At 45.7% G+C, this 288,358-nt stretch overlaps 1 protein-coding gene across 1 annotated transcript; it reads left to right on the top strand.

The window, feature by feature from the left end:
• The first annotated feature begins 77,741 nt into the window (after nt 1-77,741).
• On the top strand, nt 77,742-280,588 carry LOC144770265 (uncharacterized). The gene is made up of 4 exons (XM_078654642.1): nt 77,742-77,872; nt 130,096-130,443; nt 203,556-203,689; nt 278,823-280,588. Exons 1-4 carry the CDS (start codon nt 77,779-77,781, stop codon nt 279,072-279,074), a joined length of 828 nt encoding a protein of 275 aa, XP_078510768.1. The 5' UTR covers nt 77,742-77,778; the 3' UTR covers nt 279,075-280,588.
• The last annotated feature ends 7,770 nt before the right edge of the window (nt 280,589-288,358 follow it).

Below are 288,358 nucleotides of genomic sequence, written 5' to 3'. Positions count from 1 at the left end.
CTTTAGGGTCGAAACATCGACGTCTTTACTGGTCAAAGTCCATTAGGTCTTCTAATCTGAATACTAATTAAGCTCTTTTGATTTTACCAGAGACACTAGATTGCTAGCAGAGTTGGTCGGACCCCATCATTACTTTCTGTATATCTTTTTGTATTATCGTTTCACTAATGTGTAAAGAACACTGATTCACTTATGTCACTTGGTCACTTTAGTCACTTCATTCTATGTCACTTATGTTTTTCAAATCTTTGACAGCCGAATAAGAATATATGATCTACAGAGAAAAAGTAAAAACTTACCTCTCTGTCAAAATCTTTTGTCTTTTGTGTTCCAATTTCAATTTGTAAAGAAATGTATTTCATGTATTTAAATGTTTTCCTCATGATTAAGTTCTCCTGCGTGTAAAAGCAATTGTAATACCCGACAGAATCATTTGTAGCTTTTTTTTCATGCTCGAAAGAAAGTAGAGAAATGGCAACAGTGTGCCTTTCTTTTAGTTTGGGTGACTCACCCAACTGTACTTTTTTCTTTTTGCAACAGTTTGTTCCTCCGTACTAAGAAACATTATAACTTTATCTCCAACCTCGTGACTTTAAAAAATGCATTCACTTTAAAAGCCTTGGGCCTCATTTATGAGGCTGTGCGTCACTTTTACGCCGCTGGTGCATCACTTTTTGTGACGCACCAGTGGCGTAAAAAATGCGCCTTGTTGCGCCATATTTACTAAGTGATGCATCTAGGTAGATGCGTCACTTTGTAAACCCCTGCGCCACATTATACCTGCGCCAGGTATAATGTATGCAAGGGGGGCGTATTGACGCAAGAACGGGTCGTAGAAGTGACGCAGTGAAATCTATGAGATTTCAGTGCGCCACTTCTAGGACACAAATGCGTCAATTTCTTACGCCTGCCTCACAGCAGGCGTAAGACTGACGCAGGCCTTTCACATGGGGCTTGCCCCATGTGAAAGCATACATTGCTGGAGTTGCGTCCTTTTTGTGACACACTCCATCAATGCGTCACTTTTGCGCCATACAGATACGTCAGAAATACTGACGTATCTGTAACTCCTTGCGCAATGATGCGTCCTTGCGTAAATATGACGCATCATTGGTGTCGCAAGGAGGGCGCAGTGAAAAGTGACGCATCGCTGTTTTCACGCAGCAATGCGTCACTTTTCATAAATGAGGCCCCTTGCTCCTACTTGGTACTGCAAAGCTTACTGTCACATACCATATTGTGTTTCTACTACCACCTTTACAAACATATGCCTTCGCTCCTAGAAATTAATAACACCCATATAAATACTGCCCTATCCTTTAATGATTACAAAGTAACCTAACAGTTAAGAGACCAACCTTTCCCTCGTCTAAAGCCCAAACATACCGTGATTATCGTGTTGCCGCACCTCACATTTACATTTCAATGCACAAAGTATTCAACTGCTCAGCTGTTTATGAATTCTATTACAAAGTTTCACAAAACAATCCCAGCTAACTGCTGAGTTTCAAAGTTTTCATTCCACAGCTACTGTTAAATTCCAAGTCGGATTATCTCTCATTCGCATATGGATCAAAATGATTTCCAAGTTCAATTATTTTTCATTATACACTCCAGCACTTTGCATAAAGTAAATTCTGCAAAACCAAAGGGGATGATGGATTCTCAGGTAAAAGGAACACCACAAAATAAGTACATTTTCGAAACTGTGTACTTAAAAAAAATAATTAAAGGCTTTCATTCAACATTAGTAATCACAGGGGACTGCACCCCACGTGTTATGCGGTTTAATACACCATAACAAAACCATTCTGCTAGACCTCCAGACAATGCTACTAGCTGGCTATTACATTTCTAATTTCCCTAACCATGTTGCATTGTGCAGCACATTTTATGGCCAAAAGAGGTTCCAAGGGACACCCAGTGACAGCCTGCGGTACTGCACCCTTTCCCTGCTCAGTGCACAGTAGAACAGCAAACATTGCTGTACCCACAATAATGTGCTTCATAGATAAATATTTATAAGTTCCCAAAGGCGAGACAGATTGCATTGCAAAAGCTTGTATTTACTTACGATTTGTTTCTGCTCACTTTTCCCCAAACCATCCTTTGCAACTTCTTCTTTTCTAGGTCATGTAATACAATGGAACTCGACTATTGCAAATGGGATTTTGCCTCTGAACATACGGTTGTTTCATATAAATTATTAGATTTTCATAGAAATTGTATTGCATCAGGTTGGTGTGTCTCCAAAATGGCGATTCATCAAGCTGTAGTCATCACTTTGGAAATTTGAAGAACTTTGGAAGGTGATAGTACTTTCACTACATGGAGAGAGAGGAATGCTGTGAACATAGACAATGTGCAGTAGTCTTGGACATATAAATAGGCTGTATGATGCCAGGTGGAGAGACTCTGTGAGACACATTTGGCACACTGGTCTCCAGTGCCTTTACTCTGTGACCATTCACTAGTTGTCAAATATATTCTATTACTTGAAAATTTAAACAACAGAGCACAGCACAAACAGTTCCGACTGAATATGTTGTCAGTAACAATTTAATTTCAAGATTTGCAGTAATAGAACAAACAGTATAACAAAGTCTATATCATAGGTGGATCAGTTCTTGATGTGTTGACACATAGATGAGGCCCTGGCTGGCAATTTAAAAGCAGCCCTGAGTGGAGAGTGTCCCTCCCCTGATAACTACTCGACTGAAAGTAACCTGCTGCTTTATCCGCCCATCAAAGCTCAACAGAACCACTTCAGGAAACAAATACCGGTTAACTATTTCTCTTTCACTCTCAAAATGTCAACCAGCTAATGAACCTTCCTATAAATATTACCAATTTCAAAGAAATGCAGGTGAGCTAATCCGGAATTCGGAGCCAAATGCAAGGCAGTTCACTTCGGGGAAACTGTCACAGAATTAATAATGGTGTTGGTTTGCCTGCTTTTACAACTAATCTCTAAAGTAAAACTTTCTATTGTTCTTCGAGAATTGAAATTAGAAAATAAACTTTAGTTGTTGATGTCCCTTAACAACAATATCACACCAGTAGGCGTTCTAGGCCTTCATTCTTTTGTACTTGCAGTGAGACTGAACTGCATCATGGGAAATGAACAAACAAATAAACAAACAATGCCTGCCAGCAGCGGTAACTGCTCTATCTACTTATTTGATAAATAATGTTCCCTTCAGCTCTGAAGCCGCAGGAGTTAATGGAAGCAAGTTTCTAGTTGATTTCCTAGTCTTTATCTTGTGGGACACCCCCGCGCCGCACGGCCACCAGCTGCTGCGTGTGCCCCCAGCCGCCTCTGCCTCGCTGCTGCCTCGTTGCCGGCTCCCGCCGCTGCGAGTGGTTTTTTGTATTATTTTGACAGTGATTTGTGCTTGTCTGTGTTAACTTGTTTTTCCTTGTTTTTCCCCGCTTTTGCGTGCATTTGTGCCTGTTTTTCTTCATTGTTCTCTCCTCCGTGTTGCCCTCCTTCCTTGTTGTCCGCCTACCGCCTTCCTCGACGCCCCCCGCCCTCCCTTCCCGCCACCGCCGCTTAGCCACGCCCCTTTTTGCCTTCTGTAACCCTCCCCGCTCCCGCCTCCCAGCTGCTCCGCCCACCCGCGCACTTCGCCTTAAATGGCGACCGTGCGAACGCGCAGCGGTCACGCGCAGCGGGCGCGCCGATTGTGCGCCGAAGGCGCGCCAAAGGTAAGCCCGTCTGCGCCCGTCCGCGACCGGATTGCGACCAGCGCCAGGACCCCTGGACCTCGAAGATCCAGACCGACCCGCAGGACGTACTCCGCCGCTACCCTCATCGCACTCAACACCGGCCGACTTCCAGACTGCCACCAGGCCACTCCACGACGTACCCACGGACCTTTCAGCTGCCACGCCTGCAAGTTCACCTGCAGCCGGACCTGCCTCGCACCAGCACCCGCAAAGTCGAACACCAGCAGCACCCACCTCAAGTGCATCCTGCTCAACACCCGCTCCGTCCACAGACACGCCATCGAACTCTGGAGCCTCCTAGACGCCACAGCCCCTGACGTTGCCTTCCTCACGGAGACCTGGATGAACGCCTCTTCAGCTCCCGACATCGCCATCGCCATCCCGGAGGGCTACAAGATCGTCCGGAGGGACCGCAATGCCAACCAGATGGGAGGAGGCATCGCCATCATCCACAAGAGCACCATCCGTCTCACGACCAGCACCGACAACACTCCGACCAGCGCCGAACACCTGCATTTCCAGATCCACACCAACCCGAACACCACCCTCAGAGGCACCCTGATCTACCGACCCCCTGGACCACGCACGCAATTCAGCGAGGACATCGCCGACTTCGTCAGCCCGCATGCCCTCCCATCCGCCGACTACATCCTCCTGGGAGACCTCAACTTCCATCTGGAGAACAACAACGACCGCAACACCAGCACCCTGCTCGACAACCTCGCCAACCTGGGACTCAAGCAACTGGTGTCCACCCCCACCCACCTCGCCGGACACACGCTCGACGCCGTCTTCTCATCCAGCAAAGACGTCACCTTCAGCCACACCACAGAGCTTCAATGGACGGACCACAGCTGCGTCCACTTCACCTTCAAGAGAACAACGACCCACCAACACCAGCAACAGGCCGCCCGCAGAAGCTGGAACAAGATCACGGCAGACCAGCTCACCGCCTCTCTGGGCCAGCACCCTCCTGCCAGCTCAGCGAACCCCAGCCAGGCCGCCGACAACCTCACGAAGTGGATCAGCAACTGCGCCGACGAACTCGCCCCACTGAGGACCCCGCCTAGCAGACCCGGCAGCAAGAAGGCCCCATGGTTCACCGACGAACTCAAGAGCTCCAAGAAGAACTGCCGAGCCCTCGAGAAAGTTTGGAGAAGGGAACCGACACCAGACAACAGGACCTCCTTCAAACTCGCCACCCGGAAACACCACCAGCTGATCCGCGCCGCCAAGAAAACAGCATTCAAGGACCGGTTGGACAACAACGCACACAACTGCAAGGAACTCTTCAACATCGTAAAAGAGCTTTCCAACCCCAGCGCTGGTAACAACGACATCACCCCATCGCAAGACCTCTGCAACTCCCTCGCTTCATACTTCCACAACAAGATCGCGGACATACACAACAGCTTCAACAACCAACCCACGCACACCAGGACCGAACAACCACCCCCCACCACCACCCTCCACGCCTGGACCCCGATCAGCACCGAAGACACCATCCGCACGATGAACTCCATCCACTCCGGATCACCGACAGACCCCTGCCCTCACCACGTCTTCAACAAGGCCGACGCTGTCATCGCACCCCACCTGCGAGACATCATCAACACATCCTTCGACACCACCATCTTCCCGGAGAGCTGGAAACACGCCGAACTCAGCGCTCTACTCAAGAAACCAACAGCGGACCCCACCGACCTCAAGAATTACCGACCCATCTCGCTCCTCCCGTTTCCAGCCAAGGTCATCGAGAAGACCGTCAACAAGCAGATGGCCGCCTTCCTCGAGACGAACGGATCCCTCGACCCCTCACAGTCCGGCTTCCGGGCCAATCACAGCACCGAGACCGCCCTCATCGCCGCCACCGATGACATCCGAGCCCTGATGGACAAGGGAGAAACAGCGGCCCTCATCCTCCTAGACCTCTCCGCGGCTTTCGACACGGTCTGCCACCGCACCCTAGTACAGCGGCTCAACAACGCCGGAATCCAGGGGAAGGCACTGGAATGGATCATCTCCTTCCTCGACGGAAGAACACAGAGAGTTCGCCTACCACCGTACAAGTCAGAGGCCTCCGAAGTCATCTGCGGCGTCCCCCAAGGTTCATCTCTGAGCCCCACCCTCTTCAACGTCTACATGAGCCCCCTCGCGGCCATCGTACGCAAACACAACCTCAGCATAATCTCCTACGCCGACGATACCCAGCTGATCCTCTCCCTGACCAACGACCCCGCCGCCGCCAGAACCAACCTGCACGAAGGGATGAAAGAGGTAGCCGAGTGGATGACGACCAGCCGCCTGAAACTGAACTCGGACAAGACGGAGGTCCTCATCCTGGGCTCCTCGCCCTCCGCCTGGGACAACTCCTGGTGGCCCCCCGCCCTGGGCACCGCACCCAAACCGACAGACCATGCGCGCAACCTGGGCTTCATCCTGGACACCTCCCTCTCCATGACCAGGCAAGTCAACAGCGTCTCCTCGGCGTGCTTCAACATCCTACGCATGCTACGGAAGATCTTCTGGTGGATCCCCACCGAGACCAGGAAGACCGTCACCCAGGCCCTCGTCACCAGCCGCCTGGACTACGGCAACGCCCTCTACGCCGGTACCACCGCCAAGCTCCAGAAGAGACTCCAGCGGATCCAGAACGCCTCAGCCAGACTCATCCTCGACATCCCACGAACCAGCCACATCTCCGGACACCTGAGAGACCTTCACTGGCTCCCCGTCAACAAAAGAATCACCTTCCGCCTCCTCACCCACGCACACAAAGCCCTACACGACCAAGGCCCGAGCTACCTCAACAGCCGAGTCAACTTCTACGCTCCCAATCGCCACCTCCGATCAGCCAACCACGCCCTCGCCGCCGTCCCCCGCATCCGAAGAGCGACTACAGGAGGAAGGTCCTTCTCCTACCTGGCCGCCAAGACCTGGAACTCCCTCCCGACCGACCTGCGCCTGACCCAAGACCACCTCTCCTTCAGGAAGAAGCTGAAGACCTGGCTGTTCGAGCAGTAGCGGCACCCCCCCCCCCCCCCAGCGCCTTGAGACCCTACGGGTAGGTAGCGCGCTTTACAAGTGGCAATGATTGATTGATTGATACCTGCTGGACCTTGTTACCCCCGATAAGCAAGTGCCCAAATGGAGTAGCTTGGTTACCAACTGATGTGCAATATTGTTAGTGGTATATGGGCACCAGGGATAAATCACAATATCCAAAGAGTTGACGATATCAGCTCTCATTACGAGTGGCAACTGAAGTCTGCTAGCGCAGTAACAGAGGTTATTAGCCTAATGGGAATTTGACATGTTTACCGTCACCTTGAGTTTTCAGCTTAAGTCTAAGCCAAAGTCTGAGCCAAAATCAGGAATTCCTGGAGGAATCAGCCATAGAGCTCTGGTAATTCTGAATTTCTTACTGCCATTCAGGGTCCTACTTGTAATGGACCAGCTTAACCCCCATTATGGATATCTCCAGGGGTGAGGAAATACCTTTCCACTGCTCGGCCCACTTGTAATGATGCCTTCGGTAGCAACTGACAGCATCAGAAGAACCAACAAGAAACGTCCCAAACAACTTGACTGAATGCTAGTTAGTGCAACAGAGTGGTGGAATTTGTCAGTAGGTTGAATGTAGGCACTGTGAATAGATTAATGTACTCAAGAGACCCACAAACAGTGAGACATGAGAAGCACAACAGCAGTCAGTAATCGCTGTCATTGTCAGTCACAAGCCTGCAGTCTGTCATTACATTTGTAGCATTTTTAGAATCTCTGCTCTCAAATAAATTGGCATTTAGGTACAGGTCAGTGGCTGGTGACATTTGAAAGTGATGAGTTGTACAAAATGGAGTTGATTTTTATATAGCGAGCGAAGTGAACAAGCCTAATGGACACACATGGGTCCTGGGGGGGTTCTCCGACCCCAGGAAAAAAGGAAAACAGATTGGCAAATGGCACATTTTAAAGCAAACTATTTAGTCTGAAAGCAAGGTTTATAAAGCAGTGGGAACATATAGGGGCCAATTACGAGGTTGGTGGTCCAACCTCCGATCACTGCGGTCTCTCGAAGACGGCAGTGGCGATGGTTTCCCACAACCGGATTACAAGATGTACAGTCCTGAAACGCTGACTGCGTCAAAATTGCGGTTCCCGCCTGGGCTACGGTGGTCTGCAATGTTGGCAATGTGTACCCTGATGCCATCAGGGCTGCGGTTTCCCACCAAGCCTATTACGACAACACAGTTGCACTGGCGGTCTCCTAGCGGCGGTTACCCGACAGTGGTCAAACACCGCAGTCCACTTGCAGCAAAGCACCACAACATTGACCATTGGATGAATTGAAAACTTTCACAGCTGATGCCCTTTTGCCAAGTTAAAATGCCTGCAAATCACACTATAAAATACACCCCATCCCGGGCCAGGATCCTTTGCTTCTCACTTGCAGCACACAAGACAGAAAACACGTTTACACCATTGTGAGCTAAGGCAGTCTTTTTTCATCCTCTATCATCTCATTTAGCCTACTCCACACCCTTTAAATGTTCTTTTTCTCTATTTCACCATTATGCTTTATTTTGTTGCCTTTCATTTTGTCACTCACTTTTTTATAGCAATGCTTTGTCCCAAAAACTCACTTTTCACTAAGACTGATCTGACAGGCATGGTGGATGAAATCATTAGAGTTGGGCCACACATTTTTGGATCGGAAGTCCAACATACTCCTCTCAGTAGGAAAACAGAATTGTGGGACAGGATAGTCTACAAAGTGAATGATGTTGGTACCGCCCAGAAGGAAATTAGGAGAAGATGCCATGACTTGACATTGAAGGTGCGTACCCTGGTCTCCAAGCACCACCTGGAGGCCCAGAGGACTTGTGGTGGCCCTCGCAGCAGCCCTGAGAGAAGAAGGTCTTGTCCATCCTGCATACTTTGGGCATGACAGGAACACCTGGGGGAGTGGATTTTGGTAAGTTACACTTCAATTACTGTAACAATACCTTAATGTCCTGTTGCCTCTGCTATTGTCTTGTCTCTGTATTTTCAAGACATGCAATCCACAAAGTAGCTGTGATGTTAGTTTGTCAGTGTTAATGTGGAGTGTTGCATATAAGATCACATGTATCAATCTCCATTACATACCTCATGTTGGAATGCTGTTTGTAAGTGCATAAATAGAAACATATCATCCGAGGACCCATCATATGTGTAAAAAAGTAAATATATGGTCGATCCCTAATGAATGTTGACAGGTATGTAACACTAACCAGTTGTCAAGTGTTGGTGATTCAACACAGAAATCACTACAACTACCATGAGGCCCTGCAACTGCAACTCTAACCAAGATGTCATACTCGTTTTGCCCCTTTTATCTTATCAAATCCATCTCACAACTGATGTTCACTTATCATACAGGTTACCATTTGTAAAGTGATGGGAAGTTAAGATAGAAAATGTACTACTACTAGGCCCTGTGACTGTAACTCTAACCAAGATGCTATTCTCCTTTTGCTCCTTCTCACTTGTCTGCCATGTCCAGTGGCGGCTGGTGGATTTTGCAAGTGGTGAGGCGAAAAATGTAGTACCCTAATGTAATAAGCAAGCGAGCAAAGTGAGCGAGCCCGAACTTCAAAAGGAGGGTGCGGGGGGATTCCCCCCGCAAGCAAATTTTGAAAAAAATGGATTCAAATGTTGGGTTTTACACCACATATTTACTGCAAATTTTTGAAAAAATAGGGATCCAAATATAGCATTTTGAAGCTACAGAAGATGGTAAACAGGGAAATGGTTGTTTTAAGAGCACTGTTTTTAAGTGTTTCCTAGACCGAATAAAATTACCTACGTGGGGCAAGTCATCTGGGAGAGAGTTCCATAGGACAGGAACTTTTACCGAGAAGCTACTGGCTCCCTTACTTGTCTTTACCAATAAGATTAGGGATATATTTCTCGACTCTCCTGTCCACAAAGCAAGGAGCCATGCCATTCAGGACCTTAATGCGGATACAGCAGGTCTTAAAATGGATCCTGTGTCTGGCTGGTGGCCAATGCAGGGACATCAATAAGGCAGTGACACATGTGATCAGTGAGTTTAGATATCAGACATACACTTATAGACAACAGAGTCACAAAGTCCTGATGTACATGCAAAAGCTCAGCTTTACAGCTATTTAAGCTTCACACTTGGTATAGTTTTCTGCGAGAAATTTCGAAGTTGCAAGTAGAAATGTTTGGCAATTCTCAAATCTATAAAAAAATCACTAGACCCCATGTAGCACAACAACCCAGAACGTAGCACCCAGCAAAGCATATGAACATATCACAGTTCAATACAATATCACAACTCAAGGCATACCACTGCATCACATCATAGCTCACTGCAACCCATCACAACATCAGAGCTCAAGGCAACTTGTTACATCATAAGACAAATCACACCACCACAGAGCAGCTTGTCACAGTATCAGGATGTACTGTTTCAGGCTCCATTCTGTTTTTATAAGAATCACAATCATAGTAAGTACTGTACAACAAAACTCACTAGTAAATCAGCATGTCATGGTAATGCAAAGCAAAACTCAGAATGAATAGTAACATCAAAATATTATTATTCATTATTATTTAGTGCATGAAAGTATATATTTGGAACGCTTCCACACTACTAAAAACGTAGCGTAACAGCTCATCAAACTTGAAAGCCATTCTCACAAAGGTTGACTGGTAACCCTTCAGCTGATTATTGCCCTATTTGTGTGTAATCTGGTACTAATGTGGTCAAACCTCTGCCCAGTATTAACATGTGCAAAATATGACAACAGTATGAAGTAATACTATCAGACAATGTGCCACATTAAGTCGCATAGTTTGCCTTTTCTTGGCACATAGTTAGTCAACCCAGCCGCATTATTTAGCCCTCCCCTGTCGCATAATTCCAGGGCACTTGAATATAGCCGATTAAGGTGGGAATACCATGCTCTCTGTCCCAAAAAAAATTGCTCATTGTGTGCAGTTGTTACCTCCTAGTCCTTTCTTATGCACACTGTTGAAGGAAATTGTACACATGTTAATACAATTCATGTTCAATTTTCCTTCATAGTTTTATCCTGGATCAGTTCGCAGAGAAAGCAGATGGCAGGCTGTTCAAACAGAAATCACCAGCTGAGACAGCAGCATTTGACATCAAACCCCCTAGCTCCATGGGCAATAACTCAACAAGGGATCAATCAGAAAAGTAGCATCAGAAATCTTTCTCATAATCTCATTGACATAACCTCGATGTATGGTTTGATATTGCATTGGATTCTTGTTCTGCAGAGACAGCCTTGCAGGTGGCAGGTTTTCTTCTGATTTATTTCATGTCTTGATGGATGGCCACATGCCTTTGTGGGCTAAGAGGTTATTGCGTTCATGAGGCTGTCACGTTTGATTGATCCATTCGAATGTGGGCCAAACCAGGGGTTAAAAGTGGGTGGCGGCCGCCTTAGAACCATTTTGGGCACCGACACCTATGTGTGTTCCAAATTAATAACTGCTCTTTGCTCTTCTAGGTCTCAGTAAGAAAACAAAAGTGAGATTACGGAAATCTCACATACAAAGGAGATCAGTGCCAGCGTGTGCAGTGACTGTCGGAAGCAAACAGCATGCGTCATTACTTTATTCACCTTCACACCACATGTCAGGGAAACAAACTTTCAGAGTCTCGTTGTGGTCATGTAATTAACAACACGGGGGTTCACTCGAGCTGATAATGCAATGCGATGCAGTGGTTGCTTAACCTACAGATTTAATTTTCCCTATTTCTCTTAATACTGCATTACAACATTCAGCATTTAAAATAGACTTAAGGTCAAACTTCACATCTCTGGTTGCAAACTGCAGGCCCAATATCTGGATTATCTGAGTGGAAAACTTTGCCTTTCATCTGTCAAAAGTGGATAAAACATTATAACAGGGCGGAGGACCGCAGTAGATATTCGGCCAGTGACCTCCTCACAGAACTAATACGTTCTGTCCACGAGGCTAACCTCTCCCCGCCCTATGAGGTTTCACAATACCATAATACGAGTATTTTGATTTTTCACGCAAACCCAACTGGGTTTTAGCGTTTACCACAGACATCTACTTTTTTGTCACTCATTGTGGTCCCAGAGAGTAGGACTGGGCGCGCCTTTTAGGGGACGCACACCATCCGCTCTCAGGGCAACGGTCCTGAAGAAAACCTGGTGAACCTGCACCTTCATGGTTGAAACATGTAGACCTGACAACACATAGAGATACATGGGCTCATAATTACCCACACTCTATCTCGCACTTTTGTTTTTAATATTGTCCAGTTGCTTATAAATAAAACTTTAATTTCTTAAGTTAAACCAGGACAATTTTTAACACACATACTTTTTTTCCTTTTCACGCATCCTCACTCACAACCAGCTCCACTGTAATCAGGTGTTGTAGCACACCCTGATGACGCTAGGTCATTAGGGTGGACCCCGATGACGAAGCATGTCACCACTAGGTGGTGAGTGAGGGGTTTTTAACAAAAGGAGAGTTTTTTCCCCCCCTTTTGTTTCAGCCTGCACCCCATTAGGAACTGTGAATTCCACTGGGTGGTACTCCTTCTTTTGTTCTCTACTAAAACATTATAGACCCATCTGAATTAAGTAGCAATCACTGAAGTTCTAAGAGACAATTTTTTAAAGAATAACATTGAGAGTCACAATGAAGGATGGTAGGAGCACTGTATGCTCTGTAAGCTAACACATTACACATATAAAACCTAAAATAAGACAACAGGCCATATTGAAAACAGTAAAAGCATAATAACCATATTACTGATCCTAGACAGATGAACGCTGAAAGCCACTCATCCTCATCACCACTCCCAGAATTGGGTTGCATAATGTTGTAAATCTGATCCCTACTGTACCTTTAAAAAATCTGATTGCTGTGTCTTCACCTATGCCTCATTTCTATTAAAGTAACTATTTTCTGTGTAAAGCACTCTATCACTGAGCGATGGGTTTCAATGGTGCTATATAAAAACCATGTCAATGATTGCTAAACATCTGAGTTGGAAAAATAAATAAGTAAACCTGCATATTTTTTAAATCATGCATGCGATTCAATGAGCTTTACCTCAAAGAACTTGTGTTTTATTGTGCTGTGACTTATTCTTGGTTTTCTATTTCTAAGAAACACTAAAGAAAAAAGTGCTTTGTTTAGCTGTAGCACAACATTGCAAACCAGCGCCTATGGGGCCTACAAACGCGAAACCACAGTTAGTTGCACAGATCTAAGGGGACTTTAACCCAGGCTGGAAATGTGTACAGTACAGGGCAAGTACACATGGAATGCGAGGATAAAAAGGCATCAGACCCATTATTTAGGCTTTGGCCTATTGTAGCTCGTACTAAGTCTCCACCCCTAACCCTGTGTGCTTCTTTGTGTGCTTATGCAATAAAAAATGTCACAACATCGCAAGGATTCTCTGGCCAGTAAAGGAAAGCAACTATTACTTGTTGCTTTACAGGTTTTTGTTTAGTTTTTTTGCAGTTTTATATGGCGTGATATCAACCTGAAAGTATTGTCGCTTTACATGAACATCAGCTATTACAGAACAACACATTCATTTTTGTAGCCACAGGGAGATTAAGTAATGTGCCCAGACTCGCACGATCTTGATATTGCGCCTAAAATAAACGTGTGAAAAGCAGGTCTACTGTATGGGATTACAACTCCAAATGTGTGAAAATTACCCCCGTTCAAGTTGAATCAGATATGACCTGCAGATGAAACTCCTCCTTTCTGAAAATCAAACAGGCATGGGCCATTAGAACAGGTCCTGAGCCCTCGCCAACCCTACAACAACTCGGGCAATGTGTGAACCTCAACCTGATCCCACACACCAGAGTTAATAAAAATCGATTCCTTGAGCATTGTTGTGAAGGGCAACCTTCTGCCAATAAAACTGAAGCTTGAAGCCAGTAAAACTGAATCTTGGTAAACCACAGGCGGCACTGCAGTAGCCCTGCTTCCCACTCTTCCTGGGGCATGTGGTTCGATAGCAAGGCTCAGAAATGTGGTATGTTAATTAGCAGCAGGCCCTGAAGTAAGTGAAAGAGAGCAAGAAAGGTGTGTTGATGAAAGGAAACACATCGAGGCACACAGGAGAAGAAGATTAAAAGAAGGTTTATGCTGATGTCCTGTACCAAGAGAGGTGTAGGAGGAGGGACCCAATTACATATGCCTATAGTTAAGGCAGGTTTGTGCAGGCATAAGTTAACCCCCGTAGTCTGCCTACCTATGGTTTCTGCAGCCCAACTGTAAAGGGTGACTGTGGCTCGGAGGAAGGCATGTGGAGGCTCCAATACCCGAGCTGAATGGAGTTTTTGAACATGAACCCCTTCCCCCCCCCCCCGCTCTGACAGGAATATGCATCCAGACATCACGTGCGTCCTGGGCATTGTAACGTAACTGGTTCTAATCTATTGTACAGCACTCTGACACATTCGGGTAATGTCAGGCTTTATAAAAATGCACTAAATAAATAACAATTGCGGGACACGAGGCTTTGACGTTTTACTCCATGCCAAAGGCACGCAACTGATTTGAGCCGTACAAGCTGCTAATAATGACCAACCTACTGCAAAGTCTTGCTTTTCATTCGTAACCTGCCCTCGACCAGCAGCATTCTATCAACCCTCATTATTTGCGTGTTCTAGTTTTGTAAACTGGGAGAGGTTCGTCCATGCTCACAACAGACAAACCTCTCCAGCCCGAGTGAGGTGGTTGCTCCCGGGCCTGGAAGCCCCTAGCGCCATGGCAGTCAACCTGCCATGGGCTGCTGCATTCCTTTTCAGTGCGCCCCTCATTTACTTCAATCTCTTCGCCTCAAACGTTTAAACCCACTCACCACGAAGAAGCTCTCGCTGCATCTAATGGCAGAAAGGAGCTCCAGTTTCGGGAATACTTCCCCTCACCGTCCCACAAGTACATGGCAAGGAGAGACACAGCAGATCTCACTGGTGCCATTCTTTTTCCTCAGCAGCGGCAGTAGCCACAGTGATTCCACCAACGAACCACCTCCTGTGAGCCTAGGTGGTTGGTGTACATTACAACGGACGCAAAATCTGCACGGCGCCACTTTGAGGTACAGGCACCATCTAAGCACAACTTTCACAGTGCACAGCCAGCAGCAATATCTTGAAATGTGCTCTGGCCCGCGCTCCCACAGGCAGTAGGAGGGAACTGACAGACACCGTAATTTGATTGGTCACAGTCAGGGCAGGGTGGGGTTAACACTACAGTGAGGCTTGCTCAGCTATGATTGATGTGTAGCCCTGGCTCTGCGGAGCTGAAGCCGACAGCGCCCAGGGCTAGCTTTATTGACGGGGAAGGTCCTTCAGCAAAGACTTCAATGGCTTTGACGAGCAGGTGACGTCACAACCGTCGGGCTGTGAGCTCCTCAGCCGGCAAATCTGTGTCGCTGGCGCATGCTCAGAGTGCATGATTTGTGCCTGCCATAAACTTGACTTGCGAACGCTGCCTGAAGTCATCAGACAGCCCGAGTCAGTTTACTGCCACTTTGGCACAAAGTTGTTTTCACTCGTAAATGTAGTAACAATTGTGCAATAAAATAAAAGCACAAATTAGGGGGCAGAAAAAGGACGAGGGCGTAGCCCCTCCACCCATATAAAGGAACCGCCACAACTGATGTTAAAACATCATGCAGGTTACTATTTAAGTGTTGGTAAGTTGAGATAGAAAAGCTACCACTACTACCAGGAGGCCTTATGACTGTAACTCTAACGAAGATGCCGTACTCCTTTTGCCCCTTCTCACTTGTCTGCATGTTACAACTGATGTTCACTTATCATGCAGGTTACCGTTTTTTAAGCGATGGCAAATATACATAAAAATCACTACAACTACCATGAGGCCATGTGGCTGTAACTCTAACCACGATGCCATCCTCCTTTTGCCCCTTCTCTCTTATCTGCCATGTCAAAACTGCTGTTAACTAATCACGGACTGTGCAATGTACATACAATGCATTATTCAGATACATGTCTGACTACTTTGCTTGACGGTGTCCTGGTCTCCTCAACAGAAACTATTAATGGCATGAGGGACTCCATACAACTGTGTACCTCTGATATATGTAATCCATGAAGACAACTTAGATGATTAGCAGTGCCAGGTAACCATGGACTCTGCACTCCTCACATGATGAATAATGCAAGGCGTGTGCTTGCCTTTATTATACACAACTATGCCTTGGAATGGTCAAATGCAAGGTACGACTACACTGTGTTTGTTGAAATGTTTTGGAGATGTCATGTTTATCCCTAAAGCCAAAATGCAACACATCAGCAAATCTAATGAGATGATCAACTCTACTACATTTATTGAATGTCTCCAAATATCTAGCAACCAACTTCATCACCATGCAATTAGATTACAATACTCACCTCTACTTATTTTGTTTCATCCTATGTCTCTATGTACTGTGACACAAACAATGTGGATCTAGATACCACACTTTCATCGATAACAATATTCTCTTTTTCTCAACAGGTCAATCGGGCACAGCACATGGCCAGAGCTTAGCCACCGAACAGACTCCCGCTCCACCCAAGGATGAAGCCCTTAGTGATGACAGCACTCCTGGAGAGGTGGACATGGATGACTGTACTGGCCCATCTGGTCAGCCTGGGTAGACAGCAAAAGTGAGGCTCACTGTGTCCACAACTGCCAACCCCAGCTGCCATAGGACAGACAACCCCTGCATCCCTAACCTGTGTACCTAGCACTGTCAGTACCATCTTGTACCCCTCAGTCCTGGATTCTGAGGTGGCTATCACTACCTCAGTCACTGAGGAACCTGGAACCAGTGGAAGGGTGCAGTCTTTGCCAAGGACACAGGCCTGTGTCGATAGGGGTTAATTGAAGGGTAACTGTGGGCTCGCAGGGTGAGCCCACTGGTGCCACTGATAACCAGACTGCCATCACCCTAGTCCTGGGAGTCTACCTGGACTCCAAACGGGTGATGGGCCAGGTGCTTATCAAAATTCCCAAAATGAAGCAACAACTGCCGAGGAATGCATATCAGAAGGTGGCCGGCATCAACACCAACCTGGCCTCTGATTTGGGGGGTTATAGGACATAAACACCATCCTCTGCAGGGCTTTTCCACCTGTATCTCTTCCTTCATGGGGTCAAAGTACATCCAGGCCATTAACATACAACGCAGTCACAGGAAGGGAGGCCCTGTCAGAGGAAGACATGTCTGCAGACAACCCTGTCTTAGCAGAGGCGGATCCCTCTACCTGCAAAAACAAGGGACGTCAACCGAAAAATCCACAAGGTGGGGATGTCTAGACACCCAACACTGCCAGTAAGAAACCTCAACCCTAATGTCCTCCTGTGTGCAACACATTCACTTGGTGGACTATTCCTGGACATGTTTCCATATCTGATGTGAGTAGTATGTTCTACTCTGGACTCCAAACCATTTTGGACTCTACAACAATGGTTTCATCCACTACTGACTACTTCACTTTTGGTTTTCCCTCTTTACATTTTTGTACTTTTTTTGAGATTATCCTTGTTCACTTCAATAAATAACCAAGTCAGCAATGTAGCAATGTATTATCTCATGTTGTAACTCCCATGTGAACTTTACAATACCAAAACTAGGGACTTCTGGAAGCATGGATATGTTGTATGTAAACAATGCTCAACTCTGGATCACTACCATGTCACAACAACACATACATACAAGTGTCTGGTCTGATAACATCTTTATTCCATTGTTGAAATCATAGGCTGACATGTTGTCGGAAACTTAGCAAATTAGACATGACTCAATTCATCTGTGTAAGTGATCACATATTCAGTTGCAGACCTACACAAGTGATGCATATGACAATGCCCTCTATAATAGGCAACATTAAAATAGATGTACATAATCAGTTGGAGTCATATTGCCAACATAAAAGTGATTACTTATGTTTGGTAGAATGTCACAAATGTCATTGATGTACAACAAGCACTTTGGCTGACAATGAGGAGACACAGCAACAGCTACAGACAATTAATACACATTGACGATTTAGTCAATGTAAAGGCAGATTTGCATGAGTTGGGCCCAACACAACATTTTGTTGGAACAAATAATGATACACATATTGTATTAGAACTAACACAGCACAAGGAACAAGTCAAATGGAATCCGTAACTTCCATCCTATCATGGTGCAAGGTGTCTTGGTACAGGCTTTATACACCCAAACCCTGTGACAGACATTCTAGGATCATTCCATGTCCACTTTGTACATCTGAACAGCATACCTTCTAATGTCACAACTCTGAAATATCCAAATGAAGATGCCATTGTGAAGGAATATAAAACAGACCAGCACAGAGAGATTACCTAAGAAACTGTACATGTGGCACAAATCACATAGTCAACTTCTAGAGAACATAGTCCAACAAAAAATTGAAAGCGAAACAGAGCTACACTAATAAAACACCCTTCACCAGAAATTACCAGAGCCATATATTCCTAGTATGTAGCATTAACATCGTCCTCACATCATAACAATAAGAGTTGTATTAAGAGTCATTTTGTAACATCTTATACTATATTTACACTTCGGAGAAGAGGTTTTGGATGACATCTTTTCTCAAGTCCATTCCTTCCTCTTTACCACTATCATTATCATGTGGCATTTCAGGTTCCTCACCCGATGACTCTTCATGGCCTGGGTCATCTGTGATGTAAGGGATGTTCTGTTGCAGGTCAATGTTATGGAGCAGGCCAAGTTGATCTTACACACCTTCCAGGGTGAGTAAAGTAGGTCATCTCCAGTGTTGTCCTGACATCTGAATCTGGCTTTCAGAAGCCCATAAGCCTGCTCCATTGGTCACCATGTTCTTCCGTTGGCCTCATTGAAGTGGACTTCCCCATGCGTATTAGTATTCATCAGCGGTGCCAAGAGCCATTGGCATTTGGGAAATGTTGAGGCACCTAGATGGAAGGCAGACAGAAGTGCAACAACGAGTTACACACTTTTAGATCATACTACCTGACAATACCCACACAAAGTTAGGACAGATAACACTTACTTATTGCCAGGCCCTCTCTGATAGTAGTTGTGACATCAGCTGGGGTATGGTGCTTTTCCGCAGTATGACGGAATCATGCGCAGATCCGGGGAACCGGGCACAGACGTTTGAGATATAAAAATTTGGTAAGCAGACAACTTGTACGTTTATAGAATGAAAGTGTTTCCAGTTGTGGTGCAATTGATCCCTGGCTTACAGTGGTACTAAGGTAATTTGGCGGCCATAAATGGATCCAATCACTTGTGGGATGCAACCAAATCTATAGAAATCCCAATTCACAGTCGCTAAATCATCCCATCTGGGGAATTGGATGTAGCTGTCCATGTGTCTCAACATTGCTCTCATCTCCTATTGGAGTACTGAACATTGGTTGTGACATACCACCAGAAATGGCAATAATGAGTTGAAAGTCAGCCTCCAACTAATGACATAAATCCAGTATTGTTATGACGATTCAAATGAAATTTCTGGATCACTTGTCTTTCTTCCATGATCTAAAGGTTTGAAATTGGGCGCTACACTGGAGGCTAGAGCCTCCTCCTTCTCCCAGGGTACCTATGTGAGGAGTAAATATAACATTGTGTATTTCTCACAGTGTCCAGAGTAACATATATACACAGTAAGGCAAAAGTCATGTGACAAAACATAACAACTTCATGAAGCATTCCACATACTTCACATCATCATTGTCTACTGTTAAACATCCACCAATGATCCTCAATGTGGCCACCTCATGTACGTAACAGAACTGTGCACATCATCAATTCATAAAAGTTACATTTGCACTATATGATGGTCTTCATGACATTTTCTGTGTAATACCGCTAACCGTGGTGTCCAGTGCCTCATGCACATTTTGCCTATATGCACAGCAATGCATTACACAGATGATGTTTTGTACTGGACATGACATGTGAAGGGGATTTTCCAAATGTAACATGTTATGCCTCCTTTGTCGTGTTGGTGACACACTTAACAGTCACAACTACTGTCTTTCCTAATGCTAAAATGGCAGATGCCTGACATTGCATATAGGTCATTTGGGACGCAGATTCCTGAACTTTCCCAGCTAACTTTCCACCACAGAAATTCGAGGAAAATGTGTTTTTTATTTTTTTTTACAAATTTTGAGGATTAAAGGGATTCTAGGGAACAGAACCTGGTCAGAACAAGACAAGTCATCCCATCCTGGATTCTCCTTGTTGTCTAGTTTTAAAACATTCATAGGTGTGCTAGGTTTCCTTAGGTGCCGGCAGAGCTAGGGTTCAAAATCTACAGCTAGGCACTTTGCAAAAAAAGGGTCAGTTTTCACTGTGGAAATGTGGTGTGTCCACATTGGGTTTTGGGCCGTTTCTTGTAGCGGGCACCAGGCCTACCCCACAAGTGAGGTACAGTTTTTCTCGGAAGACTTTGGGGAATGCGGGGTGGGTGGTATTTTGTGTATCTACGCAAATTCCAGAACTTTCCGCAACAGAAATTTAAGGAAAATGTGGTTGTTTTTGACAAAGTTTGAGGTTTGCAAGGGATTCTGGATAACAGAACCTGGTGAGAGCCAGACAAGTCACCCTATCGTGGATTTTCCAGGGTGTCTACTTTTTAAAAATGTATAGGTTGGCTGCATTTCCGTAGGTGCCGACAGAGCTAGGGTACAAAATCTACATCTAGGCACTTTGAAAAAAAAGGGGTCAGTTTTCATTGTGCAAATGTGGTGTGTCCAAGTTGCGTTTTGGGCCGTTTCCTGTCTCCGGCAGAAGGCCTACCCACACAAGTAAGGTACCATATTTATCGGAAGACTTTGGGGAATGCGGGGTGGGTGGAATTGTGTGTATCCATGCAGATTCCAGAACTTCCATTCACAGAAATGTGAGGAAAATGTGTTTTTATAAACTAAGTTTGAGGTTTGCAAGGGATTCTGGGTAATAGAACCTAGTGAGAGGCACACAAGTCACCCCATCCTGCATTCCCCTTAGGGGCTAGTATTAAAAAATATATACAGGTTAGCTAAGTTTCCCTATGTGGGCACATTGCTAAGAACAAGTCTGTGCATAGTGGGCTTTCTGCCACCCGGGGGAAGGGAGGAACTGTGGGCGCGGGATTTGCCCTAAAATGCCCCCAAGGGGGGCAGAACAACTGTGGCTATTTTCTGGGTGGATGGGCCATTGGTATGCCCATTCTGGGCAGCCCTACCCCACACATAAAAAGCCAGCGTAATAGCTGGTGCCTAGTGGGCTTTCTGCCCCACCCCCGGGGTCAGATCAGGGACCACTGCCCCCATCCACCCCTGGGGGGCAGAACGACTGTAGAAAGTCTGACATTTTTCTGGGGGGGTGGGGGCATTGCCATGACCTTTTTGGGCAGCCCCCACCCCAACATCAATAAAAAAAGTCCCTACGTTCTAGTGGGCTTTCTTCATCCCTGGGGGGAGGGGGGGCAGAAATACTGTTATGCCCAAATAGTTATGGGGGAAGCGAATGCCCTTGCCAAAGGGGCAGTTCCCCCTCCCTGGTGTCTGGTAGGTGGATCCCTGTTTGGGGATCACTCTCCTGGGGCGATCTCAAAGCAGGGATACCCCTTTCCAATGATACCCCTTCCATCTTTCTACGTGCTCGGGGGCTGAGATAGCCCCCTGAGCACGTGGCAAGTGAAACTGAAATGAGCCTCTTGGCTCATTTCAGTTTCGGTTTCACTGAAAGGACGTCAGCTTGACGTGCGAACTGGTCGTAATTTCAGGGAAACCATGCAGGCAGCCTCGGGAGCTGGGGAAGCTCTTCCCCAGCTTCCGAGGCTGTTGGGGGGTAAAGGGAATCCCAGGGGTGCCCGCACCAGAGGAATTCCCTGTGCCATGTGTAAAGAAGGCCGGGGGCCGTCCAACGCACATGAGCACTGGTGCCATCCGACTCACTCAAAGGATTATTGTAATTTTGGGGTTCAGCACCCTCTAAGGATATATGTAATGTGAAATAAGGGTGTCAACAAAAGTATTTGCATCTACCTGAATGTATAAATGTGCAATGTAATGCTTAGTATCTAGTAGTGTGTGTGTAATAAATGTACAACTCTACTTCTTCATAAAAGAAAAATCATTGACTAGACAATAATTTAGTGAGTGTTGTTGTTGCATGCCTGCATGCCTTGTATTCCTCTGCTTTCCTACTCTGAGAGAGACAAATGGTACATTGGAGTACTTGATTCCCAGTAATAAGATCATTATGGATGTAAAATCACTAACCCTGGGCGTAGTTCACGAAGTAGCGCTACGCGAAGCTACGCGAAGTGCACTTCGCACTACACAAACTTCACGTAGCACTACGCGAGCTGCGTAGTAGCATGTTCGCACTTTGCAAGATGCGTTTTCAATGATTGCACAGTGCGGACAAGCATCCGGCACTGTGCAAGCATTGAAAACGGCATCTTGCACAGTGCGAGCTGTAGTTTTCTGCTGCTCGAGTAGATTATTACTCGAACGGCAGCTTTCTCAACGCGAACAGGTAGTTTCTCATTTAGAGCGGTCACGAGCATGCGCAACCACTCAGAATGAGAAACCTGACCTCCTCGCGTTGAGAATCTCGCCGGGATGTCATTTTGCTTGCTCGCGGTCGCGAACATGACGTTCAGGATCGCGAAAAAGCAAAAAATGACCGCTGCACTACGCAACGCTGCACTACGCATGTTCGCAGCTCGCGTAGTGCGAAGTTGCGAAAACTTTGCAAACTCCGCGGACGTAGCGTAGTGCTTCGCCCAGGGTTAAAAATCACCCAATTCCTTACGGCCACTTTTAACCTTGGTCCTCTTTGCAGAGGCACTCCCAAACATTTTGCCTTTACCCTCTACATTCTAGCTGAATTTACTTTTGCTATTTACAGTGCTAAAGTGCTTGTGCTCTCGCATTAAAACATGGTAGAACAGGTGCATATCAAATTGCCATGTTTCATTTACTTGTAAGTTGCTAGTAAAATGGCACTGCCTATGCCCAGGGCCTGTAAATGAAATACAACTAGTGACCCCCAAGGCACTGATGGTGCCACTCACTGATGCTGCCCTTTAAACATGTCTCAGGCCTGCCCTTACAGCCTGAGTGTGCAGTTTTAAACTGCCATTTTGATCTGGCAAAATAAACCTTTTGCCAAGCGCCAAGTTTTCCTTTTTAATACATATAAGTCACGCCTAGGATAGGCCCTGGACAGCCCAGAGAGTACGGTGAAGTGTGTTAAAAAAGTTTGACATGCACATTAAAGATTTACGCCTCCTAGTAGAGAAAGACTCTTACATTTATTTTTCACTATTGCAAGGCCTACCTCACCCATAGACTAACTTTGTAGTTACCTTATTGCAGTTAATAGGCTATAATCTCAGAATGGGAAAGAGTAATCAGTTCATGTTTGGTGTCTTTGAAATTCTAATGAAAAATCATAATTCATGGTGAAATGGGATTTTAAATTATATTGTTGAAAATGCAGTATTGCAAAGTTGACATTTTACTGCCTCAGCCATTTAGTGCCTGTAGAATGTCTTTGGGTCGCATGACTGGGTGAGGTTAACAGTTGGGCTTTGTGTATTCCCCGCAAACAGACACACACACTAGAGAGCTTAGGTGTGCTTAGATATGCCATCACTGACAGGATGTGACGATCTGTAAACAGCCCAGCTTACACTTGAATGGGCTCTGTCTTTGCTTCACACAAAGAGCTGCATGTCTCCTGTAGTTAGTCTGCAGCCAAGACAGGAAAGGTAGAATGCCTGGGGCCTTAAAGGGAAACCTCTACAAGCTTCTCCCACCTTCCAGAGGGAGGGCACCAGATATAAATATTCCACTTCAGACACAAACTCTTCAGTATACTTCTGGGCTTGTGGATACTCTGCCAGAAAGAAGGACTGTTGTGCTGCTGAAAAGACTGCCGATCTGCGAGATTGCTACTTAGCTTGACTTCTTCCTTGCTGCTGTACTGCTGCCTTGTTGTGCTGACCTGATGACCTCTTGCCTGAGTGAGAAGGACTGGACCTGCATCTGTCGATCCCAGGACCCCAGAGTGACTCCAAAGTCTAGTTGTCTGGCCTCTTGAACGCAGCCTCAGGGTCAAAAGGCACCTGAACTCTGCTATCTGTGAGTCTTACCCTGTCAAGTGGTGCCGCCTCAGTCCTGTACCCTTGGAAGTGGGCCTGAATGTGCTCTTTCATCCCATATGTAGACCTAGCATAATCGATTCATCTCCTCTGCTGTGAGGGTTCTCACGACGCAAATGACTCTTCATAGAACAGCAGCAGCATTTGAACTGGTGCCAGTGAGAAGCTTTCCTGATGAAGACCCTTGCATCCCCAGTCGAGGGTAGCCGGAACCATTATGCCGGTCCTCTCTACGCAGCCTCACAGCTCCTCGGAAATGATGCAGTGCTGGACTGTGCAATGCTTCTTCAGCCCTGGATTTTGCATCGGAAGCCCTCATTGATGAGATCCTTGACAATGATGCAGGACCTTACAAACACAGTTCTGCAGCACCTCAGTAGCTGCACAACACACCCTCGATGCGTAACCTAACAATTCTCCGCAAGACGTAAGGTACTTTGTTCAATGGGCCTAACTGGGTCCCTATAGCTGGCCTGAACACCATCGTGGTTGGATTGACCTCGTAATTTTTTCCTGGTCCGGCACAGAGCTCTGCAGTAGGCAATTTGTGCTTTTTGGCATTATTTTCACAGAAAATTTTTAACTTGCATATTTCCAGTTCTACTGACTGGATTTTTGTTGTTTTGGCCTTATTTAATTTATTAACAATGGCTATATTTTCCTTAACTGGTTGCTGAACAAATACTTTCCACATTGCTTCTGAGTTAAGCCTGACTGCTCTGTTCCAAGCCACCCAAGGGTTGAGCACAGGTTAATTTACAGTTATCTGGGCCTCACCCTGAGAAGAATTGAGGTTGATACTTGAGAAAGGTTTCACCCCTTCCCAACCAGTACCCAATTTTTCAGTCACCCTGCCCTGGGAAATGAAGGTTACTATGGATGTTCATTCTTGAAGCTAGTCAGCCAGGAGGAGGAACCCCAGAGGCCTCCTCATTCTGACACCCTACAATGGATAGGGATCCAGATGACCAAGGCTGACCACCGACCAGAATGCACAGGTACATGGGAGTAACAAACCAGAGTGCCCATGCACTGAGTGGACAGTGGTCAGAACTCCTACTCCATGAGCCCACCTCTCAAGCCAACAACTTGCTTCCTGAAACCTCTGTTGGTTCCTGCTTACCCAAACTGGTTGTCTTGCTGACCTACAAGAAGGGGTGCCCCTAACTATGGTACAGGATAGTGGAGAGGCCCACATACCCCACACCACATGGAGACAGCTCAGCTCGGGTCCAGTGCCCGTCTCACTTACCAGCAACAGCAGAGGGACACTGACATGTAGGTCATTGATGGAAACAAGAGCTTGTCTCAGCTTGTCTGTCACACCATATCTGAGGCTTTTGTTGGTTGCCAAAGATTGGGGAGCCAGATGACCCAGGCTGCAGAGTTTCCCCTCAAAAGGGGTAGGCCTCTATCACACAAGGGTGACCAGTGACCACCCTTTCCCAAAACAAAGGTCGGTACACAGCTGGCAACAGAAGAGTCAGGCACCCAAGGGTGGTATGTGCAAACAACAGTGGGACACAACAGGCAGTCCAATGCAGCACATACCTAGGTACCCAGGAGGTTTCACACCTCCGAGCAGTCCAGACACCTGCCTTCCCTGGGGAGGCCGGGCTTACTGATAGCATAGCTCCTCTCTAAGCCCAGGGTACGGATCCAGCAAGAGGCTATCAAGGAGAGCCCTTGAGGATGTGAAGGGAGCAGAGCTTCTTTTGACAGCCCCAGGGCACGTGATCTTGAATGAACCCTAAGACAGGTATAGCCCCTGGAGGAACCCAGGGCCACAAGGTGCATTTGAACTGTTGATGATCAATGTGTCCTGCAAGAAACGCTAATTATTTTGGCTAGCTGCAGTCTACATTCACATATGAACTGATCCACCGCCAAGAGTCACATCCAACTTTTTTGACATCCACCCATCTGCAGACGCATAGGCAGGAGAAGGACGCACTGCCTGTCTACTGCTGGTGCAGCAAGAAGGAACAGTGCTCCATCAAGCTTCCCTTTTTGAGATTCAGACTCAATAATTAGAAAGAGTGATCAGTTACTTGGCCTGGTTGCTCAACCGCATAGCATAAGGGGGGAATGGGTGAGTGGCTCCCACAGCAGGGGAGGCAACCAGCTTCACCATTAACCCCACTCAGGCATTCTGGCAGGTCCACACAAGTCTTCAAACCCTAGCCCAGTCATATGGGCACAAGGCAACAAGGGAGGGTCAGCCCATCTACACATCAGCCAACCACTACTCCACCTGGAAGCAAAGGCTTGACTCCTGAGCATCAAGAGTCCCCTACTTAGGTGGCGACCCTGATCCATGCCACCAGGCTGGGCCCTCCAATGCCCCATGGGAAGGCGCCAGTGGAGAAATTGCCTTTTATTGTTAGCCCTTGCTGTCAAAACAATTCACACTACCAACACTGGAAAAGTGCAGGGAAGCCAAGGTAGCCACGCCAGCTCCCCTCCCGCCCTCTTATTTATTTATTTTTTATTTTATTGAACTTGTATTGCGCACAGCTACCCGCAATGGGTTTCCCGGCGCCAACTTAAAGTGACAACTGTGAAAGACCACTAGTGTTTGTGGCCAAGGCATTTCTGAGAAGCACAAAGTCTCCACCAAGAAGAGCCAGAGGTTCACTATGGCCCCAACTTCTTCCCTTTCCTGGCTATCTTATTGCTCAGGGACGACTACTCTCCGGTCGCTTGAATCCCAGATGGACCAATATCCGGGACGGGAAGGCCCACGCATCAGGGGATTTCCCTTGGGCCCAGCCTAAGGAATCCCTGCAATTTTGTTCCCCTGGTTTGTGTTAAGTGAACGTGGGTTCTCACTGGGGAGAGCTTTCTGTCACATTAGCCCCCTCGCTCACCCACTAGGCATGGGTCCCAGGCTCTCACAAGTATTAATTGGATCCTCCTTAGTGGTGAAAGGAATCCCCCACATCGGATTCCCAACTAAGCGGTCAGAACACAAGGGGAGGCACTAGTTCTGTCCTTGGGTTCCGTCTTGGTGGCGGCTGAGTAACAGATGAAGTAATCAAAGGAACACTTACTGGTTTGATGAACCATTGTCAGTTTCGCTGTGTCGGCAGTGTGTACTTACAGATGCATTGTTAATCTATGAGACAAGCATATTCTACTGGCAGGATCATCCTGGTAATGTGAGATTAATCAAGAGAGATAGCCTGAAAGAACTGTGTGCACTGCAGGTGATAGTTAATCTAACTTCACAACGTTTATTGCGAACACATTTCAAGCTTTCATAGAAAATGTAACACAAACAAAAGTATTCGAATAGAGTCTGTTAGTAATGGGTTCTCTGGTTGGCTACGGCTTGCGCTAAAGCCAGGCAGAGGCCATCACTCTAGTCAGGGCAAGGGAGTTACACGCCAAAGATAAACCCTGCTCACCCACTTGGTAGCTTGGCACGAGCAGTCAGGATTATCCCGGAGGCCATGTGTAAAGCGTTTGCCTACGCACACAGCAACAACATACCAGCCACACCACAAAAGGAACTTCATACAAGGTTATATCAAAATAGCCTTTGTATTCTCATAACACATTAGAATAGTACTCACATAACATACATTGTGCCACTTGGCACTAGGTAATATCTACAAAGGATTATATACACCTGACAGGGCTAACTGGACCACTGTCAAAACCATCACAATGTGAACTTAAAAGTAGGTCATCACATAAACGTACAACCAGTAATCACAGGTAACCACTGTACTCAGCATCATCCTGTAACATAAACCATATTATGCACAGTATCACGTTTAGACGTGAATTAAAAACTGCGCCAACCTCACCAGCATAAACATATTATGCAATCATCTCATTAGTCTAAACCCATTAGACCCTAGCCTCCTAAGGATAACTCACATTAGGGGTAAAACTCACAGTAGGAAATAACTTCACCAGCATAATCACATTACGCACATAATCTCATCCCTACATGCATTTAGAGGCATGAATCACAGTAGAGAATCACATTTCCTAACATCACATAAACCACTGACCCACCTGGCCTACTGACCTTTGCGAGGGCTCAAATGCCCTATGTCCAAAGTGTCAGGGCATGCTGCCAATGAAGCATGAGCCAAAGGGTGCCATCGCGCCGGGGCTAAGGAGTGCATTTCACTCCTACCTCTCAAAACCTCCCCCCAAAGTACTATGGCCTAAACGAAGCAGTTGGCACTAAGTGCTGCACAGCTGTGAGATATAAGGCCTGGCACCGCTGTGCCTTCCTCTCCTGTCCCCCCTCAGGGAATTCTGAATCAATTATGCCCAACTCACTGTAGCTGCCTGCGCTGGTGCGGCGCAGCTGTGGCACTTTTCAGAAAGGGGGCCCGGCACCTCTGTGCCCTCTGGACCCCCACGTGGCTCTAAACACATGCCTCCATCATTGGGGCAGACCACTCTCTTGCAGGACCTCTCAGGCACCGACAGTGTGCCTCGAAATGCCCCCAAACAATAAATGCCTCATTGGAGCGGCCTGCTGCGAGACGGGGCAGCTCAGAATCTGACCCTCCTCCCTGTGCCTCTACTCACCGGGCTCTCCATGCGGCTGGACTCTCACTCTGCTCCTTCGCACTGGAGTCGCTTCTCCTCTCCGCGGGGCTTCCGTCTACTCTTGGGAGCCCCGCTCTGCCATCGGTGGCATTGGCCGCCTCTCCACTTCACCAGGGCCTCCTCCTGGGACCCGGGACTTCTCTGGACATATTTGGGCTCCCTCAGCTCACGTGAGCCCCATGAGGGATGAACGGTCTTCCGCGTTGCCTTCTCCCGGCCGGGAGAAAGGCGGAAATGACGTCCGCAAGGCCCCGCCCACAGTCAGGAAGACACACCTGACTTCCATTCATGGCTCTGGCTGCGGCAGTGAGTTCTCCTCGGTAATACAGGGTAGGCTCCCGTTTTAGGCACAGACAGTGGCAGGGTGGGCACCCACCATTTAAAACAATCATGAAGCGGAGTGGGCTCCTGCTAAATCGGCCAAATGCGGGGTGGGCTCCCGCCTCTCTCCCCTCCATTAGGGGGAATCCCAACATTGGGATTCCCTCTGGGAAGAAGCAGCTCAGCACTGCGGAGCCCTTGTGCTCCTTTTTACTAAAATCAAGCGCTCGCAAGGCGCTAGAAGCAGACAAAGCTCCGGCAGCAAAAAGAATAAGTCCTTAGAGATGAAGGGGCAATGCAGGGCCCAGGGAGGCAAACCCTCATGGCAGCACCCCCTTGATCCCCAGCAGCAGCAAGCCCCACCAGTATTCAGGAACCAGAACTGAACAACATCATGGGGTCACAGCCCCCATGTTTCTACCCATAATTCCATTGTCTGTATTGCAGGGCATGGGGGAACCAGATGCAACTGATTCAGGGGGTATTTGGAGCACTTTGTTTTCCAAGCTCCTCTTCCCCTTTGTCAGACGGGGGCTAGGTGATCAGACACACCACAGGGGATCTAGCCAGCATTGTACAAAGCAAGCACCATCCTTTTCAGAGTCAGGGGACTCTTAGCCCAGATGTCCTATTCTGCCCAGCGCTGACTCACCCTGCCCCTCCTGGAGCCACACACACCTCCCAGCCCCTGTCACACACAAGCTAGACATGCAATTCACATCAGGCAGGCAGACACATAGCACACAGAAATGGCAACTTCTAAAAGTGGCATTTCTCCACCAGTCATCATAAATCTGCACACGCCATTGTGCAGCATTTATTCTCACGAATGTATACATGCTAAACTCGACCCGGCTGCTCCTCTCATATCAGGAATTACCAAGGACACACTTATCCCCAATGTATTCCTATGGGAGGGCAGGCCAACTTCACCAAGTGTGCACAGAGATCGCACACACTTTACACTGGATCACAGGGCTAAAGTGCTCAGAGGCCTGAAACCACCAACACCAGGTCACAGAGAAGGCAAAAAGTTTAGGGGTGAACCTGCCAAAAAGGGCCAAGTCCAACAGAGTGTCTCAATCATTATTCATTCTAATCTTTGAACATTGAGGTTATCAACAAATCATTCAATCAATATTGTATCATGATTTCTGAAACACAAATAACAAATTGCAAATCAAAGGCATCATTACAATGGTGAACAACCTTTACAACGCAACTTTTACAACGCACTACCATTACAATGAAACTTTTACAACACAACATCCATTACAACGCATGCCATTACAACGCAACCATTACAATGCATGTCACTGCAACGCATACCACTACAACGCATGTCATTACAACGCAGTCATTACAACGCATACCATTACAACGCATAGTACCCTTAAACTATCCAACACTTACCCTACTGTTGCACCCCCTTGAGTTAGAATAGCAATTTTTACCCCTACACTACCCAACATTTACCCTACTATTGCACCCCCTGGAGTTAGAATAGTATTTTTTACCCCTACACCATTCAACACTTACCCTACTGTTGCACCCCCCTGGAGTTAGAATAGTAATTTTTACCCCTACACTATCCAATACTTACCATACATGCAAAGTAATGTTATGCGTTGTAATGGTATGCATTGTAAAGGTAGTATGCGTTGTAATGGAATGCATTGTAAAGATAGTTTTTAAAAATTCGTTGTAATGGCATGTGTTGTAATGGAATGCGTTGTAATGGATTTTGCTTTGTAAAAAATGTGTTCTAAAGGTATGCGTTGTAAAAGTATGCGTTGTAACGTCATACATCCATTACAATCATCATAATTAACGTTGCGCTTGGTCACACCATTCCCAGTGCATTTCGGGACCTTATGTCCCTTCTTCAGGGGCCATGGCAACCTTCATACATGTAATTTCAAGTTCACGAACGGCTGCAAGATCCTGAATGCCGATCCAATGAATAAAGGCAAACAAACTGAATCAGGGTGGAGTGTACTGAAACTCAAGCCAAACTGTTACTTTCAACCGTTTTGGTGTGCAGTTCTCAAGTAATTTCTACCTATCTAAGCATCATCCTTGTAGCCAAACCTTTTGGAAGATGAGTTGCGTGTCAATCCCACATGATTTTTAAACCACTTGGGAGACTGCATGGGTGGGGAAAACCTTGTGCCTGCAGCGGTTGAGTGGACAGGGCAATCCCATGGACACCGGCGGTCCTGCCTACTCTGCGATGATAGACTTGAGAGGCAGGACCATACCCCCCAGAACAATCATTCCGAGCTGCGTCATAAATGCATTGGGTGGAGAAAGTGCAATGGTGTGACACACTGGCCCTGAGCTACCAGGCCGCATCAAGGTTGAGCACCATTCAACCCCCCATAGAATCTGGCCAGACCACTAGGGGTTAACCTGCCAGGCAGCTTGGCCTTCAATTTGTCGGGTGCGGAGGACTTTTCCGAGAGACACACACACTCAAGTCAGATGGTCCTATGCAGGGTGAAAGCAGACCACCGATAAATAGATAAGTATGCCTAATCATCATAGTATGACTAGACCAATAACGAGCAGGTTGCTCGGTCCAGAAAGATTTTCTTCAGAACTCACACCTGTTCTCTGGGAAGACAGGCTCATTAGGAAGGGGTGGAAAGCAGCTAAGGGCCCGGCCCCTGCGGTCCCACGGTGAACAAGCCAGGGCTCTTGCAGCACCCATGAGAATGACCAGATGACTAATAGGTTCCAGGCACCTTGGCCTTACCAGGAAGGCTACTAGCAATTCTTGTAATCTGTGCATGCCAAGTGACAGAGTGGGATATTTGAGCAAATATATCTGACCTTCTGGAGCCCTGACAGAGTTTAAAGCTTTAACTGAGCCCTCATCTGGACATCTTGTCACACAATTCACTCCGACTGGGCATGTCACCAGATGGCTGGGCATGTAGGGCTGCAATCTAGTTACTGTATGCCTTCTGGAAAGTATTTCTGCTTAGATTAGAGGAGCATTGAGAGACACCACAGACCGAAACTCAGAACCCGATCCCAGCTTGATGCACAGGCAGGTAGGCCAGATGGACGCACTAAGAGCTTTTCACCTCAGCAAAGTATGGAAGCATTCCCTTGCCTGTGGATGTCTGCCCTGGCCACTTTGAGGAAGGCGGCCAGGTGTTTTGATTCCAGAGGCCCTCTCTCGAGGCCATCTAGAGCTTTGACTTGTGGCCCAATCATATCTTTTTAACTCAGTGAAGCAAGAGAGCCCTCCCTCAGTCTGTGGTAGCCTGTCATGGACCCTCTGAGACACTGCTACTCAGCACATGGAGTCCAGTGTCCAGGTCCTCTCTAATCAGATATGCTAGATATCAGACCCAGGGTCAACTCAAGAATGTAACCCTGGTGAAGCAGAAAGCTCTCTACTGAGGCCCAGTCATGAAGGCAAGGAGGCCCTCAAGGAGCATCCCGCTGGGCCTCACTCAGACCTTTTCACACCATCAAAGTGGGGAGCCTTCCCTGGCTCTGCAGAAACCCTTCCTGTGCAAACTGAAGCATGGTGGCATAGAGTATGGACCCCAGTTCCCGTGGTCCCTCTCCCGGTGCTCACCAGAGATCTGACCTGGGGTCCAGTCAGGACGTTTTACCTATGCGAAACAGGTGAGTCCTGCCCTAGCCTTCAGAAGCTCATCCTGGCCACTTTGAGACATGGCTGCTCAGTCCATGGACCCTAGTTCCCAGGGCCCTCTCATGGGGCCCACCAGAGCTCTGAGCCAGGACCTTGTCAGGTCTTTTATCACTGGTGAAGCAGGGGCACCATCCCTGGGCCTGTAGAAACCTATCCTGAGCACTCTTAGGCACAGAAGCCAGGCGCATGGACACCAGTTTCTGGGGGCCCTCATGCTGGGCCAGCCAGAGCTCTGACCTGAGGATGGGTCAGAGCGTCTTCACTCAATGAAGAAAGAGAGCCATCCACAGGCCGGCATGTTGCACCATGGCAGGCCAGGGAACAGAACCCAGGACCAAGGGCCAGTTGGAGCTCTAACCTGGGACACAATCAGAACTTCTTATCCAGTAAATGCAAGGAAGCTCTCCCTGTGCTTGGGAGACCCAATCCCAGGCGCTTTGCTACATAACAGGCTAATGAATGGAGCCCAGAGCTGGGGTCTTACACCCTTGGGCTAGCTGGAGGTCTGACCCTGGGCCCGAGCTGAGCTTCTTAACCAGGCAAAGCAGGGCAGCCTTTCCCATGCCAAGGGACCCTGTTATGCACTTATTGTAATGCATCAAGTTGGAGAATGGAGCCTAGAGGTGGGGGATTTCTCGTCTGTATCAACTGGAGCTCTGACCCATGGCCTGTCAGAGCATCTTAACCTGGAAAGACAGGGCAATCTTCCTTAAGCCTGAGGGTCCTCATTCCTGGCACTATTTGACAGGGCAGGCCAGTGAATAGAGCCTAGAGCCATGGGCTTTCACCACTGGGTGAGCTAGAGCTCTGATTTGGGGCCTGATCAGAGCTTCTTACCCAGGCAAAGCAGGGGAGCCCTCCCTGGGCCCTAAGGACCCCTACCAGGTGCATTGGGACATGGTGGGCCTCAGGCAGGGACTTGCACTGCCGGGCAAGCTGTAACCATGACCTGGGGCTGGTCAGAGCTACTTATACCAAGAAAGTGGGAGAGCCCTCCCTGTGTCTGCAGACGCCCGTCCTGGGCACTCTGAGACATGGCAACATAGCTCATGGGCCGCAGTACCCAGAGGCCCTCTCCTAGGGCCCACCTGATCTGGGGTCAGTTCAGAGAGTCTTAACCCTGAAAAATGAGGGAGCCCTCATTGGGCCTTCGGGACTCCGTACCTGGCATGTTGCAAATGATGGGCCAGAGAGTAGAAACCAAAAATGGGAGCTTACACCCGCTATGTGAGCCAGATTCTGACCTCTGGCCCGTTCAGAGCTTCTTAACCTGGGCAAGAAAGGGTGCCCACCCTGGGCCATAGGACCACATCCTGGGCACTTTGCAAAATGGCAAGTTGTTAATGAAGTCCAAGGCCATGGTCTTGCACCCTAGTCCAACCCAGACCTAAGGACCAGTCACAGCTTCTCAACCCAGAGAAGCAGGGGGGGTCCTCTCTCTGCCTACAGGTCCCCCATTCCAGCCAAGATACAACATGGCAGGGCAGAGAAGGGAGCCCAGGGACAGGGGCTTGCATCCTTGTGACAACCGAACTTCTGACCTGAGGCCCAATCAGAGCTTCTTAACCCAGTAAAGCGAGGGATGTAAATGTAAATGTAATTGAGCTTATATAGCGCACAGCTACCCGCAGTGGGTTTCCCGGCGCTTGCTTAGGGAACCCTTCAGGGTATTCCCCTGTGAGATAGCAGGGTATCCACAAGGTGAAAGTCAGGCATCCCGCCGCGAGGGGCCGTTGTGGAGATTAAGCAAGCTATTGCCCAGAGTCGCAGAGTGTGAACCCGTGAGTCGAGGAGGCACCGGGGCGAGAATTATCGAGTCCGTGGAATTTTTAGCCCAAGACCCCGCCGAGGAATTGAACCCTGGTCCAGGACCGATCTCAGCTTCCGGGTCTGCTGCCTCTAACCCCTGAGCCACACTTCTCCACAATGGGTCTGTAAGACCCCGTCCCAGGCAATTTCTGACACAGTGGGCCTAAGGATGGGGCACAGGGCCGGAGGCTCTGACCCGGGGCCCATCAAAGCTTTGACTCAGGGCACGGCCAGATCTTTTCAGTCTAGCGAATCAGGAGAGCCCTCCTTGGGCACTCGCGCCGGGCCAATTCATGGACCCAAGGCAGACTCCACCGGAGTTCTGACCTGCTGGGCCATACCAGAGCTTTCCACCCCCCGGAGAGCAAAGACTAGTCACCTGGGGGCATATTATCAAGAACCAGCGTTAACATTATCGCTGCTTTAGCGTCAGAAAACTGCCGCTAAAGCGGCGCTAATGGGCTTGATAATATGCCCTTGTGAATTCCCATAGAAGCCCATGTTCTGGTGTGAACATGGGTGTCTATGGGAATTCTCTACGGCGTATTATCAAGCCCATTATCGCCGCTTTAGCAGCAGTTTTCTGCCACCAAAGCAGCGATAATGTTAACCCTGTGCTTGATAATATGCCCCCCGGTTCCTTCTATGGGGGTTGCACCATCTGGGGAGAGCAACCAGATGGACAGCAGGTCACCCAAACACTTGCCCTACTAATCGGGAGCAAGGCATGGTAAATGTCTTACAGGCGTACTTTTCCACATCCTAATTGAAACTTAGAAAATACACATATCATTTAAAATAATTACATTTTGGGAACGCAGGGGCATATTATCAAGAACCAGCGTTAACATTATCGCCGCATTAGCGGCATAAAACTGCCGCTAAAGGGGCGATAATGGGCTTGATAATACGCCCTTATGAATTCCTATAGAAGCCCATGTTATGGTGTGAACACAGGCTTCTATGGGAATTCTCTACGGAGTATTATCAAGCCCATTATCGCCGCTTTAGCAGCAGTATTCTGCCGCTAAAGCGGCGATAATTTTAACGCTGTGCTTGATAATGTGCCCCCAGGTTTCTGGCAATTCGTATGTATTTTTTAGGTGGGGGAGTGGGTCGAGAAAGAATTTGCACTTTTTAATAAAATAAACATTTTTTTGGGCTTGTTTCCTTGACAATATTTTGACGATATATTAACACTGGTATCCCCAAATAAATATCATGAACTGGTGAAAGGCGCTGTTCAGAAAGGGGTCGTCATAGTTTTGTATGCAAGATATGCCTATGTGCTGTAGCATTGCCAGTGTGTCATGGGCCCTAGCGAAAGGAAAGAACTGGGCCCTCTGGCTGCTGTTTGAATTGTGAAGTACAGCAGGAATTAGGATTTGTGAGCCCCTAGGTCTTTGGGCGCCCAACGACATTGCACCATTTCCCCAGATAGCAGCTACGCCCATGCCTATGCGAAACAATACGCTTTTCATATCACACTATCTGAGGTTATCAGGCAAGCCGTGGGACTTCCGGGAAATTCACAGTCTGGTCCAGCACTAAATAAAACACGAGTGTTCTTGAAATGGGACTCTGCTGCTCTCTACTGGTTAGAATGTGTAAAGACAGCACATTTCATTTTTCTCTCTGTTCATTGTCCTTGTCTCAAGCACAATAGAAAATTCAACTTCCAGGTCCCTCCCTTAAACGCTGACAGGATCAGGGGGTATATTCACGAAGGTAATTTCGGTTATAAACGTAAATTAAGCCCGAAAAAAAACTTTTTTGCGCTTGCAAGAAATTCGCCATACGTCTAAAGAAAATGGGAGGAATGCACCTCAGCTACAAGATACAGCACATTCCTGTCCTTTCCCCCTGTAATGGCACACAGAGGGCTGCCGTGCACCACCGCATGGTGCAAGGGTGTCTGGGCTGTTTGGGGGGGATTGTTTTGGTGCAGGAAGAGAGACCTTCCTGCACCAAAACTATCAGAAAAGGTGTTTTCCTCTTTCTGTGTGTGCTGTAGACTGCTGCACACATAGAAAAAAGAAAAACGCGGAGAAATAAAGGTATTTCTCCTCGTTACACCTCCCATACACCTTCCCTGTGGTGGCATAGGATTCTGAAGCGTTCCTACGTTTACAAAACCTTGTAAATCTGAGAATGCGTCATGTTCCACGGATGTTGTGTGGGAACACCCACAGCAACACCCATGGAACACCCCTTTCTCACAGACTAATGTGTGAAAGGAGGCCATATTTACAAGGCCATGAAAAGCCACGCAGGATGGTTTATTCACCCTCATAAATATGGAAAGGCAAACTGCACTGCGGTTCGTCCAAAAATGTGACACACCACCAGCGGCGCAATGGGCTTGTAAATAATCCTGTAGTATTAAATCCTATTCACAGGGTAGAAACTGAGGGGCATATTTACAAGGAACCTGCACTACTGCTTCATCACTTTTTTTAATACAGCAGAGGTGCAGAGTGCAGACCCTTATTTACGAGGCCACACAAAGCCACTTTATGTGGCTTTTCATGGCCTCCTATATATGAAGTAAGGCACAGCAGCACAAGTAGATGTGTTTCCTTACTCTGCATCAAAGTAGGCATTCCATGGGTGTTTCGATGGGTGTTCCCACGCCACAAAAGCCTACACCTCCCCAGGGAAAGCATAACAAGAAGAAATATCCATATTTCTCGTAATTGTTTCCTCTTTCTATGTATGCCGCATTCCAAGGCACACATTTGTGCAGGAAGGTATGCCTTACTTCACAAAAAAATAATTCCTACAATGCAGGCACCCTTGCATCATGGTGCAATGGTGCCTACATTGGTGCTAGGCAGCCAATTGTGTGTCAGCACAAAGAAAAGGGCAGGGATCCATCGTATTGTAAATATGATGCATCCCTGCACTTTCCTTTTGGCGCGGTGCAGCAAGTTTGTAGTAAATATGCCCCTGAGTGTTCTAGATTATGGTGTGCCTTGGACATTTGGGAAAACCCACAAGCGAATGACATTTGTTGACATTCCCAAACTCCCTTCTATGTGACCCCTTTCCATGATAGGTATGGTTGATGATTTACTACAGACTTGAGTAAGTCTCCTTCCAGAATAGGAAAGAGAAGGAAACCTCTCGATATTTGCTATAATGTAGGGGAGGAGGCTTCTGCACTGGAAAATGTTATGTTCTGCTATGCTGTGTTATGTTATGCTGTATACCAAACTCTCAAAATGGGAAGATCTTTCTATGTAAATGGGCAACAACCACCACATCGAATGTCAGAACTTCGATTCATAGTTGGGCAAAAAAATGAAGCCTTGTGTCAAGTTTAGTGCAGATGGAACACGTTGTGCTCCTAAGTCCTTCTTGCTATCAAGACCTATGATTTATCCAGGTTAAGTTTCTGGCAGCGCCTATCTATGCACTCCCTGAGTAAATGCAGACAACTACTCAGTAATGATTCATTGCTAGCAGTGGGGGCTCACAGATGCAGTACGGCGGGCATTGGGGCGGGGCAGAGGAGGGGCAGGGTGGGGGGTAGTGGACTCGGACATACGACAGACAGGAGTAAAGTAAGTAAATAAATAAATAAAACTATCACTTGCTGCATCGCCAAGTTGGCTTACATACACATTAAAGAGGTTGGGAGATAGAGGAGGACATGTGGAAAACCACAACTTGTGATGGAAGCAGTGGGGTAAAAAAAGGACAGCTCATTGGGTGTGATTATCCTTGAACGACATAAACCAATTTGGATCTGCCCTCTTCGGGCCAATAGCTTTAAGATTGAACATAGAAATGCCATGATCCGCAGTGCCAAATGTAGCTGACAGATCTGAGAAATATTACTGTAATATCAGTGCATTGGCACTGTCGACTTCAGCAGCCATGCACAGATTCTCCAGTGCAGCCACCAAGATTGAACCCAGCCTGGGCTTTATCCATAATCATGTTGCTTTAAAGGCAGGTGCAAATGGGTGTTGCTACATATTATTCAAGACCTTAAGCTATTCCAGGCATTAACATAATATAGTGGTAGATAGCTAAGACTATCGGACCCAGTCACATATTTTTCAGAAGTGGTATATAATCATGACGATTTTGACATCATCTAGTAATATGCCTGAACCAAGATAGGAATTCAGGATTGTAGGAAAAAGTAGTGAAATAATATCACAAAAGTGAAATTAAACTCAAACTGGAACATGAACTCTTGGTAGTGTGAGTGGGGTGAATATGCACTATGAAACTAGATCAGTTAGAGTAGACTGAGAAGCTGACTAATATAAGGATTCACTCACTGAAGATTTACGAGAGGGTTTAATTGATGTGGATGAAAGGGCAAGAGTACCAGTAAAAAGAGCAAAATTGCCCCAAATTAGGGAGGCCTTGTCAGCAGGCCCATAGGGGCATATTATCAAGCAGGGCGTTAATATTATCACCGTTTTAGCTGCAGAAAACTGCCGCTAAAGCGTCGATAATGGGCTTGATAATATGCCTTTGCGAATTCCCATAGAAGTCCATGTTCACACCAGAACATGGGTTTCTATTGGAATTCACAGGGCCATATTATCAAGCCCATTATCTCCGCTTTAGCGGCAGTTTTCTGCCGCTAAAACTGCGATAATTTTTAAAGCCCTGCTTGATAATATGCCCCACAGTTTTCAGAAAGTTTGAGAAGGATAAGCATTAAAAGGAAGATTGTCTTTTGTAGTAATCTTGTTTAGGACTATAAAGACATTGGGGCATATTATCAAGAAACAGAGTGAAAATTATCGCCGGTTTAGAGGCAGGAAACTGCCGCTAAAGCGGTGATAATGGGCTTGATAATATGCCGTAGAGAATTACCATAGAAGCCCATGTTCACACCAGAAAATGGGCTTCTATGGGAATTCACAACTAAAGCGGCGATAATTTTAACTCCGTTTCTTGATATTATGCCCCATTATTTTTATATTATCAGCTAATGCTATTCTGGTAAATAGTACTTGCCACAGATACCGTCCAGGGAGGTCTGGGAGGCCATTGCTTGGGCCACTGACGGACACCGGGTTACCTGCTGACTTTTTGCCTCCTGTTGCCTGCCGCCTCCCGGCCACCGCGGCGAGGCGGCGGTTTCGGGGACTACATCCCCCAGCATCACTTGCGCCAAGGAGGGCGCGTATCCTGTCCCGCCCCCGGAGGTGCGCATAAGGCCAGCGCGAGCCCCCGCGTCGCGGGATCGCGCGTGGGTCAGCGCCCGGGGCTAAGCCCGGGCAAAGGGCAGGCCCTCTGTGGCCCTCAGAGGACCTGAGGAGGACGGGGCGGGCCACCCCACTTGGCCCCATCAAAAGAGGAGGTACAGATACACTTCACCCTTTTCATTATCGTGTTCGAACTGCCCATTGTCGTTATCGGGCCTTTGTAGTCCAATCATCATGTCTATTTGGGAAGAGCTTAATACCGTGTGTGGCACAAACTATGCCCCTGATATATCAACTCCCCCTACTGTGGGGAGAGACACTGACCTCATAAACTGTACTACCCAGGATGTACCCTTATCCCCTGAAATATTCATGTCCCGGGAGTCACCCAGCAATAGGAACAACGAGGAGATTCCATTAAATGTCGATCAAACGTGCTGTAGCTCCTCATCTATCCCCGCCAATCCAATTGTATCAACGCCATATAATGCGGGGTCTACATTAAATGCCTCTGATCTCCCCCTCCAATCGACCCTACTGGCCCAAATTGAGCAATTGTTGAATGCAGCTCTATTACCCCTGGTCACTAAAATTAACGACCTGGGAGACAGGTTGACCAGTGTTGAAAAAATAGTAAAAAGGATTCACCCATCTTCTGTAAATACTGCTGTTTTCTCACGTTCCACGCTCTCTACCAACCCTGACAAGCCTAAATCCATTGAACACAGGAAAGTACGAACAATTGATTCTTCTCTGAGAACACCCATTCCAAGGGTCCGTAATATCACTTCTAAGCCCACTCGTGCCCCTTTCAAAGCTCCTAGGTTTCCTCAAGAAAGAAGGCATCTAATTAATTTACCCCCTGAAGCTGCCCCCTACGTGACTGTTCTCTCAGGGGTCCCTGAACTTAGTCAGGGCAAACTCGAAACAAGCGAGGATCTGCTGAATAAAGTCATCTTTTGGCTTAACAACAACAGACCGCTGCCACCTGTCCTAGATGGCGGAATCCTGAGCGTCAGGAGGGTGGGGTGGCTAGGCATGTCGCCCAAAGACATTTCGGGAGACCTGATATTAATCAGATTTAAACACAGGAACATTGTCCCCTATTTAAGATTTTCTCAGCCAAAACCTGGAGACGGCCCTATTTCTACCTGGGACTTATTTGATTTTTACCCTGGCCCCAGAGTATTGAACAATAACACTTGGTGAAAGAGGACTCTGTCTACCATGAGTTATTACTCCGCACCAGATTGTTTTTATTTTGTTTTAAACCATTGTTGAGGCTTATACACATGTATGCAAAAAGGAAAAGCATAATATGTTCTTAATAATTGTAATTATGTATCTTGTCGTACATGATATGGTATTTCTGTGTATTTTACGTATGAATTCATTCTTGTTGTAGCTTTTATGATTTTTTAAATCTCAAAAATCGAAATAAAGCTTTTCAATTCAATTCATTACTTGTTTTGTATGGAACTAAAGGAAGATTAATAGATAATGCCATCTGTTTTATATTAGGGTGGGTGATAAACTCCGCTCTGTCTCAGAATTCGCAGGGTTTTGCCCACTCTACGTTGTACTTGTAGCGCAAAGGTCTGACAATCTCCACCAACTCCCGCATGGTGTAGTTATTTCTCAAATGCGGCTTCCCAACATTTGCATTCCTTAGCATGATTTTCAGAACGTCACCCAGAGAGATTTTCTCAATACGCGCGGTTGCAACACATCGCAACCGTTCGCATTGAGAAATCTGGCAACTGAGTAGAAAATCTACTTGAGTGACAGAAAGAAGTTGTGCCATCTGGCATGTTGCATTGTGCTGTGCGTGCTGATTTTACAGCGTGGAACGAGCTCCTGGCGCTAAAATCAGTGCGAGCAGCAGAACGTGACAAATGCCGAGTTTTTATGTTACTCTGTGGAATTCCAAGGAGTTCCACCCACCCCTATTTGTTAGGCTAGTTTCTCTGCAGAGTCCGAAGAAAATAGGCCCTGACAACAAAATGAAAGAGGCCCCCATTTGTGAATTAGATAGTTTAAAAATTGTCCCACATTTGCAAACGGTCGCAGTGTTGAACTTCTAAAGACATGCTGTATTGATGTTTGTAAGGTCTGGAATTCTAAATGCATTTGTGCTTGCAACAGTTAATGTTTGTTTTAATATCAGGGTAAATCATTAGTAAATACCGACCTAATAGACCATAAATTAGTCTCCCAAGCATCCAAAAAATAAGCACCGACACTGACCTGGCAGACCAGACCATCAGGCAGTGCCTGATTGCCCTAAAGCCTAGTCTGACCCTGTTTCTCTGCTTCAATTAGGTGGCAACTTCAAGGGCACTCCACCGCACTCCACCCTCCTTATTCAATTTTTTTAAGAGCTTTGAAGTCATCATTGTGTTATGGTACACCTTTGGTATGCAACACTTTATCTTGTAGTTTCCTATTTTGTTCTACATTTAAATTAGTGCCAGCACCAGTGTTTACAGATCCAGGGGCATATTTACTAGGAGCTTGCACCACCGAAGCATAATTTTTTTGACGCAGCAGTGACGCTTTCTTTCCTCCATATTTAGAGGGTGGAGCATCTAGGCAGCTGTGTCACTGTTCGTCAGCCTGCGTTAGTTTTTCCCTTTGTTGGAATCGAATGCGTTGTGTCGTGTTAGATTTAGTGTTCCCATCTAAAACCCCCCGTTAAAATGACACAGTGATATTTATGACATTTTGCAAAAGTGACACATCTTCAGGAAGGGGGCCGCTGAGCTTGAGATGCGTCAAATTTCCTTCACCTCTAAAACTCAGACATCGGAATGATGCATTGACTGTGACATAGGTATCTGACCAGCGGAAGAGACTTGAAACAGTGTAATCTGCAATCATGTCACATTCCCTCAACAGATAAGCTCACACATAATGTAGGTAACACAGCAAATATCCATCACCATCACAGACTTGTATACGCTGACATTGTACTTTCACAGAATATGTCACGCATACCTAGCCATAGTGGTACACATAGGTACACAATACCCAATCAATCAATCATGCCATTTGTATAGCGCACTACTCACCCGGGAGGGTCTCAAGGCGCTTGGGGGGAGGGGTATGCTACTGCTCGAACAGCCAGGTCTTGAGTTGTTTCCTGAAGGCGAGATGGTCCTGGGTCAGCCGAAAGTGGATGGGGAGGGAGTTCCAAGTCTTGGCAGCCATTTAAGAGAAGGATCTTCCTCCGGCGGTGGCTCTTCGGATGCGTGGTACGGCTGCGAGGGCAAGGCTGGTGGACCGTAGCTGGCGGGTGGGCGTGTAGAAGGTCAGGCGTTCGTTGAGGTACTTGGGGCCCAGGTAGTGGAGAGACTTGTGTGCGTGGGTGAGGAGCCGGAACGTGATCCTCTTGTCGACGGGGAGCCAGTGCAGGTTCCTCAGGTGGCTGGAGATGTGGCTGCGTCGGGGGACATCCAGGATGAGTCGGGCGGAGGCGTTCTGGATGCGCTGGAGTCTTTTCTGTAGCTTGGCTGTGGTTCCGGCGTAGAGGGCGTTTCCGTAGTCCAGTCGGCTGGTGACGAGTGCCTGGGTGACAGTCTTCCTGGTCTCGGTCGGGATCCAGCGGAAGATCTTGCGAAGCATACGCAGGGTGTTGAAGCACGATGAGGAGACAGCGTTAACTTGTCTGGTCATCGAGAGGGAGGGGTCCAGGATGAAGCCCAGGTTGCGTGCGTGGTCGGTTGGCTTGGGTGCGGTGGCCAGGGCTGGGGGCCACCAGGAGTCGTCCCAGGCGGAGGGCGAAGATCCCAGGATGAGGACTTCCGTCTTGTCCGATTTCAGTTTCAGGCGGCTGTCCTTCATCCACTCGGCGACGTCTTTCATCCCTTTGTGTAGGCAGGTTCTGGCGGTGTCAGGGTCTCTGGTGAGAGAGAGGATCAGCTGGGTGTCGTCGGCGTAAGAGATGATGTTGAGGTTGTGCTGGCGTGCGATGGCTGCGAGAGGTTTCATGTAGATGTTGAAGAGGGTGGGGCTGAGTGAAGATCCTTGCGGGACGCCGCAGATGACTTTGGTGGCCTCGGAGCGAAACGGGGGGAGGCGGACTCTTTGTTTTCTTCCGACGAGGAACGAGATGATCCACTCCAGTGCCTTCTCTTGGATACTGATGTTGCTGAGGCGCTGGACTAGGGTGCGGTGGCAGACCGTGTCGAACGCAGCGGAGAGGTCAAGGAGGATGAGGGCCACTGTTTCCCCCTTGTCGAGCAGGGTCCGGATGTCGTCGGTGGCTGCGATGAGGGCGGTCTCGGTGCTGTGGTTGGCTCTGAAGCCGGACTGCGAGGGGTCGAGGGATCCGTTCGTCTCGAGGAAGGCGGTCAGCTGTCTGTTGACGATCTTCTCGATGACTTTAGCAGGAAAAGGGAGGAGCGAGATGGGGCGGAAGTTTTTGAGATCGGTGGGGTCCGCTGTAGGTTTCTTCAGGAGGGCGCTGATCTCGGCGTGCTTCCAGCTCTCCGGGAAGGTGGCGGTGTTGAAGGAGGCGTTGATGATGTTCCGGAGTTGGGGTGCGATGGTGGAGTCGGCCTTGTTGAAGACGTGGTGTGGGCAGGGGTTGGTCGGTGATCCGGAGTGGATGGTGTTCATCGTGCAGGCTGTGTCTTCGGTGGTCACCGTGGTCCAGGTGCGAAGGGTGGCGGTGGGGGGCGTTGGTTCGACGGTTGGGTGCGTGGGTGGGGCGCTGAAGCTGTTGTGGATGTCGGCGATCTTGCGGTGGAAGAACGAGGCGAGGGAGTCGCAGAGGTCTTGTGACGGAGTGATGTCGTTGGTGCCGGTGCTGGGGTTGGAGAACTCCTTGACGATAGTGAAGAGCTCTTTGCTGTCGTGGGCGTTGTTGTCCAGTCGTTCCTTCAGGGATTTCTTCTTGGTGGTGCGGATGAGCTGGTGGTGCTTGCGGATAGCGTGTTTGAGGGCGGTCATGTTGTAGGTGGTCCGGTCGAGGAGCCAGGCTTTCTCGAGGGTGCGGCAGGTCTTCTTGGAGTCCTTGAGGTCGTCGGTGAACCAGGATGCCTTCTTGCTTCTGGGTCTGCTGGGAGGGTTCTTTAGTGGCGCAAGGTCGTCGGCGCAGGTGGTCAGCCACTGTGTGAAGTTGCGGGCTGCTTCGTTGGGGTCCGTTGTGTTGGCCGGTGGGCTCTGGCTGAGGGAGGTGGTGAGCTGGTCTGCGGTGATCTTGCTCCAATTCCTGTGAGGTACCTGTTGCGGGTGGTGGTGAGTAGTGGATCTTTTGAAGCTGAAGTGGACGCAGCTGTGGTCGGTCCAGTGGCGTGGCTGAAGGTGATGTACTTGTTGGAAGAGAAGACGGGATCAAGCGTGTGGCCGGCGTAGTGGGTGGGGGTGTTGACCAGTTGCTTAAGTCCGAGGTTGGCGAGGTTTTCCAGCAGGGCGGTGGTGTTGCGGTCCTTGTTGTTCTCCAGGTGGAAGTTGAGGTCCCCGAGGAGGATGTAGTCAGTGGAGGGGAGGGCGTGCGGGCTGATGAAGTCTGTGATGTCTTCGCTGAATTGTGTGCGTGGTCCCGGGGGTCTGTAGACGAGGGTGCCTCTGAGGGTCGTCTTCGGGTCGGTGTGAATCTGGAAGTGGAGATGTTCGGCTGCGGCGAAGGAGTCGTTGGCGTCGGTCGTGATGCGGATGGTGTTCCTGTGGACGAAGGCGATGCCACCTCCGGTCTGGTTGATGCGGTCCCTCCTGATGATCTTGTACCCGTCCGGGATGGCGATGGCGATGTCGGGTGCAGAGGAGGCGTTCATCCAGGTTTCCGCGAGGACGGCGACGTCCGGTGATGTAGCGTCGAGGAGGTTCCAGAGTTCCACGGCGTGTCTGTGGACGGAGCGGGTGTTGATCAGGATGCACTTCAGGTGGTTGCTGCTGGTGTTTGTCTTGGCAGGTGCGGGGCAGGTTCGGAGGCAGGTGAACTTGCAGGTGCAGCAGGTGATGGGTCCGTGGGTGCGTCTCGGGGTGGCTCGGCAGCAGGCGTGGGTCCGGCCGGCATTGAGTGCGTTGAGAGTGGCGGCATCGTAGGTCAGTCGGGTCATCTTGCCTCGGCGGGGAGGGCCAGGGGTCCTGGCGCTGGGCGTGGGCCAGGCGCAGACGGGCGCAGACGGGCTTACCTTTGGCGCACCTTCGGCGCTCCCGCTGCGCATGTCCGCTGCGCGGTCGCTCTGGGGGCGTCATAAGTAAGGAGCCGGGAGGGAGGAGCAGCTGGGTGGCGGGAGCGGGGCGGCGAATGGAATCACAGGGGGGCGGGGCCACAGGGAGGCAGCGGCGGGAATTCCAAGAAGCAGCGGGCAGCGGGAAATTCCCAGGAGCAGCGGGAAATTCCCAGGAGCAGCGGGCAGCGAGCGAAGGAATCTGCAGGCAGGAGGCGGCAAAGGCAGGCAGGGGCGGCAGCAGTGAGTGGGGCGACCAAGCCCTTGCATGCATGAGATCCAGAACCAATGTAATAAAGTGCAAGATGAGCTTTTCACCTTTTTACATTCTATTACATTGGTCACCAAATATGAGGCTACTAGTGTCAGTCAAAACTGACACATGCCTCTGATTTCTGACACATTGCTGTAGTTGCGTCAGTCTTATGACCATCTACAACAATGTGTCACTTTTGGGCTGGATACCTTGTGGCATCCTTGGGATCTTGTGCCATGGAGCCTTGTATTATAAATACGGTGCACTCATGGTGTCATAAAGTTTTTTGACGCAGGATCAATACATTTTGACACATCGCTGCCTTGGCGCAGCTATGTGTCATTTCTTGTAAATAAGGCCCCCAGGGCCTTATTTATGAAAAGTGACGCATCGCTGCGTGAAAACAGCGATGCATCACTTTTCACTGCGCACTCCTTGCGACACCAATGATGCGTCATATTTAATGTATGACGCATCATGTCGCAAGGAATTACAGATACTTCTGTATTTCTGACGTATCTGTAAGCGCAAAAGTGACGTATTGCTGGAGTGTGTCACAAAAGTGACACAACTCCAGCAATGCGCCCTGTGAAAGGGTCTGCGTCAGTCTTACGCCTGCTGTGAGGCAGGCGCAAGATTTTGATGCAACGGTGTCCTAAAAGTGACGCAGTGAAATCTCATACATTTCACTGCGTCACTTCTACGAACCTTCCTTGCGTCAAAACGCCCCCCCTTGCATACATTATACCTGGTGCAGGTCTAATGTGGCGCAGGGGTTTACAAAGTGACGCATCGACCTAGATGCGTCACTTTGTAAATATGGTGCAACAAGGCACATTATTTACGCTGCTGGTGTGTCACAAAAAGTGACGCACCGGCGGCGTAAAAGTGACGCACGGCCTCATAAATGAGGCCCCCAGTTTGTAAGCACAAGGAAATAGAGATTGATTTTCAGTGTTGTCTATAGAAATCATACTTAACTGTGACAAACAGTGGCCACACAACTGTAGCAGACAGCACAAAGAGGCCCACATATTCAAACTAATGCACAGACACACACACATGCCAATAATTATCATGAGTGCCATTTCATGAAAATTATCACCCCCAAATCACTGAACATGTCCTTCCTTTGTAAGGAAGAGATTGAGAGCTGGGGCATTGGTACATTTCTCCACAAGATAATTTCAGGAAGGGGGGCATTTGAAAGCACTGACAAGTATCACCAAGACTGGTGGATATCGTAAAATTCACAGCAACAGCATGCCAGGAGGGAAACTAAAATGTTCAGGAACAAGACAAGATGTCATCAAATATCTGGAATGCCATCAATAGCTAAATGTGTCAAGTTTCACCTATCCTACTCTTCCAAAAGGAACTGAATACGTATCTTCAAAGTAACATCTCATCCTTGAGCAACTCCTTCTGTCATTGAAGTCCTTCGAAAAAGTCAGCTGTCAGTAACAAGCAATGGAGGTGTGGGAGCAGAATTCCATACCCCAACATCCAGGACACCCCAAAATTCAAATTACCCAAAGTTTAGCTCTGGTGGTTCTGCTCCAGGGTGTTCTTGCACTAAAAGGTACCCTCCCCAACATCTGTTTAGCAGAGTAGCAATTAAGTAATTGTGACCACTCAATAACTGAGTTCTAGAACAGGGGAAAAGTAAAAGGATGTTATTACAAAATCTCATAATCAAGATGAACAGAATAAGTGAAAAGTGCCATAAGGGCTCAAATACCAAGAACATAGTAAGAGATCAGAAATACTCTACTGCCCAAATGAACAGCAATATCAATAAGAAGAATGGACACAGGCTCTAATGGAACAGGAAAGTATTCTCTGAAATAAAATGCACAGAGTCTCTGGTAGACCAAAGAAAGTCATCGGGCTTACCCCAAAACATAGGGGTTCTTATACACACTTTTTACATAAATAATGAGAAGGAAAGACAGCCATGGCATGACATGTTCAAAGATTGCATATATTTGACAAATCACAGTCAGAAGTGCCATCATAATGTTCATAACACTCACCCACTTTTACCTAAATGTCAAGCAGATTCTGAACTGTTGCTATTTAAAAATGTGCACATTTTATAGAAACATTACAGGTGGATATTGCTTTGCCTCACCAATGGAACCACAGAGGAAGGACGTTAAAAGCATGTTACATTGGGAACAGAAGGAGGTTTGTTCACAATATATGCACACTAGGAAAAATCCATTACTTCATTTTGTTCACTCTGCAGAACCTGTGGGGAGAGATCTTATGCTGAAATCGGGGGGGGGGGGACGGGGGGGTAGCGAGCAAGAGCTAGATGTACAACATCAGAAAATCATCCAGGTGGGCTAATATAGCATTTTTAGAAAATGCGACACAGTTAAACTACATTAATGAACACACTTTTAAAAGACATAATAAACACATTTCAGCTGGAATCTTATTAATTGAGCATTTGCATATCATATTCAACATAAAAATAATTAATACTCAATATTAATTGTCACCCAAAATGATGAATCTAAATCAACTTTTACTAATCCCCCTTTCATTATTTTATAATCAATAAAAACACATTAATAAAAATGTTATTAACCAGAAAATCATTTAATAGATATCATTGTCATCACTTTAATCTCCTTTCTGGAATCCTCCTTTCTCATCTTAGTCTGGTTTTAGGCTTGATCCTTAATACTTTCCACGCACATTTCCATGGATATTTTCCTTTTCGTCATCCTATTTATATCTTTACCCTTGTCTTTACAATCATATAAAAGAAACATAACAATTGCACAGACCCTTATAATTATTACAGGTGTTAATATTAATTTCAAAGTACTACCACCCAAATTACCCAATTATTTACTGACCTTCCTAAAACCTTACTAAAACTCTTTACTAACTCACTAAACCAACAAGCCAGGTTGTTAAATAAACTGAATAGCATGTTAGAGATTAGTAATATGAACAATATATGAGCTGATAACCCTTCTGTCATCCAGGACAGAGCTCTTTTCCTTAATTAATTTACAACCCCCTTCCTGTGCCGGAAGAACATCTAATGCTAACCAGTTCAAACTAACCATAGCTCTAATAGCAATTGTCTATCCATTCACTTGTTTCAATGGTCCAGCTGTATCTACTGCCAGTTTGTCTAGTAAAGTAAAATAATTTTCACGTAATTAATTTCCACTTCTATAGAAAGAATCGAATGACCTAGTATTATTAAGATAACTTTTCAAGAGCTCCCTTTCATTCTCCTCAGGTCCACTGCATCATTCATTTCATTCCGATGATAAATTCTAGGAAACACGAAAGTGCGATAGCAGGAACCAATCCAATTTCTCTGCAAATTGAATTAAGCATTCTTCCTACAAAGATAATAAATTCCTCTTTACATTGGTTCACCACCCTTCAAATAATCTCCAATCAACTCATAACTTCTTTCGCACTCTCTCTCTCCCACATTTTCAGCCTTAACATTTTTCAAAGACCTTCATACCATACACCACTCACCTTTCGGTTCCTGCTCCATACATAACCTAAAATGCTTTTTCAGAAATCTAAATATTTCCTCTTCTTGTTCCTCCTCTACAGCCTTTCCTTCTTCCAAACTTCTCTCAATCTTGACTCATCTCTCATTGTATTCTCTAATGAACTCATTTGCTTCTTATCCAAACCACACACATACTCTTGATTTGTGGTTTTGAGGAACGTGCTTTGTTTGTACAATTGTTCTCCAATATTTATCACATTTCAAATGTGAAATGAATTTTATCAGAAGATTTTCTAAAGACGCATTAAAATCAATCAGGTAAGGAAAACGGAAAATCATTATTACTAAATATAGCAAAATACACATTGTAGGATAAAAAGTAAGATAATGGAAGTTGAGAACACGGTATGCCACCACCAAAAGAAATAGTAAGTAAAGTAAAAACATAACAGCTATTAACTTGCATATTTCTTTGCATACTCTATGTCATTCTGCTATATATGTTATCATGAACACATTATTACAACTGTCTGTGTGTTCTAAAATACTATGATCGAAATCATTTCTAACAGTAGTTAACTCAATATTATTAGAAATATACCCCACCATATATAGTAAGCACACCAACAGCCCAACTAAAACTAATAGCATTGTTAATAATGTCATTGGGTCATATTATCAAGGACAGGCGATACATTATCGCCTCTTTTATCGGCAGGAAACTGCCGATAAAGCGGCGATAATGGCCTTGATAATATGCTCTATGAATTCCAATCGAAGCCCATGTTAGATGTGAACAGTTTCCTGCCGATAAAAGCAACGATAATATATCGCCTGTCCTTGATAATATGCCCCTTTATCCCTACAATTTCCAAGCATTTGCTATACTCCATTTTCTAACGGAGAAAAACAAATCTATTGTAGAACTCAAAACTCAAAAACAAAACAATAATATGTTTTTTCTTTTTTTCCTATTTCATTAGAGTGATAACTAAAATAAACAACTAGACCTCTCTTTCTTGGGATTTTCCCCAAATTCATTTTAGTCATTAAGGGGCATATGTAGGTAATTTCCAGTTTGCGATTCTCAAATAGCGATTTATAAGTAATCGCTATGTGAGAATTGCAAAATGGAATGTAGGAAATACATTGCAATTTTTTAGCGAATCTCTAAAATTCCTTAATTGCGATTAGCAAATTGCGAATCGCAATTAAGGAATGAGTGTCCAATTCATTCCTATGGGTCAAGAGGCCCATAGAAATGAATGGGGATACATTTTCAAATTGTGATTTTCTATGAGAAAATCACAATTTGAGAATCGCAATTCCAAGGGTGCCAGAGTGTCCATAGGACACCTGTTGCACCCCTGGAATGTGCCTGTAAGTACATGTGGCGCACATACATGCCCTAAGGGCATGTCTATGCGCCACATGGCTCTTTGAATAAAAAAAAAAGCATTTTTACAGGAATCGCAAAATACCATCTCCTTGGGGTAGGTGGTATTTTGCGATTCCTTAAGCCAAAGTCACAATTTGCTAGGCACCCCTCCATAGCATTTAAGGAATAGCAAAATTGTGATTCCTTAAATGCTTGAGCAAAATAAGGAATCGCAATTTTTGCAATTCCTTATTTTGCTATGTGGCCCATACATACCAAAACGCCGTTTGCGAATTCCGGCGTTTGCGAATCGCAAACGGCTTCCTACATATGCCCCGATGTCTCTTAAAATATATCACCTTGTTCAGTAATTGTCTTTATTTTCAACTTTACCTAACAGTCTCTTTATTCTTTCAAGGTGGTTCTTCTTTTTTTTCTTCAAACTCAGAGTCAGTTCTAAATTCATATTGGCAATGATTCTCTTACTGAGTTGTAACACTCTGATTCCGATTCTTCTTTTTCTTCTTCAGATTCTGGAGCTAAGTATACACATTCAGGAGAAGCATACTTTCTATGTGTTACTCTCCTTCTCTTTGATCTATTTGCCACTAGTGATTTACTTTCACTAGTTTTAGCATCTAGCTGTCTCTCAGGACTTTTTTCTGTTTCACAGTGCTTTATTTTTCAAGTTCTTTTCCTTGGGGTACCATCTTTATCCACTCTCTGTTCAGCAACAGATTTCATTGGGAAACAGCGTTTACAACGCTGTTGTTACCACGCAGGTAAGTAACAACACGGTCATTACAAAAACCGCGTTGTTACCACGCGTGGCTTTATATCGCAAGTCGTTTCTATGACTTGCGCTAGGTGGCGTGCAATACCAGGGAATGTGTTGGATTTGAAATCCAACACATTTTCTGCTGTTGCCCTAACTGGAGTATGAATAGTAATTTATACTATTCCTAAGTCCATCTAGCGCAAGTCATAGTAACGGCTTGCGATGTAAAGCCACACGCGGTAACAAGGCAGTCTTTGTAACGGCCGCATTGTAATCTACTGCGTGGTAAACTGAATTTGACTTCATGCCTTTCTTTGCACTTGACTCTGTGGACTTAAATCTCGTTCCTCAGCTGATTCTTTCACTGCTTCTGCTGCTCTCAGTCTTTTCTTTGTGTGAGCAGTATGGATCCACTGGGGCAATTCAGTGCACTTGACTGCAGTGTTTCTCATCAACATTTCTTGGGAGGGTCCACCGCCACCTCTCCTCGAGGCAACTTTTTCTAAGATGCTTTCTTTTCTCTATCCAATCTCCTGGATTCAAGTTGTGGTAGGGAATGTCCTTTATTTCTTCTGTTGCTTCATTCACCAGATAAGAGATAGATATCACCATATCAGCGGGATCTTTGCAGTCATCAAACACAATGTCATCACCTGAATGTACATATGCAAGTCTCATTGCTCCTCGCATAAGGATTTCATGGGGCGATAAATCAGTCGTTTCGTCATGACTACTTCCAGTGGCGGACGGTGACATTGGAAAGTGGTAAGGCGTAAACCAATTGTCGTACTTCACTGAGGTGAGCGAGCATAGCAAGCAAGCCTGAACCACCTACGTGGGTGCGAGGGGGTTTTACCCCTGAGAAAACGTTGAAAAAAGAGTGGGCAAATGGTGCCCCAAAATAACCGGTTGACTGTTCACATGCGCTGTACGGAGCAGGTGGAATTTAAGATTTAGAGAGTAGAGGCTCTGACTCATTCCTCGCTCGCACTCAAAACAGTGACTTCCTGTTACAAAAAGCAATTTGCAAGAGCAGAGCATGAAAAGTTATTAAACGTTTACCTAAATCTCTCCTTATAGCCTCTTTTCTAGTCTGCATCTCTCCCAGCCTGTATTTCTCCTTGTACACATGACATCTCTCCCTGATGCCTCTCTTCCAGTCTGCGTCTTTCGCTGAACACATCTCTCCATGTCTGCATCTCCCCCAGTCTGCACCTCTCCCTGTACATCTCTCTCCCTATATGCATCTCTCCCAATCTGCACCTCTCCCTGTATACATCTCTCCATGTACAAATCCAGAATTCATTCTAATGTTTGAAAGATTGTAAGAAAATGAACATTGCATACACTTTTCACAGAGCAGGTCCAGCGACTGAGTGAGTCCATGTGTAGACTATGTAAAAGGGTGAGACATGACCTGGCACGCGCCCTCATTGCAGTCTACGAAAGCTGAGCCTCCCGCTCATAACTGGGTAATACAAAACTTCCTTTCAAGCATGCCCCATTCAACACACAAGCTTTGAAAGAGGAATTTATGAAGGCAAACATTTCATTTTTATAATAAAGTCTATTAAAGCAGCATAGCGTTACACCTGTTTCCAAACAATACCCGGAATAGAAGAAATAACGCGTTCAGGTGTTGTTACCTCTGTGTTCCTTGTATGGTCAAATTCATGCAGGTGGTGCTGACATTCGCGAATCTCCTACGTGTTTTCTGCCTTGCAAGTGGATAAACAGTGGCACCGCAGCAGGCATACGAGAAAAGCAGCATCTTGTCTTGTTCAAGTTTCTCCTTAAAGCAGACATGAGTTCCCCTAGCACTGAGTCATACAAAAACTATCAGATAGACCGGATAGGCTACTGACTCTCCATTTCACCTGGGATTGCTGGCAAAACCTAATAATTTGGAACAGTACTTTGATGAAGGATTGTACTTGCCTGCCATAGTTCTTCACCAAACTCCCTTTGCAATATGTGGTACAAAGAGGGCCAGATCACATGGAATGATCGCTGGGGTTTTACTGCAACAGGACACTTTCACTCAATATTTTGAGGATAGCGCTATGTTTTGGGTTATGGCATTGCCATATATTTGACTGAATCCTGTTTCTTAATGGGTAGCAAATGTTGACTTACACAGGTAGTTATTAACTTATGAAGAACTATTTAATGCTAGCAGGGTCTCTTCTCTCAATAGTGATGAAGTCGAATGTGGATTAAAAATGTGTATTATGTGATAGTAAAATCATGTTTTGTTTGAGGGCTTGCTGGGGCAGTATCAACTAACCAGGTACGGGCAAAATGTAACTTTGAAACTACGTCTATTGGGATATTTGATGAGCGAGGATCTAGCCAAAATATGTTGGCGTACTTACGATGAACGGGCAGAGACACACATAAATAAATGCTAAGCAGAAGGAGGTAATATGATAAATACCAGTCGCGGCTCGCAATGGTCGCATGGGGTCGCTCGGGTGTGGGCTGGAGGGGGGTTTAACAAGAAAGTAAAAAAAAAACTTAAACTTACCTGATCGGGTGGGTCCGCACCGCCTCTGCTGTCTGCTCCTGGGCCGGGGTCCGGTGCGTTGTCATCTTCTCAACGTCTTGCGTGAGTGGCTGGCAACCCCTGGCTCTCAGCCATTCCAGATGCTGCTCCAGCAGCGCCAGGATTGGCTGAGGGCAGGGATACTCCCTTCCCATTGGGAGGCAGGGGGCAGCGCATGAAGCAACCCTCGTCTCTTATGGGGAAGGCTAGTGTGCATGTTCGGGCTGATCGTAAAAATGATCAGCCCAAAAACGAACATGCACACTATTGCGCTGTCCACTGTCATTCAATCTGGAGAGTGCTGCCGCAGCCCCACCCCCTTCATCGTCAATGTTCTACTTCTGACGCTAATTCCAATCAGGAGTCCTGATTGCTGCAATTAGCGGCAGAAGTAGAACGATGGGGCCGTGGCATTAGTGGGGCAATGCCCCCAATGGACACATCTCCACTGAGTCTACTTCTCATCCTCATCAAACAAGAGGAAAGGCATCAGGTCATTTCAAACCAGATGAAGCACAAACGTCTGCCAGTTTAATCTTGAAGAGTTCTATTTGCTCTCTTTACAACTCCTGAAGAATGTAGTTGTTAACTACAATTAACAACAACTACATATCTGGTTGATGTGTCCCATGATCTGTCTCAATAAATGTCAGAAGACTGAAATGTGGAATTAACTCTCTCAACAACAATTTAGCAACTGTAAGACCAATTCTGCCATGTAGTGATATTTGACAGAAAAGATGCTTCCAAGGTCTCAGAAATGGAGCATACTGCATAGGCAGATCTCAATGATCCATATTGGTTTCTTAAACAAGAACCATCAACAAATGTCAGATCAGCCATTTTCAAACGTTTCTCTTTTTTTAATACATATTTCTTGTTATTAGTATTTGTTAATGACTCTCAAACAACTAAAAAGCAACATCGTTAGTACAATAGAGGAATTGTGGGGGGAGGGGGAAAGGGAACAGCATAGGGAGCAATGTAGGAGGCATCATCGCGAAGGACATACCAGAACATAGTCATGGAAAATATCACACACACAACATATCACAGCCTTTACCAAACTGCAACCCCAGGCACAAAAAGGACATTATAGAGTAGTTATAACTTTATGAACTATAGTCTTGAAAATGGAGAGTGCTGAGTGTGACTTTTCCCAATGAGCCACATAGGTGATGGGGTTGGATCTGTACCTATATGGACAGTGGTGATGTCTGAAACAGGTCGGGGGTGTCCGAGTTTCTGTGCCGGAGAGGAGTTGAATGGTTCCATATATTCTTAGGTCTGGAATGAGGAGGAATAAGTTCCTAGTATATGGATAGTTGTTGTAATATTGTGTAAACATTTTAAATGAATTAACCTCAAAATATAGTTTGGGGAAAGGAGTTTCAATTGCCCACAGCAATAATCCCATTGTGTGTCTGTAATAGGTGAGGAATTGCCCCTATGGATAAAGGTCGGAGAACACCCTGAAATAGCAATTATGTGCATGCAACACAGCCCCTTTTTCAATAGTGGCATTATGTGCGGGTTGCAGGCCAAAGGGATAGAGGGGGAATAAAGGTGTAGCAGTTTAGCTCTTTTCATCAAGCATACCCATGCCCAGCAAACACATTCAACAGTGTTAACCTCTTTTCTGGGATGTCTGTAGGGTCGATACAGTGCTACGGAAAGTGCATCTGGGGCAGTATGGTCTAATTTCACAGCTACATGTGGTTGCAACGGGGTTGAGTACAGCCAGAAATGGAGCAATTGGGCTAGAGTACAGTAAGCATATACTGCTAAATCCGGTACACCCGTAACTCCTTGGGTGAGTGGGAGGGTGAGAAGATCCCAGGAGACCCTAGGCTGTTTGCCTGCCCATATTAATGTAACCATGTTTGACTTCAATTGACTTCAATTGACCAAAGAATTTAACTGTAGGTAGGAGTGGCATGTTGTTTGTATTATGCCACCCTAAGAGACCCACACAAAACTGATATCCAAAATGCCATTGCAGGCCACACAAAAAAGTGCAAACCATTGTGAAAACATGACATGTCACACTCCCTGTGTGCCATGCCAATATACACTGAATATACTATATGTAAGTGTTAGACCTGGGATCATTGGCGTGAGTCTCCCTTCCATTTTGTCAGATTGCCTCCTCTGTTTTTGATATGTTTTTGCTGGTTATATGCTTTGGGCACTGTGCCACTGCTATTCAGTGCCACAGTGCAAGTGCTCCCTGTGTTAAATTGATGTGCCAATTAGTGATTCCATGATTGGGTATTTGATTTACTTATCAGACCCTAGTACAGTGCACCATGTGTGCCCAGGGCTTGTAAATCAAATGCTACTGGTGAGCTTGCAGCACTGGTTGTGCCACCCACAGAAGCAGCTTGTAAAGTGTGTCTCAGGCTTGCCAGTGCAAGGCCTGTGTGCAGTCTGTGACGGCCATGTCGACTTGGCCAGTACACTCACTTGCCAGTCCTTAAACCTTCCGTTTGCTTCATATCAGACACCCCTATGGTAGACCCAAGGGCAGGGTGCATTGTAAGTATAAGGTAGGACATGCCATGGTGTGTGTAGCATGTCCTAATAGTGAATTACAGTCATTTTCATTTTTCACTATTGCAAGGCTACCTGTTCTCCATAGGCCAGAATGGGCAGTTAGATTATTACATTTTATAATCCTAACTGACTCAGTGTACATGGTAGAGATTCGAATTTAGTATGCATTAACTTGGAATGATAAAAATACATCTTAGTAAAGTTGGTTTTAACATTCTGTCTTTGAAAATACCACTTTTAGAAAGTAGGTATTTTCTTGCCTAACTATCCATAGCCTGTCTCTGCTAGGTTGTGTATTCCTTGTCTGGAGTTTGAGTGACAGGGCTGGGGGATTCCAAGAGACAGAATGAGTCAGCCCAGTGGTGAATAGGGAGATCTGCATCTAGATGGGAGGGAGGAGTTGCACCTGGGACCTGAATAGGGCTGGGCCTTCCCTCTACAATGCTGGCTCCACCCTCTGGAGTGCGGCTGATGTCTCTGCCCTGCACTGTGAAAGAAGAGAAGCAATCATGTCAACAAAGAGCTTCAGGGCTGTGCTTTCCCTCCACAATGCTGGCTCCGACATCCTGCGGGGCATCTGATGTTTCTGCCCTGCACTGTGAAAGGAAATAAGGAGTCCTGTAAACAAAGTGCTCAAAAACTGGTTTGGACTAGGCAGAGATCAAAGAGAAAAGCAGTATAAATATTGGGACTCAGACCCAAGGACTTTAGATCACTTCTGGGAACAAGACAAACCTTTTGCCAAGAAAAAGAACCAAGGAAGTGGCAGGAGTTTGGACTGCCCCTCTGCCAGTGTGCTGTTTGCTGGGTTGGCCTGCAGTGGTTTCTTTATTGCCAACGAAAAGGAGAAGGAACTTTTTAAGGACTTTCATCATTTACAGAATATTCTCCAAGGGCTTGGATTTGTGTTTGCCTCCTGCTGAAGTCTCAGGAAAAATAGACTTCACCTCCAGCTCCCCTCTGAATTTCCTTGCTGGGAATTCTAACTGCAGAAGCTTGCGTGTCGCAGGGAGCTGGAAGTGCAATGCAATGAGAAGAAGCGTGATGCCGCCGCAGCTGAGATCGTCGCATCGCCGGAGAAGCGTACTGGCGACGCATCTCCCAGAAAGTGTGTCTTCATCGAAGCTGTCTGCGGTCCGATCACCGGAGAAGCATGACTCCATCGCCGGAGAAGCTTGTCGCAGGGCCTGTCGGGCTCCAAAATACAGAGTTGTCTCAAGCTTGACAGGGCGTCTATGTATCATTGTGGCATCGTCGCATCAAGGGCACCATCTTCTCGCATCGCACCAGGATTGTCTCATCGCATCGAGGCGCCATCTTGGGCATTGCAACCGGCCTCAGGCCGAGAACCTAAGTATCACCCCCGCAACGGTAAGGATCACGACGCATCCCCTACTCTGCACAAGCATTGAGGCGCGACACATCATTTCCCCCACAGCACGGAACCACGCATCTCCCTTTCCGAGCCTTTTGTTTATTTTGCGTTATGCATCCAGGTACTTTGTTGAGAACTTTGTCGCATTTGTCATCAACTTGGACTAAGCAACTTTTACCATCTTTGAGTCAATCTTAAGTACAGTATTGTGGATTTTTGTCATTTGTGGTCTTGTGTTAAGTCTGTATATTTTCACAAATTCTTAACACATTGCCTCTGAGATAAGTCTGTCTGCTCGTGCCAAGCTACCAAGGGGGTGAGCAGGGGTTATCTAGGAGTGTAATCCCCTTGTCCTGACTTAGAAGCAAGAATCCCTATTTGGTCAAAGGTGACTACCATTGCCAACTAGAGACCCCCAGATCTAACAGTATGTCACCCCTACTGCAAGTTTTGGAGCCCTAAGTCAGGGTGCATTATATTATATTTGAGGACATATTTGCATGAGCAGATATGCTCCTGTGATGTCTAGTTCAATTGCTAGATATTGCAAGTGATCAGACAGCCATCATATGTATATGAACTGGGCACTGGTCATCACACTTTACCCAGCTACATGATGGCTGCATTAAAACTAATGGTGTTTGGTATCAAACACCTCATCTTAATCTTTCTGTACTGATGCCAGTACTAGATTTATTGTTATGACCTGCACCCAAATGCCTTAGAGGTACACTCTGAAACCTACTAGTCCTCTAGTGTCCTGGCTGACTGGCATTTACTAGCCTTCAACCACAGATACGTTTCTCACCCCATGCTGGTGTGAGCTCATGCTCTCAGATGTCATGAAAACTGCCTTATTTGGAGGAAGGTGATCACACCTTCTCTAGCAGGATAGCTAGTAAATTAGCATGTCAAGGTCAGAGGCATTAAAGTCTCTGTTGCCTTGGATACACAGCCCTGGCTTTCCCCGAGACCTGAGAATGTCACCCTCTGACCAGGGGCCCATTTGGTACAAGAGCAGGTGGGAAAATTAGGCGTGTTCCAATACCAGGCTAGTCACACCCCTAATGTGGGCTACCTGAAAGGCTTTCACCATCTTGGATTTGGAGAAACTAGGAACTCTGGATCATTGTTTGGCCCATTCTCCACAGGAAGTAGTCATGTAGGGGGTGTAGTCACCCCTAAGGTAAGTAGTCCATTGGCTGGTACCCTACACTCCCCTTAATGCCCCTAAATTCAGTATTTAGGGGTTCCTTCAACACCAGACCAACACATTCATCTACCTGGGAACTGAAGATGGTCAAAGAAGAGCCGACATCGCAAGAACAGAGGACCTGCTCCAAAACTGGTGCCAAGCCCTGCCTGGATGCTGGCACCTCAACAAAATAATTGCAAAGACCTGACTCATTCAAAACCTTGGGGTAAAGGAGTAATTCCCCTGCAGATGCCCACACTGACCTCACTTGTATAGTGCATCACACCTGGAAGATGTTACCATGGTTTTAGGAGGCCAGCTCCGTCTCCCTGCCAAGTTTGGAGATGCCAGGCCCTCCAGGAACCACCCAGTTTCAATACCCTGGGTACCATAGTATTTGCAGCATCCAAGGCTTGTTGAGTATACAGTGTGGGAACCACTGATGCCAACCAATGACCTGCTGACAAGGGATTTCAGGACTGACAAGAGCGGCCCATCAGTCTTGTTTTCCTCTCCTCTCCAGGTCAACCCAAGAAGTGGGAACCTCTAACTCAAGAGACCCATATGCCAGAACACCTCTTTACCCGAACCCCACAGCCCCAGTTCAAGTAAACCCATGGCCTTCCCTTGCTCCAGAGAACCTCAGAAGCCAAGCCCACCTTTAGGTTCTGACAGATTTCCTCCCCAAGTCCCCACTTGCAGCCATTCTTTTGCAGGTACTTTTCCTATTGACTTGAACAGCTAGCTCTCGTGGCTACCGAATCGACAGCACCTCTGCACCCAGACACACCAGGGTAGGTACATCCAAACTGCTAGTGGTTTCTTGGACCTTGGATTCTATTCACTTTAAGTCCCATGAGGCACCCTAAAGTACCACTCGCGAGAGTACATGTATGCAGTGTATGTTTCTGCCATAGGAGAGCATTACCACATTCGAGGCTCATATATCGAAAACCGTTATTCGAGTATCTTATTGTTAATTACAAAAAGCTATATCTTGGAAAGTACTTACTTGAGTCCTATGAATTTGGTGTCTAAAATTTTATACAAAACTGTGTTATTTTTCTATATTGTCTCTGATTTCTTATTGAGGGTTTGGATCATTTATTGATACTGTGTGTACAACAAATGCTTAGCACTCCAATATGATAAGCCTAAGCTGTTCGAGCACACTACCACAAATAGAGAACTTGGGATTATTAAAGTAAGCCTTGTAAACTAAATAAGGGTCATCTTGACTACTTGCATGGTGTACCCCTACATGTGTACACTACATAAATAGCCAGCGTTCTACATATTGCCAGTCTACTAGTTAGCAGTGGTCAAGTGCACAGATTCCTCAGGCCAGTATAAACAAATTCAATAAAAAGGTGGAGGGTAAAGACAAAATGTTTGGGAGTGACCCCGTAGAGAGGGCTAGGTCCAACATAACATAACCCACTACACAGATGCATTCCAGTAGGTGGACAGTACCAACATGCCCAACAAAGTGATGTGGCCCACTCCCCCCCTTGGATCAGTCTTCTATCTCCAACCCAAGGAAAACTGCCAATAAGGACAGTAAGCAATAGAGGTCACTGATAGCGGTCAGTGTCAGAAGCCAGGCCGGAAGTCCTGCACTGCCAGGTGGAAGCTCTAAGTGGGCACAATGAGTAAGCTTCTCTTCCATCCTTTGGGCTGGCAAGGAGTTCCCTAAGGATTCTTGAGGGGGTCTCTGACCTCTGAGGTTTCTCAGAATGAGTGTCAGAAGCTACAGGTGAGGGGCACCCTACTTCGACTCTGCCTTCCTCCTGTGCAGGGGAGGTAACCTGAAACTTGTCATCCAGCCAAGGAACTCTACCTTGAAGCTGAACAGGGGATGGGGTGAGTCCTCCCTTACCCTACCCATATATCTGGGCTCCTGCTTCCTCTGTTTGGGAATTGTATCTTCAGAAAACTGGCTGCCAGGGTGCCCTGGGCAGCCACCCCTCTCAGTTCTCCTGACACTGATGGCAACTCTGTGGGCTGTGGGCTTTTGGGAGACTAACTATCACCTTCCTCTGGGCCACCTCCCCACACCATTCCAGATACCAGAGCCATAGGGTGGAAAAGGTCCTGCCAATGTGTGCCAATCACCCTACACACCTGGCCGGTGTACGGCTCTGGAGAAACTGGGCTTTCTACTAACATGGTCTGGCTAGCCTCAAAACAGTGACAGTGGTCCCATTCACTTTCACCTGTTGAAAGTGATGACTCACACCCACATGGATCACAAGTTCACACTCTGAGGCTATCTTCCAGCTAAGGAAGATCATGGCATGATATACAACCTGATCCTGGGGACTCCTTAGCCCTTAGGCCATATTATATCCCCCATATATGTTCCACTAGTTGGTTACTTTGGACAGAGTCCCCCTGCTTCTGTCCTAACGGTGAGCATGCAGCAGGTTTGGAAATGGAACACCCTGGGCCACCACCCACGTGAACCACCCCCTGTTGCTCAGATGGGTATGGGAACCCTTTCCTTCCCCCTTACTCTAGGACTTCTCCGGGTCATATTTAACCTTACCCTCACACTGCCAGGGGAGACCTGAAACCACTAATAGGTCCCTTCGTAGACACTCTGGTGTTAGCCCAGTCCCTCCTCCTCAGCAAGCTTCCAATGGCAGTTAGCTTACTGTCTATTATGTGCAGGCAGTGCTCTGGAAAGCAAATACTGACCATGTACTCCCTCAGAATTAGATGGTACAACCCACTGTAGTCATCAACAGTCCTGCCCCTCACCCAGCCATGCAGTGCCTTCCTAGAATAGTCCACAAAATCTACCCAGGTCTGGTGGGGAGCTTCTGACTGCCCCTTCACCTTTGGTTATACTTTTCAGGGGTCATTCCAAATTTAGCAGTCAAGATTGCTTTTATAGGAGAGGACCTGATTTGGTTTCCAACCTCTTAAGTAAAAGTGTGTCCTGACCCATTTTAGGAATGTGCTTCCCAACCCCCACTACCCAGTGCTCTTATGGGGTTCTTGTTAACCCTCAGGGCTAATTCGTAGGCAGAAGACCATTTGCTGATTACATCTCCCACCACATAACCATACCCTTGTAGATATGGGCCTCTTTGCTTTGTCTTCTTCAAACACTGCAGTAATGCTGCTACCATCACTGCTGGACTCGATATCCAGCTCTTTAAGACTCAGTGCGGGAGCTAACAGATTTTCTTTTTTCCCATGGCCAGTTCCTTTTCCTCCATGGCCCTCTTAGCCTCAGCCTTCACCAGCAGAGGTTTCCTGGGTGTGGGCGAAGGGGCTACCGTCATCAACTTAAAAGTGATATGGATGGTAATTGCAAAAAGCAATTACCATCCTTTTTAAATGATCCTTAAAGCATTCACTTCCTTGGTCTGCCTTGTCCATTCTCCAAAATGGACGTCAGGCAGCCAGGCAGTTTTAATTTAGACACATGTACATGTGTCTATTCGGAGCAGTGGAAGTTAAGCAGCATGGTCTGCCATGCTGCCAGCCCAATCCTACAAAATTGGGGTCCTCTGGGACTGCCAACAAATGACACTTAAAAGCGTCACATTCTGAAGCAGCCCTGGGCGTGTACTCCTGGGGCTGCTTGTCTATCATCAGCTGTCTTTTACCACACCTTCCTTCGAAATTCGTCACAGGGTAACAACTTGCAAAGGGAAGTGTTTCAGCATGGCTTTGTGAGGGTCACGTACTCTAAACAGAATACACTGTTCATGTTTCTGCACCTTGTGTATTCTGTTTACAGCTTTCCAGCAGATAGGCAATTTCAGGAGCTAGGCCCAATTGAAAGGAAGCGCCGTGGACTGCAGGAGTTTAGTGCAGGAGTTTAGTGCCTTACTGCAAGACTACTGGGATGAGTAGTCTTATCTCTCCTTAGATGTAGTGTTGGTTTCACTTTCCCTCCCTTTATCTCTTCCCTTCTTCCTTTTCCCCACTGTCCTTGGACTGTTGCTCTCTCTCTTTACTGCTATTTCCTCTCCAGAGGCCTTTTCCTTCTCTTAGCAGCAGCAGTGACAATGTTGGTTGGCTAATTCCAATAATTCACATTAAATGCTTCAGATGAGGTGTAATTCTGTGAATCTCCTGTGCTGTGAAACTGAAGCCTGGAAGACAGCTAAACAAGCCTTACTGCTAGGGTTCATGTTTGCCTGAAAGAAATGCAAATCTGCGCAATGAGTTAATTTACAAATGTAAAGAATGGCTCTAATCGATCTAATCACTGGAAGGTTTGTGATAGCAAAGATTTATTCTTTTTAATTGGCAGTGGAAAGTGTCAACAACTGAGCTGTGAAGTTGTGAATGTTGAAGGGACATTATATTTTGGAAGCATCATTTTCTCTTAAAACCTTTTTGAGCTTTTTGTAGCAGTCCATTTTATACTGTATACAAGGCAAGTTCAAAAAATGACTTAAATATTTACACTGCTAGCTGTCACAAGCTGTGACCTTGTAGCAGTAAAAATACACAAGTCACTATTCTACACTGCACTATTCTACCTGTGGTTCGCTAGTTACTCACAGTTCTCTGCAGTGTATTAACTGATAGACTTTCACAATGTACTATAGTGCATTTGCCACTGAATACCAACTTTCTTATTCTTCATTTAATGTATGCGTTATTTTATATGTAGTTATCTGATTGTGACATTTACAGAACTATGCTGCCCTATTGATGTGAATTACCACCATCTAGGACCGTACTTCAGTCACTCCTCTGTGAGTCCTACCTACGGTGGACCACCCACTGAAGACCTTTCTTTCATTAATTCTGGCTACCCCTTGTATCACCTTGTCCTGAGGAAAACATGCCATGCCTATTAGTCAATCACGCAAACCACTGGGTCAAAAGGTCAACATGCTCCTGATAATTCTGACCCTACTCTCTCCGCCCTTTGTGAAATGTAAATGTAAATCCCAAGTGATGTGGAGCTTTATGTACCAAGGGATGGATGTCCTTTGAATGACCAGTTTCAGCAAACTCATACAGGACTATCTATATTTTGTTCACATTTAGCACTTTTTTTGCACCTTTTTTCACCATATCACTTGTGCCGTTGCAGCAAATTGTGTGTTCATAAACTTTGACAGCCTCCTAAATGTTATCTTGACCCCACAAAGTACAAAGGAATTAATTGACTTATCCTCAAATACAGACTTTGATTGATTTATTTTTGGTGTGGTTTTTGTTGTTGGATTCATGGTGTTTGTATTTTCTTCTCCCCCCTTTTCATTGGTTATTACTGAAAGGTTTGAGTATTGTTACTTATTGTTGTTAGTTTTTTGGTTATTATTCAGTATTATTTAGTAAACCAAATAATAATTCAGACAACAGCATGTGGGAGCACACCGCTGACCTCTCAGGCAAGGTTCGCCCCTGGTATTCTGGGAAATGCACTCTCTTGTGGCTCACTCCAATATTTTCGAGTATTTCGCCAAGGTTGGCGCAGATAGTGCTGATCTCTAGAAACCAAATAATAATTCTGTACCCAACAGAACCAAGGTCTTAAACATTCTTGTACATCCAGTTTCTGAGGGGTACTGTGCCACCCCATTATACTAGATGAGAATTAAGCATGCTGCCCAAGTTGGCAGCTATGGCTATAACATCACATCCTGGGTAGAGGGAGGGTCGCAGGCTTGAAGCCAGTATAAGAACTCAAACTTTTCTTCAGTTATTGCAGACAATGTCACCAAACAGAGCAACTTTTAAAACTTTCCTGTAGGAAAAACCCTCCAAACCTTCCCCCCATAAACATCAGCTTCACTCCCTCTACATACAATTCATTCGCTAGTTTTAGGGCCCCACCACTTTCAAATTCCACCACCTGCCACTGGCCTTCACCCTTGGCTGCCTCCATGGTCAGTTTCCTTTCCTCCATCCTGAGCTTGGCTAGTCTGAACTCTTCTCCCGCCTTTCCATCAGCTCCTCTGGGGACAAACTACAGGAGTATACACTACTATCTGCTCTGACACGGAGCTCCAAATTAGGGGTCATGTTATCCCTACAGCAGGCTGTTGCCTTTCAAGACTGAGATTCAAACTCTCTCCTTGCCTGTCCATCTCCAAATGTCCTTCAGTTGCTGTAGCAAGTGACTGGCGGGCTTCCACCCAGGCCTTCAGGGCTTTTGCAGTTCCACCTTCCTGCTGGTACTCCTGGCTGGAAGTCCCCTCTCAGTACAGACCCCATGAGCTGGGCCACAGTATTGAACTCCATGTTTGCCAGCTCAAGCGTCATTGTTGTAGAGGTAGTTTCAGACACAACAGACAGAGAGAAAATCTTGAAATTCTTGAAAAATCAAAAAGGCCAATGAGGGAGAATTTAAACTGGAACTGGCCTTAGATCTGGGATAGTAGTGTACACAAAATAACTGTCTGGCACTGCACAAACACAATTCCAATCCTCACCGCTGTGCACCATTGTAAGCAATTGGGTTAATGGTTGACTGTGATGTGTGCTCTGCTCAAGCAACAACAACAATCCTTACCAGGGTAAGACACAAGCAAACTCCAAATTAGTCTGTGCTCAACCCCATGGTAGTTTGTCACAGTGCAGGTGGCTTAACTAAGATGCAATGTGTAAAGTATTTGTACAACACCTAGGGCTAGATGTAGGAAGCCCTTTACCGGTCGGTAACGGCCGATTTCGGCCGTTACCGACCGGTAAACGGGTATTTGGTATGTAGGGGGCCATTTTTACAGATTCAGTAAATTTACCGAATCGGTAAATTTACCGATTCTGTAAAATGCCGAATCGGTATTTTTACCGATTCGGAAAAGGCCCGATGTAGGTGGGACTCTTCAGAGTCCCTAAGGCCTTACAGATTCGGTATTTTACCACCCAATCCAATTGGGTGGTAAAATACCGAATCCAGGTGTGCATGCACATGTGACGGTCAGAGACGAGCAAGAAATCAACAGAGGGACACACTTCTTGATGTAACTCCCAGGATCAGAAACACAGAAGTTCCACTCACCTGTGTAACTATATATAATTCACTGTCTAATGCGGTCGGCAGGAGCATTTCCAAACACTGGAAAATATTAACCAGCAACAGACACAAGTGCGATAAACCACTTTTTTCGTATAAAAGAGCCACCAGTCTAAAAGATTCCTTGGTCCATACTCGCCCCAGGGACTTGACATTGACGAAACCGGGTGCCACAGTGCTTAATGCCTGGGGCTTACCAGCTGTCACTGGTCATTTCCCCTGCGGGAATTGCAACATATGCCACCTCACCACTCACACGAAAACATTAAATCTATCGAATGGTCAACTCTGGGAACAACGTGGCCATACGAATTGCAACACAGCCAATGTGATTTATCTAATATCTTGCCCATGTGGCCTACAGTACATTGGCATGACGTCCAGACGCATTAAACTAAGAATAGGTGAGCATCGCAGCAATATCCGTTGCCGAAAATCAACAACTAAGATGACTGCCCATTTTTTGGAGAAACAGCATACTCCTAACGATATGCGCTGGACTATTCTAGAACAGGTGATGTTGGGATCTGAAGCGAAGTTGTTTGAAAAAGAACAACGATGGATTTACCGTCTGTCCACAAATAAGTCTGGACTCAATGACGAGATCCCGTGGGGATCAGTGTTGCGACAAAACGGACTCATTTATCATCAATTTTCCCTGTCTCTTCCTCGTCATGGTAACCACTGTTATGCGGCGGGAGGTCTCTCCATAACAAGTATTTATACTTTGTTGGCACATATAACAAGACCTATTGACTATTGTTCTTGCTTGTGATCAACATGGGTTCAAATGATGCTAATCCTGTTATTCTGACAAGTTCATCTCGACAACAATGATTTACACTATTTTGGCACAGGCAGTAAGACTTACTCATTTGTTGGCTGATAAGTTCATTGTTTTTTAATTTTTCCCTCCCATGATATTCAATTCTAAACCTCTGAACTATCTCCGAGAAGCCACGGGGTCTCGAACCCTGAATCCTCGTATTTTTGACTTGGCCCCTTTAAATCTTTTCATAGCGCCCAAGGCAGGTCCACGTCATCGACGTCCGGTCACGTTGGTCACGTGACCGGCTTGACACAGAATATGTAAACAGCCCGGCTCCGTTTCCTACCCACTTTCGGGCAGACGGCAGTCCTTGAATATAGGTGCTGGGCGGGGAGTCGCGAGCGTAGAAGTAAGTATGGATCCAGCGTTTCGACCTGTCGGCTCGTTTCTGTTGGTGAGTCAACAGTTTCACGGAGGAGTTTCTAACGTTACACCTTCCTCCTGACTCATTTAGAGAGGACCCCGCGTGAACATTTCCCATACCGCTCTGACCCAGGAAGTCATTGTTCTTCCTCAAATCTGTAAGTGCGCCCCTCCTCATGCTCGGCACAGTTAATCCTGCTGTATTTATACAGTTTGCCACGGGTGTTTTCCCTTACTGAGGTCTTTAGTAATTTTTCGTAAGTCTCTTAATTTTGTAAAACGATTTCCTTGCCCTACCCAGCTTTAATACAGGTTGGGTACCAGCAATGAGTTTCCAAACCACTTAATTAGTATAAGCTTGGATACGCTGGTATAATAACGTTAGTTGCATCCTTGGGAACTCATGTCACAATAGTCCTTGCTTTGTAACTAATCTAAACAGGGCACTATTTACTAATCCCTCAAAAGGTACAATAACCTGACTACTACACGAGGGGGTTAAGGACACAGAGGCATTTCCATGCCTTGTTTGCTGTCTCACTACATGTGACTCATATGGATTACATGTTTATTGTTGTGTGTGTTTTAAGTGTCAGTTTGTTCTCTTTCTTTCGTCTACAGGTATCTTTGGCTACTGTACTCCACAGTGTGCCGGCACGGGTAATATCCGTGAGTAACTATTTTTTCACTCTTAAAATTTTACATTTTTCACATTAAGTGCCTCACGGGAGGGTGTACCTTAGCGCGTACATACCACCAGAGTGCCATTTAGGTGTGGTCCTGACGAATGCTGTGCGATCCCGCTTTTTGACAGCAGAAACATGTTGACCAGATATTGTAATTAAGGACACAGGTCTCCTAATAAAGAACCTTTGGTTGTCCGGCTTTCACGCTTTTAACCCTAATACGGGTTGGCCCGCATTAAATATTTTGTTTGGGTTCCAACCTTGTATTTTTTAATCTTGCACTCACATATTTTGCACATTCTTTTGAGTTTAATCACTATTACACTCACCATCAACCCGCTCCGCTGTAACTCAGGCGTTGTAGCACGGTGGGGCGGCATTCGGCCACCCCAGCGGGGACCCAATGATGAAGCATGTCACCAACTAGTGGTGAGTGAGGGTCCTTCTAAACAAGAGGTTACTTGCCTTTCCCTGTGGGATGCAGTCATTCTTGCCAACAGGGTTGTTGCGTCCTGATTGTTAGGATTGGACATGCCAAATCCTAGTTTTGCCTGAATCAGGTAGGGGTCCTGGAACAACCTGTCACTTTGTTTTTGTTTTTGTTTTTGCTTTTTCACGTAGGTTACGTTTCACATAATCACTCCTCAGTTGATTCTCATGCACACCTAGCCATGTGACAGACAGACATGCCCTTAGGGCATGTCTGTGTGCCACATGGCACACATGCCCGTCTTTGGGGTGCTAGAGGGTGTCAAAGTGACACCCCCTGCACCCTTGCAAAAATCGGTATTTACCGATTCTGTAAATACCGATTCGGTATTGCCCATTGATTCCTATGGGCTTCAGGGCCCATAGAAATCAATGGGCATTACCGAATCGGTATTTACAGAATCGGTAAATACCGAATCTTAACGATTCGGTATTTACCGATTCTGTAATACCTACATCCCCCCCCCTCTATTTTACCACTTCTTAAATACAGAATCGGTAAAATTCGGTATTTAAGAAGTGGTAAATAAGATTTACCTACATCTAGCCCTTAAAGCAGTAAACCAGTGAAAACACCACCCAAAAAGATCCCACACCACATTAGTAAACTAGGGCTGAATTTAAATAAATAACACTAGATTTAAAAAAAACTCTAATCAGTAGAACTGGATTCATGAGTTTTTAAAGAATAAAGTGAAAAATAACACCTAATAGCATTAAGGGTCAACCGCAACTATCTGGTTGCAGTGGACTGGGTCAAAGTCGAAACTTCAGGCCGACCATGATGAAGTGCAGGTTGAATACATCCCACTGAAGGTTTACCCTCTCAAATTTGTGCCAAGAGTCCACTTCATGTTGTAGATGGCCTTGAGGAGCAGCGAGAGCCCCACTCGATTCTGTCTGCGAAGCGCAAGGAACTGGCAATTCGCGGGGGCTTCGCTGGAGCTTAGCATGAGTGGTCAATGCTGCAGTGTGAAGAGTCGAGCAGACAGAGCTTCATGCTGTTTTGCAGTGCAAGCAATGTAGTATTGGTGTACATCGGCCCGTTTGTGGTCACAAAGAGCCCAACAGCTTGATTTCAGTACCAGTAAGCCATTCCAAGAGAGGCACCACTCGGGGGTCAGGAAATCACTGCAGCTGGGTCCAGGAGCTGTTTGGAGAGCCTATTATGTCCTTTAGGCCCAGATCAGGAGGCCAGCAGATTACCACTAGGAGTCACTTTGGGTTCCTGGGTTCAAAATGAAGTTTCAAGTCCAGGTATTCTTCCCTAGGCATGAGTGCAGCAGGTCAGCACAGCAGGCCAGCAGTTTCTTCAGAGTAGCCGCCCAGCAGAGGGACAATTCTTGTAGCAGCACACCAGACCTTTACAAACTTAGGGGTCTAAATGGGGATTCAACCGTAATCCCCCTTAGTGGCTGAAACATGTTGGTCTCCTCGCAGCTATTTGTTTGGACTGCGATGACGATATTATACTGTTCTTGTTTTTATTAAGGAAGGGGCCAACAATTATTAAAGCTTTCTGGGTTGAGTTCCCTATCCTTTTTTAAGATCACCACTTATATTTTTTGTTTACACTGCACTTCCCATCACATCAACACCATGTGGTAGTACCGAGTGATTGTGGGTCGCTACCCCGTATCTGGTTATCGGGGTAGGCTGGTCTCAATGATCTAGAGACACAATACCCGATAAGGACTACCAAATGATAATATTGATCATTACAAGACTGTTGATGGGAATCCTACACCAGGGGTGACTCACGTTACTGGTTCTTCACATCTTGTGATCTGGTTTGTTAGTATTATTATTGTGTTCGTACCCTTGTACTATTGATAAGGTGATGACGAGCAGAGGATTACGGTTGAATCCCCATTTAGACCCCTAAGTTTGTAGTTGTTTGTTGATTCCTATGGGGGATAATACTTAGGCTTGGTCTATAAACATCCCTCTAGCCCTGCAATAGATTGTGTTTTTCAGAGTATCCACAGCACCAGAAGTGAAGGGAAGAATTGGTATCTGAGGTCCAGTATTTAAACCTATCTGTGCCTTTGAAGTGGAAGTTATCTTTCAGAAGTTTCTGTTTCAAGTCTCCAGGCAACGTGTCTTCCTTGTCCTGGCTCTAGACTAAGTACATGCGGTATGCACTCCTTTGTGTGGAGGCAGGACACTGTCTATTCAGGTGTAAGTGGGGCTCTGCTCAGCTCCCCTCTCCCATCCAGCAGTGATGGCACATCCAGGCATACCTAAGTTCCCTACTGTGTGTGACTATCTAAGAGGAATACACAAAGCCCAACTGTCAACTCCATCCAGACATGTGACCATAGACGGGCTACCGGCATAAAAAGGCAACTGTAGGAAAATGCAAACTTTCTAAAATTCAGTTTCAAAATTGTAGTTTAAAATCCGACTTAATCATAAGTTAAGATTTTAAATTAGGATCTCATACATACCAAATATTAACTGGTTACTTATTCCCATTTGGAAATTCCACTTATAAAATGTGATAAGGCAGGTCCAATGTTAACCTAAGGGAGAAGTAAGCCTTACTCGTAGTGAAAAACACATTTAGGAGTTTTCCAATACCAGGGCATGTAAAATGCAAAAGTACATGTCATACCTTTTACGTACACTGCCCCCTGCCCCCTAGACTGTCTAGGGCCTACTGTAGGGATTGGTGACATGTGTATAAAAAGTGAAAGATTAGGTCTGGCAAAAGGTTTAATTTGCCAGGTCAAACTGGCAGTTTAAAACAGCACATACAGTCTGTAGCAGCAGGACTGCGACCTGTTTTAAGGCTGCCTACTTAAGCAGGTGTCACAATCAATGCTGCAGGCCAACTTGTAGCATTTAATGTACAGGTCCTGGGCACATGTAGTGCTAGTTTACTAGGGACTTACAAGTAAACTAAAAATGACAGTTAAGTATAGGTCAATTCCACCATGTTTTACGCAGAGCACAAACACTTTAGCACTGGTTAGCAGTGGTAAAGTGCACAGAATCCTAAGGCCAGCAAAAACAAATTCAGCAAAAAGGTGGAGGGTAAAGACAAACAGTTTGGTGGTGATCCTTAGAGAGGGCTCGGTCCCACATGACCCCACTCTTTCCTAAAGTGAGTGTAGACTAATCACTAACTTTATGGGGGTCCCTGCTTATGTGGTAAAACACAGACAAAGGCCCTCTTGTCTGGAGGCACCTGTCAGATCTATGCCTCTCTGAACTCAGTTGGATCTCTTTGTCGACACTCACTTGAGCCACTGGACTGACTCATGGAAAACCCTTCTCCTCAACTCTGGACCCTATTTGCACAGCGCCTAACTTTAACTTGCTCACATTTTTTATCCCAGTAGGTAAACAGTACCACCATGGCCAGCAAGGTGCTAGGGACCACTCCACTCGTTGGATCAAACTTCTGCCCCCAACCCAAGGAGAACTCTGTCCATTCAGACAGTAACCAACAGATGCTACTGGTGGCTGTCAGTGTCAGGAGCTAGGCCTTGAGCCATCCACTGCCAGGTGGAATCTATAAGTTGGGACATTGGATACACTTTTCTTCCAGCCTTTGGCTAGCAAGTAGCTCCCTATTGGCTCCTGAGGGGTCACTGACCTCTGAGGTTTCTCAGAGTGGGCGGCAACACACATGGGTCCTCCCTCACAATGCCACTTCATCTGAGCTCTATACCCTCCGCTTGGGAGTGGTACCCTAGAAAACCGAACTGTTAAGGCAGCCACTCCTCTCAGTTCTCCTGACACTGGTGGCAACTCATTCCACAGATTGCAGTCAATGGGCATCCCGGGACCAGCTATGACCCTCCTACATCATTTTAGCAGGCTTAATTTGTAAAAACATAAGTGCAGGGCCCCTCGTGAAGAGTACACTGCAGCTTGCACAACACAATTACTAATCATTACACTCCTACAAGTGTGACAATTCAATCTGTTCCAGGTATCCAAAGTTATAAGAATGGTGCTTGGGAAGCACTCAATAGTCCTTTTGTGTCTATTGAATAAATAAACAACTGTTGTTGTGCTCATCTTTATATTAGACAGACAGTGCCACACTGTGGCAGACTGTAACAAGCCCCAGTGTTGACATTTGAGTACTGATGCAGAGCGCTGGAAACCACTGGCTCAAATTAAGCACTGTATTCCAGAGATACCGGAGCCATGGGTCAGAAAAAGTCCTGCCCATGGGTGTGAGCTGCCCTACTCACCTTTTCGGTATACTGCTCTGGAGAAACTAGCCTTTCCACTATCACGGTCTGGCTAACCCCGGTATCCCTCAGAGAAGTGACAAAGGTCCCATTCACTTTTACCATGAGGAAGTATCGACTCCCACCCTCAGGGATCACAAGCTCACCCACTGAGTCTATTTCCCTACTGATGAAGATCATGAATTGGTCTATGACACACCCTTGGGCACTACTTACTCCTAAGGCCATATTGGCAACCCCCATAGAAGTCCCATCGTAAGAGTCCTAACTGTGGGCACTCAAAGCAGTGGGGCTGGAAATGGAGATGCCTGGGTCACCGCCCACCAGAACCACCCCGTTTCTCAGATGGACTGTGGGGACCCTTTCCTCCCCCCTTACTCTGGAACTTGTCTGGGTCCTCATTAGCCTCTCCCTCACTCTGCTGAGGGGAACCTGCACCACCATTCTTGAGGTTACTACCAGGTACATTCTTGAACACTCTGGTGCTCTCCCAGAGGTCCAGCTCCTAAGAAAGCTTATTGGGGTCAGTTAGCTTAATGTTTACTCAGAATTAGATTGTATAATGCATTGTATGCATTACCTTTCCTGCCCCACACCCAACCTTTCAGTGACTTGTGAGCGTAGTTCACAAAATCTACCCAGGAATGGGTGGGGAGCTTCTGACTGCCATTGACCCTCTGTTGTACTTTTCACGGGTCAGCAAACTTAGCAATCAGGATTTCTTGGGGGACTATCTGGTTTGGTTTACAACCTCTAAAGTAAGAAGTGTTTTCTGCCCCACTATAGGCATTTGTTTCCTCAAAGCACCCCCATGCTTTTCTGAGATCTTGTGAACCCTGAGGGCTACCTTCTCAATGTCATTTCCCACCACATAACTGGGCACAATATCCTTGGGGATGCAGAGCTTGCTGTTCCTTCAAACACTGCAGGTATGCTGCCACCATCACTGCTGGACTTTGCCTGTCTGGCCTTGATTCCAGCTCCTTAAGACTCAGTGCATGACCCAACAGATTTTCTTTTCTTCCATGACCAGTTTCCTTTCCTCCATGGCACTCTAAGCATCAGCCTGCACCTTGGCTGCCTCCATGGACAGTTTATTTTTGTCCATCCTGAGCTTGGCCATCGCCAGCCTGAAATCGTCTCCCTCCTTTCCACCAGCTCCTCTGGGGACAAACTGCAGGAAGATACACTGCTCCCTGCTCTGTCCAAATCAGGAGTCAAGCCATTCCCTTCAGCAGGCTGCTGCCTCTCAGGGATGAGATCCAAATCCTCTCCTTGCCTGCCCATCTCATCATCTCCTTCAGATGCCTGATCAAGTGACTGGTAGATTTCCGCCAAGGCCCTCTGGGCCTTTTGTAGTTCCATTTTCCTGGTGGTTGCTCTTGGCTGGAAATCCACTCTCCTTACAGCACTCCTTGAGCTGGGTCACAGTATAGGACTCCATGTTTGCCAGCACAAACTGCATACTTGTAGCGGTGGATTCATGCACAACAGACAGAACACTTTGAAAAATCGAAAGGACCAGTCAGGGACAATTTAAACTTGAATTTGGTCTTAGATATGGGATGGTAGTGTACATGAAATGACTGTATGGCACTGCACAAAAACATGTCCAATCCTTGTCGCTGTCGTTTGCATTAGACTGGATCAAGCCCAAAACTTTAGGACAACCGCGATGGAGTTTAGGTCAGATACAATCCCTGATTAGGCCAGCTGAAGATTTACCTGTTCAAGTTTGTGCCAAGAGTCCCGTCCAAGTTGCAGAGGGTCACAGGGAGCAAGGAAAGTGCTGCAGGTCGCTGTTGGCGCAATGTGAGGACCTGGTCAGCATCGTGGGTGGGCATTGCTGGAGCTTCACAGTGCGACTTCGTGTGAGCGTGCCCGTTCACAATTGCAAAGTGCCCAAACGCTTGATTTCCAGGACCTGAGAGGACCACTTGGGGTCAGGCAGTCACTGCAGATGTGTCCAGGAGTTGTTTGGTGTGCCTTTTATGTCCCTGGTGCTCAGTTTAGGAGGGCAGTAGACTATCCCTAAGAGTCGCTTTGGGGTCCTGGGTTCAAGATGAATTTGCAGGTCCACTTCTTCTTCCCTCAGGAAGAGGTAAGCAGGCAGCAGGTCTGCACATCAGGGCAACAGTTCCTTTAGAGCAGCATACAGCTTAGTGGCAATCCTTGTAGCAACACGGCAGTCCTTCTTACTGGCAAAGTATCCCAGGTCCTGAATATTAGTTAGGAGTTTGTGTCTGAGGTCTAGTATTTATACTCAGTTGTGCCTTTGAAGGTGAGAAGGAGCTTCTAGAGGTGTTCCTTTGAAGTAGCTCCAGCATCCTGTCTTCCTTTTCCCGCATCAAGACTAAGTAGTTAGTCTTGATCTGGGAAAGGGAAGACAGGATGCCTGAGCTACTTCAAAGGTTGCAGATCTTTTTGTGGAGGCAGGACACAGCCTATTTAGGTGTCAGTGGGGCTGTGCCTATCTCCTCCTTCCCATCCTGCAACTCATGGCCCATCCAGATACACCTAAGCTCCCTTTTTGGATGTTTCTGTCTAGCAGGAATATGCAAAGCCCATCTGTCAGCTACACCCAGACAGGTGACCAGAGTCAGGCTACAGGCACTAAATGTTTAAGGAAGAAAAATGACAACTATCTAAATGTTGCACTTTCAGAATTGTATTTCGAATCTGACTTCACCAATAATTAGGATTTAAAATTAAGATTCCAGAGACACCAAACATGAACTGATCACCTATTCTCATTAGGAAATTACACTTACAAAATATAATAAGGTAACTTCAATGCTATTCTAAAGGAGAGGTAGGCCTTGCAGTGATGAAAAACGGGTTTAAAAGTGTTTTACTACCACAACATGTAAAAATACATGTCCTACATTTTAAATACACTGCACCCTGCCCCCTGGCTGTCTAGGGCCTACCATAGGCGTGACTTATATGTATAAAAATTAAAAAGGCAGTTTTGGGTCTGTTAAAAGGTTTACCTTGCCAGGTTGAAATGGCAGTTTAAAACTGCACACACAGGCTCACTGGCAGGCTTGAGACATGTTTAAAGGGCTACTTATGTGGGTGGCACAATCAGTGTTGCCTGCCCACTATTAGCATTTAATTTACAGGCCCTGGGCACATGTACTGCTACTGTACTAGGGACTTATAAGTAAATTACATTTGGGTGTAAGCCAATTCCATCCTGTTTTAAGGAAAGGACACAAGCACTTTAGCACTGGTTAGCAGAGGTAAAGTGCACAGAGTCCTATGGTCAGCAAAAACAAATTCATCAAAAAGGTGTAGTGTAAAGGTGAACTATTTGGTGGTGACCCTGCAGAGAGGGCCATGTCCAACACGACCCCCCTCCAGCGTAAAGCCAGTGTAGACTAACCAGTACTTTGATGGGCTTCCCTGCTTAAGTGGTAGAACATGGACAACGGCCCTGTTATCCAGAGGCACTTGTCAGTTCCAGAGGTTTGCCCACTCCACGACCTGCGTAAAGCACGCAGTTCCTAAAAACTGCATGAAGTGGCACAGCTGAGTTTTTTGTCAGCGAGGAAAATCATATGCTAAACGACCTCCTGGCTAGATTTCTCAACACAGGCCGCTCGCGTTGAGAAAACTACTGCTCGCATTGAAGAAGCTGCAGCCCGAGTAGAACATCTACTTGAGTGGAAGAAAGAAGTGGCGCCCTCTTGCGCTGTGCATGGTGCCATTTGTGCTGATTTTACAGTATGGGACAAACTCCTAGCTCTAAAAACCAGTGCGAGCAACACAGCTTACCACACTCTGCCGTTTGAGGAGTATGGAGAGTTTTTTGTGGCACTTCGCAGAGTTTTGCATACCAGAACTCCGCAAACTCCACCTACCCCATCTGTGCATCACCTAATACTAACTTGCTCACAGATGCATCCTAGTAGGCAGACAGCACCACCATTCCCGATAAAGAAATGTGGCCCACCCCATCCCTTCTGTCCACAACCCAAGGAAAACTGCCCAAAAGGACAATACCCATCAGAGACCACTGACAGCTGCCAGTGTCAGCAAGGTGCCCCCTAAAGCCGTTGACGGACAGCACCAGTGGTTTGCTACTGTAAGCCCTGCCCCCCTGTCAGTAATGTCACCTCAACGTAATGCTCACTCGAGGCCAGTAAACTCAGTCTAAAACAACACTATAAAAAGAATTATCTCCTGACCCCTCTCGGTTCCCAGTGCTGCCAGTAGAAACACAAACAACAGAACAGGATATGGCTTGGGTGGACCTCCTCTTCTTGGGCCCGCTTTTTAGAGAGTGGCCAGAGAGTTACCTCGGAGTAGGGTGCTGGTGTGGTTTATCTTTTACGAGTCCACTTGGAGTCTTCGGAAAGTGAACATATCTGGATTAAGTTCAGGAAAGGGCCGAGTTGTGGTTGAGGAGGCAATTTGAGAATAACACGCAGGTCAGAGGCTCACAGTCTTTGTGGTCACTCTTAGGCATATTACATGATTAGTATTCAGTTAGATAAATACAAAAATCTGTTGCCATCGACTAAGGTGAAACCACTGGTTGAAATGCACCATATAAGCAGAGTAAATGATAAATATACAGCGCGAAACAGTCTAGAAGCTGTAAAAGACACCTTTTACTATTGCTCAGTTGTGTAGCACTTAATGTGCTGACGCCAGAGAGGTGAAAAGCTGGGCGGCGGCGGGTGCTGCCACAGTTCAGAGTCTTGACCTGCAGGTCTGGTCACCAACAGATGTTCAATTCACTAAAGCATGTAACCAGCATTAACAAAGCGATTTTATAATCTTGAACCTATATAAGCACAGCGGTGAAGAGGAAGTCTGGAGGAGGGAAGGGGTGGGATGGTGGGGGCTGGTTTCACTCGTCGGTCTCAGCAGTGCACGTGAGGAAGGGCGCAGAGCGATGTTCACATCTGGCCTAGACATGTTGCTGTTTCAAGACTGCTCGCGGTTGCTGTGTTTCTGGTTTCTGCTCCTGTGCAGCTGCTCTCAGACGGGTATGTACTGTACAATTCGCCTAATCTTTTCGTTTTGAGACCAAAGAAGGGGTGCAACAGGTGCAGTGGCACCTAGACCGGGCATCTGAGGTGTACACTTCACCTCATCTATTTTACTATCCAACAAGGGCGGAAAAACAATTTTCTCCATTTCCTAGCAGTAAGCCATGTGGCATGTATGTATACATCTAAAGTGGGTCTGATGATTCAGTTAACTGATACATTTACTCAAGGGATCTGTGTTTAAACGCTAGCACAAGCTCATATCCTGGTGGGTCCATCCCGTCTTTTATCCTCCTGAACCTGATAAAAAATCTACCACAGAACTGAGCAGCAATTAACAGCCATTATCTGTGAATAGCGCCAAGAGATGTTCTTGTGGGCGGATATGAGTTTTACAGAGAAGACTAATAGGATCTGTATGCAGAGGGTTATGATAGTGCTGAAGCTACTAACTTTATGGTATTAAAAAACAGTGTAAAAGACATTCAGTCCTGCATACCTATTAATGCACTCACCCCTCGCTGTGTAGGGGGCCCCATTCCCCCAGTTATGGGTGGCTGTATTTAACTACTCATTCAAGGGGGGTGGGGGTACATTTTCCTTGCTGGTATTAGGTCTCATGGCACCCTTACTGTGCCAATGGGGCCTTCCTAGCAGATTATCATGACGTGTGCTCTTTGTACAAAATCTGATGGTAAGTGATTGCATTAAATTTAAGGCACGAAGAAGGCAACCATCGTTAAATAAACACGAGAAATGTATCTTTCTTTTCTAACACAGGCTGATCTCCTCTGTGCTTATTGTTGAGCGTTCAGTCACAGTCAAAGCACTGGCGTTGTTACCAATGCTACCATCACAATGTTTTTTTTTTATATATGAAGACATCGGCTTATCATATATAGTAAGAGCTTTAAACAAGTCACTCTAGCACGCAGTTTTTGGGCATCTGATGTTCTAAATAGTCGAAGAGCTGGACCTGCGCCAAACAGTAATAAAAGGTTGTCGAATCTAGAAATACATTTTCAAGGCATGTGTTGCTTTTGGCTGCAAATGCGCATACAAAATATTGTGTAACTCTTTTAAATACTCGAGAGTTTGGTCCAGAACAATTGAATATTAACGAAAAAGGCAATTTAAGGGGTCTATGTTATGCAAACCACAATAACTGACTCATAAGTCACGGATTATCAAATATACATGCGTAAATCGATATCTATGAACAGGGCAAGAAGAAATAGCGAATCTGCATGCATCCTTAACACGTATAATAGTTCAATTAATTCATGTTAGCCCTTTGGCTTGAATTACATCAGCTCATAGTGTTACAACCAGCGTTCAAACATGCACTAAAGTGTCAATGTCCTGCTTAGTGCATCAACTTGACAGAAGTAAATTAGGCGCATAAACAAAAATTACTGTTGGAAATTGGGTTACTGGCTGACGGAGGTGAAACGCTATTCAAGCAGCAACCACAATCTCTGTCAGGCTGAAATACAAGCAAACCTCAGATTAACCTGTGCTTATCTCTCTGGTAGACTGGCATGTAAGCAGCCAGGCTTAACTTAGAGGCAATGTGTAAAGTATTCACTTCAATCAGTATTAAAGTGACAACAGAACACAAGAAAAAGCCCACACCCATTTAGGAACATGGAGTAAAATCTAATAAATTGAGACCAAAACAAAAAAAAATCCAATGAGCACATTTGCATTTTCAAAGTTTTCAGAAAACACAGTACTTAGAAGCACAACGTGTCAACTGTGGATATCTGGTCACACTGGACTGGGACAAAGTCACCAGTTGAGGCTGACCATGTTGGAGCGCGGGCCGGGTACAGGGACCCAGTTAAGCCAGTTGTACAAAATTCCTTTAAACCTTATTTTGCCAAGCATTATTAGATGCTGCATCAAGGATGAGTTGTGCAGAGGTGGTTCTGGGGAGCTCCTTGACTGTGATGCAAATTCTTCCATCGACGAGAATGCAGTCAACGAGGGGCATGTGATCCGAAATCCTGATTTGAAGATGCACTGCGCACCGGTACGGAATCCTGCGCCATAACTGAGGAGGCCATCAATGAAGGGCTTGCGATGCGAAGACATCCGTTAAGGAATCATCAGCCAGGGGCAGTTCCAAATAGACTGTGGGCTGCAAAGCAAGATCCAGCATCGAAGATGCGCCAAGTTGCAGCTCTTCTATGCTGCATTGGTTCTACTCGCATGATTACAGCTGGGCTGGCAGAGCATCTTCAGGCCCACTTTCAAGGGTCCAGGACTGAGATGTGACCACTTGGGGGGTACGAAACACAGCAGACAGAACCCAGGTGTTGGAGCCTTTTCTGTCTCTGAGGCTCTGATCAGGAGACCAGCCAAATAGACTTTGAAGTTACTCCAGGGGTCCTCGGTTCAAGATGCAGGTCCAGTCCTTCACTCAGGCACTAAGGCAGCAAGCAGCAGGGTAGCAGGGCAATAGCTTAGCAGACCCTCTTGCAGAACAGTACAGCAGTCCTTCTGACTAGTCCACAGGTCAAAAGGTGTATTGAATAGTTGGGTCTGATTCTCCAATATTTATGACTGGTTCCCACTTTGAAGCATAGAATACCCTTTGATGTCCTTGAAGTTCCCTGCCTACCCTTTGCTGGCTCGCAGCTGGCTGCATGTACATTTAAATGGTAACAAGTCCTTTGTGTGAAGGCAGGGCACAGCCTATGCAGTTGCAAGTGGGGCTGTTCCTAGCTAGGCGATTGATCGTGCCAGGTAATGGCCCATCCAGGGACACCTAATCAATCTACTGTGTGGCTGTATGGCATAAATAAACCAAGTTCAGCTACACCCAGCCATGTGACCCAGGAACAGGCTACAGGCACCAAATAGAGCAGGAAAATGCCAGCTTTCTGAAAGTGCCATTTTCTAAATTGTAACCTACAATCTTACTTTACTATTAAATTACATCTTCTCAGTCACTAAACACGGCATTCTTATCCGAGTCCAATTGAAAGTTAGCCCTAAATAAATGGAATTCGTTTAGCCAATGTTATTGTATGGGAGAGGTAGATCTCCTAGTAGTGAAAAACAAATTAAAGAGTTTTTCACTACAAGGATATGTAAAAGTTAAAAGTGCATCACAAACTTTTTAAATACAGTGAAGCCTGACCTATGGGCTATTCAGGGTCTAGCCTACGGGTGACTTAGATGTATTAAAAAGGAAGGTTTGAGTCTGGCAAAAGGTTTATTTTGCCTAGTCGAAATGGCAGTTTAAAGTTGCACTCACATGCTGAAATGGCAGGCTTGTTTAAAAGGCTACTTAAGTGGGTGACATAAAAAGTGCTGCATGCCTACTACTAGCATTAATTTACTGGGCTTGGGTACATATAGTACCACTTTACTTGGGACTTACAAGTAAATTTCATGCAGCAAATGGCTGCAAGCCAATGTTACCATGCTTTCGATTGGGAGCATAAGCACTTTAGCACTGGCAAGCATTGGTAAAGTGTGCAGAGTCATAAAAGTCAACAAAAATGGGTTCAGAAAACAGGAGGGTGAAGGCAAAAAGTTTGGAGATGACCCTAAAGAAAGGCCCAAGTCCAACAACTTCTATAAGAAAAAACATATTTTAATGTATATTTCAAAAGTCAGTCTTTCAGTTTCCAATGTCCAAACTACCTTACAGACAGTAAGGAAAATGATAATGTTGCTCATTTGTAAAGTTCTCAGTAGTTGCGAGTTTGGGTTTTTTCCAGGACTACAAGGACTACAAGGAGGCAATCTATTGGTGTTCAAATATTAGTCCTTGTCCATGTTCATTTGGCCAAAAATATAGCAGCATTTGTCAACACCTCCAAATTAAGTACATAGTAAAACAGAGCACAACACAATAACATAATACAGAGCAAAATAACAACACATCATTACCTTAAAGTGACATGACACAACAAAACAGTCAACACAGAACGCAAGCCAGGAACCAAAGTTTGACATGACAATAACACAATCAATTCATACAGCACACAAACCCAACCACATAAAAAACAAGCCAATAACACAACAAAATGCAACACCACAAATATGTGACCCAAGAGAGAGAAAACACAAAAGTGAGAAAGAAAGAGGAAGAGAACAACTTAAAATCAATGACAAACGGAAGCAGTAGGGATGAAAAAGAACCAGCAAGAGTGGGATAAAGAGGTAGTGAGAGTTCAGTGATGGATTAAAGAAGCATGTGTTGGACTCAAGAATGCCCAGCCTTTATATTCAGCACCCCAAATACTAGTTGCACAGCCATGCAATTCTGAGAAACACATAGGGCTCCAGCACTTATTCTTTTACAAATTAAGCATGGTGAAGCGGTGCCTTGCTTACCACCAAGGGCATGTATTAGCGCTAGCCAAAAGTGATATGAGACTGTTTTTTTGCATTGCATTTATGGCCAAAAACATGCATCAAAGAACGCTAAACAGTCACACATTTGGTCTGTGCTGCAGTCCTCAACCCTATGTTCTTGGAACCACTTTTAAAAGCATCCTGCTCTAAAAAGGATTTCTGATTCCACATCAGCCACAGGGCAGCGATGAAGAAAGTACACGTCTGTTCTAGTTGTACTTGCTTTGAGACACACTTTTCCACGACGGACACGTGGTTGATTGTAGAGTGGCTGCTGGAAAAAACAAATCTGTGACGGAAACTCTTAATATAAGATTGCAAAGTAGACGTCATGTGTGGGAGATCAGAGGCATTTTGCCTTTCAACTCGGTTACTCAGCGCTATAACCAACTGCCTCTACTCAGGCCGGCTTTAGGGTCGTGTGACCGGTGCAGTCGCACTGGGCCCTGACCTCAAAGGGGCCGCTGTGTTTATCAATAATTTACCATTTAAAAGCAACTGCTGCAGAGTTCCTCGTGTGTGCAGCTTTCAGGCAGCAATTACAATATCAATATAACTCTTGTGATTAATGTTCCTGCTAGAGAAAGAAATGGAGTTTTGCCTAGTGGCAGTTTAGAATCGCCATAAAGCAGCGCAGAGGGTTAATATGCATGCTGCAAAGCACAGACCTGTATTTTATGTGAGTAACTAAGTGAATTCGTAAAGCCAACCTGAAATGTATTTGAGAGAGGGCCTATGGCGAGGTGATGGTACATTTGCTGGGTAGTAGTGAACAGGGCTTTAATTGGGATGACAAAACTGGGGGGGGGGGGTGGGTCTCTCAAAGGGCGTGGCCAATGTAATTAATGGCGTGGCTTAACAGGTAACCTAAAAATCTGTGCTTAGCACAGTTTGCCGCCCGACTGATATTTTGCTGTTTTTGTCATTGCATCCAGATGTGATACAAAAAGTAAAATCATACCTGCAACAAGGAAGGACTATTGGCTTTGTTAATGGAAGATACATAAACAGCAAGTATGGCTTGTATGTAATATTGAAAAATCTTCCACTTAAAGCCCTGGTGACACCACAACGATGTTGCTGCTCCTTCGTTTAAAAAAGAGAAGGGAAATGCAGAGAGAATATGACTGTCTTTAAAATATTTCCCTTCCCCTACAACGCTCGCCGTCATGTCGTAACTTCACTAGTGAGAAGTGAGAAGTGTGAGCAGTGCACATCAATGTGCCTCTTGTCACTGCAGTCCAGAAAAAAACGGACTGCCTGTGCCAGGACACACAACAGAGCCCGATAAAGACCCATTTCGAGCCCCCATTGAAACAATTGCCTTTGCTCAGACCCGGCCCACTTAAAGCCATGATAGTGAGGGAATGCGAGAAGGAGATCATGGGGGGCCATAACAAAATATATGTGCAATATGAGACTTTACTTACAGTAGACAACTTGTGGGTATGATTAACAATGAAAGTTTAACTTTTCAATCCGTATTCCTTATTTTTGAGTAGAGACTTTGGTGTATTATTAGGAATTCACACAAATCATAATGTGTAGACATCTAAATATAAGATAACTTTAAGGCTCAATACTTAGAACTTACACGAATCTGGATAACTTTAAGACTCGATACTTAAAGCTAACTCTAATCCGGCAGTTTTTATGCCAGTGAAGGATCTATCAATTCATGATGAGTGTTGGGATAAAAAAGGCAGCATATTTTTTTCAGGTGGAGAAATCCCGTTTCTTACATTCCCTGAATTCGAGTGTTGTTTGGTGTTATTTGAAAACTCCGTTTGCACATTTATTGCCACCTTTCTCGCCTTTAAACTTAATTGTGAAAATTGGACGTGAACAACTGGTTTTCAAATTACCACACATTTATTTTTAGTGGGGGACACATCTCAGTAACCAACATGTCATACCCCTTTGGTACTCTTTTGTTCTCACTCCTACTTCACACATAACACTATGAAACTTTTGCCTAAAATCGCCACATTTGTCAATTTTCTATAGTAATAATTTTCACCTGTTCATGAAAGTCAATAGATTCCAGTTCTGAGAATAAAGACCTGATAATGGATGCTGGGTGAACAACAAGTGTTTTGACATGCGATCCTAAATATTTAATAGTCCTGTGTCCTGTAATGGCGGTGCAACGTATCACTTTTTGTTGCTGCCGACCAATTAGACTTCAAGGTCTCAAAGCATGTATGGAGGCCTCTCACTCCCACGATACTAGGGTAGCTGACACAAAAAACACCTCAGCAAATCGGATCACTGTATTATACAAAGTTACAGGTCCACTGGACCTAACCATTCACACAACATATCGTTTCTTGTTGCGATCAGTCAATCAGAATGTGAGCTCCTGATAGACTTGCGGAAGCCTCTCACTTCCACAATAGCAGGAAGACTGGCGCAAAAGCCAATTGGATTGCTCTATTATTTGAAGTTGCATGTCCGTGTAACCTGACCATCCAGATATCTATACATTTTGAATCTTAATTTCTCAAAAACTACTGAACGGGTTTACACCAAATCACAAAAAGCACACTTTCTGGGTAAAGATCTAACTTTCTTCTAATTTGGTGTAATTCCGTTCAGCCATTTTGTTTGTAATAGTTTCTAAAATTCTTTATGGAAATTGCATGGAGAATTCGCGTTTTGGAACTCTCCTTTTTTTGGCTTCCGCTTGACAGATCACCCCAAAACGTTTCAGAAAGGAGCTGAGGGGAAAGAACTTTCATGTTGGGAAAGTTTTGTGACATTTTGTCAAACAGGTGGCAAAAATTATTAGTACCCAAAAAATATCTTTCCTGTGGTAATTAGGTCCTAACTATCCTAAGTATAACTACACAGTGGTGACTTTCATATATATATTACCTAGTGGCAGTCGCGACTAGGTAGTTAAAGCTAGGTCAACTGTCCTATAAGAAACTTTTTTTTGTGTTGCTATTCTCTTTAGCATTGTTTGATGAATCTACAAGAAACTTTCTAAACAGGTGCTAATTTCTTTTTTTTTTTAAACAGTTTTTATTTGAGTTTCAAGTTTAATACACACTTATCCTCCCACCCACCCCGCCCCCGAAGAACAGGTTTCCGTCAGTTTTCTTTTTGTTACAATATAAGTAATAATAAGCAAGATAATTTTTAAGGCAAAGAAACATCATGCACTTGGCGATATATCACATTTATAACATTTATAGTATTTTCAGCGGATGTATGACATTACAACGCATGCTTTTACATCGCATGCTTTTACAACGCGGTTTTTACAACGCATACCATTACAACCCATAGTGCTTTGGGGCGCTGGATAGTGAATAGTTTAATTTACTATTCCAACTCCAGTCCCCGTGGATAGTAGGGAAGGTGTTGGACAGTAAATTAAACCTATTCCCTATCCTAGAGCGCGCCCCAGCGCAATGCGTTGTAATGGTTTGCGTTGTAAAAGTTGCGTCGTAAAGGCACTGCGTGGTAAAAGTTGCATTGTAAAGGATGTTCCCCGTTTACAGCAGATGGTCCATGTGTGGTGTTTTGGCTCTTAAGCGTCCTTAATCCAAGGTAACAGTGGGGCCCAGATTTTCATACCCCTTTTCCGCTTATCCCTCCCTATGTTACTGTATATTGCAGTCTCCAGGCTGCAAGTCGCAAGCAGGCGGGCTCTCCATTCTGAGAATGAAGGAGGTAACAGATCTATCCATGCTGGAGCGACGCACAGTCTGAAGACCGCCATGGCTACAAAAATCAAGCCTTGTATTTCATGAGGTCGGGCGATACTAGTTATGCCCAACAAAACCTCATCATTAGTGATGTCGATCCTGCTGTGTGCGATGCTCGAGATAAAGTCGGAGATTTCTGCTAAAACGTAAGTTCGATTTGGGCATGATGCAAACATGTGAGTTAAATCTGCAGCATGATATGCGCATCGTGGACAGGATGTTCCTTTCCCAGTTCCCCATTTAGATATATTTCCCGGGAGTATAATAAAGGCAGAAGAATGTTTTTAAAAATTGTGCCTGAAGTTTCATTGATATTAAGCAGGTGAGTGACATTTCGTAAGCTTCGAGAGTGATTTGGGGATGGACCCCCACCCTTGTCTGCCATGCCACCCCATGTTTATTCATATCATCGGGTAATAATAAATTCAACCCTGCATATATTTCACCGATTCTCGGTGATTTAACTGATATTAATTTATCTATGATTTGAGACTGTTGAAATTTGATACGGCCGCCCACCTTCTTTGATATAAAGTCCCGCACCTGGAGGAATTAAAAAAAATCCCGGTTTGTCAGATCGTAATTATTTTTCAGTTTGTCAAAAGATTTCAATCTGTTAATAGAAAAGAGGCACCCGAGCTGGGTAACACCTAATACAACCCAACGCTGCATATATGCATCTTGGAATATTACAGGAAGATCCGTATTCTGTGACACAGGGGTATATATAAAAGGAATACCGACCTAGGCCTACTAGTTTGTTTACATTGCCTCATATGTTATAGACACTAGAAATAGTTTTAAACTTCACTTTTTTAGAATAATCATCATTGATGTGGCGCCACAGACAGCCGGCACTTCCATCACCCAAGACAAGTTCTTGCGGTGTAGGGATATTCCAGGCAAGGGAGTTGGCCGCAAGTAGGTTAGCACTGTATTTCAACACTGTGGCCCAATAATATAGTTTAAAATTAGGTAGTGCCCAGCCACCTCGTTCTCGGGGTAGAGTAATCATTTTGAGTGCTCTGCGTGGTCTGTTGTATCCCCAGAGAAAGCGTGAAAACATGGTGTCTGTGTTTTTAAAAATTTGTGGGGAAAATTCTAAACATATGGCTCGAAAGAAATATAAAAACGTAGGAAAAAATAACATCTTGACCACGTTGGTTCTGCCCCCGATTGTTAGGTGCAAATTGTGTAACCGAAGTAATTCTTTCTTGGTGCGATATATAAGGGGCTCAATGTTATCATCGGCGATGTTTTCAATTTTAGCACTAATACTGACCCCTAGATATATTGCCTTGTCAAATATCCTCGGGTCATTCATCGTGATTTTATTATTCAAAACTATCTGAGTTTTACTCAAATTCAGCTTATATCCTGAAACATACCCAAAGTCGTGCGCTTCTTTTTCAATTATTCTGATAGCATTGTTTGGGTCACTAGTAACGATAGCTATGTCGTCTGCATACGCCATACATTCAGTTTCTAAGTCCCGTACTTTGATTGGCAGGATTAAGGCATTGTTTTCTAAGTTATGTATGAATGCATCAATGTATATGGCAAATAGGATGGGCGAGCAGGGACAGCCCTGTCTTGTGCCCCTAGTAACAGCAAAGCTTGCAGAAAGGACCCCATTAATCAGAACACGAGCACTCAGGTTTACATAAAGCCGTTTAATGGCAGTTATGTATTTTTCTCCAATCCCTCACTTTGTCATGGCTGCCCATAAGTATTTCCAGGAGACCCTATCGAACGCTTTTTCCGCGTCAAGCAGTATAAGCGCCATATGGTCTCCTGTCACTGCCGTATAGTCAAAAAGAGAAATGGCTCTTTGTATATGATCAGTAGTAGATCCACCAGGGATGAACCCGTGTTGCCCTTCCGAGACTATTTTATGAATAATAGGTGCCAGCCGTGATGCCAATATTTTAGAGTATATTTTCGAGTCCCCGTTGATCAAAGTAATGGGGCGATAAGAGCCCATTTCTTTGACATCCTTGTTCTTTTTAGGAAAAACAATTATTTTGGCCGAAGACCAAGATTTTGGTGGGTTCACCCACTGAAAAATATATTGAAAGAGTGATGTTATTGTAGTACTAAGTTGTGGAGCGAATTTGGTGTAAAATTCAGTGGGAATCCCACCCATACCTGCCACTTTTCCCTTGGCCAGATCCTTTATTGCTAGTAATATTTCCTCCCAGGAGATTGACCCATCTAAAAGTTCTTGGTCGACAGTCCCCAAGCAATTGGGGGTGATTAAATCCAAATATGTTATAGGGTCGCCGCATCCGTTTTCGTCCTCGTAGTATAGTTTCCTATAAAACTTCTGGAAGGCCATTCTTATTTCAGCAGGGTCAGATCTTAGCCCTAAATCGGGGTCCCTGATTTCTTTTATTAATGCAAATGAGGTCTCTTCTCGGTTTTTGACGGCTAGTTGGTGTCCCACTTTTTCGCTCAACTCATAAGTTTTTTCCCTATTGATATTTGCTCTAGCAACTGCCCTCCCGACTAATATTTCAGAGCTGTAATTTTTTGCGATAGCCACATTGCACATCTCACTAGTTGTCGGCCGTCCTTCCTGTACTGCTTTAATCAATTCCTCTTCTGCTCTTCGCAGATCTAATTCAAGTAAGGCCAATTTTTGTTTTTCTATTTTGTTGTATTTGCAGGAGAATTTCATCGTCTCCCCCCTGACACAAGCCTTCAGAGCATCCCATACCATGTCAATTGAAGTAGAGCCTACGTTATCTTCTAAAAAAACAGGGATCCAGGTTCGCATTGCTGGCAATATGCTTCATTATATAATAATGCCCTTTCAAAAGTCCATGTTTTTGTATTAGGTATCTCTGCGACATTCGTAAGGCTAAGCTCTAACGGATTGTGGTCCGAGAGAATTCTAGGTAGTATCTCAATTTGGTACTTTGATCTCAGTGAATTTGACAAGAGCACGTAGTCTAATCTAACGTGTCTTGAATGCGGATGTGAATAATAGGTATAGCGAGGGTCCCCAGGATGTTTTGTTGACTAGCCATCTAATAACCCATGAAGCATGCACATGTCTTTTAAGGCATAAAAAACTTTTCGCTTCCTACCCTGGTATTTGAAGCCTTGATCTGTAGACCATTCGCTAGGCAGGTGAATATTTAGATACCCACATATGATTAACGGGAGAGGCAAATTCGGATAAGTCTGATATTATCCATGACACTATGGTATGCTACAGGAATGTAGAGTACAAGGTGATATATGTATATATGCCATAACAAAAGTCTTTAATGATTCTGTTCACAGCTCCCTGATGAAGAGCAATTACTGCTCGAAATGCATTGGAGTAAAGAGTATTGTGGAGACAAATAATGCTGTATAATGAGAAATGTTAAAACATTGGAGTTATAATGAAGTGAATTAACCGCCAATGAAGAACGCATTAAAAGTTTAGTAGTGAAACAGTCAAAAAGAGCGTCAAAAAATATTTAATATCCATGAAGGAGGATATAAAGGAGAGTGCATATGGGGGGATGCAACCAATAATATTGGAAGCACATTTTTCGAATTGATAACCAGACGTACCTAGAGGGTGGAATTGTCTCCCCTGGAGCACCCCAAAAGCATTTTAAAAAATCATTAAGCTTTCTAGTTTTCAATTTAGGTTGTGCGCAAGCCATTAATCATATGCTAACTTACACATCCACACACTGTGGCCGTTTTCCTGGGCCACAGAGCAAGTCACAGTAGAAAAAAGTGCTTTCCGACTGCCTGCACATTGGTCTCATTATGATTAACCGAGGGTTTTTGAACTCCACACTCTGCACTTGCAGTAGACAGGAGGTTACTGGTACCAGGAGAACAGGAGTGTAGGACTTACCTACTCCTGCTGCTGGTTGAACTCATCGTTCACTGCTCCTTCTGTCTCCTAGAATTCCTTTAACAGGAAGAACTACAAAGCTCATACGTGTCGGCATGCATGACCCTATTATAGGGTCAGGCATCCCCTCACGCAAATTACCCCATGAATCAAACAAAAAACTAAGGGCCAGATGTAGGAGGCCAAATACCAGTCGGTAATGGCCGATTTTGGCCGTTACCGACCAGTATTTGGAGTTACAGATGTAGGGGGCCTTAAATTTACCGATTCGGTATATTTACAGATTCTGTAAATTTACCGATTCTGTAAATTACCGAATCTGTACATTTACCGAATCGCAAATTTGTGATGTAGGTGGCACTGAAAACAGTGCCACCAGCCCCTAAGAATTCGTTATTTACCATGACATACTATGTCATGGTAAATAACGAATTCCTGTGTACATGCACATCTGTGCATGTACACCTGTGCCTAAGGGCATGTATGTGTGCCACATGGCACACAAGCCAGAATCAGGGGTGCAACAGGGTGTAAAATTGACACCCTGTCCCCCTTGCAAATTCAGTAATTTTACCGAATCGGTATTTACAAGGCCCATAGAAATCAATCGCAATTACCGAATCGGTAAATACCGATTCAGTAATTACCGAATCATACAAATTCGGTAAAAATTACCAAATTTTTTCCTACATCTGATTTACCGAATACCGAATCGGTAAAATTCGGTATTCTAGAGTCGGTAAATCAGACTTACCTACATCGGGCCCTAAGTCAGTAAAATCACTTATCAATAAATGGTGCTTCAATGATCAACATCTCCTAAAATGTCAAGGGAAATCACGGGAAAGAAGCTGCTGGAAATACAATGTTCCACTGCTCACAAGGCTTGCCTCTTTCACCACAAAGGATTCAAACGTGTGCTTCTGCAGTAAAAAAGCTAATTTCCAAATGTGTATTGATAAAGTGGTTCAATCAGCCAGCTAGTTCACCTTGGGCACTAAGGGTTCACAATGTGCATCTTCAGGTAGAGGTGCTGCTTAGCAAAGCATAGCTTTTCAGGGATTCACAGCTCACATTCTTAATTCTTCTGGACAGCCGTAACTGTTGCGGGCACCTTTCCTTCATTGAAGTACCTAGCATTGCTTCTGGTACATGTCTGTCAGTGTACAAATCACCAATTAAAGCTATTTTTTCTTATTACTGTTTTGAGTAAGCACTCGTTGCAAAATCATCTCTAAGTGATGGTCCTCTATTTCTTGTGCAAAAGAAGGGGCGCAAATCTGTTATTCTTAGGCTAGCTCCTGAATTCCATTCCATTGCTTTCCTTTCTAATAGTAGTTAGAAGTTTGTTCCAGCCCCTAACCCAGTATTCAGACAAAATATCGAAAAACAAATATTGAGGAGCAGAAATATTGAGTTTTAAATATCGTGATGCGCAAATATTGTGTGCAAAAATATTGTTGACAAGAATATCGATTTTAAGGTAAGTAATAGCGATGTTAAAAATATCTATGTTGTTAATATCGATGTTAAAAATATCTATGTTGGTAATATCATTTACAAAAATATTGTTGCTAATAATATCCTTTTAAAAATCTTAATGTATTTTAGTATATATTTTAATTGTATATGTTATAAATTGTTTGCATAATTATTGTTAATATTCTTTAATATAGTTTGACCATGTTTTTTTGTTTTTAAATTTAATTTAATAGTTTATTTGTATTTTTAGTGGCGCACCTGGCTGTGCGGTTTATAGGGGTAGAGGGTGGTTAGTAATTATTAAAAAAGAATTAATAATTAATATTAATTAATTATTTGCTAATTATGGTAATTGTGTAATTACATTTTTTATCACGTTACGTTTTAGGTGTGGGTTGTAGGGCTTGTAGGGGTATAGGTTGGGAAGTAGTTTAATTCTAATTATTTAATAATTAAGGGCCTTTTTTAATGGCGGTGGGCCCGCCAGTGACAGGCCGACAGTGGCGGTCTCACCAACATCCAGGATAGAGGTCTGGCTGTCACATTACGATACGGTTGGTTGGACCGCAGCAGTCAGAAGGACAGACCGCTGCCTCCGACAGTCTCAAGGAGCGCAGGCACCACCTTAGGGATTACAATGTCTACTTCCTATTGCCTTTTCATGGCGGTCCGACAGCTATGGAAAGGCTGTTGGAAACGGACATCCCCGTGGGTCTCTGCTATTTGGCCAGGGGGAGAAATATGGTGCCCTCCAAACATCCATGTACCTTGTGCCAAGCACCACACGGTGTCTGGTGCCTAGCACATGGTGCACGGATATTGCACATGTCTTTTACTATTGCAGCTTGTGTTGAGACCCTTTTCTGGGATGTAGTACAAGCCACAGTAGTAAACTGCATGCTTCCAACTTCCTACACAGCGGTCGCATCATAATATGGTGGGTGGAACCGCTGACTACAGGTCGGAAAGTCTCCATCCCGCATCGTCCGACCACCGTCATAAGGAGGCCCAATGTTTCAATTATTATTAGTTATTTAATTTATCGTTAATTATGTTGATTATTTTTGGTGTGGGTTGTGGTCAAAGTCAAAGATGCTTTATTCGGTTTGTAAAATAACACAACCATATAGCAACAGACATAAAATTTTACACATATTGAAACAGCTATAGAGAAAAGAAATAACAAATACGGGATTGCGCTTAAAATAAAGACATTTAGCAACTATAATAGTACAAAATCATAAGGTCATCTAGAAAAATACATTTGACTGTAGTATTGATAATAGACGACCATTGATAATGTGCAAATAAGCAGTTAAAGTGCTAAGTATCATCTCTGTATTAATACAGATTGATAATTTCTAAAAGGAATTCTGCTGCATACTTCCTAAAGTGCAATATGCATATAACAGCGTCTAATCAGGCTATTCACAAGGAATAACTATGACAAACTATGACAAAAGTGCAAGTGCTGAATCATTCCAATAGTGGATATTGTACCATAGCAGCAGGTATTCAAACATATGTGTGCAAATTAGCATAATAATACATGATAACAACAACATCCTGTTATAAAGTGCATAATACATTTAGCAGCTTACAAGATTCATATAATAATTGATTTTCTAGCGGAGATACATTTTAAAATATAACTAGCCACATAAAAACATACATCTGGGGACTCTAGATTAAACACTAATTTCATTGCTGTTTGTAAATGATGCGTATCATATTTTAAAAAGATGGGTTTCAAATAATATTTCCTAAAAGACGTATAAAAAGTGCAAAATAGCATAAAGTGACATACGCTCTGTTTTGATTTGCCATTGCATGGGCACGGGCACGTTCCAGGTTGTTTAGGCACAGGGAAGGCCACAAGATGATGCACAATTCCTAAACGGAGACGGGTTAGCACAAATCGATGGGAGGGAATACTAACTATTACAAGATAAAATTGGAAACCTACGTTAATGTTATATTGCTGGTAGAGATTGAATGTACTTTGTTTCTTATATTTTTCCACTCTAATCTCTGCTGAATATTTAAAAAAAAGAGGCCTTCAGCTCCCGTTTTGATAAAATAGGATCCATTATAAAATCTTTAAAAATGTCCAGGCCATAAAATGTTTTATACCAATAATGTATATGGTTCAGCCAAGGAATTTTTGATCGATGGTCAAGATTAATACAATCAGTTATTACATCCTGTGTAAACTTTGTCTCCTCCTTTGCCCATATTGAACGCCATAAGGACAGAGGACGGAGCGCAATTAGATCTTTGACATAATACAGGTCTAATTCCTTGTGTAATAACTCCATTGAAGCCGTAGCTGGGGCACTGATTAGTCTTTTTAAAAACACATTTTCCTTCCCCTGAACAGTTTTGGCACTCTGTGCATCATACCCCCAAACTCCAGCCCCATATATGGCTGAAGAAATGCATCTGGCGTTAAAAAGGGTCAACATGTCAGGAATTCTGCGATCCCCTAGTTTCGCAGCAAATCTGAAGATACAGTTAGTATTCCTGGCCATTTTAAAAAGAACACTTTTTTGTTCATTAATCCATTTCCCGTCTCCTGAGAAGGTAATACCTAGATAACAAAAACTATTAACACTTTCTAATTTCCCCCCTTCTAAGAAAAAAGACTTGTGTTTTCTTTGTTTCTTACCACACACCATGGTAACTGTCTTCCCTTTATTAATTTTCAATCCCCTGTTTTCTATAAATACGTGGAATTGATTAATTAGGTGTTGCAGTCCATTATGAGTTCTAGAGAGGAGGACCGCGTCATCCGCGTATAAAAGGATTGGGATAGGGTTACCTTTTATAGTTGGTGCGTCTGCATTGGTCATTCTTAAAGTTGTGTCAACATAGTTAATAAATAAGGAAAATAATAGGGGGGCGAGTACGCATCCTTGACGGATGCCTCTCTTGGCATCAAAAAAAGGGGTGCATTCTCCATCTGTTCCAAACCTTACTTTGCTTGATAGATTATTGTACAAACGGGCGAGCAGATGGATAATTTCAGTAGGGGCGCCCATTGCCAGTAATGTGGGCCAGAGCAATGCGTGTTCCACCAGATCGAACGCGGAACTCAAGTCGGCAAAGCATAGGTAAAGATTACCAGGTTTAGCTTTGGTATACTTGCCGACTATGAGTTCCAGGTTCACGCATTGCTCCATTGTTCCAATTCCCCTACGAAACCCATACTGCACAGGGGACAAGATGTTATTCTCTTCGGTCCAGGCTTCCAGTCGCACTAATAGGACTCGACTAAGGATTTTAACTGTCGAGTCCAGAAGCGAGATTGGCCGATAATTCCTAGCCTCTGATCTGGAACCTTTTTTGTAAAGGGGTATAATGATTGATTGGCCCCATGTCGCTGGTAAATTACCTTCCACCGCTGCATTAAAATAGCGAGTCAGGATTGGGGCCCATAATGATATCTCATATTTGTAAAAGTCCATGGGTACCCCGTCGGGTCCAGGTGCTTTTCCCCCTTTACTGTTTTTAATTGCATCAGTCACTTCATTTAATGTTAAAAACAACTGCATTTTCTTCCATTTCAAACATAAAATAGACCCATCTGGATTAAAATCAGATTTAAAAATCTCAGAAAAGTGTGCAATCCATGCTAGACAACTGACGTGGGAACTGACCTCTGGAATATTTTCATTCTTTAGAAATGGGCCATTTATAGTATCCCAGAACAATTTATGATTTTTAGTTGTGACAGCCATATCAAGTTTGTTCCAGGCATCGTTCTGTAACTCCCTTTTCCTAGTTGACAAGGCCATTTTGTAATTAATACGTTCTTCTCTAACTATTTCTTTATCTCTGGGCTTAACATCAAGTACACTTTTCAACCTTTTCAAAGTCTCAGCACAATGTTTGTCAAACCAGACAGTTTTTTTTCTTTTAATCCTACTATTTCTTCTTAACAAAGTATTTTCAACTGTACATGTAATTTTCATAAAATTAGAGAGAACGGCTGTTGCTATCACATTAGGTGCAATACAATATTCAACCTCTCTAGTGCATTTACAAATAACATCCTTCATTAACTTGTCAGGGTCAATTTTAGCCCATTTGATTCTCGTACCATTTGGTCTCACAGCGGAAATCCCATGGACAGATCTACCGTGCACAACAGTTTTTGGGCCCCAGCCCATTAGCTCCACTGAGATGCTGTTGTGATCACTCACAGGCTGCTCTGTTACCCAAACATTGGAAAAAATCGAACCACTAGACAATAAAATGTGATCGATATTAGAATGGGCATCTCTCCCCCTAAATGTTGGGCACATTTCATTATTTTTATTTTTTGTACATTCAAGTAGTTCCAGATTGAATTTGGCTATTGAGTTGTTCAATACGCTGCCATAATTACTATGCGGGAAGTGATTAACGTAAACGCTATCACCCCCTGCATAATCCTCGTGGTGACCACAAATTCCCTTCCGGGCATGTCTGCAGGCTTGAATGTTAAAATCGCCTGTTCACAGTATTACAAAGTTATTCTTGGTAAGGGTGATTGCAGCTTCGATAGCACATTCCACCTCGGGGACGATCTTATCTCGTTTAGAGCCCACAATATTATTATAAAAATGTACAATAATTAAGTCCCTACCATGACTATGTATTAATCGCAATACTGATGCATGCTGGCAAACTACAGTGTGCCCCCCAGCAATAAATTCCGTTAGTTTAGTTGAAACCAAAGTCAGTAGACCACCCTTAGCTCTACCAGCCTTGGAAGCTACTGCTGCCACACTATGGGAGATATAGCCTTCAACTTCTATTAGTTCTGTATGCCATGTCTCTTGTAAACAAATAATGTCATAGCCACATGAATGAAGTTATCCCAGAACGGGGTACATAATTTGGAAGCGATTCCCGCTATATTCCAGGTGACAATTATAAGGGAGTCAGCACAACTCGTACCTAAACGTTCGGGATTATTAGACAGAAGTGATGTTTCCTGCCTTACAATCAAACTATCATTATCATTAACAATTGTTGTGGTTATATTGTCATTTATAACATTATCTGTAACATTGCCTATACATAGCACATTTTCTGGCAATAATAAATGTGGCTCAGTTATAATTTGCAAACAAATTTCATTACCCGACTCCTTTTCCAATATTAGTATGTCACCCATTTCAATGCTACCAGAGTTTTGGGTCAAGGATGAATCAGCCAGTCAGTCGTTCTCCTCAAGTGAGTTCAACAACTGAAATCTATTAGAAGTTGAGACCAGGAAGTTGTCATATAGATTGGGGAGTAAGGGAGGACAGATGGGTACAACATTAGGATACTTTATAGTAGCCGCTCTTGGATGTTGGAAGTTATGTGTAGTAATTTGTCTTCCTGCCAGGTTCCTATAGAAATAGTCTAAAGGGAACAGCGTGATGTTAAATTCGTGGCTTGATGGCATCGGTGCGTGTAAGATCGAATCTCTAGCCCATTCTGTAGTCCTAAAATGTATAATTATACAATCCCCATCTATCTCCTTTTTATTTGGACCCACCCAACCTACCCTCTGTGTGGTTATAATCTCATCAGCACCTCGTGTTGGGAAACCACAATTTTTCACTAACCAATACAAGGTTTTATTTTTTAGGGTTTCTTGATTTTCAAATTGGTTGGGCAACAGCTTCGGGACATTCGCAAGTATAGCTACAAATGGTCTACAATCAGGTGGCAAATTAATAGTGGCTGGAATAACATTATTAATATGACGCCTCGGTACAGGTAGGCTCTGTTTATTATATGCTGGGTCATTGATGTTTCTTTGACCCCCAACTACATTTTGCCCACTCATTGTCTTAGGGTGGTGAGTGTTGGCCTCTGCCTACCACGTGTAGAAAGCACCGGATTTGCAGCCACAATGGGCATTTTTGAGGTATAATTTACTGAGTTTAATTTGTTTTTGCTCGGATTCCCAGATTCTACATTAGTTATGTGGGGTCCAGCTTGCGTGCCCAGATGTTCTAGGATATCCAGGTTGGCTATGCCCAATTTTTCCAGATTCTCTATTTTTTTACTTAGAGTTTCTAGAGTTACAATCACAGGTGCAATATAAGTTTTTATCACTTCCTCGAAGCATGCTGTGAGTGCCTTAACATTTGTTGGAGATAGAGTTTCCAACTGTGTATCACCCTCTCTTTCGTTGGTTTCTAGGGTTTGTAGAACCCTCTTTTTTCTTCTTCCATATATTTTTGGCTGTTTGTTGATTATTATCCTTTTGCGACCTTGGGTAAACTTCCTTTTGGGGGATACAGAGTCACAGTCAGTTTCACTATTTAATAGACTGGTATCACTAATTTGTACAGTTGGAATGGCAGTGTTAGTATCACGACCATCCAAATCTGTGACGTTTACCGGCATATCACTATGAGTTTGGGGCTGTGGCAATATACTAGCTGATAATTCAGGTGTTGTTGACAGTCTACACTCCCTGGTACAAGAGACAGTAGGTGTTAAAGGTGGCAATATACTAGCTGATAAGTCAGGTGTTATTGACAATCTACACTCCCTGGTACAAGAGACAGTAGGTGTTAAAGGTGGCAATATACTAGCTGATAAGTCAGGTGTTATTGACAGTCTACGTTCCCTAGTACAAGAAACAATAGGTATTAAAGGTTGCGATACTTCTGGTTGGCTTAGACCATACCTTGGCAAACCGACAAATGATTCCAACAAAAATGAATCATGGAACATAGTTGTTTCATTTGTAGCGCTAACATGTGTATTAACAATTGCTGGTATTTGACTTATTGGACACAGACTTGCCGGTAAAGAAAGTCGTCTTTCCGTATTTTCAATAGCGTTAGCAACCACTCCAATAGTTTGTTGCAACATCCTGTCAATTGCAGTTAAAGTCGGTAGGGGAGCTGGCGCCAAAGTTTGTTTCCTTGTAGTTGAGCGTGTATGCATCGGAGTTTTTCTATCCAGCATTCTATTCTTAGTTTTACTTTTAGCTTCCATCAGGTCAACAGCGAAATGTTGTATTTAAACAATCACGAAATGCAATGGTTACCTTTGACACGCTGGGGAATGATATAACAAATAACAAATGACAGGGGGGTAGCCCGGCCCGGTCTCCTGCGGTCTCCAAGGGCCTCAGAGGGCCCGCCCTTTGCCCGGGCTTAGCCCGGCGCGTCCCGCGCGCGTCCTCGCGGGACGAGGGAGTGGGTGGGTCTTTATGCGCCTCCTGGCGTTGTGCAGTGATGGTGGGGGAGGCGTCCTGGGGCAAGGGCTGATGGGGGCTGTAGTTCTTGTCCTGCCCGACCGGCGGAGCCAAGCCCGGCCAGCCGGAAGCAGGTGTTGGTATTTCCAGGGGTAAAGGGTGCAAAGGGAATAATTTATAACAAGTAATTATTATTGTTAATTATTAATAACTATTTAATTATTAATTAGTTATGTAAATTGGGTAATTAAGAAATGTTTTAAGTTATATGAGGTGTGGGTTGTTGTGTTTGTAGGGGTAAGTGGTCGGAAATGTATTAAATATAATTAGATTGTTATTAGTTAGTTGTTATTAATTGTTTAATTAATAATTAATTATGTAAATGACATCCGTGAGATTTTTTTTAAGTACATTAGGTGCGCGTTGTTGGGTTTGTAGGGATAAAGGGTGGGAAGTTAATTAAACATAATTAGTTTATTATCAGTTAATTACTATTTATATCTTAATTGGTAATTAATTATGTACAATTTGCTATTATTGTAATTTTAATATATATTTTAGGTGTGTACGGTTTACTTTGGAGAGGTATAGGGTAGGAAGTAATTTGAGTCATAAATGTAAAAAATAGTTATCTATTGTTTATAAAATGTGTTACTTATTATCGTTGGGTAATCATGTTATGATTTTTAATTGTAAATAAAATTATATTTGTTGGTTGATATAATCGTGAAAATATAGTGTGGTATTTTAATTATATTATTGTTATTTGTTTTAATTTAAAATAGTTATTAAACATTGTAATATGTAATTTGTTTATTTAAAAATGTATTTATTTTCGATATAAATATTTATATTTGTTGTTATTTAATGTAGTTGTTAAAATATCTTATTTGTTTGAAGTGAACTACTCTCTCTCTACTGTTGCACAGACTGATGTGGGTATGGCAAATTGTACCCCTCTACTATCAAACGCTTTCCCTACTGTTGCAGAGAGTGGAAGAGTGGAGTGGAAATTGCAAATGTTACCCCTGCACAATCCAGGACTTTTCCTACTGCTGCACTGACTTGAATGGGAATAGTAAATTGTTACACGTCCTGATTTCAACCTTTTATCTACTGTTGCACCGACTGGAGCGGGAATAGTAAATTTTACCCCTCCGCCATCCAACACTTTCCCTACTGTTGCAGTGACTGGAGGGGGAATCTTAATTTTTACCCTCCAGAGTCCAGCACGTTCCCACGTTCATAGACTGGAGTGGGAATTGTAAATATCTGGACTTGTACTAATGTTTTGTAACTGTGTACCCACCAGCAAATATCCTGTTTCTAAACTATTAAGATTATTCTCATACAAACCTCAAAGTCAAATGCTGAATGGGAGATGTTCAGTCTATAGACTTCCTAGCCTCACAAGCACCAGTGTATCATCTGATATGGCTGAAACCGAGAATTAGGCACTGTTTGAGCAGCCTTCAGTAGTTTCAGATACATTTTAAAAAGGCAAAATGATGGATCCATAGGGGACTCCATAAACCACAAATGATGCAGGAGATGTAATGGGAAAAGGGAAAAGTTAAATGAACCCCAGCTTAAAGAAAGAATGTAAACTATCATGTGCCCCTACAAACCCCCCCCCACCCCTGCATCCTCCTTTAAATTCTGGACATGGAGAATTTGGTCCGCCATATCATAGAGCACAGAGAGTTCCAGAAGAACAGAATATTCATGGTCGATAACTTAAAGGAATTCAAGGAATTTATTCATCACATCTATGGAAGCTGTCTCTCTGACCAATGTTGTGAGTCTCAAAGTGAAACTGTTGAATCACATATCATACCATCATCTTAATGTCAATGAACAGCCCAGCTAGCAAGTGATGGCCGCTGGAGTCTGTTGGATTGGTGATAACTTTTTTAAGTAAAGGTCATATGATCGGCTATTTGAGTGCAATTGAGACCACCACTTCATATAAGGAAACATTTCTGTTCTTTTTTGTTGCTTGTCTAGGCGTTGGGTTTTCTGGGTTTCTGCCCTACTACTTCATCCTTTTCTGTCAAACACTGGGGTGGTGCATCTAGTACATGCTTTCCCTTTAATTCTACTACAGACCTCCTCTTGCTGTGCCTACCCTTACTTTGGAGGGTTTTTATATATCTCTGGAACTTTATCATCCAATTCTGTTAGCCTTCTTAGAGAAATCAGTTGCTAACATGTGGTTGTGGTATTCATAGTGTTAAAAGGTTCTGCAGTTACAGGAATGTGTCACTCTTTTTTCTGGTGAGGTGAGAGAAAGAAACACATTTGTTGTGCCCAGCCCTTGACACTAACAAGGAAATGACAACCTCACAATTGTCTTTTACTTGTGTGGCTGTATCACAGTTGACCTACTTTCATGACAAAATAGTTACACATAGATTCAACATTAATGCCTCCTTACCATCTCCTATTCCTTCCTCAAGTACATAAGCCTCAATGGTCTACAAGTCCATTCAATTCTCCTAATAAACTATAACACAAATGACTTGAAGCCAGCAGCACCACCCCCAAAAAATCTGCAAAGCCATGGCCATTAAACCTGTTAAACTGCTATCACACCACTCATCACCGAATATGTTTATGCCTCTCTTAAATTCCACTGCATCTTATCCAAAATACGCTCCACTATGACAGAAGGTCACACACACTCAATTATACTGCAATTATGATCAGATCTTCCCTGCCTAGTCAAAATATTGGCATTTGGGTCAATAAAGAACTGTGAACTGCTTTCATCCAAGATTAACTTTCCTCCACCATCCTTAATATCTACACGATCTCACTTGTTAACTTCTGTCAAAAAACACTAACTTTGCTGTGTAGCTCCAACAGGAGTGATGCATGGTTTCCCACTTCTCCATATCCACCACAAACCATACACAGTGGTAATATGTTGCTTAATCTCAGAGCCGGAAAAAAGGAAATGAAAAAAGAGAGAAAACAGAAACACTCAATATCAGCACTCTGACTCGCCACTCTAGTTCAAAGTGAATATCTGAAGACAAGGCACATTACCATATTGTCTTATCATGACGTTGAGTAATCTTTTAATCACTATACAAACAATATAACTTCAGAATATCTCTTTGCCAGACTCATTTAAATGTACTCTTTTTCTCTATTCACCATTTCAATGCAAACTTCCATGTCTCTACCACTCGCTTTGGGGCCTGGAGGCTATCAGGCAGAGTTTACAAATGTTAAGTTACTACTGCTAATTTTTCACATTTAGGCCAAGCTCTCCACTACTGGGGTGAATATCTTCCTTTGGGAAAGTATAGGGAAAATAATAAAGTTTGTTAATTTTTTTTTTTAATAAAATATTTTTATGCAAAACAGAAATTCATTTACAATAACTATGATTAACCCAGAAGTAATGTTGCAGAAAATTAACTCATTAAATTAAATGTGTATTGACTAATAAAATACTAAAAATATATTACTTTGTTTACCAATATTATTTTGAAATTTACATTTTAAAAAACAATTGTCACTAGTATTTTAATGTTTAATATTGATTAAAAGTAACAGCTTTGTGTTTTGTATTCATTTAAAGTAATGTTACAATTTCATTAAAAGTTTATAAGTAAGTTATTTAAATAAGTTGCATTAATTAATTTTTAAAGTATTAAAATATATATTTTATTTAATCTAATTTTTTAACACTAAAACAATATTATAAGAATATAATTTAAAAGTTGAAATAATTTTATTTATATAATAACATGTTCTGCGGAGTGTTATCTTAAGTCTCTGTCTCTATTACTTTGTATTGAGTGCCTGGGTCACTGATAAATGATTCATCTGTCTTTCTTTCTTACAATCTTACCGGTAGAGAAATAATAAGCTCTAAAAAAGAAGCATCCGATTTTCTTCTTTCAGATGAAGAGATAGAGCACACATCTTTCTCTGGTGCTGAAGATCGTCAACTTACGTGGCTTCTTAATGGAATAATTTCCTTCATCGCTGTTTTTAATTTGTATTACTGTCAGAAACATATACGAATGCATAACATATTTCTACAACTTTCTTGGAGTTTACAATCTGGAGGACCGTTGCTGGACCAAAGCCTTTCCTTTTTTCAATAGCACAACTGCCTGTTCTAATCCTTTAGGACACTCAACTGTTTCTCAAACATCACTTGGAAACTTCCTGTGTTGAATACAAAAAAGTGACAAATTAAATCCTTGTGACACCTGCCTCATGTTAACGAATAGGAGCTATGAAGTTAAAAGAAATGGATCCGGTAACGGGTCATTCCAGAGCTTTGACTATTTATTGACTGTTCAAAAGATAGTAAAATGTTGCGGATTACATTGTATCCTTCTCCAAACAAAGGGGCTTATTACGATAGCATAACAATCGCCACAGCCGAGCCCGCGGTGGCAACAGTCACGCCATCGTAACGTGAAATACCCCCGCCATATTATGACGGTGGTGGGTATCGCAGCGGACGCAAATCCATCCGCCGCTTTTTCACCGGTCGGCAATCGGTCCGATTGCCAGCCGGGCGGTGCTGGGCCAGTAATATGGTGCCTAACAGGCACCACCAGCCATATAATGATGTGGGATGTACACAGGCCCTGCCATGGCGGCGATACCACTAAGGAAGGGCTGGCGGGATTGGCTTGGGGGCCCGTTGCGGGCCCCCGGGAGTTGGGGACATGCACTTGGGGTGTATGCATTGTACCCCCTTGCAGTTCCCTGCACCAAGTTGCAGGCTCCGTGTGATGCCTGCCACGTGGTCCAGGGAAATGGTGTGCATGCTGTTTTACCATTGCGGACAGTGTTGCAGCCAGCAGCACCGTCTGCAATGGTAAAAGGCCAGGATGCGCCTGCCAGTAAGGCGGGCGCATCCTAAATGGGCAGGTGGGACTGCCGAACGTCTGGCGGTCGATCCCATCACCGTTATGGTGGCTGATGTCCGCCCGCCATCATAATGAGCCCCAAAGACTTTGAAAGTACTAGATGGCTGAAAATAGCAAGATGAATGCATGTCTTGATGAATTACAAAGCTTATAGCAGTCTTAAGTAAGAAAGAGGTACTTTTAACCTCTTCAGCTGAGACATTTGCTCTACAAATAGCACATTTTGCCTTCCAGATTTACTACCCTTTGCAACTCTATTACCAAGACAAATTGATGATTTATTGCACCCTTATTCATTCCATGTCTCGACCACAACTAGCATTACTCATGTTTTACAACTAGTGTCTCTGACTTGCTTAAAACATATTTTTGATTCATCACTTTCTTTTTTTGTTCTTTATTTTCAAATCTTATTAATAGATTATCAACAATTATTCATTGTGGGGTGCACAATTTGAACTGAGCATGAACTTCAGTACACCTTATCCAAAATAATGTCAATGCTGCAAAGCTATTGCACTCAGTATAGTAGGATAACTTCACGCTAAGCAAAGTGCACCCTTGACTGACACCTATGCCGCAATATTTGAACTGTGTTCAAACTGTCATCTTGATTAATAATATGTGACATATTTCAGTCAAGGTGCAACTAGATAAATATGTTAATTCTTGCATTTTACTTCATTTTTCAAGAGGCCTGTTCTTTTGAAAATAAAGAGAAAAGTGTACTTAAGCTTGGTACTGACAAGTATCATAGTGAGAGAGAGGAATCTTCACATTCCTGGGAGTCTTGGGGTCCTATTTATGGGGAAGTCATGCAATGTAATGCAGCAAGCCCTGTGCTGTACTTCATGACAGGTAAAGGGCAGGAATGCACCTTATTTAAGGCAATACAGTGCATTCCTGTCATTTCCCCGGCGCTGGTGCCCTTTTGACTGCCTAGCGCTAGTACAGGAACCCTTGCACCATAGTGCAACAGTACCTGCATTGTGCGCAGAATTGTTTTTGTGCAGGATGGGACACCTTCAGTGGCTGGACCAGCACAACTAAGGTGCAATCTGGATAAAACCGAGATCGTGGTTTTCGGAGATGTGCCCCACAATCTGGAGAGAACCTGCTGGCCGAGCTATGTGCCTTAACCTGGTCCCCTCCAGAACTCTGAGAAAAACGTAGGCATTAAAATTGACAGCACCCTCTCTTTCCAACCACAGACGGAAGCTCTTGCTGGCTCCTGCTTCAGCACGCTCCGCATGCAAACATTTTCTTTACCTCTCCTGTCTGAGTCTGCAGGCTGAAAGGTCATTCGGGCCATGATCACTATAAGACTTGATTATGCGAATGCCCTCTACCTCAGTCTCCCTGATTTCTTCCCAATAGACTCCAGGTGGTGCTGAATTCAGTGGCTAGACTACTACTCAAAACTCCCACCCAGGCTCACTTGTCCTCTCATCTCAGAGCCCTCCACTGGCTCCCTAAAAAAAAGAGGATTTCTTTAAGGCCAAGGTCTTATTGCATGAGGCTTTGCACAATACTGGTGTGATGCCCTGATCACCTCTATTTTCTGCTTGGTACTGGCAATAACTGACTCTGACTTTGCCCTGGGCTCTGCTTTCCAGACCAGTGCTCTGATTATAATGTATATGGTAATCAGGTTTAATTACAACTGGTACTGACAGCTTTGCTATAATTCCCTAGTATATAATAGGACATGTAGGCTTAGAGGCCCAGTAGATTTAATGCACTTAAATATGCACTACTGTGTTACCTGCAGTCATGTCACCCCTAAGGTCTGTCCTGGGTGCCCCAGGGGTAGAGTGCCTTGTAATTATAAGCAGGGACATTATAAAATATGTTTTATAAGCCCTGGTGAGGGACAAAATGCCAATTGTATTTTTCCTCATTTTAGAAAAATAGCTCCATTGGCTAACATGGGAATATTTTATTTAAGTATACATTTTGAAAGGAGCGAGTTAGAAATGTCATTTAAGGACATACAATAAAAGTTATAATAAAGCCAACTAATTGCCACTGTTATATGTATAATCACTATTACAAAAAAAAGTTATAGACATTTATTTTCTGTAATCCAAAATCCAGCCTTCCAGTTGTCCTCTCCTGATTGGCCAGGGCTAAGCCAAGCTGTCTTAGTGAGGTGTGAAGTGGCCTGATTGAAATGCAAATGATTTCCTGTAGGAGGAGAAAGGAAACTGTAGAAGGAGAAGGCAGGATTAGGGTGTGGTGGCCAAGCTGGTCTTCAAAGGTAGAATGACTCTTTGGGACAGCACAGGCTCACCCCTGCATCTTGCACACTGAGCCACAGAGGAGCCTCTATTATTAGATTAGTGAAGGAGCTGGAAGGGGGGTGTTAGAGAGCCTTAGCCACACCAGTGGGTTTGCTTAGCCACATGTAACTCTTCAGGAGAGACTTTCTCCATGTTGGAGTTTGGAAAAGTATGCTTTCAAGGACAAGAATATGCCACACTTTGGAGGAAGTGATCATACACCTGGGTGGTACCCTGCATCCCACTGGTTGGTAGTGCCCCCATGCTAAAAATGGAAGCGTTGCCAAGCAACTCAGATATACTGCCTGAAACATCAAGGAGAAGAAGGACTGTCCTGCTGGAACCCTGATCTGCACCCAAAGGACCGCACTCTGAAAGACTGCACCTACTGCACAATCTGGGACTACAGTCCTAAGTAGGCCTGGGCAGCAAATTCCGTCCTGCTCGCAGAATTTGCGGAATTTGGGTAATTCTGTGTTCCGCGGAGAACGCAGATTTGCCAAAATTTCCGCGATCCGTGACTTTGTGGAATTTTTGCCTTGTTTGCACTTTAAAAATGCGTGTTTGCAAGATATTTCTCCCTGAGCACGCAAACAGCGTTCGCGAACAGGAAAAAAGCATCGCAAATGGGCCGATCAAGCAATTCCGCGTGCTCGCAGAGATTTTTCACTGTTTTGCTGAGCTTTGCGTAGCGCAACTACGCAAATTCCGCCCACCCCTAGTCCTAAGGGCTTTGCCTGACTTCACAATGATTAAGAAGTGGACGCTCTGCAAACTACATGTTGACAGAGCCCACCTACATAATTTCTACAAAGAAGTCCCCATCCTGTAGTGCGTCCAGGTGACATTTAAGGATTTGGCCAACTGCATTGTGGGATTTGTAGTACCAACATCCCAAGGACCATCTCAGAGCTTCTAGACCATTGGAGTGGTGTTTGGGACAGTATGAACCCTCAGAGAAACTTCAGGAAGAAGATCCAGAAGTTTGGAGAAGTTTGGAACAACTTTTGGAAAAGCTCCATTAGGTGACTGGATGTTGAAAGTCAAGCTGACTACATCAAACCGCACCCTGGCCTGGATTTCAGGTTTGTCTCACTGGAAGTTCTAGAGCTCAAGACTTCCAGGAGTTACCCAGGAGATCCCGCTGAACCATGCATACAAAGCTGCTGTGGATTCGGCCTGCTGGAGAGAACCGTTTGACATTGAAGGAAAATCCTCTAATTAAATTTCCAAGTGCATAGGTGACGGAAGGTAGGATCCTTCTGCATGGGTACCCCCACTTTTTGCTTGGTATTAAGCTGTGTATTGACTAGTCTGACTGGGATCCTGCTAATCAGGACCCCAGTCTGTCTGCTTTCTCCCTAAACTGTTGTGTTATGTACTTAGGTACACCCCAGATAGGATACTGGGCACCCTTGTCAGTCCCTATTATATGGTACCCATGTACCCAGGGCATAGGTAGAGGTCTCCCATGGGCTGCACCATGTATAATGCCACCCATGAGAGACCATTCAAAATGGGACTACAGGCCTGCTATTGCAGCCTGTGTAAGTTGGTGAATGCACCACTTACTAAAGATATAGGTTTACTATATCTAAGGGTCACTGCACTTAAAACCTATAAGTCACCCCTATAGTAGGACTTTAAAATCCTGAAGGACACCCCTGCAGCCTATAGAGTCAGCTCTCCTGGGTTTTCAGTGAAGCGCTATAGAGCGGCATCACGTGAAATCACCATGACCATCTCAAAAACGGCTGCAACAAATCCTATCATATTTGGTATCTAACATGTTGAAGTCATACCCCCACAGATTCCAAGCACTGGAAGAGCCCTCTGTTAGGCTCTCGATGTTCCCAGTACCGGCCTTCTAGTCCCAGACAGCACAAAATGGTTGCTGCCTACCAGAGTCACATTTCTGCCCTCCTGCTGCTGAGCCAAGCTTGAGCAGGGGAAGGCAGAACAATAGGCATCCTGTCACAGGGAGGTGTGAACACCACCCAGACAAGATTTAGTGTATTAGGGCTGGGTGGGTGTGCTTGCCAGCGCCTGGAAATCTGCATGAGGACCACATCGGGGGTCCCTGTGCATAGTCCAGTTCAAACCACTGGTTTGGCACACAATTGGACAAAGAACATGGGAGTAACCTCCCCCCTGTCCAGACCCCCCCCTGGGAGGGACCCCTGAATCCCCCCTTAAGTACCCTAGGGTACTTAAGGGCTTACCTGGGTGTAGGTCCCTGATTCATCGTGGGATAAGATTAAGAACTGAAACCACTGCACTTCTACCGTCTGGGCACTCTGGACTTCGCTGCACTTTGTTTTGGCCTGACCTCATCTCCCTTCCAGTCTGCTGCATCGTCTGTGCCTGTGCATCATACAGGAATCTTCCCAGGCCTGTGAAGCATCAAGGACAACCAAAGTAATCTCCTTTGGAAGGAAGGAGTCCCTCCCCCACATTCGTAGGCACCTCTGCACTGCTGACCGGTCTGATGATCCTGAGCTCCTGCAGACTCTGAAGGGTTCAACAACACAGATGGTGGTGTTATACATCTCCAGATGCCAGAGCTGCTATCTCACCAAGTTTGAGTTCAGAATCCCTTGTGGGAGCTGCATTAACCGAACTGTGCACTGAGTACTTTTGCAAGTAAAAATGCTTGTTGGCAATTTTGCGACAAGTGCTTTGGGCCCCCAGAAGTCCCAACCTCCAGCAACTTCTTCCACCAAGACCTTCAGCCACATCGCCCAGTGGGCAGTGTGGCCTGCTCCTTTTGGTGAGCTGCTTGAGGTCCTCTTGCGATCCCTGTGCCTCTGACCTGTGGGTCCAATTGACGGTCATCTTTGTTTTCCTTGGGCTTGCCTGATTGTGTGGGGACTGCCTTGACTCCCCTGCTTGAGGCACGTCTCCTGGACCTTGCTAGTCCCAACTGTGCACCTTCTGGACTTCCTGTGTGAGTTGCATTTTTCAAAGCATGTTGGAGCTCCTGCTGGACACCGACCCCTCAACACTCTTTTTTTTTTTTTTGAATATATTTTTATTGCGGATCAGGAAGAAAAACATCCAACAAACCAACCCGTACACCAACAGTCCCCATCACAAAGTGCAATAATCATACAGTACACAGCCGATCGGCCCACATCCCGGAGGCTGGGCGGCGCAGCAATAAATCAATACACTGGAGGTACCACGGTGCATGCCCTATTCGGGACACAGGTCAAGTACAACACTTCGTTTCCGCTTTTATCCCACAACAACCAACCCTCATTCTCCATCAGAGCCCAGGCCACTCTAATGTCACGTCACTAAAGCCTCTTGAGTACTATCCTGGGCCAGTCCATTCTAGGAGGACGCCGCTAGTTGGCAAACCACTCCTCTATACAACTCCCTCCCAGTGCCCTCCCCCCCCAACTGCTGCTAATGCGGGATCCACCATCTCCTTACTGCTCCCGGGTGACAACTATCAGAAAGCTTCGATAAGCAAGCAGCCACACGGAACCCTTGGGTAGAACTAAGCAGTGTCCTCGCTCTCGGTGAGATAGTCTCTCAATGCCTGCACCACCAGCTCCCAGGACCGCGCCAGTTCCAAGCATTTCTCGTTGCCAGCCCTAGTCGCCTGGCGCATTCGTAACACACTCTCACAACTCGACCACCTCACTAGTTCATTCCTCCACCTCCGTGCAGACGGCCCCTCCTTAGACTTCCAATGCCACGTGATCTCACGCTGTGCCAGTATCAGTCCCAACCCAATGAATTTGCTTGTGACCTTGGTCTTTTTAGTATGCGGGAACCAAAGAAGGAGGCATGTGGCCATGTCAAAATCTACCTCCCGCTCTGTGACTGCATTCAAGAGGTCCCCAATCTCAGACCAGTAGTCCCCCAATTTCGGGCAACCCCACAGCATATGGTCAAAATCCACCTCAGGTTCCAGACATCGCGGGCACATGGCATCGAGCACCTGGAAATGTCGCCGCAACCTCTCCGGGGTCAAATATGCCCTATGGAGCACAAAATAATGCACCTGTTGGAATCTCGCATTCCTCGTCCCCTTCCAGGTCCTGTGGAGCACCTGACCCCATACCGAGTCCGGGATTTGCCTGCCAACACTGGTCTCCCATCGCGATTTCAGTTCAGCCAACGGGGCTAGGCCTTCATTTAACATCCTATTGTGGAGGCAGGTCACCGCCTTAACGGTGCCCGCAGCCATCACTACATATTGGCACACCGTCGTCACCTCCGGCTCCGTTAATCCGCCCCCCCAGTGCCGCTGCAGGGCCGTAATAACCGCCGCGTGCAACAGGAAGGTACCACTCGGCAGGCCGAATTGCTCCTGCAAGGTCTGGAACGGGGCCAGCGCCCCGTCCACATAAAGGTCACCTACCATCTGCAATCCCAGGTCCTCCCACTCTAACAATTGGGACCAATCACCCCCATGCGGTAAGGCAGTAAGCATTCCCAGCGGAATCTCAGGCGCGTACGGTCGGCGCTTCCCAACCCTCTTCAGGTACCTGTTCCAACACAACCTGAGCGTCCATTCCTCCATCGTGAGGTCCCTACTGGCCAGTTTCTGTTGCATCACAATAGATGACAAGACGTACCTCCGAATGCCAACCTCCCGGCCATCCTCAGGCCCCCTGAACTCTCTGGCCACGTTCTGCGTCAGGACCTGGAGCTGCGCTGCCAAATAGTATAGCTCATAATCGGGGACTGCCACTCCTCCCTCACACTTGGGTCTCATCAGGGTGGTCAACGCCACTCGTCTGCGGCCGCGGCCCCATAGAAAGCCGGTCACCAACGTCCTCAACTCTCGAAAGACACCCAGCGGGATCCACACCGGCAGTGTTCTAAAATAATAAAGGAGCCTCGGGAGTGCCACCATTTTCAACAGCGCCACACGGCCCAGTACAGAGAGCGGGAGAGAGGCCCAAAAGTCCATACTGCCTCGTAGCGCCCTAATGCAGCGCCCCACGTTCCCCTCAAGGAGGTCCGCCGTGTCATGGTATATACGCACTCCTAGATAAACAAAACAAGAGGGCTCCCACACTACCGGCCTCGTGAGCTGGGGGCAGAGCGTGGTCTTCCGTAGCGGAAACACACAAGTCTTAGTCCAGTTCACCCTGAGGCCTGAGAGCCTCCCGAACCCGTCCAGCATGTCCACCGCACCCTCAAGAGCCCTCCCAGAGTCTGCCAGATACAAAAGCAAGTCGTCGGCATACAGCGAAATATAATGCGAGTCGAGCCCCAGCGCAATCCCTTCAAAAACGATTCCCTGCCTCGCCTGCGCCGCCAGCGGTTCCATTGCTAATGCAAAGAGCAACGGAGACAGCGAGCAGCCCTGCCTCGTGCCCCTGCAGACCGGATAAACCGAGGACACCAAGGTCCCTAACCGCACTCTCGCCTTAGCCGAAGAATAGAGCACTTTCGTCCAACTCCGGAACCCCTCCCCAACTCCGAACTTCAACAGCACACCATCCAAAAAATCCCATTCCAAACTATCAAACGCCTTCTCAATATCAACCGTCAGCACTACCGGGCCTGGATCTGCCAGGGCAGCACTATCAATAACCCCGATCAGCCGGCGGATATTCATCGAAGTGCTCCTCGAGGGAATGAATCCCGCCTGATCCCTATGCACCAGAGAGGTCATCAGTGGGAGGAGCCGGGTGGCCAGGATGCGGCTCAAGATCTTATAGTCTACAGTCAGCATAGACAACGGACGAAAGGAAGAAACATCCAATGCATCCCTGCCCGGCTTCAGCAGGGGTACAACCAGCGCCTCCGTCATAGAGTCAGGCAACCGCCCTAATTGTTCCGCCTCCGCATACACAACCTGCAGTCTGGGGGCCAACACTTCCATAAATTTGGCGTAGAACTCGATTGGCAACCCATCTACCCCAGGGGTTTTGTTCCGCGCCATATGACTAATCGCTCCTCTGATTTCTGCTAGAGTTACTGGGCCCCCCAGATCCCGCGCGTCCTCCTCATCTAGTACCGGTAGAGGGATCCGAGCCAAATAAGCGCCTATATCCGCGGCAGTCACTTCGAGGTGGCTGGTGTATAGGTTCGCGTAGTAGGACCGAAAGCGCCCCAGGACCACCGATTGCGAATAGACCACCTCCCCATCCTCCTGGCGCACACTCATAACCGGACATCCTCTAGGGTTCGGATCAGCCAACTTCGCAAGGAGCGTGCCCACTTTATCCCGCTCGTCATGCACTTTCACCGCATACAACTTATAATCATAACACCGCAGTCTCTCTGTCTCCGTCGCCACCGCCTCCCTAGCACGCAACAGGCTATCCTGCAGCTCTGGCCGCTCGGGCCGCCGCCGCTCCACCCCTCTCAGCACTGCCTCTGCCTTCGCGAGGTCATTCAGCACTGTACCTCTCACAGTCAGAAACCGACCCATACATACCCCTCTCACCACCACTTTCATCGCGTCCCATTCATTCGCTCTAGTCACTGTCGACCCAGCATTAACCGTGAAGTATTCGTCTATACCCTGTCGGACCGTGTCACAGAACGCCGGATCCTCCAGCGTCTCCGGGCGAAGTCTCCATGAAGGGACCGCCGATCTCGCCAGCTGCCATTGTACAGAAATCAGCAGAGGGTTATGGTCCGAGATGGTTCTAGCCAAATATTCAGAGTGAGTTACCATCGGCGCCAGAGACTCGCAACATAGCACTGAATCCAGTCGAACATGCAGATCATGCAGGGCAGAGTGATAAGAGTAATCTCGAGTTTCAGGGTGCTGCGCCCGCCAGACATCCACCAAGCCCCACCTCTCCTGCCAGTCCCGCCTATGAGTTGCAAGTCTGCGCACTGGTGAGTCAGCTAAGGGTGGGTGCAACCTGTCCAACAGCACATCCGAAATAGAATTAAAATCCCCCGCCAGCAATATCGGGCCCGCCAAATAATACGCCAGTGAGCGCGACAATCCCTCAAAGAAATGGGCTTGATCAGCATTGGGGGCATAGATGTTACACAGCACCACTTCTCTACCACACAGCCTCCCCTCCACCACCACATAACGACCCTCTGGATCAATCTTCTGATTTGTGACCTGGAACGGCGTGCCCGCCCTGACCCATATTAACACCCCTCTGGCGAACGCCGAGTAAGTCGTGCCGAACACCTGACCTCGCCACCTCCTCTGCAACGCCCCACACTCCAGCTGCGTCAGGTGGGTCTCTTGAAGCATCGCTATCTGAACTCCCCGCCTCACCAAGTAGGCATGCACCTTATGGCGCTTAACCATAGTTCGAATTCCCCGGACATTCCATGTGACACATTTCAAATTAGGTAACGTCCCCATAGAGCATCAATCCCAACAGTGGCGCTCGCCAAGAACTGTGACCCGCATTGAAGCAATTGAACAACCCCTTTAAAACACCCCCCACAACTCCCATTCCTCCCCTCCCCAGGACAGGGCCTAGTAACCCAGCTTCAGCCCCGTTCCAAACCTCAAACACCCAACACATCACACTAATCTGTGGTCGACACCACAGAAGACCTTAAGGGTCTGAAGAGGGCTATGGAGCCCCGAGCCAGGACGACAGAGCAACCACCCCGCGCCCACAGTCCCATGCTGCTAATGCAGCCCCATACCTGGCAGTCCAATAGAAGGCAGGAGCGTCCAGGCCCGATAAAAGTTCAGCAACCACGAACTTCATCCATTAAAGATACCATCCGATGTCTGCGGGGTAACCTCTGGCCCCTGCGCTCCCCCCCCCTCCAAATCTTCCTCACCGGTCTTCTCATCTTCACCGTCGTCCTCCGAAGCCGAGCCCCTGGAGGCGTCATCTCGTTGGGAGCCCGTGATGGTCGCCGTGGCCTCCAACGCACTCTTTCGATCTGCAAGTATTTGCGCCTCGCGCTCGGCCCGTTGGCGCCTATTCCTGGAGCGGATGCGCTGCGACTTCCTGACCCTGACCGGCTGTTCTCGTTCCCTGGCGGGCCTATGAGCCCGATCTGTTCCTGCACGATATAGTTCCAGCCATGACCACGCTTCGTCAGGTGTTTGAAAAAAGTGCGTCTTCTCATCAACGATGACCCGCAGCTTAGCCGGGAAAAGCAAGGAGTATTGAACCCCTTCCTCTCTCAGTTCTTTTTTCACCGGCAAAAAAGAGGCCCTACTCCTCTGCACCTCCTGCGTATAGTCCGGAAAGATCGTCACCTTACTGTTGTCCACCTGGAAGGGCCCACGATCTCTCGCCCTTTGGATCAGCAGATCTCGGTCTTTATAGTGCAGCAGTCTGGCCACCATCGGCCGAGGTGGTCGGCCCTCCAGAGGAGGCCTCGCGGGCACCCTATGCGCTCTTTCCAGGGAGAAGAAGGGGGAGAGGCCCTCCGGCGCCACCACTATGCGGAACCAGTCCTCTAAGTAGGTTATCGCGTCGCCTTTCTCAATTTTCTCTGGTAGCCCCACCACCCGCACGTTGTTCCGGCGGTTGCGGCCTTCCGCATCCTCCGTGCGGCGCTCCAGATTCGTTAGTCGACGGATAACGTCATCGATTTTGTGCTCCGCCGTGACCACCGCTGGTTTCAGCTCCTGAAGCAGTAGTTCATTGGATTTCACACGGTCAGATAACTTGGAGTGGTCTGCCCTCAGCAGGCCGAGGCCAGACGCCACCTGCGCAATGTCCTGGCGCAGCTCATCCCTCGTAGCAGTGATCGCGGCCAGGATAGTATCAAGGCGGAGGTTCAGCCTCTGTTCCTGTGTTGAGGCCTCCGTTGGGAAGCCGCCACTCGCATCCTCTGATCCCCGGCTTCCCCTTTCAGGCGATTCGGCGGCGCCATTCCCCTTCGCGGCCATCTCGCGTGCAGGGATTCAGCCTCTCAAGCCGCCTCCTCGGAGAATGGCTAGGCGCCCCAGGAACGCCTAGCGGAGTGTCCCAGCCAGAGCGGGCCACCAATCCCCAGGCAAGTAGGAGTGCGCGGCGCCAGCTGCCCCCACACCCGGTCAGTCGACAGTATCCAAGTCAGAGGAACATCCCAAGCCGCCTCAGCTTCCCGCAGAGCGTCTGCCAAGCACACCAGGGCCAGGGGGAGCAGATTCCACCGAAAGACCGCCAGTCAATGGAGTGGGTCCCAGGGCACACCGAGCACATTGCCCCCGGCAACACTGGTCACTGCTCCACACCATGCGCAACCCAGCACCTCGTCGTTAGGTCGGCGCCTCTGTGCCCTCCACCGGGCAGGACCCCCAGCAAGGTCCAGGTCCACTGCCGTGCCCCTCTTGGTCCGGGACGCGTGGGCGCCCTGGGCGGTCTCTCTCACAGCGCCCCAGCCGCCTGCTGCATGTCTCTATGCGCTGTTTGTCCCCACTGCGGGTCGGCTGGCTGGTGAGCGGCCCTACAGCTCAACAGTGCCTCCACCGGCCCAGCGCCCTCCCAGGCGCCGCTCCCGCCTCGATCGAGGGTCCGGGTGGGGGGAGGGGGGGCCTTCCTACCGGCAACTCCACCGATCGTCTCCACAGTCCGGGGCCCGCTCCGACGGGTCACCGCACCATCCACTGCCGCTCGGGGGTGCCGCAGGCGCCCGCCGCTGCTCCTGTGCCCCTCACCGCTCCGCCTTCGGAGCTAATACGCAGTTTGTGCCGCCATCTTGCCTTTGTCCGCTCGTCGGAGGGCGCTGGGCACTACGGCCACCCGCACACAGCAGCCAGGGCTCCGCTCGAGCTCAAACCTTCCCCAGTAGGGCAGCGGCCCCTCCGGTCCTCAATCCCGGCCACCAGGCGATCCGGGGCAACGGTTGGCAGGATAAAGGACGGGACGCGGCGCGGAGCAACTCGCTCACGCAGCCATCCCGGTCGGCGCCGAAACCACGCCCCACCGACCCCTCAACACTCAACGTCCTCTCGACATTGTCCTGATTCGAGTTGTGGTTCTTATACCACTTTCTTAGTATATGGTTTGGTCCCTCCCCCCCCCCCGGGCCCACAGTGTATTAGTGATATTTACTGTGATTTATTTGCTACGGTATTGTGTTCTTTTTGTATATCTCTGTGTGGGAGATACTGCAACGTACTAGATAGTGTTATATAATAAATACATATTTTTTAAAATACTTTGTGTGGATCTCTTTCATTTAATCTATACTAAAAAAATGCATTTGGTAAAACAAGCTGCTTTACACTCCTTCAAGACTAAGCCTGAAGGCTGCTCTCCACAGCTACCACTTGGATAGCTTTCAAAGGTTGTCTGAGACATCTTACATCTCCATAAGGGTTATCTGGACTGGTGCAAGGTGGCCACTTACATTAGTGGACATCATATACCAAGCCAGCTTCTCACATTGGTGTTTAGCGGTTGGGATTCAAGCCTGCATTGTTTTACCAGATACATTTTTGTATTGATTAACTGAAAAATCACGAGTACTAGGCACATATAAATACAAGCTTAGAACAGTAAGTTCTACTGAACTTAGGGTTGGGTAAGTCAAGTTTCTAGCACACCCTTTCTCTAACATCAGAGAGTTTAGTTTCCACTTGGTTAGGTAGATGCACACCAGACCTCACTTAGTATGTCTACTAAAGGAGATGCCGTGCCTCTCTGCCTTCTAGATATAGTGAACTTTCGTTCCAAGAACTGAAATCACCGAGTGCTTCTAGAACGCTGAAGACAGGGAGAAGTGCCAAAACTCAACGCCTGGTAGAGGTGTTACTGTTGGATGACCTGAGGAAAGCCTCTGGGTCAGTTGTACAGGGCAGAGTGGGAGGGCCAGGGAATGAAGATAGCGTAAGAGGATTGACCTATATTCAAACCCTGACCAGGTGGAGCCTGGTGGCCCCCACCTGGACAACTCAGACCTCCCAGAGGATACTACAGGTGGCCCAGAAGGTGCCCCCTTTGTTCCTCCTGGTAGAGTAAAGAGTAGAGAGAGGAGGTCTAGATCCTCCTCAAGAGAAACCAATGCTGCAGGACAGTCAGTAGGGATCTCCATTTCTAATAAGGGAGGGAATTCTTTAGATAGGAAATACTAACTGCTGGAGCTTAAGAAAGCTAGGCTTAGGCTCAGGCAAGAGCAGTTGGCCCTTGACAAGGAGTCCCTTGAAGTCCAGAAGGCTAGGAAGAATTTGGGACTTGAGTCCCATGTTGGCAGCAACAGTGTCCCTAGAAGTAGGGAACATACCTTTGACAAAAGGAACCTGAGCAAGTTTGACCCACCCTACCATGTTGGAGATGATGTCAACAAATGGATATCTGCTTTAGAGCGGGCCTGTAAGGTACAGATGGTCCCTCGAAAGCAGCGGGCAGCTATCTGGTGGCTCTCCTTTGCTGACAAAGAAAGAGATAAGCTCCTCACTGTTTGAGAAGAGGATGCTGACAATTGCTCAGTTTTGAAGAGTATTCTCATTGATGGGATTGGCTTAACCACTGAACGGTACAGGATTAAGTTCAGAGACATCCAGAAGGCACAGAATCAAGGCTGGGTAGACTTTGTGGATAGTGCTACAAAGGCTCTGGAAGGTTGGTTGCTTGACAGAAAAGTGCATGACTATTTGGGATTGTACAATTTGATTATGAGGGAACGGATCATTAATAATTGTCAAAACCAGCTTTTGCACCAGTACCTCAGACTTCTCCCCAAGAATTGGGAAAGACGGCAGATAAATGGGTCAGAACCAGGGTTAAGCAGAAGAACCAAGGGTGGTGACCAGAAGAAATACACTTCTAAAACCCAAGAGAAAGTTGGGGATAAGTCTAAAGAGAAGTTCTCTGAAGGTCCCCAAAAGTCCTCCTCTGTGGGTGGGTCCCAAACTTCTGCTTCCCCTGGAAAGAAACCTTCTTGCTTTGTTTCTAAAAAGCAAGGCCACAAGAAGTATGATTCTGATTGCCCCAAGGCCAGCAATAAGGAAAATATTCCATCTATTACTACAGCACCCCCTAGTGCTCCTGACAGTAACCCCCAGGTAGTAATAGCACACACAAACATTTAATTGGGCTCAGAGAGCCTGTCCGCAGTCCAAAAATCCCTCAGTACTCCCCTGGTCGCCTCTTAAAGACCGAAGGAGTACGATGGCAGGCTTTCACTGCCTTTTCGTGCCAGTGTGTCCGACACGAAAAAGCAGTCGGAAGCTGACTTTGGGGGCCCCCAGCAGGGCCCCCATGGGTGTGAGGCTGCCGGATGTCGGCCTGGGGGCACCTATGGTGCCCCTCCGTTGATCCCTACACCCGGTGGCAGGCACCTTGGGGTGACGGCCACCGGGTGCAGGGATGAACTGCACCCCTGCTTTCAGCAATGCAGGCATGCATTCCGCTCGGAATGCATGCCTGTATTGTTAAGTATACGAATGAGACTGAACCCTGTTCGATCACATCATACTAGCAGGGCTGTAACCGACGACAGCAGGTCGGTCGGTTACAGCCCCTGGCCGATGTCGGACGGACTCAGGTTTGTCCGACATCGGAATTGGACCCTAAGTAGAAATAAAGTATGAATCCTTATTTCATGCTTCCAGAAGGAAAGACATGCACTTGTTTGTTTTTTGTGTCTCCTAGAGTGTACCATGTGAATAGTTTGATTGAAGTGAGTGAAGGATATCACGGAAGAGAAAAGAGAGAAAGTGCACTGCAACAAGTTCTAGAAGTGTGTGGTGTTTTAGAAGTGTGTGGTGGTTTTTTTTTAAGTTTCAAAAAAGGACTTTATTAAAAGAAGAAGATTGCAATAAAACTGCATACAATATAAGCGTAATACATAAAGAAAAAAGCAATCAAATATAACAATAATATATATGCAATACCAAGAAGGGGAGAGGAAGGAAAAGAGAGAAAAAAAAAAAAGGTGGGGAGAGAAAAAAAAAAGAAAAAGGGAGGGGGACTGAAGAAGGGAAAAAACAATAATCATCCTTTATATACCATATGCAACCTGTAAAAAACCTGTACTGCTCGTATAAAAGATATCAAGCATCAAAAAAGAGGAAATGACAATTATGAAATACATATATGGAAACTATGTAAGAGATTATCTCATGGAGGTTTGGGAACTTCTTCAATGGAGGGGGCATGCAGAGGACGAGATTGAGTAGATGCATCCAGAAAATTAGTAATTGGCAACCATAAAATATCACGTTTAATAGCCAAAGTAACAGGAGAAACATACGCTCTATCCAGCCTGTGATTGTAACAAATCTCATACCACCAAGCTTGAAAAGAGACATTAGATGCAGACTTCCACGATTTAGTGATCTGTTGGAAAGCCACTGCTAAGAGTAGATCAATAATAGATACATTGGCATTCAGGGAAGACCATATGTCAGATAAGCTACCCATAAAAATGTGTGTGAGGGAAAAGGGAAAATGAGTGGAAAAAATAGAATTAATTTGACGCCAAACTTTAGACCAAAATAGGTGAATTAAGGGACAGGTAAAAAGCATATGTTTGAGATCTGCAGGAGAATGGGAACATGACCAACAAGTAGAGGGGATAGAGGAGTCAATAGCATGAAGCTTGTTAGGAGTGATCAGGAGTCTGTTATAAATGAAGAAAAGAGTTTAAGTAGTGTTGGCTGCTCTAGAGGATCTTCGTATTTTATTCCATATATCTTGCCATAATTCGATAGAGAAAGTATCCTCCAAATCCGATTCCCAATCCTGTTCTATCTTGGACTTATCTCTAAGTAAAGGTACCACTTGTAATTTTTTATAAACTTGCGAAGCCGAAGGTGAGGACAAGGGAAAAGGAATAGAGAGAGGAGAAGCCACAGGAGGAGAAGAAGGAACAGACAAAGAAGCAAAAGCGGCAAGGATAGCATCTCGCAGAAGATTATACTTAGTAAGAAAGGATTGAGGAAGAGAGAACAAAGATTGGAGGGACGTGAAGGAAAGGAAAAGATTATCTTGGAAGAGTTGAGAAACCCAAACAAGACCATGAGAGTGCCAATCCTTCCAGAAAAGAGTTCTGTTCTTAATTTTAACAAAGGGATTATACCAAATGGGAGATTGTAAGAATTTTTCCCGGTCATCAAGACCATTAAAGAAAAATGGATGGAAAAGTCTTCTAGCATTGTTAAGAATAGGAAGAGACACCTTAGAGGGAACGCGTGATAAAGTAACAAATTCCTTAAAAGAAAAAGGCTGGAAGAAGAAGGATTCCATGGAAACCCATATTGGCAGTGAGGAGGAGTCCGAGGACGAAACTAAGAGAAACGGAGCTGAATGGGAAAGGAAAAATGAAGTGTGATAAGCAGCAAAATCTGGAAAATTGACTCCACCTAGAGATTTAGGGCGCTGAAGTTTGGCAAAAGACATCCTAGCTTTCTTATGCTGCCATAGAAATTGTGAAAGAATAGAGGAAATACTTTTATAGCAAGACTTAGGAAGAGTGACGGGAAGATTAGAGAGGAAAAATAAAATTATTGGAACTAACATCATTTTAATAGAGTCTAATCTACCCCACCAGGACAGGAAAAGAGGATGCCATCTAGCTGTGGACGCAGTTAGAGTACCAAGTAAGGTTTTAATATTTAAGCCACTGTATCTTTAATAGAAGGAGTAAATTCGAGTCCCAAATATTTAATTTTAGAAGGGTTCCAGTGAAAAGAAGAAACCAAAAAGTCAGCATGAAAACAATACTTATTGAGAGGAAGAATCTCGCATTTGTCAACATTAAGTTTACAGCCTGAAACTGTAGCATAAGCAGAAACTTCAGATAGAAAAGCAGGAATAGAGGTTTGTAGATGGGAGATAAACAAAAGAATATCATCCGCATAAGCAGAGAGTTTCAACTGCTGAGGCCCATAGGGGAAGCCAGTAATAGCATTATTTAATCGTATTTTTGACAAAAATGGTTCCAATGCTAAGATAAAAAGTGAAGGAGAAAGGGGACACCCCTGATGAACACCATGGAAGAGAGGAAAAGAAGAAGACACAAGACCATTAGCAAAAATAAAAGATCTAGGAAAGGAATATAGAAGAGAGATATAGGAAATAAATTTAGAACCAAAACCAAACCAGGATAATGTAGAAAGCATAAAAGACCAATTAACTCTATCGAAAGCTTTCTCCGCATCCAAAGCAATCGCAGCCAAAGAATGATTGAAAGTATGGGATTTGCTAAGAACATTAAAAAATAGACGGGTGTTATCCGAAAGTAGACGTCCCTTGATGAAACCACATTGTTCTCTACCTATGAGAAGTGGAAGAATTTTATCTAAACTTAAAGCTAAAATTTTTGCAAAAATCTTGTAATCTAAATTAATTAATGAAATAGGCCTATAATTTTTACATAAAGTGTGATCTTTGTTGTCCTTGTGGAGGAGACAAATCAAAGCGTCTTGGAATGAGCCTTCAGACTTCTGGGAGGATATAAAAAAGGAAAACAATTGTGTAGTAAGGTGGTCCAGGCAAGTAGAGGTATTTTAAGAAGTATTTATTAAGATGATAAGTAAGTCCAGATTAAGTCAAGAATAAGGACCCACCAGGAGCAGCCAGCAGGTAGCTCAGCCCCATCATAACTGTGGTTTATCTTCAATCATCACCCAGTATTCTATGGTGCATCACAGTGCAGAGACATTCCACTTGAATGTATGAAGTTGGTAAAGGCATGCAAAGGAATATGCAATAGGTAGAATATAACAAATTGATGAAGCTTGGGAACAAGAAAAGAAGAAAATGGGAGTAGAACTCTATAGAGAAACCATCCCGGCCTGGAGCCTTACCTTTTTTTAAGACCTTAATGGCATTCAAAATGTTTTTGGGAAAAATATCTTTATCTAAAGAAGAAAAATCCATATCAGAGGTCTGGGAAGGTGGGAGGGAGGATAAGTATTGATCAATATCCGAGGTTAAGGGAGGGGATTCCGGGGTATAGAGATTTTGATAAAAGGTAGTAAATTCATTTAAGATATCTTCATCTTTATGGAGAGTGATATTAGAAGAAGAGACAATTGAATCAATTTTTGTACGTTCTTTTTTAACTTTAAGATAATTGGCAAGAATATTACCAGCTTTGTCGCGAGCAGAGTAGAATTTGGCGCTAGATTTGAGTAAAACCAAATTGGCTGAATTCGTGGAGAGCTTATTAAAGGAAAGTTTAGCCTTAATGAGTTGATTAAGGGTCGATTGAGATTTGGTCGAATAATAGGACTGTTCCAGTTGTTTAATTTGAGAAGTTAGAGAGGATAACAACTTTTGTGAACAGCGTCGCTTCTTGGCAACATAGGAAATAATGAAGTCTCTAGAAGCAGCCTTGAAAGTGTCCCAAATCAACTGAGGAGAAGAGAGAGGTGTTTCATTTTCAGCAAAAAAGCGTGGTACAAAATCAAGAAAAGCAGAAGTGAAAGAGGCGTCTAAAAGGAGGGCATTATTAAAACGCCATCTTCGTGAACCTTGGACAGGTGGGAGTAATTCAAGGCCTAAGGAAACAGGGGCATGATCAGAAATTAGAATAAAGCCAATGTCAGAATGAGTGATGTGTTGTACCAATGCCTTAGAGACAAAGAGATAATCAATTCTGGACTGGGAAAAGTGGACGGGTGAGAAAAACGTATATTCTTGCAGAGAAGGATTGGAAAGCCTCCAAGAATCGACAAGGGACCTCTGAGAGATAGTAGATGTAAATTGTGTATGTGCAGGAGAGGGGGGAAAATGAGAGTTGGATTTCCTATGTAGAAATGGATCCATAATCATATTACAATCCCCACCAAGCACAAAATAGTCATCTGTATGCTTCATCGAAGATTGAAGAATGTGGGGCCAAAACAATTTATCAGGAACAGTAGGGGCATAAACTTTAAAAATAGTTAACGGAATCTTGTTAACCAATAATGAAACAACCACCCATCTACCTTCGGTATCATTCTCCTGAGAAAGAAGTTGTATGGATAAGCGTTTATGACACAGAATTGCCACTCCATTACGTTTCCCTGAACCCGGGGATGCAAAAACATGACCCACCCAATTACGTCGTAATTTAGCTACCTCAGCATCTTGAACATGAATTTCTTGTAACAAAGCTATAGCAGTCTTCAGGTGAGCTAAATGGGACAGCACACGTTGGCGCTTAATCGGGGACCCCAAACCTTTAACATTCCAAGAGATTATATTAACTGTCATCTAAATTCGCACTAAAAAAGGCTAATAATGAAAGCGTTAAACAGTGATAGCATAAACAACCAGCAAAGTACATGACCCAACCAAAGAAAAAACAGTACTGATAAGGAATCGAGAAGTAATGACAGGAAGTATGAAGGAAAACTGAGAGAGATGTAAGAGAAGGAAAATTATGATTGAAAAGTAAAGGAAGAAAAAGAAGCTGACAAGTGAGAATTGGAACAAAGGAAGAAAAGAAAGTAAGTAAGAGGGAAAGAAAAATGGAGAGCAAAAATTCGAGAAGCAACCGATATAAAAAACATACCACAGGGAGAAAAGAAAAACGGGGATGGTGGAGCCACATGATGGAAATGGACGACGAAATGCAAAGACTCCTGAACGAAACAGCAGGAAGGGAGACAACCTCAGGAAGTAACAATGAAGGCAGAAACACGATAAGGGACCATATTCAAAAGTACCTATAAGGGAGAGAAAAGGGGAGAAAAAATGATATTAGAGAAAAACATGTAGAAGGACCATATGATAATTACAACAACAAAGGAACAGTGATTATACAAATAAAAGTCGAGTTGAAACATATAATTAGCATGGTGGAAAAATAAGTCACCAATAAAACAGAGACAAAAACAGAAGACAAAAATAGATTACAAATAGAAACGGAAAACAGAACATGTCTTAATGAGAAGAAGTCAAGTCTTCATGGCTGCGGGGTATATCCATGGAATCCACTCTGCAACTATTCAGGAACCGATGAAGAAGAGCAGGATCTTCGTACGAAGTGGTCTTATTGTTGTAAGTCACCTTAAAGAGGCAAGGGTGAAATAAACCATATCTCGCATTCAAGTTGCGCAGTGCCGGCCTCATATCCAGAAATTTCTTACGTCTTTCAGCAGTGGATTTAGCATAATCCTGGGCAAAGAAGAGAGTAGAACCATTCCAAACAATCTTCCCACGTTGTTTAGCAGCCTGAAGAACACGAAGTAAGTCAGTATATTCAAGGAAGTATAGAATAACCCCTCTAGGTTTGGATGAGGATGCTGCAGAAGAACGACTTGGACCAAGACGATGTGCACGTTGAATATTCAGAACTGCCGATTCAGGAAGGCCAAGCAACGTTGGTAAAAAAGTCTGAAAAAAGGAGATAGGTGTTGGACCTTCCAAATTTTCGACAAGGCCATAAATGCGTAAGTTATTACGCCTGTTTCGATTTTCCAAATCCTCAACTTGCTGTTTGAGGGATAGTATCTCTTTGGAGATAGAAGGGACTTGATCCGCAAGATCCTGAATAAGACCAACGCGGCTCTCCAACAGTTCAACTTATTGTTCGGTGACAGACCAGTTGGTTTCCAAATTAAGCAAACGACGATTGGTTTCCTCCATGTGAGGTTTAAGCGCGCGTAATTCCTCAAGAATAAGGTCTGAAGAGTGTAAAGAGGAAGACGCCGGGGGAGGAGACGGAGGATGAACCTTGGCACGCTTCCCAGGTAGAGAGGGAGAACCTGATGCCACTGGGGTCGCTTTAGTATTTTGTTTAGTAGTGGTGCGTGTCGTTGAGGTAGCAGACCCCTTGGAACTAGTGGAATCCATGTGAGTCCTCCTTAGAATCCTGTAATGCATTAAACGGATTAAAATCCTCCAACGTAGAATCACTCTGAGGAATGGATCCATTGCGATTGGTGCGCGCTTTTGCCATAATTAGAAGTCTGGAGGAACACAATTCCTGTTCTAAAAAATGGCGGAAAATACCTCACAGAAACCAACTGTACACAGGTAGGAGAGGCGGTACTTGCAGTCGTGAAAATCACTGCAGTACTGCTAAACAGAGCGCAGGAATAATGTAGGCAAGTAGATTAAGAAGGAAACCAGTAATGACCAAAAAATAGAGGAAATTCATGAGGAGATAGCATTGGAAACATCCGTGCAGGCTGGGAAATGCTGACGGGCCAAAAACAAAATGGCGGCCGCGATGTTGTGGCGTAGCGCAGAAACGAAAACCTCAGAAAAAGGATGTTAGCCTTACTGGAGAGAGTCGTCTTTTAGGCATGTTGAGCAGCATGACTTCCGACAGCAGGAAACGTCAAAAAGTCTGGTCCAAAAAGAAATTTGGAGTCCTAGAAGCTGCCCGATTCCTCACGTCCCGGCGGAGCTTCGGCAGAACTCGGCCATCTCCTGAGGCTCCTAAGCCACGCCCCCCAGTGTGTGGTGTTTTTGATTCCTCTCATAGGAATAGCTTTAAATGATGTGACGATTAGAAAATTGTCCACTTTAGTGGAGGGCTTGGCAAGTAGCACACAGGTGTTTTTACTCAGGTTAATAAAGAAATGTTTGCAATAAGATCTATAGTAATCCAAAAACTCTTTGCTATAGATGTGCTTTTGGCAAAAGAAGGAGGTGTCAATCATGTGGTGGGGTCAGTGCTACACTGACATGCTAGATAACAGTAAGGTTATTAAGAAATATATTGATATAATAACTAATGATGTGAGTGAGATTCATCCAATAATTTTATTTATAATTGGTATTGTCCTAATATTGAAGATTTCGGCGGCAATTAGCATTAGGGGTTAAAGTTGAAATTGCAGAGGCATGAAAAAGAAGTTAATGAAATAGATGTTTAAAGAAAAATAGCACTTGATGATATGAAATCAAAATGCCTGAGGACTTGAAACCCTTGCATGAAAAGAAATTGACATAACAAAGTACAGTTAAAGAACAATTGTAAAGAAATGTGATAGTAGGGCGCTGTAGTTTGATAATTAGTGTAGTCTGCTTGACGGCGATGCGGGCGGTCGGCTGATTACGTCGTAAGCCCCTGCGCCCATGTCAGGACGACGCACTTGCGGCTGGCAATGGCCACGGTTGAGGATCGAGGAGCTGAGCCTGAGTTTGAGCCTGAGGGACTGTAATGATTTTGCACCAAGGTGCCAGACGGTGCTAACATTTTCTTTTTCCTTTTTTTTCAAAATGTATCGAGTCCACCAAGTTGGCATTTGCCCACACAATTGAAAGCTGAAGAAAAGCCTGCCCTGACCTGGAGCTGAGAAGCACTCGGCTTGTTGAGCTTATGCAGATTTGGGCTGCCCCGCTCCCCCCTGCTCGGCTTGGCGGCTAGGTCCTGCGGACGGGAAGGAAAAGTTGGAACCGGCACTTTTGACGTCGCTGTGATTAGCGACTGGGAGGAAAATGTCCTTAGATTATTTGACTTGGCTGATGATTATTAGGGTGAATGCTGAAACTCCTGGGGTGAATGCTGAGACTCCTGAGCTTGCTGGTAATGTCCACAGAAAATCTGGAGCACAGGTTGGCTGCCTCAGAGCTCTCCCTGAAAGACACTGAGGGGGTATCTCAGCCCTGCTCTTAGTGACCCCGTGGGGGGGGGCAGCCATACAAATATATGCAGCAGAATCAGAGGAGCTTATTTCAATGTATAATGCCGAGGGCGCCAAATCCAAGGAACTTAAAAAAGACCCCTTGTTCTTTAGGGCGAAATCTGGCTTAACACCTGGCATAGATGTATTGGAGAGCGTTCCGCCAGTTGTTGCGCATTCCCCTGGCTCAATGGAGGACATGTCTCCCAGGGGCGACAAGAGTAATGTTTTACTGCAACCATCATCGCAATCTCCCCTGTCTCTCTCACAGAGGCCCTTGGGTACAGCCGTGTCTCAAATCCCCGGGCAGGGGATTTCGAAGCACTAGCAGCACAAACTAAATCCGGGTCTGAAGTAATTTAGGAGGGCTCCTCTCAGGTTGATACATCTTTTTCTCAGCAATGGGATGCTAAGACCCTGCTCAATCAAATTCTGGAGGCAATTAGGGAACTGAAAACCCCTCAAACTGTGGAGATTGCTGCTATACATGCCAGACTCACAAAAATCGAAGACATTATGGCCCAGATCATGGCGCAACTTAATGAGGCAGAAGCAAGACTATTGCAGCTGGAGGACCAGGTCATTACTATGAAAGACAAGGTCACTGCTTTTCAGAGCCAAACATCTGTAATGGAATGTAAATTGGAGGAATTGGAGAATTTCTCTACACGCTCTAATCTTTGTATCTTCGGTATTCAGGGCCAGCAGACACTTTAATGGGTCGACTCTTTTATTTAAAAAAAAAACTTACTCCGGGAATAGAATGGGGATCTTAGTCTCACGAGGGTCTATCATGTGCCGGCACATCTCCCTCCTAATGCCAAATTCCCTCAGACAATCCTGATCAATTTACTGGGTGAAAGAGCAGATTATAACCAAGGCAGTTAAGCAATGACAGTTCACAGCACTGAAAGTCTCATTATGTCGTATCTTCCCAGATATGTCTGCGTCCGCAGCCAAAAGACGGAAAGAATTTGTCAAAATGCTGTATCTGTTCAAGGAACAGGGGGCTTAGGCAATGATTGCACAGCAAAGTAAACTAAAGGTGTTTGTAAAAGGAAGATTTCATGTATTCTGCAATGTTCCCGAAGCCCAAGAACTGCTGCAGCAAATTTCTAACAAGACCTTATCTTAAAGCTTAGGACTTTCAAGTTGACTTCATGTTTATTTGCTTTCTTTTTTCTCACTTCTTTACTTCTTCCTCTTTTCTAATTTCCCCAGGCATCCCTCTGGTCTTTTTCTTTTCTCCATTTCCTAGGGGTGGGGGAAATGGAATTGGTAGGCCGATAGCTTCTGGCACACAGTCAAGGTGCAAGTCTCTGGAATGGGGTAAGCCTGTCAGGCGTGAGCAGGGATGGTGAACTGCTCACCGCAGCTTTTGGGGGAGGTGGGGACACGGGGTGGAAGGGTGGTGGCAGTGTGTTGGAATGGGAAGTGAGAGGGGAAAAAGAGATCTATTTCTAAAATCCAAAGTCAGATTCTAATTGCACTTTCTGATCTTTATTGGCGAATATGTACCTACTGAGTGTCAGCGCTTCAGTAAATGTCAGATCTTTGAGGGAACTTTGATGTTGGTCAGGTATACTGGAAGACTTATTTAGTTTTCACTTTATACTGGAGACCTTTTTAATATATTGCGCTAATGGATAAAAGGTAAATCCTAAAGGTGGTCTCTTTCAATGATAACGGCCTTAATAACAAAAAGAAAATGTGGGCTATTGAATCCTGGATTAAGAGAGAAAACCCATCTGTAGTTTTAATTCAGGAAACTCATATACCAGCGGGGAAGCTAGCAGACTTCCACATGTATAGGTCTTGGGCAGCATATTGGGGCTTCTCCTATTGTCATGCAACACATCGGGCCCTGCGATATTTCTAGGTAAAAAATTCCAAGCAGAGCTGGTAAATTTCCTAAGTGACAAAAATGGAAGGTGGTGCATGGCGACTTGCAAGCTAGGGGGTAGATATTTTACCCTTGTTAGAATGTATTCCCCAGTTGAAGATAATGCTGAGCCATACGAAGAATTATTTCAATCACTAACACAAATTTCTGGTGAAATAATCATAGGAAGAGAGTTCAATTTTTTGCTAAACCCAAATCTTGATTCTTCAGGTATAGCTATAAGGCAATTAAAACCTAAAAACCTTAAAATTATTTAAAATATTGTTCATTTTGCAGCTAATTGATCCCTGGAGGGAAGCATTTCCTACTAAAACTATATACCTGTTTTTCTGCTAGATTCCACACTTCTTCACGCATAGATGTTTTTCTTATATCCAAGACTCTGAATTTTAGTAATCAAATAACCTTGCCTGATGGATTTTCGAATCATGCAATGATAATTTTAGAGGTTGAGCAGGTTAACATTTGAGTACATCCCAATAGATGGACTTTTAATAGACAGTACTTAATGGAATAAAGCTGGATGTTATTCTGTTAAATAGAGATAAAGGATTTTCAAGTAATAAACCATGGGAGGGCCCACTCTCATATTGTCTGGGATTCCCTTAATGCATATATTCAGGGCTGGTAATTAGTAAGGATGCGGAAAGTTTAAAAAAAGATAAAGAACAAAAGCAAATCCTAGAACAGAATATCCAGTGGTGCTACAATACCTCACTCAGAGGTCCTTTGGCTCCGAATCAACGAAAGCTCGATCAGGCTAATTGGGCGCTAATAGAGGCATATTATTTAAAATGTGAAACCTCGAATGGTAATTATATGCAAAAAGTTTATGAACAAAGTAATTTTACATGGAGGTTTCTTGCATGGCAGACTTCAAGTAACCGGATAAACAATTTGAAATGCCCTGTTACCAGTACTCGAAGTGATGACCCATCTTCCATAGGGATATAATGCTGGAGCTTTATAGGCGTATTTGTGGTCAAAATTAATCATTCAATAATATCTCCCTGGAGAGGTTCCTTTGGGAACAAAACATCCCAGTACTCTCCGAGACCGAAAAAGTTAATATGATGCGGCCCTTTTCCAAAGAATAGCTGGGGGAAGTTGCATGAGAATAAATTGCCTAAACCAAGAACAATTGTAAAGATATGTGACAGTAGGGTGTTGTAGTTTTATAATTAGTGTGATAATTATCAGAGGGGTGAATTGTAAAGGAGTGTTGATTTACTAGAAAATAATAATTAATTTAAGTGCATGTTAGTTAGCATGACCAGGCCGCAGCCTCCTCATTGAAAATCATTCACATTTACTGAAGAAAAGTGTGAATGTGCAAGGGATTTTCTCTATTTCAGAAAATCATCAGCATCATAATCATCAGCCATGGTCTCTTTGCTGTTCCTGTGATTTCATAAGCATGAGTTAAAATCCTTAACTAAACTTTTGCAGCTTTAGCCAATAAGATCATTAGGAAGTTGGAATTTCTGGAGGTGCTTTGCAAACTTATAGATTGATCTGTTGTAATAACTGAAACATTTCTATTCCAACCCTTCTACTTAATACCATGTCATGACAGGGGTGTGACATCTGTTCTACAATCATTATTAAAAAGAAGGTGCTATTTGGAGATGAGCCAGAACTTTTGCTAGCAGATCTTTTCCATTGAGACCTTTGCTTCGATATTTATTGCTCTGTCCTGCAGCTCTTTAACTTTTTCCTTGGAAGACAGACCTTGTGTGAGTCTGCTTGTTAATTTACTGGATTTACTAACGACCTTTCCTTTTGTAATGAAGCTATATTTTTGTATAAACCCACACACTTATTAACTTCAGAATTTTGTCCTGTTTTATTGATAGCTGGAAGAGGTCTATGAGAGACTCAGTCTCATTCCCGCCTAGCAATACATTTGATTTATTAATTAGAGTGTCGACATTATTAGGAGCATTGATGTCACTGAAAATGTGAAAACCACACAAACAAGACAGGTCAAAATTAGAACCTTGTTCTTGAACAGCAAGAAACCATGTATAATTTTCTAATGGCATTAAAATATAATAAACTTTTATTTTTTTATTCTCTTCAGGGGCAACTTCTACTCTGAAAGTCTTCCAATCACCCGCCAGCATTTCAGTCCCTGAGGGCAGTTCAGTCACTGTAACCTGTGTGATCACCATTCCTGGGAATCCGCAAGGGATGAATTTCAAACGGCGGTTCAGGGAGCTCATGTACCTTTCGGAGACAAAAGAACTCCATAGTAGGTTGGGAAATGAATTCGAGGAGCGTGCCACTGTATCTGGAACGGCAACTAATACAACAATAACACTGCACCAGCTGCGGAGAAACGACACGGATTGGTACATGTGCGACAGTGCTGTTATAAATAGAGGTCCCATCAAAGTTTTTGGAGGTGGCACCCTGCTGATTGTGACAGGTACCCAAGTGCTATAGTCTTATGTTATGTTTTCTTTGAGGACCCCCACCCCTCCCAAAAATTTCGAAACAGTGAATAATCGTATTCTGTTCAGTGAGGCAGTTTAACGCGCAGGTCTGCTGCAATGGAATCTGATTATTTAATGAAAGAATTTGATAGCAAAACCTAGCCAGCAAGATGGCTCCGTGAGTTAACACTCATCATTTGCATCTGCTGTGATTTGCTCTTCATGGGGTTGAATGCTGAGTAGACCAGTGTATGTTTCCAAAGGCTTTGAGTGGGATGGGTCTCTCCGGGTCTCCGGTCAAGCAGTAAGTAAAAACTGACCTTGCAATTGGCCCTTACCGGGACCTATACTCACGCTCGAAAGTTTGCAGGCGTGAACAGTAATCGATTTCTTAACATCTATATTTTGAAACGTGACTGTAAAAACGTTAAGGTCATCTGTGTCGGAGATGTGGCTCCGGTTTACATTTTTACATTTTTACTTCCTCTTGTATGCACTTCTTAAGAGTGTTTTCTTTGTCCAACATCTTGTGTTTCTGAAGTTTTGTGTGCAGAATGTTTCTCTACAGTGTGTACTGTGTAGCCCGTGGTCCCTTTGTCTTTGAGTTCAGTTTGTAGGTGGGTCCTCATAACAGGCCACGATTGCGTGATCCGGAATTGAAGATAAATGCAGTGTGAATGTCCTAACAGTGCCTGCCAGTGGATCATAACAATGTGCAGAATACAAGCCCTACCATTGATTGGCCTCTCTGCTTTTCCTTTTAACGTTTGTAATTTCAGTAATAGCAGCCCTGTTTATTGAAGCACTTGGAAAGGGAGAAGTGTGTTATAAAGCACAACATGAAAACAAGTTACTATTGTGATAACTGTGTTTTCAAATGTTACTCATAACAACCTGTGCCAGGCATCCCTTCCTCACTCATTAAGTAAGCTCATGAACTAAATGCAGATAAGTAACTCTGTGGTCACTTTTGACTGGAAATGTTTCTAGTGCAGCAATCAGAATACTAATTGCCTCCTCGTAAGTCTTCCTCGCCACATGATCAACGAAGTGAGCTTCAGCTCCACACCAGAATCCTCCAAAGCAAAAGTTAGCCTCCCATGCCTCCCATCCCTCCCCAACTGGCTGACCCATATCACCCCTGACCTCTATGAGAGGAGGGCCAGCCCAACCCTCAACCGGTTATTTTAGTTCCGCGCAGACTCTCCAGATGTGCTTTTCAGGTAAGTGGTTCCTGCGGTAGCAGGGACATGGACCATGGCTGTTGGTCCTGCTCTAGCGGGCCCGTGGGATCTAGGACCCCTCCCCCTTCCTGCCCCCGGTATCCTGTCTGGCCGGTTAGGGTCTGCCTTAGTGAGCCAAGGGTTACAGGGGGTGGCCGGGGTGGTCTAGAGCTCTGCATTGCGGCTCCTTTTGACCTCCCGCCAGTGTGAACAATGTGTTTGGCTGACTCAATGTTGTTGGGACCCGGGCCTCTAGTCGGTAGCTCTTTTGTTTGGGCCTTTGTTTTTTCTTCATGGTGAAGCTGTGTGCCTTTCCCCGAGTCTCCAGTTTTCTTCACTGGGGGGGCGACTGGAGAGGGAGGTAACTATTGTTTGGCCCGGGTGGCTCAGCTGGATTTTTTTTTTGTTGTGCATGGACAATAGGGCCCGGTGGTCCATACTGCGACCCGGACGTGCCACTGTTTCCTGGTTACAGTCGCGAGGACACAGGCCACAACGGGGCTCGTTTCCCATTGGTGTCCAAGCTCCGCGTTATTCTAAAGCTTCCCTGCTTGATGCCAGGCAGTGCAATTCCTGGCACGCGCTTGTTCCTTCCATACCTCTAGCTTGCCTATCCCCTCACCTACGAGTTTCCCTACGGGGCTAGGTGCGGCTTTCGACCACGTTTCTAGTCCAGCCTCCGTGGGGCAGGCCGGACTTGTCTAGCTTCCCTTGCGCCTGGTTTCTCACAGGTGCAGCCGGTTCCGCTAGTTACGGGGCGGCGTCTTTTTGTTTCACCTATTTATTCCCGGGGTCCGGGTCGGTTATTCATTCAGTCTGTGACTGTGCTCTCTCAGGCGTTCTTTTCCTCTTGCTTGTTTACCCGCGTGTGTGCTCATGGAGCAGGGGGCGGATGCCACGGCGGGGGCTGGCTCGAGTTCCCAGGTCCCGGCTGAGGTTCTGACCTTGCAGTCCATCCTGGACATGATCCAGGCTGCGGTGTAGCTGTCCTTTGATCTGTCAAGGGGGGACAGGGTCCTTCTTCCCCCAAATGGCCTCACATGGATCCCCCTCTGGTGTCTGATGTTGATGGGGAAGAGAAGGACCTCTGGGGTTGGTATGACCAGGGACAGGAGCTGCGTGATGTGCTCAAGCACATCAAGGACAACATGGCTTTTCCTGTTCCGTCGGTGGATTAGCTTTCAGAGGATTTCTTCTTGCAGTACCAACGCAAGGTGCCTGAATCCCTTCCTCTGGATTCCTCCATAAAAAAGGTGATTGAGTATGAGTGAATGGTGGTCGATAAACAGACCTTCCCTAGGTACATTGCCAAGTGCTACGCCATCCAAAACTTCGATAAGGAGTTCCCTCCCTCCGTGAAGGTGGACTCTCTCATTGCGTGGCTAGCCACTCAGGGATCCATCATTTCCGAGGACTCCTCCCCTCCGGACCCGGTTGACAAGCACGTGGAGGCCACGGCCAAACAAGATTATGTGGCGGCCAACTTTGCCTCTGCCTACTTGTCCTACACGGTCCAGTCCGTGTTGAAGGATTTTCAGTCTTTGGCGGAACAGCTGGACCAGGTGGCTGATGTGGTTCCTACCTTGGCATTGATGGAGCAGCAAACTCGCCTCCTGTCTGACATATCGTTCGACACATCGGGGGCCACGGCAGGTGGCACCGCTATTCAGACTCGGCGTCAGGTCTGGCTTCGACACTGGAAGGAAGATGCTGCCCAAAAAGCGATACTAATGAGGATCCCCTTTTCAGGGTCTAAGCTGTTCAGAACATCATTGGAGGACATGGTGATTAAATCGGCGGAGGACCGAAAGCTAATCGCTCCCATCAGGTCTTCCAGGGGCCATTTCTCTGGGCCAGAGAAGACGTTTTCTTCCACGTCTACTGCTAGTGGCAGTGGGTCCTTTCGAGGACGGGGTCGCAGCCGGGGCACCCCTTTCTTCCACAAATCCCAGTCTCAGCCGGCGGCATCTTCCTCCCCCCCTAAGTCCTTACTCACTTCAGGCCACGTCCAGTGGTGTTCCAGTGGGTGGGCGCCTGCGCCTCTTCATCTCAGCTTGGGAGTGCTCTGTCACAGATCTGTGGGCTCTACGGACTGTCTGGGAAGGTTTCTCTATCGTCTTCAGGTCCACTCCTCGGGCCGCTTTCCACGCTACCCTGCTGTCTTCCTCTCCAGTCAAGCGGATGGCCCTGCTGGCCGGCGTCCAAGATCAGCTCAGCAAGGGGCCAATCGACCTGTCCTGCCATCTCAGAGAGGTTGCAGTGTCTATTCCATCCTGTTCTTGGCAAGGAAGTTGTCTGGGGACTTTTGTCCTGTTCTGGGTTAATTCTTTAATTCCTCACGTTAAGTTCAAAATGCTCTCTCTGCAGGTGATTCTGCCACTGCTGGTCCAGGGGGAGGTTATTTCTTCTCTGGATCTGCTGGATGCCTACCTCCATGTGCCCATCAATCCAGCCTCACAGCGTTTCCTCCGGTTCTGCGTATGGGGCAGCCACTACCAGTTCCAGGTTCTTCCTTTTGGTTTGTCATCTGCCCCAAGGGTGTTCACTAAGGTGTGGCCCCTTTGGTGGGTATCCTCCATCGGGAAGGGATCAGGGTTTTTCCATACCTGGATGACTGGCTTATTTCTGCCTCCTCTTTCTCCAAGGGGATGCTTCACGTCAGGAGGGACTGCGAGGTGCTGTCTTCCCATGGCTTCCTGATCAACCTGAAGAAATCTCACCAGTTGCCTTCCCAGGACTTGGTTTTCATTTGGGGTTGGTTGGACATGCTCCAGGGGAATGTGTTATTACCTCTGGAACGTCGGAACACCTTTTGGCGGGATCTGGGTTCTCTCCTGGGTCGGGATTCTGCTCCTGTGAGCAGTGGTTGAGGGTTCAGGGGTTGATGTCGGCCACCATCAATGTTCTACCTTGGGCTCACCTAAACCTGTACTCCTTAGTGAATCATCTCCTGTTCCTCTGGGATCACTGCTCGGGGGACTACGAGGTCTCGGTCCTGGTGTCCCCTCGAATTCGGGCTGACCTGGGCTTGTGGTTGGTGGAAGTTCATCTCTCCGAGGGTCTTCCCTTCCTGGTCTCACCATCCCGGGTGATCATGACCGATGCCAGTCACCATGGCTGGGGCGACCCTGGGGTCTTGGACGGTTTAGGGGCTCCTGAAGGCGCAGTGCTCCTCCAACTTACACGAGTTGAAGGCGGTCCTGCTGGCTTGTCGGGAGTTTGCTCCTTCTCCCCAGGGCCAGCACATGCTGGTTCGAATGGACAACCAGGTTGTGTGAGGGTACATCAGCGATCAGGTGGTTGCCACGGTCGCTCCCTTTCATTGCTGACCCAGGAGCTGATGTCCTGGGCAGAGGCTACGGTCCGGTCCCTCAGGGCGGTGTACCTTCCGGGGAAGGAGAATGTGGTGGCGGACCATCTGAGCTGGGTTTTTCCTCCTCTGTCTGCTCTCTCTCGGACGCCCTCAGTGTTTCAACGCCTAGTGAACCTGTTTGGCCTTCTGTGGATAGACTTGTTCTCGGACAAGGGCAATGCTCTCCTTCCCTGCTTCTGCGTGCGCCATCTGTGTCTAGGAATTTGGAGGGTGGATGCGTTGTCATTCCCTTGGCCGCAGGGTCTCCTGTATGCCATTTCCCCATTTCACTTGTTTCTGTGGGTCTCGTGCAAGATCTGCCTGGAGAAGGCGTTCGTGCTCTTGGTGGTTCCCAGTTGGGTTTGCCTCCCCTGGTTTCCTCTCCTGTGCGAGTTAGCTGTTCAGGAGTGCTGGACGATTCCGGATCTGCCCTTCACATTTCCTTTCCCATTGTGGGGCCTTCCACTCCCAGGGGTGACGTTGCGCCGGCTCCATCTGCAGGATTGACCTTACTGACCCAGGGGTATTCTACGGGTGGGGTTGACTTGCTCCAGCAATCTCATAGGTATTTCCTGCCACTGGTCCTCCTTTGCTCATTGGTGCGGGATGCAGGGGTCCGACCATGTCTCAGTGGACCTCATGAGAGTCCTGGATTTCCTGGCAGAGGGTTTTTCCCTGGATTTGGCTCCATCTACTCTGCGGGCTCAGTGGGCTGCCCTGCAGGCTGTCTGCAGTCCGGGCCTGGATAGGCTCGATCCCTTGGTGGCTCGCTTACTGTGGAGCTGTTTTTTGTGGGGGCCTCGGGCTATTTGCCTGGCTCCTCCTTGGGATCTCCCTTTGGTGTTGTGGGCCCTCCAGGGTGCCCCTTTTGAATCCCTGGACTCTGTGGATTTTAAATTTCTCACCTTCAAGGTGGTGTTCTTGGTGGCTATTGTTTTGGCTGGTAGATTGGGCGAGCTGGGTTTGTTTCTTCTGTCTCCTCCCTTTTTGCAGGTTCTCCCAGACAGTCTGGTCTTTCGTCATGACCCTCATTTTCTTCCCAAGGTCCCTTCGATCATGAACTGCTCCCATGAAGTGATCTTGCCTTCTTTTCCACCTGATTCTGTGGCCTCTCTGGCCTTGCTCGATGTTCGGCGTGTGAGCTTACCTGTACCGCACGGCCGCGTTTTGTCATAGTGAGTTTGTTAGTGACCTTTGGTCCGGTTTGATCTGGTCACAAACCTTCCGTATCCACCTTGAGTCAGTGGCTTAAGCAGGCTAGCCTGCTAGCCTATGAGTCCCAGGGGACTGAGCTTCTGGCAGGGATCCAGGGTCGTTACACCCGGGGCCCCTCGATGTCCTGGGCCTCTTTTAATGGGGTTTCCAAGGAGGATATCTGCAGGCCTGTAACTTGGTCTTCTCCGCACATGTTCATGGAGCGCTACTGGGTGCTCTTGGTAGGTTCTCCCCCTGGGGTTTTTGCGGGGGCTGTTCTGGGGGCTGGGTCGTCCATCCCTCTGGTTTGCCTTGTGTTTTCTTCTGTATGTTTGGTACACTGGATCTCCAATCATCCTTGTTGGTGGTTTCTTGTTCACGATGAAGCCACTTGGGTATGTGCTCACTTCGCTTATCATGTGGCGAGTAAGACTTACGAAGAGGAAATGACCCGGTTACTTACCCGTAATCCTCATTACTCCGAGTATAGTCTTCCTCACCACATGCGTTTCCATTGCCCACCTCCCTGTGTTGCTATCGGCTTCATGTGTTTGCTTGGTAGTTTTCAGGCTGAGGGTTGGGCCGGCACTCCTCTTATAGAGGTCAGGGGTGATATGGGTTGGTCAGGTTGGGAAGGAATGGGAGGCATGGGAGACTAACTTTTGCTTTGGAGGGTTCTGGTGTGGAGCTGAAGCTCACTTCCTTGATCATGTGTCGAGGAAGACTATACTCGGAATAATGAAGATTACCAGTAAGTAACCGGGGCATTCATATTGCAGCAGTGTAGATTCAGGGTCTGTTTGAGATGTTACACCCCCCTAAAATGTATTCTGTGGTAAATAGGTGGGTACAAGTTCTTTCAATCGGGTATGGTGAAGTTTCTGTCAGATTTTACCTGGGGTTTTTAAATGACCACACTGACTGAAACATACACACACTGTCTCCTCTCTCTCCTTTGAAGGCCTTAAAAATCTTCATTACTTTAAAAATTATTGTTTTAAGTATCATTAACAATCCACACTCCTCTCTCTTTCCACTGCCCCTTACACCCCCCGCCCCCCCATGTCCTGCTTCTTATAGAATGTGTTTTAACAAGATGCCCCAGCTTGATTGTTGGGAAATCTGAGGTTTGCACTTCCAATCTTTCTGACTGAGCTGTGCCCCTGTTCTTATGCAGCAGGCAAATGCAATCATTATAACGTAAATATGTTGGCACATCAAAAGAGCACAGTTTAATTTATTTCTTCTTCGTTTGTTATAATTGAGCGGCATCTTGGTTGAAGTGCTTCAGTCGCTCATTTTATTAACCTGTTTTACAAAATCTTAATGTTGACAATAGTAAAATCAATAAAAACATGTAAAGTTGTAGGGGCATATGTACAAGCCCCTATTGCCACGGGAATGTCACTTTTTGTGATCTTCCTGTGCGATAGGGACCTTGCCTTCTGTACAAGGCAGCGTTAAGCCACTTAATGTGGCTTAACTCTGCCTTGTACATAAGGCACCCTTTCACACTATGTTTAGCGTGAAAGGGACGTTCAGTGCAGACACACTCCGCCACTTCTATTGTACATATCCCCCTTGGTGTTTTGTGTTCTAAAACATCTCCTTTTAAGTACTGTACGTCCAGAGGTACAAAACCAGTTTGAAGTCACAAACCCAGGCATTTGTAAAACCACAGGGACTGTAACAGCAAAACGGTGTTGGAAAAAGCTTTGCAAGTTATTCTGAATTGCAATTATGACGGAGCACAACAGGATTGTCCCTTCCAGTGATTCATAATGGCATATATTGATGGTTTGGGAATGCAATTGCTGTTTCAAACAATTACCTGAAAGGAATTGGTAACTGCATAACAAGGAGAATGCTGTTTCACTGGGACAGCTTTCCTTTTGGCAATTGTGTTTGATACCTCAGGGCTAACAGGCATGTTGATTTAGTCTCAAACAAGGTTGAAGCAGCAACTGTCTTGTTTAGTGTCCGCTGCAGCAAAAACTTCATGGAAGTCGATTCACATAAAAGCCAAGTGCATTGGAAGTGACCTAACACAGCCTGTAACCAGAATGACATCATACAACTTGACATGATCGGACCCCATGTCTTCCCATGTCATGGGCATGGGAAGATGGTGATGTTAGATCCTGCTACATTGCATCTGGTGTCTGTAATTCAGTGAGACCCCGGATTGACTTCTTTCTCCAGAGCATAGTCCAGTCTGCAAAATGTGAATGTTTCTTTCCCTCTCTTTTGAACTTGTTTTTATAAAACGTGATGACAAAAGCCATTCAAAAATGGCCACTTGTGCTTTCACATACATGTGAATTGATAGGTGTCCATTTCAATGGTTTCTGCTATACCGTTCCTTATATATATATATATATATATATATATATATATATATATATATATATATATGTGTGTGTGTGTGTGTGTGCATGTGCATTCAGACATTTGTTTACGTTTTGTGATAATGTTTTACAAAAAAACATTTCTAGAGACCACAAACAATGGTCGTGCTAAAAGCAGCAAACAAAACTTGAGGAGGTCCCCCTGTGAAGTACGTGAAGGGGCCCCTTCAGGACACAGTCAGGAGCTCTCCAACCATAGTACTGTGCTGAGGGGGCCCCTGGAGTTTTGTGGTTCCCCTCCCCCCGCTGTGGAGGCTGTAGGAGCCTATGTTATTCCGCTGGCTAAAAGGTCAGTATCCAAAGGCAGATCTTTTGACCTTGCCAATGCTTGTTAATTTTTGGAATGGAGACCAGTAGGAGCTAAGGCTACAAACAAGCAATATTGCTCCTGCTTGGCTACAAGAGTGTGCATCACATGGACTTCAAAAAACATTTTGGAAAAAAAAAACATTCTTAAGTGTGATGAACATTCCAATGAGATTAATATTTCCCAGTTATAGTGTAGGACCAGAAAGTGAATAGGGCTCCGGAGCCTTATTTTGCTTCTTTTTTCAGCACTACCTACCCTTGTGAGCCACAAAACCAGTGGTCACAGGGGCAGCATGAGGGGTAACAAGAGGCAATCAATGGGTCGTAAATGTGAACTCTGGTGACCTCTAAATGATAGTTGCCTCAAGCTCAACTCGGACAAGACTGAAGTTCTCATCCTGGGTATCCAAAGTGTCAGTCTGAGACGACTCCTGGTGGCCTGCCGCTTTGGGTGCCACCCACCCTGAAGGACCACACATGCAACCTTGGCATCATACTGGACTCTTGGCTCACGACGGACCAACAAATCAACGCAATTTCCTCAGCCTGCTTACACACGCTCTGACTGATCTAAAAGATGGATCCCCACAAAGTACAGAAGAGTGGTCACCCACGCACTCATCACCAGCAGACTCAATGCACTCTATGCTGGCATCACACAGAAACTGCCCAATAAACTACATTACGTCCAAAAAGCTGCAGCCAGAATGGTTCTCGACATCTCCTGCCGCAGCCATAGTATGCAACAACTCCACTGGCTCCAAGTCCACAAGAAAGTCACTTTCAAGCTTCTCACACATGCCTACAAAGCCCAGCACAATGAAGGTCCAGCGTACCTGAACCACTGTCTCACATTCCACCTATACCCAACAGACAACTCTGAACCTCCCAGCTCTCCCTCACCTCCAGCCCTAGGATCCACAAGACCAGAACCGGAGGAAGATCATTCTCCTACCTTGCCACCAAGTCATGGAACTCCACGCCCCTGCACCTCAGGCAATCAGCATCACTGACCTAATTCAGGAAGGACCTCAAGACCTGGCTCTTCGAATGATCCTCCACCCAGTCCAACCAGAAACCCCTCCCCGACCCCCAGCGCCTTAATGCGCCGAGACACCTTAGGGTATTTGCGCGCAATACAAATCTATTACTAAACTAAACTAAACTCACAGGTGAGAGTACTGATTGGGATGATCGTGCCCTGGGTGGAAGTGGCGCTCACTCTTACATATATTACGTATATATATTGCTACTACTCTTTGTTATATGGTGCCCAGGGAAGGGGTGGTCGCCCAACACTCCACCATTCAGATCCAAGGATCTGTAAAACAATTCATATCAAGCCCTGGCACACATACAGACCCACAACTTCCTCAGGCCTTTATATGTTCAGAAAAATATATCGAGCCTTCTGGCTGGTTATAATTCCGCCCCATCCTTAATGTGGCTGTGAAATTCCACGAAGAGTAACTGCTTCTATCCTTAATGGTTCCGATACATGAGTTGTGTCTCTACGTCGTTATCATATGGTGATTTTATCAGTCAGAAACACGCTGTGTGTGGCAACATCTTAATAGCATCGACCTCTGCACCTCAGTATGGCCGTTGAGGAAGTTGCGGGTCCCATGGCACGATCGACGATACACGTGTTGGCTGGAGCTACAACAAGAAAACATTAAATCAACGTATAAATGCCATACTTGTTTACTTGCTATAAGTTATTAACTAAAAACACTGTCTGTATGTGTGCCAGGGCTTGATATGGATTTTACAAGCTCCTGATTGATTGGTTGATTGATTGATTGATTGATTTATATTTAAATGGATTAACACAAAACTTGGCTTGACAAAAGACCTTCACTCAGAAAGGGTGGCTTTGTGCCTTGACGTAAATCTATACAATAGTTTTTGAAATATTAACAAGCAGAAACAAAACTGCAGCAATGGTATCAAAGAGTTAGAATTTAGAGATATCTTGCCTGATAAGACCTCAAACTGGTATTAAATTTGGGTTTGAGGGTCATCCCAGAACTTGGATCAAAAAAGCAAAAAAAACTCATAGAACAAAGGAGATTTTTCCCCGTCATCCTTTGTGGCTCCCCACACCTGAAGGTGGGCCAATAGACCCAAAAAGTTCTATTCCTTTGATTAGATTTCCCATACAGGCTCTGGGACTCTGTCAATGTTTCCTGTAAGAAAAAGAAATACAAGAGCTGTATATGGGCAGGGTGAGCACCCTTAATCCAAATCGCATGGTGGGAAATGAAAACGGCACATTGGATACTTTCATTTTTTTTAAGAAGGGTTTTATTATAGGGTTCAGGAATCCCATGACTGGTATTGTACACTAGAGTCCTCAAACAAGAATCCATCCCCTGTTTAAAAACAGAGGTAAGTCACGAATTCAAACCCTCAGAGGCCTTTAGCTGTCATCGAACCTGAGTTGGGAGATTATACAAGAGAACATTTTCTCCAGTCACATTCCCTTCATGTCCATGGTCCCAAACTCTGCTGCCAGGTTTGGAAACCCAGAAACTCTTAAGAGATCACAAACCTAACCCATGGATACAAGAACCCACTCACAACAAAAAAAAAGGAATACAAAAAAGAAAAGGGACCCGGACCTATATTTATGGAGGTTTGGGTGCTGAGTCTAGCCAAGGGACAGCTTCTGCCTTCAACCCCAGCTGTGTACTACTGAATACCAGGCAAACAGGATTTGGTCACCCATGGGGGTTAAGGAAAGGACCTGACAAAGGCCAGGCTTGCCAGTATTAAACCTTGCTATGCACAGCCGATAACCATGCATAATGAAGGTGCCCCATTGTGAGACTGAAGGATAGGCCCTGTGTTAACCACTTCAGTGTACAGATGAAGGCCATGCACATCGAAGGTTGTCTGAAAGTTGCTAACCCGTGCATGTAGGGTGCAGATTCTTGATGAAGGGCAGGCCCCTGCACAACCTTGCCGAGCATGGTCATTTGAGATGTCAATAATGATTTCATACATCTAGTTACTGGTGATGTCATATGTGAGGTCTAAGCAGCCATAAGCAGTGCATTGTGGGGGGCACAACTTATAGTTAGTGCTGCTAAATATTACCAGGCAATTTCTGTGTTTTTATAGTGTGTAACATTAATGATGTCACTGTCAGAGTCCCCTAACTATAACATTACTTTAATCTTAGTTTTTTTAACGTACATTAATATTTTATGAACACTGGTAAAGCTAAACTCCCGCCAGTGTGCATCACAGGTTATTGGGAGGGAGTGGTATCTCCTTTAAGACCTCTCTCTCAGATGATGGGTGTGTTTAGTAGAATGCTGGGAGTGTCTGACATCTCCATTAAGAACCCTCTCTCAGATGATGGGTGTGGGTAGTAGGGCATGGGGAGAGACTGCCTTTGTCTTTCAAACCCCTCTCTCAGAGGATGGGAGTGTGTAGTAGGATGTGGAATGGGACTTACCTCTGTGCTGAGACCTCTCTCTGTAATGATGGGTGTGCATAGTAAGGTGAGGGGAGGAACTGGCCTGTCCTTTCAGACATCTCTCTCAGATGATGCTAGGTGTGTGTAGTAGGGTGTGTGGAGTGACTGGCCTCTCCGTTCTGAACCCTCTCTCAGATGACGAATGTACATAGTAGGGTGTATGGAGGGACTGGCCTCCCTGCTAAGACTTCTCTCTGTAATGATGGGTGTGTGTTGTAGGGTGCAGGGAGGGACTTGCCTCTCCCTTCAGACCTCTCTCTCAGATGACATATCATAGTAAGGTGTGGGGGGGGGGATGGACCTCTGGGTTGAGACGTCTCTCTGTAATGATGGGTGTCTGTAGTAGGGTTGGGTAGAGACTGGCCTCTACTTACAGATCCATTACTCCGATTATGGATGTGCATAGTAGAATGTGGGGAGGGACCGGCTTCTCTACTTAGACCTCTCTCTGTAATGATAGTTGTGCATAACAGGGTGTGGAAAGGGCCTGTCATCTTCTTTTAAACTCCTCCTTCAGGTGACGAGTGTGCGCAGTAGGGTGTGGAAAGGTACTGACCTCTCCTTTCAGACCTAACGCAGATGGCTGGTGTATGTAGTAGGGTGTTGGGAGGGTCTGGCATCTTCTTTCAGACCCTTTCTCAGATGATGGGTGTGCGTAGTCGGGTGTGGAAGGAACTTGGCTTTTCTTTCAGACCCCATTCTCAGATGATGGGTGTCTGTAGTAGGGTATGAAGTGGAGCTGGCCTCTCCTTTCACACCCCCCTCTCTCAGATGACAGATGTGCATAGTAGAGTGCAGTGAGGAACTGGCCTCTCTGTTGAGACCTCTCTCTGTAATGTTGTGTGTGAATAATAGGGTTTTGGGAGGGACTGGCCTCTCCTTTCAGACAACTCTCAGAGGATGATGATGAGTGTGTGAAGTCGAGTGTGGGAGGGACTGGCCTTTCTTTTCTAGATTGATTCCATGCACCCTGTAGTATATGTTGGCCTAGTGACCAGCTAGCTCACAGTGCCACCACAAGCCCACTAACCTAAACAGGGTTTGAATGGTTCCCGGCAACCACTGAATATGACAACCCTGAACCCTCTGTGATCGTGGTAGCAGATCTAGAACCCTTTCGCTCAGTCACTCGAGTGCTCTTGTTCTCCGAGAAGTATTCGGAGAATACCCTGTGGGAAGTTTACAATATATTTATTGACCCAACGTTTTTCTTTTACAGAGTACATGTGCTGCGAAATCATTTGATGGAAGCATATGAAAGTTATTACAAGTAAATAATAGTAAATAGCAGGAATAGTTCCACCATGGTGCTAAGAACAATATATATACTTGGTGGGACAGAATGTAGTACCCCATCTTGGTCACAAACTGAACACCCCTCACGGAGATGTTAGGCAACTGCTTGGCAAAGTATCAGCATGAATGGACGTCTCAATGTCACCAGAAGTGTCTCCTCACCCTAACCCCAGGAAATGCTTATTTATGTATAATAAAAAAGCATCCTTGCAATGTATATGCAGATTAGCATTTTAATGGGTATGCAGATAGCCCTGTCACCCCGTGGATGAAGATAGAATGACATTTGTACTGCGTACAAAGGCCTTGTACCCAGGGTTCAAGGGATCATGGTCATGTGGTGGAAGCAAAACAGTTTCAGAGAAAGAAATCTAACATTGTCACCCATGTGAAAATGTGCACAAGGTCATTGTAAAATGTTAAAAATATCGAGGGTTCACCAAACATTATCTAAAAACAGAAGTCCACATACAATTATAAAACCTGTAAAATCTAGAACCCTTCTAAAATCACCTCTAAGTAGCCTCCTTAGAAAAAAAATCTCCATCATATAGTTTGACAGTCTAAGTACACAGAAAGCCAAGGTGCCTAGAAGTAAACAAGAAAGTAGCAAAACATAATTTTGTTACTATTAGTTTTTTAAAACAGGCCAAATAAACTGTTCCCACCTAATGGAATAGCCAATTGTTAGTGTTCTGAGTAATCGTCGCAGTGGCAGATGACTTTCCTAGAGGTGTACCTCGATGCAGGTTTATAGAGCAAAGGTGGTTCTATCCAAGTCCCACAGTGGCCGCTGAGGGAGAGACTACATCCTGTAATCATTCCTCAGAGCCAATTTTTTTTGTTTGCTGGGAGCCAAAGCATCCCAGGGTGGCTTGAAGAATGCATTCAGCAGCAATGGAATACTCTGGAGAAAACTATACCCCTGCTTTTAAGCGTCCATCAGTACCTTAATGTTCAAAGGCGCAACCAAGTGTGATCCGATGTAGAAATTCAGTACACCTTCATGACTGCACAGCAGACAGTGGAATGCAGGTTGTACGCAGTGAGGCCATACAGGACTGAACTATAAGAAGCAATATTCATTCAGTTCGTGAAGCCGAGTTGTGCTGAAGCAGTGTATAATGCGCTCACGGCATTGCAGCAGAGGCATTACGTTTTGAACTGGGACATCCATTGCAGATCAGAAAAATTATAATAATAATCCCAGCCACAAGTAGCAGGACAAGTGTAGTGTATGAATGATGCAATTACTCTGAAAATTGGCTGAAAGTTGCTAACCAATACATTTTAAAAAGTACACTACTCCCTTTGTATTAGGGATGTTATAGATATGGGGAACCAGCTCCCCAAAATGCAGTGGGAAGTTAGAATGAAGTAATGTCTGTGTATTGGATGATGACCTCACAACCTGGAGACCACTTGTCTCTCTGGCGGATGTTAAGGCCACTTTTCTCAGACACTCAAATGGCATGTTGGAAATATGTATTGAAGGCCACAGCATTGCCTCCCTGATTATGAGGCCAGATGAAAATAGCACTTGTGTGCATCAAGTAACTATCGAATTAACCATCACAGCAACAGCGTTGATCAATCAGCATCAAATAGCTCCCATTAGAGAGTAGTATGAAAACTGGAAAAATCATGGCGGATGGAGAACACTTCAGATAAAAGGACAAGTTTGCAACCGATGCATTACAAGCCCCGTGAAGCGAAACCTCCTTGCAACCAAGGACCCGCTCAAAGCATTCTCACAGTCAGAACCGCTAAGAAAAACTTCAGTGTCTCCATACCTGCATCGAAATTTGATAGGTAATTGCCAGTATTCATGCACAGATGCTTCCCCTAATTCTATCTGGTGATGTTGCAGACACTATTGGAAATGGAATGTTGTGACTGGTAGGGTAATATATCCATGGATTTTCCAATCCAAAGACGGTGTCTCAGCAACAGTGAAAGATAATCCTTCTAGTTTTTCAATGTGCAACATGGTATACTTCGAATCTCTCCGTGTCATTAATATCTGTCTTTGAGTTACATCATAATGTTTGAAGTGTCCAGCTTAATACCACAATGGACTGAAGATGTAACCGTCCATGTAGTAAAATGGACGCATCTTACTGCATAATATCAATTGCAGATGATACTATGTTGCCAAATGAATATATCCTAGAGGATAACGTGGTCATGCCATTCCCAACCACTGCCAAAGCCTTTTATAGATTAATCCTATCAATCTTGCTCAGCCTCTCAGCAACTTCCTGTTGAAAAAGTTTCCATGGTTTATTGTATATGGCATACAAGAACCACTTTTGACGTGGGGTCCACAGACCTAACAAGAAAACACTGAGATTCAGGTCATCAGACAGAAGGGACAAGTGTTTTTTCACCACAACAGTGTTGAGGTCTTTAGCCAGTCATGGTATAACTTCCTAACACTGTAAGATGTCACCACCCTGAGTGTTCTGACTGTACATACCATTGGTCAGGCCTTTTGATCTAAAACTTTTTGGCATTACCAAGGAATCTGGATGACACCCGTTAGTGTCTATAAGCCAAACCAACCATCCCTTCCAATTGGGGTCTGATGAATTGAAGGAACGTTTAGGTAGTACAGCATTTAGTGTGTACTAACTATAGTGTGTAAAGTGTTGCCAATTTTCAAAATGCGCAAATGTGGGAATTTGCTGTGAGTACTAGTCTTTTATCTTGGTTATTCCAAGACGTGATGTTTGCTACACAGTTATGTTCATGAAAAATCATTTGGTGTAGTATTAGGCATGGTCTTAACAAGGACTCAGTTCCTTGAACGTGCCAATCTTTCATCCTCCAAACAGACTTTGTATCTATTGTGTCCCTCCAAAAGTCAAAACCCTGTATAGACAGTTGGGAAAGAAAGGAAGCAGAATATACCAGCTTGGTGTTTGTCAGCATAATTTTCATAGCAGATGTATGTGCAAGCCTGTAAAGTATTAGGCAGGGTCTGATGTATCAAAACCAGAAGAATAAGTAAACTTCAGTGCAAATGTTTTTGAACAACATTCTGGTGGTGTTCCCTATTGGGTGTAATGATAAATGGCATGTGGAATACTTTATGCAGAAAGTGGTGACTTTAATGTTGGCAACAGAACATATCACCATAATTAAAATGTACCATCAAATAATTCATTAAAAAAAATGCAGTTAATTGCTCTAGATGTTCTAGAAAATTTTGCACTGTATCAATGTCCAAATCATCAGAAATAATACTAAAGGTAATAATATCATTTAAAGAAATTTTAAACAAATACAGAATTTGCAGATGTTCAATAGTCATCACATACACATCATACGATACACTGTCCCGCACTTTTCCTTCGGGAATTGGAACTCGTGTAATGTTCACCTAGGACCATTCTCTTTGTTCACGATGCAATTATTCATTTGTTTTCAATATCAAGTTCACAATGTGCACTGCAGAGTGTTCTGGGAGATAATGTCGATTCAGAAGTAAGAACCAGGTAGTAACAAAGTATGTCTTTTTCAGCCACAGGTAGAGAGCACCCACTTGTAGCTCAAAAGGGAGAGGTGGCGGTAGTGGAGTATCCGGTTCAGTTGAATCCAATGAGAAATGGTTATAGTCCACGAAGTAGCCAGACACTGTTTGATCTATTTTTGGCAGCTCAGCAGGTTTTGTAGAACTGGGAGATGGCTCAATCTGGGGCATAATGACATAGATCTTATTGTCAACTCGTTGTTGAATTGAAATTTGTGTTTGTTTACTAGTTAATTATACAGTGGTTGTTGTTCAACAAGGAGAATAAATACTTCATTGTTGTTTACTGTTTTTTGTTGGAGAGAGGAATCTTCTTTAGTTATCAAAGCTTCCATCTGAACTTCCTGAGTAGTGGCTAATCAGGAGTCCACGTGGTCTACTGTTAAGAATTGGCCACGTAATGTGGTTGATCAGATCAATGTAGACAAACCTTTTGTCTTGTCGACCGGCATGGGGCGGAAGAAGTACAGTTCTGGTACCTTCAACAGCCAGGACAGAGACAGCTCAAACTTTTTTCTCCACTTTTTTCCCTGACCAAATCCCCAATCTTTTGGGACCCAACTGGGTCTTACCGGGATAACCTTCACTTCCCCAGTGTTGGTTTGTTTTAGTTGGACGTTGCTTTGTTCGTCCCAGAATTCATTTAGTTCCTGTAAAAAAGCCAAATGTTCATTGATGTCAAATGGTGTGTTTGCCTCCACTGTGCCAACATTATCAAGGTCTGAGACCCACAATCTCACCCTGAACAGGATTTCAAATGGAATCCAATCACGCAGTGCTGTTCTAGACATATTGTCTTCTGGGCCTCAAACAGATGATGGACCCAACTGTGACCTAAGCCTCGTAACCTTGCTCTTAAAGACTGCTTTAAGTCACAGTTTTTCCTCTCAAATACCAAATTTCCCTCAGGATGATTGGGGGAGGAGTACCACAAGGCCACAACCAAACTTCCCATGGCCCCTTTGTAATCCCGAGAGACCGGACCCTGGTCGGAATGTAGTATGCCAGTTGCGTATGTCCCGATGAAGACTCACAAGAATTTTAAAACAGTTCTGACATCAGCCAAGGAATCAAGAGCATGAAGCTGCTGCCACCAAGATGGACTTGTAAACTCTGTCAGATTGTATGGGGCCTCAGTTGTTTAAATATACACTAGCGAGAGGCTTGTTTGAAATCAATAGAGGTGTCTGTGTTGGACGCGCTCTGGTGGAGCCCTTCATCTGCTGACAAATGTCACATTGTAGGACAAAGTCCTTGGTCTGCTTAATAAGACCAGGCCACTAATGGTGCGGCTACAATAATGAAATTGTAATAGTAATCCCTGCGTGTGATGAACCCAGGTCCTCAAGTGCAACTAGCATTAACTGCAGTCTGCGTTCCATGTTCGGCATGACTCTGTCCCCCACTACTGGAATGTGAGCTTATGGTATGTTTTGTGCATCTAACTTGTCAGAGTACATGAGTGAAAAGCCTTTTGGCAGATGTGTGTAATAGCACGCAGCATTAACAGTCACCATGATGTATCTGTCTATGTTTGTACTAGAACGAGTGAGTGCATTAGCCATGGAATTCTGTACAATGTGAATTCCAACACGTTGATGGCTCAATGTGTGTATTATATGAGCCTTTGGCAAGCAATCTTTCAGCTTTGCCACTTGTTCCCAAAGCATCTTGTGCTTGATTGTGCAACCCCTAGAATCTTAAAAAAAAAAATTAAAACACTTTTTAATTTCAACAATATTGCATAGGTACATAGCATTTTCATAGCTGTATTAGTGCTCCCAATACAAGAATCTAGCATCTTTACATCCACATAATATTGAACAAAGGTTACATAATTTCGCTGCTTCTGGTCAGAGTCTAACCAACTGTGTAATACATCCCTAAGATGAGGAGCAATATACAGTGAAAAAATGAAATGATTGGGGCCAAGCGGACACATCCCATCTAGGTTGCCAGTGAGAGGACTCAACTACTTCTGTTAGCTGGGCCATCAGTGTTGGCATTTCACGCCGCAGCCCTATAGTAGGGGAGATGCAGATGTCCCCTCTGTATTTATTCCACTTTCCCCATTTATCATCCCATTTCCTGGGGCATCCTCATCCCTTCAACACCGCCTTCTCTGCAGTCATTGCACAGTCCATGTCCTTTGCCCAATCACTTAAAAGCGGGACCAAGTCCAACCCCTATTTCTGTGCGATTTTGCGTTTTGCGATGATCCAACTCGTCGAGGCCCACGCCTGCTCTGCCTGGGAGAGGTCAGTAGCCTCCCATATATTAAGGAGGCAGAGTTGGGGAGATGGATTTAGGGACTTGTCACATGTCCTTTCAACTTGCTGAGTAACTTTTTCCCAATAGTGCTGAATTTGGGGGCATTCCCACAGTATGTGAGCAAAGGTGCCAGTTTGATTACAATGTCTGAGACAGAGTGGATCAGGTCGCCTACCCAGTCTAAACAGGATCTTAGCATCAAAATAGACCCAGTGGAGGATTTTCAGCTGGATGAGCCATAGTCTCATGGGAATGGCTACTTCCCTGGGGGAGGCCAGCGCGTCTCGCCAGTCTTCGTCATTTATACTTCCCAGGTCTGTCTCCCAACCCACCGGTAATTTCTGCATCGGATCCGCATGGTTATTTACCAATTTCTTATAAGTGAGGGATATGGCCTTGTGGTCCATGGGGTCTAATAACAACTGGTCTTCTAGGGTGGAAGATTCTGGGAGAGGGATCCCTTTTGGCAGGGCAGCCGAAATAGTGTGACTGATCTGTAGGTATCTAAAGGTCTCTGAGTGTGTTAGTTGGTACTTTGTCTTGAGGTCTGTAAATGTGGCCATCTTCTCTTTCAGCCACATGTCCCCTACTGTGGATATCTGATTATGTCCCATTTATCAAATCTGGGGCATTTACTAAGTTGTCCCAGTATATCAGGTTCCCAAAGCTGAGTTGCCTTAGTCAGACGGTTATGCCAACCCAGCTTTCTTGTGACTCCATGGCAAACCTCAACCATACGGGCTGTGGGGCCGGTCAAGTTACATTTACGGGCATTGGTATCTAATGCCCTATTATAGCCGCCCTGCCACATGAGCCAGTGATCTATACGGAAATTGGGATCGTCATGTGGGGTCCAAACACCCATCTATTGATTTCTGTCAGTTGGAAAACTTGATAATAGAGTCTTATGTCTGGTAACCCTATGCCCACGCCGTACCATCCCATGGTGAGTTTGTTCATAGCAATTCGCGGCTGACGGTCCTCCCACAGCAGTCTCCGCAAGACGCTATCAATTTGAGAGAAGTAGGAGTCTGGGATAGGACAGGGTGTGATCTGTAACGCATAGAGAAAGCGTGAGCATCTTAAATAGGGACCCACGCCCCAGGAGAGGGAGAGATCGCCAGTGTGTGGTGTCAGATTTTAGACGTTGAAAAGGCCCAGCAGGTTCCATTCAAAGAAGAGGTTAACATCTGGGGTGACAAAAATTCCCAGGTAGCGAAAGCCCAAGGATGCCACTGGAATCTCATATCCCCGTGGATTGGATGGGGGTTTGCCCCATTACACATACATCTGAGATTTGGACCAATTTATCCTATACCCTGAGTGTGCACCAAGATTGTTGAATATGTGGAGCACCCGCCGCAAAGAGCGTGCTGGAGAGGCTAAGTAAAGATGAATATCATCCCCTTAAGCGAGATGTGGTCCTCATGATCTATTGTCCATTTAAGCCCCCGTATTTCTAAATCTCCCCTGACCCAAACGGCCAGTGACTCCAATACCAGGGCAAAGAGGAGCGGAGATAACGGGCAACCTTGTCTCGTGGCCCAACGGAGGGGAAAAGTGGCTGAGCAGTGATTGTTGATGGTGACATGCGCGGTGGGTTGTGTATACAGTAGTCTAATCCATCTTATCACCTTGGGTCCAAACCCCATGCAAGCCAACACAACAAAGAGAAAATCCCATTCAATGGTATCAAATGCTGCGGTGGCATCTAAAGATAATAGGATTGCTTCTTCCCCGACAGTACCAAGTCTACACAGGGCCCGTTCACCCGTCGCAGATTTCGGGCCGTGTTTCTTTCCGACATGAATCCGGATTGGTCTGGGTGGATCAGTCCGGTGATATAAGGAAGGAGTCAATTGGCCAGGAGTTTGGCCAGGATCTTAGCTTCAACGGTTAGAAGGGAGATAGGGCAGTATGATTTACAGTCTTCTTCTGTTTATTTTGGTTTATGGACAACTACTTTAGTGACAGTGCTAATATCGGCTAGAAGGAGTCTCGACTTAAAACATTTCATATATAGATCCAATAAATGGGGAGCTTATTTTGCTGCCATGGGTTTAAAAAGCTCAACGGGAAGTCCATTTGGACCCATCGCTTTGCCTGAGCGGACATCTTGTATGGCGTTTTGAATCTTCGTCTCAGTAATGTCCACCTCCAGGGCATCCATATCTTGTGGGGGGAGGCTTACAACATTAATAGTGGCAAGGAGATCGACCAACAACAGGGCTTGAGATGTCTATGAAATATTATAAACCTCCTCAAAGAGAGATGCAAAGGTGTCAGCTATTCTATGAGGGTCGGTAAGAAGTGCACCATCAGGGCTGGCTATCGCACCGACCCATTGCGCAGCCTGCTCCTAGCATTCCAGTCACCCTAGGAGTTTGCCTGACGTTTACCTTGCTCATAGATCCTATGACGGGTAGATAGGGAGCGCATTGTGGCTTCTTCTAAAAGAAATTGTCTATAATCCTGCCTCATAATTTTTAAGTTGTGCTGAGTAGTAGGGTCGGGGGCACACGCAACAACCTCCTCCATGGCCAATATGTCCGCTTCCATCTCAACCACCCTCCGGGAGCACTCAGTCCTATGTTCCACCATTATTGGCAGAGCCCTGCCCTTTATAACCGCTCCAAATGCCCCCAACGGTGTCACTGGCGAGTCAACTGAACCTACATTTTCCACAAAGTAGTAGTCAGTATCCTTGAGTAGAGCCTCTTTGATGTGTGGTATCTTTAGCGCCCACTGCTGTATCATAATGGTACCAAGGCGTCTGGCCCGTTGTATGCCAAAAGTTGTAAGGATAGGATAGGGGTCGGATATCCCTCATGCCAAGCAGTTGGATCTAGTGAAGGCTTGAATATCTTGAGCATGTGTAAATATGTAATCTATTCGAGACTGGCTACCGTGTGCTCCCGATTGAAACGTGAAGTGTGTATGCAATGGGTTCAGCCACCTCCACATGTTCGCAAGACCCAGGGCATTAGCGAACTCGTGGAGCTGCAAGCCTCACGGCGGGACCTCTCGGTGTGGAAGATGGTCCCGAGAACCATCCATAGTTGAATTAAAGTCGCCCCCCAATATCAACACTCCCAAGGGTAGTTCCAGTAGCAAGGTCCCTATGTCATGCAGTGTCAGTCGCTGTAACCCAGGGGGTGGGCATACACGGAGATTACATTAAGAACATGTCCCTTCCAGGTGCCCCTGACAGCTGAATAACTATCCTGAGCGTCGGTGCAGATTTTGTGGATTATATATGGACAGCCTTTTTGGAGGAGGATTTTCACACCCCTGGAGCCCGAGGTGAATCTGGAGTGAACTACCATTCAATACCCCTTTCTGTTCAGGGCCCCACATGAGTTTCCTACTAAATGCATCTCTTGAAGCATCACAATCTCAAGCTCCTGCCATTTGGTGTAGTGTAATACAAGACCCCTCTTAATTTTATCCCCAAGACCATTAACATTCCACGTTGATAAGTTAAGTACTAAGCCAGGTGCCATCAGATTGGTTCGTTGGGAAAGGTGAACAGCCAGATGGACCTGTCTGTTAGGGGGCCCCCCATCATCACAAAATAGAGTCCAGTTGTCGGCCAGAAACCGCTTAAGTGAATTTCATATTCATAGGAGACATTGGGACCAAGCGTGACATAGGAGAACCAAGCATTGCAACGCACCTATACAATGACCAAAAAAAAACATAATTAACCCACCCTGCCTCCCTGCACAATGGGTCTAAAACCACTCGCCATCCCCTACTTGCAGATGGCCTGTCGCCCACCCTTGTCAACTTCGGGAACATGAATAACCCCACTCCCTAGGGCAACGTTCTACAATTCTAATAGCTACCCCCGGCCAATAAGCCCAAAGGGCGAAACATACGTAAGTGAATTTCAGGTTATACAAGCAAAGACAGAGCATTGATATCAGATATATCCGGTCCTCTGAGGACCAAATCGAAAATATCAAGTCCATCAGGCAATACAAAAAGAAACTACAGATGGATATACAACAATTAGTCCCAGTTGAATGTGAAAGGCAAAAAGAATACCAGACAGTCCCTTTTATTAGTCCAATGTTCGTTGTCATCCTGTGGGGCTCTGAGACTCTGAATCAGAGTGAGGAGGGGACCGTCTCTGTTGACGCCAGTCACTGGTTCCACCCGTCACAGGTGTAGTTTTGAGTGATTTCTTACCAACTGTATGCCAGCCATCAAGCCAGTCCCAGGTGTCCTCGGGCCTAGTGAAAAACCACAGCTTTCCATCCGATACCACTCTGAGTTTTCTGGGAACAACATGGCATATTTGATCTCCTGGTCTCTGAAAGCCCGTTTCACTTCTAGGAAGCTACAACGTTGTTTCTGGACCTTCAAAGTAAAATCCGGGAAGAAGGAAACCTTACTGTTTTCGAATGCCAATGGGCGGGCCGTCCACGCCGTCTGAAGGATCACGTCATGGTCGCAAAAATTAAATACTCGGGCAAGAAGCGGTCGGGTGGTTACCCCCGGGTACACAGTTTGCCATTTTTTGCAGTATTATCCTACCTGTGTTTGGGACTCATGTGTAACATGCACCCGTCACTTTCTCTTGTAACACACTGTTTTCTACCTCTTAAATGTGTTTGTTTTGATACCTGCACAAGTGCCACCAGTGCCTACGTAACGTTTGATCTTGTGCTTGAGTGTCCTCCATATATTACTGTATTTTACCTCTATGTTTATTTTGTACGCTTTTGTAACCTGCACACGTCACTTTTTCCTCCTGTAATGCACCGTTTGCTACCTCTTGTATTTTGTTGGCTCACGATTGTCACTTTTGTAATGCACAGTTTGCTACCTCTTGTATTTTTTTGGCTCACGATTGTCACTTTTGTAATGCACCGTTTGCTACCTCTTGTATTTTGTTGGCTCACGATTGTCATTTTTGCATCATTTAATGTAACGTTTGCTTTTGTATTTTGCTCACTTGTAATGTTCTCATGTATCAGTTCTGTTTCTATTGTGAAGCACTCTGACACCTTCGGGTAAAGTCCGCGCTATATAAAAACGCATAAATAAATAAATAAATAACAATGAGCTCGTTCAATCGAAAAACACTAGGACAGGCCTCGTGGTTGAAGACGTTGTAGGATCAGCTCCTCAATGAACAGATCGTCTGCCTGCCACTCCGCTTGTTCTGGAATGACAAGAATCTGAACGTTATTACGCCTCATTCTGCCTTCATACTCGTCCAATGGTATGGTCATGGCGTCGTGAGAAGTTTGCAGTTCGGTCACCTGTTTTTTAAGGATGGCTGTATCGGTCACCAGTTCTGTAGTTGTGTTCTCAACTGTACACAAACGATCTGCCATTTTCCACATATCTTCCATAATTTAGGCCACTTCTGTGACAACTGTGTCAATCCAGGTTTCGAGAGAGGTCCTTACAGTGGTTATCGCCTCTCGGATATCTTTGTTTGTAGGCTCCAAGCTCTCATTTTGGGTTGCAGCCGTACTGTGGCCTTCCTCCTGATTTTTCTGGCATGCAAATTTGTCAAGTTTGGCCTGCGTTGCTGTACTCCGCTGTGGCCCCACACTATGTTGGCTTTGTCGAAGGGGTTATGATGGAGGGCCGGGATGCAACAGCTACTCACCGCCACCTGCAGTGGGGCACCCCACTTGCCCTGTCGATTTTGGCACCTGGCACCCAACCCTAGAGCCGATGAAGCACTAGTTAGTACCATGTAGAAGGGGGGCTCTGGCCGCTCACCCCAACGTGGTGTCTGGAGGTCTCGACTCCTCTGCGATCAGAGGGTCACAGGTCTGATATCACTCCCTCCAACGAACATGAGGAATCCCCTGCCTGTTATTGCCCCAAGACTGATCACCAGCTGGAATATCACTTTGTATCCTCACCTCTTGAGGTGTATACTGGCCGCCTTTGCCACAACTTTGGCCTCTAGAGAAGGCTGCAAACACTGCCGGACCCCACTGAGTATTGACGTTGGGACAATGGACCGAAGATGGGCAGCAAGCAGGTTGTAGTGGCACCTATGGACTCTCAGCACTTCGTGAGGGACGCTGCGTATTCTTGAGTAGTTATGTGGTCCTCTGGGAGTTCTGCACACAAATGGTCCTCTTTGTTGGAAATGTCGACAGCCCTCAGGACTCATTGTACAGGTAGAGAGGTGGGCCGGATACTGACCGCTTTGGGCACTAGGGCTGCGGGGAAAGCCCGTTCTGGGTCTCCAAGCCTCATGTCACTATGGGTAATGGCCGCAGTGTGGGGGGTCAGCTTCAAACTGTGCCCGATTTTTCCCCTCCCCGGGGTCCACCATCTGCCAGGATGCACAGCTGTACCAAAGGGGATGATAGACGGAGCGTTTGAGAAAATCAAACACTCACCCCCAGTCAACTGATTGGGGTTTAATCCATTACCATTCTTTAGCTCACTCCACCACCCCAGTTCAGACATAGCCATATGCAAATCAGTCTGACCCTGTGCCTCATGGGAACAGTCCAGCCCAAACTGCCAAGTCATGTCTTCCCTGGACCGGAAACAAGCATCCTGGGAACGGTTTTGGATTCATAATCCTCATCAGCCAGGCACTGCTGGATGTCACCTGCGAGTCCGACATTTTCTAGGGTGAGGGCGCTGCTCAATCGCCTCCTCAGACACCAATCGCGGCCCACGCCTCAGCCGCGGTGTTGCGTAGCTCTCGTGTGCCGAGGAGCGGCACTCGTCTCCAGTGCAGTCATGTTGAGTAGAGCCGGCATCTGGAGCAGCTTCGCTAGGGTCCTCTCGATTGCTAACAATTTTCGCTTGCACCCTGGGCAGCAGCAACGACCCTCAGTAAGCCCATAGGAAAAGAGATTTGGCTGGGGTGGATCAGTTTATTTAGATATTTCGGGAGTGGCGCAGCAGAGCTCAGCTACCTTGCGTCCATTACCATCGGCAGTTGGCCACGCACAACCCCTAGAATCTTGAAATACATTTTGGCCCCAGTATTGAAGGTATTTGTTATATGACTGGGCACAATAATATGAATCACACACTAGAAGTGTGGGGAATCCATGATCCGTATTCTCCAGTGCCAGTATCAGGGCCCTGAGTTTTTCCTGCTGCACAGTGCAGTCACCAAGGACTGTGTGTTTTTTAGAGGATGGAAGTTTTCCATCCTACATGCGCCCCTTTACTCTTGCGCATGCAGCAGAATATTGGCACTTTGTCCCTATGGCAGACTGGGCAGAACCATCAGTATAAATGATGAGTTCATAATGAATTAGAGGCATTATTTTATTCAACAGAGGATATTCTTGTGCACACTGGCTTGCGTTTGTGATGTAGAATCAAATCTGTAGCCTACATCTGTAGCAGTGAGAGAGTTAGCCCATTATATCCAATGTGGATATAATGCTTTGGCATTCCGAACACTTGCTTTGGTGACGGCCTCTAAGGTCATTACCAGGGTTACAATTTGTTGAACTTGGCCCTTTTTGCAGGGTCATCCCTGAACTTTTTGCCTTCCTCCTATATTTTTTCTGACCTGTTGTTGGCTACTTTATGACTCTGGGCACTTTATCACTGCTGATCAGTGCTAAAGTGCATGCGCTCTCCATATTATAAATTAATATATGAATTGGTGATTCCATGATTGGCTGGTTTGGTTTACCTGTCATGCCCTAGTACAGTGCACCAGGAGTGCCCAGGGTTGGTAATCCAAATGCTGCTAGTGGGCTTGCAGCACTGGTTGTGCCAGCAGCCTGTAAAAGTGTGTCTAGGGCCTGCCATTGAATAGCCTGAGTGCAGTCTGGTACTGCCATGCTGACTGGGCAAGTGCACCCACTTGCCAGTCCCTAAACCTTCCCCTTTCTTCATATCAGACACCCCTATGTTAGGCCCAAGGGCAGGGTGCATTGTAAGTATAAGGTAGGGCATGCTATGGTGTGTGTGGCATGTCCTAATAGTGAATTACAGCCATTTTTGTTTTTCACTATTGCAAGGATACCTGTTCTCCAAAGGCCAGAATGGGCAGTTAGATTATTACATCTCATAATCCTAACTGGCTCAGGGAACATGGTAGAAATTCGAGTTTAATATGCCTGAACTCAGAATGATAAAATACATCTTCTATGTTTGGAAATATTACTTTTAGAAAGTAGGTAGATTCTCGTCTAACTATCCAAGCCTTCCTCTGCTAGGTGGTGTATTCCTTGTTTGGAGTTTGAGTAACAGGGCTGGGGGATTTCAGGAGACAGAATGAGTCAGCCCAGTGGTGACTAGAGAGATCTGCATCTAGATGGGAGGGAGGAGTAGGACTGTGCCTGCCCCCCACAGTGCTGGTTCCACCCCCTGTGGTGCATCTGATGTCTCTTCCCTGCACTGTGAAAGGAGAGAAGGAATCATGTCATCAAAGTGCTCCAGGGCTGTGCTTTCCCTCCGCAATGCTTGCTCCAGCTCCTGTGGGGCGTCTGATGTTTCTGCCCTGCACTGTGAAACGAAAGAAAGAGTTGTGTAAACAGAGTGCTACATAACTTGTTTAGACTGGGCAAAGGCCCCTCTGCCCTCAGAGGACAAAGGATTTTGGGGTATAAATATTGGGACCCTGATCCCAAGAGTTTAGGTTACTTTTGGACAACAAGAAGAAACCTTTGCTGAGGAGTGGAACCAGAAGAAACTGAGGAGAGACTATCCCTAAGATGAAGTGCTGCTTGGGGGATTGGCCTGCAGTGGTTGCCTGACTGCTAAAGAGAGGAGAAAGGGACTTTGTGTACTTGCATCAACTTGTAAGGATCTCCAAGGGCTTGGAACAGAGCTTGCCTCCTGCTGAAATCTCAGGGACAATAGACTTCAACCCCCAGCTCTTCAGAGTTCCTTGGGAAGTGCCTGCTGCTGTTTTGGGCCTTCTGAGGTATGCGTGTCGCCAGGAGCTGAAAGCGTGACTCAAGAGGAAGAAGCGTGTTGCCGTCGCAGCCGCTGCCATCGCATCTCTGAACAAGGGTGTCACCGCTGTAGCTGAAGCATTGCACCGCATCGAGAGAGGCGTTTTGCACCGAAGAAAAAGCGTGTTACCATCGCAGTAGCTGTCATCGCATTTCTGAACAAGGATGTCGCTGCTGTAGCTGATGCATTGCACCACATCAAGAAAAGCTCCTCCCATCCACGGAGAAGAGTGCCGCTGTCGGAGCCGCCATCGTCGCATCCCTGAACAAGGGTGTCGCTGCTGCAGCTAATGCATCTAGACGAGACTTCTCGTAACATCAGAGAAGCGTGCCGCATCTGGAAGATCTTCACGTCTTTATTTCTTTGCACCGGAACTTTGCCGCATTTCCATCGCTGCAACACTTTTGTTGTGGAAGCGTAATGTATCGAAAGGTACGTCGACTTAAAGTGGCGCATTTTAAGAACTGAACAGAACTAAGCTAAAACTACCATATTGAGTACAGTATTGTGGATTTTTGTTGTTTATGGTCTTGTGTTTAGTCTATATAAAAAATACTTATTTTTTATATAAAACCTGTGTGGTGTCCATCTGTAGTGTTGTAACTTGGTTACTGTATGTAGTCACAAATGCTTTACACATTGCCTCTGAGATAAGCCTGTCTGCTCGTGCCAAGCTACCAAGGGGGTGAGCAGGGGTTATTTTAGGAGTGTACCCCCTACCCTGACTAGAGGTAAGGGTCCTTATTTGTCACAAGTACCTACCTGTGCCAACTAGAGACCCCCAAATCTAACACAATAATTATGTGTTTACCCTGTGCTAGTGCTCTCTCTTAGAACAGCAGTCTGTACTGCTGTGAGATTTTTCCCAGTAGGTGCAAAACGCATTTTTGCATTTGTGTAATAATTTGGTTTGTATGCTATTGGTACTGTATCACCTTCATTGAACGTGATATTATTGTACCCATATGGTCCAATGACTACGTGGATCACCAAACTTGTAGGGGCATATTTACAAGCCCCATGCGCCGCCGGTGCATCACATTACGTGATGCACCGTTGGTGCAGCCTGCTAAGGGATATTAACAAGCACAGGTAAAGTCACCCTGCGTGACTTAACCTGTGCTTGTAAATATCGCCCCTGTTCATGCAGCACTTTGCGTGTTAGGGGCGGGATGTGGGTGTTGCTGTGGGTGTTCCTACGCAACTCCCATGTCCACTGATGCATTTCCAGATTTACGAGAAATCGTAAACCTGGAAATGCGTCAGTTTGCTGCGCCACCATAGGGGTGGCGTAGCCAATCAAAACGAGGAGTAATGTTTACATTTCTCCTTGTTTTTTCCTCTTTCACTGTGTGCTGCATTCTACAGCACGCATTGAAAGAGGAAAATGCCTGCAGTGATTGCTTTTGTGTAGGAAGGGGCCCCTTCCTTCACAAATGTAATCTTCCCATGGTGCAGGCAGCTGTTTCTCTGCCAGCGCTGGGGAGAGCGCAGGAATGTGACATATCATTGTAGATATGTTGCATTCCTGTGCTCTGAAAGTGCCGCAGCGTGGCGCAGCCAAAGGGCTTGCAGTGCTGCGCTGCGGCACTTTCTTGTAGATCTGCCCCGTAGTGTTTGCACTTGTGCATAAATGTTTCGAACCTAGTGTATCAGCTTGAACGGAATCCAAAATGTTTGAGTGTTCCTGTGTCTAATGTGTGCTGGTTTCAGGTAGGCCACTCCCCACGCCGCACAGCACCACCAGTGTGTCCGTGCCTTCTACCCGCTGCTGCCGCTGCTGTAAGTTCGCTGCCACTCCTTGCTTCAGCCTTTGTAATTTGTGCCTGCTCCTGTAATATTGTTAGCTGCATTTCTGTTTAGTTGTATTTGCCTGATTTGTCTTATTTTCAGTTTTTGACTGTTATTGCTGTCCCCCTTCTGACTTCTGTACTCCGCATGCTCGGTTTCCAACCGCTGTTTCCCTGCAGCCCCGACCCCTGCCCTCCAATTCGCCGCCCGCTCCCACCTACCAGCTGCTCCTCCCTCCCACCTCCCCTTATATGGCGCCCGCTGCGCGGTGAGGAGAGCGACCCTTGCCCCTGGTTTCAGGTAGAACGCTCCCCACGCCGCACAGCACCACCTCTGTGTCCGTGCCTTCTGCCCGCTGCCGCTGCTGCTGTAAGTTCACCGCCCCTCCTTGCTTCAGCTTTTATAATTTGTGCCTGCTCCTGTAATATTGTTAGTTGCATTTCTGTTTAGTTGTTTTTGCCTGATTTGCCTTATTTTCTGTTTTTGACTGTTATTGCTGTCCCCTTCTGCCTTCTGTACCACCAAACACTCGTTTTCCCACCGCTGCTTTCCCTGCTGCCCCGTCCCCCTGCTGGCCCATTGGCTTCGCCGCTCGCGCCTCCCAGCTGCTCCTCCCGCCCACCTTCCTTTATAAGGAGGCCGCTGCGCCAGCATGCCGCTGGCGCACAAAGGCAAGCCCGTCTGTGCCCATCTGAGCCTGGACCATGCCCAGCGCCAGACCCCCTGGCTCCCGTTACCGCATCGACTCCCGTCTCCGCTACGATGCCAGCACCCTCTATGAACTCAACACCGGACGATCACACACTGGCTTCCTGGCCACCCCGAAAAGCACACAAGGACCCTTCTCCTGCCAGAATTGATGCTTTACCAGCATCTGATCCGCCAATCATTCCACCGAGAAATGACTCAACTACCTCAGATGCATTTTACTCAACACCCGCTCCGCCCGCAAGCACGCCGTCAAACTCTGAGACCTACTCGACTACACCTCCCCAGACGTGGCCTTCCTGACGGAGACCTGAATGAACCCCTCCTCGGCACCCGACATCGCCATAGTATCCCTGATGGCTACAAGATCACCAGCAGGGACCACACCAACGGAACAGGAGGCGGAATTCCCATTGTCCATAGGAACACTCTCGACCAGCACAGACGACACCCTCAGCACCGCCGAACACCTACACTTCCAGATCCACACTGATCCCAACACCACCCTCAAAGGAACACTCGTCTACAGACCGCCTAGACCCCGGCCACAGGTCAGTGACTCCATCACCGACTTCGTTAGTATGCACGCCTGAACTTCCACCTCGAGAACAACAATGACACAAACTCCACCACCTTGATTGACAATCTCGCCAACCTCGGACTCAGACACCTCATCACAACACCCACCCACTCTGCCGCCCACACACTTGACCCCATCTTCTCCGCAAGCTCCCTCGTCTCCTTCAGCCACACCACCGAACACTATTGGACCGACCATCGCAGCATCCACTTCACCTTCAGGAAACCCTCCACGCACCACCGCACTCAACAGATCCCCCACGGCTACTGGTGCAAAGTCCAGACCAGCTAATTGCCACCCTCGCCCGAAGCCCACCCGTCGACCCCACCGACTCCACCGCCCGCAACCTCAGATGGTGGATCGACGACTGCGCCAACACTCTCGCCCGATCAAGAAACCCTCCAACAGACACACCAACAAGAAAGCCAGCTGGTGCACCACGGACCTCCAGGCCTCCAAGCAAAACTACCGAAAACTAGAGAAGAAATGGCACCGCAAACAGACACCGGACAGCCATACAGCCCACAAGAACGCCATCCACAGGCACCATGACCTCATCAGATCCGCCAAAAGGACCTCTTTCAAAGACCGCCTAGACAACTATGCACACAACAGCAAAGAGCTCTGCAACATCGTGAAGGAACTCTCCAACCCCAGCTCCAAAACCAACAACATTCCACCTTGCGACACCATGACCGTCAGAAAGCCACCGAGACCAATGACCTCACGGCCACCATCCACACAGCTCCCCTGCTCACTTGGACCAACATAAACGACGAGGACACAATCAAAATCATGAACACCATCTACTCCGACTCTCCGTCAGACCCATGCCCACACCACATCTTCAACAAAGCCAGCGCCACCATCGCACCCCATCTCTGCAAGGCCATCAACATCTCCTTCGAGACCTCGACCTTCCCGGAGACCTGAAAGCACGCCGAGATCAACACCTTACTCAAAAAACCCAAGGCTGACCCAAAGGACCTCAAGAACTTCCGACCCATCTTCCTGCTTCCGTTCCCGGTGAACGTCATCAAGAAGACCGTCAACAGACAAATGACCCGTTACCTCGAGGAGAGGAGCATCCTGGACCCGTCAAAGTCCAGATTTCACTGCAACCACAGCACCGAAACTGCCTTCATCGCCACCATCGATGACATCAGGGCCCTGCTGGACAACGACGAAACCGCGGCCCTCATCCTCCTGGACCTGTCAGCTACCTTCGACACTGTCTGCCATCGCACCCTATGCACATGCCTCCCCAACGCAGGGGTCCGAGTCAAGGCACTGGAATGGACCACCTCCTTCCTCTCCGGCAGAACCCAGTGCTTTGGCCTCCCCCCTTTCCGATCCAAAGCCACCGAGATCATCTGCGTGTACCCCAAGGTTCATCCATCAGCCTGACATTGTTCAACATCTACATGGCACCGCTCGCTCACGTCGCCCGACTGTACGACTTCAACATCATCTCCTATGCCGAAGACATCCAGCTGATCCTCTCCCTCACCAAAGAACCAAAGAACCCCTCACCGCCAAAATCATCCTCCATGAAGGAATGAAAGCCATCACCGAGTGGGTGAAGAACAGCCGTCTGAAGCTGAACTCGAACAAGATGGAAGTCCTCATCCTCGGCTCCACCCCCTCAGCCTGGGACGACTCCTGGTGACCAACTGCACTGGGAGCAGCACCAACACCCACCGACCACGCATGCAACCTAGGTTTCATCCTCAACTCAAAACTCTCCATGACCAAGCAAGTCAACGCCATCTCGTCCTCCTGCTTCAACACCCTCTGCATGCTCCGCAAGATCTACAGGTGGATCCCCACCGAAACAAGAAGAACAGTCACCCAGCCCCTTGTCAGCAGCAGGTTAGACTATGGAAACGCCCTCTACGCAGGAACATCAGCCAAACTCCTGAGACGACTACAACGCATACAGAAAGCCTCTTCACGCTTGATCCTCGACATCCCTCGCCGCAGCCACATCACACTACACCTGAGACACTTGCACTGGCTTCCCATCAACAAGAGGATCAACTTCAAGCTTCACACCCACGCACACAAAGCACACCACAACATCGGACCAGCATACCTCAACAGACGACTCACCTTCTATACCCCGAACCGCCATCTCCGCTCCGCCGACCTCACCCTCGCCACTTCCCCCGCATCCGAAGAACCCCCACCGGCAGCAGATCATTCTCCCACCTCGTTGCCAAGACCTGGAACACCCTCCCAAATCTCCTATGGCAGACCCAGGACCTACTAACCTTCAGGAGGCTACTCAAGACCCGGTCATTCGAGCAGTACCAGCACCCCTCCCCCCAGCACCTTGAGACCCTCACAGGTAAGTAGTGCGCTTTACAAATGTTCTGACTGCATGATTGATTGATTGATTGATTGATTGATTGAAAAGTCTTGTTTTTCCCAGTCGTAGAGTAGTTTTACACATTCTGCATTATCCAAAATGTATGTTCGGCCAAAATGTAAAAATCCTAAAATGGATTGTAGTCTTTTGAGAGTTGTTGGAGGGTGAAGTAATGCATACTTTTCTAAAAAATAGGTCACTAGGCTTTTGCCTTCACTTGACAATTAGTTTTCACAAAGCACTACCAGGAAAGCAATGAAAGAAAAATACACATGTTTTGCCGTGATACAGTGGATTATAAACTCAGTGAAGTTTACAGCTGGGCTGAAGTCTACGTTAGACGAAGGAAGAACAAACCATACTCACAACAGAAAGACACATCATCATCGGACAGTGATACCACGAACAGACCACCCAGAACCACCATTTCATCAACAATTGAATCCATGCAAACTCCAACACATATGCCAATACAAGCACACACATCGGGACAACCTTTTTTAGAGGAAGGCCACCTAGAAAAAGGCGACCCAGAAGGAGTCAAAGAAAAGGAAACACCAAACACGAGAAGCACCACGGGAGGCAAGAAAGAAAAAGGCAAGAAACAAACAACGACATTAGTTTGGTCATCAATATATCAGATCAACAATTCAGAGACACAGAACTTCTAACTTTACAAAAGGGTACTTCATATGTTCATACCACCAATACCAACCATCTGGAACTTGAAGTAAGCTTCTTCAAACTGATGCGAAAATTGCGATTACGACATTACTTTGAAAATATATTAACACCATAGACCCACATGGAACCTAACCAATTAAGAGGGTTATCGCCCCCAACTACATACATGGCACCCATCAGCAATAAAACATTGGATACATTTGAAAGTTTGGTAAAACAAGATTTATCGAAATTAAACTTTACTAACAAGGGAATAAATACCAACCTCACACAAAAAGAGTTTGGCATCATAAAAAACATTACAAATAATCCCAAAATAACATGCCAAAAAGCTGACAAGGGAGGAGCCCTAGTCATATTAAACACGGCTGACTATGAAGCGGAAGTGAATAAACACCTTTCAGATGAAACAACTTATATTAGAATGGACACGAATCACACAGACGTTTTTCACACAACTTTAAAAGAACTCATCAATCATGCCCATGACAAAGGAGTAATTAATGACAGAACAAAGAGATTCCTAATACAAGAATACCACAAGAGTCCAACCATTATATGGTCCCAAAGATACACAAGGACCCCATTCATCTACCATTCAGACCTATAGAGTCAACTAAAGGAAGTATACATGAACCCATAGGGCAATTCATAGATCGATACCTATAACCTATGGTGTTTAAAATGCAAACATTTGTAAAGGATACAACAGACTTTTGAACAAACTACAAAACCCCATAATTGACCCAGGTGAAAGCATTCTAATATGCACCATAGGTGTGATGTCATTATATACTTCAATACCTCACGAACTAGGAATAGAAGCAGTAGAACAAGAACTTCTGTACTCTGATATGAACCTAGATATTCAAGTCTTACTCATGGAATTATTACAATTAACTTTGTTCCAAAGCTCCTTCACATGGAAACCCCAATAGTTCCTACAAACAACAGGCCCTTCCATGGGAAATTGCGCAGCACCGGCGTATGCCAATTTGTTCAAGACCACATTTTAAACAAGGACCCATGTAACAGACATAGCAAATTATTTATGCGATACATTGATGACATATTCATTGTATGGAATGGCCCAGAATCTACACTAACCAAAGCATTGGACAAAATCAATCACATAAATGACGGATTACAATTTACGCATGATGTACAAAGAAAACAAATAACATTTTTGGACGTCCAAATAACTCTAGCCAATAACACATTTGAAACAGGTATATACAGGAAACCAAGTGATCGAAACAATGCATTGCTTTATGCCAGTTTCCATCAAAGTCATTGAAACAACATTTACACTATTCGCAAATGCTGCGGGTCAAACGTATCGTCTTTAGTTCACAAACAGCAATCATTAGGTTACAAGAAATGACAGAAAGCTTCATATAAAGAGCTTACCCAAATAAACTTTTAGAGGAAGCTAAACAAAGATGCCGACATAAAATAGAAATAACCTATTACAAAATCAGCAGTTACCAAGAAGAATCGCAGAGTGATGGTGTCTAAATTTTCCAAAGCAAGCCTAATAATGAAACGTATCATAAGACGACACTGGCCAATGCTAACATTGAAACTAGACTTTAAGGATCTATTGAAGGAATTACCCACCTTCACAAATACCAGGAGCAAAAATATATGGGGGAAATGCTGACACATACAATGAAAGACGACATAGGAACCCACAAAGGAACCATGGCTTGCCACAATTGCAAAAATTGCAACAACATCATAACAGGTGCAATTATAACACACCCAAGAAAAGTTCATAATATCAAACTGACAGTCACGGCTACATGTGATACCATGAACTTAGTCTACCTACTGAAATGCCCATGTGGCATAGTTTATGTTGGTAAAACCGAAAGGAAAATTAAGATCAGAATTAATTAATGTAAATCCGACATATGCACCAAGAACCCTGAATCAGTCGTGGCCAACCATTTTCTCCAAAACTACCACAATATTAGCCAACTTAAATTCTTGATCCTGGAAGTGGTATCAAAAAAAGACGGTTGAGATAACAGAAAACATCTTCTTCAACGAGAGAACTATTGGATAAAAAAACTAGACAGCATGCATCTGTTTGGAATGAATAAACGTATAGAACTGGCATGTTATTTATAAAGAAACTGAGTATCCGTTATTTCATACCTTTTTTCTCTTATGTTCATTGATTTTTGTTTTAGCACTATGTTCTTAATATCGGTATGGTTTTATCTGTATGACACGAGATTCAAATATGGCCACTGTATTCATATGACTTGACACCTTTTTCTATCCCACAGCACATTTAAAGATACCACCTTAGCCACCATAGTCAATTGACAATTAGTCCTTCCTTTATTTCCATAACCACCACGAGATTTAAATCACACTAAAACCAAGACAGACACAAACAAACCACACTCCCGACGGAACGCAGCGAGGTATGTAAACCACACCTTGCATGGCTAATAAAGCTTTGGTTTGAATCGCACATTAGTTTTAGTTCACGCCGCATTGTCTGCAGCATGATATAATGCTAAAGGCGCAGTCAGCGCTTAGCGAAAGCTCCGTTTTGGATTGTATTAGTTTAATTCACACCGTATCTTTTGCATCTTGACACAATGTTGAATGTGGTGACAATCATTAAAAAGCCTAATAAAACGGACCGTTCACATATATTTCAATCACGCCCTACTGGTATTTTCTCACATATTAGTTTTAACCCACGTCGAATCACCCGTTTTTATACACTGGCTGTGTACAAATTCGAATCTAACAAACCGTACTACTATCACCTCTCGTGTGCGCCTAATAAAACCGACCGTTCACAGATATTTCAATCACCAGGTATTTTTTCTCACATATTAGGCTTAACGCACATCAAATCACCCATTTTTTAACACCGGCTCTGCACAAAATTTGGATTTAACAAACCGTACTAGTACCACCTCTCTTGAGCACCGAAATGCATGTTATATCACCATTGTTGATCATATGGTAGGTATCCTAACGGCCACGTTCTTCATTAGCACCTTCTCACCCATATACTTGAACCAACAAAACTTTATTTAAAACACCACCAACTTGCTATCTAGCATGGGTCACCACCATCATGATATGGACTGTATAAAATACATAACATTGTGAATTACTTGCATAGTTTCTCATGATATTCATGTTTATTATAGGACTAATCCCTGACGAAGGGTAACAATACCCGAAATGCATTGGATGCAAAAGTCCAGATACTATGAGTTATATAAGAAGCATTAAATGAAGACATATAATGTATGAATAAAATACATGAATTCATATTCATTCAGCAACAATTTGTCTACCTTCAATATTAACTGAAAGAGCCCATTCGAAGGACCAAAGGAGTGCCCAGGGGGACACATTCCTTGCAGGAAGTGCAGCAATGATTTTGATTTAATGACGTTGAGAATGAAGACGTCGCCCCAGGAGCACACATAAACATTAACAAACTAGACTAATCTTTTGAAAGTCTTGTAGTAGTGCGTATTCAAACCCCCCAAAAAGAAATATTCTAAAAATAGGACATTAGGATGGGAATTTTTTTTAATTAAATTTGTAACAAACCCAGGAACTATGCGATTTATTTATTTATTTATTTGGTGTGTTTTGGTATCGCGCACAGCTACCCCAACGGGGTGTCCCGGCGCTCCTGTGTGATTACATACAACCTGGTGATTTTAAATGAGACCGAGGTCGAGGTCGATCAGTAAGTCGTTTAGCAGAACAGAAAAGTTTTGAGGGCTCTCCGAAACGGTTGTTCCTCCTTGATCAACCGGATGGTAATCGGAAGTTTATTCCAGAGGGCCGCGGTCAGTACTGGGAAGGTTTTCCCACCTGAACGGGTTTTCCTGTATCTGGGGACTGTTAGGAGATTTTTAGATGAGGAGCGTAAAGTCCTAAAATTATTATAAGGGATCAGACATGTGGATAGATAGGCAGAGCCTTTACCTTGCAAGGCCCGATGAGCCAATACCAGGGCTTTAAATTCAGCTCTTTTATGAATAGGCAACCAGTGAAGTTCTCGACGATGGGGGGTGATATGCTCACGAAGAGGAATAACTGCAACTAGTCGCACCGCCGCATTCTGGACCGTCTGTAGGCGATGACATAGCCCAACAGACAGACCAGTATAGAGAGCATTGGCGTAATCTAGGTGTGAGGTAATGAGCGCCTGTACTATAATCTTCCTGGTATTACAAGGGAGGAAGTGTATAAACTTTTTAATCATTCTAATCTTGGCTAGACAGGCGGCGGAGACTGAGTGAGCTTGCTGATGAAAAGTGAGGTTAGAGTCCCATTTGACTCCCAAATTCTTCACCGAGTCTTTTGGGACAGGGGGGGCACTTAAGTCAAGAGGCCACCAAATGTTAGGGTCAAGAGGAGAAGGCTGATGAAAAAACAAAACCTCAGTTTTCCCTGCGTTCAGCCTGAGGAAGTTACTGTCCATCCATTGAGCAATAGTGCGAAGGCAGTTTTTTAAGGGATCAAATGTGGAGGGGGGAAAGGTTGTTAAAAGAAAACAAAAGCTGGATATCATCAGCGTAGGAGGTGACCTTTAAACCAGTTTGAGCGATGATATCAAAAAGTGGGGAAAAATAAACATTAAACAAAAGAGGGCTCAATGAGGAGCCCTGCGGGACGCCCCACCGGAGCGGACGGCTGTCAGAAGTAAAAGGGGGGGTAAAAACTGCCTGGGACCGGTTGGACAGAAAAGATGATATCCATCCCAAAGCCGTGCCCCGGATGCCCTTTGAATGGAGGCGTTCAAGAAGGAGGGGATGGGAGACGGTGTCGAATGCTGCCGACAAATCCAGCAGCACCAACACCACTCTGAATCCCTCGTCTAGCCTCCATCTTACAGCGTCTGACATCTCAATTAAGGCCGACTCGGTGCTGTATCCTGGCCTAAAGCCGTGCTGCGAGTCGTGAAAAGCTCCTGTAGTTTCCAGAAAGCTCGCTAGTTGTTGTTGAGCCAGTCTTTCAAGTACTTTAGCAGGAGCAGGTAAAAGAGAGATTGGCCTATAATTGGCAGGGTCACTTGGGTCTGCATTAGGCTTCTTAATAATAGGGACCAGACGTGCTTGTTTCCATGTATCTGGAAAAAGTCCCAGCTTCAGGGAGTCGTTCAAGATTCTGTTCAGTGAAGGATTAATAATAGGGGCTAGTGACTTGTATTGTTTAGCAGGCCATGGATCCAATGGCGAGCCTGATTTAGTTTTAAGAAGTTCCGCTAGAGATTGTTCCACTGAGATCTCTGCGAAATCAGAAAACATGAGTTTGGGTCCGGAAGCGGCGGGAGAGGGACTTGTATTTGCCGGAATGATACCAGGGAAGGAATCATAGATAGAAGCTATTTTGTTTTAAAAAAGACAGAAAGATTATCACAAAGCGACTGGGATATCACTGGCGGGCGTTTCAGTGCCAGGGGGTCTGTAAAGGATCTGACTGTCTCAAATATTTCCCTAGATGATCCTTGGGAACGATTAATTTTCTCTTCTAGAAATGCTCTTTTATGTTCTATAATTTTCTTTCTATAGTTTTTTAAGGCAGTTTTATAAAGGATTTTACAGTCCAGTGAGTAGTTGGCTCTCCAGCGCCTTTCAAGGTGTTTGCATTCCGATTTAAGGTTTCGGAGATCATTTGAATACCAAGGGGCGGATGGAGCGGAGCGATAGGTTTTTATAGGCCTAACTGGGGCAATAAGATCGATTACTGAGGTTATCTGCTCGTTGAAATTAGTAAGACGTGTATCGAGATCTGAGTCCATGCCTGAAGGATCCACCAGTGGTAGGTAAGGAGCTAAGCTGTCAGGAGATATTTTGCTCCAGTTTCTACCCAGTTGTTTAGCCGGGCAAGTATGGCGGTTTATGTAGTTACATGGCAGTGTGAAGGGAATAAACAGATGATCCGACCATACTATAGGGAGGGGAGTGTGAACATCTAAATCATCCAGGTTAGTACAAATTAGGTCAAGGGTGTGACCCGCTTTGCGATCTACTCTGTCCAGGAGCTCCATTAATTAATCCTCCATCAAAGTAGGACAATGCCTCCTCATCAAAATTTGAAGTAACTCTGTTACTCTGTCCGAAAACAGCCCAGGGCTGTACTTATACTTCCTGGGGCAATCAACAGAATTGCCTGTGTGATCCTAGCACTGAAACTTATGTCAAATATCTGCTTCAAGGTGCTATATTTTGGCAGAAAAATTCATTTGAGATATCTAGTGCTTTATTTTTTTTCTGCACAAAGTTATTTATTAGTGTGGCACTGTGTGCATTTTGTACTGCAAATGTGCATGTATGTGCTTAAATGTCTGTAGTCTAATACTAGATGGTATGAAAACAAGAGATTATTCAGTTATGAGGTGCAATTTTCTATTACGCCTACGTACTTCATGTTTTGGATATTTCTTTGAGTTGATTTCAACGGGATCTCGTGATGATATGACTCACTTTCCCACACTACATGATTGCCATATAAATCAGGAGCTAGCCCACTCTTTGGAGTAAGAATGTGTCACTGATTCTGGTAAAATTACTGTTTACCCATTTGTGCATTCCATTAGGAAATCAGGTGGGCAGGCTTTTTCAGCCAAAAAAATATATTAAGCATACATCACGTTCTTCGGAAAGAGAGCCATGATGTTTCTGGATATGTCCCCATCTAACTGGAGTATACTTTCTATAAACAATCAGGAACACTTACCCTAGTATCCGGTGTTTCCACCATGATATGCTCACTCAGCACTACTGCCGCCAGATAACCCATCATGTTCTGGTGAGCTATTGTGACTTCTGCTGCACGATCAAGCATTGTCATTGCCCATTTCCCATTCAGAGCAGAGTCCTCAGCATTCTGGACATGGCTGATTTGAATTCCGGCTACCTTTTTCTTTTTGAATTGAGGTTGAGGAGTCTTTGATTTTTCTTGATTATTAATAATGTAGTCAGATGAGCATTGTAATTCCTTCTACAGTTTCAAATGCTCTTACGATCTGCACTCTGACTGTCCACCTCTCTCCGAACATGTATCGGATGACTCCTGAGAGGAAAAGAGGAACGTTTATCAGCACCCTGATACCTATCAGGCTTCCTAATGTTTTTCTTGTTCCTGAGATTATATATTTTTTCAGTGGCATCTTGCTGAGGAGACCAACCCCATGACAGCATCTTGTCCTTATTCTTTTGTTTATAATCCCATTTCTTCTTTGTTGAAGAAGCAGGTGCTTCTTTAGATCTTTCCTTTTCAGAATTACTCTTAAATTTTGGTTTTCCAAGTCTGCTCCTAAATTATCTCTACCTAGCGTAGCATAGGTTCTTCAGTAAGATTTGGTAAATCCGGCCCTTACTGTGCAGGAGTGAACTCCCTCAGGTGCTGGCATATAGTCAATACAACTGCCTTCCCTTTTATGTTACTCAACATAATGGTGGACACTGCGGCACAATTGCCCATCAGTTTCATCCCTAAGTCCAGGGCAGGTGCTGGCCCATACTCAATCTGTAGCTGCTTCAATACATCCGGTAACGGCCGCGAAGACTGTACCCCAAGTTGTGTAGTCCTCCACCGGGGGAGCCATCTTCATCGGCAAGCAAATAGTCAGTATTCTGGTTTTTTCCTGTGGGCCCGTATGGAGAAATACTGCTTCAAGCTGGCTTATTTTTTTTACTAGCAAGAATGGACTTTGCTCCTGACTGGTGGAAATCTTTCCCATAATGGCAATCATTGTTTGTGGGCTGATACCAGTAGTACAATTGTGGTTGTGAGCTTGAGAAGTATGTGCAGGGTTTACCATTAGTGTTTGTATTATGAACTGAGTGAGATTCCTGTATATTTTCACGAAATCTCTGTATAGTGTAGACATTTCTGCTGCTGTTAAATTAGCAGTGTCAGGATGCGGTGTGCATGATGCTAAGACCGGCTATGTAACTCCCTTTTTACTGGACAGACCGAGTCTCACGTTTTCAGTTGTGTGTAGGAGGGTGCCTTTGAATCAATTAATATGTTCTTGGTAAGAGAGATGAATACCTATGTCCTCATATGGAGTGTATACCTACGGTGTTTCATCTTCAATGTAGGTATGAAAAATTTGTGTTTGAGCATTTGCAGCTGGGAACAACCAGGAATAGAACACCCCTGTAATAAATACTTTGTGTGCCTCAACCACAAGGGTAACATCTCCACCCGTAGTTGGATATCAACATTTAATAATGTTATATTAACTGCATGTCTGAAGTTCTCTCCAATATTCAGTGCCTGATCCCTTTCGTCCCCAGACATAATAGAACAAATACATTTCAGAGAAGGGAATTTTTATCCTTCAAGATTGAACAACCTACAGCTTATTCATAGGGCCAACCTAATCAGCTGTGGCAGATTTCCCTATCACCATAGACGTCTCTGGTTTGGAGGTGAGTAGGAGTCTCTGAGAAGGCACACTTGAACTACTCAGGTAAACCGTAAAATAAGATCCCAACAAACACTGGCGCCATATTTTGTAGTTCCCACTAATCCGTAGAATTTACGTATTTGTGGACAACATAAACCTTGGATGAGGTGCCTAGACTGTTTCCATGCACCCCGTAGTATATGTTGGCCAAAGACCATCTAGCTCACAGTGCCGCCGCAAGCCCCCCAAACCAAAACAGGGCGCAAATGGTTCCTGGCAATCACTAAACATGACAACACTCACTCCTCAAGAGCTGTGGTAACAGATCTAGAACCCTTTCACTCATTCACTCATGCACACTTGTTCTCAAAGAAGTACACATAGAATACAAAATGGGATGTTTTCAATATATTTATTGAATCAACAATATTTTTGTATAGAGTACATTTCCTGCGATAATCAGTAGACAGAAGCATATGAAAGTGATTACAAGTACCAAAATAGTAAATAACAGGTGTAGTTCCACCATGGTGCTAAGAACAATATATATATACATATTAGGGCTAATAAAACAAGGTGGTAATCAGACGTACTCCTACCATTCAATCCCTACCATAAGTGTGTCTAAGGTGTGTGTGAGAGTGTAGACAAGAATCTACACCATGGGAGGATCAAAACCCATTACCTGGCAGGACAGAATGTAGAATCCTGTCTTGGTCGCAAACTGGACACCCTTCAAGGCAACTGCTTTGTGAAGCATCAGCATGCTGGGACTTCTAGATGTCAGTAGAAGTGCCTCCTCTCCCTAACCCCAGGAAATGTTTATTTATGTATAATAAAAAGCATTAAAAAAAGCATCCTTGCGATGTATATGCAAATTATCATTCTTTATGGCTAAGCAAATAGCCCTGTCACCCGTGGAATGACATTTGTACACTGTATGCAAAGGCCTTAAACCCAGTGTTCCAGGCATCATGATAATGTTGCGCGAAGCGAGATTTGTAAGCAAAGCAGTTTCAGAGAAACTAATCTAAGATTGTTTGGCACGCAAATATGTGCAAAAGGTCATCATGAAATGTTATTGTGTAAAAAGAGGGTTATGTAAGAAAATGTGCAGTGTTTCTACATGGGCTAAACTAGGGCACATAACAAGGGGTGTGTGTAGTAGGGTGTGGGGTAGACTGACCTCTCCTTTTAGATCTCTATCTCAGATGATGTGTGTGTGTAATAGGTTGTAGAGAGGGACTGCCCTCTCCTTTCAGACTTCTCTCTCAGATGACGGGTGTGCATAATACGTTGTGGGGAGGGAATGGCTACTCCTTTCAGACCACTCTCTCAGATGGTGGGTGTGCATAGTAGGGTGTGAAGGACTGACCTCTCCTTTCAGACCTCTCTCTCAGATGATGGGTGTGTGTACTAAGGTGTGGAGAGGTGTTATGTTTCATATAGGTACCCTTATATAGGCACAGGTAGTCACCTAACATTTCACGTAGATTCTCTCTACCATTACACTACATACCGGTTCTTGGGACTGACCTTTTACTATCCTCATCCATTATGCATGAGGATTGTTGGAAACTCAGCAGGACTACCATATCCTGCATAATAACTAAGTCTGACATGACACAGCAAGGTAGAACCCCTGAGGGTACCACTTCAGGTATATAAATAGCATATCTTGCTAAGGTAGTCAAAGGAGAAAAGGACTTTCATGCCGACACACTGACGCGCGCCGCTGAGGCTCCTACACAAAGACACTCCAACTCGCAGTGGTCTGACATCCCTTGTGGGTGTCCATCTCCAGAAAAAGACAGGGTCCCACAGTCTCTCACTTCAGGTAAGGGGTTGACTTTATCCTAGAGGGATTCTTGGCTTTACACCTACATACATGCTAGGAACACTTATGTACATCTAGTTAGGGTTGCATCGTAGGAGTACGCATTTTGCTGTCATGTATTGTATATACATGCCTGTATTCATTGTTTTAGCACAATTGTAGAAATCTTCCATTCTTTTACTCTGTTAGTACTTGTAATCATTTATATCTGTTACTGTCTAATGGTTGTTTCAGTACACCTGTTTTACACTAGAATGACGCAGGTTCAATAAATGCTTATTGGAAAAAGGTCCTTACCCTTTATTCTGTGTATCTCTCTGAGACAAAGTGAGTACGAGTGACTGAGCGGAAAGTATTGCACTGTTTCCACGATTCTGAGGGATCAGGGTTGTCATGTTCAATAGGGCCAAGAACTATTCTCTCCTTGGTAAGAGGGGTTTCTAGTGGTAGTGTGAGCTAGCTGGTTTACAGGCTAACATACCCGGTGGGGGTGTCTACAATCAGTCTGGACACCAATCCTAAAGTGTATGTTGTCTAAACACGCAGATCCTATATTGGTTTCTAGAAACAACACGTCATTGCGCCTCTAACTCTGCTTTAGTACTTATTTAACGATCAAATCTGAGTAGTTCAGTCCGTGCTATTCTCAGAGACCCCTACTCACATTTCCCCAGAGACGTCTGAAATGGGAAGGGAACTACCTGTGACAGCTCAGTAGGCATATCCTATATATTGCTGAAGGTTTATCGAGCTTGAAGGACAAATTGCTCCTATTGTGCATAACACCTTATCTCTGTTTCCTTGAAACTCTTCCTTGAGAAACCTTTGTCAACAATGGCTGAGGAGGATGCCTCTGTGTGAGCACAACATACTGTAGTCAGGGAGGAAGAAGAGGAAAATTAAATCAACATTTCAGCTAATGTTGGAACTGCCCTTACTCAAATGTTAACCATTATTGATAATGGGGTAGCCCTTAAAGTCACTCTGGACCTTGGCGCAGTACTGGAATAAGAACAATGGTCCGTGACCAAAATTTGAATCAATTATAGAATAGTTATTGCCTAGAACATTGCAATAAAGTTACTAAATAACATAGAATGAGGCACTGTGGTGCATATACAAAATTGTGCATCCAAACAATTACGTAGACCACACATACACACAAATGCCACAATATCTGATAGATTTCAAGATATTTAATGAGCAACTCAATTGTTAATGTACTTCACATAGGTTGCGCGCAAAAGGGGAGAGGTGAACAGAGTAGAGTAGTGGTGTTTAGAGGTGGAAAGGTGAATCAAAGAGTAAGATATAAACAATTTAACACATTTTTAATACTGATAGCAAAGATCAGTTCCAGCAAGCCTGTCCAAGGATGGTTTACAAGTAATCTGTAAATCATTCAACATGCATGAAATGCAAGGGGGGTGCTAGAGGGCGCACAGCGGAATGGCTGCTTCTTAAGGCAGCTCCGCCGGCCAGGTTCTATGCTCGGCGAGATCCAGCGGATACTAAGTGCTTGCGAGATCACGGATGACATGAACTGTGATCGGAAATCGGTGTGCTTATTGTGAGCGTGGTTGCGGAAACGATCGTGCACTTTTGCAGGAAATAATTCGGTGTTAAGGAGCGCTGCTGAGAAACTGCCGGGCGAACTAAGATGGTGGCGCCCTGCGACTAATACAATCGGACACCTGAGACCCTTCTCGTCTGCCTGCGCTCTACGAATATGCAGCGTTAAGCGCCAGAGGAAGTTGTGGTGGAAATCGAAGTTCGGTGAGATTGCATGGACTGTAATTCAAGGCTAAGTAAAGATTGTATGCTAGTACTGTGACTGTGAATGACTTAAGATGGCGGCACCCCGAGCGTAACCTGCCTGGATAAACAAGACTGTATATGACTGAACACATGCCCTAACCCTATAAAGCCTGGCGCCTGGGACTAAGATTGTACTAATCACCTTCGGCAGAACGAAAAATAACCACTGCCCATATCTCCTGCTCTGCATTTGCCACTAGCACTAAAGTGGCGCCAACCGGAGAACTAAGATGGCGGCGCCCTGGGCTCTGTTAAAAAATTTGCGGAATGCCTGGAGGAGGGTGTGCTTGAAACTGACTGCTGCTACAATAGGAAACGTTGGGCGCTGGTGGTAGTAGGAAGAAACATTCATTGTAGCACAGCGAGCCGTCAGATGCAGTCTGAGGCCCCTTTGAGGTGTGCGGCAGGGTTCCCTTCACGCGCGAGGAACACCGTGTAGCGCTGACCACTATCTGCAGCAGGGATGAAAGAGGACCACAGCATTACAGCATACGATCACACATGGTGCCGGAGTCAGCACGGGCGTGCTGCTAGGCTGCAACAGCGAATGGGGCTACAGATAACGACGGTCAGTGCTTGTCACAGGGAGAGACACTAATGGAGAGAAGGCTTCCCAGGGCTATACTTTGAACGGAGCGCGGGACCTTGCTGTTAGCGGCTGGGAGGTGTGAATGCGGGATCTACTCACCCATCACGATTCACGAGGGGTTACTGGCGCATACTACTAACGCACACAAGCTCTTGACCCTGCAACAGCAATGGGCAAACCGGACAAAGTACAGGCCAAGATCACTTTTGAAGGCCCAAAAAAACCTGCGAAAGGAGCCACAGCTCAATTAGATGCAGACATGGGTGACGACGCAATACCAACCACTGGTCTGGAGCAAGTTCTTAAGGATATACAAAAAAGTCTGCTGGATGTGCATGGCAAATTGGTCACTATAATTTTGGTACCTGGATGTGCACTGCCGGCTGAGTTATAATTTACGTTAATTTTCCGTGCTCCCAGGTATCACTCACTGCTCTCGAGTGTGTATAAAATATCAAGGTCAGCAGAACATAGAACTTTGATCTGTCTCCTTGGGCACAGGATGTGCTGAGAATCCAGCTAAATATTACGGTCAAGTTTTTGCTTCAAAATAAACAATATCGCATTGTTGTTAGTTCTTCATGATAATTGTTTTATTCAATGATTTTTCATCTCAGTTGGATGTTATTTTCACATCTCATTGTATATTCATCATTCAATCATTTTCAAAATAATTGTATTAACAATCTTGTTCATTCATATTTCCTTTACTCCCAATGCATTTCGGCGCCCTGCGCCTTTGTCAAGGGATTGATCTGTCAAAAGAAAATGATTGAATGATGAATATACAATGAGATGTGAAAATAACATCCAACTGAGATGAAAAATCATTGAATAAAACAATTATCATGAAGAACTAACAACAATGCGATATTGTTTATTTTGAAGCAAAAACTTGACCGTAATATTTAGCTGGATTCTCAGCATATCCTGTGCCCAAGGAGACAGATCAAAGTTCTATGTTCTGCTGACCTTGAAATTGGACACTATCACACTGAGGGTGGATAACATGGCAGCGAAGCTAGATAAGCACGGCGAACGCCTTGTGGAGGCAGAAGCACGCTTGTCATCGGTGGAAGATGAATCTCATACCACCACTCAGAGATGCTCTGACATGGAGAAACTACTCGAGGTCATTAAATCTAAATCTGAGGATATGGAAGCAAGGTCCCGAAGAAACAACGTTCGAATAGCGGGACTGGCAGAGACCACTAACACTGGTAAGATGGAGACCTACGTAGAAGACCTGCTCAGAAACATATTCGGGGCGGAGCACTTATCTGCGGTATTTATCGCCGAGCGAGCACACCGCTCTCTTGCTCCCAGACCAAAGCCAGGGGCACCAGCGTGTCCCATAGTCGCCCGACTATTAAATTACCGGGATAGAGACCTTATCCTGAAGATGGCGAGAGAAAAGAAAAATATCGAATACCAAGGTAACAAATTAGAGTTTTACCTGGATTTCACAATGAGCGTCCAACTGGCCCGCGGAGAATTTGTGCCCATGAAACAAAAATTGCACGAGATGGGACTAGAGTATGCAATGTTGTACCCTGCTCAATTGAAGATCACAAAGGACGGCAAGACCACCATCTGCCACACACCACAGGAGGTGCAGGAGCTCATTAAACGTATTAGCCAGTGATGACAGGAACAGAGACGTGCCGAGCAGCACCAAGATTCAGACTGAAATGCTTCAGACTGGATTCCAGAAAAAGCAGCGAATTTGAGAGGTGACAGTAAGACCCCAACCTTGGCGGATAGAGACACTGCACACACTGTACTGAACTGTGTTGCCAGGATGGCTATCAGAGATGCTGGGTTGTGCGATCGGCCTGCTGACAAGCTAATTAGGATGAACTGTATGAACGGCGGTGCTTCATCGGACACTACTGCAAGTCGTGAGTATAGAGGGGCTTTGTGAAGTGTAACACGCCATGTGGACTGGCATCCATGAACTCATGCACTCTCACATTCACAGTAGTTATGTGGTTCTCAGTGGTATTACGAGCAATTGTGTAACCGACAGAAGATCTAGTCTACAATATGCTCACTGTTGATATGGAACTATGTTGGAAAGAACCAGAAATTTGACACTTTGCTATAGATTGGTAGCAAGGAGGGAATATGGTAGTATTGGAACATGAACTCTATGCAAATTGTGAAAACGATTCTGTAATAATCCTGCATAGGGATGATATTAGCCAAGGTGCAGGTACTTTATGATGTAATTGATAACCTGGCCACATCCACTCATGCTGGATGCTGATGTGTGACCTAGATAGACCCCCCCAACAGGGTGTTCCCCTACCAAAGTTACGAACTGTTAACTGTTTTTCTCAGGGTATGTCTTTGGCATGATAGGGTTGCCAAAGTGGGAGGGGGTGGATGGGAAGTTCTGAGGGAGTTCGTATTAATTCACTGCATTTGAGAAACACTGACGCACTCCAACATAGGTGTTCTCACAAAATTGCTGCAATCTTGTCACTTTATGCGAGAACCAGGGGTTCCAAAGGGTGCACTATGGGGCACGGAAATACAATGGTACGTAAGATGTGACTGGTAGGAAACAGTCAGATAAACTAACACTTATGACATGGAATGTACGGGGTCTTAAAAACCCGAAGAAAATACGGCAAGTATTAGCCTATTTCACTAGACTCCATGTCGACATTGCATTTATACAGGAGTGTGGGCTGTATAGCTTAGTGAGTGCATATGTATATCATTGAGTAAGTATGTGATAGTATCTGTATGAATAAGTGGGTGGGTGTGTATATAACTGTATAGGTGAGTAAATGGCTGTCTGATTGACTTTATAGATGAGTGAGTAGGCGTGTAATTAGCTCTATGAGTGACTGACAGTGTGAATAGCTGTATGACTGTATGAGTGGCTATATCAGTGACTGTGTTAGAGAGTGAGTTGATGTCTTAGGGGCTTCATGGGTAACTGAGTGAATATGTGTGTTGACCTCTGAATCAGTGGGTGTATTCTTGAGAATGGTAGCATGGAAGTTGTAGTGAATGTATCCAACCAAACACACCAAAGCACACCAGATGGTTGTAGCTGTCCAATAAAATTCAAGCCTTGAGAAAGCCCAGGGGGACTAAACGTACGTTGGCTGCTGCTGAATGTCATGTTTAATGAAATGGAAAACATCAAACTAAAGGACCTGACACAACAATTGTGGTGGAATTCTTTATGACAAAATCTTTTTGACTGGTTGATCCACAGAGTTTGGACATTGGATGATAGTAACAACCATCTGGTGTGCTTTGGTGTCTTTGGTTGGATATTGTTCTAGGCTATTTTCAGTCCTAGTTGATTTATATCCAGGTGGGTGGGTATTGTGATACCACAAGAGCACCCTACAATACTCCAGTATCAAGAACATAGTGGAGACAAATTGAACATAGATGTGCAGATCATAGAGCATACCCACAATCTTTGGAAATGGAGTGGATGTATGAAAGGGTACATTGGGAGTGAGTGGGTGCATCAGAGATTCTGTGAATGATGTAATGAGTGTTGTCATCAGTGATGTCAGTTAAGATGTCATTAGTGATGTTGTGAGTGATGTCACTGACCATATCATGAGTGATGTAATATGTGCTAAATAGAGTAAAACAAATATATGCATGTATGTTGGAATGAGTGTCTGACTGGTATATGGATATGATGGATGATTGAATGAGTGCCTGACTGGTGCATGGATGTTACAGTGAGTGCAGGAATAATGCCTAGGTGAATCTATGACTGCATGGGTAATTTATGTGACTGCATGGGTTGTACCTGGATGATTGGAGGAGTGCATAGGAACTGCTTGGGTAATTTGATGACTGCATGGGAGGGTTCTGGTTGATTGGGTGAGTGCATGGGTAGTGCCTGGGTGATTGGGTGAGAGCATGGGTAGTGCCTGTGTGACTGTATGAGTGTAAAGGTAGGGCCAGGGTGATTGAGGAAGTGATGGGTAGTACCTGGGTGATCAGATGACTGCATGGGTAGTGCCTGGATAAATGGCTGAGTGTATGGGTAGTGCCATGGTGATTTGATTACTGCATGCATAGTGCATGTGTGATTGGATGAGTGCAAGTGTAGTGCCTGAGTGATTGGATCTGTGTACGGATAGTATCTGGCTGATTGCATGAGTGCATGAGTAGTGCCTAGGTAATTGGATGAATGTAAGGGTAGTTGCTGGATGATTGAATGGGTCATGGGTAGTGCCTGGGAGATTGCATGACTGCATGAGTAATGCCTGAGTGATCGAATGAGTACAAGCACAGTGCCAACATGATTGCAAAAGTGAAGTGCAATGCCTAGATCATTGGATGAGTGCAAGTACAGTGCCTGAGTGAATGAATGATTGCAAGTGCAGTGCCTGGATAATTGCATGACTGCATGGGTAGTTCCTGAGTGAATGGATGAGTACAAGTGCAGTGCCTGGGGGAATTGGTAAGTGCAAGTGCAGTACCTGGATCATTGGATGGGTGAACTTGCAGTGCCTTGGTAATTCCATGACTGCATGGGTCATGCCTGGTTGGTTGTTTGAGTCCAAGTGCACTGCCTGGATAATTGCATTAGTGCAAGTGCAGTACCTGGATACATGGATAAATGCAAGTGTAGTTGCATGAATGAATGATTGAAAGTGCAGTGCCTGGGTGAATGAATGAATACAAGTGCAGTGCCTGGGTGATTCCATGACTACATGGGTAGTGATTGTAAGGGTTCAAGTGTTCTGCTTGGATTATTGCATGAGTGTAAGTGTAGTGCCTGGATAATTGAGTGAGTGCAAGTGCAGAGTTGGGTGAATAGATACCTTCAACTGTAGTGCCTGAGTGATTGGATGAGCACACAAGTAGTACCTGGGTGATTCTATGAGTGCATGAGTAGTGTCTGAGTATTTGGATGAGTGAATGGGTTGTGCTAGGATGATGGGATGAGTGTCTCTGTACTGCCTGTGTGACTTAATGAGTGGACGTGTAGTGCCCGGGTGAATTGATGACTACAACATAAGTGCCTGGGTGAATGATTGAGTGCATGGGTAGTGCTTGTGTGATTGTACAAGTGCAAATGCAGTGCCTGGATGATTGTATGACAGCAGAGGTGGTGACTTAGTGAATGTATGAGTGCAAGTACAATGCCTGGATAAATTGATAAGTGCAAATAGGTGCAGTGCCTGAATCATTGGATGAATGCACTTGCAGTGCCTGGGTGATTTAGAGGGAATTTAAAGAAGACAAAAAAGAGTGTCTTGGAACCCCCCTTGCTAGTTTGCATACCAGGTATTGAGCCCTATCTCTCTTTTTACTTCAGTCACGCCAAATTATTTTATCTCATAAGATTTAGGTTCGGTATTTCACACTTTTTGGTTTCTTACCCCTGCAAAGTCTATTGCAATGCCAAACTAGATCAGTGTCCTTGTGACTTGCAGTCTGTACAGTGTACATTACAATTTATATTCTCTTCAGTTATTGCTGCTAAGAAAATGCTAAAACCAACAGAGTTGCATGCTGTGGCATTATAACAACTCTTGACTAAGACTGTGCGACATTCCAAATCCACTCCCAACAGGCCGATAGAAATGCAATATTTTTTATTTATTGACATTTATTTAAGGATGAATATGGAAATACTTTTATTCCACTTGTGCTTCGACGTCATTACATCAAACCACGGCGTGCTTTTATCATTCCTCTTTTAAAGTTTGTAAATATTAGGAAGTGTCGGGCAGCATTATATCACCTCCAGCTTTTAAAGGATGAATTTACTTGACTAATGATTTATAGATATATTTCATCGGCTGTTCATTCAAGGGACATTGTTGGAAAATTATTTTATCTTATCTGTTTTAACAAGGATCAATCATGCGCTCTGTTACTTGTGGGTAAGGCGTTTTTACAAATGTATTTGTACCCTGACCTTAACCTTTGAGGTGATTTGTGGAAAATATTAATTATAATTTCTGACACTTTGACAATGAAAATGGTTCTGTTTTGGGAAATATTATTCTCTGTATGTTTTTCACTTTTTAACCTGTTTTATGTGTTTTGATGCTTTCTTTTATGGCGAATTATTAGCTGAAGAAAGATTTTTTTGACTGACTGACTGACTACACTCCTCAAGAGTTGGCATCAAACATGCAATATACTTCTCTACCTCAAAATTATACATTACTTCTGCAGCTGAAATATTACTTGGAAACAGATTTGTGATGAGTCAGGTTTCTAATACCTCTCTTTCCTTCTTTTGCGAGGACTCGCACTATTATGTCTTTTGGTATATCTCCATAATGCATATCTGATGCTTGGCGCATATTTTTGATTAACTCTTTGTAATAGAAGTTTTCCCAGTGTTTACATTTCCAATACTTCCTAGTGAACTCCTTGTTTCATTATATAGTAGTTTCTTGTTTATAGGTAGTCCTTTTACTGGAGCTAGTTGTAGCATGTCTCCAAAGACTTTTAAGTGTTTTCCTCCAAAAAGCATGTTGAAGTCAATATTTGCTGCATTCTGAAATGTATAAAAGCAAGCATTAGGTTTGACACCATGCTGACTTCATCAATAATTAGTAGCTTTAATTTCTTTAATACTCTTGCCACTTCATGGCAAGCATCACCAGATGATTTGTTGTATTGACATTTTTGTCATGTTCAACAGGCAGCATTAATAATCGATGAAGGGTGACTCCTTTAGTATTATGTGCACCTAGGCCTGTTAGAGCAGTACCACACATGACAAATTAAAATCTGTTGTCTTCTGTAAATAACTTGTTAGTACTATCATTAAGAAACTTTTTCCAGTTCCTGCTTGACCACATATGTACAATATAACTGGTTTATATGTAGAACATGCACACTCTTTTTTCTCATGCAGAAATCCATGTTTTACTTTACCTTTCATGTCATGTCATGATCTGTATTCAATTGCTGTATTAGTTGTTCTAGATCCGCAGTACCCTGTCTTACTTGCTGCATGCATTCAACAACATATTAATGTCAATCAATCAATCAATCAAAGCATTTCTATAGCGCACTACTCACCCGGAGGGTCTCAAGGCGCTAGGGGAGGGGGGGTCCGCTACTGCTCGAACAGCCAGGTCTTGAGCTGCTTCCTGAAGGCGAGGTGGTCCTGGGTCAGGCGGAGGTGGGTCGGGAGGGAGTTCCAAGTCTTGGCGGCAAGGTAGGAGAAGGACCTTCCCCCTGTGGTGGCTCTTCGGATGTGGGGGACGGCGATGAGGGCGTGGCCGGTCGATCGAAGCTGGCATTTGGGAGCGTAGAAGTTGAGGCGGCTGTTGAGGTATCCTGGGCCTTGATTGTGCAGGGCTTTGTGTGCGTGGGTGAGGAGACGGAAGGTGATTCTCTTGTTGACCGGGAGCCAGTGCAGGTCTCTCAGGTGTCCGGAGATGTGGTTGCGACGGGGGATGTCCAGGATGAGTCGTGCTGAGGCGTTCTGGGTGGTGGTGTTGCGGTCGTTTTTGTTCTCCAGGTGGAAGTTGAGGTCCCCGAGGAGGATGTAGTCAGCGGAGGGGAGGGCATGCGGGCTGACGAAGTTGGCGATGTCCTCGCTGAATTGTGTGCGTGGTCCCGGGGGTCTGTAGACGAGGGTGCCTCTGAGGGTGGTCTTGGGGTTGATGTGGATCTGGAAGTGCAGGTGCTCGGCGGGTGCGAGGGTGTCGTCGGTGTTGGTCGTGATGCGGATGGAGTTCCTGTGGATGATGGCGATGCCTCCTCCTGTCTGGTTGACGCGGTCCCTCCGGATGATCTTGAAGCCGTCCGGGATGGCGATGGCGATGTCGGGCGCTGAGGAGGCGTTCATCCAGGTTTCCGCTTCATTTCGAATGATTCGCTGTCCAAGAGAATCTTGACTTCCCAGTGCTAAACCTTGACTGCTCTGAGAACTATTTCTTGCTATCTCATCAACAATGGTTTCTTCTTGTTTTTTCACAGCATTGAATAAGTCGTCATAACTGTCAAATTCTCCAAGAAACTCGCTTTCAGTTCATCATGGCTTAAACAACTGTAACAAGGCTAAATAGAAAAAGTCTATTTTGTATGAAGTTTAGCAACCTACCTGTCAATGGTTGATTGCATTTCATTTGTTATATCTGACCAAACATCCATTACATCCAACCACAGCACGTTTTCCTTCTTCTATGTTTTCACTGACATTATTTCCGAATATATAATGCTGAAGTATTTCATAGAGGCAAACCCTTTCCAGATGAGGACTTCTTCTTGGATAGTACATATCCATCAAGTTACTCTTCAGAATATCTGTACTCTGCGTCACAAATTCTGCTAAATATTGGATTTAAGTCAAAGTCTTCAGTACTTATAAGCATTAGCAAGCCCTAAACTCACCCATAGAACTCCTAGAACTCCTCTGGATTTAAAAAACAAAGTAGCTGAGCTTAACCAGTGTATGCATTCATAACAGCCTATCTCTCTGTGAGAAGCATTTTCAAATTAAAACCCTACAATTTGTTTATAAGCGACCCTTGACCCTACCAGGTAGGTTGCTCCCCTTCCGCACAGCACCGCCTGTGTCTCCCTGCCTCAGCTGCCGCTGCTGAGGACGTTCGAGGCCCTCCACCACCCGCAGGCTACCACCTGCGCCTCATCCCTGGTGGCCAGTGGTAGGCCGTAGGTAGGTTTGTTCATCCTCCGCTTTATTGCTTTTATTGTATTGCCTGTATTTTCATTGTTGTGTCTGTGACTGCTGTTGTCTGTCTTTCCCCGCTGCCTGTTCGTGGTCCATGCCCCTTTGTCTTCTCTCTGTTCCCCTCGCTGTCCCCGTGTTCTCTCTGCCCGGTCTTTCCTTCTGTACCCCTCGCTGCCCCTGTGTCTCTGCCCAGCTTTCCCTTCTGTTCCCCCCGCTGCCCCTGTGCCTCTCTGTCCGTTCTACCCTCTGTTCCACTCGTTTTTCCCTCGTTTTTTGTGCCTTTCTGCCATCTGTTCCACTCATTTTCCCCTCGTTTTTGTGCCCTTCTGCACTCTGTTCCACTCGTTTTTTTGTGCTCTTCTGCCCTCTGTTCCACTCAATGTTTTGTGCCCTTCTACCCTCTGTGCCACTCGTTTTACCCTCGTTTTTGTGCCTTTCTGCCCTCTGTTCCACTCGTTTTACCCTCCTTTTTTGTGCCTTTCTGTCCTATGTCCCACTTGTTTTTTCCCTCGTTTTTTGTGCCTTTCTGCCCTCTATTCCACTGGTTTTTCCCTCATTTTTTTGTGCCCTTGTGCCCTCTGTTCCACTTGTTTTTTTGTCCCTCTGTGCCACTCGTTTTTCCCTAGTTTTTTGTGCCTTTCTTCTCTCTGTTCCACTCATTTTTCCTCATTTTTTGTGCCTTTCTGCCCTCTGATCCACTCGTTTTTCCCTCTTTTTTTGCCTTTCTGCCCTCTGTTCCAATCGTTTCCCTCTTTTTTTGTGCCCTTCCACCCTCCGTTCCACTTGTTTTTTGTGCCCTTCTGTCCTCTGTGCCACTCGTTTTACCCTCGTTTTTTGTGCCTTTCTGCCCTCTGTTCCACTCGTTTTACCCTCCTTTTTTGTGCCTTTCTGTCCTATGTCCCACTTGTTTTTTCCCTCGTTTTTTGTGCCTTTCTGCCCTCTATTCCACTCGTTTTTCCCTCATTTTTTTGTGCCCTTGTGCCCTCTGTTCCACTTGTTTTTTTGTCCCTCTGTGCCACTCGTTTTTCCCTAGTTTTTTGTGCCTTTCTTCTCTCTGTTCCACTCATTTTTCCTCGTTTTTTGTGCCTTTCTGCCCTCTGTTCCAATCGTTTCCCTCATTTTTTGTGCCCTTCCACCCTCCATTCCACTTGTTTTTTGTGCCCTTCTGTCCTCTGTGCCACTCGTTTTTCCCTAGTTTTTTGTGCCTTTCTTCTCTCTGTTCCACTCATTTTTCCTCGTTTTTTGTGCCTTTCTGCCCTCTGATCCACTCGTTTTTCCCTCTTTTTTTGCCTTTCTGCCCTCTGTTCCAATCGTTTCCCTCATTTTTTGTGCCCTTCCACCCTCCGTTCCACTTGTTTTTTGTGCCCTTCTGTCCTCTGTGCCACTCGTTTTTCCCTCGTTTCTGTGCCCCTTTTGCCTTCTGTTTCACTCGTTTTTTGTGCCCCCTTTTTCCTCTTGTTACCTTCGTTGTCCCTCACCGCCCTCGCCGCTGCATCCCCTGCCGTACAACCCCTGACTGCCCACTGCCCTTTCGCTGCCCCCGTCTCCCGCCTCCCAGCTTCTCCTCCCTCCCACCTCCCCATATATGCCAGCCGCTGTGCGGCCGCACCACTGGCACGCAGATGTTGCGCCTGTCCTCGCCTGGACCGCACCCAGCACCAGAACCCCTGTCCCCCGTACCCACCACGATGACCGCCGCCACTATGACACCAGCACTCTGCACGCTCTCAACTCCGGATGCAGCCACACCTGCTTCAAGACTGCTCCGAAACGCATACACGTCCCCGTCACCGCCAGGAACTGCAGCTACACCAGCCTCAGAGCCGACGAACCACTCGCCAAGAAAGACTCCAACCACCTCAGATGCATACTACAGAACACCTGCTCCGCACGCAAGCATGCCGTCGAGCTCTGGGACCTGCTCAACACAACATCCCCGGACGTCGCCTTCCTGACAGAGATCTGGTTTAAAGACTTCTCCGCACCCGACATCACCATAACCATCTTAGACGGCTACAAGATCACCTGCAGAGACCGCACCAACGCAGTCAGAGGAGGAATTGCCATCGTCCACAAGAACAGCATCAGGGTCTCGACTAGCACCGACAACGCGCTCTGCACCGCCGAACACATGCATTTCCAGATCCACACAGATCCTAATTCCACCCTCAGAGGCACCCTCATCTACCGACCCCCGGGATCCCGCCCCCAGTTCAGCGACTCCATTGCTGACTTGATCAGCATGCACACCCTGACCTCCACTGACTACATCCTCCTCGGAGACCTGAACTTTCACCTTGAGAACAACAACAACAACAACTCCACAACCCTGATCGATAACCTCGCCAACCTCGGACTGAAGCAACTCGTAACAATGCCCACCCACTCCGCCGGCCACATGCTCGACCCAGTCTTCTCCTCAAGCCCCTAAATCTCCATCAGCCACACCACCGAACTCCTCTGGACCGACCACCGCTGCATCCACTTCGCCTTCCAGAAACCCACCGCACACCACTGTACCCAACAGATCTCCCCGCCGCTGCTGGTGCAAAATCACCGAAGACCAACTACACACAAACCTCGCTCTCAGCCCTCCCACTGAACCCTCCAACACCGACGACGCTGCCCACAGCCTCAGACGCTGGATCGAGGACTGCGCCAACACTCTCACCCCGCTGAAGAAACCACCCCACAGAGACACCAGCAAGAGGGCCAGCTGGTTCACCCCAGAACTCCTAGCCTCCAAGCAAGCCTGCTGTAAACTAGAGAAGAAATGGCACAGTGAACAAACTCCGGACAGCCACGCAGCACACAAAGACGCCATCCACAACCACCACCACCTCATCAGTGTGGCCAAGAGGACCTCCTTCAAAGACCGCCTCGACAACAATGCACACAATAGCAAGGAGCTCTTCAACATCGTGAAGGAACTCTCCAACCCCAGCTCCATCACCAACTACATACCGCCGTAGCAAGCCCTGTGCGGCTCCATCACCACCTTCTTCCACCGCAAGATAGCAGACATCCACGACAGCTTCAACACCCAGACAGCCCCAACAGGCAGCAACACAGCAGACCCTCCGTACACCATGGACCACGACCCCCTGCTAGCCTGGGCCAGCATGAGCATCAGATGGCACCATCAAGACCATGCGCTCAATCCACTCCGGCTCTCCGCCGGACCCATTCCCGCACCACAACAGAGGAAGCAGCACCATCGCACCCCACCTGCGCAACGTCATCAATCTCTCCCTTGAGATCGCGACCTTCCCAGAGATCTGGAAACACACCGAGATCAACGCCCTATTCAAAATACCTAAGGCAGAACCAAGAGACCTCAAGAACTTCCGGCCCATCTCTCTGCTCTCCTTCCCGGCCAAGGTCATCGAGAAAACCGTCAACAGACAGCTAACCCAATATCTCGAAGAAAACAGAATCCTGGACCCTTCCCAGTCAGGGTTCTGCAGCAACCACAGCACCGAGAATGTCCTCATCGCCACCACCGACGACATCAGGACCCTGCTGGCCAACGGCGAGACCACAGCACTCATCCTCGTAAACCTCTCTGCCGCCTTCAACACTGTCTGCCACCACACACTACGCGCACGCCTCCACTTCGCAGGGATCTGAGACAAGGCTCTGGATTGGACCACCTCCTTCCTCTCCGGCAGAACCCAGAGCGTCCGCCTCCCCCATTCCGTTCCAAAGCCTCCGAGACCATATGTGGTGTACCCCAGATATCCTCCCTCAGCTCAACGCTGTTCAACATTTACATGGCCCCTCTCGCACACATAGCCCAACACCACGATCGCAACATAATCTCCTATGCCGACAACACTCAGCTAATCCTCTCCCTCACTAAGGACCCCATCACAGCCAAAGCCAACCTCCACGAAGGAATGAAGGCCGTCTCCAACTGGATGAAGACCAGCCGTCTGAAGCTGAACTCAAACAAGACGAAGGTCCTCATCCTCGGCTCCAACACTTCAGCCTGTGACGACTCCTGGTGGCTGACGGCACTGGGGGCAGCCCCGACACCCACCAAGCACGCACCCAACCTGGGACTCAATGCTCTCAATGACCAAGCAAGTCAACGCCATCTCCTCCTCCTGCTTCAACACCCTCCACATGCTCCGCAAGATCTCAGATGGATCCCGACAGATTCAAGAAAGACAGTCACCCAGGCCCTCGTCAGCAGCAGACTCGACTACGGAAACGCCCTCTAAGCGGGAGCCCTGGCCAAGGTTATCAAACAACTACAACGCATCCAAAACGCCTCGGCGTGACTGATCCTTGACATACCATGCCACAGCCACATCACCCCCCACCTGAGAAACCTGCACTGGCTCCCCATCAGCAAGAGGATATCCTTCAAGCTCCTCACCCACATGCAAAAGGCACTCTACAAGACTGGCCCAGCCTACCTCAACAGACGGCTCTCCTTCCACATCCCCAACCACCAGCTACGCTCCGCTGACCTCTCACTCGCCACCGTCCTGCGCATCCGAAGAACAACCACCGGTGGGAGATGCTTCTCACACCTTGCTGCCAAGACATGGAACACCCTCCCACTAAGCCTACGACAGACCAAAGACCAGCTGACCTTCAGGAGGATACTCAAGACCTGGCTCTCCAATCAGTAGCGGCCCCCCAGCGCCTTGAGACCCTTGCGGGTGTGTAGTGTGCTTTACAAATGATTGATTGATTGATTGATTTATAAGACTCTATTTATTTTGTTTTAATCTCCACCCACATCTCCTTCATCTTAGTTGTCTCTGACTTTATTATATAAGATGTAACGTACCGAGCAACAGCAATTGAGTAGTCTGCAACAAACTGTACATCGATGTTTGTATTTAATATCGTCGGAATCTCAGGGTTGTAATTGTAAATGTACCTAGAGGCCTCTGCTCTTTTTAGGTTGTATATATTTTTCAGTGATTTCCTTGTAAGTGTATATCTGACTGCAGAAAATAAACTTTTGACTCTTCCTTGTGTATATGATAGATCGTGGGAATCCAAAACGGCATCTTGTATACAATTTTTCCACCGTATTTTTGCTTACAGTATGTTCTGCATCTATGATTTTGGAATCAAAGAACGTGTTGTCTTAATATTTTATCACCATTGTCCTTTAGGATAGAGTAAGTTACATACTGCTCAATAAAAGACAACACAGACTCATTGCTGTCTGTTCCAAACTCCGGGGCATCTTTTACCAACAATAGCATGTGAAAATGGAGAGCACCTCTGTCTTGGTACACTTTGTGCCAAAATTAATAAGTTACTTCTCCTAGAGGAGGTATTGTTTTATTCAAGATGAAAGCCATCATTGCTTGAAATCTGTGATTAAAATATCTGCCAATATTTTCAGGGTCTAGTAAGCACAGTTCTCCTGGCATCTTCAGATGAATGTCCTTTATATTGGAATTTGCCTCCTGCAAGAATTCTAGCAGGTCATCCCATGCATACTCAGCACAACTGAGCATCAGAAACTAAGTAGGTGCTCCAAGGTTCCTCAACATGCACTTGAGTTCCCCATGGCACTGATACCAATATTCATTAATCCCTCATTAACATGCCATTAGGTTTATTAAATTGTATTCCAAGTGATCATCTTTTTCCTAAACTTTCTCCAGAAATTGTCTTGCTGACATATATTCTGCAAATTAACTCCTGTTTTTATAATGTGATTCACAGCATATGAAAGGCAAGACCAATCACTCTCAAATAGTAGGTGAAATATTTACAGAATACACTGACGAAATCTAGGATCTTCTGAATATAGTCTAGTAGATCTATATTCAGCTGCAGGTATTTGCAGAGGCATGTCATCATACCTGCCACCTACTCTAGATGTGGGAAACACCAAACTTCTAAACTTTTCAACCACACATTAATTAGAGCTCCATTCACCTCCTTCATTTGAAACAGATCAATAGCATCACCAATAACATCTTTAGAATGCACAGGGTGGGTACTAAAATGTTCATAAGTTTCATCAGTTCTGGACTGATCCACCTTCTCAATCTGACCAGCTGATGGAAATGTCTTATCCTCCAAATGTGTGATATCAGTCCGGCCGATAAAAACTGTCCGTAACCTGGGCATTATGGTTGACAGCAAGCTTTCCCTGGAAGCCCAGGTTATAAAAACAACACCTTCCTGTTTCGCGATCATTAGGTCCCTTCGCAAAATGTTCCCGCTATTACCTTCTCAGGCGCGCGGACTAGTGGCAAGGTGTACCATCCTCAGTAGGCTTGACTACTGTAACGCCCTCCTGTTGGACTCCCTCAACTTCCTGCTGGACAGACTACAAAGGATCCAGTCAGCAGCATCCAGACTAGTTTTAGGGCTGCCTAGAAGGTCCTCCGCTTCTGCAGCTTTGGCAAAACTTTACTGGCTCCCACTGAGACAGAGAGTGCATTTTAAATCTCTCTGCCTGGTTTTTAAAGCTCTTCATGGGATAGTACCAGTGCTCTTGTGCAACAAATTTGACTGGTAAACCCCTTCAAGACTGCTCGCTCGTCTTCGGCTAGACTGGTGAAGGTACCAAGATTTAGGAAAGTCAGTTCAGGGGGTAGATCCTTCGGAGTGGCAGCAGCAAGACCGTAGAACAGACTTCCCTGGGAGATCAGGCAAATCAGGGAACTTCTCCCCTTCAGGAGATGTGTAAAAACCTGGCTGTTCCCCAAGAACTAGCTGGCCGGTTTCTGTCTCTGACTCACTTCTGCTTTTGAGGTGCATAGCGCCAGGATGCCTGCAAGGTGATAGTGCGCTCTATAAATTGAATAAATAAATAAATAAATATCTTGCAAGCTATCTACATCCCAATAGTAAATATTATTCTGTAGCAGATATAAAGTTGCTTTTTAACTTTGGTAACATCTACTGACTCCTGCCATATTATTTTGTTCTTCGTAGGCACACCATTTGCAAGAATTACAAGTCCTTCATCTAAATCTAACTATCCCTACAGTTACAATATTGTTCTTGCAATCTATTGGCAAATACACTACTCTACCTTTTAGACCTTTCTGCAACTCTGTTGGAGGTAACTTGCCTGTCTTTGTCTCCATATGGACTATAGCTTGAAATGGATGTATACTTTGGACACGGATGAACTCACAAATATTTAATCCTTCAAGTGCTTCTGGAATAGAAACCAGTTCTAACTTAATATGCACAGCTCTAGCAGGCATTTTATTTTCTTCTAATTTATTGTAAGAGTACTTACATGTAACTTACCATATGGACAAGTACACAGCTAACCTTTGCCACTTATCATTATTTTATTGTTCACTTTTTAATGCATGTCAACAGTCCATGTTTGAATCTTGTACTGAGTGTGTCGACAACATATACAAGAAGACTCTGGTTTTTCAGAGCACACTATGTTTAATTTTGTAATCTCTTCTACAAAATTATCAATTATAATACCTGTCTCCTTTTCTGCAACTCTTCCTATTTACAACTCTTCATTCTCCCTAGAGTCCTGCTCAAGACTAAAGAAACAAAAGTGCACACCATCACAAACCTTTTCTACATCAGCCACAGTACCATGCAAAAGTGCTTTATTCATTTCCCCTAAACATAAAGTAGGAGTTTTCACAAAGTACAGCCTCCTAACTAAAGTTTGCGTAGTTGTTGAGTAGTGTACAGCTAACATCCTAAAATGATAAAAGGTGCTTTGCCACACTCTCTTTGATAAACAAGTTAGTTAGTGTCCCTGCAAATTTGCTTGCTTTCTAACCTTGCAAGTATCCAATCCTTGTAAAGTACTAATTTTATGTTTTAAACTTTGCCTTGGAAAGATACGTAAGAATTTCCTTAAATTATCAATGGATTGCTGTTGAATACTACAAAGACTACAACACTTTCATTTGTATACAGGCGCCTGACTACGCCTTCCTTGTACCTCTTCTGTAATCATTTGTTCTACATTTCTAGGTACCATCATATCTTTTGTTATAAGAGTACCTTTCTTCATTTCATAACATCATCCTCTTTCATCAATAGCATGAACTAATCTAATATCCCAGAAATAGCTTTCTTCATTAAAGAAAAGCTTGGTACTAGAAGTATGAATCCATTAGCCACTAAAAACTGAACAAAAGTAACTTCTATTTACTAATCTTTTTTTCAGTTTTTGTGTCTATGTATAAAATATAAAGATGAACAAAACTTGGGGACAAAAGTGAAGTTCCAGAAAAAAGCAATAAAACATAGAGACTAAAGAACGCAAGGAAAAACAGACTATAGCTTTAGAACATTAACCAAAGAGTTTCAAGATTTTTGTTAATGAAAGTGTCATATAGCGTGTAAGCTATGCAATTAATTCTGGGCACATTTCACTGCCCAAGTTTTCTGTGAACCTCTAATATTTTCTAAAGATAGAGTTCTTTTGGACGTTGGCTTAATTGTGCATCATGAATCGTGTCATGCATTATCTGAGTTCCAGCCCCACTTCCAACTCCTGAAGTGAGTCAAGAGAACAAACAGGGGAATGTAGAACGAGAAGCTGTATGATGCCACTGGTAATTAACTATACCCACTATGGATTCTATTCAGCAAAAACTGACTGCTTTGAACTTTCTGTTTGGTTATGTGGCTTCCTGCAATTTCCATTTTACATGTTTCTGGTTCTCTCAGGTTAAATGAGTTATGCCTGATCCTTGTTATTTTGCTTGTTGTTCTTTGCGTCCTTTCCTCATACAGCTCTGTTGGCTCTCATGGAACCCTGGGGTTCCACACCTATATTCTGGTCAATGAGGGGCTCAGTACTGTGCTTTCTGCCATAAAGTTTAATAACATTCATTACTGGACCTGCTGCCTCCTTCCTGAACTCAAGAAGTTGACAATTGTTAACTGCGCCTCTATCGTTCCCTTACCCATTTTCCTCTCTTTTTTTATTTTATTTATTTATTTATTTTCAAAGTTTTATATAGCGCGAACAAGATCTTTGCAGATATCAGAGCGCTTTACAGAAAACAAGGGCTAGGGGAAACAAGAGGGTGATTAAGCAAACTATTGGGTACAATATAGTAGTCGGTAGTAAGTGAATAGCCAAATAGGATAGCAATCAGATAAAAACATAATACCAAAAAGACAAACAGACAACCAATAATACAAAAACGGTGCAAAGTCTTCGATCCAGTAAATATAGATTTTAGGTGAATTTAGCCATAAGGATGGCTTTTACCTCTTTCTTAAAAAATGCAGTGGAGGAGATAAGTCTGGTTTCAGGAGGGAGTGCATTCCAGATCCTGGGTGCCATTCCCGAGAAGGAGCGTTTGTATGTTTTTTCCTTCCAGAATCTTCGAGGTTTCAGGAGGAGATTTTTTGTGCTTCTATTGGATCTCGAGCCTCCTGATTTAGTCAGCTTTTGATTGAGGTAGTTGGGTGACTTGTGGTGTACGGCCAAGTGTGTCATACAGGCGATTTTCAGCTGTATTCTGGCTTCAAACGGCAGCCAGTTCAGGGATTTTAAGTCAGGGGATATATGCGAATGTTTCCTTGATCCAGTGATAAGTCTCACTGCAGCGTTCAAGGAGGCTCTTAGGGGTGCGGTTGTTGATAGGGGGAGTCCGCTGAGAGCCACAATTCCGTAGTCTATGCGTGGGATGACTCGGGCTTGTAAAGCAGTTTGGAAGTCCGTAGCTGGGAAGAAGGGTTTAAGTTTTCTCAAAGTGTTGATTTGGAAATTAGCTCCTTTAGTTGCTTTGCTAATGTCCTGCTGCATGTTGAGATTGGCGTCAAGTGTGATGCCTAAGGATTTCGCGGAGTCCACGATGGTGGATTGGACATTGAGTGCAGTTAGGTGCTTGAGCCAGGTTTGGGTGATGGCGATTTTCGCAGGAGGTGCGATCAGAAGGAACTCAGTTTTCAGAGCATTTAGTTTGAGGTGATTGTCGGCCAACCATGATTGGGTGTTTCTGAGCGTGGAGTTCAGAAGTTTGATGTCTTCCGGGGATTGTAGTTTGAGGTAGAGTTTTAAATTGGGAAAATATGTAGCATACTAACACAAATGTATAAATGGTTACACATTATATAAGTTCATTCATATCACCATCATACATCAAACAAAATCCATTAAAGCAATGTAATTCAAAAATATTAACATTCCTAGTAGTTCAGTAATATAACATGGAATTAAAGTGCTAAGTTAGTCTATGATAGGACACCATATCATCTTTATGAATACATGGGTCACTTTATATGATTGATACCTCTAGGGCACAAAACAATAGAAATTACTGTCATCAAGCGCTTGCATTTCGGGGTTCATGTGGAAGACATACAGGAGCAATGTCTAATCTTGCAGTAATTATAACAAAGAAGAACACCATTGACTTTCATGAGGGGATACTAAGAGAATAGCCTGTAAAATTAGCTTAGGTTTAGGGCCACAACTGTTAGCTTTTGAACATTCACAGCAAGAGCCGAAATCAATCCCTGGTTCTCTCCGGCTTGTCTGCACTGCTTTTTGTAGTTCAGCCACGCCAGGGAGATCCAGGGGTTGAGCAGCAGTTACCACTCCCTTCTTCTGAAGCCCTAGTTACACTGAGCTACAGAAGGAGGGAAGGGTGATGGCTTTGTGTGTCCTCCTGCACGGCCTATGCGTTTCACCTTCCTCTGCCTAAATAATATATTTTTGAGAGGCAGGGGAAAGAGAAAAGCAGATGCTGTGTATATTAGGATATTAAAATGTTGAAAGTAGCGGGCTATACCAGTTCCTATACACCGCTGCGGCTCCATTGTCTTCAGTGGAGCTCTCAAAATTCCAATGTTCTATTGAATGTTAGCACTCTTGAACTTATTTAGCAGAAGAAACACTTGAGTCCAATATGCAGTAACGTAAGAACATGTAAAAATATATGAGTCGCATCTGCCTCTAAGCTTGTATGACAGAAGCAGTTAGATGTGTCACTGAGACCCCATTTTAGAATCTGTATGGTGTAACACTTTAAAATTGTGAACTCTTTGGCGAGAGATGTTCAGAATTATACAGCCCATAAGAATAACTAACTGAAATATAAAGACATGTTTTTAGCCCACTTGATAGCTATTAAAATATCTATCATACTATCAATTTATGGCTGTGGTTATTTGTATGTCAATAACAATTACGTGCGCATCCTTGCCTAAATACCATGAAAAATTGTTTAAAATATACATTACATTCTAAATTAATATCCTTGACTAGATGGTAGAGTAAACGTCCCTAAGCTAAAAATACCTAAAAACCGTATTTGAGTTTTTTACATTACCTCTAGATTTCTTTAAAAGTAAGGATAGCCCTATCCTTAAATACATGTCCCAACGTCTTCAAGTGCAAATCGAGCCAACTGCGGACTACCCATCTTGTGCCAATATCTTCATTTTAGGAATACATGAAAGAAATATTTAATAAATCCCGGCATATGATGCATGGTTCTGATTGGCTGCCATACTTGTAATATACTTCTAACTGCTAATGTTTTGAATCTCATATGTTTTTTATAAACTGAATCAATCAACCCTTTTTAGGGTGCCAGCCAGAGCGATGGCTAGTAGGAAGCTGTAGATGGCCACTTGCAACGCCTCGTCAGGGTTAGGAAGCGCTACACAAATGCAATGCAAGCAGTGGTTTGGTATACTGGCAAATGAACCCCTAGCAGCTGGGTCTCTAACCTTCTGAAGTATTTTTTGGTTAGAGCCGTATGGACCGGAAACGGTTTACATAGCGGGAAGAATCACCATCTTGAGAAGATTGCATCGGCCTTTTATCAGCCAAACACATATTCACACACATACATAAAAACACTCAGCAAGAGAATCCTACTCCCACTTACCTCCTGCTAGGCTCAGCTCCGCATCTCCTAGATTGCTCCATCTGGCCCCTCTCGTCCTCTGCTGCTGTTGCCATGAAATCCACAGCAGTAAGTGCATGTTTGCCTGCCCGAAATGTTTGCCTGCCCGAAATGAATTTTTGAGTTCCCGACTTGCATAAAAAAATATATTTTTGATCGTAAACAGAAGTTACCTTTTTTAATTGGGGCCTGTTTTGGAACCATTATCAAATTTTTTGTTTGGGGCTGTCGTGGTGACTATTTTATACAGCATTTTTAATGTTGTAGTTGCCATTTTTAAAAGCAGTTTGCTTTAACAAGTACTTACGGTGTGTGTGAGTATAAGATGATAATTAATTTCTTAAATTCATATAAAATATGTGCTAGGCTAAATGAAAAATAGCTTTTTTCGTAGGCCCTACAATTGTAAATGCTAGTTTTTTAAAAATATTATTAATGAAATATAAATGCTATGGGGAATATTTAAGAGCCCCATTATGTCATTCTAGCAACACACACCACGCAAGACCGATGCAAATTAAAAATGAGATTTCTGAAGCCATGTGATGGTGCCTTGCATGGCCCTGAGTGGCTTTGTAAATCTCAAAGTAATTCAATGCAGTGCAAAATACACCGTTACATTACTCAGCATCAGTGAGGCATTTCCATGGGTGCTTCTTGGGTATTCCCAACCAACATCCATGGATTTTGATGCATTCACAGATTTAGCAGAAGTGGTAGACCTAGTAATGCAGTGAAGATATTCCCTCCATGTCCAGTGCACAGCGTGTTGAGCAATAGTCGTGTAAATGTATCAATAATTCCTCTGTTTCAACAAAATAGTTCCAGATAGTCCAAAGTTTACTGTAGTTTTCTTTATTTTGTAATTTAAAGTACTTGTGCAGCATGTTTATTTTAACAACTTCTCATGGCCAGATATGCCCATCCGAGCCTTTTTCTGGACACGCATTTCAATAAACATTAACCAACTTCATTTAGCGAAATAGATGTCTCCCAATGCATTTCGGGCTCTAATCATGAGCCCTTCCTCAGGGGTTCACTAAAATTTAAAGAAACATCACGATTAATAAATGGACTCAAACAACTATGATTAAACATTCCTATTGATGTAACATGAACTGCTTGGGTAACATTTGTACATCAAGTTAATGAAACACTTTCCCTCTATGCGCCATGCGCTACCATTACCCGCTTCAAAGGCCCAACATTTAAACCTCCTGTCTCCAAAGTACAGTTGTAAACCCTCCTTTGCTGGGCCCGACCTGTAAAGCGTCACCCATCTTCCCACCAACACACTTATCAAAACCGAGCCCCCGGTCTAAACCTTCCCTAACTACATGCTGTATGGACTCGTACCTTCGCGCCTGATCATCAAGTTAATCACGTCCAGATGGTTCCGTACACCCGTGCTGACAGCCTGTCCTTAAGTCAACACGCACAGTCTAGCCCCTCCCTCTAGCTACTAACTGCACCTATCCCGGTCTTTCAATGTAAATCTAGTGAGCCCTGAAAACTACGAGTCCCACAATACCACTCAGCACGTCATTGCGAGGTTTCAACAAACAATTGCCTTTCACAAACAAATTACTACGCACGATGCAACTTTGCCCTGCCCACCCTCTGAATGTAAATCTCTGTGCTTCAACAATAAATTATATTGATGCAGTATTAAAAACGTTATTAGCAAATTAAATTCATATTTTAGAGCTCGACATGTTTGAAATAATTAATAGCTGGAAGCAACAGTATAATCACGATGCAATTCAAATTATGAAGAAATATTGGTGCACGAGTCAATCAGAAGCTTAAGAGTCCATTAGTAATGCTGTTTTATGGGTGCATCTTGCAATAGGGTAAGTAGATACAACATTTTAAGGGGTTTGCAGTGCACACCATCGTTTGAGTCTCTTGTATCCATGTTCAATATTGGTCCATCTGTAGCGTGCAGCTTGGACAGCGTGATTACCCTAGTGTCACGCAGGAGAATACTGAAGTGAAGATGGAGGGGAGATTCCCTCCATGTCCAGTGCACAGCGTGTTGAGCAATAGTTGTGTAAATTTATCAATAATTCCTCCGTTTCAACAAAATAGTTCCAGATAGTCCAAAGTTTACAGTAGTATTCTTTATTTTGTAATTTAAAGTACTCGTGCAGCATGTTTATTTTAACAACTTCTCATGGCCAGAAATGCCCATCCGAGCCTTTTTCTGGACACGCATTTCAATAAACATTAACCAACTTCATGTAGCGAAATAGATGTCTCCCAATGCATTTCGGGCTCTAATCATGAGCCCTTCCTCAGGGGTTCATGATTAGAGCCCGAAATGCATTCTGAGACATATATTTCACTAAATGAAGTTGGTTAATGTTTATTGAAATGCGTGTCCAGAAAAAGGCTCGGATGGGCATATCTGGCCATGAGAAGTTGTTAAAATAAACATGCTGCACGAGTACTTTAAATTACAAAATAAAGAAAACTACAGTAAACTTTAGACTATCTGTAACTATTTTGTTGAAACCGAGGAATTATTGATAAATTTACACGACTATTGCTCTACACGCTGTGCACTGGACATGGAGGGAATCTCCCCTCCATCTTCACTTCAGTATTCTCCTGCGTGACACTAGGGTAATCACGCTGTCCACGCTGCATGCTACAGAAGGACCAATATTGTACATGGATACAAGAGACTCAAACGATGGTGTGCACTGCAAACCCCTTAAAATGTTGTATCTACTTACCCTATTGCAAGATGCACCCATAAAACAGCATTACTAATGGACTCTTAAGCTTCTGATTGACTCGTGCACCAATATTTCTTCATAATTTGAATTGCATCGTGATTATACTGTTGCTTCCAGCTATTTATTATTTCCAACATGTCGAGCTCTAAAATATGAATTTAATTTGCTAATAACGTTTTTAATACTGCATCAATATATTTTACTGTTGAAGCACAGAGATTTACATTCAGAGGGTGGGCGGGGCAAGTTGCATCGTGCGTAGTAATTTGTTTGTGAAAGGCAATTGTTTGTTGAAACCTTGCAATGACGTGCTGAGTGGTATTGTGGGACTCGTAGTTTTCAGGGATCACTAGATTTACATTGAAAGACCGGGATAGGTGCAGTTAGTAGCTAGAGGGAGGAGCTAGACTGTGCGTGTTGACTTAAGAACAGGCTGTCAGCACGGGTGTACGGAACCATCTGGACGTGATTAACTTGATGATCAGGCGCAAAGGTACAAGTCCATACAGCATGTAGTTAGGGAAGGTTTAGACCGCGGGCTCGGTTTTGATAAGTGTGTTGGTGGTTAGATGGGTGACGCTTTACAGGTTGTGCCCAGCAAAGGAGGGTTTACAACTGTACTTTGGAGACAGGAGGTTTAAATGTTGGGCCTTTGAAGCGGGTAGTGGTAGCGCATGGCGCACAGAGGGAAAGTGTTTCTTTAACTTGATGTACAAATGTTACCCAAGCAGTTCATGTTACATCAATAGGAATGTTTAATCATAGCTGTTTGAGGCCATTTATTAATCGTGATGTTTCTTTAAATTTTAGTGAACTCCTGAGGAAGGGCTCATGATTAGAGCCCGAAATGCATTGGGAGACATCTATTTCGCTAAATGAAGTTGGTTAATGTTTATTGAAATGTGTGTCCAGAAAAAGGCTCGGATGGGCATATCTGGCCATGAGAAGTTGTTAAAATAAACATGCTGCACGAGTACTTTAAATTACAAAATAAAGAAAACTACAGTAAACTTTGGACTATCTGGAACTATTTTGTTGAAACTGAGGAATTTGCTCTACACGCTGTGCACTGGACATGGAGGGAATCTCCCCTCCATCTTCACTTCAGTATTCTCCTGCGTGAAACTAGGGTAATCACGCTGTCCAAGCTGCATGCTACAGAAGGACCAATATTGTACATGGATACAAGAGACTCAAACGATGGTGTGCACTGCAAACCCCGTAAAATGTTAGACCTAGTAATGCGTCAGAAACCTGCGCCTTGACAGGTGAGGTGTAATGAGGAGAAAGAAGTTTATTTCCCTTCGTTTTTTTCCTCTTTCTATGTGTGTTGAAAAACCCTCAGTAGATTGTTTTGTGCACAAACACAATCCTGCTGACAGTGCATGTGCAAGGGTGCCTGCATTGGCGCTAGGCTGTCAAAAGTAGGGCACCAGCTCAGAGGACATGGCAGGAATGCGCTGTATTGATGTAAATACAGTACATTTCTGCACTTTCCCTGTCACGCAGTCAGTAAGGTGACTTGCTGCACTGAACTGTGTGACTTTGCCATACATATGGACCTAAATATTTTTACAGTTTTATGGAGAAAATAAAACTAAAGAGGAAAACGAGAGGCAGGATTAGCAAAAGACAGCGAGAGAGAGAGGGAAGTGCAGGCAGTGAGAGTGAAAGATGGAGATAGAAAAAGTGAGAGAGGGAAAGAGAGAAATAAATTAGAAAAATACATTGTCAAGGGGACTAGAGACAAATGACAGGGTAAAATGACTGCGAGAGATAGAAAACAATAAGACAGAGTTAGAGAGTAAATTAAAATGAGAGAGAATAGGGTGGGCTAAAGAGTAAAAGAAAAAGAAGCAGTGTGTGTTCTTATTTCAAATATATCTACAGGATAGTTTTTTGCCTTTATTAGGGAGTTACCTTAAAAACTTTCACTTACTAAAAAAGCAAATGAATCGCTCCTAAAGTGATGGGTGGTGGAGACTATCTATGCTGTCCGTATAATATTCTTCAGGGTTCTGCTCTTGAAACTAAGTACTCATCTTAAAAGTGTGTGAATGTATTTGATGGCCTATTTATGGAGAAAAAAAATGCAGCTCAGTGCTGCAAGTCACCATGCTGCACTGTGTTAGAGGGAAAGAGCTGGAATGCACTATATTTATTGCAATAGGGTGCATTTCTGGCCCTTCCCTAGTGTTGGTACAGAATGGGCTGCCTAGGGCCAACACAGGCACCCTTGAATCAGTGTGCAAGGGTGCCTGTGTGGCATGCCAGATTGTTTTTTGCGCAGGAAGGCTCATCTTTCTGCACAAAAACAATCCTGAGTCATATTCCTCTATGTGTGCTGCAGAATGGAAAAGGAGGAGGGATTAACAGGGGAAAATAAATATATTTCTCCAGGTTATGGCTCTCCTGAGAAGGAGTATCTTTTTGGTGCATTCCCAGGTCTACCACTGATAGTAAATCTGGGAATGCATTCGAATCGATAGGGATTGCGTGGAAACACCAACATAATGCCCATGGAATGCCTTCCCAGGGCAAAGTAACACAATGCAGTGATTTATGTGATGTTGCGTTACTCCAGATTGATGAAGCCACTCAGGGCCAAACAAGGTGGCATTGAGTGGCTTTATAAATCACATTATGGGCTTGCGTGGTGCAAGCCCAACAGAACCCCCTTCATAATTATGCTGCTTGGTTATTAATCTATTATTCAATAGATCTAAGCAATTTTTCTTCTGACACCACCACCAATAAAAAGAATTTCCATGGGTGGACAATGTGGATGGATTTATATTTTTGGGTGCCTATGGCTAATGGTGAGGAGTAGTGGGATGCAGAGGTGGATATTTACTCTGCATCCTGCTGAGAGTTATAAATAAATAAATGAAACCAGACTGTCACACTTAAAATGAGTGCCAATCATGTGAACATGTGGTGCCTCAGCCCTACTGGCATGCAAGGAGCACCGGCTTGCTAGTAAAATCTCTCTGGTTTCACCATGGGTTCAAAACATGTTTCTTATTGAAAATAAACAACTGCTTTTTTTCTTTCAGATGCACAGCTGGCAAGAACGTCGCATCAATCATGCCAACTCAGTTATAAATGGAAATGGGAGTACACCTTACTCATCAGTTTAGCACTCGTGATCCTGACCTTGTGTGCAGTCATCACCATAAATAAGATGGGGGTAAGTACATCTCATGATTGGTGCAATTAAATATAACCAGATGGGTGCCATTAGTGAGAAAACCCAAAAAGTGCCTTTGGTAAGTCCATCCCAATGGGGCTGGTGGAAATTACAACCATGTAGTTCTAGTGGATAGCGCAATTCAATAGGCATAGCCTATTGGTTGCTAATAGCAAGTATATCCTAATAGCTGCTGGTAATAGATGTATCCCAGTGAATGCAGTAAATAAATTACTGACTATGGGCGGTTATGGTAAGTGCAACCCCAAGTTTATAAGCAGTAGGTAAGTATATAAGTAGTAAGTCCAATCCAACACTATGAGTACTTGCAGTAAGTACATCTTATTGAGGGCAGGCATGACATACAACCGTATTAGTGCTGATGGTAAGTAAGGCTGATAATGTACTTGTGGTAAGTACATCCAAATGGTTGATGGCTATGACTACATCCCGATGTGTGCCAAGCTTACGACTGGAAATATAAGGTGGCATGTTGTGTGTGCCTCTGTTTACATTGTGTGTACCAGGGGTTGGAGAAACATCCCTCTCTTATATCGACTGCATAGATGATAGGTGAACGTCATTGCATTTCCTAATGAAGTTAATGAAGATCTATTACAGCAAGTTTCAGAGAAAATCTACAAATATTTATTGACAAAACAAACACCGGTGAATCGCAGAGTCAGGCAATAGGGGAATCCTCCTATGGTCCAAGTGAGCATCAGCTGCTTAAGCAGAGAGAGGACAGCATTGTCAATCATGTAATGAAACTGAATCAAAGCAGTTACACAAGTGCAAGATAAAGGATGCCCTCCAAGGAATACGGTGAAGCAGGAACATCATGAGGGAGCTGCTAGCTAGCTCCACGATGGTTGTTCATCTTCCCCACCAACATTCTTCCTTAGAAACCTCATGACACATTCCATGCGAAATGAAATACTATGGCGCGTCTCATGAAGTAGACTCATAGGAGTCTAAATACAGTACATCTCCTTCCTTGTAATAACCAATAAAACAAAAAAAACTGTAACAATAATAATGTAAAACACTTATGAGAATAACTAGTATCAACATATTTCTTGAATGTTACTCAAGCTATCACTAAAAATATAAAGAAAGTGTAACAAATTCCAAGAAAATATACTATGCAGCACTCCAGCATATAATCCCCATGCCATTTGCCCAGTGGCGGATCCCCCGTTAAGGCGGAGGAGCGTTGCCCACCGCTTTTAGAGCAGCAAAAGAGGGAAAATTAAAATGATTATAACTGAATGTTCTAATCATTTTATTTTTGGTTACTGCAGGGCTGCGTTAGTGCGCGGTGGGGATGGTGGCTCAGAGAGGAGGAGTTGACTATACACAATAAGTGACAATGACTGCTGGGCTGGCCATTTTGTCCAGCCAAATAGTCATTTACACTTTACTTATTCCACACAAGGCTGTAATGGACAGCCTGGTAGGGAATATGCACTGGCTCCCTGTCCCGATCTGAGCGCCGATCCACGGCATTCAGGCCAATCACATCGCTGCGTTGCAACATTGTGATTGGTTCAAGGGGAGAATGTGTGCCTGTTGCTTCCTGCGGCTTCTCACAGACTAGAGTCAGGAAGAGCAGAAATGCAGAGAAGAGATGGGGCCGGTGGAAAAGGTAATTGTGATTTAAAAAATATTTTCCAACCCCTTCCCTACTACCAGCCACTGCATTTACCTAACTCTTCCATGACTACCATCCGTTTCTTCATCAGTTCTCTGAAGAGATGGATCACATCCACCAGGAATTTCCTCTTTTTACCCTCCTTGCATCTTCCCACCTTGCACACACAGTTTTCTATCTTCACTTATCCCATCTTCCATTTCTTCTCTTAACAGACAGTATACAACTTTTAACACTTTTTTGTGATTCAACACAATGCCATTACTTAGCAACACAGTGTAAGGATACACTCACTCTCTTAATCTGATCAGGATCAGAAAATGTAGCCAAACCTTTGTTTTCCCTACATCCTTTCCTCACACGCACCCACTCCCCAACTCTAAGTGTATTCTTCAACCTTTCCACATTTTCTGCCTGTTTTTTTCCTCTTATCTCCTTTGGACATCAAACATGTTGCTCACCTTGCATAACTTCAAACTGCACTTTTCCTGTGGCACTGTTCGGCATAGTACAATTTGCCCACACCAGTTTTCTCACTGCACTCTTCCACTGGGTTACCTTAACTCAACACCAGTTGTGATCCCACCATTTCACTCTGGGAATGATCAACTGAAGATCTGATGTGCTCAACACCATAATCTTCCAAGAAGGGGCATGGCCAGCCATCAGGGCCGTGAAGACATGACTTCTTTCGGCTCCGCGGAAGAGCCCTGTGGGAGAGTAGTTTTCAGTGGCCAGTCCCAGGCAGATGGCGAGCGGTGTGCTGGGACTGGGCAAATAGACGACTTTGATCACCCTGGACACCTACATCTATAAAAGATCTGAAAGCATAAGCTATCATAAATTCCTTAATATACCTGTGTTACACCAAAACAACTCGTATGAATGGCCTGGCTGCCCCCTGGTAATATTTCACTTTGTTCACCCCATACCTCTCTCAGTACATCCAGGCTGTGTTGGCTCCTGGTTCAGGTCTACATGTTTTTTAATTGGTTCTTTTACCTGTTCTCTCTTGGCAGCACACTACAGAACTAGTGTCCAAAACAGTGAAGTGACATTCCCAGAGTGCAGCCCTGAAGAAACTGCTTTAATATAACATAGCAGTGAAACATGTCGGCACTGGCAGTAGGTTGTGGTAGATATGATTAACTACCAGCCTTTTTATACAAGCACACAATCTCCGCCCTATGAATAAAGTTGGGTAAGGGACGGATTATTGTGTGTGTGTTTTTATGCACTTTGTTACGTTATTTTCACTTTGTTTGTATGTGTTGGTCACTAGCAGATATTTCTGCGCCTTCACTAGTTTGTCACTATATATGTTGGTTGTTTTGGACACTTCTTTCCTTTCATCTTATTTTTCTTTAAGACGCATGTGACAACCGATGAGGAGACAGGGGCCTGTCTGGAAATTTGATACCAGTTACCCCGACGGTGGTGTTTCCGTGAGGTGTCACTTGTGTCTTTCACATTTTTTGCTCTAACAAGAGCAGTGTCCAACGTTGGGTGTGGATGCAGTGGTAATTCCCGGAATTCGGGTACACCTTATGTGTGGGTTCTGGTGTGTGGCCCGGGAGAACAGGTTTTTATACGTTGGCGGAGAACAGTGCATAGTGTCTCTTACAATATTGGTAAGAGATTTGTAGGGAGCAGGACGTTTGGAACACCCCACTTTAGTCACTGATTTGGTCGTACACCGAGGGAGTGGGTCTTTATTGTTTTGCTGAATTTGAGTGGAGGGCGACCCGCTCCAGTATCCCTCTGTGCTCCTATAATTGTTTAAACACCAAAACAGCTACCAAGTCTACAATGCTGGCATCTGTGTAAATTATGCATTAGTCTTTGTTGTCAAATGGTTTCAAGGCTGGGGCTAACACAATAATATTTTGATCAACACAAACTCCTTCTGACAGTCTTCGCTCCATTCAAATGTAAAACATTTTGATATATGTTTTCTCAGGCGTTATGTTTTGTCCGCAAACACAGGAACAAATGGGAGTAATACTCCGCAAACCCTGCTCATTTAGCCAATGACCCAAGTATTCAACACCCATTTGTCATGCTTGATGCTTAATCCACACTCTTATCCTGCTCTTCTATATACTTTCCAAATACCAAGATATTTTCTCGAAAATAAGTCACATTGTTTTTTTCTTTAAAGAGTTGATGCATTGCCCAAAAAAATACACCTGCCGTGGATGCCAGACCAAAAGGCATGCCATTAAACTTATATGCTCCCTCAGTTATGATAAATGACATGAGTGGCCGATAACAAATCAAGTATAGGGAAAATCGTTTCTTCCTTGATTATTATCAGCACATCACCAATGTTAGGAAGAGGGTGCCAATCGAACCAGATACATGTGTTAAGATCATGCAAACCAACACACATCAGCAAGTCTCCTTACTCGTCTTCGCCAAGACTACTGAGACCAACCATTTTGAGGCATCAATCTCTTCAATAATACCCTGTCAACATAACCTCTGAAACTCCGTACTGAATGGAACTGCTCCCATACTATAAAGATAGCTACCATTGCATCGTGCAAAACGAAAATCTTCAGGCAATCAGGCATGTTTTTTAAACAGTCCGCCCTGTTTCTGTGGTAAATTGGACATGTTGCTTTTTGCTAATAGTCAGTTTTCTTTGGGGAATAGAGTCTATTGTCATGGTGAAACAGATTTCACCGACGGGCACAACTTTAAAACAGAAACTGGAATTCTTTCAACACAGCACTAATCCTTAACGTCCTCCACCCACCACCGCACGCCCAAAATGGGGCTCCTTCACAACACCACTCCTGAGCCCGGGTAAATGCATGTCTTCAACCCAGCACCCAAACACCTTCAGAACAACGCCACTGGCCCCAAAGGGTGCTCTCCTCCTGATGGGGTTCACCTAGTCACCAATGAAAAGATGTGCTCCCATGAATACGGTGAGCACGCATATTTTATTGCAGTGTCAAGTACGCAGGAACATCAGGAGGGAGCTGCCAGGTAGCTCCTCAACGGCCGTTCATCTCCCCCACAAAGGTTCTCCTTAAAACCCCTCATAAGACTCACCACACGAGGTTGAGCACTACATCGCGTGTCGCATGAAGTCGACTCATACGCATCTAAATGCAACAGCAGGTATCGGAAGTCATGTGAAATTGCAACTAGGCCTTCAATAGATACAACATGTAAATATTTGCTGCTGAGCAGGTAAATCAAAACTTTCTCATCTGAAAGTGGCAAGCATTGAAATGAGGCATTCTACCTCATAGGTGCCTATAACATGAATGCACAGTCAGAGTGATGTTATGTTATGTTTTTTATATTTAATATAGCGCACAAATCACCCGGGGGCATCTCGATACTGTCATGGAAACAAGTATCAGTGGAAGGGGAAAGGATTCAAAATATTTGAGATTTGAATAGTTTTCTGAATTTACTCAGGCAGTAAGCAAGTGTTAAAAAGCAGAAAGGGAATGGGAAAAAGGCAATTGCTGCCTTAAAGTTTATAGCAGAACAGGAGAAGATACAGAAGAAGATACAGTCAGAAATACGTTTAGCAAAAAACCCACAGTAGAAATTCAAAAGAACAGATCATTAAATGAAGCGTAAGTAAAAACAACCATTTATCTCTACTAAAGTTGATAAGATACCACTGCTACGGTTCTACAACAGCATATGACACCAATCAGTCTAAGACCATGGTGCATATAATGTCTTAATTTAGCACTTCTCACACTAGTTTTACGTGAAGCAGCTCAGAGTATTTTGAAGTTTGATACAAATGGCAATAGTTGGCATGGAAAGACCTGGTGACCCCAACACTATGAATATGTGAAAACTGCTGGGTGGGAAATAGAGCCCAGGGTGTCAAAGCTCTGCTGCACTTGCAAACCTATCCATTGGACCTTCCTGTAGTAGAACAAGCATTGGCAAAGCCAATAGAGCCCGACTTTAGGAACTATTCAGCTTTGCAAGGATTTTTTAGCCACTCTGTGGGGAATTGCAAAAAAGGAAACCAACAAAGGTGATATAATGCAACTGAAGAAGTGTTGCATAGGAGTTTTTTCCCTGTTATATTCTGATCTAATGTGGGTTGGTCAATAAAGTAAAAGTAGTGCACAAACTTTTTTTTTAAATTGAACCACTATTGGGTTCTATTAACATTGTCAAAAGGGGAACTCCATTACATTGAAGCCAAGTGCATTGAGCGTTGTTTGGTGACTGTTTTATGAATCAAAGATGCAAGTTAAGGTACTGATCTATGGTACCCAACCCTGATCCTAAATGTTAGACCTGGCATCATTGGCGTGAGTCTCCCTTCCATTTGTTGACGGATTGGCTCCTCTGTTTTGATATGTTTTTGATGGATTTATGCTTTGGGCACTGTGCCACTGCTAATCAATGCCACAGCACAAGTGCTCCCTATGTTAAATTAATGTACTGATTGGTTATTCCATGATTGGGTTATTTGATTTACCTGTCAGCCCCTAGTATAGGGCACCATGCGTGCCCAGGGCTTGTAAATCAAATGCTGCTGGTGGGCTTGCAGCACTGATTGTGCCACCCACAGAAGCAGCTTGTTAAGTGTGTCTCAGGCCTGCCATTGCAAGGCCTGTGTGCAGTCTAGCACTGCCATGTCGACTTGGCCAAGTGCACCCACTTGCCAGTCCCTAAACCAATCAATCAATCAATCAACTACATTTATATAGCGCACTACTCACCCGGAGGGTCTCAAGGCGCTTGGGGGAGGGGGGTCTGCTACTGCTCGAACAGCCAGGTCTTGAGCTGCTTCCTGAAGGCGAGGTGGTCTTGGGTCAGGCGGAGGTGGGTCGGGAGGGAGTTCCAGGTCTTGGCGGCCAGGAAGGAGAAGGACCTACCTCCTGTGGTGGCTCCTAGGATGCGGGGGACGGCGGCGAGGGCGAGGCTGGTCGATCGAAGCTGGTGAGTGGGTGTGTAGAAGTTGAGGCGGCTGTTGAGGTATCTTGGGCCTTGGTTGTGCAGGGCTTTGTGTGCGTGGGCGAGGAGACAGAAGGTGATTCTCTTGTTGACCGGGAGCCAGTGCAGGTCTCTCAGGTGTCCGGAGATGTGGCTGTGTCGGGGGATGTCGAGGATGAGTCTTGCTGAGGCGTTCTGGATCCGTTGGAGTCTCTTCTGGAGCTTGGCGGTGGTTCCGGCATAGAGGGCGTTGCCGTAGTCCAGTCGGCTGGTGACGAGGGCCTGGGTGACCATCTTCCTGGTCTCGGTGGGGATCCACCGGAAGATCTTACGTAGCATGCGTAGGATGTTGAAGCAAGACGAGGAGACGGCGTTGACTTGTCTGGTCATGGAGAGGGAGGAGTCCAGGATGAATCCTAGGTTGCGTGCGTGGTCTGTTGGTTTGGGTGCGCAGCCCAGGGCGGGGGGCCACCAGGAGTTGTCCCAGGCGGAGGGCGAGGAGCCCAGGATGAGAACTTCCGTCTTGTCTGAGTTCAGTTTCAGGCGGCTGTTGCGTTGTCGTGCGATGGCCCCCAGGGGGCTCATGTAGACGTTGAAGAGGGTGGGGCTGAGCGATGAGCCTTGAGGAACGCCACAGATGACTTCGGTGGCTTCTGATCTGAACGGGGGTAGGCGGACTCTCTGTGTCCTTCCGGCAAGGAAGGAGATGATCCATTCTAGTGCCTTCTCCTGGATTCCGACGTTGCTGAGGCGCTGCACTAGGGTGCGGTGGCAGACGGTGTCGAATGCCGCGGAGAGGTCCAGGAGGATGAGGGCCTCTGTTTCCCCGTTGTCCAGTAGGGCTCGAATGTCGTCCGTGGCTGCGATGAGGGCGGTCTCGGTGCTGTGGTTGGCCCGGAAGCCAGACTGCAAGAGGTCGAGGGATCCGTTCGTCTCGAGAAAGGCGGCCAGCTGCTTGTTGACGGTCTTCTCGATGACTTTGGCCGGAAACGGGAGGAGCGAGATGGGGCGGTAGTTTTTGAGTTCGGTGGGGTCCGCTGATGGTTTCTTCAGTAGAGCGCTGAGTTCGGCGTGCTTCCAGCTCTCTGGGAAGGTGGCGGTGTCAAAGGAGGTGTTGATGATGTCCCGCAGATGGGGTGCGATGACGACGTCAGCTTTGTTGAAGACGTGGTGAGGGCATGGGTCGGTTGGAGATCCGGAGTGGATGGAGTTCATCATGCGGATGGTGTCTTCGGTGCTGATCGGGGTCCAGGCGCAGACGGCGGTGGTGGGGGGCATTGGTGCGGTTGTGGAGAGCGTTGGTTGTGTGCTGAAGCTGTTGTGTATGTCTGCGATCTTGTTGTGGAAGTAGGAGGCGAGGGAGTTGCAGAGGTCTTGAGATGGGGTGATGTCGTTGTTTCCGGCGTTGGGGTTGGAGAGCTCTTTGACGATGTTGAAGAGTTCCTTGCTGTTGTGTGCGTTGTTGTCCAGTCGTGCCTTGAATGCAGTTTTCTTGGTGGCGTGGATCAGTTGGTGGTGTTTTCGGGTGGCGAGCTTGAGGGTGGTCATGTTGCCTGGTGTCGGGTCTTTGCGCCATGCTTTCTCGAGGGCTCGGCAGTTCTTCTTGGAGATCTTTAGTTCGTCGGTGAACCAGGAAGCTTTCTTGCTGCCGGGTCTGCTGGGAGGGGTCCTCAGTGGGGCGAGGTTGTCTGCGCAGTTGCTGATCCACTTCGTGAGGTTGTTGGCGGCCTGGCTGGGGTTCGCTGAGCTGGTGGGTGGGTGCTGGCTCAGGGATGCGGTGAGCTGGTCGGCTGTGATCTTGTTCCAGCTTCTGCGTGCAACCTGTTGCTGGTGGTGGTGGATCGTGGTTCTTTTGAAGCTGAAGTGGACGCAGCTGTGGTCCGTCCAGTGGAGTCCGGTGGCGTGGCTGAAGACGATGTCCTTGCTGGATGAGAAGACAGCGTCAAGTGTGTGTCCGGCGTAGTGGGTGGGGGTGGTCACCAGCTGCTTGAGACCGAGGTTGGCGAGGTTGTCCAGCAGGGTTGCGGTCGTTGTTGTTCTCCAAGTGGAAGTTGAGGTCCCCGAGGAGGATGTAGTCAGCGGAGGGGAGGGCGTGCGGGCTGATGAAGTCGGCGATGTCTTTGCTGAATTGTGTTCGAGGTCCCGGGGTTCTGTAGATGAGGGTGCCTCTGAGGGTGGTCTTGGGGTCGATGTGGATCTGGAAGTGCAGGTGTTCGGCGGGTGTGATGGCGTCGTCGGTGTTGGACGTGATGCGGATGGTGTTCTTGTGGATGATGGCGATGCCTCCTCCCGTCTGGTTGGCGCGGTCCCTCCGGGTGATCTTGTATCCGTCCGGGATGGCGATGGCGATGTCGGGCGCTGAGGAGGCGTTCATCCTGGTTTCCGTGAGAAAGGCAACGTCTGGAGATGTAGTGTCGAGGAGGTTCCAGAGTTCGATGGTGTGTCTGTGGACGGAGCGGGTGTTGAGCAGGATGCACTTCAGGTGGTTGCTGCTGGTGTTCGGCTTGTTGGGTGCTGGTGTGGTGCAGGTCCGGTTGCAGGTGAACTTGCACGAGTGGCAGCTGAAGGGTCCGTGGGTGCGTCTTGGGATGGCTCGGTAGCATCCCGGGGATCGGCCGGTGTTGAGTGCGTTGAGTTCGGTGGCGTCGTATGTCCGGCGGGTGGGCTGGTGTCTGCGGGGGACAGGGGTCCTGGCACTGGGTGCGGTCCAGGCGCGGACGGGCGCAGACGGGCTTACCTTTGGCGCACTTTCGGCGCTCAATCGGTGCTCCCGCTGCACGCGTCCGCTGCGCGGTCGCTCAGGGGGCGTCATAAGTAAGGAGCCGGGAGGGCGGGTCAGCTGGGTGGCGGGAGCGGGGCGGCCAATGGGCAGGAGGGGGGCGGAGTCGCCGTAGGTCTGTGGCGGGAAGAGGTCCGCGGGCGGCTCAGCGGCAACTGGGTCGTCCGGCTGAAGAGAACAGCGCACAGGTAGGGGGAGGGCAGCAGGAGGGGGAAAGGAAAACACAGAGGGAAAGATGAGGCAGCAGATGGGGGAAAGGAAAACACAGAGGGAAAAAAACGAGTGCAGCAGATGTGGGAAAGGAATGCACAGACGGAAGAAAATGAAGGCAGCAGATGGAGGAGGAGGGATTAGCACAGGAGCACAGGAGGCAAAACGAAGGCAGCAGAGCAGAGCACGGGCAGTCAGCGGGCAGGAGCAGCGGTGTGTGGGGGCGACCTCGCCTGAAGCAGGCTCAGCGGTCCCTTTGCTTCATATTAGACACCCCTATGGTAGGCCCAAGGGCAGGGTGCATTGTAAGTACAAAGTAGGACATGCTCTGATGTGTGTAGCATGTTCTAAATGTGAATTACAGCCATTTTCGTTTTTCACTATTGAAGGCTACCTGTTCTCATAGGCCAGAATGAGCAGCTACATTATTACATACTTATAATCCAAACTGACTCAGGGAACATGGTAGAAATTCGAATTTAGTATGCCTGAACTAAGAATAATAAAATACATCTTTTAGTAAAGTTTATTTTAATATTCTGTGTTTGCAAATACCACTTTTAGAAAGTAGATATTTGCTTGACTAACAATTTGAGCCTTCCTCTGCTGAGTTGTGTATTCCTTGTCTGGGTTTGTGAGTGACAGTGCTAGGGAATTCCAGGAGACAGGCTGGGACAGCCCAGTGGTGAATAGGGAGATTTACATCCAGATGGGAGGGAGGAGTGCACCTGGGACCTGAATAGGGCTGGGCCTTCCTTCTACAATTCTGGCTCCACCCCCTGTGGCTTGTCTGATGTCTCTGCCCTGCACTGTGAAAGGAAGAAGAAAGTCATGTAAACAAAGTGCTCAAGAACTGGTTTGGACTAGGCAGAGGCCTCTCTGCCTTCAGAGAACAACGGATTTTGGGGTATAAATATTGGGACCCAGATCCCAAGAAATTAGATCACTTCTGGAACAAAAAACCTTTTTGCCAAGGAGAAGAACCAAGGAAGCTGCAGGAGTTTGGAATGCCCCTCTGCCAGTGTGCTGTTTGCTGGTTTGGCCTGCAGTGGTTGCTTTATTGCCAAGGGAAAGGAAAAGGAACTTTGGGCTTGAACTGGGCTTGCCTCCTGCTGAAGTCTTAGGGCGAAAAGACTTCACCTCCAGCTCCCTCCTGAATTTCCTTGATGGGAATTCTGGATCCAGTCACTTGCGTGACGCTGGGAGCTGGAAACGCGATGCATCGAAAAGAAGCGTGTCGCCGCCGCAGCTGAAATCATCGCAACGCAGGAGAAGCGAGCCTTCACCGCATCTCCCTGGAAGCGTGTGTTCATCAAAGCTGCCTGCTCTCACATCACCGGAGAAGCGTGACAACATCGAGAGAGTCGCCATCGCATCACCGAAGAAGCGTGTCACAGGGCCTGTTGCGGCTCCAAAGTACAGACTCGTCGCAAGGCTGCCAGGGCGTCATTGCATAGCCGCATCAAGGGCGCCATCTTCTCACATCCCAACTGGATCATTGCATCACATCAAGGCACCATGTTGAGCACCGCAACGGGCCAGCAAGCCGAGAATCTACGCATCACCTTCGCTCCGGTAAGGCTCACGACCAGTCCCCTACTCTGCTCAAGCATTGAGGAAGGACACAACCCTTCCCCCGGATCACCGAACCGACGCATCTCCCCTTTTGCGAGCCTTTTTGTTTACTTTGCGTTACGTATCCAGGTACTTTGTTGAGAACTTTGTCGCATTTACCAACAACTTGAACTGAGAGACGTTAATCATCTTTTAACCCCTTCCATGCTGCCGCGATTCCGCTCCTGTGCTGAAGATTTCAGCGCGGGTGCGGTCATGACGGCCCCCAGCCGTCATCAGCACACGAGCACTGTAGTGCATGACGGCTGGTTAAGTAATCTTAAGTGGAGTATTGTGGATTTTTGTCATGTGTGGTCTTGTGTTTAAGTCTATATAAAGAATACTTATTTTTATAAAACCTGTGTTGTGTCCATCTGTAGTGTTTTCACTGTGTTACTGTGTATATTCACAAATGCTTAACTCACTGCCTCTGAGATAAGCCTGTCTGCTCGTGCCAAGCTACCAAGGGGGTGAGCAGGGGATATTAAGGAGTATAATCCCCTTATCCTGACTTAGAAGAAAGGGTCCCTATTTGGACAAAGGTATAACCATTGCCAACTAGAGACCCCCAGATCTAACACTAAACCAAACAGAAGGCATAAAATAATGTTCTACTCCTAGGCTTACTGGGATAGCCTGTCTATAAGTACTTGCAGTGCAATTTTGACAGTTGATTTGATCAATGATATTGAGCGATAACTGGCAGGGTCTCCTTTAGATACCTTTTTAGGTCTCACCTAACAGCATGCATGCTCTATTTGCTGCGAGGGATGTTGTATACAGTAAAGGGATTGGAGCCCGCCCTATCTAATATTTGTTTGCTCCATCTTAACTCTTTAATGCAGCCTTTTAATGGGACATCACAGGCCATTGTGTCAGTTCTGTTCCTTCAGTGCAGCATGGATGAAGTAAAAATGAATTAAACTCAATTAGGGGTAGTTCGCTGCTCGTGCTATAAATAAGGTACTATTTTTTCTTTTCAACCCTCCTGCTCCTCCTTGATCCTGGTGCTTCTCTCCCCTCCAGCATGAATTTGCCCAAAGGTATTGGAGCGCTTAACATGAGTTCCAATTACGTTACAATAATGTTTTTTTTTGGCACGGAGACACATCAACCGTTACATTCATTTTTTCTTTTCTTTTGTTAAGACACAGGACGATAAGATGATTTGTTCAGAATCACAGGATGTTGAGCCGATGCTGAAACTGGAACTTGGCCGCCCGTGCAATTTTAAAGCGTTTGGTGCTTCGAAATTAATTGAGACACCCAGCCTGTAATCTGTCATGGAATACGTCACTGCTATAAAATTGCATGTATGTAACGTAAATGGAGTTCATGCTAAGTGCTCCAATACCTTTGGGATGAGTTTGCACTAGAGGGGAAAGAAGAACCAGCCACAAAGGGCAGTGGAAGGACGGAAAAAAGATATAGTACCTGAATCATAGCGCAAACAGCAGTGCACTCTGTTAAGCGAAACCTAAAAAGCTGTATGAAACATCCAACGCTGACCACGTCTTAGCGCTTGGTGGAAAAAGGCCCTCTCTGAAGGGGCACCCCAAACATTTCGCCTTCCTCATGTTTTGTAGGCTTTAGGACTCTAAACACTTTACTACTGCTAACCAGTGATAAAGTGCACATGCTCTCCTCTAAACATGGTATAATTGATTTACATCTGATTGGCATATTTAATAGAAGGTCCCTTGTAAAGTGGTATACCATATACCTAAGGCCTGTGTATTAATGCTACTAGTGGGTTGCAGCACTGATTGTGCCACCCACACAAGTAGCCTTCCAGACCTGTCTCAGGCCAACTTTTGTGGGCCTGTGTGTGCAGTTTACTACCACTCGACATGGCATTTAAAATTACTTACCAAGTCTTAAACTCCCTGTTTGTTACACATAATTAACCCCTATGGTAGGCCATAGGTAGCCCATAGGGCAGGGTGCTCTGTAAGTAAAGTAAAAGATAGGACATGTATATTTATGTTTTACATGTCCTGGTAGTGACCTATAGCTAAATTCATTTTTCATCACTGTGAGGTCTGCTCTTCTCATTAAAAAAATTGGAAATTCCTTCAAACACTTTAAGCTGTAATTCCTGTTTAGAAAGGAGTAGCTATATCATATTTAATATCTATGTAATGGTAATTGTTGGACCCGGCCCTTTTTGGCAGGTTCACCCCGAAACTTTTTGCTTTTGCCTAGCCTGTTTCTGTAACCTGGTGTTGGTGATTTTGTTGAAAAGTCAGCCCATAACGCACCGGATGCCCAGGCTGCTGGTGCAGGGCGACTCTTAGTTCCCATCTTGAATAATTACCAAATAAAGAGACGGGCGCTGAAGGCAGGAAAACAAGAACAGAGTTTATTTCTCATGAGGAGAGCATGTCCTTTGGGACACTCGCATAGTGTCTTCGGGAGGTGCTCTAACAAGTTTCTCTGAGGCTTCGTCTTTTATACACAGGTTTAAGGCACACACACATCCTTCATTACAATCAAGACATTGTGAAGTATGAAGATATTCCAACACGTGGCTACAGTAGGGGCCCTTATCCTTCATGCAATAGGAGGGGGCTGTCACGCAGCTGAGTGGTCTGCTGATTCCATTGGAATGTGTGTGCCTGATCGAATCTCAGGGGGTGGGGTGGCCATGATCAATAGTGGCTTCTTTCAAGAGAGACGAGTGCATACAGTAGTGGGCAATAAACTGTATCCTCGGGCTAAGGGATGACCAGCGGTCCGTGCAAACAATTAGGTTCAGAGGAAGAGGTCATCAAAGGAGAGATATTCATGAAAAGGTCAGTGTGGAAAATCGAGCGTAGAGAAAGGGTTTATCCAAAGAGGGGTATTCATGAAAGGAAAGGAGGTGTTGGTCAGGCGCGGGGTGTGATCCCTAGAGACAGAGTCATGCGGGAGGGGAGGTGCTCATGACTTGTACATGTGAGAGCGGGGGCGGTCAGGGTGCATGGGGGAAGCTTGCAGGGTGAGGGAAGTGTGACGTTGATCGATCGTGAACAAGGAGACCATGATACCTAAAATGGCTGTCGTGTACGTGTGTGCATGGGTCTATGCTAGCGGGATGACACAGTCAGTGTTTTAGCGATATCCGTTCTGCTTACAACAAGGGGTACAGTGAACACAAAATGAACGCCGCTTATGTACATACACATTGCCATTTTCAACAGTCGCCGCTTTTTTACATAAGCAAGTTCAGTTTCTACATAGTTAATGCGATAGGCAGAATGCACTTCATGTTAATTTACATTTGTTGGGTTCCTCATACAATCCTAGAGATCGGCATAATATTTTAGTCGGAGTCAAGAAAAGAGGTTCCGAAACATTACAGCATCAAGTTCAGACTTTTTCTCCGATGACATTAATTAAGAGTAATCTGATACCTTCGGGTCTTATCAGTACTTTGGAAAGCTAGATACATGGGTGACCGGTGAAACATTTTTGTAAGCAATAAAAATTGAGGGAGGAATGCAATTCGATGTAAACAACTAGTCAAGGGGTGGGTAGAAAGTTCAGGAAGGGGGGGTCTTAGTGAAAATGTCTTTTTCAACGACGAGCCACCACTGGTAGACTCTGGTAGTCCGTTTTCTTTTCGTTGGCGCTTTTGAGCACCGGCGGTGGAGCTATAAGTCCAGCTCGGAATCATCCTTACGCGTTGCAGGGTGCGATCAGTCCTCTGCTGTTAGATCACAGTCCTGTTTCCTAACTCATTTTCTTAGGGGTGCCTCATGCTGGGCACCTGCGTGTCTTTCTTTTTCCGTGGCAAAATCCCATTCCATAGTCAAAAGTTTATATGAAAGAGTTTGTTGAATAATCGAGGGAAGAGAGGGCGGAGTGGGGCCAGATCTTCGAACACACCAAGAGACCAAGGGAGCAAAGGACAATGAGCAGGCAGGCCCATCAGTCGGACTCAAAAGGGGACGGGGACTTCAGGCACGAGTGGGTCAGCAAGTCGAGGGCTTCAAGGTAGCCCTTCATTCTTTCATCTGCCGAGTTTGAGAGTTGTGCCTCGTCCCGCGTCTCGTTGCTCTGCGGCTCCACCTTTGGTTGCGGTCACATGTGCTTCATGATCTGTGGCCAGGCTGTGCGTCACGTCCAGCTCCTCTCCTCCGGTTATTTTATCTTTAAATGAGTAGAAAACAAGTTTTTAGAAAAACTGGCAGGAGAAGACATTTATACATCTCAATTCCATCCCCAATCCTATGTAGGTGGGGGATAAGTTCATCGGTCACAGTCAGAAGTCGTCATTTATGGAGTCTGTAGGAGTGCATTGCTATGGAATTCCTAACCCTGTTCGGTGCTCATTCGTGACGTACGTGGAGAGAAATTGGACCTTTATACACAGTGTATTATATCAAACTCAAAATCGAGTCCTTATGTAGAGACTCGTCCTTCCCTTTAACCCAAGCATCGACAATCTTACATCTCCCTTCGGGGTCGGCTAACTCTTGTAAGTGGGGCGTTATCGTCATGAAGAAGGGGGAGGGGGTGGACGTAAAACATGCCTTTCTTGGGGAGTGAACGTTAATCAAGGTCATCAATTTCGCTTTCGAGGGTAGATGACATGAAGCTGGGGTTAATCGGGGGAAACGGGGACGCTTTGGACAGGGAGCTGGGGTCGATCGGGAGAAGTGGGGTACTCTGGACATTCGTACTCAAGGGCAGAGGAGCGAAGTAATTTGTGCATTGGGAATTGCATTTTTAGCGAACTGAGAAACAGAAGGCCATTGACGTTATAGTCCCCCCATAGAAGGCCAGATTAGGGGACATCCGTCGTCTTACCTATCCTTTCCTTCATTACCAACTCGGGTTCTATCGCTTTACAGAAAAGGGGAGGTAGTAATATGGCGAGTCACAATCGTTTAGTTCCGGTCAATTTTTCCAAAACACCTTTGTGTTCGAGGAGACCCAATTAGGTGTTGTGCCGGGAGGGGCACAACGTTACCATACAAGGAAGGAGGGAACAGGGGGGCTTTAGAGAGTGAGAGAGAGTGAGAGAGCGAGAGAGTGAGAGAGAGAGAGAGAGAGAGAGAGAGAGAGAGAGAGAGAGAGAGAGAGAGAGAGAGAGAGAGAGAGAGAGAGAGAGAGAGAGAGAGAGATAGAGAGACCGCACTCTAAGTGGTCCATTCCGTACACGTGTGACATGGAGAGAGAAAGAGAGCGGGAGAGAGAGAGAGAGAGAGAGAGAGAGTGAGACGTGTACAATAATGGACCATTCAGTGCGCGCACAACATAGAACAACAGGGGTTAAGTAATACGGAAACACAAACGGAGGGATGACGTAGATCCATACATCACGTACGCACAAACTCAGATGGGGAAGACAGTACATGTATTATACACAAAAATCCAAGACAAAACATAAACCAGTTATTGGCCAAAATTATCCTTTTCTGTATGCTGTGCATCCTTGTCATCCTAAGCTCTTTTTTTTTTAACGTTTTTCTTCTCTTTTATTTGTCGGCTGCCCTTACTGGTGGCTTTGATTGTACACACTTACGCCGTTGGCAATTGGTCATGAACTGACCTGGTCGGGCTAATGCTCACGGCGGTATTTTCGAGTCATTTTAGCAAATGTGTTTCCAGGCTGAGACAACAGTTGGTGTCAATTGGAGAACAATGGGGCAGCTTTTAGTTACTTGTCTATGAGGATGCGAAAAGGAGGTAGTAGGTCTTTAAGTGTCGGCAATATCCCTAGTCCTCCCGTCGGAGGGTACTTGTGTAATCCTTACCTCGGAATTTTCCTTAAACTTTCCCTATTTAGTTAAGTGTGGAGGGTTTAAACATGTGTGCACATTAGTTTAGGTTGTATTATTCGGAGTGTGTGGGCACCATAATCGAACGCCTTTTTCCCGTCTCTTCGTCCGTTAGATCACCATTTTCTTTTTTCGTATTTTTAACCGATGTTCCAAAGTGACCTGCAGAAAAGAGGGAAAAAGAAGGGGGCGGGGGCAGCATTTAAGAATACATCAGCGCGCATAAACCCGAAAAGGCTTTTACTTACTACATACGCGGTCTATCTACCCGGAACGCAGTTCTTGCCAATTCGGCATTTAAGCCCAGATGAACCTTTTAGTGTGTGAGAGATGATTATCGGAAGCCGGTGGATAGCATAGGTCATCCAAGTGTGGTATTACGGATCGTATGTAGGGAGGCCAGATGGCACTCCGTTGGAGCGACTTAGGGGCATTTTAGCACAATTTTTCTGATACAGGTAGCATATAAAGTATAGGCTGAATTCCAGGGCCTTTTAGCGGTTGCTTTAAGCTGTACAAAAATGTGCAAAGTACATACAACAAAAACCTGTACCATTCATTTTTGCAGTATCTCTGCGTACTATACTTTTTAATCCTTAAACAGTGGTCATTTATTCGAAACTTACTAATTCACACGTGACAACTACGTTTGCTTTTTCCAAAAATCTTTAATAAGAATGTCGGTGCATAAATATGGGCCTACAACCCCGTGGGCCGGCCACGGAGCAGGCTGGAACTGTTATATGTGGGGATACTATTTAGCAGAAAACTTTAATGGAGTCGGTGGTCGTTTATTTCATAATCTAAAAGTGCGACAAGTGCAACAAAATCATGTCGAGACTTCAGTGTGAGCGAGTGTCATGAGTGTTGGGCTTCCAACTTTCAATAATCATGATGCGTCAAACTTAACAACAATTCATTGTCCGAATGTTCAATTAATACCCATCTGATGTCAATTTACCGTCTGAACACATAAACAGTACCCATCCAATATCAATTCTTTGTCCGAACATATAACCAGTACCCATCCCATATCAATTCATTTCCCGAACTGACAGTACACATCCTGAATCAATTAATTGTCGGAACATATAATTAGTACACATCCTATATCAATTCATGTGGTTAAAAAAAACCTTCATACATATCTCATGACACCAGGGCTGAACAATCGGGGTACAACAAGGAGTTGAAAGTTTCATTTGCATCTGCGCCATTTTGGGTGCGGTCAGGCAGAACCAGGCATAGTCTAAATCTCTACTAACTCGTGGTTGGCCCAGAGCTTCTTTTGGCAGTCCAAAAGTTCCGTTAAAGGGTAAAAGAAAGGATCGGTGGTCTGAACCATCAGTCAAAAGGGGAGGGAGGCAACAATCTTTTTCTACCGGGTCATACTGTGTTTTCACCGGAACTGATCCGAACTGTAGTCTGCAGGATTCTAGTCATTCAAACTGAGGCTGGCGACAGCATGGGAGCGCCGACGTCCTGCGGCTACATTTCCGTCGTTCCGAGGGCAATCATGGCAGTCATTCCCCATCGGGGGTATCTGCGGGGGTCGGGGACTCCCGCGGCTCCTCTAGAATCTTCAAGGTCGTGGAGAACTATGATGGTGGAGTCAACAGGTGACCGGGCCATTCCTTCCTGCTGGGCCCGCTCTTGTAAAGTAGACCGCCATTTTGAGAGTTCGGCAGCTACCGGCGATCGCGGGGTCAAATGAGCGGACGGGCTGCAACCTGCCGGGCGAGGCGTTGCAGCATCGCCACAGTGGAAGAACCCTTTTCTGGGCGCCTGGAGCGCTGAGGGTGCAGCTGGGAAGCCTCCACCTGGGGAGGCGGGAGAGGCTTGTTCGCACCGTCTCTCCCTCCCAGTGCACCCCACGGCATCTCGCTTGACATTTGTTATGGCCGGACCAGGCGATGAGGGCGAGGGGGGGGGGTCGGAGGCATGTGCAAGACATCCCCCCCCAGTGTTGTCGCTGCCATTATGGAAGAAAAAAGAAAGAAGTGGCGCCTGGCATGTTTTCGGGTCGGGCCTCGGTTGATGGCGGCCGGACGCTCTTCGCCCTGGCCCCAGAAACGGGTCCCTTAGTCCATCCTTGGGACAGACCTTGGCGCGTGGCGCCTCTCCTGGGCCTTTCGTGTAGTGGCCTCTCCACTCCCAGGCCCTCCATGGATGCTGGTCCAGACTGGGAGAGAGAGAGAAGGGTCGAGGACATAGACATTCCCCCCCCTGCAACTCTCCAGGGTTGTCGTAGCAGTCCCCTTGGCCGGGTCCCTTCGACCTCGGCCTCTCCTCCGGCTACACCCTATGTGATGATCTCCGGCCGACGGTTGGCAGCAGGACCCGCCCTATATGTGTTGCTTCCGGCTGGGCGTAGCCGTAAACCTGTTGCACTTTGGAAGTTTCCAGAATGGGGGCGGATGTCTGTTGCTTTGTATCTTTCTCAGGTTGCCGTTATTGGGCGTGGCAGGCGGTGGGACAGACATGTTTGGGGCAGTGAGGGGCGATGAAGCCTCGTTGCCTTGTGGCCGTCGCAATGTCACGCTTGGTTTCTCTTACTGTTTTCAGGTTTCTTATTACGGGCTTATTTCTAACGTTTCTTGCTTCTAGGACACTAATAGGTTTTATCATTAAGTATTGTTATCGTTTCCTTGTTCGTTATTTAATAAAAAGTTCATCAGTGGCCTACTGATTTCGTTTTCCTATTCCTTTCTTTCCAGGTTGTTTCATGCTAAAGTTTCTGTTAACAGGATACAGTGATCACTTCGTTATTATTGCATATGTCCTTTTCACTAGGGGTGCTCTCTGGTCGGGCCAGATGACCTACCTCTAGTAAATGGTCCGGGTGAAACTGGCGTATCAATCAGTGGGGAGTAGATAGGCATGACAGATTACAACGGGGGACAAAGGTCCGCATTACCTACCCTTTCACTACTTGCAAAGATTTTCCTACGTTTATTTGCAAACAGGGAATACCTCCAAAAAGAACCAATTCCCAAACAGTCAATGTTCGGGCAAACAATCAATCAATGAGGAACGAAATAGGCACGACGTGTTAAAGGTTTGCGTTACCTACCCTTCACTATCTGCAAAGGGAGAGAGAATATTCCTATTCTTCCCCGTTTGCAGGCAGAGAAGATCCTTAAGAGAACCAACTTCGAACAATTCAATGCTCGATTCAAACAATCAATCAATGGGGAGAAAAATAGGTATGACGGATTACAATGGGGACAAAAGTCTGCATTACCTATCCTTCACTATCTGCAAAGACTAAACAGAGTATGGCGACTCTGTGCTTGTTTGCAAATAGAGAATCTCTCAGAGACAATAAAGTGAGTAATACTAGTATTGTCAAACAATCAATCAATCAATTTCGCAATTTGTCGTGTGTCACGACCTTACCCGGACCGGACCATGTGGACAGTTCTTCGCCTTCCTTTTTCCAGTGCCCGATCGTTCTCTTTTCTCCATGTTTTTACCGCAGCATTCCTGTGGGATTCCAGTCAGGACAATAGGTCACGTGAGAGAGGTCCGTTCGGAATCGGTGAAGTTCATTTCAATCGGCAGCCGGACGAGGGCCCTCTCAAGGCAGGTATACTCCAATCATTTAGATGTTCACCCCATCGTCTGGACCTCTCTTACCGGACCTTATGTCGCTGATGGGCCCCGCGTTGGGCGCCAATTGTTGAAAAGTCAGCCCATAACGCACCGGATGCCCAGGCTGCTGGTGCAGGGCGACTCTTAGTTCCCATCTTGAATAATTACCAAATAAAGAGACGGGCGCTGAAGGCAGGAAAACAAGAACAGAGTTTATTTCTCATGAGGAGAGCATGTCCTTTGGGACACTCGCATAGTGTCTTCGGGAGGTGCTCTAACAAGTTTCTCTGAGGCTTCGTCTTTTATACACAGGTTTAAGGCACACACACATCCTTCATTACAATCAAGACATTGTGAAGTATGAAGATATTCCAACACGTGGCTACAGTAGGGGCCCTTATCCTTCATGCAATAGGAGGGGGCTGTCACGCAGCTGAGTGTTCTGCTGATTCCATTGGAATGTGTGTGCCTGATCGAATCTCAGGGGGTGGGGTGGCCATGATCAATAGTGGCTTCTTTCAAGAGAGACGAGTGCATACAGTAGTGGGCAATAAACTGTATCCTCGGGCTAATGGATGACAAGCGGTCCGTGCAAACAATTAGGTTCAGAGGAAGAGGTCATCAAAGGAGAGATATTCATGAAAAGGTCAGTGTGGAAAATCGAGCGTAGAGAAAGGGTTTATCCAAAGAGGGGTATTCATGAAAGGAAAGGAGGTGTTGTCAGGCGCGGGGTGTGATCCCTAGAGACAGAGTCATGCGGGAGGGGAGGTGCTTATGACTTGTACATGTGAGAGCGGGGGCGGTCAGGGTGCATGGGGGAAGCTTGCAGGGTCAGGGAAGTGTGACGATAATCGATCGTGAACAAGGAGACCATGATACCTAAAATGGCTGTCGTGTACGTGTGTGCATGGGTCTATGCTAGCGGGATGACACAGTCAGTGTTTTAGCGATATCCGTTCTGCTTACAACAAGGGGTACAGTGAACACAAAATGAACGCCGCTTATGTACATACACATTGCCATTTTCAACAATTTTAGGTCTCTGCGCACTTTTTCACTGTGGTCCAGTGTAAAGTGTGTGCGCCCTCTGTGTGTGTGGTGAGAGTGACCTGCCCTCACATAGGAATGCATGGGGAATATGTGTGACCATGGTAGTTCCTGATGTGTGGGGAGTGCAGGGTCGAGTTTGGTATGTGCAAACTCGTGTGATTGAATGCTGCGCAATGATGTATGCAGCATGATTGTGTCTAGTGTGGAAGTGCCACTTCTAGAGGTTAAACAACAATTGATGGATAGAATGCAGAACACTGTCATACATTCACCCCAGTACAGAGATCTGGGCCTAAATCCATCGTTTTTTTGCATTCCACACCACCTTAGGTCAGACATGGCCATATGCAAATCAGCCTTGACCCTGTGCCTCATGGGAACAGTCCAGCCCGAACTGCCAAGCCATGTCTTTCCTGGACCGGAATCAAGAATCCAAGGACCGGTTTCTGGCTATCAGCCTTCATCAACCTGGATAGCTTGACTCCAGTGATGTGGAGAGCATGGGACTCACGTCTGAGCATACCCACCCCACTCGGGGTGACAAAGGCAAAACAACAATTGATGGACAGAATGCAAAACACTGTCATACATTCACCCCAGTACAGAGATCTGGGCCTAAATCCAACTTTTTTTGCACTCCACACTACCCTAGGTCAGACATGGCCATATGCAAATCAGCCTTGAACCTGTGCCTCATGGGAACAGTCCAGCCCGAACTGCCAAGCCATGTCTTTCCTGGACCGGAATCAAGAATCCAAGGACCGGTTTCTGGCTATCAGCCTTCATCAGCCTGGATAGCTTGACTCCAGTGATGTGGAGAGCATGGGACTCACGTCTGAGCATACCCATCCCACTCGGGGTGACAAAGGCAAAACAACAATTGATGGACAGAATGCAGAACACTGTCATACATTCACCCCAGAACAGATATATGGGCCTAAATCCATCGTTTTTTTGCACTCCACACCACCCTAGGTCAGACACGGCCATATGCAAATCAGCCTTGGCCCTGTGCCGCATGGGAACAGTCCAGCCCGAACTGCCAAGCCATGTCTTTCCAGGACCGGAATCAAGCATCCAAGGACCGGTTTCTGGCTATCAGCCTTCATCAGCCTGGATAGCTTGACTCCAGTGATGTGGAGAGCATGGGACTCACGTCTGAGCATACCCACCCCACTCGGGGTGACAAAGGCAAAACAACAATTGATGGACAGAATGCAGAACACTGTCATACATTCACCCCAGTACAGAGATCTGGGCCTAAATCCATCGTTTTTTGCACTCCACACCACCCTAGGTCAGACATGGCCATATGCAAATCTGCCTTGACCCTGTGCCTCATGGGAACAGTCCAGCCCGAACTGCCAAGCCATGTCTTTCCCGGACCGGAATCAAGCATCCAAGGACTGGTTTCTGGCTATCAGCCTTCATCAGCCTGGATAGCTTGACTCCAGTGGTGTGGAGAGCATGGGACTCATGTCTGAGCATACTCATCCCACTCGGGGAGACAAAGGCAAAACAACAATTGATGGACAGAATGCAGAACACTGTCATACATTCACCCCAGTACAGAGATCTGGGCCTAAATCCATCGTTTTTTTGCACTCCACACCACCCTAGGTCAGACACGGCCATATGCAAATCAGCCTTGGCCCTGTGCCGCATGGGAACAGTCCAGCCCGAACTGCCAAGCCATGTCTTTCCTGGACCGGAATCAAGCATCCAAGGACCGGTTTCTGGCTATCATCCTTCATCAGCCTGGATAGCTTGACTCCAGTGGTGTGGAGAGCATGGGACTCACGTCCTAGCATACCCATCCCACTCGGGGTGACAAAGGCAATACAACAATTGATGGACAGAATGCAGAACACTGTCATACATTCACCCCAGTACAGAGATCTGGGCCTAAATCCATCGTTTTTTTGCACTCCACACCACCCTAGGTCAGACATGGCCATATGCAAATCAGCCTTGACCCTGTGCCTCATGGGAACAGTCCAGCCCGAACTGCCAAGCCATGTCTTTCCTGGACCGGCATCAAGCCTCCAAGGACCGGTTTCTGACTATCAGCCTGGATAGCTTGACTCCAGTGGTGTGGAGAGCATGGGACTCACGTCTGAGCATACCCATCCCACTCGGGGTGACAAAGGCAAAACAACAATTGATTGACAGAATGCAGAACACTGTCATTCTTTCACCCCAGTACAGAGATCTGGGCCTAAATCCATCGTTTTTTTGCACTCCACACCACCATAGGTCAGACATGGCCATATGCAAATCAGCCTTGACCCTGTGCCTCATGGGAACAGTCCAGCCCGAACTGCCAAGCCATGTCTTTCCTGGACCGGAATCAAGCATCCAAGGAACGGTTTCTGGCTATCAGCCTTCATCAGCCTGGATAGCTTGACTCCAGTGGTGTGGAGAGCATGGGACTCACGGTGATGGATTAAACCCAGATCTTTTGACTGGGTGTGAGTGTTTGATTGATTCAGATGCTCCGCCCATCATCACCCCCTTTTGTACCACTTCTAGAGGTTGGCATGTTTGTGTAATTTGTGTCTGGCGTGTTATTGGCTGGAGCTGGCTGGTGAGCCTGGCTCCAGGAGTCAGGATGGGTCTGCCCCGGTGGTGAATGGAGAGATTAGCATGCTGATGTGAGGGCTGGTCCTTCCCTCCACAATACTGGCTCCACCGACTGTGGTGCGTCTGATGTCCGTAGCCTGGCCTGTGAAAGGGAGTTCCCCATAACAAGGTGTAGCTGGTTCTCACAATGCCTGCACCTTGTAGACAAAGGACTCTGCTGTATAAAAAGGGTGCTGTGACACCCTGAAGGTGTTCTTGTTTCCTGACTTGAATCTACCAGGGGCGTGCTGCTGCTTGGGCCCAGGGGAAGGCTTGCCTCCCTGGGCCCTGCCCAGCCCCTGTCTGCCCTGGATGCTGGAGGACTCTTTTGGGATCCCTCTGCCTTTCCTGGGATGATTGGGGACTTTGCTTTGCCCTGGAGCCCCTTGTGACTCTTGTTCCCCTTGTGGATTACTTTTGGTGTTGCCAAGGCTTGTTCAGCCCCCTAGAGCCTGGGAAGCGCTTTATTGTATCTTGTCCTGTTGCTGAGGGAGCCTACCCCTTCTTGTTGCTGTTGTGTGCGTGTGCAAATGCTTTACGCATTGCCTCCGGGATAAGCCTGTCTACTCGTGCCAAGCTACCAAAGGGGTGAGCAGGGGTTATCTTGGCGTGTGACTCCCTTGCCCTGACTAGAATGGTGGTTTCTGCCTGGCTTTGGTGTAAGCCTTAGCCAACCAAAAATCCCAGTTCTAACAGTAATGCTAAATCATCTTTACTGGTAAAGTTGGATTTAACAATACAAATTTAGAAATTCCACTTTTAGTCGAAATTTTTTTGCCCTTTCTACTCTGTAAGCCTTGCAGCCTGTCTCCTATACGTGTCTGGCGTGCGTGACAGCTACCCTTTGGACATTCCCTCCACACAGCCACAAACACAGGAAGGGTGGGTGTGACAGAGAACGCATATGCATTCATTTACATTCTGATAGCTCCTGTGCAGGAAGAGGGAGGAGGAGCTAACACTTACCCCTGAACAGGCATTGTCCTGTATCCCACACGGAGGGCTGATTGCACCCGACAGGCAGCCTTACAGGCAGGGCTGGGATGAAAATGGCCTATGCACTTCAAGTGCCTGCTTTAAAGCCACCCCCACTTCACCCCACTTTTATGTTTATCTTTTTGTTAAAGGTACATTTGGATTTCAATACTGGGGCTCTGACCCTACCAAGACAGTACACTACAGAACCTGTGAAGAACTCTGTCAGGAGTAAAGACTGCTGAGGTACAGTGATTTCCAATGTGCCTTACTGCTGCTCTGAAACAACTACTTTATTTTTTGCTGAGCTGCCAATCTGCCTGCAGATCTCTGTCTTGCTGAGGACAAGGACTGGACCATCTCACTTGAACCCAAAGTTACTCTAATGGCTTGTTGGCTTGCCCCCTGATCTGAAGTCTCAGGACCAACAACGTCTTCCTTCAACCATGCAACAGCACCTGGACTCTGTCATCTGCGAGCCCAGTCCTGCCAAGTGGAGCCAATCCAGCCCTGAGTCCTTGAAAGTTGACATCTGCTCTGCTGAGCCCTCAAAATCGACAGAGGGACAACTTTGCGCAGATCGTAACTGATGCACCGCCTTTCAACACTGACAGAGCAGCTGCCCGACGACATCGCTTCAATGGCCTGCACACCTGGATGATAATGCATCACCTGTATTGTAAAGGGGTTAGACACCATAGACTTCTTCGACTGCGTGGATCAGTACCCGATGCATCGCCTGCATCCACAGGAATGATGACGACGCATAGCCTCCCCTACTCTCACATCAAGGCTTTGATGTCAACACTTACGTGGAGAAGTGTGGCTCACTGGTTAGAGGAGGCAGACCCTGAAGCAGAGGTCAGACCCGGGACCAGGGTTCAATTCCCGACGCGGCAGGGTCTTGAGCCCAAATATCCACGGACTCGATAATTCTCGTTTCGGTGCCTACTCGAGTCACGGGTTCACACTCTGCAGCTCTGGGCATTAGCTTGCTTAATCTCCACTATGGCCCCCCGCGGCGGGATGCCTGGCTTTCACCTTGGGGATGCCCAGTACGGGTATCTCACAGGGAAAAGCCAGGACGGGTTCCCAAGGCAAGCGCCGAGATGCCTACGGGTAATTGAGCGCTATATAAGAACGCATAATAATAATAATAATAATACTCCGTCCATGGTTCTTTCTTAGCGGGACATGTGTGACTTCTATACCCAGCCTGCCCTCCCTCGCAGTCTGCCTGAACTTTGGATTTGCCACTGTCTAGCACGACCTCAAGTAACCCCAAAGCACTATTTGCTTCTAAGCACACATTTTTTATTTATTCTTCAAAAATTCATAACTTCCGTTTTATCTATTGTATTTCTGATGTTTTGTTTTTGTTTTAATCATACAAATAGAATCTATTTTTCTAAACCTGTGTGGAGTATTTTTGTGGTGGTTTCATTGTTACTGTGTGTGTGTTGCACAAATATTTTTTTTTATTGAGTTTTACGATAAACAAGCAAAGGAAGAGATTTTGGGGCAGATTTATGAGGCACTTGCGCCACGTTTACGCCGCTGTTGCGTCACGCAAGGCGGCGTAAACGTGGCGCATCCCTACGAACGATTTACAACGTGACGCATCTAGGCAGATGCGTCACGTTGTAAAGCCCTGCGCCGCTTGTGGGCGTTCCGGCGCAGGGTGGGCGTTCCGGGGCAGGTGCGCCTCGCAAAAGTGGCTGAGTGAAATCTATAAGATTTCACTCAGTCACTTTCAGGCCAATGCTGCGTCAAAAGCCTGCGCCTGCTTGAAGCAGGCGTAGGTCTTGACGCAGCATTGTGGAGATGGGGCACCCCCGAGCCTTGCTGGAGCTGCGTCGCGCTTGCGACGCAACTCCAGCAATGCGTCACCTTTACGGCACAGATGCGTCACGCATCTGTGCCGTCTTTGCCCCATGGTGCGCCGCATCATAAATGCGGCGCACCATGGGTGGCGGAGCTGTGGCGCACTGTGGCGCATGTTAACTGGCGCATCCCTGGGGATGCGCCAGTTAACATAAATCTGCCCCTTTGTTTTTTAAACCAATAATCATAGCATTACAGTGTAGCAACACAGAGAGTGGCATGCTCTACAACAGCATGTCCTGTAGGCCATCCTCTACAACAGCATGTCCTGTACAGATATATCAAGAAATACAAGGTCTCATACAATACCAGGTAAAGATGCAGTCATAGTCTACTTAGCAACAAGAACCAGTTGTTGAGTGTAATAGTCCGAATCAGGGGGATATCACAGAAAGCAAATAGACCCTTACAAATTTGCAGGCTTGGAGGGGTTAGTCAGGTCTTGGGAGGGAGAGTTGCTACCATCCTGCACTCGAAAAAAAGATAGGCCTGAAGTGTTTGCCAGATGTCCACTGGCTGAGAAGCCAGCAGCTGCATTTGCGCATATGTCGCTGGTGGTGTCACAAAACGTCATGCTATGTAGCCATGCAGCAAGGGTGGGGGACCGTGAGCAGGACGAGTGGACAGCAATTTCATGCTTAGCAAGCAGCAGCGCTATGGCAACAAAGGGGCATCTAAATTTAGGCAAATTGTGAACATAGCCAAATAATACTTATAAAGGCAAAGGCACAATCTCAACCTCCATCATCCGGGACGGTTGCCTAAAAATTGATCTCCAGTAATCCTCAATTCTAGGGCAGGTTCACTTCATGTGTGCAAAATCGACCCCCGGGGAGCGACACTGGGGGAACGCATACGGACGAGTATGGTCCAAATAACTAGGGGTCATATACGCCCTCCATGGGAATTTAAAATGCAGCAGTTTATGCCTATGATTCGGAGAGATCTGGCTTATCTGTACACAACACCGCCCCCCCACTGCACATCAGTTAATGGATACGCAAGAGCACTCTCCCAGGCTGCCCGCACTTTCGCATTGTGGCATGGTAGCAATGTCACCCCTGCCTTGTACATCTGGGCCTCTAAGTGACTCCCAACCCCCCCTTTTATAACCCCAGTTAAAATAGCGAAGACTGGGGGCTCCAACAGGTAACTATCCATACACACGTGCAGCGCCCTTTGCACTTTCAGTAACACAAAGAGGCCCATCGTAGTACCGGGGGTCATCAGTGCGAGAAAAGATGTGCCCATCTGGAAGCAAGTCACCGCGTGTACAATGGTTGAACAACCGCTAACAACCGTTCCAGCATCCCCATTCGCTGTATTCACTTAGCGCCAGGACACCTCCGGGTAACAGAGCGCTCTAGAAATGCAAAAAAATAAATAAAAAATAAAAAATAAATAAATAGTAGCAAACAAAAAGGGCCACTCAAGTGAATCAAACACTTCTCAGCATCAAGGAGGACAGCAACTGCTGGGACAGACGGAAAAATCCTGTTCAGTGTGGCAAACAGGGTACGAGTGTTCAGGGCAGTGGACTTATGGGGGATAAAACCCAATTGTGCTGGGGATATAATTTTCTCTACTATCAAAGCAAGCCTTGCTGCTTACAGCTTGGCCAGGGTTTTGTTGTCAAAGTAGGATAATGACAGCTTCCCTCAAGGTAGCTGGAAGCACACCAATTTCAGTGGCCTCCTGATACATATCAATAAGATGTGGCGGAATCAGGTCCCTGCATTTCTTATAAAAACACCCCGTAAAGCCGTCTAGCCACGGTGCTTTAGATCCTTTTAGCGCGTTAATAGTGTTGATGATCTCATCTTCCGAAAAAGGTTCGGCCAGGAATTCTTGGTGGGCTTTTTCCAACTATGCAAGTAAAACCTCATCAAGGTAGTCACTGTGAACAGTGGGGAGGTCAGCAGTTCCGGAGGTGTACAAAGTGATATAGTACTTAAGTACTGCTCTCAGCACCCCCACATTACCTGTGATCCGCTCGCCGCTGTCCCCGCAGAGTTTGGCTATGTAGTTGGACCTGCGGGTTTGACGCATCAGTCTAGCCAGCATCCTGCCAGGTCAGTCACCCTCCCCGTACCTCCGAACAACTGCATATTTACCCAGAAAATGTTCCGCGGCCTCGCGGAATTCTGCCAAGAGTGCCGCATGTCTATGCAGGTTGAGAGGATCCACAGCACCTGCCCCATGCTCAAGTTCCGTAAGTCATGTCTGTTTGTCCACAAGCATGTGTTGCAGCACTCTAAGCACCCCAGAATTCTTGGATATGTACACCCCCTAGCATAGGCATTAAAGGCCTCCCATAGGGTGGCCTTAGAGTTCACTGACCCAGTGTTGATTTTATAATATTTCACTATTGCTTCCCAAAGTTCAGACGCAAAAACAGTATCCCTCAAGGCCATGTCCATGAAACGCCGTGGATGTTCCACACCACGCCCTAGGGATGTGCAAACACACCTTCACAGGAGAATGGTCGAATAAAGTACAAGTGAGATGCACCACCTTGTCGATCCACACTGCCACCCCAGCTGACAAACACCAGTAGTCCAACCGAGTCCAGGTATTATGAGGCGCAGAGTAAAGTGCGTACGCCTCACGGTCTGCACAGTGATATCTCCATACATCCACCAATCCAAGCTGTCTGATGGTGTCCAATACAATGCACCTCGCCTTAGGGTTAGTGGCCAACGTCTGTGCTGTGTTGTCTCGTCCCGGGTCGAGTAACAAATTAAAACCCCCACCCATATAAACACAATCTACCCCCATGAGTATTATATGACCGTGGACTGGCTCAAAAAATTTGGGGTCAGCTACATTCGGGGCGTAGATGTTAACAAATAGCACTGAATGATCATGAGCACTGTGCCCTTAACCAATAAATAGAGACCCCCACATCCCTACAGACCTCCTCCTCCTGAAATGGCACCCGTTTCTGTATCAACACTGCTACCCCTCTAGCATGCAAGCTATTTCCAGCAAAATATTTATGTGACCCCTACCCCGATGGTAGTGGGGTGACATTCGACGCAGGGTGAGTCTCTTGTAGAAACGCAACGTCCACATGAAACCTTTGCATGTTGTTCGTCACTTGCTTACATTTACGGGCCTTATTTAGTCTCCTAACATTCCAGGACATTAGCACTACTCTGGACTCTGCAACATCCATGTTAGCCATTATCTAAAACCTGTATCTCTGTTTCACTGGTACCCGGTCTGCACATGCGGCACTGCAGGTGAGGTGCAAAATAAAAGGGGAATCAAACACTCAGGATCAACCATCTATGTCCACCTTCAGCCGTGCTGGGTACAAAATCCCATATCTTAGCCCTATCTTTCTTAAGGCTGCCTTCACACCAGCATATTTCCTGCGTGCGTCCTGGACCATAGCAGAGAAATCGGGGTATAGGGATATATTTGAGCCCTGCCATTCCAAACTGACCTTTTTCACATACCAATCATAGGACTGTGTCCCAATCCCTGAAATTCAGGAGCCTAGCCATTATCAGTCCTGGTGGGCACCCTCTGTTAGGTCGCGGCCTCTAAATGCGGTGAGCCTGCTCAACCACAAAGGTGGCTGTGAACGATTCACTTCCAAGCATGTCCGTTAAGAGTGTTTCCACAAAGTCCTTTGGGACACTCCCATAGTGTCTTCGGGAGGTGCTCTAACAAGTTTCTCTGAGGCTTCGTCTTTTATACACAGGTTTAAGGCACACACACATCCTTCATTACAATCAAGACATTGTGAAGTATGAAGATATTCCAACACGTGGCTACAGTAGGGGCCCTTATCCTTCATGCAATAGGAGGGGGCTGTCACGCAGCTGAGTGTTCTGCTGATTCCATTGGAATGTGTGTGCCTGATCGAATCTCAGGGGGTGGGGTGGCCATGATCAATAGTGGCTTCTTTCAAGAGAGACGAGTGCATACAGTAGTGGGCAATAAACTGTATCCTCAGGCTAAGGGATGACCAGCGGTCCGTGCAAACAATTAGGTTCAGAGGAAGAGGTCATCAAAGGAGAGATATTCATGAAAAGGTCAGTGTGGAAAATCGAGCGTAGAGAAAGGGTTTATCCAAAGAGGGGTATTCATGAAAGGAAAGGAGGTGTTGTCAGGCGCGGGGTGTGATCCCTAGAGACAGAGTCATGCGGGAGGGGAGGTGCTCATGACTTGTACATGTGAGAGCGGGGGCGGTCAGGGTGCATGGGGGAAGCTTGCAGGGTCAGGGAAGTGTGACGATGATCGATCGTGAACAAGGAGACCATGATACCTAAAATGGCTGTCGTGTACGTGTGTGCATGGGTCTATGCTAGCGGGATGACACAGTCAGTGTTTTAGCGATATCCGTTCTGCTTACAACAAGGGGTACAGTGAACACAAAATGAACGCCGCTTATGTACATACACATTGCCATTTTCAACAATTTTAGGTCTCTGCGCACTTTTTCACTGTGGTCCAGTGTAAAGTGTGTGCGCTCTCTGTGTGTGTGGTGAGAGTGACCTGCCCTCACATAGGAATGCATGGGGAATATGTGTGACCATGGTAGTTCCTGATGTGTGGGGAGTGCAGGGTCGAGTTTGGTATGTGCGAACTCGTGAGATTGAATGCTGCGCAATGATGTATGCAGCATGATTGTGTCTAGTGTGGAAGTGCCACTTCTAGAGGTTAAACAACAATTGATGGATAGAATGCAGAACACTGTCATACATTCACCCCAGTACAGAGATCTGGGCCTAAATCCATCGTTTTTTTGCATTCCACACCACCTTAGGTCAGACATGGCCATATGCAAATCAGCCTTGACCCTGTGCCTCATGGGAACAGTCCAGCCCGAACTGCCAAGCCATGTCTTTCCTGGACCGGAATCAAGAATCCAAGGACCGGTTTCTGGCTATCAGCCTTCATCAACCTGGATAGCTTGACTCCAGTGATGTGGAGAGCATGGGACTCACGTCTGAGCATACCCACCCCACTCGGGGTGACAAAGGCAAAACAACAATTGATGGACAGAATGCAAAACACTGTCATACATTCACCCCAGTACAGAGATCTGGGCCTAAATCCAACTTTTTTTGCACTCCACACTACCCTAGGTCAGACATGGCCATATGCAAATCAGCCTTGAACCTGTGCCTCATGGGAACAGTCCAGCCCGAACTGCCAAGCCATGTCTTTCCTGGACCGGAATCAAGAATCCAAGGACCGGTTTCTGGCTATCAGCCTTCATCAGCCTGGATAGCTTGACTCCAGTGATGTGGAGAGCATGGGACTCACGTCTGAGCATACCCATCCCACTCGGGGTGACAAAGGCAAAACAACAATTGATGGACAGAATGCAGAACACTGTCATACATTCACCCCAGAACAGATATATGGGCCTAAATCCATCGTTTTTTTGCACTCCACACCACCCTAGGTCAGACACGGCCATATGCAAATCAGCCTTGGCCCTGTGCCGCATGGGAACAGTCCAGCCCGAACTGCCAAGCCATGTCTTTCCAGGACCGGAATCAAGCATCCAAGGACCGGTTTCTGGCTATCAGCCTTCATCAGCCTGGATAGCTTGACTCCAGTGATGTGGAGAGCATGGGACTCACGTCTGAGCATACCCACCCCACTCGGGGTGACAAAGGCAAAACAACAATTGATGGACAGAATGCAGAACACTGTCATACATTCACCCCAGTACAGAGATCTGGGCCTAAATCCATCGTTTTTTGCACTCCACACCACCCTAGGTCAGACATGGCCATATGCAAATCAGCCTTGACCCTGTGCCTCATGGGAACAGTCCAGCCCGAACTGCCAAGCCATGTCTTTCCCGGACCGGAATCAAGCATCCAAGGACTGGTTTCTGGCTATCAGCCTTCATCAGCCTGGATAGCTTGACTCCAGTGGTGTGGAGAGCATGGGACTCATGTCTGAGCATACTCATCCCACTCGGGGAGACAAAGGCAAAACAACAATTGATGGACAGAATGCAGAACACTGTCATACATTCACCCCAGTACAGAGATCTGGGCCTAAATCCATCGTTTTTTTGCACTCCACACCACCCTAGGTCAGACACGGGCATATGCAAATCAGCCTTGGCCCTGTGCCGCATGGGAACAGTCCAGCCCGAACTGCCAAGCCATGTCTTTCCTGGACCGGAATCAAGCATCCAAGGACCGGTTTCTGGCTATCATCCTTCATCAGCCTGGATAGCTTGACTCCAGTGGTGTGGAGAGCAGGGGACTCACGTCCTAGCATACCCATCCCACTTGGGGTGACAAAGGCAATACAACAATTGATGTACAGAATGCAGAACACTGTCATACATTCACCCCAGTACAGAGATCTGGGCCTAAATCCATCGTTTTTTTGCACTCCACACCACCCTAGGTCAGACATGGCCATATGCAAATCAGCCTTGACCCTGTGCCTCATGGGAACAGTCCAGCCCGAACTGCCAAGCCATGTCTTTCCTGGACCGGCATCAAGCCTCCAAGGTGTGGTATATAAATAAATAATACCGGATCTAGGTTTGTCTGGACATAGCAATAACAGATAGCTCAATAAATAAGAGTCAAGATTCGAGGTAGTAGGAGTTTGCAGGTTTAATACAGCATAAAGGACAGGAACAGGACAACCTGCACAGGAATAGGATGACAGGACCAGGCAGGGGGGCCCGACAGCTGCCGGGGCTGGATCTGGGATGAGCGCGCTAACTTTAATAACAGTACACAAGCATATATACTAAAACAGTTACATTACAATGAATACAGTAGGCGGAGCAGTGGGTGTGGTCAATAGCAGTCGCGAAAGATAAGGGTGAAAATGGGTGTAACAGGGGGCGTATACATAGACATGTGATGTAAACGTAACAGAATATGTCATAAATGGGGCGGAAACATGGAGGGGGCTACCTAAGGAGCCGGGACCTCTAACCTAATGGTGCGCGCAAACTGACAATGACGTGTTACTAGGAGAAGCTGGGGGCTATGAACTCTGTGCTAGGAGTAGAGACTGAAGTCTGGAGAGTCAGGGCGACATGTACCTAAACCCTATCTAGTATCTGATGTTTAGAGAACATGTTGATAGAATCCAAAAGTCATCGGGGTAAAGGCTAACAGACTCTAAGACTGGAGCATGCATTATTCTACATGTAGTGCGTGATGAAGAATATTAAATGACCATTAAATGCAGTATTTCTCTTACATGGAGACGTAAAGGCTAGACAATGACGGAAACTATTGATGCGATTCAGTAGCTTAGGAATGCAGAGAAGGAGGGCTGGACTGATAACTAGAATCATAACATACTCTTGGCAGACTCGTAGGCAGAGCCAGGCTGAGCCGGGCACTGTGAGGCAGGAAGTAAGTGAAGGGTCAGGAATACAGGTGGGGGCTGTATCGCTCCTCAGCGAGGGCTCAGGAGACAGGAGCTGAATCTGGTGTCCGGGCCCTTTTGAGGCCTAGAAACGGGGATTTTTCAATAAAATAACGTGCACACTGAGAAACGTGGCAACGCAACTTTACATAGGCCTAATACTCGTAGCTTTCACGAGAACTGGAAACTAGCATACTAGAGATGGACACAACTGTAATTGCGTCTTTAATCGAACATGGGGGATACATATGCATATTTAATCATGCACACATAACATAAGATGGAGGACACGTAGGGACACAGAACATGGCAAAATTTACTTTTCCACATTCCCTCCTTGTCACTACGTTTCCATCAGGAAACATCAATATTCATGATACCATCTATCATTTCATACAGTATCATTTGCTCGTCTCGAATTTTCTTGGAACTGGATTTAGAACGGGACTTGGGACTAGGAATACAAGAGGTAGCACAAATGCCGCAAATCGCAGGGCCACATTGTAAACAGAGGCAGCAACTGAATATGATCGCTACTGCAATACCCAGAAATGACAATACTTTCCATCCCCAGGCGGAAATTATATTCCAGAACCAACCGGACCATGTCCAGGTGCCTGGATCTTGGTGTAACATATGGGCAATATTATGGAGTCTGGTAATAGCTGAATAAACAGACGGCGCGTTATTAGGAATGAAAATGCAGCAACTAGATCCGATGACTCTACATGCCCCGCCCCTATCGGCCAGTATGACGTCAAGGACGAGACGATTCTGGAGCACGACAATTCTCATAAAGGATTGCTCTTCGGTTAAGTTACCTAGAGCAGAAGTAGTCTCAATCACTACTGCTTCAAGTGTTCTGGTTAATCTACGTATCAGTTTACTATTTACAACAGTACCTAAGTAAGGGAAGACACCTTTATTGATATCTATGTATTGTTCTAGAGCAGTTTCAGTATAATCGACAATCGGGAGGTTTCTCTTGTGTCTAGTATGTACTAGATGGGAATTCCTATGATAGTCAGGTGGGGCTAGAAAAACTGGTGGCAGTAGGAAGGCAATGTAACATGTACCATCCCATTCAAGGGGCAGACGAACATATGCGGTCTGACCACAAACAAAATAAGAATGACGTGAAGCTTTGAAAATAGATTTCCCACTGTCACTATACTTGACAATAGTAGTACAATCACTATGGCCTACATGTACGGAACCATTATTTCGGACACATAATTCACCTTTGACTGGTAATACTGACATAGCAGGTAAGTCTGGAGTAGAATCAGACTGAACATTCAGGACCATGAAATTCGAAGAATAATTACCCAAGTTATAAACTTCATTTTCTAGATCTAACCCTGTTCTGTGGGGAAGACCTTGCTTGTCTGGGAAACATGTACTGTTAAGTAGGGACATATCTGTTGAGGATGACGTTAACGTGGACCATGCTCCACACGAACCGTTATGTGAAAATGGATAAGGAAAGAGTGGCAGAACTCTCTTCGGTGTCTGGAAAGGGGGGAGTCGACCACACACCCAACAATTAGTGGCATTGCTGGTCTGATGTGAATAATGTAACATGCGGATAAAGGAATTATTACGCATAGCAAGACGATAAGAGAGTTCATGAGGAGGCAGATCACTAAACGTGTGCTCTACTGTAACATTAGCAGACTTATTTACATGAGAAACTGAAAAACACAAATAAAATGCATAACCTGTGCAGGAAATCATAATGCTAAAATATAGCAGAAAACATAAAATAATAGTGCAACTTTTAGAGTTCTCACTAACTCTCTCTCTGTGGGGGTCTATTATATACATGTCAGAAACCGGTCTAACCGTTTCACCTAGGGGAGGACTTAGACAATCAAACTGGCTGACTTATTTTACTAGACCTTAATTTAAGCTTATACTCCTGCTGCGGAGTTTTCTCTAACAGGGAAGGGTTCGTATCAGAGTCTTTTGCGGGACAGTCCTTAAGAATAGTACTTTGGCAGTCTTTACAATCCTCGGAAATGTTCTTGGTAACAGGTTTTAGTCCAAAAAATCTTTTCACATGTGACAGGTGGACCCAGCCCTTCCTGCCTTCCAACTTGACGGCAGTACGGGTGGCCAGGAGGACCTGTTTGGGTTCCTTCCAGTGAGGCTCCAGCGGACTTGAACGATCAAAGTTCCTCACAAGAACCATGCATCCGGGAACGATTTCATGCGGTGCCACCTCGGTATTGTCTGGAAATGCGGCAGCAACCTGTGAACGACAAGAGTGTAGGGCAGACATCAAGGAAGCTAGGTAATCTGTCAGCATATTACTTGAAACAACGGTAATACTTCGGGGTCTAGGTGTACCCCACATATTAGGGGGGCGGCCGAATACGACCTCATACGGAGACAGACCTGATCTGGAATGTGCGACCATGCGCATATAAAACAAGGCAACTGGCAGAGCTACTAGCCAGTCCACACCTTTCTCTTTACATACTTTTGCAATTCGAATTTTCAGGGTCTGATTATGTCTCTCTACGAGACCGGCTGCTTCAGGATGGCGTACACAATGGAACTTCCACTGGTACCCTAACAAAAGGGAAATATGTTTCATGAGCTCAGATGAGAATGGCTGGCCGTTATCTGAATACACGACCCTAGGGAGTCCATAACGGGGGAAGAATTCACGAACCAACTGCTTGGCAGTGGTCGCGGCTGTGTAATCTGGGACTGGATATGCTTCTGTCCACCTGGACAAAGCGCATACAACTACAAGGACATACTTGAAACCTCGACATCGCTCCATCTGAATATAATCCATCTGGAGGACTTCAAAAGGGTGGTCAGGAGGCTGGAATCCACCTTGTTCCACCGGGACACTTTTACCTGGATTAAACTGGCAACATATCATACAGGTACGGACCTTCTGCTTGGCTGCAGCTCGTAAATGCTTGTTGGACCAAATGTTCTGGATACTATCTAACATAGCTTTTTCTCCTAAATGTGCTGGACTATGTGCGGTATTGATAATGACTTGAACCATAGAGTCGGGGAGAAACCATGTGGCTTTACCCTTCGTTACCCATCCCTGATCTGTCTGGACCCCTCCTTGTTCGGACCATTTCTTGATTTCATCGGGAGTAGCATGTAACTGGATATCTATGACATCTTGAGTGGGGTCCTTAACTGTCATACATGTATTCGGATCTGGAGTATGTGTCGGTGTCTTATTAACTGGAATGTCTGGAGTCTGAGCTGTAAGCTTGGCTGTGCGATCTGCTAGATCATTACCTTGAGAAATAGTGTCAGTAACTTTCGTATGTGCTTTGCATTTCATGACGGCAATAGATGTCGGTAAGTGTATGGCATCTAACAGAGCTTGAATAAGGAGACCATGCTGAATCTTGGTTCCATGAGAAGTCATGAAACCTCTCTCCTGCCAGAGCACTCCAAAGTCGTGTACGACTCCAAATGCGTAACGTGAATCTATGTAAACATTAACTTTCAGGTTCTTGGCACGTATGCAGGCTTGTGTCAGAGCAACTAGCTCTGCTGCTTGAGCGGACAGGGTGTCAATACGATGTGTCTCTATAACTTCAGTGTCAGTAGTCACTGCATACGCGGCTACTAGTTCTCCTGTACTTGTTCTCATACATGAACCATCCACATAAAGTGTCAGGTCGGGATCTGGTAATGGAATATCTGTCAAGTCTTGTCTTGGCTTTGTCATAGTGTTAACTACTTCCACACAGTCATGTGTGGCAGGATTTGAATTAACTGACGGTAACAGTGTAGCAGGATTTAAAACGTTGCAGCGTCTGATTTCTATGTGTGGCTGGAACAGTGTCAGTTCATAACCTGTTAAACGTGCAATTGTCAAGTGCTGAGTCTGTGTTCGGTTTAAAAGAACTTCCACGGAGTGTGGAACTTGTACTGTCAAGGAATGTCCTAATACTATGGAATCACTTTGTCTGATAGCTAGTGCTGTGGCTGCAACTGACTTGAGGCACGCAGGCAGAGCCTGGGCTACTGGATCTAATGTGCTCGAAAAATAAGCACAGGGCTTGTACTGTCCTGCTTGATCTTGTGTGAGAACAGATAATGCTGTACCTTCGCGTTCAGTGACAAAAAGTGTAAAAGGCTTACTGTAGTTCGGTGAAGCTAGAACTGGAGCTTGGCATAGAGCTTTCTTTAACTCATTGAAACTAAGTGTATGTTCAGATGTCCAAGGGAGGACAGTCGATACGGCTGCCTCCTGTGTCGTTAACTGTATCAGTGGCTTAGCTAGAAATGCATACTGAGGAATCCATTGTCTGCAATAAGAAGTAAGGCCGATAAAAGCACGTACCTCCTTCTGGGTCTTGGGCTGAGGAAGACTCGCTATTAACTGGATACGGTCAGGTGTCAACTGCCTACCCCTCTTGGACAGTAAGTGGCCTAAATAGATCACTTGCTGGACACAGAATTGAAGCTTAGAAGGGGACACCTTGTGCCCCATCTCGGCAAGGAAATACAAGACTGTAAGGGATGCTCGCTCGCAAGCACGTTCAGAACGGGCTGTGATCAGTAGATCATCGACATACTGGAGCAGGGCAGTGTCAGTTGGCATGTGAATATTGTCTAGTTGTCTCTTAAGTGCTTGACTGTAAATACTTGGACTTTCTGTGAAACCTTGAGGAGCGCGTGTGAACATATAGCTCCTTCCATTTAAACAAAATCCGAAAAGAAACTGGCTGTCTGGATGAATGGGGACACTGAAAAACGCGTTCTTGAGGTCTATGACTGTAAAAAATGAGGCTTCAGAATCAATGGCTGTCAGTAGGGAAGAGATATCTGGGACAACTGGGTACTGGGGAATAATACATTTATTGAGTTCTCGAAGGTCAATCACTAAGCGATATACTGGGGTTGCATTTGGATCAGTACGTTTCATGACGGGAATGATCGGAGAATTACATACATTGGAGTCGGTTTCTACAACCACTCCTTGAGCCATGAGCTCGTCAATAATTTTGGATAAGGCTGTTACAGCCTCAGGTGGCAATCTGTACTGTCTGATTCGTGGCAGGACTACACCTGGCTTGAGAGTCACACGATGGGGTGTGATTTGCATATAACCAACATCAGTTGGACCTTGCGCCCATAGATGCTGTGGAACATTAGACAATCTTGGATCAAAATCTCGTAATACATAGTGACCCTTGAAGTCACGTAAGAACAATCGTATTCCCTCTGGGGAGCAGCAAATAACTGCACCTAATTCTTTCAGTGTTTTAATTCCTAACAAATTTTCTGGATATGACTTCGTAAGTAACAGATCAGTAGTGCGGGACAATGGACCTACTTCTAGAGTAACTGGCTTTGATATCTCGTTTACAATAGGCTTTCCTGAAAATCCAAGGGAAACATTTCTAGAGCCTGAGAGCGGAGCCCCTGGAACTTCGGCGTGACTTATAGTGGTCCTACTTGCCCCTGTATCAATCAGAAACTTTCTGTCTTTCCCTAATACTCGACTATGAACATAGGGACCCTCTTGATCTACAGGTATCTCGATGAGAGGCAAGCCTACCTCCCTCTCTAGGCTGTTTCATGAGTACGGCTGATATTCTGGATACTCGGACTGTGCATACTGGTACATCTGCTGTGTAACATGCTGTGTTGCAGCAATAGGCTGCGGTGCGGGAACTGTCTGTTGTGCATTCTGTGGCTGAGAAGCCTGTGAAACTTGTTCTTGTCTAGGCGGACGTGGTCTTTCTTTAGTCTTACCGGTGGCTATGTTGTGTTTCAGAACTGCACACTCGTTTATGAAATGACCTGGCTGTTTACAATAATTGCAGGTCCCTTTAACGGGAACTGCAGGATGACTGGCTTGATTCGGACCCCTCTTCTGACTGTCTTGAGGAACAGATTGTGCAACTAGTACTTTCATTTTCGTGTCTTTCATACGTTTTCTCTCGTGATCTTGCTCTTCTCTGATTCGTTGTAATATCTTTATTCGGCAATTTATCACCATAAAAGAATACATATACATATACAATTCCAAATTACCAGTAAAGGATTATAAAATACATAAAAAACAAGGGAATCTCCTTCGATAAATTATTACACATCAAGTTCAAATCAGCCTCTTGGGCCCCCCAGGCGCGATTTTAGTAAACGGGAGCGTATCAGCCATGCATTTCCCAGAAATTTGGCCACCCCACAGATCATGATGGCAGATGAAGAATCTGTAGAGAGGACACGAAGTGCCTGGCTGTGGCACCTCAACCCTAGTTCCCTACAGACGGGTTTCAACCAGAATTTCCGCGCCCCTTTGTAGGCTGGACATGCGAAAAACAGATGAGCCACCGATTCCTTTGGGGCCGCGCAACCAGGGCATGTACGCAAGAGGGCATCAGGATTCGACCATCTCGCCGTGAAAACGTGCACCGGGAGCGTCCCATATCGCAATTTTAGGTACAGCGCTCGATCCAACGGTTTAGTTATCAGGTCTAGAAAGGGTTCCAATTTCTTCACACACTTGGTTAACAAAAATTGGTCAGTAAGAGAACCCACATTCATAGCCCTCGTGGCCTTACTCTGTACCCAGTCCCAGTAAAGTTTTTTAATAACAGCTTTGGGTGGCGGAGATTGCGACACCCATGCCTCTCTCAGACCCAAATTAAAAGCCAGTTCTTTCAATTTATTTAACCATCCTATTTTATTACATGTGTCCAGCAAAAGGAGATCGACCAGCCCTTCTGCATACTTTGCAAGCTCCTCAGTTCTTCTTAGTCGGGACCAGAAGAGCAGCGGGCGTAACCTCACCAAGTCCTTTAGTGTTCTTCTGCCCAAATCTAATCTTAGGGGGATCATTGGAGTTGAAGCGGGAAGAGCTACCACTTTCCTAAAGAAATTGTTTTCCGCTACCACCAGTTCTGTAACCCCTTCGAACCCCCAGAGTTCGGAGCCATAAAGTGCTGCCGGGAGAATCTGTCCCTCATAGATGGCCATAGCTGGAGAGACCGGTTTACTACTTGATTCCCGGAGCTCCTTCAACGTCACCCCGGATACTCTACGGTGACTAAGTAGCATTTTGGAAAGATGATCCTTCCAGGTCATACGGCTATTTATCCGGACTCCTAGATAGTCAAAGGATGTGACCAGCTCAAGGGGGGCACCATTGAGCACAAAATGGTTTTTAAATCTTTTTGAGGGGGCAAAAGCCATCAATTTAGTTTTCGTTGTGTTGATGGTCAAGCCTCGAGTAGTGCAGAAGGAGCTAAACAGATTCAAAAGTTTTTGTAAGCCCACCGGGGATTTGGATATTAATAGAGTGTCGTCCGCGAAGAGAAGTGTGGGGATTCTCTCCCCCGCCAGGGATGGGGCATCCGTCTCTTCCCCCTTCAGATGGTCCACCACTCCGTTTACAAATAGGGAGAAGAGGGTCGGAGCCATAACACATCCCTGACGTACTCCTCTCCGCACAGGGATCCTATCTGTTAATTGTCCCTGCGATCCCCATCTAACCCGCGCGTAATTCCCCTCGTGCAGCTTCACAATTAGGTTCAGAAGACTGCTGGGAAAGCCCATCTCTCCGAGTATTTGCCAAAGTTTAGCACGAGGGACCAGGTCGAATGCAGTCTTGAGATCTATGAAGGCCATGTACAAACTGCCTTTCTTGATGGTAACCGCCTTCCAATAGATAGCAAAAAAACGAAAGACCTGGTCCATCGTGCCAACCTTCCTTCTGAACCCCGCTTGTAAGTGGGAGAGGACACTAGCCTCCTCTATCCAGTCGCCTACTCTTGAGATAATGACCCTGCCGACCACTTTCTGAATGATGTCTATCAGACTAATAGGTCTGTAGTTTGCAGGGTCATCTCTTGCCCCCTTCTTATGCACGGTAACTACCTCGGCTCCTTTCCAGGAGTCAGGTACCTGGTGACCCCTCGTGATCAGATTCATTATTCTAGCGATTAGTTTGGCCCAGACTTCTGGCTCCGCCATCAGCAGATCTCCGGGGATCCCATCCTGCCCGGCGGCTTTCTTAGGGGTAAGGTGCCTAATTGCCAACATTACTTCTGAGGCCGAGAATAACAAAGCAATGTCCTCCGGATGGACCCCTTCATCCAACCCGTTCACCCCAAGACTCGATGTTTCCTCTAAGTCGCCATATAGGGATGAAAAATAATTAAACCATTGCTGACTAGTTATATGAACAGCCAATGGTTGCGATTTTCCCTGCCTTGTTTTATTAATCAAATCCCAAAAGAGATTCGGGTTCCTACTACTCACAGCCGAGGAAAGTTCCTGCCAATGCCGTTCCTCCCACTCCCGTTTGGCCAATGATAATGCTTTCAGATAGTCCTTCCTGGCCGCTCTAACCAGCAAAGGGTCACCTGAAAGCAGAGCTCTTGTCAGATTTTTCCTTGTGCTCTTGCAATGATCAGTGTACCATGGTTTACAAAGAGTAGAGGGTATAGCGGGAGCCCTAATGCCTTTCCCCTTCGAAATGAAAAATTGGCCAACTTGATCTATTGTCGCTTTATAGACAGAGTCAAGTGAGGGGTGATGGGAATCGATGGTCCGATTATCTCCCTCCCAGATCTCTAAATTAGAGGTCAAACCCTCAATCAGGGATTTAATGATACCTATATCATCCTCCTTGAGGTTAGCCTTATCCCATTTTAATCTACGGTTATTATTGTATGGGATCACCTCTTTAGTTGTTTTTAAGGAGTCGCTCACCCCCCTGACGTTAAAAACACCCCAATTGAACTTACAGCACAGGGGGTTGTGGTCACTATCCTGACTTGGAGAGACCTTCATATCAATAAGGTCCGCCCAGAAACCAACATCCATTAAGATGTAATCTATTCGGGACGGACCCGAGAGTCTGTTAAAGGTCACAGCCCCTGACTGGTCGGATAAAGTCCTTCCATTAAGGGCTCTTAGATTGTAGTCCCTAGTCAGTGCGTTCATTTGAATGGCCCTGGGTGACCACTTCTTGATAGGGGGGAGGGAGAGCGTTGGAATGGACCATTTCGAATCCTCCTCTTCAATTCCTAAGGGATCATCTCCAAGGAGGGGTTCGAAAGTACAATTAAAATCACCCCCCACAAGGATTTTTGCCGAACAAGAACAGTTGGCTAAGGCCGAATCAAGAGCTGATAGGGTCGAAGAGGTAGAGTCGCCTGGTGTCCCTCTAGCATACACATTAAAAAGGTCAAGCCTGACTGCGTCCTCCCGTCCTCTTGCCGAAAGGTGGAGTATATCATTGCACTCCACATTGTGGCATGTGACCACCCAGTTCAGATCTATTTTTAACCAGACTATGAGCCCACCCGCTGGTCTGCCCTTACCTTTGCTTACAGCAGGCACAAAATGGGTGGTATACCCCGATTTATATAGCGGGACTAAGCTCCATGTTTCCTGAAAGAGGCAAACATCAAACTGCTCAATGAATGTATGCCACTCCGGGATTTCGAGCTTCCTTTTTAACCCGGCAATATTCCAGGAAAGGAGGTTTATTACCCGCTGTCATTTAGGCATAGAAGTATTACCCACCCCAATCGGACTCTCATTAACCACCCTGCTCATAAGACTCCCCCCCTCCTTGACCAGTGAAGTAGAGGTTGTAGCGCAACCAGCCACAATAGTCAAAGGCCCGGCTAGCCTAGAATCTTCAATGAAGTCATTGGTGATGGCCATAAAGGCTGTAGGTAAACTAACTTCTCCTGCTTCTATAATCCCATCAATTAATCCAATATCCTCTGCTCCATGGAGTTCATTCTCCCCCCCCTCAGGCCCCAAACTTCAATCGCAGTCTTCCAGCCCTGACAGCTGAGAAAACCGATTGTAAGTATCCAGCGGGGTAAACGGTATCAGGTGATTCATCCTAGAGCCCGAGTTCATCGTATGTCTATAGGGAACCATAGACCAAGCGGAGTGTAAATCAGGCATCCTGGTGGACTGATGCCCATACTGGGGATGGTTGTTAATATAGGGTAGTGTAAAGGGCGGCCTAGAAAACTGAGGTCTATTAGCGTACTTAGTGGTAGTGACTTCCAATCTGGGATAAAAGAATGTTAAAGCCCGTGGGGTAATGCCAGTTTCCCCGTTCCCAGGTGGCCAGTTTAAGATATAATCAACTGCCCGAGGGTCTCTAAAGTTAACCACCACTAAGTCCCCCTCTATATTTTTCATAGTACTCCCCAACCAGTTGATCCTTCTGACATGAGCTATGTCCCCATCTATATTTGGCGCTATCGGCCTATGCATCCTCAACCAGTGAATGATTTTATTCTTGAGGTCAACATATCCCTCCTTCTTGTTTCCTGTTAACTGTGGCACCCCCGTTAGAATCACAACATAAGGCACAGCTTCTGGAGGGATCTCTACTTGTGGGACCCTTTTATGAGATGTTCTACTATTATCACCATCCCCGCGTGCATTCTGAATGTTGCTAGTCGAACCCTTTAAGGATGGTTTAGTGGGGACAGCACCCGATACAGTGGCTGGTACCTTTGAATGTGTTGGCGGCGATGTATTTTGTGGAGGGGGATCAACTCTACCCTGAGACTGGCTAATTTGCTTAGTCTGAACAGGGACAGATAAATTTACAGTTTTCTTTTGGGGTATAGTTGGAGGGGGCCCTGTCAGGGGTATAGAATGCACCGCCCCACTTCCTTTATTAATGGTAGCAGTGGACATACTAGTTATGGCAGCTTCCAGTATGGTTAATCTAATTTCAACCTTTTTGATAGACTCATTGATAGGAAGGAGAAGAGATCTCAACAAAAATTCCAGGTTCCCCGTCACTGAGGAGAGAAGTTGGGGTGAAGTAACAGATGGGATGGCTCTATCGTAGTTAATTGGAGTTGCATCATGTGTGTCTACTACAACAGGGCAGTGAACCGGTATAACCACACCCTGTGGTGTATGGTCCTGCGCTACAACTGGAGGAGTCTCGGTTGTTAAAAGAGTTTTAATCCCTTTACCAAAATCGGTGTGCGATGTTTTGGCTGTACCTGGTACCACCCTTTGTTTCTTCCTTCTTTTACTAGGGGGAGGGCGGTGAATCTGTACTACAGGTAAGGACTTAACTTTATGCTGCTTAGGTTTAGAAGTCTCAATAACACGGCTACAGCTAGGGGTAGGTGAGACGCTTACAATATCATCCGGGGGCAAACAGGGGGTGGCTGCAAAGTCACGAAACAATAAAGGGACTCCATCTTGGCTTGTGTTAACCTCGCTCAAATCAATCAAATCAGTCGAGTCTCCCTCCCGGTTCAATGCAAGAAAACTATCGGTGAGGGGTCTGTATTTCATATTCTCAACTGAGCGGCGCCGCTCTGCCCTACGCTCTGCTAGGGTGGCGTCCCTTTCTCCCTCACTCTTCTTAGGAAAATAATTCTCCAGTGAGCCATTACGTAATTTAGGATTTTTGCCCGGAGTAACCTCTTCTGTTGCCATATCCAACTTGTGTTGAGACACTATCCTCCAAACTACAAGATAAGAGGGGTCAGGCCCAGCCCGGCCTCCTGCGGCCCCGGACGGCCACAGACGGTCCCGCCCTTGTCCCGGGCTTCTCCCGGCGCCCTCCCGCGCGCTCCCGCGCAGCGGGAAAGGCTGCTTCTTTTAAGGGTGAACTAGGGGGCGTGGCCGGCAGGGAGAGGAGCCCAGCTGACACGGGCGCGCGGGGACTCCTGGAACTCAGAGTCCACCCGCTCTACCCTCGCAGCCCTGCCGGTGTCCCAACTAGCCCCAGGCAAAGTTCCCCACACTGCTAAACCGCGAAGCGGGACCCGCGCAGCGGGTCCAGCGAGCAGCAGCGGCTAGCAGGCAGGATTCGGCAGAGGTCCGTGGTCCGAGGTCCATGGCGTTGCAAAGATAAAAGTAGATTCCCGCTGGAGTGGGGGATGGAGGTAATTAAATACCGCTGTGTTGGGGGCGCGGCCGGCAGGGAGAGGAGCCCAGCTGACACGGGCGCGCGGGGACTCCTGGAACTCAGAGTCCACCCGCTCTACCCTCGCAGCCCTGCCGGTGTCCCAACTAGCCCCAGGCAAAGTTCCCCACACTGCTAAACCGCGAAGCGGGACCCGCGCAGCGGGTCCGGCGAGCAGCAGCGGCTAGCAGGCAGGATTCGGCAGAGGTCCGTGGTCCGAGGTCCGTGGCGTTGCAAAGATAAAAGTAGATTCTATTCTGGTGGTATTGAAGCATCTGTAACATCTGGGACGGGGTATTAGCTTGCCAGGTACTTTCGACTTTCAAAACTCGGTTCTTAACTTGTGGACTTGAATTCTCGACTAATTTAGTAACAAAAAGATGAGGGTATGACTCGCTACTTGTCTTGAGGCCACTGTTGATACTAAAGCATTTCTCAAATCTAGAATAAAAATCACTAGTGTCTTCATCTTGTTTCTGTTTACAGGCTGAGATTGCATCCCAGTCTTCCTTTTTAGTGGCTAATAATCTGGGCAAAACTTGTATTAACAATTCTGGTAATTCTTTACATTTCTCTCCTAGACCGGTACCTGGTACTCGTATCTTATCTTCAGCTTCTAGAACTGCCCAATCGATCTTTTTCTCTCCCACCTCCCAATCTTTTTCCTTGAGTTTTTCATATACCCCTGCGGGCAACAGGACCTTTAACATTTTAATTATATCTGGATACGTGTATTCTCCCATACGGAGCATGTCCTTTAATTCTCGGTGGAACCCTGCTGGATCTTTGTCATGACAGGGAATTAATTTCTTCATCTCTAAGAGTTCCATCTTTGTAATCGGAGTGTAAACAAACACTCGTTGCATTTCACCATCTGTTGTCCTGACTGGGTGTACTTCTCGTAACGGATTCTGTCTGTCTATGTAAAAGGGTTTACTTTCTGGGGGTGAGACATGAACAAAATGCGGGTTCAAAAACATACTATATTTGTGGCGCTGTTCTAGAATGACACTAATTAAATCGGTACCTAGACCTTTCCATCTATACTGGAGTAACTCGTTCAGGACATCATGTAACGGACCTGGATCAGAATGTTGACCCTCATACAGAGTAATGAGGTGCTGGATCATATACATACCCACCAGTCGTTGCTCGACTGGGGGCAGTTTCAGGAACATTTGTGCCACTATTTCGTCTGGAAAAGTGGTAGAATCAGTAATCCATCGGACTGCTGATCGGGCTAGTTCTTGTTCATGCATAGTACTTAACTCACTATAACCGATTCGTGATTTCAGAATGTGATCGGTAGCTTGAAATACTTGTTCTAGAGAACCTTGTTCTGGTGCTGGATGAGGAACAGTTTTCTTGTAATCTAGACGTGAATGTCGGTCGGAAAGTCTAGTTCTACCTACATACGCTATTCTGGTGGGATTCTCGTCGTCTACCTCTTCAGTAGAGTCATTTTCTTTCTCGCTTACTTGTGCTGCTTTACGTTGTTCGTGTAACTTTAGTATTTCTTTACGAATTTTCTTGTACATACTCTCTATACTACTGATAGTCTTGTGCTTACCCTCGGCTATATTATCACTCCACCTTGTCAGGATTCTCATTTCGGCCGGATCTTTAGTCGGGTAATCTTGTTCTCTTATTAAACAATTAATCAGAAACTTTAATATCATGAGCTGGATCTCAGCTTTCCTTTGAGACATGGCTTCGCCAATACTTTCTGGATCATCCCCTGTACGGATGAAACGATATATTCTGTCTAGATCCCCTTTCATATCCGGTAGGGTGTCCAAATACCCGGTCACCCGTCTTACACGGATGGAATATATTACTGTACTATCATCACCTGCAACTGGATCATAGCGGCATTCAGTAAGAGCTCGTCGGATATCTGCAACGGACTTATATTTGGGCGTACGCTGTAACGCACATTCATGTAACTCGGCCAACGTTCTACGTTGGTGTGGCGGCGGGGTACCAGGAGGACCTCCTCCTGCGGCCCCTAAACTAGAATCGTCGACTGACATTCTTCGTGCTGGCAGAGTGGGAAATTGTAATGTTGGCTGGACCGGGGGTACCGTAGCAGGTACTCCGGTGACTGGAGGAGCAGAATTTACATTATTTACAGGAGCTGGCGGAACAGGATTTGCATATTCTGGGACTGTGTCGTCCAAATAGGATGAGATAAAAATATCAGCTGCGGTCGGTTTGTGACGTAGCTTGGTCGGAACTAGTGGTGGCGGAAAATTACTAGATGCCTCCGGGGTCGCTTTTGGCAAGCCCTCGGCAAGAAGAGGGTACATACCCTTAATAAGGGCATTCCTCTGTCTGTCTGACTGTTCGGTTTTAACTCGTTCACCTATCTCGATTAGTTCCCTTTCTTGGGCTCGTTGCAAGGATTCTCTACTTAGTTCTGACTTTCTGATTTCTTTTTCGGTTCTTTTATGAGATTCTTTGCGCCATAATTCGATGGCATCTTTCTGTGACTGTCTGGCTTTCTTTTTCCATAATGCTTCTTCTACTCTCATGATGCACTCGGCATCCCACGTACCTGATACGGGCCATCTATACTTTTCCTCTAACTCTTTGGTATATTCCACCCATAAATCTAGATATAATATGGCACTTATGCCATGCTTCTGATACATAAAATGACCTGGACTGTCCCTAGGCGGGACAGGAACTGCTGCTTCTAGCAGACCTTTTCTAGTTTTTAGCTGACGTAGTTTCGAGAATAAAGGCATAACTGAACTGTAATCTAGACACAATACAATACACAATGAACACGATAATTACTCCACATTCATACCACGACGTTAAAAATACATGAAGAACATTTAAAATAACAGTTCGAACAGAATACTACCTGGAATACTGAAAACAGAATACATGAGTTTTCTCGAGAACAGGACTGACTAGAACAGAAACTAGATGCACTGCTGAAACAGTACGAAACTTACCGGTCTCATAAAGAGACACGTCAGGACCCGCATCCACCGAAGTGGACACTTCGTTTTGGGTCTGTGTACCACCAAAACCCACGGACCAGAGACAATTAAATTGACCCTGTCTAGATACTACCCCAGCAACGGTACTCACCGGGCAGCAAGAACGGAAGGCCTCGGACTGGACTGGACTGCTTCGACGCTGGACGGACGAACTTCGGACTTCTGTTACGGGTGGGCCTCCGGATACCTCGGACCTTGGACTCTCGGCTTGGGCTCTGGTCGGGACTCGCCGCGTTCCTCCACCGCCTCGTCTGGATGCTGGACCGCCACCTCCGTCTCCTCCGTGGGCCTGAGGGATACTTGAAGCAGAAATATCTGCACGTGCACGGTATGGTTCCGTCACAGCTGCAGAGGGTCAGGGGGCCGGCGTGGCTTCACCGGCACGTGGGGAAAGGGCAAGTCCCTGTTCGGGCGCCATTATGTGGTATATAAATAAATAATACCGGATCTAGGTTTGTCTGGACATAGCAATAACAGATAGCTCAATAAATAAGAGTCAAGATTGGAGGTAGTAGGAGTTTGCAGGTTTAATACAGCATAAAGGACAGGAACAGGACAACCTGCACAGGAATAGGATGACAGGGCCAGGCAGGGGGGCCCGACAGCTGCCGGGGCTGGATCTGGGATGAGCGCACTAACTTTAATAACAGTACACAAGCATATATACTAAAACAGTTACATCACAATGAATACAGTAGGCAGAGCAGTGGGTGTGGTCAATAGCAGTCGCGAAAGATAAGGGTGAAAATGGGTGTAACAGGGGGCGTATACATAGACATGTGATGTAAACGTAACAGAATATGTCATAAATGGGGCGGAAACATGGAGGGGGCACCTAAGGAGCCGGGACCTCTAACCTAATGGTGCGCGCAAACTGACAATGACGTGTTACTAGAAGCTGGGGGGTATGAACTCTGTGCTAGGAGTAGAGACTGAAGTCTGGAGAGTCAGGGCGACATGTACCTAAACCCTATCTAGTATCTGATGTTTAGAGAACATGTTGATAGAATCTAAAAGTTATCGGGGTAAAGGCTAACAGACTCTAAGACTGGAGCATGCATTATTCTACATGTAGTGCGTGATGAAGAATATTAAATGACCATTAAATGCAGTATTTCTCTTACATGGAGACGTAAAGGCTAGACAATGACGGAAACTATTGATGCGATTCAGTAGCTTAGGAATGCAGAGAAGGAGGGCTGGACTGATAACTAGAATCATAACATACTCTTGGCAGACTCGTAGGCAGAGCCAGGCTGAGCCGGGCACTGTGAGGCAGGAAGTAAGTGAAGGGTCAGGAATACAGGTGGGGGCTGTATCGCTCCTCAGCGAGGGCTCAGGAGACAGGAGCTGAATCTGGTGTCCGGGCCCTTTTGAGGCCTAGAAACGGGGATTTTTCAATAAAATAACGTGCACACTGAGAAACGTGGCAACGCAACTTTACATAGGCCTAATACTCGTAGCTTTCACGAGAACTGGAAACTAGCATACTAGAGATGGACACAACTGTAATTGCGTCTTTAATCGAACATGGGGGATACATATGCATATTTAATCATGCACACATAACATAAGATGGAGGACACGTAGGGACACAGAACATGGCAAAATTTACTTTTCCACAAAGGACCGGTTTCTGACTATCAGCCTTCATCAGCCTGGATAGCTTGACTCCAGTGGTGTGGAGAGCATGGGACTCACGTCTGAGCATACCCATCCCACTCGGGGTGACAAAGGCAAAACAACAATTGATTGACAGAATGCAGAACACTGTCATTCTTTCACCCCAGTACAGAGATCTGGGCCTAAATCCATTGTTTTTCTGCACTCCACACCACCCTAGGTCAGACATGGCCATATGCAAATTAGCCTTGACCCTATGCCTCATGGGAACAGTCCAGCCCGAACTGCCAAGCCATGTCTTTCCTGGACCGGAATCCAGCATCCAAGGAACGGTTTCTGGCTATCAGCCTTCATCAGCCTGGATAGCTTGACTCCAGTGGTGTGGAGAGCATGGGACTCACGGTGATGGATTAAACCCAGATCTTTTGACTGGGTGTGAGTGTTTGATTGATTCAGATGCTCCGTCCATCATCACCCCCTTTTGTACCACTTCTAGAGGTTGGCATGTTTGTGTAATTTGTGTCTGGCGTGTTATTGGCTGGAGCTGGCTGGTGAGCCTGGCTCCAGGAGTCAGGATGGGTCTGCCCCGGTGGTGAATGGAGAGATTAGCATGCTGATGTGAGGGCTGGTCCTTCCCTCCACAATACTGGCTCCACCGACTGTGGTGCGTCTGATGTCCGTAGCCTGGCCTGTGAAAGGGAGTTCCCCATAACAAGGTGTAGCTGGTTCTCACAATGCCTGCACCTTGTAGACAAAGGACTCTGCTGTATAAAAAGGGTGCTGTGACACCCTGAAGGTGTTCTTGTTTCCTGACTTGAATCTACCAGGGGCGTGCTGCTGCTTGGGCCCAGGGGAAGGCTTGCCTCCCTGGGCCCTGCCCAGCCCCTGTCTGCCCTGGATGCTGGAGGACTCTTTTGGGATCCCTCTGCCTTTCCTGGGATGATTGGGGACTTTGCTTTGCCCTGGAGCCCCTTGTGACTCTTGCTCCCCTTGTGGATTACTTTTGGTGTTGCCAAGGCTTGTTCAGCCCCCTAGAGCCTGGGAAGCGCTTTATTGTATCTTGTCCTGTTGCTGAGGGAGCCTACCCCTTCTTGTTGCTGTTGTGTGCGTGTGCAAATGCTTTACGCATTGCCTCCGGGATAAGCCTGTCTACTCGTGCCAAGCTACCAAAGGGGTGAGCAGGGGTTATCTTGGCGTGTGACTCCCTTGCCCTGACTAGAATGGTGGTTTCTGCCTGGCTTTGGTGTAAGCCTTAGCCAACCAAAAATCCCAGTTCTAACAGTAATGCTAAATCCTCTTTACTGGTAAAGTTGGATTTAACAATACAAATTTAGAAATTCCACTTTTAGTCGAAATTTTTTTGCCCTTTCTACTCTGTAAGCCTTGCAGCCTGTCTCCTATACATGTCTGGCGTGCGTGACAGCTACCCTTTGGACATTCCCTCCACACAGCCACAAACACAGGAAGGGTGGGTGTGACAGAGAACGCATATGCATTCATTTACATTCTGATAGCTCCTGTGCAGGAAGAGGGAGGAGGAGCTAACACTTACCCCTGAACAGGCATTGTCCTGTATCCCACACGGAGGGCTGATTGCACCCGACAGGCAGCCTTACAGGCAGGGCTGGGATGAAAATGGCCTATGCACTTCAAGTGCCTGCTTTAAAGCCACCCCCACTTCACCCCACTTTTATGTTTATCTTTTTGTTAAAGGTACATTTGGATTTCAATACTGGGGCTCTGACCCTACCAAGACAGTACACTACAGAACCTGTGAAGAACTCTGTCAGGAGTAAAGACTGCTGAGGTACAGTGATTTCCAATGTGCCTTACTGCTGCTCTGAAACAACTACTTTATTTTTTGCTGAGCTGCCAATCTGCCTGCAGATCTCTGTCTTGCTGAGGACAAGGACTGGACCATCTCACTTGAACCCAAAGTTACTCTAATGGCTTGTTGGCTTTCCCCCTGATCTGAAGTCTCAGGACCAACAACGTCTTCCTTCAACCATGCAACAGCACCTGGACTCTGTCATCTGCGAGCCCAGTCCTGCCAAGTGGAGCCAATCCAGCCCTGAGTCCTTGAAAGTTGACATCTGCTCTGCTGAGCCCTCAAAATCGACAGAGGGACAACTTTGCGCAGATCGTAACTGATGCACCGCCTTTCAACACTGACAGAGCAGCTGCCCGACGACATCGCTTCAATGGCCTGCACACCTGGATGATAATGCATCACCTGTATTGTAAAGGGGTTAGACACCATAGACTTCTTCGACTGCGTGGATCAGTACCCGATGCATCGCCTGCATCCACAGGAATGATGACGACGCATAGCCTCCCCTACTCTCACATCAAGGCTTTGATGTCAACACTTACGTGGAGAAGTGTGGCTCACTGGTTAGAGGAGGCAGACCCTGAAGCAGAGGTCAGACCCGGGACCAGGGTTCAATTCCCGACGCGGCAGGGTCTTGAGCCCAAATATCCACGGACTCGATAATTCTCGTTTCGGTGCCTACTCGAGTCACGGGTTCACACTCTGCAGCTCTGGGCATTAGCTTGCTTAATCTCCACTATGGCCCCCCGCGGCGGGATGCCTGGCTTTCACCTTGGGGATGCCCAGTACGGGTATCTCACAGGGAAAAGCCAGGACGGGTTCCCAAGGCAAGCGCCGAGATGCCTACGGGTAATTGAGCGCTATATAAGAACGCATAATAATAATAATAATAATACTCCGTCCATGGTTCTTTCTTAGCGGGACATGTGTGACTTCTATACCCAGCCTGCCCTCCCTCGCAGTCTGCCTGAACTTTGGATTTGCCACTGTCTAGCACGACCTCAAGTAACCCCAAAGCACTATTTGCTTCTAAGCACACATTTTTTATTTATTCTTCAAAAATTCATAACTTCCGTTTTATCTATTGTATTTCTGATGTTTTGTTTTTGTTTTAATCATACAAATAGAATCTATTTTTCTAAACCTGTGTGGAGTATTTTTGTGGTGGTTTCATTGTTACTGTGTGTGTGTTGCACAAATATTTTTTTTTATTGAGTTTTACGATAAACAAGCAAAGGAAGAGATTTTGTTTTTTAAACCAATAATCAGAGCATTACAGTGTAGCAACACAGAGAGTGGCATGCTCTACAACAGCATGTCCTGTAGGCCATCCTCTACAACAGCATGTCCTGTACAGATATATCAAGAAATACAAGGTCTCATACAATACCAGGTAAAGATGCAGTCATAGTCTACTTAGCAACAAGAACCAGTTGTTGAGTGTAATAGTCCGAATCAGGGGGATATCACAGAAAGCAAATAGACCCTTACAAATTTGCAGGCTTGGAGGGGTTAGTCAGGTCTTGGGAGGGAGAGTTGCTACCATCCTGCACTCGAAAAAAAGATAGGCCTGAAGTGTTTGCCAGATGTCCACTGGCTGAGAAGCCAGCAGCTTCATTTGCGCATATGTCGCTAGTGGTGTCACAAAACGTCATGCTATGTAGCCATGCAGCAAGGGTGGGGGACCGTGAGCAGGACGAGTGGACAGCAATTTCATGCTTAGCAAGCAGCAGCGCTATGGCAACAAAGGGGCATCTAAATTTAGGCAAATTGTGAACATAGCCAAATAATACTTATAAAGGCAAAGGCACAATCTCAACCTCCATCATCCGGGACGGTTGCCTAAAAATTGATCTCCAGTAATCCTCAATTCTAGGGCAGGTTCACTTCATGTGTGCAAAATCGACCCCCGGGGAGCGACACTGGGGGAACGCATACGGACGAGTATGGTCCAAATAACTAGGGGTCATATACGCCCTCCATGGGAATTTAAAATGCAGCAGTTTATGCCTATGATTCGGAGAGATCTGGCTTATCTGTACACAACACCGCCCCCCCACTGCACATCAGTTAATGGATACGCAAGAGCACTCTCCCAGGCTGCCCGCACTTTCGCATTGTGGCATGGTAGCAATGTCACCCCTGCCTTGTACATCTGGGCCTCTAAGTGACTCCCAACCCCCCCTTTTATAACCCCAGTTAAAATAGCGAAGACTGGGGGCTCCAACAGGTAACTATCCATACACACGTGCAGCGCCCTTTGCACTTTCAGTAACACAAAGAGGCCCATCGTAGTACCGGGGGTCATCAGTGCGAGAAAAGATGTGCCCATCTGGAAGCAAGTCACCGCGTGTACAATGGTTGAACAACCGCTAACAACCGTTCCAGCATCCCCATTCGCTGTATTCACTTAGCGCCAGGACACCTCCGGGTAACAGAGCGCTCTAGAAATGCAAAAAAATAAATAAAAAATAAATAAATAGTAGCAAACAAAAAGGGCCACTCAAGTGAATCAAACACTTCTCAGCATCAAGGAGGACAGCAACTGCTGGGACAGACGGAAAAATCCTGTTCAGTGTGGCAAACAGGGTACGAGTGTTCAGGGCAGTGGACTTATGGGGGATAAAACCCAATTGTGCTGGGGATATAATTTTCTCTACTATCAAAGCAAGCCTTGCTGCTTACAGCTTGGCCAGGGTTTTGTGGTCAAAGTAGGATAATGACAGCTTCCCTCAAGGTAGCTGGAAGCACACCAATTTCAGTGGCCTCCTGATACATATCAATAAGATGTGGCGGAATCAGGTCCCTGCATTTCTTATAAAAACACCCCGTAAAGCCGTCTAGCCACGGTGCTTTAGATCCTTTTAGCGCGTTAATAGTGTTGATGATCTCATCTTCCGAAAAAGGTTCGGCCAGGAATTCTTGGTGGGCTTTTTCCAACTATGCAAGTAAAACCTCATCAAGGTAGTCACTGTGAACAGTGGGGAGGTCAGCAGTTCCGGAGGTGTACAAAGTGATATAGTACTTAAGTACTGCTCTCAGCACCCCCACATTACCTGTGATCCGCTCGCCGCTGTCCCCGCAGAGTTTGGCTATGTAGTTGGACCTGCGGGTTTGACGCATCAGTCTAGCCAGCATCCTGCCAGGTCAGTCACCCTCCCCGTACCTCCGAACAACTGCATATTTACCCAGAAAATGTTCCGCGGCCTCGCGGAATTCTGCCAAGAGTGCCGCATGTCTATGCAGGTTGAGAGGATCCACAGCACCTGCCCCATGCTCAAGTTCCGTAAGTCATGTCTGTTTGTCCACAAGCATGTGTTGCAGCACCCTAAGCACCCCAGAATTCTTGGATATGTACACCCCCTAGCATAGGCATTAAAGGCCTCCCATAGGGTGGCCTTAGAGTTCACTGACCCAGTGTTGATTTTATAATATTTCACTATTGCTTCCCAAAGTTCAGACGCAAAAACAGTATCCCTCAAGGCCATGTCCATGAAACGCCGTGGATGTTCCACACCACGCCCTAGGGATGTGCAAACACACCTTCACAGGAGAATGGTCGAATAAAGTACAAGTGAGATGCACCACCTTGTCGATCCACACTGCCACCCCAGCTGGACAAACACCAGTAGTCCAACCGAGTCCAGGTATTATGAGGCGCAGAGTAAAGTGCGTACGCCTCACGGTCTGCACCGTGATATCTCCATACATCCACCAATCCAAGCTGTCTGATGGTGTCCAATACAATGCACCTCGCCTTAGGGTTAGTGGCCAACGTCTGTGCTGTGTTGTCTCGTCCCGGGTCGAGTAACAAATTAAAACCCCCACCCATATAAACACAATCTACCCCCATGAGTATTATATGACCGTGGACTGCCTCAAAAAATTTGGGGTCAGCTACATTCGGGGCGTAGATGTTAACAAATAGCACTGAATTATCATGAGCACTGTGCCCTTAACCAATAAATAGAGACCCCCACATCCCTACAGACCTCCTCCTCCTGAAATGGCACCCGTTTCTGTATCAACACTGCTACCCCTCTAGCATGCAAGCTATTTCCAGCAAAATATTTATGTGACCCCTACCCCGATGGTAGTGGGGTGACATTCGACGCAGGGTGAGTCTCTTGTAGAAACGCAACGTCCACATGAAACCTTTGCATGTTGTTCGTCACTTGCTTACATTTACGGGCCTTATTTAGTCTCCTAACATTCCAGGACATTAGCACTACTCTGGACTCTGCAACATCCATGTTAGCCATTATCTAAAACCTGTATCTCTGTTTCACTGGTACCCGGTCTGCACATGCGGCACTGCAGGTGAGGTGCAAAATGAAAGGGGAATCAAACACTCAGGATCAACCATCTATGTCCACCTTCAGCCGTGCTGGGTACAACATCCCATATCTTAGCCCTATCTTTCTTAAGGCTGCCTTCACACCAGCATATTTCCTGCGTGCGTCCTGGACCATAGCAGAGAAATCGGGGTATAGGGATATATTTGAGCCCTGCCATTCCAAACTGACCTTTTTCACATACCAATCATAGGACTGTGTCCCAATCCCTGAAATTCAGGAGCCTAGCCATTATCAGTCCTGGTGGGCACCCTCTGTTAGGTCGCGGCCTCTAAATGCGGTGAGCCTGCTCAACCACAAAGGTGGCTGTGAACGATTCACTTCCAAGCATGTCCGTTAAGAGTGTTTCCACAAAGTGGTCCAAGCGCCCGGGGTTGGTGGATTCTGGCACCCCCATAATGCGAATGTTGTTCCTCTGCACACAAGCTTTCAAATCTTTGTTCTTGAGTGCCACAGATTTGAGGAGCCTTTCCATCCTTTCGAGCTTCTTGGTTGTCTGGACCACGCCATCCTCCAAGTCAGAGATTTGACCCTCCATAACCATCAGACGGCCCTCCTGTGCATCCAGTCTGACCCCTATAGAATCCAACCTCTTGTCCAATGCATCAAATCTGGTGTCCAGGGCTCTGAACCCAGCCCACAGCTCTGCCAACAAGCCATCAGTACCCGCAGGGTCAACTGCGGGCATCCCACCGCTCTCCGCCAAGGTGGGCTGCTGCAACGATGTGCCGGGACCGGGAGTTTTAAAAGGCAAGGTGCTTTGCTCGTAGTCCTTGCACCCCATACCCCACTGCATGGGTCTGCCACAAACTCCTTCTGGACCTGTGTCCCCAAGTCTAATGCCCAGCACACAGCATGGGGTGGATACCCCTAACTGTAGTTTAAGGACAGTTAGGACTTCGCAGGGCCGCAGGGCCAACAGTCAGCCGTGGGCAGCAAGAAGAATGGTGCTGGGGTTATGCACCAGCAGCTGGAGCAGCGTTCGCCCAAATCACGCCCAAGAGCCTCCAGGGCCACTGTGAAACATCAAAGGGGAGCAGCACCCAACATAGGCCTGGAGGATTTAACCCCCCAAATCCAGGCTAGCAGTGAAGACGACAGCACAGTGCAGCCGGCCTGCAGGAGGGATCTTACTCCCTTATGCTGATGCACCCAGAACAGGCCTCATCTTCAGTCGGCCCGCTCCACAGCAGGGAGCAGCTACACAAGTGGGGGCCCCCCAGCACCGCAATGGTAATGCGGGCCAAGAGCGGATGATGCCACGGGGGGAGGGGCTACTACGGGCAGCCCTGTACTCGACCGGGTGGCCGTTCCCCATGCCCACCCACGGCCTCTGTCACCATGGCGCTTCCGGGGAGCGCCAGAGCCCCTGGCAACAATGGTGTCAGCCTCCAACCTCCCCACTGCACCGCTCACCGTGTAGCAGGCACAATCCGGCAGCCACTCCCTGCAGTCTTCAGGCCCGTAGTCTGGTCAGCTGTCCACTCAAGGTCCCAGTTTCTCGCGTGGCAGCAGGCCGCACCGGAGCCCCTTCCAGGGCAATTGGTGCTAATTCGCGCTGCGACACCACCTGCTCCGTGCATCCACCATCCGGCACACTGGTGCCCCACACACCTCACACAGTGTTGAAGAGTTTTGGAAGTGCCATTAAACCGCCATGACAACTGAACTAGGGGAAGACAATGGCGGAGCTCCAAGCCTACGCGGCCATCACGGTTGGTGGCTTGGTCACGCCCCTCTTGCACAAATACTTTATACATTGCCTCTTTAGATAAGCCTGCCTGCTCTGTGCCAAGATATACAGGTTATCTTTTAGGGTGTATCTAGCTTACCCTGACTAGGACAGGGTGTCTACCTCTGTGAACTATTGGCCTAATTTCTAACAACTCTTTTTTTTTTACTTTCTGCCATGCTGTATTGAAGCCAGTGCTGCTATGCTGCTGTACAATATGGCTAGAAAAACATTGACAAAACCCAACATAGCTCGTCTATGTGATACCTATTGACTTTGCCATTGCTTGTTGTAAATTGGAACAGTAATTGATATGCACAATGACAGTGGAGAATTAGAGCTCATAGCAGAGTTTAAAGTATGAGGGCCTGATGCACAAAATGAAATTGCATTTCTTAAAGGACCGAATCACAATTTTGGTCCATTAAGGAAGGATATACTGCCCTTCAATACATTCAAAGGCTTTAATGCGGACGCAAAATGTGATTTCTACCCAGTAGAAATGGCATTATGTGATTCCCTTAATTGCAAATCGACAATAGAGATTTACTATATGTGATTTCTTAAGCCCATGTACAAAGTATTCCCTCAATGCGAAATGGCCATTTAGGAATTTCTATTACCATCATCTCCAAATCAAATGATAACCATGTACAATTTAATTGGTTTTACCCAAAATGCATTTTTTAAAGTGCCATGTGGCGCACACATGCCCCTAGGGTATTTGTGCACTTTACCTCCACATTTTTTTGGGGTGCGTCTAGGGGGGCCCTTAGGTTCAAAGGCACCATTGGTTTTGCATTTTCTAATTTGCAGTTTCCTATTATGAAAGTGCTAATTTGGAAATGCTAAACAATTGGCAACTAGAGGAATGAATGGTTTAGCATTTCCTAAATAGTGATTGGTGTTTAGCGATTCCTACTTTGTAGGAATCACTATTAGGAAATATGTTTTCCTAATTTTTTGTACATTCTAAATTGTATTTATATTTCTTAAATAGTGATTTCTTAGGATTCGCTATTTAGGAAATGCAAACTGGAAGTTTTATACATCTGGTCCTTTGTGTCTATCGAGGTCTACAAATTAGGGTTAATTTTAGATAAATCCGGTGTTCCCCATCAGGGTCAGGTACTTTACTCTTGTGTGTATGATCTACCATCCTAAGTGTCAAGGGTATGCCCAGATGTGGTCCTTGTTCTCATCGAGCCACTGGAACCAAGCTACACCTGGTCTTAGGTTGTTTGTGTTTCAGTTCAGTGAGGACCTGTCCTGGCAGTTTGGACTGGACTTTTCCTAATGAAGAAGTGTGAAGACGGATTTGCATATGGCTGAGTCCAAACTAAGGTGGCATTGTGGGCAAAAGAATGATTGTTTGAAATTGTTCCCCAAGTGATTGACAGTGGTTATAGAAATTGTAAGCTTTCCTTCCATCACATTTTGTGTGTTTGATAGGATGCTGTGGTTTAGTCTATTGCTCCCAGGCAGGAAAACCACTAACATATAATCCTGAATCCTACACAGCTGGAACATGAAGGCCATTTTGTGGCACTAAACAAGATTCTCCTCTCCCTGCATTAAGAAAAGTAGCAACAAACAATAGAGGATCCTTAGTTAATTAGATATAACAGTTTATGGGGGTGAGCGCACACTAGGAACAAATGTCTTTACAAAACTTCAATTTAACACACAAATTATGAAAAACATCACTTAATAGTGAAATCTTATGTTATGTCAAGAACTGTGACATTATGTTTACATCTGTCCCTAATGTTACTTCTATGAGGTTAATGGGGGATTTCTGGTCTATTGTTATAGATCTAGATCCCAACTCCGGTCGACTGAACCGTTGGTACCTGTCATAGAGTAAAAGGCAATCCACTACTTGGTCAATCAGTTAATGACTTTCACCACTCTAAAGAACCACTCAAGCTTAAAAAGTTTAAAAGTTTATTACAAAACCAAACTTAACTGGAGATACAAACATCTCAATATAAGGTTCAAAAGATATACGGGTATCAATAAAAACATACATTTTCTAAATGCTCTTAGTCGGCAGAAGAATATTACCAAAACCAATTCAAAAATCATCAAAGTTGCAAGAATAGACACAAGCTGTAGCCTGTGGGTCATTACAGAAAGGAAGAAAATCAGATTAGACTGTCCCTACACTAGACTAAGTGACATCCCTACTTAGCAAGATTTTAACCTAAAAAAAAGGTGTCAGCAGTGGTGACTTCCAAAGAAGATCACACACTTCACTAAGTCTTTGTTGCAAAACGATGTCTCGCAGTTCCCTATCTGCCTACCCATCCGCTCTCTTAGGTTCCTCAGACCATCTGCCTTAACTCCACCCAGGGGTTCTGTCCCTAATACAAAATCTCATTTACAATAGAAACGCCCTTTAGAGACGCCCCTCACGTGGTGTTGGTTCTGGTATTTTCCATGCTGATACTCCTCTGGGCCCATCGTTAGCGTCGACCTTGCTTCCCAGGCTCCTCTCCGGCAAGACGGTACCCCCCAGGAAATTCCTGAAGCCTCCTCCAGGCCTGTGCCTGGCTCTCTTGAACAAAAGTCTATTCATCACTCTCTTGATTGGAACCTCCTCGCACCTGCAAACAGACACTTGTACTGTGGGCCCCAAATTCCGGCCTCCACCATATCTTCAAGTCGTAAACCATCGAGCAAGCTCTACAAATTGTGCTTAACACGACCTTTCTCTAACGAGCACATACAGATCAAAAGAAACGACTTTGTCTATTCAGGCCTATTAGGATTACATGAACAGGCCTATGCACTCTGCAAAACACTTAATTTCTAAATCTAAACAGTATTCTAACTTATTACACACAATGATTATATGAAACACTTCTATAAAACATATTTCAGTTCTATGATCAGTAATACCTTGAATTATAACAACATCAAAATCCATCATCGTGTAAGAGTGTAACAGCATCTTGTACTCTATGTGAACTGCCATGTGGCCTACACATTTCTACGTTTAGCAGAATTACATTTTCCCCTACAACAGCCACATAACATGGGATTTCAACATCATTCTAACATCTCTACAAACATCTACATTAGTTCTTCACTCTTTATATAAGTATTCTATTTTAATTAAACACTCTTATATATTTTCACTCTATAAATTCGACACTCTTATATAATGTTTACTAAACTAATACAACATGCTTGTAAATATGGTGCACTTCTATATTTTTCTTGATTTGCGCTCTCTCAATCCCCCCTTTGATGACTTTTAGTAGTCATCACCATTACAACACCATCTCTGAGGTATGGACTGAGTCAAACTGAAGTCGTTTCAGTACCCCCTCGTTTCATCATCTCTAGAGCCTTCAGACTCCTGTACTGATTATCCTGCATCGCAGTCAATCTCCTCTCCTGCCCTCTCATGGTTCTTTGCAACCTGTTTGATCTATACCATTGGTACAACCGTACCAATCCACACAGGGTGATTATACAAACCACTATTATGATGATAGGTTTCAGTATGTACCAAATGATACCTTTTCCTAAGTTTGCAAACCAACCTCCAACTTTACCCATTCCTTGACCTACTTTCTCCCACACTGTTACCTTTGTCAAATCCTCAATTTCATGATGAATTTCAGTAATGTTCCGAATGTACTTTTCTAAAGGTTTTGAATTGTCTGGAATGTAAGTGCAACATTCCTGGACCTTCAAAGCCTTACAGACTCCTCCCTCTTTGGCTAACAGAACATCTAGAGCAAGTCGGTTCTGAAGAACCATTGCCCTTATCGATTGCATCTCTCCCTCCACCAGCATTAGTGATCTAGCAGTACTGGCGGACAACCTATCTACAACTGTTGCCAATCTTCTTATCTTGACATCATTTAGTGCTATCCCTAAAATAGGAAACATAGCACCAAATACGTCTCCAACTACCTCCTCAGCGCTTACATCCCTTCTTCTTCTAGCTTGAGTTCCTCCCTCTATAATTTTCAAATCCTTAGCATGGTATATTTTGGGAAAGACAATTGCCAAATAACATGATCCATACCAATTATGTGGTAGTTTCACGTATGCATTTCTTCCACAGACAAAATATACATTTGGGATCACCTGCATTTCCTTCAAGAAGTCTTTCGAATAATATTCTAATTGGAAAGCATGTTCACAACTTACTTTTCCCACAAACACATTCTCGTAATAGGTTTCACCCCTATGTATACACAGTTTCCCCTTTTTCTCTCGGTCTAAAGCTATTGGACCATTGCTACCCTTTCTTTGGTGTGCTCTTTCTTCCTCGGTCCAATCTGTTTTCCATTGACCTGAAGCTTTTAAGATCTTCTGTCTCCGGTATCGATCATCCACTTGTCCTACAAACTTTTTCTCAATTTCTGACACTTTACAAGTCAAATTATTTCTTCGGGCGTGTGAAGTATCTAATGTTTTCCAGGGAAGGAAAAATTTCTGTAATCTGTCTTCACTCTTATAATAATCCCCCTTATTTAAATGCTTGTAGTTCGGTACTTCTGGTAAAACAGCATCGAAGTTTGAAAAATAGTATTCAAACCCATCACGTTCATAGAATATACTAAGCAACAAACTACATGTGATTCCATAAGTCAATGGAAGATGATGATATCTGATACCTTCGTCTACAGAGGCTGGCAATTTCATGCAAACGTAACAATTCTTGGCCTCCATAGCATCAATGTATTCATAAAGCAATTTAGCATATGCATTTGATTTAAAATTTCCCTGTGATTCATCTACATGTAACCTACGAGTCTCAGCTGCTAGTAAAGCTTTGTCTTTCTCTGTATTGTTCCCTTTTTGTCCAGCAGTAGTAGGTTTCTGTATCGATGCAATCTTCGCTTCCTTTGATGTTTTCCCTTCATTTTCATGTCCCACTACATAAGATATAGTTACTACTAAAACTATAAGAAAAATCACTCCCACTAAAAGTGTGCCTACTATACATTTGGTCCTGCGGTTCGGGTTGCCAGCCTCCATGATCTCAAGTCTGTATAGCTCTGGTTTTCTTTCACAACACAATGTCTCTTTCCTTGTACAATGTCTCTTCTTGAACCACACCTGGAAGCTGATAATCTTTTCCGCAAGATCCGTCTTTGTGTTCTATAGCAACAGACAACCCTAGCCCTTCTCCGTCCACTAAATGGAAGTCCCTAGTTTCTTCTTCTTCCACTTGGCGCTAGGTTATCTCTCAATTTGTTTATTTACAAAGTCTTTCACACAGTCTTTTAGCAATCCGAAATTATACGTGTTCCAGCGACTCTAATCACGGCTTCTAATATTTCCAAACGAAGAAGGACCTCCTCAAGTATTGACCTCCTTGGACAACAAATCAGAAATTCTATTCTGTTTAAAACCAGGTCTCTTATTCCACTCAGATAAGGAGGTTAGGGGATATTGAGTGTCAGCAACCCTTCGACCTCCACTCCCGGTATCAGAAATACTATTTCCACTGTTATGATGGGGTCAGTACTGGTCAGGGTCACTTCCCTCACCCTCCCGGATCTCTGTACACTGGACATCTGCAGTGAGGTAGGTCCACTCAGGAGTAGCGTATCTTCTGCAAGGCACTCGCACCCTCCTCGATCTTCTCGGACCTTCATGTTCCTGTCCTTGTGCACTTTCGTCCAAATCCGAGTCTTCAGATACAGGGGCAAGAGTTTTCTCTGGAGCTGGCTTCAAGCTTGACCTCTTTCTTCTTTCACTTGGCCAACTAGCTTCTCCATGCCTCTCTCTCCTATATCTTGTCCTCACACTCGGTTCTTGATCACTCTGGGCTTGATCTGTGTCTGAGCCGTATTCACAGCAACTTTCTCCTTCTGTGGCAACTTCAGTTTCACTGCCGTCCTGTCCCTCTTCGTGATCTGTAGCGCTCCCAACTTCTTCCGACACCCCCACAGCTTGATTGATCCCCTCTAGTGGTTCACCGTCTACAGCTGGATTTTCATCTTCGAGAGGAGCTGTTTCTTCTAGGGGTGCTGGAACTCTTCGAGTATGGGAAGCGTGAATCCAGTTTGGCAGCCCTCCACACTTCACAGCGGTATTCGTTGTCAGGATAACTTGATAGGGCCCCTTCCAACGCACGTCTAGGCAGTTCTTCCGGACGTGCTTCTTCAGCAGAATCCAGTCACCTGGACACAAGTGGTGACATAGGTCTCTTGAAGATGGAACTTCAGCAGCCTGCACCTGAAGAGACACAGAATGAATGGCGTCAGACAGGCCCTTGCAGTAATCCAGGATCAGGTCATCTGTAATATTCAACAAAGCTGTAGTGGGTACAGATGGAAGTCTCATTGCCCTCCCCATTAAAACTTCATGTGGAGAGAGACCTGTCCTCCTGTCTGGTGTGCTACGCATACTCATGAGTACCAAGGGCAGAGCATCAGGCCAGCTTAAGGACGTCGATGAACATACTTTGGCTATTCGGTACTTGAGTGTGCCATTTATTTGCTCCACAATACCTGAAGCCTCTGGTCGATAGCTACAGTGCAACTTCTGATCAATGTTCAATGCAGAGCAAAGCATCTTCACAACTTCACTGTTGAAATGAGTTCCTCGATCTGATTCCAGGGAGGTCGGCACCCCGAAGTGCGGGATCAACTCTCTAAGCAACAACTTTGCTACTGTGAGTGTATCGCACCTGCGTGTAGGGTATGCTTCGACCCATCTGGAAAATATGCATACAACCACCAGAACATACCTGAGGCGGTTGCTCTTTGGCATCTCAATAAAATCTAATTGCATTCTGTTGAAAGGCCCCCCAGACCTCCCAATGTGACTCATGGTAACTGGTGTTCTTTTCCCTACATTCAATTGCTGACACGTAACACATCTCTTACACACTGCTTCTGCTGCAATCCTGAATTTAGGACAATACCAAGTCTGCCTGAATACCCTCAGCATAGCATCTCTTCCTAAATGTACTGGACCATGTATCTGTCGTGCCATTGGACTCACCAATTCCTCAGGTAACACTGCCCTTCCATCTGCTGAAACCCAAAAATCCATTTCACTTTTCACGCAACCCGCTGTTTCCCATGCCTTTTTCTCAGAATCAGGTGCGTTCTCTTGCATGTTTTTTAAATCCTCCCAAGTATCAACTGTTTCTAGCATCATGTTTAACTCGGTCCTTTCCTGAGCCCCACCCACTTCCACCTCCGTGAAAGAATATCCTTGCTCCACACAATAGCGGGCAACTTCGTCTGCATATCTATTACCTTGTGACACAAAATCTGTATTTTTGGTGTGGGCTACGCATTTGACAATTGCAATTGCAGCTGGACCTTGTAATGCTTCTAACAGCAGTCGCACAAATTCCCCATTTCGGATAGGCGAACCAGAGGAGGTCATGTAACCTCTCTGAGACCACAATTGCCCATAATCATGAACCACACCGAAACCATATTGGCTATCGGTATAAATGGTGACTCTAATTTTGCTACCTGCTAAACAGGCACGTGTCAATGCAATGATTTCAGCTACCTGAGCGGAGTGTACTCCTTCCAGGCAAGCGGCTTCCACAACTCCAGTAATGGTGCAAACAGCATAAGCTGCTCTCAACCGACCAGTATCGTCTCTTAAACATGAGCCATCAACAAAGAAAATTTCATCAGGGTCAATCAACGGCTCATCCACAATATCTGGTCTTGGCTTCGTGCATAGTTCAGTCACATCAAGGCAATCGTGATCTTCACATTCTTCGCCTTCTATATCATTAGGAAGTGGCATCAATGTAGCGGGATTCAAAACAGAGCACCTCTTAAGGGTCACGTTCTCCGCAGCAAGTATAACTTGCTCGTAGCGCGTGAGCCTACTACTGGTCAAGTGCTGTGTCTTGGTCCTGGTCATTAACAGTTCTACAGAATGAGGTACATACACCACTAACTGGTGTCCCATGACAATATTTTCACACTGTTCGATGCTGACACCTGTTGCGGCAACGGATTTGAGACATCCGGGCAACGCTGCGGCTACCGGATCTAAAGTAGCCGAAAAGTATGCAACTGGCCTACGGGCATTTCCATGAATCTGTACCAAAACTGACAAAGCACAACCCTCTCTCTCGCAGCAGAAAAGTGAAAATGGTTTTTCATAGTCAGGCATCCCGAAAGCCGGAGCGCGACACAAGTCCTCTCTCAGCTGTAGAAACGCCATCAAACAGTCCTTGTGCCATGGTACCGGATCACTCACCTCCTTGTGCGTCAGTTTTTGTAAAGGTTTTGCTTTCAGTGACAAGTTAGCTATCCACTGTCGGCAATAACCAACCATTCCTAGGAACATCCTAACTTCTCTCTGTGTCGTAGGCGCGTTCATCTTCATTATCGCCTCTATCCTATCTGGTGACACTTTGCGCTTTCCTTTTTCTATCCGGTGACCCAAATACTGTACTTCTGCCAAACAGTACTGCAATTTGTTCGGAGATACCTTGTGTCCATTTTCAGCTAAATGGTTCAGCAAAGCAATGGTATCTATTTTACAAGCCTCTTCCGTTTCTGACGCAACAAGTAGGTCGTCTATGTACTGGACCAGAACCGAGTTCTGCGGCAGTACCAGACTTTCAAGATTTTTCTTCAACAGCTGGTTGAAAATTGATGGGCTTTCTGTATACCCTTGTGGGATACGACACCATGTTAGGACACGATCCTCCAGCTTAAAAGCAAAAAGGTACTGGCTCTCCTCATCTAATGGAATTGAAAAGAAAGCCTGACAAAGATCTATCACTGTGAACCACTCAGCTTGGAATGGTATCTGAAACAATATCACTGATGGATTCGGTACCACTGGACAACATGAAACAACTATGTTATTAATCTTTCGAAGGTCTTGCACTATTCTAAATTTCCCACTAGGTTTCTGCAAACCCATAATCGTGGAGTTGCATGGACTTCCCACGATTTCCTTCAGTATTCCCTGTTTTATCATAGAGTCGATTACAGGTTTTATTCCTGCAATCGTCTCCGGGGTCAGTTTGTATTGGGGCGTTCTTGGATATTCAGCATTTGGTTTAACCAAAATCTTCACTGGTTCTACTCCTTTAATCAGTCCTATCTCTTCTCCAGTAAAATCCCTTACCTCTGATGACACTGCATCTCGTAAGTCCCAATGAAGGTCCTCCACAATCAGGGTAGGATACAGTTCTATGCATGTTCTCGAATTTGTAACTTTAAAAGTAGCATCATCGTCAGTAGTCTGTACCTCTACTCCCTGAGGTGTGCAGTATATTGTACAGTTCAGTTTGCACAATAAGTCCCTTCCTAACAGACACACAGGACTAGAATCACATACCACAAACTGATGTTCATCCGTGTAGTTTCCTATTTTCACTGATACTGGTTCCGTCAAAGGGCTATTCATCCTTTTATTTGCAACCCCTACCACCTGAATTGTCTCCCCCGACATTGGTAGATCTGGAACCACCGCCGATCTCAAAGTTGATCGAGTAGCTCCAGTATCTACTAAGAATGTTGTAGGACACCCTGCCACTTCAGCCTCAACAAACGGTCCTCTTTGATCCACCTCTAGAACTGCCCCGAGGGTACAGTCCTCCTCTCTACTTACACGTCGTCCCGTCAATGGATCAACGTAGTAACACTCTTCTTTACCTGTGAAAAAAGGCATTTGTCTATAGACCTTTCCCCCTGTCGTAATCTTTGGTGGCTGCGGGAACTGAGCTCGTGGAGCCGAAGTCCCCCCTTTGGCCACCTTACCCTTTGTCACTGTCCCCCTTTGGACTGGAACTTCCTGAACTTCCTCCTCTAGAACTTCCAGTTCTCCGTTTTCAGGGTTATAGGGACACTCGCGTCTCCAATGTCCCACCTGGTGACACTGGTGGCACTTTGTCGTTTTTTTCAATGTAGCAAAGTCTATTCTAGGTCTCAGATTTTCCTCGTTGTCCTTATTCTGACTATTTAATTTCCGTCCCATTGTCCCTGTTCCCTGTTGCTGCTGTTCTCCCTTTCCAGCTGACTGCATTTGCACCATCATCAGTTTCTCCTTTAGTTTCTTTGCTTTGGACTCTATTTCATCACTGCAATATCTTGCGTATCTCAAAATCTCATCCAATGGTTTATTTTGCCAACAAATTAAATGTTGCTGAATCATCAGACAAATATCAGGTCTCAACCCCAAAACAAACTTTGATACAAACTGTCCTATATCCTTGGGATCCATTACATCTAATCCACTGTATTGTTTGAACGTTTTCAGCAATCGTTCATAATACTCATGAACTGTCTCCTTGGGTTCCTGTCTTGTTCGGTCTATTTTTACCCAATCTATGTCTTGTGGTGGCACCTTCTCCTTCAGCCATGTCATCACCCTTTCATATTTTACCATTACACTTTCTGACTGTCCATTAGTACGAGTATCACTTTCTGGTTCTGCAGTTGGCCACTCGACACTAACCTTGCATGCTAGCCACAAGACTCCTGGGACCACAATGTCAAATAGGATGTTCAAATCAATCCGCAATACTTTTGAAATCTTGACAAACCTCTCTACCTGCTTGTACCACTCTACAGGATTCTCCCTTAACTTCGGAAATGAGTTTGTAAATGCAGCCAAATCTCCCCTACTCCAGGGTACATGTACATAATTTCCATTCGCTATTTCTCGCAAAGGGAATGCCTCCATCTGCATTAGCCTTCCCTCCGGAGACATCACATTCGTACTCCGCCTAACAGTTCCCTTTTTGGACCACCTCTCTTCCCATTTGTCCAGATCTCTCTATGCTCTTATTCCTGTGATCAGCTCCCTTATGTGTGTTTTTAATCCAGTTGTCCTCCTCTCTTCTAGGTCCTGATCTGAATAATGCAACCTGTGGTTACCCTGTAATGCCTTGGTTCTGGACAAATCTACCATATACTTGTCTGCCAGTTCAGACAGTTTCTCATGAGTTGCTCTGGCCTTTCGAGTGATGTCCTTTGCTATAAACAGCAGCTCATCTTGTTCGTACATGTCAATCCTTTCTAACGGCACTGTACCATCTATTACCTCGTCCAGGTCAGATTTTAAGCTGGTCACATCGAGTCTTTTGGCTTTTATTACAGCTTTCAGTATGCCATCTCTAGAGAGTCTATTTACATCTCTCCCATCACAGCTCTGAGTCCTACGTCTAGGCTCAGGCGAGTTATGGGGAGTCCTCCCATGCTCCCATCTCTCCAGGTCCCATGCAGTTCCATCCTCTCTGGGTATATGGTGAAACACTCCTCTATTTCCCATAATCCCACATTTCTCATTCTGCATGGTTTCTCTAGGTGCATGGTAAGACACTCCATCATTCCCCATGTCTTCACAATTCGCCTGTGACCTCTGATCACTCGACGCATGGCAAGATCCTTCACTGTTCCCCGTGTTCCCATGATTCCAGTGCCATACGTTATCATTAGGTGCATGGTGAGTGCACCTAAACCTATCTCTGTATTCTTGGGTCCTTTGGTCTCCCTCACTTTGAATGAGACGAGATGTCTCTCCACACTCCGTACTTCTGCTTTTTTGCTCCTGCCCATTTCCTCTGTCAGTACGACGTGTAACTCCTCTACTCTCCTGACTTTTACCTTCCCACTCCTGACTGCTTTCGCTAGCCCCGCAGTGAGACAATGTTCCATTTCCTCGACTTCCCCATTCTGCTTCTGCTCTTGACCTGTTGCTCGGTACTCCTGTGGACCCATCCCATTCCCTCAAGTCAGCCCTCAACTCTTTATAGGACTTCGGCCGTGGTCCCCTTAGGTCCATCGGTCCTCTCTGACCCCCCTGCTCTGTTACGGGACCCACTGCTGACTCCAATGGGGTGCTCCACGTTATCGGTCCTGGCAATTTCCTCCAGGCATTTGTCGTGTTATTCCTCCTTTCCATCTCAACTCTTTCTCTGTCTAGCCGTACCTGTTCTTCCTCTCTCCCTTTCTCCGGGTGATAAACCAACACTATTGGACCTATGGTAACGGGTACTTGAAGAGCATCTGGCAATCCATAAGACTCAACCCTCTCCGTTGCTGGCATCTTCTGCACCACAACCCTTCCGACTACTCCCTGTACAGGGCTATGTTGAGGTATCTCCTCACCTTTGGTAGGTACCCAATTCGTTATAGGGAGTGGCCTATTTTCTTCCATGTCAACCCTGTCTTCCTTTGGGAGCTCCGTACCTTCTGTCTCCCTATAGTCCGGAGGCGGTTTATCTATCAACAACCTATTTATTAGGTTATCCTCCGACTCGCTCTCATCATCTTCTTCTATGGGTCTCCTTTCTCCTGTAACCTCTCTCACTGGGTACAACTTATCCACTTCAATCGTCTGTACCCTCCATCTCTTAGCCTCCGCATCCCATTTGGCATCTTGCACTGCCCTTACTGATCGCCGTACCCTTTCTTGGCGTCTGTTCTGACTCCTGTCGTGTGCCGCCCTAATCCATGCATTAAGGGCCTCAAACTTTGTTGGTCTAGGCAAAGGTCTCAATGAGGACATAACTGCTTTCAGTTGATGCAACACTTCTAGTCTAAACGTTCCGTATTTCGGAAAAGTCAGTTCCTCATTCCCCTCTGTAATCTTACTCCAAGCATCCAGCCACAGTATAGTATGTAACCCAACATTCGTTGCCATATAGTGAGCTGGTGTACCCTCCGGCGGTGCCTCTTCCCCGTAATAAGATTCTCTTCTCTTTCTCTTAAAAATCCCTCTCAAACATTTAAAACACTTCATGTTCGAAATCTACAAAATTTCTATTTTCTCCGCGTTCGTTTACTTCCTGATGACAATCCACCAATCCCAGCGCGGTTTTCGCTAACTGGCCTATCACAGCGCGGCTCTTCGCTGATGTCACACCAACCGCCCTATCACAGCACGGCTTCACACCAACCGGCCTATCACAGCGCGGCTCTTGCTGACGTCACTCGTCCCCCTTTCGCAGCAGTTCCCCTCCTTTCTCCGCTCGTCTCCCAGTCATGCATGCGTCCCATTCATACTCTGAAAAATGATTACTTCCGACCAAGCGATCACTTTCCTTGACTGTACGTCAACAGTCTAACTGTAATTGTCACCTTAACTGACGAAATGTCTTTCCGTTGGTCCAGACAATCGCCTTCTCTGATAGGTTACTTGCACACGGTAACTTTCGACCTGCGTCCGTTACCCACACACTCACTCTTGCATTCCCCCTATCTCGGTCCTGCGGGCGATCAATGGTACCTCATGACCCCCTTTTCTCTGGTCGACAACTACTCTGGATGTTCGATACACCCGAACCACTTAAGCTCTTCCCCGAACTTAAGATTTTCACCAGTTCACCGGTTCCCCCTTTTCCCAGGTTACCAGTTTACCAGTCTGCCAGGTTGCACGCGCTCACAACCCTCTCTCATTCACTCTACAGGCATTCAACTCCGCATGACATTACAATACAAATACAACACAAAACACCGCAATCTGTCCACGCATGACCCTTGTTATACTCACTCTCGTCCGATTCTGCTGCTTTTCTCTCGCGCCGTCAGCACCCTCTTCGGCAGGCCACCTCTCGATCTCTAGGGACCTTTGGGTAAACTTAACCTAGTCTAGATCACCTTCCTCAAGAAGGTAACCATCCTCACTCTGCTACCCACTGTTAACGCGGGATTTCTGGTCTATTGTCATATATCTAGATCCCAACTCCGGTCGACTGAACCGTTGGTACCTGTCATAGAGTAAAAGGCAATCCACTACTAGGTCAATCAGTTAATGACTTTCACCACTCTAAAGAACCACTCAAGCTTAAAAAGTTTAAAAGTTTATTACAAAACCAAACTTAACTGGAGATACAAACATCTCAATATAAGGTTCAAAAGATATAAGGGTATCAATACAAACATAAATTTTCTAAATGCTCTTAGTCGGCAGAAGAATATTACCAAAACCAATTCAAAAATCATCAAAGTTGCAAGAATAGACACAAGCTGTAGCCTGTGGGTCATTACAGAAAGGAAGAAAATCAGATTAGACTGTCCCTACACTAGACTAAGTGACATCCCTACTTAGCAAGATTTTAACCTAAAAAAAAGGTGTCAGCAGTGGTGACTTCCAAAGAAGACCACACACTTCACTAAGTCTTTGTTGCAAAACGATGTCTCGCAGTTCCCTATCTGCCTACCCATCCGCTCTCTTAGGTTCCTCAGACCATCTGCCTTAACTCCACCCAGGGGTTCTGTCCCTAATACAAAATCACATTTACAATAGAAACGCCCTTTAGAGACGCCCCTCACGTGGTGTTGGTTCTGGTATTTTCCATGCTGATACTCCTCTGGGCCCATCGTTAGCGTTGACCTTGCTTCCCAGGCTCCTCTCCGGCAAGACGGTACCCCCCAGGAAATTCCTGAAGCCTCCTCTAGGCCTGTGCCTGGCTCTCTTGAACAAAAGTCTATTCATCACTCTCTTGATTGGAACCTCCTCGCACCTGCAAACAGACACTTGTACTGTGGGCCCCAAATTCCGGCCTCCACCATATCTTCAAGTCGTAAACCATCGAGCAAGCTCTACAAATTGTGCTTAACACGACCTCTCTCTAACGAGCACATACAGATCAAAAGAAACAACTTTGTCTATTCAGGCCTATTAGGATTACATGAACAGGCCTATGCACTCTGCAAAACACTTAATTTCTAAATCTAAACAGTATTCTAACTTATTACACACAATGATTATATGAAACACTTCTATAAAACATATTTCAGTTCTATGATCAGTAATACCTTGAATTATATCAACATCAAAATCCATCATCGTGTAAGAGTGTAACAGCATCTTGTACTCTATGTGAACTGCCATGTGGCCTACACATTTCTACGTTTAGCAGAATTACATTTTCCCCTACAACAGCCACATAACATGGGATTTCAACATCATTCTAACATCTCTACAAACATCTACATTAGTTCTTCACTCTTTATATAAGTATTCTATTTTAATTAAACACTCTTATATATTTTCACTCTATAAATTCGACACTCTTATATAATGTTTACTAAACTAATACAACATGCTTGTAAATATGGTGCACTTCTATATTTTTCTTGATTTGCGCTCTCTCAATGACTATTGCTATGTCAATCAGTATTGCTTTTTTATTTGTTCATATTTCTTTATCGGTCATTATTACATACCATGATCCTTTAGCCAGTCAACTTCTCCTCACTATTGCCTCATTTACCAATTTCACTTTATCTGCTACTATTCATTCATCTTCCAATTGAAATACCATTATTTCTTGATTTGGCAGAACTTCTCAACCCAGCAATCAATGATCCCCCGATTCCAACTACTACTATTTTATCCTCTAGCACTATTAGCTAATCTGCAAACATTGGTACATATGCCAAGTCTTCTGTGTCACTGTTACATCATCTGTCACTATTCCTCCATCTGCAACTATTTCGCCATTTACCGCTAGTATCACCTTCTGCTTACTCTGCACCAGCAGTAACCACTCGCGGCTTGCATGACTCGCAGGTGCGGGGACAGGTGGCAGGGTAGCGCGGGTGTTCGCGCAGGGGGAGACGAATGTAACAAATAAAACTTTCCTCACTGGGTCCTGTGCCGCCTCCACTCCTGGCCGGGTCCTGCTGCTGGAACAGGAGGAAGCCAAGGCAGCCTCCCTCCCCAAAGCCAATCACAGCACTGCAATGGCAGCATTGTGATTGATGCGAACAGTGCCCAGCCAGGCGCCTGTAGGGAGGCCATTTTCTCTATGTAGGCTTCATGCAGCCTACATAGAGAAAATGTAAGGTGCGCATGACTGGTTTGGTCAGCCCCAGAAGGCCGACCAAACAGTCAAGGCTACAGCATTGGGCAAGCCACTCCTCCCCGATACCACCCGCACCCAACGAGACATACTGTTCTGCTTTCTCGCAGCGAGAGAAGCAGAAACATAAAATGGTATTTAAAATACCATTTTATGTTTCTGCTTCTCACATTGCGAGAAAGCAGTGGGGCGACACTCCTCCGTCCTAATGGAGGAGCCGCCCCTGTTTGTAACTGCGTCTTCTTTTGTACCTATCTCTTACCCTTACTTATTCTGCTGTTTACCCGTCCCATTCAATTATTGGCCCATCTGCCCACACACTTATTCTGTCACTAATGACTCATCTTCTGCTATCAACAGAATGAAATTTATTTAAATTGTTGCTAACTACTACCCCTGTCTTTTAATTTTGCAGATAAAGCAACGCAATCAGACTCTGAAGAGGAAACGTCTCCACAACACAGTCTATGAAGATATGTCAAGCAGCATCCGTCGCAACACTATGACACGGCCTCACTTCTACAGTGACCAAAATGTTCCTGACACTCATTTGGTTGAAAATACTACCTCTGCCAACCGCATCAAGGAGACTAGTCCCCACACCCTACAGCTGCCAAAGCCCACCCATGGGAAAGCAAACATGGCATGTGGTATCTCACCCTACTGATCATAACTGCAACAGGGCAATGGTCAGCAGAGTTTCTCTTGTTCTGCTGAGGCCTGGTGGCACTGCATATGCTTTTCTGATAGTCATGCATTAGGGTTAAGGTTGGGATTAAAGGGGGAAGGGGACACAGTCAAAATAACATTCAAAAATGCTTAACTGTTCAGTGAAGGATGGGACAGAATCGTCAGCAGTCAAGCTTATCTGTGCCCTATATCTTTCATATTAGTTCTAAAATCACCTTATTTCTGACGTGCATAAACCTGCTAAAAAACTAGTGACTTTCATCTATTAGTTTAAATATCCACAAGGCATGATTTGCACTGTGAATATTCTGTTCACAACATTGAGGCCCTCATTGTAAGGAACATTGAAAAACCAATTTGGGTGAAACCAGATTGTTAGTTTAACCCAGTATTTCAAGTGTTACAGTAATTCCTGATGCAGCATTAATGCACTCAGGTGTGATGTGGAGACATTCTATCAAGTCAAGCTAGGCACAATGTGTAGCAGAAAAATAGCCCTTAAATGTGAATTACTTAAGGAAAATGGGGGCATATTATCAAGAAACAGCGTTTAAATTATTGCCCCTTTAGCGGCAGGAAACTGCCGCTAAAGCAGCGATAATGGGCTTGATAATATGCCCTTGTGAATTCCCATAGAAGCCCATGTTCTGGTGTGAACATGGTCTTCTACTGGAATTCTCAAGCCCATTATCGCCTCTTTAGCTGCAGTTTCCTGCCGTTAAAGCGGCGATAATTTTAACGCCGTTTTTTATAATATGCCCCTTGGTTTGCAAACCCATAATTACTAATACCCACAGTAACAAGTGTTCCGGGTAAGAAATTCATCTAATGAGAGACAGGTGAAAATGTTAATATTGTCGGACTGAAATAACTTAAAATCTTTCTTCAGTTGATTCAATTATAAATGCAATAAAAAAGCTTTCAACACTTTCCTGAAGATTGTAACTATGCGCTTGTTACAGGTATTGAAAATTCAGACCAAATAAAAGAGAATGATAATGTGGCTGCAACGGTTAAAGACAAATAATTTGTCTTTAACAAAATAAATTGTCTTTAACATGCCACAGTCTCCTCCTTCCCTCTCACCCATTCTCCTTGACATATTTACACTGTGATATTGTAAATGCTCAAACAACAACACACTTTTTCCAATGAACTTTAACTTCTGTAGCCATTTAGATGCCTTTCGTATTACAGTAACTTTAAGCCATATTATGAACGTGTTACAATGAGTATATTTTTACTTGTTTCATATTTCAAAGTTCACGATTAACATGGATATGCCTAGTGGCGCCTCAGCAGTAGTTCCATCAGCTATATATACTGAGAAAGCTGCATTAGTAAAGTGTTAAGAACGCTTGATTATTTCCTTTTGAAAATTGTTAAACCAGCTTACTTGGTTTATTTCAGTTAATGTAAATAAAAATGCATTGTCTTTAAACACATATTGTATTATTGGCAATGCTAAAAAAAATAAAGTCACTTGTCTAATAATGTTTGCTAGTCATCTGTCCTAGACCCTCTCAATGCCTTTGTTTTTTGCTGAAGCAAAAACATATTTCTACATTGCAGTCTCCCAACTGATATGATACACAATTTCTAACTATCTGAAAATGCTGCCCACTGTCGTCAAAACACAACTACAAACATTTCATATTTGAGTATAAACAACATTCTATAATCAGGCATGAACATAGAACTCAGAAACATAAAGTAAATACAATTTAGTGATACCTGTAAACATTGCATGTTTTTGTAAATGTTCATGTAATATGTGTAAACATGCTGCTTTAAAATGTTGATAGGCTATATTGAACATTTTTCTTTAACCATAAATAATATCTTTCCACAATTCAAGTTATCATACAGCCATATATACACTTTATATAATCAATTAAATATTTGTATTTAATAGCTGAGGACTGTTAACATTCTATATTTGGGACCACTTAAATCGGGAGGCAAAGAATTCACCTTTAAGCTAAGGCAGCATATTCTCGAAGAAATGGTAAATGTGTGGCACATTCTACGGGATCATTAACTAGCTATTTTGACATTGTAAAAAGGTAGGGCCGAATTCGACCGAGAACCCTTCAGTATTTGCCCGGCGTTAGCCGCCTCTCATACCATTCGAGATTACCAAACAAAGAGGCAGGCGCTGGAGACAGAAGGCAGGAAACAGGAGTTTATTCCGACGGAGCAGAACATGTCAAATCAGACAACAGGGTATCTTCTCGAGGTGCTCTAATCGCATCTCTGAGGCCTGGCCTCTTATACACAAGTTTATGGCTTTATTACATTTATGACATCAGTAATGTTTCTTTGAAGGACAGAAAAGACATCCTCGGAATCCCCGGGCCAGGCCCGTTCCCACACACATCTACAGTAGAGTTCCCACCCCGATCTCAGCATGTGGTGGTTATCGCGCAGCTGGACATTCCGCTGGGAACGGGGATGTGTGTGATCAGTCGGATCTTCGGGGTGCGAAAGCATTGATTAATCCCCGCTCCTTTGATGCGAGGCGAGGTCCTACTGTAGGGGGCAATAAACTGCATCTGTTGGGCTAGGTGATGGCCTGGGATCAGGCCGGACAATCGGGCAGGGAGGAAGAGGTTATCAAAAGGGCCTGTTCTTTGAATGAGATGAAAGAGTGAGGGGGTTCAGCACGGGATGTGGCTCGGAGACAGGGTTGCGTTAGAGGTGCGTTTATGGCCCAAGCAGGAGAGACCGGGGGCTGTCGGGGCGCGGGGGGATGCTTGCGAGGCCGGGGAGTGCGGGGGAGAGACACGCAGGCTATTGGCAGTGGGCAGAGAGGCCACGACACACAAAATGGCTGCCACTTACGCGCATGATGGGGCCTAAAAGGGACAAGATGGCGTGGCCACTGTTTCACGATTCTCACTTTACTTTCAACAGTGGCTGTGGTGAACATGAATGAACGCCGCTTATATATACCTAATTTTGGTCATTTTCCACAGTCCCCAGTTTTTATCATAAGTTAGTTCGTTCCTGTTCATGTCATAGAAGAGGATGTACAAGCTGACATTAGTTATACAATTCACTTTGGTAGCCCATATGCATTACAGGCAGATGAAAATAATTCTGCTATCAATGCAGACAGAATCGTACATAACCATATGTAGTCAATGTGATGGGCGGGGAGACAGTGCATACAAAATTACATTAGCTGCGTCATACGTTAGACCTTGGGGGCGGGGACATTACATTAGACGATGTAGGAGATTCGTTCGAATACAAACATGGTGTCATACAAAAATGTTCTGGCAGGATAAGGGCTATTATCACTTGAGGTCTGGACTCCATGGGGGTCAAAACTAGACAGCATGTTCATGTGCATAACTGGTGTTCTACAATCATCAAGATACAGAGTTAACGCCTTCTTAGTTATCCATGTACAGTTGGAAGTGACCGATGTAAGGTTTCGAAAGCTCAATTGGGTGGTAATCAATACAAAGCGGTTGGGAGAGAAATTCAACTTGATACAAGGGACAGTCAAGGGGTGGCAATGTTCAAAAAAAGGGTTCGTCTTTCCAGTGTCTTATTACAGCGAGCCATCACTGGTAGGCTCTCATTGTTTTTCTTCTTTCGTTGGCACTGTTGAGCACCGGCGGTGGAGCTATGCGTCCAGCTCGGATTCAGATTTCGCGTTGCAGGGTGTGGCCACTCTTTGCTCTCGAACCACAGTCCTGTTTGTCCTGTTACCTAACTAATCTACCATAAGTACTTTAGTCGGGGTACCCGTATTCCGTTCTTCTTTCGGGACAAACCCTATTCTATCTTTTGTGCTGTATTTCTTCTTTAAGTCACGTTAAAAAAAAACTCCATATGGAAAAAGGGGGTGATGGGTGCGTGCTTTGGGAGGCCGAGGTAAAAGAGGGTGGAGTGGGATCGGGTCTGAAACGGACCAAGGAGGGCAGAAATTTCAAGCAAGTGGGCCCATCAATCGGACACAATGGGCTGGGACCTTCGGCACGAGCTCATCAACATGCAGGGGCTTCTGGACAGCCCTTCTTTCCTTCACTTTCCACGTTGAGAATGGTGCCTTGTCCCGCAACTCTTTGCTCTGTGGCTCCACCTTGGTCGAGGTCATAGATATTCCCCGATCTGCAGCCAGGCTGTGCGTCACATCCGGCCCCTCTCCTCCGATGACCGCACGTTATCTTTAAATGAGTACAAAAAAACAAGTCAAAATAACTGGCAGGGGAAGAGGTTTACACACTTTAATTTCTCTCCCAACCCCAAGTAGTTGGGGAAACGTTTATTGGTCACGATAGGGTGGATGCTTAGTAACCCTTACATCGGTGTATGCTGTTAACTCATGCATCATGGCTGTGGTGCAGGTCTGCAAATATCTTTCTATTTTCAAACATCATGCCTGCCTGGTGTCTATTCCTGTTATATTCGCGAGCGTGGCAAGAAGTCTGATATCCAACAATTACATGGTTGATCGAATTCAAACCGGCTCCTCCAGTAGAGACTTGTGTTTTCCTAAAACAAATCCTGTTGAGCTATATCTTTCTTCAAGGTCTGCTAATTCATAAAAAGTGTGAAGTGCTTATTATCATGGGCTTACAGCTACCTTTTCCAGGGAAGGACATACGTTAAGCATTTTTTTTTCTTTTCTGACAGCAACGGCTAACTTTTATCAGTTTTTGGACGATTTATCTTTAAAAACAAGGTCATCAGCTACAGTCTTTGAGATTTTCTGGGATGGCTGGTTACAGAACTGGGACCATTCTGGGAAAACGGGGACGTTTCGGACATTCTATTTAAGTGCAATGGGCGGTGGTAACCCGAATGATGAGGGTGGTGTTACTAAAGCACTAAAACAAAAGCCACTGACATATAGTTCCCTTTTAAGGGTCAGATTAGGGGACATTAGTCGTCTTACCTGTCCTTTCTTTCTCAGCCAATTAAGTTCCATCATTTTACAGAAAGGAGAGGTAGTAATATGGCAAAATACGATCGTTTTGTTTCTGTCAATTTGTTCAAACACTGTCGTGTCTAAAGCCAATTATACCTGTGCCGGTGAGGTACAGGGTCGTCATTTATTCAAAAGGGAGCAAGGGAGCCCTCAGAGGGAGAGAGCGTCGTGTGCACCAAATAGGCTATTAGTACACGTACAACATAAAGAGAGAGAGAGAGAGAGAAACGTGTATAATAATAGGTTATTCAGTGCACACACAAGCTGAGGGAAAACATAAATTCATAATTTACGTACACACAAATACCAGACAGGGTGCGACAGTACATACATCCAGTACGGAAACCTAAGACAGAACACAGAGCTATTTTGGGCAAAAGGACTTTGTCATGCATGTTGCGTGTTCTCAGTATTCTTTTTAATTCATTTTGGGGGTCGAGCTCTTTGTTCTCCTTCCTTCCTAATAGCAGACAATTTTTGTTGGTAACCTCGCTTCTAAAATACTTACTCCCTTTTTAATTGGTCGGACACTAGTCCAGTCGTGCTTATACTCACGGTGGGGTCTTACAACATCTAGCAAATGATGATCCAAGCTGAGGTAAAGGAGGGGTGTCAGTCGGGCGTGCGATGGTACAATTCTGACTTTTCTATGAGGGTGGAAGAAGAAGGGGTAAATCTAAAAAATAACAATATCCTTAATATCTGGGCTGAGGGGGATTCTGGATGAACCCCAACCTGCGGTACTCTCAACTTTTCTTATTTAGCCAGCACATAAATTGACTCACTGGTGCGCATTATTTTGGGTGTACATTTGGGATATCGGTTGGGGTTGGGTTCGTCATACTGAAATAAGCCTTCAAGTTTCTGGTGTAGGCCACTCTCCCATTCGCTAGCTCCAGAGAGAGTCGTTCCTAAGTAAGGAAAGTGCTATATTTTTTTATTCATCTTTTACATGCAGGTACCATGTTTGGGCTTAATTTTCCTATCCCATTAACCGTTTCGATCAACGCCTCAATCATACAAAAAGCATTCTTTTACCGTACAAATCAGGGCCCATGCGCACATTCATACCATACAATTTTTCATGCTCCCAGAGATAGCTCCTACATATAATGTACCGTCTCACAGAGCTAGCCTATTTTCCTCGCGTGGAACACGGTGCGGTTTTAGGCCTTCTCCATACTTCCGCTGAAATTCCGATGTAACCTGCAAAAAGGAAAAGAGGGGGGGCAGCGTTCAAAGCACATCAGCGCGCATAAACACGAAAATGTTTTTACCTACCACATACTTGACTCATCTCTCTGGAATGCAGTCCCTTATGTCTCGGCATTGAAGCCCAGAGGAACTGGTAGTGCGGCAAAGATTACCAATGGTAGTCTGTTCATTACATAGATCGCCCGAGGGCGGTAGTACAGACCGCGTGTAGGAGAGGGTCAAAGGCCAGGGGTATTCAGTATAAGGTGGGGGGTGACGGATTCATGTTTTCATTCGAGGAAAAGAAAAGGTTTATGGTGGTATAGGGTCGTTCCTGTTCGCAGAGCATGGTATTTAAAAAAACAACCCTATCAATCTAAATGACTGTTACGATGCTAGTTCCATATATTTTTCTTTTAAAACCTTGATTGTAAAAATGTCAGCATTCAAATATGGGCCTCCAACCATACAGGCCGGCCACGGGGCAGATGGGAAACGCATGAGGTGAGGAGAGATTACACTGTAGTATAGGAGTACGTAACGAGCGAGCCATTTAATTGGAAAAAACTAAACGTGACAAACGGTTGCAGGATCAGTGAAGGTTGATTTTATAATTGAAAGTAAAACAGGATCAGTTACAATAAAATCGTTCATACGGATACCATGGGCGAGTATCGTGAGTAACATTACTTCGGAGCTTAAATAATACAATAATCAATAGTAAATAAACCCGACATCAATAGGGTTGTCCGCATGCTCAGTCAGTACACTTCCCCACCCGCCATGTGCACAAAGACCGCATACATCCCCCATAACATCAAGGCTAAGTAACTAGAATCGTCATAAGGAGTTGCAAGTACCGCCCATACTGGCGCCATTTTGGTCGAGGCCAGGCGGGTCCAGAGTATAGTTCGAATGCCTCCAATAACTAGCGGCTGGACCAGAATCCCTTTCGGCAGTTCAAAAAATTCCATAAATGCCAGCAGAAAGGACAGGCGGCATAAACCGCGACTTAAAGGCGAGGAAGGCAAAATCTTCCCTACCGGGTCACGCTGAGGTCCCACCGGAGCTGATCGAGTTGGCAGTCTACAGTGTCTCTTAGTAATTCGGACAAAGGCCGGTGTCAGCATGAGAGCGCCACCATCTTGTGACAACGTTGTGGCCACTCCGGAGAGCGGGACAGCAGGCGTATCCCTCCACAGATACGTTGAATCAGTCTTTCCTTCGGCACCAGATGTGGATAAGGCGGCGGTCGCCCGGGGCAGCGGCATATCCATGGGGGATAGTCGAGCAACAGTGGCGGTTGCCCCCACCGGAAGCCCGCGGCAGTCGAGGGCCAACGACTCTCGTAGAATCTTTAAAACTGAGAGGACGTCTTCAAGAGTGGGGCTCATGCCCGAGCAGGCAAGCATCCGAGTTCCAAGGTAGGCCAGAGCCATCCTAATGGACCAGGCCCAAATCCGGGGTGTCGGCTGCCATCTTGAGAGCCCCCCCCCAGCAGCTGCTCTTCACCACAGCCACCGGAGCGGGTCCCCCGGCCAGTCAACCGCGGGGGCTCGTTGAGTGGAGCGCTAATGGCAGTCTTAGTGCGGGAGAGGAGCCTCCACCTGGGGGGGCAGGGGAGAGGGGGCCGTCCGTGCCACCTCTCCGTGGGCGGCCCCACGCCATCTGCGGGCGCCCCACGCCATCTCCTGGTGCAGGTATACGAGATGGCTGGACCAGGCAACAAAGGGGGGAGCCATCAGCAAGGCATCCCCCGCACACAACTTGCTGGACATCACCTCTGGATGATCCCGGGACGGGTCTTGGCGCGTTGGGTAGCCTCCGGCCTATTCGTACAACGGGCCGCCACCGACGCTACCTCGCCGGCTGATGGCTTTTGTAGACTTTTTATAGCCCAAAGCCAACTAAAAAGTAGCCCAAAGTAGCCCAACATTGAAGGCGGGACAGGAACAGCGTTAAGCAGACGGCGAATGCGTTGGGTTTGTTGTTGCAGCCGGCTGCCATGTAAATAGTTGTTTAATAAAAAGTTTTAACATGTTACTTTGCTGGAGTGTTGTATATATTTATAATATTTGCATAGGGTTTGTCGTTATTTGGGCGGGGTGGGCGGTGGAGCCGAGCTGTCTTGCAGCCATCATGGCGTCGAGCTCGGTTCTTCTCACTAGTTTCATATTTCTCATGAGGGGTTGTTCCTAATGTTTCTATTTTAGCGTGGTCAAAAAGATCCCATCAGTGGCCTACTGATTTTGTTTGATTCCTTTTGTTTTCCCTAACGATTTTTATGTTATAGTTTGCTAGCACGATACAACGGCTAATCCGTATTTTTATATATATGTCCTTTTTATTAGGGGTGTCCTCCGGTGGAGCCGGATGATCTACCTCTAATAAGCGGTCCGGGCTGAACCAACTACCAACAAACGGGGCGAAGATAGGCATGACGGGTTACAAAGGGGACAAAAGTCTGCACTACCTATCCTTCACTATCCGCAAAGACTAAACAGAGTATTGCGACTCTGTGCTTGTTTGCAGATAGAGAATGATCCAAAGAGAACCAATTCTGAACAATCAATCTTCGGATAAACAATCAATCAAATGAGGGATAAAAATAGGCACGACGGATTACAATGGGGGCAAAAGCCTGCGTTACCTACCCTTCACTATCTGCAAAGACTAAACAGAGTATTGCGACTCTGTGCTTGTTTGCAAATAGAGAATGATCCAAAGAGAACCAATTCCAAAACAGTAAATGCTTGGATAACAATCAATCAAATGGAGAGGGAAGCAGGCACGACGGATTACAATGGGGGCAAAGGCCTGCGTTACCTACCCTTCACTATCTGCAAAGACTAAACAGAGTATTGCGACTCTGTGCTTGTTTGCAAATATAGAATCCCTCAGAAACAATCAAATGAGTAATACTAGTATTTTCAAACAATCAAACAATCAATTCGCAATTTGTCGTGTTACACGACCTTACCCGGACCGCATGGACAGTTTCTCGTCTTCCGCTTCCAGCGCCTGATCGTCCTCTATTCTCCGTAATTGCTGTGGCACTCCTAATGGTTCCCAGTCAGGACCGTAGATCACTCGAGAGAGGTCTGCTCAGAACCAGTGAAGTT

This window comes from Lissotriton helveticus, chromosome 7 (genome assembly GCF_964261635.1).
Source record: "Lissotriton helveticus chromosome 7, aLisHel1.1, whole genome shotgun sequence".
NCBI lineage: Eukaryota > Metazoa > Chordata > Amphibia > Caudata > Salamandridae > Lissotriton > Lissotriton helveticus.
Note: the sequence above shows the minus strand (reverse complement) of the source record. Positions and strands in the feature narration are given on the sequence as shown.

Excerpts from the sequence above, each read along its gene's own strand:
- LOC144770265 (XM_078654642.1), top strand. The coding sequence starts at position 77,779 with ATGTTCACATCTGGCCTAGACATGTTGCTGTTTCAAGACTGCTCGCGG. Across the intron at positions 77,873-130,095 it reads GTGCAGCTGCTCTCAGACGG|GGGCAACTTCTACTCTGAAA; the intron begins GTATGTACTGTA and ends TATTCTCTTCAG. Across the intron at positions 130,444-203,555 it reads CACCCTGCTGATTGTGACAG|ATGCACAGCTGGCAAGAACG; the intron begins GTACCCAAGTGC and ends TTTTTCTTTCAG.